At 39.9% G+C, this 228,483-nt stretch overlaps 3 protein-coding genes, 1 long non-coding RNA gene and 1 pseudogene across 10 annotated transcripts; 4 read left to right on the forward strand and 1 right to left on the reverse strand.

The window, feature by feature from the left end:
• The first annotated feature begins 2,651 nt into the window (after positions 1-2,651).
• ATP1B3 (ATPase Na+/K+ transporting subunit beta 3) lies at positions 2,652-39,682 on the forward strand. Of its 6 annotated transcripts, XM_079155958.1 has the most exons (8): positions 2,652-2,928; positions 20,166-20,250; positions 21,633-21,761; positions 24,269-24,376; positions 29,985-30,169; positions 32,752-32,802; positions 36,832-36,918; positions 39,013-39,682. In XM_079155958.1, the coding sequence occupies exons 1-8, from the start codon at positions 2,830-2,832 to the stop codon at positions 39,181-39,183; spliced, it is 915 nt and encodes a 304-aa protein (XP_079012084.1). In that variant the 5' UTR covers positions 2,652-2,829; the 3' UTR covers positions 39,184-39,682. The 6 variants fall into 6 exon arrangements, with proteins under 6 accessions (XP_079012084.1, XP_079012087.1, XP_079012089.1 ...); XM_079155961.1 differs by lacking the exon at positions 24,269-24,376; XM_079155959.1 differs by lacking the exon at positions 32,752-32,802 and having other exon boundaries at positions 2,655-2,928.
• Positions 2,940-10,485, forward strand: LOC306670924. Its single transcript, XR_013766538.1, has 2 exons — positions 2,940-4,168; positions 7,874-10,485. It is a non-coding gene; the product is annotated as an uncharacterized lncRNA (long non-coding RNA).
• Positions 39,683-53,175: 13,493 nt separating the features above from the next.
• Positions 53,176-219,401, reverse strand: TFDP2 (transcription factor Dp-2). Its single transcript, XM_079101091.1, is given in 18 exon segments — positions 53,176-55,972; positions 56,168-56,273; positions 60,945-61,111; positions 64,185-64,336; positions 66,574-66,642; positions 70,006-70,152; positions 75,881-76,043; positions 90,960-91,007; positions 92,037-92,158; positions 101,004-101,107; positions 117,500-117,541; positions 117,544-117,561; positions 117,564-117,583; positions 174,723-174,789; positions 181,307-181,322; positions 186,425-186,542; positions 190,054-190,083; positions 219,261-219,401. Coding segments are annotated over 16 exon segments (1,440 nt in total). The 5' UTR covers positions 186,440-186,542; positions 190,054-190,083; positions 219,261-219,401; the 3' UTR covers positions 53,176-55,788.
• Positions 130,989-132,162, forward strand: LOC306638031 (RNA ligase 1-like; annotated as a pseudogene). The gene has a single exon. The product of its transcript is annotated as an RNA ligase 1-like (transcript).
• On the forward strand, positions 132,778-134,138 carry LOC306638029 (chondroitin sulfate N-acetylgalactosaminyltransferase 2-like). The gene has a single exon (XM_079101092.1). The coding sequence runs from the start codon at positions 132,793-132,795 to the stop codon at positions 134,119-134,121; it is 1,329 nt and encodes a 442-aa protein (XP_078957218.1). The 5' UTR covers positions 132,778-132,792; the 3' UTR covers positions 134,122-134,138.
• Positions 219,402-228,483: the final 9,082 nt, after the last annotated feature.

The following is a 228,483-nucleotide window of genomic DNA, read 5'->3' on the forward strand; positions in this document are numbered from 1 at the left end:
TTGTTTAGAGTCAGGGTCTCACTGAGTTGCTTATTGTCCTGCTTTTGCTGAGTCTGGCTTTGAACTCGAGATCCTCCTGCCTCAGCCTCCTGAGCTGCTGGGATTACAGGTCACCACACCAGCAAAACGACAGGATAGCGACTGTTCTAACACCCAGTTATAGAGTACTGCTATAAGAACTGAAACCCTTTTTCTGTATACATGCTTCTAAAATCCAGGAACAAAAATAAGGGTTTTACTTAATTAACAGCCACACTGTCTTATGCATGCCCATAGAAGGTAGAAAGTAGACGCTGCTCTTAGAGACAGCATGCTCAGCCAGTGGCCCATAGCTCTCCTGCCTGCTGCAGCTTCCTGAAGCTTCCCCAGCTCTGCACAGGGCAGTGCTGGGTGGAGGAGAGGTGGGCTTGAATGTGGGTACTGCCCCTTCGTAGCTCTCTCACCCTGGGTGAATCACTTCATTTTTTCCAAATACCTGCTTCCTCGTTTACAAAACTAAGGAAACAACATCTCTAGATTAGAGTTTTTGTGAAGATTATGAAATAAATCACACTAAGCAAGTAGTACAGGGCCTGGGCCTTAGTTATTTATAAATGATTGTTATTATTACTGTGGGATTCATAAGTATTCTCTACAGGAACTCTGTCAGATTTAGCAAATAAAAAATGCAGGATAGTCATTTAAGTTTGAATTTCAAACAGACAAAAATAAATTTTTTTTTGTCCCAAATATAGCCCACAACATACTTATACTAAAAAATATCAATCTGAAATTCAAATTTAAGTGAGCATCCTATGTTTTATCTGGCCAAGTAACTTCTCTTTTTTAAAGAGAAACAGGTTTAGTAAAATAAACCTATGGGAAAATATAATTATAATTAAATTTGATATTTCATCTGCTCTTATTTGATAGGCCAGTAGTCCCCAATACAGTTAGTATTTTCTCTTCCAGGTAATACTCAAGTAACTAGTTCTCATGTTATTTCAGCAGAATGTAAAATTTTTACCAAATTGAAATCTGTTGGGTCTTTCATTACTATACTGAACTAGTCATGAGTTTTGAAACTGCTTACTGAATTATATTTGTGTTTAAATCCTTATTTGGAAAATCACAAAGCACTACATATGAAAGTTATATTAAGGACTTCTTAAAAACATTAAAACTGAAAACCTTAGCCATAGCTTTGAAACACTGTTCCATAATGTTGTTTACCATGCTTTTTTTGTGCATGCCAGGTAATTATTTTTCAAAGTGTTGTTTATTTTTAACACACACCACACAATAAGATGGGTTTTCTATTTCATTGCAGACTCTATCTTCCTCTTACCTAAACTAAAAACCCCTCAATCAACGCTACCAGTATGTTTGTTAGCTTGCCTTTAATTTGTAGTTAGATTTTTTTGAGATAATAGTGAATTATTTCCATTTCTTAGTTGTTTCAACTTTGCCTATAAAAAAATGCATTCTAGTCTACTTGCACAGTGTTTTGCTATTTCTAATACCAATTTGATATCAAACTCTACAAAATGCTTCTGCAAATCTTCTTAGTTTGGAAAGTAACTGGACTTTGGTTGTCTTTCCCAAGGTCATAATTACAGTTTCCCTACGTGCAAAAAAAAAAAAAATCCAAACCTCGTGTTGCATTTCTGAATTTATTTAATAAAACAGGGGTCTTTTCCCAAAAACCCCGCACCTTGTGCCCCACTCCTGTTTGAAGTTTATCCTGCAGTTACAGCCCTACAGCAGTGTACTCTCCAGCTCCATCTCCCGTAAGCAAACGCGATTACACCCTCGGCTCCGCCCTAGGGCAGCGTCCACTACAGTAAAAAAGCAGCAGTGCCACTAACGTTATTTTGGAATTTGACACTAAACCAAATATCGATTTCCTGTAGGCTAAAAACCCGAGGGTCCAAGCAAAAGCAGCGGGTCTTTTAGGTAAAAGGAACCTCAGGAAAGCATGTATATTGGTTTCCCTGAGACATTCAATTAGCTCTGGAGGAAAAAACCGACTGCACTCGGTTTCATTAGGACTGGCACACGAAGCACGAAGTCCCCACTGACCCCGACTCCCGGCTAACCCTGGAAACGAGCCCAGCGCGGGCACTCGCGGCGCCGCAGCACAACGGCGCACGACAGCCGCCTCGGGAGCTCCCGCCGCACCGTACCCTGCAGTGACGTCACAGAGCCGGAGGGAGAACGCACGGGGACGGCGGGGAGGTGCTGTCCCTGCTCGGCGAGGACGGCCCGGGCGTGCGGGAGTCGTTTCCGTGCTCTCAGGGTCCCGCGCCGCCGCAGGCAGCATCTCCCAGAGCCCGGCACCTGGGAGCGCCCAGGACACCCGCCGTCCGCCCGAGGAAGCTGCGGGACGGGGACGCCCGCCTTGCGCGTGTTATGAATGTGCTTGTCACTAAGCCCTGCTGCTTTCTGAAGCTTGCTGCGCCGGACTCCGGCTTCCTCGCGCCGGGGCCGCGGGAGCCGAGCTCCGCCAGCCGGGCGGGCCGGGGGCGGGGCGTGCTGCCGCCGCGGGCTGCGCCCAGCCGCGGGCGGGCGGGAGGCGGCGGCGGCGGCGGCGGCGCGGGCGAGCGGCGCGGGGATTGGCTGCGGCGCGCGGAGACGTCAGGCTCCCGCGGCCCGAGCGGCCGCCCGGCCCGGCGCGGCGCAGTCGGCTCGAGTGCTCCCGGTGAGGAGGAGCTGTCCTCGGCTGTGCCGCCCTCCGCCGCCGTCGCCGGGCTGCGCCGCTAGAGCCGGGACGCGCCTCCGCGCTCCTCGCCGCCTGCACCCCCGCGGCCGCCGCTCCCCCCGCCGTCCGCACACCCACCATGACGAAGAATGAGAAGAAGTCCTTCAACCAGAGCCTGGCCGAGTGGAAGCTCTTCATCTACAACCCGACCACCAGAGAGTTCCTGGGGCGCACCGCCAAGAGCTGGGGTGAGCGGGCGGGCGGGACCGGCGGGCGGGCGGGCGGGCGGCCCTGTGGCCCGCGGCCGCCCGGCCCCTCGGGCGTCCCCGGCCTGGGCGGCGGCGGAGCGCGGCCCCATTCATTTCTCGCGGGGTCGGCCGGGCCGGAGCGGCTGCCGGCGGGGCGCGGCGTCGGCGGCTGCCCCGGCCCGACCGCCGCCGTCTCCTCCGCCTGCCGGAGCGGGGCGCACGTGCGGCCCGGCTTCCCGCCGCGAGCGGCGCCGGAAGCCGCGGACCCCCGCCGGGCCGGGCCGCGGGCGTGCGGGGCCGAGCCGGTCCTCCTTTGTACCGAGCCGCCGGCCGCGGGGCCAGGCCGAGGCGCCCGGCGCGCGCGCGGCTCGGGGAAGCCCGAGAGAGGAAATTTCCACTCCCGCCGCTATCTCGTGACTCGTCCACGCCGCCACCCCGACGGGTCGGAAGAGCGCGAGTGAGTGCGAGGGTGTGTGGGCTGCAGGGACATGTGGCGGCCGGCCGATCGCACCGGACGCGGTGCACGAACGTGAAAGGGAGAAAGGGCCCCTGACGGGCTTGGTTCCTCCTCCTCTCCAGTTACTGCTGATTTCTTGTACATCTACCTCTTTGCGAGGAAAGTAAATCTTGTCTGAGCAGCACTTTTTTTTTTTTTCTGGGCTTTCAAAACATGTGAGTGATGTCGTATGTGAGCTTGTTCTGAGTGAGCTCTTTGTTTTAAAAGACAAATTTAGTCCATCTACTAGGGAAACGCTGCTTTAGGGTGCCTTTTTGTTTGTAAAAGTATTACTGTGTGAAGAGGACAAGTGCTTTTTTCGGGGGGGGGGGGACGGTCTTACACTGAAGTAACTTATTTTACCTTTTAAATCCCTTTTGAAAAATATTTGGCTAGCGGATCTGGACAGACCTTTACGTTGCAGAGTTGAAAACTGTTGCACATTTTTAAGAGAAGCATGAAAACAGTAAATGAGCTATGACTCAGAAAATAAACTGGCTGCCGACTGAAGTGACCTCCTCCAGGGTAGGAAGGCGACTTGAAGTTCTATCAGAAGCTGAAAGGGGCCTTGGAGGTTTTCTAGCCCAACCTTCACTTTAGAGATGAGAAAACTGAGACCCAGCGAGGTTGTGATTTTGACTGTGCAAAATTACATATTCTACAGAGCCAAGAAAAGAACCCAGTTCTCCTTTAATCCTAGTCCAGCGGTTGTATTATTTTACAGATGCCTTGCCTAACTGCATGGTAATCACTCACGATTTTTATTTAAATTGCTATCTTCGTTTGGAAACACACTCATGTGATGCAATAAATCTTGCATCTGGAGTTAAATGGGAAAAAAATGATGACCCCTTCCGAAGCTTAATTGTTTTCTAGAGTATGAACTTTGTCCTGAAGAAATTTTGAGTGATGGAGACAGATTAATTTTTATAGGTTACCTTTGTTTTTTCGCTCTACCTCAGCTCCTTATTTTCTAGCACTGAGTATTTTCACTTTGTTAGAATGACCTTTTCTAAAAAAAAAAAAAAAAAAAATTCAGATAGTGCTCTTTAACCTTTGTCCTTTGTAATGTATGATCTTGGGATAGAGATTTCATTGGGAATGTGCATTTAAATAGATAACATGTACACATGTACAAATTTCAAAGTATAGGGCAGGGTGTAAGGGCTGTAGTAGTACATACAAGTGAAGTTGGGATTCCTTTTAGAAGGATTAAGGCAAGCTCTCTTTTCAGAGTTGATATTTGTTTGTTTTGCAGTTCTGGGAATTGAACCCAGAGATGCTCTGCCACTGAGCTATATCCTGTATACCCACCAGCCCTTTTTTATCTTTTTTATTTTGAGGCAAGACCAAATTGTCTTGAATTTGTGATCCTCCTGCCTCATCCTCTCTAGTTGCTGGAATTGCAGGTGTGTACCATCTCATTTGGCAAAAATTTGTTACTCTTATCAACAAATAGTAAATATGCTTGTAACAGTAATTTTAAGCTACTGTAGAATGGCATAAAGGTGAACGTGGTCCATAATCCATTCCCAGCACAAAGACATCCCTCAAAGGATGTATTTGCTAGTGGTGAGGAGACCGAAATCCGTCCTCAATCTGCCAGGCAAAGGCAAGGTCACTTGGAAGACCTACGCATCTGTGGTATTGCCTGTCAGAAGAAGTGCCTTTTTCTAATTCTCTTCTTGGTCCTGTATTATACAAGCCAGATCCTGATGTCATATATCTTTCTGAAATGCATATAACATTTCTTTTTTTTTTTTTTTTTTAATTCAAAAGAGATCATTAGTACAGTCTTCTGAATATAACATGAGCATCTTCCCATGTTATTAAAGATCTGTATCACTTTTTTGGGGGGTTACTAGGTGCTTTACTTTACCATTGAGCTACATCCCCAGCCGTCCTCATTTTTTATTTTGAGAACGGGTCTGATTAAGTTTCTTAGGGCCTTGCTGAGTTGACCAGGCTGGCCTGAAACTTGTGATCCTCCTGCCTCAACTTCCTAAGTTGTTGGGGTGACAGGTGTACACCACCGTGCCTTGTTGTATATCACCGTTTTTATTGATAATTTTTAAAAATTTAGCTGATCACTGTCCCATTGCATAGTTAGATATGCTGTGATTTTTTTTCTTTATTATTGTAGTGCTGGTCCTCCTGCCTTCCATTTCCTCCTGGCCTATTCATTTTTGCACATTTGTGTCCTTGGATATGTTTGCAGGGGTAGGCTTTTCATGTGTACCTTTCATATTTTGCATACATGTTGTCATAGTGCCTTCCTGGAAGCCTCTGTCAGTTTATACTCCCACTGAATATATAGTGGTGTCTTGTATTTTCGTCAGCAAGGAAGGTATTCTTATCTGTTATTACTTCAGAAAACTTACAAGGAAGCTGGGTGTGGTGGTGCGCGCCTGTGATCCCAGTGGCTCAGAAGGCTGAGGCAGGATGAGTGCAGGTTCAAAGCCAGCCTCAGCAACATAGTGAGACTGTAAGCAAGCTTGTGAGACCCTGTCTCAAAATAAAAAATAAAGGGCTGGGAATGTGGCTCAATGGTTAAACACCCCTTCAATCCTTGGTACCAAAAATGAAAACAGAAAAACTTCGAAGAAAGCTTTCTTTTTCATTTGCATCAGTGTTTTATTCTAGTCGTCTTTTGGCTCATGTATGTATTTTCAGGGCAGGGGATCAAACTCTGGGCCTTGCACATGCTAGGCAATTTCTCTTCCACTGAGCTACTCTAGCATCTCTCCCAGTTGTTTTTTTTCCGTTTTTGTTTGTTTGTTTTTGTTTTGTTTTGTTTTTTGGCAGGGGGCGGTACCAGGAATTGAACTCAGGGGCACTCGACCACTGAGCCACATCCCCAGCCCTATTTTGTATTTTATTTAGAGACAGCGTCTCACTGAGTTGCTTAGTGCCTCGCTTTTGCTGAGGCTGGCTTTGAACTTGGCACTCCTCCTTCCTCAGCCTCTGGAGCCACTGGGATTACAGCCATGGGCCACCGTGCCTGGTCCTCCAGTTTTAAAAGTCATGCTTTCCTGAATCTTTAATCTTTTTTGACAGGACTTTGCATTTATCTATATTTTTCTTATCAGAATGTTATAATTTATTGACATTTAAAAAAATGCTGATTTGGTCTTCCAAAAAATGCTAAATTAGACATTTGATAAACTATAAATTTGATAATGCTGGCATTGCCTTTATGCTCATCTTTTTTTTAAAGTGCATCCTTAGCAGTTGTTTCATCACTGAGTTATATCCCCAGTCATTGGCCCTTCTGAAAAAAAATTTTTTTTCTTTTTTAAACCATGTAAAGTTGCCAGGTCCATTGGTATATAGAGAAAGGTCTTCTATTCCCACAATTTTATAAATATGTTCATTTATAATCTTTGATCTTCCCTTCAAATACATTAGATACATTAAAAAGCACATATGAAAAATCAATTTTGCGGTAAGCATTTTGGGTAAAGTGAAAAATATTGCATGTTACATCACATTCCCTTATTTAAAACAACTATATACAGGTTTTGAGTACTTATATATTTGGCTGATAAATTATACTTGGTTACATTAGTTGCAAAATACTTATGCGCACATGTGTCACCTTGATTTCCACAACAGCCCTCTAAAGCAGACTGGGTGGGTGATGGAAATATACTGAGAACTGTTTTCTCAAGCTGAAGTATTGTGTATTTATTAGTACACATCAGGAATAAAGTTTTGCTATTTATGACAACATAGGACAAAGAAAATTTAGCACTTAGTGGCTGATGTTGCAAATGTTAAATAACTTTGGTGCATGAAGTACAGTCATAGTCAAAGTAGTGAAAGAAGTTTAGATATCATCTAGTGTTACTTGAACTAGGTAGGGGGCCATGTGTTGCAGTTAACACTTTTGTAAATTATGAAATAGAATAGTAAAAAAATCAGTTTATTATCTAATAATTTTCCAAGGGGAAGTGTTGTTTCTTGAAATATTTGCATATTTTTTATATGCAGGAATCTTAATGTAAGGTGCATTTCTTACTGTGGCTCCCAGTCAAAAAAGCTTGAAAGCCATTGGTCTTGCCAGTGCCTTCTTGTGAGCCACAGCTAAGAAACACATTTATTTACATTGGGGTATTTTGTCTGTACAACAGGGATAAGAAAATTGAGGCTACAGATTTGCCAAAATTCATCCAGAGAGTTAGTGATAGAATAGGATCCTTGGACCTTCAGACTCCAGCGCAGACCTTTTTCTTCGTCTCTTTTTTAATTGTGCCATGAGGTGATAGCATTTAATGATATCTGCTTGTAGGAAGGTTCTTTGGAGTTTATCTTAATTAAGGTTTTTCAATAAATGGTTTAGATTAACATTAACTTAAAACTTGAGGGACTGATTTCCAAGTATAATTAGGATTCTAGACCAAAACTTAGCAACTATATTTTGTTTATGTGCCTCTTCTTTTATTGTAGGTCCACGAAGTGCCATTTTTTCAGTCATCTGCTCCTAGTCTGGGTCATGCCTCAGTAATACTCTGCTCTGAGGATCAGACTCCATCCCATCTTGGGTATCTAACTGTAGTAGAGAAAACAAATATGTTTATTCTCCCTATATCACCTTGTTTTATCAGGTGGTATTCTTTGTCCTTTGAAAGTGACATTAATGAAATTTTACAAAAATATGCAATGTTTGGAAAGTAATAGGACTTGCCTTACCTTGTGCACAGGTTATAAATGCAGGCCGATGGTGAGTATAGTGGCAGCAGAGCAAGGTGGGGCGTGTCCTGAGCCATCACCCAGCAGGAACAAGACAGTACTTCCTGGATTGTACAGGAAGTAGTCCTGTAGTGGAAGGGAGGGAGAGGGGTAAGTTGTGTGTTGTGTTGTGTTATAGATACCATTGTAATTAGACTGAGTATGTACCTTTGATATTAAAACTTCACCCCACCCCCAAAATTCAGTTTTTAAAAATTGACCTTTTAATGTATATGCATAAAATTAAACTAGTTCTGCTAAAAGGAGTTTTTAAAATTTGCTATCTTTACTTTTCCATAATTTATCTTCATTATTAAGGACCATCATTTAACAATGACAGTGAAATAGGAGAAAAACATTTACTTTTGAAGGATAAATTTGTTATTATTTTCTAATTATGTATCCATTATGTTGATTTTTGAAGTAAAATCCTGTCTAATCTTAAATCACTGTTAACATTTTAACAGTCTTTTAAAACTATATAGTTTTAAAATATACATTTAGACAGCTGGCTTTATCACTTAATGTTTAAGGAGAGTTGTTTCCTTTTGCATTTGGCTTAGAGGTTGACATATTAGGTTTTTTTCATAACCTTTGTGCTGACTTTCCAGACTTTCTGTATAAAGTTACCTGTTTTGGTGTCTGGTTATTATCTGTTGAGACCCCAAATCTGCATGTGTAGTCATATTGCTTTTTGTTTTACTGAAACCAACTGCCTATCAGAAATCTTCAGTGGATGTTTCATAGGTACCTCTTCATTGTCAATCTCCATTGTCCTCAAGGCTCCTTAGCATGACATAAAAACTGTCACCTCTCTACCATTCCATGTAGTTCTTAATGTTCTTAGTGTGTCCCATGGTATAATCGTGCTCTTTTTCATAGAAGTTTGAGTGTTAAAGAGCTCTGGTTCTATCCCCAGCACTCGGGGTGCAGGGATGGGGAGCTGAGAGTTACTCTACTCCGCTCACTAAGGGGAGACTCAGCTGAGTTTGAGACATGTCTGGGTTGTGCATCTGGTAAAAGTAACAGAACCAGGGTCTTTATGCGGGTCTCCTTCTTGCTCCTTTATTGTTTTCTTCAGCTTCTGTTGCTTTTATGAGAACCCTATAAAGTTATTTTTACTTTTTTTCCCTTAAGTTAAACTCAAATTTAATAGGGGTTTATTTAATAGTGTCCTTCTCTCCCCTACAGGCGCTATTACTAATCATTCTGAAAAGCCGTCTCTAGCTTAATAGCTCCTGCATACCTGTTCAGACTTTGTTACCAAGTCATCTGTGGAGCTAGCTTATTTGTGACTTCCTCCTAGTATTTCGTTGGTGCCATGGTAGCTGACCTTCCTCCAAGGCATGAGGTTCTTAGCTGGTCATGGTTTTAGTCTGTTGGCAGTACGTGGCCCATGAAAAGAGACGCCGTGTATACTTGTACGCCTCCCCACTCTACTGCTCTAGCCACTCCTTCCCACTCCTTTGTCTGCGCTTCTGTTTCCCGAGTACCTGTTTCTCAGGTGCTAACGTGGGTCTTGTTTTCGTCTCTCCTGGCCATCTCATGAAACATTTGCCAACACTGTTCCAAATTTTGCCTCTTGGTTGACATCTCTCTCAGATTCTTGGCCCCTAATTATTTAGTTTGCTTCCTCTATACCTCCCAACCGTGAGGGAGGGAGGCTTAGGTGACTTCACTAACTGCAGCTCCAGTACCATATATGTCACCTGCTAATCAGAGCTCATTCCCTTTCTTCCACTGAAATTCTGTCTTGCTCCTATATTTGCAATTTAAATAATAGCTTCACCATCCTTTCTGTCATTTGGGTTCTAAACCTGGGTAAATTGTGCCAGTTCTGTACCCATAACATCTCTTCAGTCTGTGACCAATACCCCCATTACTTTTACTACAGTTAATTTGAGAATTAATTTTCCCTGATCTTTTCACCATCCTCCTTTTTCCCATGTTGGGAAAGCATATATTCAGAGAATGCTTGGGATGCTTATTTGTTCCCCTAGCTTCATGACCCTAGTACCTGTCTCAGATCAGGCCTTTAGGTAACACTCCCATTAACCCTGTCCCCACTTTACCAGGATCTGATAGTGCATTTTCTTGTAAATTCTTTCCTTAAAAATCTTAAAATATTTCAAAGCCAACCTAAACAACTAACAAAGCCCTGAGCAACTCAGTGAGACCCTGTCTCCAAATAAAATCTGGGAGCATGACTCAGTAGTTAAGTGCCCCTGGGTTCAATCATCAGTACCAAAAACAAAACAAAACAAAATTAAAACATAAGATGAAGATCTTTTTTCAAAGTTGTTTCAATTCAAATAGATAATTGACTTCCTGACTTATTTTCTGCTTTTTAAAAAACCGTGGTGTTGGTGACTCTGGGAAAGGAGAACTCCTAACTCCTGATGCATCTCAAAGATCCAAGCAGCACTAGGGCTGTAGCTTAGTGGTAGAGTGCTTACCTCACACGTGTGAGGTACTGGGTTCAATCCTCAGCACCACAAGAAAAATAAGTAAATAAAGATATTGTGTCTGCCTACAACTAAAAGTGTGTGTGTGTGTGTGTGTGTGTGTGTGTGTGTGTGTGTGTGTGTGTGTAAAATCAAGCAATCAGGTGGAATCAGTGTAACCTTGCTGCTGTCAGATCGTTTCTGAGATTAAAGCTCAAGCTCTAATCGTGCTACTCCCCACACCCCAAAATTGTTTGGGTCCCCATTGCTTTTTCTAAGTTTAAATAAGTTCCAGACAGCGTGACATTTAAGACTTCTATATTGGCTTGGAGACAAGGTTTCAACCTTATAACCTGTTGTTTCCCACCTCACTCCCTCCCCATCACGCACCCTCTGTGGCAGCCACATAGGTGTATCTGATGCCCTGGGTCTGAGTGACCTTATTCCCTTCCTTCTCTGCACATTAATTCTTCTCTGTTTCTTCACAGGCCTGGTTTGAATGTCAGCTCTGCTGTAAGTCTTCTCTGATAAGTGAAAATAATGCCATTTATTTCTGTAACATCCCCCCACACCCAGTACTAAGGATTGAACCCAGGGCTGTATTACCACTGAGCTATGCCTCCAGCTCTTCTTTTTTTTTTAGATTTTTCCCCCCAATTTAATTTTTTTATTTTTACAGACTGCATTTTGATTCATTGTACACAAATGGGGTACAACTCTTCATTTCTATGGTTGTACACAGTGTAGATTCACTCCATTCATGTTCAGCTCTTCTTATTTTTTATTTTGAGAAAGGGCCTTCCTAGGTTGCCAAGACTCGATCCTCCTGTCTCAGCCTTCTCAGGTGCTGGGATTATAATCATGTGCCATGTCCAGCACTCCCAAATCTTTGTATCTTAGATCGCAGTGTGCGTGGGTGTGTGTGTGTACAGGCATACATAAATTGAGAACTAGATGTTCTCAGCAGGATTTTTTTCAACTTGTGATTCATCTAGTCCTTGGGTTAAGCTGGAGAGCATTGGGTTGATTGACTTGACTGTTACATTTTATTTGTGGAGTTTGTTATACAGGAAGGCATAATTCTGTCACTCAGATCATCATGAAATGTTTCCTTTGATTTTTAATTCATTTTGAAGTTTCCAGATAGAACACTATAGTAAAAGTGAGCCTGTTGGTATACATATTTTTACTTGATGCATCTTTGAAGTACACTAAAATATTAAGATGATGACCAGACCAGGGCTCAGAATATAGACCTAAAATTTAGTTCCACATCTAAGTTCAGATAAGTCACTTAAAATCTGTTGGTCTTGGTTTCCTCTATAAAAGAGAAAAGTTGTAGTTTCAAATGTCACTTCAGAATTACAAACAAGGCATATAAAAAGGAGGCAGCAGACTTTAAAGGACCAGATAAGTATCTTAGGTTCATTGGCCACACAGTGCCTGTTGAGCGCCTTAACTCTTCTATTGGAGTAACTATAGAGTGAAGAAATCTGAACTGGTCTGAATGGGATGTGGACTTTCAGCATTTTAATATCATGGAACAGAAATAACACCAGTGTTTGAAGTTTTACAAATACAGATGTGAATAGCCATTAAATTCACTGTCATCCTCAACTTCTTTCCTGGATAACCATTGTTAACTGCTTAGTGCTTTTTAAGCAATACATGGTGTATCTACTTTAGATAGAAGTCTGGCAGATTCTTGTAAAAGCAAATATACACCTACTCCCTGAGCAAGCATTTCTACTCCTAGGTGTTTATCCAAGAGAAATGAAAACACAGGTCCTCAGAAACACTTCACAAGAATGTTCATAATGGCTTTATTCATAATAGCCCCAAACTGGAAACAGCCCAGGTTTCCATCAGCAGGAAAATGGATAAACAAACCGGTATGTCTAAATAATGGAATACTACTCACTTGTAAAAAGAAAAGGTAGGCCGAACAATGTCTGAATCTCACAGTCTTGATGGAAAGAAGCTTTACTGAAGAGATGATTTCATTTCTGTGTAACTGTAAAACAGACTACATTTAACCTGTACTGGAAAAAGTTCAGAATGATGGTCTCTTCTAGGGTGATGGGCGTGGGTACTGGCTAGAAGGGGTGTGAGGGAAATTTCAGGTGATAATGTTCTGTATCTCGAAGAGGGGTTTTGATCATATAAATGAATACATTTGTCAAAACCCATTGAATGATATATTGGAGATTTGTGTATTTATTTTACTGAATATAAGTTTATTCCTCAATTTTAGTTAGTATGCATGTTGAACTGTTTTGGGGGTAAAGTATATTGATATCTGCAACTTGAAATGCATCCAAAAAATGACCCAAGTATAGTAAAATGTTTCTAGAATCTAGGTGCTTCTATGGGTGTTCACTGTTACATTTCATTCAGATGCTTTTTTGTGCATTTGTAAATATTGCTAATTGAGAAAGAATGTATGAACACATTCATGTTTCTTTTGATTGTCTTACCAATCTCAGTCCTTCTACAGATAAGTTTATCAGTTTTTCCATCAGTCCTTTTTCAGTGCATTCATATAAATGTTTATAAATGGGTATATATGGAATATGTAGGAATAAGTAGTTTTATTTTTCCCCATTTTACATGAGTAATAGGAAAATTTCATGTTCTGGAACTTTTTTTTTTCCATTTGATATGTCTTGGCTGTGTTTTTGTGTCATTATATATTGATTTGTCTCATTCCTTTGAATAATTACATAATATTTCATAGTATGGAGACTTTACACACATGTATATTTAGATATTTCCTTTTTTTCTCATATGGTACTGAGAGTTGAATGCAGGGGCACTTTACCACTAAGCTACATCTTGTGTCCTTTTTATTTTTTATTTTGAGACAGGGTCTCATTATGTTGTCCAGGCTGGTCTCAAACTTGCAGTCCTCCTGCCTCAGCCTGCTGAATAGCTGTAATTTCAGGAATTTGCCATTATACATATATATTTCTTTTTGATGGACATTATTTCCAATTTTTCTCTTAAACACTATTGTGTCTGTGTGTATAATATATATACACATATATGTGTGTGTGTGTATATATATATATATTTAACTTTTGCTATGGTAAATAAACTGAGAAATGGGATCTCCAGTTTATAGTATATATTTTTATTAGTAGTAGATTGTACTCCAAAAAGCTGTACAAACTTAAACTCCCACCAACAGTGGATAAGAGTATCTGTTTTCCCTTCAACTTTTTGAATAGTAGATATGATCTCTCTTTAACATTTTTTCCATTTTGATGGGATGCTGGTATCTGGCTGTTTTAATTTGCAATATCTCTGATATCTACAACTAAGCATATTTTTATGTTTGCTCAGTTTCCATTTCTTTGAAATGCCTGCAGTCTTTTGCTTGTTTTTCTTTTGCATTATGTTCTCATGGGTCAAAGGACATTTCGATATGCCTTGGATGTTTATCTTTCTTCTGAATATTCTTTACAGTTCCTTGTTCATCATTCTGTTCTCTCATATCATGACGCAGGATGCTCTACCACTAAGCTGCATCCCCAGCCCTTTTTATTTTTTATCTTGAAACAGGGTCCATACTGGCCTGGAATTTGTGATCCTCCTACCTCAGCCTTCTGAGTAGTAGCTAGGATTACAGGTGAGTGCCACTGCATCCAGCTTTGTCTTAGATTTGTCAAGAAAACTTTTTAAAAATGAAAAATACACAGTTACATTAACTTTTCTGGAATTTGTTCCATGAATTTGGTCTTTTTTTTCTCAGCGAATACCATGTTTTTCTTCAACAACAATAAAAGGATATGAAGACAGTGTAGCTAAAACTCAAGTCTTTGACCATGTCCTGGAACATAATCCTTTGCCTCCCTTATTTAGAGGTAACCACTGTGTATGAATTTTATTAGTAAGTTTCTGTTCCATCAAGACTTTATATATAATATATTTATAGAATTCTGCAACTCTCTTGAGTATTTCACACCTAAGCATGTGGCTGTGTATCATCTTGGGTTTTTTTTTTTTTTTTTTTTTTTTTGGTTTGGTGGTGCTGAGGATTGAACCCAGGGCCTTGTGCATGCAAGGCAAGCACTCCACCAACTGAGCTGTATCTCCAGCCCCCTCTTGGGGTCTTTGAAACCTATTTCATTCTTTTTAAAATTGCCGTTTATAGTTTTTCATTATGTATGGTATTTTGTCTGTCTTATTTGTGGATGCTTAGGTTGTTAGCAATTTGTTGCTGCTGCTCTTCTGTTTTTTCTATTGCATAACTAATTCAGGTAGAATTTGAGGATAGCTCATTTTCTGAGTTTTCTTGCATGAATGCCTTGTTTTCTTAGTTGACATTTAGTTTACAATCATTTCCCTCCAAATTGGAATATGTTTGAATTTTGACCAGTGTTATATCTGATGTCAGTTGTATTTCTTGACCTTAGGAAACGTGTTTTATCTTTTTAGAAACTTTTAACGATTTTCTCTCTTTTTTTTTTTTTTAACTTTTGGGTTTTCTGAAATTTTTTTAACATTTGTACTTGGGTATAAGATGTTGACCTATATTTTTCAGACTTTTAAATCTAGACATAAGATGTGTCTGTTTTTTGTTTTTTGAGCATCCTCTCTCCCCCGTTTTCTTGTGGAATTCCTATTGGGTCTGTCGCTGCTTCTGGTTTATGTCCCCCCACTCCGAGTCTGAACAGCTTTCCATTTATTTCCTTTCTGTCTTTCTGCCCAGTGCTGTAAAATACTTTGGCTTGATCTTTCAGCTCAGTGAATTTTTAACAGCTTTACTGAGGTTCAATTAGCATATAATAAAATGTACATAATTGGGCATGTGACACTCACCTATAGTCTCCTCCTCAGGAGTCTGAGATGCAAGGATCACTTGAATCTAGGAATTCAAGACTAGCTTAGGCAACATAGACACCATCTCAAAAAAATAAAGTATACTTATTTTGATCTTGACAAACACCCAGGAATATGAACATACTTATACTATACCCATAAAATTATCACTGTAATCAAGATAATAAACATATCCATCACCCCCCCAAACTTTTCTTGCTCCTTTGTAATCTGTCTCCCCCCACCTCCAGCTATAGGCAAAAATATCTAGGTTTTTTTGACACCTTAATTTGTATTTTCTAGCATTTGAAATACGTGGAATCATATAATATGTACTCTTTAGGGGGAAGATGCTGACTTAGCATAATTATTTTTAGATTTATCCATGTTTTTATGTGTGTCATAATTCATTCTTTTTTATTACTCAATACTCCATTGTATGGATATTCTTGATTTTATGTATTAATTTATTCATCTGTTGATGGGCATTTGGGTGGTTTGCAGTTTGTAGTGATTATACACAGTATCTGAACATTTATGTATCCTCCTTATGCCTTCATTTTTCTTGGATAAATAACTAGGATATTGACTGCATTCTGTGGTAGGTATGTGTTGCTAACTTTTCAAAAGATTGTCAGGTTTTTCCAAAATGGGTTTGTTTTGTTTTTACATTCCTACCAGCAAGGTACATGGGCTGGTGCTTGGTATGGTCATTCTGGTAAGTGTTTGTGATAGTTCATTGTGATTTTTGTATGCCCCCTTCTCTGGTGACTAAGATGTTGAGCGCCTTTTTATGAACTTATATTCGCAATGCTTTTATCTTTGGTAAAGTTTCTATTCAAATCTTTGACCTATTTTTAAAAATTCTTTTTCTTTTTTTCTTTCTTGATTAAATTTCTTTATATATTCTAGATGCAAGAAAGTTCTTTGATTGTATGTTAGTGTTTGTTCGACCCCTCTGCAGCTTAGCGTATCCATTAGGTTTAATAATCAGAACATGACATCTGAACCTTGTACTTTTTAGTCTACATTTTAATTGTTTGTTTTTCCATGTTCTGTTTGCTGGTATCCCCCTCCCCACGTGCTCAGGATGGAACCCAGGGCCTCGTGCATGCCAAGCAGGCCTTGACCACTGAGCTACATTACATCCCTGTCACCCAGTCTTTTGAGGTGTTGCTTTGTATTGAGTTTGGTCGTTTTTCTCTGTTGGTTCATTCTATCGTCCTTCACTTTGGCCTCTCCTGGCAGCATTCGGTGATGGATGGGTCGGTGTAGCCCGAGCTGGTTTCGTTGTGTAGGTCCTCTGCCAACTTGCCCCAGCCCATCCAGGACGTTACCCTGTTCCTGCTTCATACACATGTTCCTGCTTCTGTGCGAGTTGCTCGGCGCGGGAGGAGCAGAATTCTCACCTGGCTGCTCCTGCTGTCCTTCAGCTGCTCACCCCGTGTCACCAGAGCTCCCTGTGCTTTCCATCTTTGTTGAACCAACCTTCTTTTTTTTTTTTTAATGTTTTTTTTTTTTTGGTTGTAGATAAACACAGTATCTTTATTTTATTTATTGATTTTTATGTGGTGCTGAGGATCGAACCCAGTGCCTCACGCATGCTAGGTGAGCGCTCTGCCACTGAGCCCCAGCCACAGCCCAGCCAACTTACTTTCTTCTGGGAGGTCCTCTCCCTGCTAGAGGTAGTTCCTCTGCCCCCAACCTTCACTTGTTGTCTATAATTCTGTTTCTCTGTCAGTTGTGACACGTGAGCTTTTGGAGAGATGAAACATCTTATTCATGTAAATACCTGCCACCAAAGAATAACACAATATGAGAGTTCTTAAGTATAAAAGAAAACACGGCTTGAGCTTCCTGGGAGAGCAGGCCAGGTGAGGTACCATGTAGAAGTAGTGGCTTAGGTATTTCTCTTACTGGTAGGTTAATTTTAGATAAGTAATCTTTTTTTTTTTTTTTTTAGTTTTTCCACATTACAGTGATTATAATGTATGAAATGTGTGTGCATGCATCTATGTATCTACATATATTTTATTATAAGAGTAGTACATGTACATTAGTGAAGCATGCTTTCTTTCAATGGAGAATACATTTTTTTAAACGAAGAGAGATGTTACAACTGGGTATTCACATGTGAAACAATGAAGGTGGACCCCTACCACAAACCACATACAAAAATAATAGATCAGCTAGGAAGTTAAGAGTTAAAACCATAAAATTCTTAGAAGTAGATATAAATGCAAGTCTCCCTGGTGTTGGATTAGCTAGTGATGTAATAGCTGTGACAACAGAAGCACAAGGAATTTAAAGAAAAAATAGGTAAATGGGCTTCATTAAAACTAAGAACTTTTCTACTTTAAGAGAGACTATCATGAAAATGAAAAGACAGCTCACAAAATAAGAGAAAATGATCTGGGTGGCCCAGCTACCAGCTACTTGGGAGGCTGAGGCAGGAGGATTTCAAGTTCAAGGCCAGCCTCAGCCAGTTAGCAAGACCCTGTCTCAAAATAAAAATTTAAAAAGGGATGGGGACATAGGGTAACTCATTGGCAGAGTGCCTGCTTGGCATATGTCAGGCCCTGGGTTTGATCCCCAACGCCCAAGGAAAAAAGAAAACAATTGCCCATTATATATCTGATAAGAGACTCCCATCTATAATATATAAAGAGTTTAACAATAGAAAAATAAATAACCCAATTTAAAAATGGTCAAAGGGTCTGAATAGACACTTCTCAAAAAAAGGTATGCAAATGCCAATAAGTTCCTTAAAAGATGTTCAACATCATCGGCCTTTAGCAGTGTTGATAGGATGTGGAGAAATTGGAACCCTGCTGGAAGGGAGGTAAAACACACACTTCTAAAACCAGAATTTCCTGAGTAATCGGCGTGTCTTCGTTTTGCTAAGGAGTTGACTCTTGGTGGGCCCCTCGTTTACTGCAGGATGGAGGCTGGTCCCCAGAAAGACAACCACGTCCCAGTAGGGTTGGGTCTTTGAGCCAGCCAGACCACCAGGGAGGGCAAGAGAGGGGACTGGAAATTGAGTGCAGTTGTGTAGCCCTCAAGTTAGTCTATCACACCTACACAATGAGACCCCAGGCCCAGTGATGCTTCAGTGGAGCCACCAGGTTGGGACACTTGTGCTGGGAGGTTGACTTGTCCTGATTTCATGAGAGGACAGAGTTGTCATCTTGCAGACCTCACCTCCTATGTTTCCTTTGTAACGAAATCAGAATCCTAAATCCAGCTCTTTGCTGAATTCTCTTGTTTTTCTAGTGACTGATACAACCCGAGGGGGCAGGAGGCCCCTCCTAGATTGGTGGCTGGCAGCCGGGCCACCTGTGTGGTGAAGGACAAGCCCTGGGCTTCATGGTGGTCAGTGCCAACATCGAACTGTTCAGGCAGGTGGGGTGATAGCAGGACAGGTCCTTTTTCTCCTTTTCCTGGATGACACAGGGTAAACCTTGGCCTGAGAGCAGAAAGGGACTTGGAAAAACTAGGGCTTCTCAAGAACAGCAGTGAAGAGAGGGAGGAGGTCTGTGCTTATGAAAGAGAAGACATTTTTAGTGGTTGAACAACTGTTCTTCTATTGTGAACTCTTGATCTCAAAGTGAAAAGGAAGAAGTAGCATTTAGAAATGATAGTGTGATGATAGAAAAATGTTGGTAACAGCATTCATCTGCAGTACTGGGGACATCTTTGGTTGTGATTCTTGTTGACCTTAGACTACTTGAACTGCTAGTGTTTCTTCAGAATTTGTCTGTTTCTTTTGTTGGGTAATGACTTAAGGACGTTTGGAGGATTTTAAACTAGGGAGCGTTGGTAAATAATACAGTGCCTGCTGTTTACTGTTTCCCACTTACCTCAAGTGGCACCAGAGCAGACATGCTGGCCCACTGAACAGGCCCATGTTCACTACCTTCACAGCCCCACGGGAGCCCGTGCGACTGAGTCGCTCACCCGCTACAAGTTTGTCCTGAGGTTCAGAACAGCCATTTGCAACTTTTTTTTTTTTATTTGCTGGTATATTTTTCTCTTCATAGGGAAGAGGAGGAGTTTAAGTTGACAGAGTATCACTATGCTTATGAATGGTCTTTCATTTATTTATGGGAGGTTAGTTCTAATTTTTAAGTATTAGGTTTATGAATCTTTTCAGTCAAATAGGGAGAACTGGCTTAAGGCAACTAATGCTTAAAGTAACTACTGGTGGACACTAGTGTATGGCATCAGATTTTGACGTGGCTGTTGTTGACTTGTGTATGTTTTATGAATATAACTCATTTTAGGAAGCTTTAAAAGTCATGTTTTTCATCCTATAATGATTCTTGGGAAAACAGATTTGGATACAGCTTATTTGTGTCTGCTTTATATTTAGTTATTTTGTAACTTATGAATTTCTTTTACATAATTTTTCCTGTAAATTTAAAATTAAAAGTTTGAAAGTGGTTTAAGAAAATTTTGAGATGACTTAAAAACACTGCTAAATAATCAAACTCTTTGTTAGCAATTTTGTTTCAAATTCCTCCAGTTTAATTTGTACTGCATGCATGGACAAACTACCTGTTTGACAAGTGAAGTGTTTCTGGATCACAGCTACATGCACTGTGTCCAGTGTTTGTCAACCCTGTTCTGCCAGGCAGAGGATTTCGCCCATGTTTCCTACAGTCACCTGGATCTGAAAGAAGCTCTGTTAACCTGTGTCTCATTGAAATGGCCTGTGGTCTCTGTTTCATTTCCCTCTGCAGCAGATGGATCACTCCTTTGAGATGGGTCTTCCTCTTATTCTGCAGCAGGATCGCAGTGTGTGGTGGGGGGTGATGCTGCCTGAAGGTGACATCCTGTCCTTCTCTCTTCCTTGTGTTCTCTCCCTCACTGTCTTGGCCTCCTGGTAATTGGGGGGGGGGGGGGGGGGTGTGTGGAATGCTAGTCTAAATTAAGATGAAATTGTTTTTTGCCCTTCACTTGAAAAAGGGGGGTTAGGAGTAGTTTCCTGACCTACATTTGAGAAAGTCATCTAACTTTTGACTTAATCTGTTTTGGAGTCATGGGGTCTTTTGGGAATCAGAAGAAAGTTGGGTATCACTTTCCCATAGGGGAAAATTAATCTACTCAGAAATCTGTCATTACAGAAATTTTAGAGACCCTCCAAAGTTAATCCTCATGAGCTAGTGGGGTCCATTTCAAGGCCCTGCTCTAGCCCCTCTGAGGAATATAGTCTGGCAAACAAAAAAATAGATTGTAAGACTGGGAACTAAAGCTGACACAATTTCAGCTCTGTAGAGTTCAGTGTTCACTGTTGCTGTATCTAGTTTAATATCTTGGATCAACTTATCTTTAAACATTTAAATGTAAATGAGTGACATACCTACATTCTGATATAATTGATGATCACCTCTGATGATGGAATTTTGGGTATACATAATAAGAAAAATTATTGATTTTAGGAGTTCCCAAAATAAAGTACTGGTTTGGGATATATTTGAGCATTTCCAAATTGTGAAGGAAGGGATCAGGCCGTTGACGTTGAGACGTGTCTGCCAGATCTCGCTCTGTGCCCAGCAGTGGCGTGAGAAGGCCCCTCCGCTGGTGTGCCTTCTCTGGTCTGGTCCTCCTTCCACTTTGCACGAGCTCTTCCTTCCTCCAGGGTTCCCTGAACTGTACTTGTTGAGTGCCATCTTCATCATCTTGCCTCCTCTGCCCATTTCCTGGTTATTGTTCTTTAAGTCCACTGTTTTTAAAACAAATTTATACACGTACTGTCTGTGAAGTACAGGTTTGATTTACTGATTCTTTTCTGCTTGTTACTTAAACATGTGGTTACATTGGAGGGGAGGGTTGGCCCAGCTAAAATCAATTTCTTCTCTTTTTAGAGGGCATTAAGGTTCATTTTGGGAAACACTCCCCATGTGCAAATTATAAAGTTCTGACTTTGAACCAGAATAGGAGTGGCAGAAGCTATTTAAATTTGGAAGGACAGAGGGAAGGAGGGCTCGTGGGATGAGTGGGGTGCTGGCTACTAAAGTCCCCCTTGCTTGGGCAAACTCCCGCGTCCTGAACCTGAGGGTATTTGGCTGTGTGCATGGCAGTGCTTGGGCAGTGCTTGGGCTCTTTGCCTCGCAATAACCACTGGTTTTGTTTTTTTTTTTTTAATTGGCCAAATGTGTGTGCACATGTCTGTCTTCACATTTCATAGGTTTTAATTTCTTTTGCAGGATTGATCTTGCTCTTCTACCTAGTTTTTTATGGGTTCTTGGCTGCACTCTTCACATTCACGATGTGGGTTATGCTTCAGACTCTGAACGATGAGGTTCCAAAATATCGTGACCAGATTCCTAGTCCAGGTAATTATGTTGCAGTTATAATTTTTAACAAAAATGGTTTATTTTCACCATAAATCTCTTATATATTGCAGCAGATAGGAGATAATAGGGTAATGTGAAGAGTTTTATTTTTGTTTTTTTACATACTGATTTAAAGACCTTCACATTCATTTTCTGATAATTTTTTTCCCTGATAGCTCTTGAGTCCTTTGTCAAGAATGAACAGAAGTGACTGTTGAGAATTTTAGTGAAGTCACGGTTATGCATGATATATGAATGTTGTGTGACAGTGTCATTTTACCTTGAGTAACTTACATGTAAAGTGCTTATTCAGCTCTGGCCTGGGCTAGACCATTAGTCTCATAAAATTCATGTTTTATGGTTCTAATTGGCTACTTTGAAAGTGGTAAAAAAGGTTAAATGGTGATATCATTAGAGAGTAAATATACTTTTTATATATTTGTTTCTTCTCTGTTGTCTTAAGAAAAAAGTTCTCCGTATGACAGAGATTCTCTAGTAAAAACGTACCTGAAACACCTATTTTATTCTGATGTTATTCTTTTGAAATAGCCTTTGAATGCCAGCTCTCCTGGTCATTGGCTGTGGCCCGAGTGCTCACGGTATTTTCTGACTAGAGTGCTGGAGCTGGGGCTCAGGACACCTGGCACCAGCCAGGCAAGTGCTCTGCCACTGGGAAGCACCCTCACCCTGGTGCTGGCAACTTTTAAGAGTAGGAAACAATTATGTGTAGAATTCCAGTGAATATAATTCCCAAAAATGTAAATAATAGTTAGAGACAGGGACTGGAAGAAGGGGTTCTACCTGGAGGAGTGGGATTTGGATAGCTGGGAGCAGGGGGAGCCCAGGTGGGGGCTTCTCACTGGAGCATTGGTTTTTAACCAGTGGTCATTTGTCCTCCAGGAGCCAGTTGGTTATGTCTGGAGATATTTTTGGTTGTTTGAAGAAAAGAGGTCCAATTGCAAGGGGCCTGGGGTCCTGCCAAGCACCCACAATGCACAGGCCAGCCCCTATCCCAGCTGTGCTGGTGCTAAGGTCCAGGAGCCCCATCTGGATCCCCACTCGCTGCGTGGACTTCTGAGCATATTAGCAGCCAAACGGGACCAATTTCCCTAACTTTTTTTTGGTACCAGGGATTGAACTCAGGGGCACCCGACCACTGAGCAACGTCTCAGCCCTATTTTGTATTTTATTTAGAAACAGGGTCTCACTGAGTTGCTTAGTGCTTTGCTTTTTTGAAGCTGGCTTTGAACTCATGATCCTCCTTCCTCAGCCTGGGATTACAGGTGTGTGCCACCATGCCCTGCGCCCCAACCATTTTTTCTAGAACAATTTAGCGGTTTCCTTTGCTTATAGCTAATATTTGTCTAAGTGTTCTGAATAAATTTCTCTTAACTCTTAGATTATTGGATCATATATGAGACTAGCTCCACACTTTTTCTTTATCTCCGATTGTAGCCCTTTTCTTTCTTCCTAGACTACTTTAGAAATACTAAACTGTTATTGAACAGTGTGTAAGCATTAAAATGCGTTTAGTGTTTTTAAATGAGCTCCGTAAAGTTTTTTATCCAGTGTATTCTAGTTCTTATGTGGTGAAAGCAAATAAGTCCATATGTATATACACATAGGTACATATAAAGTACAATGTGATTAGATATGTGGAATGTTTATATTAAAGTTAGAAGCCTGATTATTTCTTACAGATAAATGTGTTTGCATTTTCTAAGCTCATGATGTTAACATGTTCTGTGTACACGGGAGTTAGTTCCTGATATGAAATTGTTGGTGGTTATACTTCAAACTCAGTATGTGTAAGACACATTTTAATAGTTGAACAATGTTTATTATCAAAGGAAGAATATTTACCATAGAGTTTAAAATAAATAGCCTTCTTTAACTGAAAAAGATAAGCTATCTTTATGAATTGTTTCCATAAAGTTTATAATTTAATGACAAAAATGCTTAGACTGATTTGCTAAGAATTTTCTTTGTATACTAATGGCAAGTTGGCACAACCTAAAAAGCTATTCGCTAGAAAATGAGTATGAGGCTGTAGTTGTAGCTCAGTGGTGGAGCGCTTGCCTAGCATGTGAGAGAAGCTGGGTTCGCTCCTCGGCACCACATAAAAATAAATAAATAAAATAAAGGTATTATGTTCATCTATAACTAAAACTTTAAAAAAAAAAAAAGGAAAATGAATATGAAAAATCAAAGTAAAATTGCATTTTTTTAAAGTGAGAAAGAGAATATAATTAACTGAAAAACAATCAAATTTAGGGGACATTTCTAATTGGTATCCTCTGGGATGGTTTGAAAATTTAAATTTTCTTTTAATTTTAGGTGACTTTGATAACTGAAGAGAAGTAGGAAGTTGTTGATCATTTTAGCATACCTGTGAATACAATTTTCCATGTTACTTACTGAGATCTGTTTTTATGGATATTTTTAGGAGAAGGAGAGAGGGGAATTTCATAGTTTATTTCCCACCTTTTTCTTTAATCTCTTTTTAGGACTTATGGTTTTTCCAAAACCAGTGACTGCATTGGAATATACATTTAGTGTATCAGATCCAAGTTCCTATGAAGGGTACGTTAAAGACCTTACGAAGTTTCTAAAATGTAAGTATCTTTTCTTAGAGTAAGGTAAAGATTTTAAGTCATAGAACCGCTCACCAAATCATGACTTTAGAAGTATCATTCTTAGAGTTTGTTTGGCCTCCTCACCCTCTTTTTTTTTTCTTTTTTTCAGAGTACCAGGGATTGAACCCAGGGACCCTTAACCACTGAGCCATATCCCCAGCCCTTTTTAATTTTTGTTTTGAGCCAGGGCCTTGCTAAATTACTGAGATTTTCTTTGAACTTGTGATGCTCCTTCCTCAGCCTTCCAAGCTGCTGAGATTACCCATGCCCAATGCTTTCCCCTTTTTAAACCGAGAGGACTTGCAAGTCAGATTTATAGTTGGTTGTAAGAATATTCTAATCTATGGAAAGACTTAGGGGCCTAAGCCTGGTGAACAGTTGATTTGATTCTTTTATCTATCCTATAATAACGATACCAAGTTTGTTGAAACATTAAAAACCAAAAAAAAAAATTAAATATTTAATATTTTTAATGCATTAAAAATTATTAAGAGGACAAATCTGTGTTATATAAAATTTTGCCCATGAGTTTTTTCATGGTGCTAGGGATGAACCCAGGGCCTTCTGCCTACTCATCAAGTGTTCTACCACTGAGCTACACCCCAGCCCAGTGTTTGAGTCTTTTCATCTAGTGTAGTACTTGTGTGAAAGACAAGCGTATTTATCAGTTAAAGAAAATCAGCCTGTGTCGGATTTTTATGTATCAGTTATGAATTCTTCAGTTACCAGTTCACAGTGCTCTTTAATAGCCACCCTGGCCCACTTTTTTCTCCCGCTTTGCTTGCCTTAAAACCATTGGTATGAGTAATCATCAAAGCCCTGGCCTGTGGGCTGCTGATCACTTACCTCATCTTCTCCTCAGATAGACAGGTGCACACACGCACGCACACGCACAGTGCTCCCTGGAACATGGGAGGACTTCTTTGGTAAAAGCACTGATGGAGCAAGCTTTCCTGCTACCACCTCCTGTCTCCCTTGTTTGCTCAACTTCAGTTTATTCTGCATCAGCGGGACTTTAGTTAGTTGGTTCTGTATGTCAGCTCCCATCCCCACTGTTCTTTCCTACCTAGCTCATTAATTCTTTGGGTTTTCGTTTCATTTTTACTTTTGCTGGTACTCTGAAATCCCTGCCTCTCGGTGCGTTGCCAGTCTGTCTGTGGAGCTTTGTGGCGGAGCTCTGCTGAATAGAACCTCGTAATCCCTTTCTGGAGCTCCTCCTGGAAGCCTGCCCTGAGCGGCTGAGTCTGATCACTTCCCTCAGGTGGACTCGCTTGCCTGCCTGGTGACCACCCTGGCTTTCTCTGATTCTCTGAAGGGCTCATTGCCAAGCTCTACTTAAACTTCTCACTCCTTACCTTTTCTCTGTGCCTCGCCTTCTTCATACAACCTGGTTTCTTAATTCAGGAGATAATAGCCTGGGCACAGTGATGCATACCTCTAATTCCAGTGACTCAGAAGGCTGAGGAAGAGAATCACAAGTTCAAAAGCCATCCTCAGCAACTTAGTGACACCCTATCTCAAAATAAAAAATTAAAAAGTGCTGGGATATGACTTAAGTGGTAAAGCGCCTCTGGGTTCAATCCTTGGTACAAAAAAAAAAAAAAGGTAATATAATTCAGGTGGGAAATGGAGTTTCCCTATTACCAGTAAACACTCAAATGGCTGTGGACATGTTTGAGACATTTCCTGCTCTGATGGGGAGTTACTCTTCCTCTCATCTGAGGCCACCTGTGCCACTACTGCTTTAGCGTCATCCCCTTACTGTCTCACACACAGGATACTATTTCCTCTCTCTTCACTTGAATATGCGGCGTCACTCTATTGGATTCTTCCTCTCCACTTGCATAAATCTTCAATTCCCTCCTGTCTAAACCAAAACTTTTTTTCGGTGCTGGGGATCAAACCCCAAACTTCACGCATGCCAGGCAACATGCTACCACTGAGACAAATCCCCGCCTCAAAAACTACTTTTGATCCCACATTTTCTGCTAGCTATCTTCCTATCTCTGCTTTGCCAGTCAAATATGTTTTATTATTTAAGTTAAAGACATTTTTGTGAAATTGTTGTCTGTGGCTTAAAAATCAGATGGTACTAGCATGTATGAGGCCTTGGGTTCAGTAACAACAGCAAAATCAAATGGTAAACATGTACCTCAAGTGATGAACATGGTGCCGTTTATTCAACAAATGTTTTGTGGCAAGCACTCATCTGGGTTCCAGCAACGAACAAAAGAAAAATACTATCTTCATGGAGCGCATAGTCCGGAGCGTATTAGACACTAATAAGTGCTACAGAGAAAGATAAAGCAGGGAGAGATGGGAAAGTTACAGGCTTAAACAGGGCGGCTTGGGGAGGCCTCAGTGAAAGGACCCCCGCAGGGTTGAAGGAGGAGAGGGAGCTAGCAGTAGAAATGTCCAGAGAGGAAGCCATAGCTGCACAGGCCCTAAGGGTTTGTGTCTGAGGTGATCCAGGTTCATCAAGGAAGGGAGAGGGGCTGGATAGACTGAACCAAGGGGAAAGTGGTAGGAGATCTGTGTCAGGGAGTAAAGGAGGATCTGATTGTATAGGTGTGGAGAAGTCCTTTGGCTTCTGTGGTGGCCGAGATGGGGGTTTCAAGCAGGGACTACATGGTAACTCAGTTTTTAAAGGATCACATAGGCAGCCTTTTGAAAGTAGACTGCAGTGTGAAAACGGGGAAGTAAGTGGAGATGGTGGCTGGGCCAGGGAGGGAGCCCTGGAGGTCACAGGAGAAATGGTCTGACTCTGGATACATTTTCAGTAAGAAATACCTCCTTACTTTTGACCTACTCTTGTGCTTTTCTAATGCATCTCTGAATATACTTTCTCTCTGCTGGTTCTTGATTAGTTATGTTCCTTTACTGGTGATTATTTATCATTGTTAATTATGAGTTTCACTTATACGTTATCTTCTCTTGGCTCGCATACCTTGACCTTCCCTCTTCTTGATTCCGTAGTTACTGATTACCGTCTGGTTCATCTCAGGTTGCTCTTTCACACTTCACCCTCTGCTGGGAAATCTGTATTCTCCCCCACTTCTGCCGTCCGTGTACTAGTGCTGTGTAGGCCGTTCACTCTGGCGTCTTTGGGGACTTCACTTCATCACTCGCTTAGTTGAATCTATTGTTTCTTTGCTTCTGCCTTCTTTCCCTTTCCTTTTTTTTTTTTAATCGTTTTTCCCTTTCTTTGGCACCAGGGATTGAACTTGGGTGCTCGACCACTGAGCCACATCCCCAGCCCTATTTTGTATTTTATTTAGAGACAGCGTCTCACCAAGTTGCTTAGTGCCTCACTTTTGCTGAGGCTGGCTTTGAACTTGAGATCCTCCTGCCTCCGCCTCCCAAGCTGCTGGGATTGTAGGCATGCACCGCAGTGCCCCACTCTTCCTTTATTGTTAATTTGCTCCCTAGTTTTGTTTGGTTTTTGTTATTGTGATGCTGGGTGTTGAACCCAAGGCCTCGAGCATGCTAAAAGCAGGTGCTTAACCTCTGAGCTACACTTCTGGCCCCCTCCCAGTTTTGATGGAGTATATATTCAAGGAACTTTGGAAGAAAGGATGCATGAAATGTAAACCTTGAGCCCTTTATTTCTGACAGTGACCTAATTCTGCCTTTACAGTTGAGGTTAGCTACCTTGAGGGACTTGTTTTAAGTTGGATGCACTTTTTTTTTGCTCCTGCCTTCTTTTTCTTTATTCTTAAGTGTTTTGCTGTGACTTAAGTGACTCCTTTGCTGTGTTTTGTTTTAAAGAGTGTGTGAGAGATGTGCTGGGGTCGAATTCAGGGTCTCGAGCATGCCCAGTTCCTTTTGTGTTTGCCTTTTTCTTCTCTGAAAGGTTTTCCTTTTTTCTTAAAAGTTTTTGTTTTGTTTTTCAGTTTCTTTCTTTAGAGTTCTTAAATTTTTCTGAATTTCACTTTCTTAAATGTCGTTTTCCAGAACTTGATGAGGGTTCTCTCCTTCCTTTAGGTTCATTTGTTTTTCACTAACTATCTGAAGCTTTCCTTAGATGTATGGGGGCCTATTTGGTTACCCTGAGATAAGTGACCTTGTAAAGGTCTCCCTCGTGCCCTCTGCAGGGACTTTACAGTCTCACCACTTCCCATCCATCTCCTTACATTTGCAGTGATTTTGTGTGGCAGGAGAAGTCCCCATAGCAGAACACAATCACTGACGAGCTGACTGTGCCGCTGTGGACGGCAGAAACCCCTGGGGGACTGCGGAAGGTCTGGAGTGTTTGCTACTCCAGGAGGTGGTGGGGGCTGGGGCACTGCTCACGGTCAGTGTTCACCTCTGATTCCAAATACCTGGATGCGCCTTTGCTTTTAAATGAGTGCACAGGACTGGGGTGTGGCCCAGCAGTCAAGCCAGGTTCAGTCACCAGCAAACTCCCCTTCCTCCTGTGTGTACCTAGTTCTCACAATAATCCAGTTTTTTATATGATGAAGCCAAAATTTTGACAACAACATATTTAATAAAAAGATCTGTTTCTTTTAAAAGCAGTTCCTTTGAAATTTTGGTTTCTGTTTTTGTTGAACTCACTTTAGGTGTTTTTTTTTTTGGTACTGGTTATGTCCACACACCAGTCATTCTTACTGAGGCATTATCACACCACAGATTAATTATTAGTATCTTTCACTAGACTAAGTTCTTTGAGGGCCAGGACCAGAGCCGACTTGCTCGCTGTCTTGCCACTTGACGCCTGAGTGCTGCTGCTGCAGAGGGAGCATCTCACTGCGCATCGTGCATTCTCCCTCTCCTCTCCTTCCCATTCCCCAGTTCTAACCATTTCATTCTTTTGTACTTTTGAACCCACCTAGCTTCCTCTGTCTTGACTAAAAACACCCTTCTCTAAACTAATATTGTGTCTTACTTGGGCTGCTTTAACAGACTCCTGTCTAGTTTTGGGGGTCCTTGTTATTTCTCCTTCTGGTTGGATCCCCACATCAAGCCAGCCACAACATAAATATTTTCATGACATAAAAATGGTCATGCCGTCCTTCCCACTGCCCTTGGTTAAAACATTTAGTAGATTGTCTTGCGCTCTTTCATTAAATGCTCCCCAATTCCTAATTCTTTAAGGTCGCTTATGAGAATTTACGTGACCTGGCTCCTGCCTTTCTGTTTCTGAAGGGCCTTCTCGGCCTCCTTAGTTTGCGCATGCCCTTCTCAGCTCAGTCGCTCTCCCCTCAGTATGGACAGGCCTGAGGCTGCGTGTCTTCATACCACTGCAGTCGGGATTTTATACTTGACCTTTATCTTCCCCAGGGGATTGTAAACTGGAGGGGCAGTGCCGTCCGTCCTTAAGTCCTCACTGTTGGGTTTTTTTTTTTTGTACAAGTACATAAAAGACTTTCAGGTAATGCCGTTGCCGTGGCTGGTGCCACCTAATGGTGACAAAAGAGATTGATCTGTAATCCAGTTTGTACAGTTGTTGGAATGCAATAAAGTTAGCACTCTTCCCCTGATGTTATCTAGTAATTAGCATTGCCATTTTTATCTTTGAAAAACATTGTCCAAAAGATGTGTATTCCTGGTTTATCTAATCTTATTTTGACTGTTTCTTTTATAGCATATTCTGTAGAAGAACAGAATAACCTCAGAGCCTGTCCCGATGGAGTACTTTTTGAACAGAAGGGTCCAGTTTATGCTGCATGTCAGTTTCCTCTTGCCTTACTTCAGGAATGCAATGGTATAGATGATCCTGACTTTGGCTATTCCAAAGGAAAACCTTGTATTCTTGTAAAAATGAACAGAGTACGTACATAATTTACCTCTGCTGGTGCTTATTTCTAGTATCATCTGTTAAGAAACTGACAGCTATTTTTAGATCATTTTGATTTGAGTAATGCCTTCTTATTAAATGTTATCTTATTGGGGAGTAATTTGCTTAAAAGCCTAGCAGTGATATTTATTCTTTTGAAAAAAATATAGCAGGGCTGGCCACAGTGGCACACACCTGTAATCCCAGCAACTCGGGAGGCTGAGGCAGGAGGATTCCAAGTTCAAAGCCAGCCTCAGCAACTTAGCGAGGCCCTAGGTACTTTATCAAGACACTCTCAAAAAATAAAAAGGGCTGGGGATGTGGATCAGTGGTAAGCACCCCTGGGTTCAATCCCCAGTACCGAATAAAAAAAGAAAAACACACCAGCAAAAAAGATTGGTTCATAGGTCGTTCATGGATTATATTTAGTTTTTATAAGTATTTAATAGTAAAGCATAATTTGGTATTACATGCAAATGTGATGAAATAGTGGAAATAGGAATAAAATCAGATGCAGATGACTCCCTGGGATATTGCAGTGGTAACAGCCTTCTACTCTTAATAGAAGGGGTGCCTGAATCACACAGTCGTTAGCAAACTAAGGAACTGATAGTTCATTATGTGAGAGCAGTAATGGATTAGGGTCATTGTGTAAAGGAAGCTGCTGTCCCTCTATAGTGAGGTGACCCCTACTGCTCTTTAATTGGCATGCTGCAGAGATGCTCTCATAGAGTTGTCCTTTTGAGACCTTTGAAAGTCTCCCTTGAAGAGTGGGATCATTCCTGGTCCTTTACTCAGGAAAGGGCAGTTTCTTAAACAGATGTAGACCTTGCAAGATCCTAAGTTCATGTATCACTGAAGTCACCATTGGTAAGCAAATTGCTATCATTCCTAGTGAAAGTAAAATTTGAGGCTTCTGAAGTTGGCACTACTAAATAAGGAGTTTTCCCCTGTGGAGAACCAGCAAGACCTTGAAGTGCCCAGACTGCTCCTCCTGCAGCCTTGCCACCTGTGCCTTTGAGACACCATGGATGACAGTTTCCATTTTGTCTATAGCATTCTAGAGATCTTCTGAAAAATTGCCTGACAGCATGGCAGATAGCTAGTAAATGATGAGTGAGATGTTTCAACAAGAATTAAGGTGAATAAAATTAGCTAAAAGTAAGGTGAAACTAGATGATGTGTTTGTCAGAGGAATTAAATTTGTTTTCACATAGATGCCTTTTATAATCCCAGCTTGCTGAAAATCTTCCCAATATAAAGTCAGCAGGAGGAGTCCCTGTCTGACAGGACCAACCTTCTGGCTTCATTTCCTTAGGATGACCTCTCTGAATAATGGGTCTGGGACCACACACTTATGGGGTTGTGGCTCTGCAGAACTTGACAGGAAGGCAGCAGACAGGGATCTGTATTAGCATGTGCATACCTAATGTAGCAATTTTACTTGTATAGTCCCAAAGTCATTGCCTGGGCAAGGTTAGTTATAGCTTTTGGTATTATTTTATATAGGTTCCAATGATATTTGTTTTTTAAGAGGAATATTTGCATGTTAGAAGCATTGACATGTAATATGTATATTCTGCATATATATTCAGAATGCCAAAAAGTCCTCTTAAAAATCGGTGGATAAATACCTGTTACCATTCATGTGGTCATGACATGGCAGACGTGAAGTACTTTGGTGTACAGTACAAAATTGTGCTAGGAGCGTCTTAGGTAGATTCTCCCCTGTGTGTGTTTGTGGAACCAGATAACAAATGTGACATTTGGTGACCTAATTTACCCTCCTAAAGGATATTCATTCACGCCTGTAATCCCAGCTACTCAGGAGGCTGAGGCAGGAGGATTGAAAGTTCAAGGCCAGCCTGGGCAATTTAGAGAAACCTGTCTCAAGATGTAAAAAGAAGGGGAGCTGGGGAGTAGCTCAGAGGTGGAACCCTGGCCCGTGCATGTGAGGCTCTGGGTCCAGCACACAGGTTGACAGTTTGTTCTGCCTCTGGAGTTCATTTCTTTTGTTTTTGATACTGGAGATTTAACCCTGGAGTGCTTCACTACTGGTTTGTATCCTCAGCCTTTTTATTCATTTTGAGACAGGGTCTTGCTAAGTTGCTGAAGCTGGCTTTGAACTGGCAGTCCTCCTGCCTCGGCTTCCTGAGCCACTGGGATTACAGGTTATACCACCTTGCTCGGATGCAGATCTTAATCTTTATATTAAATGATTTGTTCAGCTAAATAATTATATTTGAGGTATTTTGGGGGATTTGTTTGTTTTCTTATTTTAAGGTTAGCGAAGTGCACAACTGTTTTGGTTAGTTCTTTGATAGGACATTTTCTGAGTCGCTTCAGTATAGCAGTAAGATGGCTAATTGGCAAGGCACTTATTATATTGACGAGTTCATTTTAATGCCCTAAGATCGAATTAAAGTAAAAGGTAGATGTAACTGAGTTTAATACAGAGTAGAATTAATCTCAACTTTTTGGTCCCTCATCCCTGGACCCCTGTCCCCAGCCATAGAGGAGGTGGTTCCATTGCACTTGTATGGTATTTACGTTAACCAATGTTTCTTAATCTTAGATAATTGGATTAAAGCCTGAAGGAGATCCAAGGATAGAATGTGTTCCAAAGGTTAGTATTTTTTCAGTCTCAACTTTTAAAGCTTCAATGTTTCTTAAAATACCTTAGTATTTTAAGTAAACTTACTCTAGTGAGTTTAGCCATCTTTTTTCTTTCTCACCACATTATAGAAGTCCTTTCTAACACATTCTTGAAGTCCCCGCCCTTCGGCCATAGCCCTTGTCTCTCCTTGTGACGGCTGGGCGAGGGGTTCTCTGTGATGATCTCCCGCCCCTGCCCTCGGGCACACCGTTTCCCCAGTTCAGAGGGTCACGCGTTTTCATCTTAGATGGTCCTTCTGTGTCACGGCTTCTGTCTTGGTGTGTAAGTTGGTGTGCCAACCTTGGTGATGTCTCCCCATCCCTACATCATTTTCCAGGATGCCGTGCAGTTTCCATTTCATAACTTCTTTTGTTTTCTCTCCATGCTGCGAATCCAACTAAGACAAATACGTAGAGGATGGGTAAGAGTTCTGAGGAGGAGCTGTCAATCTGTAAACTTGATTTTGTTATTGTGCTGATGTTTTAGCATTCAACCCCAATTGTTTGTCAGAAGTGTTTTACCTAAAATGTACCATTAAAATTGCTTCTAAAATTGTGGGGGGAGAAATGTAATCCTTTCAGTCCCCAGTGGTTTTCTTATTTGGGAAGAAACTGCTTGCTCATCTGTCGCTCAGAATCCCTTGGGTCTGTTGGGTTCCATCCCCACGGTTTCTGACTCAGCAGTCTGGAGCTCACACTTGCTTTAGAGTATCCTTTGAATTTTGTGAGTACTTAGTCAGTGTTGAGAGTGGACAGTGAGCTAGGAAGTTTGTGTCCTCTCATCTGGGTAGGAGTCTGCGTGTGTGACTGTCAGCAAGTCACTTGACCTCCTTCTCCCAGTTACTTCCAAAGCCAGAATCTCATACTGAAGACCCTGGTTCAGTCCCCAGCACCAGAAACCATTTAAAATGCCAGGATTTCACTTAAAACCACATGCCACATCGAAGCTGAGCTTTCTGTGGTTAATTCGTGTAAAAATCTCACGAGCATGTACTGTCAGTTCTTAAGACAAAAGAACAGTAAGGCTTATAAGATACACGGAGAAAAAGCATTATATGACTTTCTGATTCTCAGGATTTGCTTATGCATTTTGCAGGAGAAAGTTTCTGAGGTTTAGGGAGTGGGCTTGACCCAGGTGGCAGTGCTGGTTTCGTGCAGTGTGGGTACACCGGTATATACGGAGCGTTTGTCCTCACACATGAACTGGCTCTGTAGATGAGCAAGGAATGGCGGGTCCGCGGAGCCAGTGCCACCTAAGAAGCAAACACGCGCACAGGCCGCAGGGCAGAAGCCTTATGCTCTTCCCCAGGGTTTTCATTTTGTAAGTCTCTGGCTGTCATAAATAAGTCCATGTAAACCTGCCCTTAAGGCTTTAAAGGCAGTTTTCTCCTTCCTATCTTTATTATGTACCCTTTGCTTCTAGAATAGATGGGAATCATGTTATTAAAAAAAAATCTAGCTCTAACTGTTCTTAAAAAAAACAAGATTGGAAGAAATTCTTATAAAATTTTGATTCCTAGGCTAGTTCAGTAGGAGCCAGGTAGAGCCCAGGAATTTTAGAGGTGTGGCTGGGTAGGAATATCACAACTACTATTTTCTGTTAGAATTGTCTATATCGAGTGTTCTTCAGTCATTAACATATCTTTTATGCAGTATCTGTATCTTTTATTTCATGTTGTGTCCTTTAATTGCTTTTGTATAAGTGTTTGTACAGAAACCCAGAAACATCTATGACAGAACATACTAGAGTCAAACTTTTAATTTACATTAATTTAAAGGATAATTCCTGCAAAGGATGTAATGTTTGTATTATGGCCTCAGATTTTTCAATATTTCAAGTTCAGTTAAGAAAAATGTATGTACTTCAAGCACTTCTGTGCTTCAAGGACAGATGATGATTTATGAAAGAAACAAAATACACTAATTTTTTAGCTCTGTTTTGTTTTCATTGGAATTTGCTGACCATTAATACATTTCCTAGGGTTAGTTGCTCATGGTTTCCAAGATAGTAAATGCCATTCATATACAGACAAGACTATGACATGCCAGGTGGCATACACCTCTAATCCCAGCCACTTGAGAGGCTGAGGCAGGAGGATCCCGAGTTCGAAGCCTTATCAAATTAGTAAGACTCTGCCTCTAAATAAAATACAAAAAGGGCTGAGAATATGACTCAGTGGTTAAGTGCTCCGGTTCAATCCCCTACCCCCCAACAAAAAAAGAAAGAAAGAAAGAAAACTCTGCCATGTATGCTTCACCCTAAACTGGCTGATTTGGATAATCTATTTCAGTATTTCATGATTTCTAAAATGTTTACTTTCACAAAAGGAATAACATACAAGCGTAATAGGGTGACAAAAAGTGTACCAAGATGATGGCTTAGACCCAAACCCAGGGGACAGTTAGTGGTCTGTAACCCCTGGATGGTTTTAAGCACGTGGCTGCAGTTCTGAGCCTTCGCTCCCTTCTGTAATTGCCCCTGCCCACTTCAGAGTGGTTGGGTCTAAATGAGGTGAATTTGAGTTAAGTGTGACCTCGGTCAGGAAACCGAGGTAAAATACAACTGAAAGGACCTCTTTTCACTGGGGGGGAGTATCTCTTTCTGTGAAGGAAGCTCATATTCAACAAAAACACAATGCAGAAAAGCTACTCACCAATATAGTTGTGACTTTTCCCCTTCACTGTAAAATGTTACTTCGTATGTGGGTGCTGCGTGCTGAGCCCAGGGCTTCACTGAGTTACGCCCAGCCCCAGATTTTTTTTTTTTTTTTTTAATTTAAGGAGTACCAGTGTGCAGTGTATACTGATTTAAAAATGGCCTCCACAGTTTGCTTTCTGTCATCTTGCTCTCTCCTGTTCTTTCCACGAATTCTTGATGTGGCCTGTTAGAACTTGTCCTTCCTGGACGGCGAGGCCATTACTCTTGCTTATGCTCTCTTGCTCATGTCTCCTGTCTGTGCATTTCTTATTCCTGTTCCCCTGACACATGTCCTCCTTGATCATGAGATGATGTAAGCAGAGTAGAACTCATGGTTTGGTTCTTAGTTTTGCTATAGTATTTCATGTATGCTTTTAAAAGTAGAAATCATGAACCTGGTGTGGTGGTGCATGCCTGTAATCTCAGCTATTCAGGAGGCTGAGGCAGGAGGATCACAAATGTGAGGCCAACTGGGCAACTTACCAAGACACTGTCTCAAAAAAAACAAGGTGGAGCACCCCTGGGTTCAGTCCCCAGTACCACCAAAGGAAAAAAAAAACGAAGAAGAAAGTAGAGACTGGAGTGAGTGGTGGAGTGCATGCTTAGCACTCACGAGGCCCTGGGTTCAATCCCAAGACCACGCCAAACACAGTTGGTTTACTCAAATTAAAATCCAAGTGTTTAGTAAGATTTGTGAAGATTTTAAATGCCTGGAATACTAGTAGGCTCAAAATACGAAATGATTGTCATGTGCTCAAAAATTTATTCATGGGAAATGTGGATAAATTTCTCTCAGTCGCATCGTGGTTTCATCTGGTTGTGGTCATCATGGCTACTAACCATAACTTCAGTCCTGAGTGCTGCTTTCTAGACTGGCAGCTTGCAGTGGCCATTGCTTTCCATTTGAAAGCACAATAATTTTATTAATCTCAGGAAAACTTAACAATACCAAACCTGGCCATGTGTTCCTGCTGGCATTTGAACAGTTGGAGCGCAGCTACAATTTTACAGTTGGTGCATGGGTAGAACTAGCTGTAAGTTAGAAGGGACCCTGGTGAAAGAGTACAGGTTATTCACATCATTTTTGAAGAACCAGGATATCTGTGTCAAAGGGTTTTAGTTACATAATATCTGTAATCAAGACGAGCAAGTATCTTCTCAAAAATATACTTGTAATTAATATAGTTGGAGTAGCATTGTAGTTTCTCTGTAGTGTTCCCAATTGATTCTGCTTTAACTGTAAACACATTTTTAAATTCTTTTTGTGACCTAAATGGGTTTCTTTTTTGCTTTTGACTCTAGGATAAAAACATAGCAACTGTAGAAACGTATCCTAATCTTGGAGTTATAGACTTAAAGTACTTTCCATATTATGGGAAAAAACTGCACGTAAGTATTTAGATGTTCTTTTGTTGTACTTACTGTTTTTGGAAATTGAAGTATTCCCTGTGGGGTAGTAGACACATGTTCTGTGAAATTTTTGCCTCAGCTCTTTGGGTTTTAAAAAACAAACAGGAAGGACAAGTGGAATCCTCATGTCTACAGGTAAGAGCACAAAACCAAGCAGACAAGTTAAAGGGCAATTATTTTCAAAATATTATTTTCTCTTTCATTATATGCTTATTCAGTATATTTCAGCATATACCTAAAGTAGGAGGGTACCAAAGAAATAAAAAAGCTCAGTATCCAGATATAACAGTATTGTACAATTTCTTCCATATTTTTCTAGAAATATATATGTATATACATAGAATCATTTATAAGATTTGGGCCATGCTGTGTATATACTATTTTTGTTTATTTAATTTGCTTTTTTAAGTGCAGGGATTGAACCCAGGGCCCTCATACCTGTTAGATAAGTGCTCTGCCACTGAGCCAACCCCCCAACCCCTTTTAACTTTGTATTTTGAAATCATTCCTTCCTTGAAGTGGTTAACATAGTACATGGCACAGAGTTTTCTGTGAGCCCTTTATCACATTTTAATATTTTTCCTCACTTGTCTACGCGTCACCCTTATGTGTGTACATTTGCCCCATCTGAGCCCTTTGGGACTAAGTCGCACTAAGTGCCTCCTGAGCAGCCCGTCGACTGACGCGGGGGCTCCTCCGACCCTGCTCCACGTCTCGCGCCCTCACAGCAGTGCAGGCCTTTTGGGGCGACTTCATGTTCTTCAGTTTGAGTTCACCCGTCGTTTTTCCTGCCTCCTCCCTCCCTCCCGGGCACTTTAGTCAGTGGTGCCTGAAGAAATGTGTCCTCAGCAGGTGACATCAGAAGGGACATGGTGTCGTTGATCCCGTGGATGGTGATGTTGATGTGTTTGCTTCTTTAGTTGTAGTCTACACTGTAAAGTTATTCTTCTACATTTTCATCAATAAGTATCATGTGGGGGGGATATACTTTGAGAGTCTGTAAATTACTGTTTTGGCCAGAACCTTAGTATATGTTGATTCTTGTCTGAGTCAGTTATTAGCAGGATTGTTCCTAAAATTATGCCAGTTTTTTTAGTTTCATCCTTTTCTATTTGATAGTTGTCATTCTGCTGTAAGCAAGAGCCTTTCCTTCTCCATTTATTTATTTCTGTCACTGTAGACTCGTGGGTTCCTATTTAATTCAGGGTTATAATCTGTATAATTACTGTTTTGTTGCTAAGATCATCTCAGGTTTGGCGCGCAGATCTTGAGGTCGGCTTGTGTCCTTCTGACGTGCTCCCGTGATTTTCTGAGCACTTCTTCATGTTCTGGCCTCACGAGGTGCTCCAGATTCATCTTGTGCTTTTCCTGCCCCAGCCCTGGGATCAGCTCTGGTTCCTTTTCGGGAAGAATTGTCTTTAAAAGCCACAATGAAGCTAAAATAATTAGTATATTTGCACCAAGTTGCACTACAGATAGGGTATAGACCTCAGTAAAATCAGTAAGCAGAGCTCATGGCTGCTTACCAAACATAGTATATGAGGCCATAGGGAATACGTCTCTTCCCAAGTGGATTTTTACCTCCTGGGGCAGCAACATAGCATGCTTTTAGATCCTTGTGTGGCCTTTGCTGCTTTTTGGACCAGTGTACAGCACACACATGGAGCAGTCCGAAAAGTTGTCATAAGCATACATTTTTTAAGTTTCATATTATAGAAATGTATTAACACTTTCTGAACCCAAAATAAAACTGGAAATTACTAAAATAAAAAGACCCACACGTGGAGGCAGTAGAAGCCTTCTGTTAAACAACTCTTGAATGAAAAGGTATATTCAAATGAATATTAGAGAATATCTGGACAAATAATTACCTATGGGATACATTCAAAACAGTACTCAGGAAAATTCATGATCTTAAACACTTCATCAATTAAAAAAGTAAATAAGGCAAAGAACATATGATGACAGGTCTAGTTAATAGATTTTTTTAAATTTGCAGAGGAACCAATTCCTAAAAAGGTTAGATGAAGCTACTGTAGAATTTGAATTCACGTGTTTTCCTTTATTTGCCAGGTGGGATATCTGCAGCCATTAGTTGCTGTCCAGGTCGTCTTTGGATCTAATAATACCAGGAATGAAGTAACAGTTGAGTGCAAAATTGATGGATCACCCAACCTAAAAAACGAGAATGATCGTGACAAGTTTTTGGGACGAGTTGTGTTCAAAATTACAGCACGTGCATAGTATGCGTAGGATGTCTCCACAGAATAAATGTTGTGTTGTCTGTCTTCATTTTGCATCAGCTGGACCTGCCATTCTAGAATTACGAGACCGCCTTGGAGAAGGTGTGTGGTACATGACACTGGGTAACGTCGTAACGTGATTCCAGATCATAGTGTTCAGTGTCCTCTGAAGTAACTGCCTGTTGCCTCTGCTGCCCTTGAACCAGTGTACAGTCGCCTGATAGGGACCAGTGAACACCGATTCCGAACACGTAGGATGGGGTCTTGCCCTCTTTTTATGTGGTTTAATTGCCAAGTGTCTAAAGCTTAATGTGCTGTGCTATGTAAATATTTTATGGATTTAACACTGGTTAACTGTCATATTTTGATGCCAACAAAGTTTTTAGGGATAAAATGGTACCTGGCCAACATCAAGTGACTTTATAGCTACAAGCAATGTGTGGAGAAATTCTGTATGTGAGGAGGAAAAAAAGAAAATAAAAGTGGATCTAAAAGTGTTATATCTTGGATTTTTTTGAAAAATTACTTTTTACATTCTGAACTGGTCTGTGGATCTTTTTGATTAAGAGCACAAATGTTTTGTTGTAAACCATGTTTAAAAAAAAAAGAAAGAAAAGAAAAGAAATATGGATGGGATTATTTTCGTGCTGGAACTGAGTCTCTATGGATGAATGTGTTTCACACCATAGAGGACACGGCACCTCCAGGTCAGCCAGGACAAACGTGAGGCTAATTTTTTATGAAATTAAATTCATAAGACTTAAATTGTACAGTAGTTTGTGAAATATCTTATTATTGCTTTTATTTAGCAGACTATGGACACTAATAAAAGATACAAATTGTGAGATATAAAACCTGGAGCTCCGTCGAAGCTGGAAGCCGTGGCGGAGTTGGCGGCAGGCTCTTGGTTGGTTGTCGGTGTTCCCTCTACTGCGTTAGGTGTCTTCTTGGTGTCACTGTCATAAGTCGAGCTGCTTGTTCCTCTGGAGAAAGGTGCTTCCCACATGATCTGTGAGTTTTTAAAGGAGCCCTCTTCTTATTTTTACTTTGCTCCTGCTTAAAACAAAACAAAACAACAAAACCAGAATGTATTCCTTGAGGTTTTCTGTGTGGCTGCGGTTGGGACCATCTGGACACAGCCCAGCTGGCTCACGAGCGCCATTGTGGAATAGTCCAGGGGCCCAGGGTGGCCGTGCCTGGCCAGATGGGCCTCGGTGGCCTGCGGCAGCACTGCTGGTCACTGTGCTGGTCGCTCAGTCAGGTCACGGTGGCAGTGGCTTTCACTTACTTCAGAATTCATTGCAATCGAAGAAAATGATTCTTGCAGAGGTTGGAGTCTTTCCTGGGCTCTGATTGTCCTGCGTGCTGTTCTCAGGCCTGCGAGGCCGCGGGAGGGGCCGCAGCGAGGTTGCCTGCCTTCCGGTGGCCCAGTGTGAGCAGGTCCTCAGCGCTGTCCACTTGACTCCTGTGCACTTCATGCTACTGTTGGGTTCAGTTTGTACTTTGGATTTTTTTTAAATACGCGGTAGATAGGATTTGTTTTAATAAGCCTTAGACAAAAGCAGACTAGATCCCTAACATGAAAGAAGGATGGAGATGTCATCCAAAATGGGCAGCAGGTTTCAAAGAGAAGTGAGAAGTTACAGAATCATTCGGTGCCTCCCTGGTTCAGCAGCCTGGACTCGACTTGTGCCCTGGCTGCTGCGTGACCTTGGGTGCCCTGCCCAACTCTTAGTGACTCTGTTCCCTTCATTCGATGAAGTTGGGGCTTGATCTGTTTTCCATAGGCTCATGTGCCAGGGGATGACACGCCAGACTTCTGGAGCATATGGAGACGGAAAGACGTGGTCCCTAAGAGGCTTTAAAGGAGGTGGGAACAGACAGACTCAGGGTATGCTCTGAGGACAGTAACAGCAGGGACATGGAAGGGGCCACAGAAGTTGGGGTAGGACTAGATTATTCCCAATTTCCTCCTCTTCTCTAAAAATTCGTTTCATTCATTGTAAGGATCCGGGAGACCGAAGTGTTCTGTGGATGGGGAGGGAAGCTGGAGCTGGGTCTGGGATGGGTTCAGGGTGGACTCGAGCCCAGTGTGGTGGCTCATGCCTGTGATCCCAGCCATCAGGAGGCTGAGGCAGGAGGATCACAAGTTCAAAGCCAGCCTCAGCAACTTAGCAAGGCCCTAAGCTGCTTAGTAAGACCATGTCATAAAGTAAAAAGGGCTGGGGACGTGACTCAGTGGTTAAACAGCCCGGGCACAATCCCCAGTATCAAAAAAAAAGCACTTTGGCAGCGTTTCTGCTGCGTTTCAGGTTTTTGTCAGAACTTCAGGATATGCGCACGCTGCCCAGATGCCTCCATGGCCTGTGGATTCTGATCTGTGCGCTCAGCATCCTCCGTGCTGCCCCTTAGACCACAGCCTGAACAAGAGCAGACTGCGGGGCTAAGAAGAACCAGCTCGCACCCGCGGCAGTGGAACCCAGCACTAGTTCGATGGAGCAGACAGATCCCGCCGTCGGTTACCTTGGCCGGTATGAGGTATTTAAAACCAGCACGTTGTATTCCTAGCTGAAGGAAAATGGTGGACTGGTTTTCTTAGATCTCTAAGCTGTTTCACATTGGACTCTTACATCGAAGGCCGAATGTCTCATTTTGGTCACTTGTAGATATTGCTGGATTGCTCGGTCTGTCCCTCTGAACATACAGGCTTCCTTGTCTCATAGTGACATTTTCTGTAGACTGGCACTTGCTTGTTTAAGCTTTGCTGTACTTTATTAATTCCCCCCCCACACACACAGCGGTGAGCTAAGAAGGACCAGTTTGCCCTCTGCAAGCTCTAAGTGTAGTAGGCTTGTCGTCACCGAAGTTGCAGCCTGAGAGGAAGAGGACTCGGCTTCTACCGTCTGCTGGCAGATACCGCGTTCAGGTGGAATCAGTCGGTCCTCTTTTGGATGGACGAGGTAGAAGTGGCTTCCCATCTCCATTTACATTTGACTGCTTAGAAATCGCATATTGCTTAACTGCTCGGCTGCAATTATCTGCAAAATGAGGCTTCAGCCTTGTAAGAATCTGCATAAAATGAAGATAGAGTAGATGTATAATAGAGGCCAGTTTTCAATGCTAACTCTCTTTTTGAGGTTACCGATTTGTCAGGAGTGTTTGAAGCAGTGCTGTTGAACGATTTTCTGTTACCCCATGCGATGGAAGTAGTAGAAAATAGGGTACAGGGTGAAATCTCTTCTGTGGACAGTCCTGCATGAGAGGAGGCCATGTCTGTGAATTTAAAACAGTCCATATAGAATTTTTCTTTTCACTTGTCATCTCTTGCTTCAATAAAGTCAAGTTGGAGTTTAATTAAAACTGAACAGAATGTGCTAAGGGGACCTGTTTTCCAGGTCTGTTAATTCCCACACTAAGGAAAAATGTTGTCTTTGAAACTTAAAGTTCGTCCCCGAGTTTCCCTGAATTAATTAATTTTCAATGCCAGGTGTTGAACCCAGAGGGTGAACCCCTGGGCTACATCCCTAGCCCTTTTGATTTTGCTGAGTTGCTGAGATCACAGACATGCACCGCTGCACCCAGCAGTGGCTGATTTTGAACAAAAAATTTCCTCACGTTCCAGTGACTGTTGTCCTTCAACTAAGCCTTTTTATACCAACTATGGTATTGTGTTTCAGCTTTCAGAACATTCTACAAATGGTTTTTGGATCTGCTTTCAGCAAACTGTAGCACAGTTTTTGACCATTATCAGAACAGGTAGGATTGGTCCTCCATTGATGGATTTACATCTGAAAACAACCAGAAGTCACTCAGGCCCTAAGACTGGTAAGGGCTGGTACTTTCGCCTGAAGATCCCGGCACAGGAGCTGATGAAGGACTGTGTGCCAGTCTTCTGAGATTACCTGTGGGTCCTTAGCATGACTCTGAAGGGCCTTCGTGAACAAATTGCACTGACTGGTCACCCACCAGCGGGTGATACGCTGTCCTAGGCTTGGAGATGTGGCCCATCTGTCAACTCGAATAGAAATGGCTGGGACCGCAGAGCGTGCAGTCCTGCTGCGGGGCTCCTGCCTCAGCAAGATGGTGCCGAGTGTCCCAGGAGGGCAAGACGCTGGAGTGGGACTGTGGCTGTGCTTCCTGGCCTGCGGGCACAGTCCTGGGGGCTCGGGAGGGGCAGAGGAGGGCCAGCTGGAGAGCCAGCGTGTGGCGCATTTTCAGATGTGTTGGTTCTGGGCTTCTCCCCGGGGTGGCTAAGAGCAGCTGGGATGGATGCACAAAGGGCTGCGGTTTCCTGTCCAGTGCAGGGAGTTGGGATGTCCTGAGAGACGCCGTGTGGCATGGTGGAAGGTGGCAGTAGCCAGAGGGGGAGAAACGGAACCAAGAGAGGAAGAAAGAAGAACCAGCGTCCAGCTGGAGTACGCAGAGCGCCCTTCTGAAGAGGCGCGTCCTGGCGTGACCTGCGGTTGAGGTCAGAAGGAAGTTCAGGGCTGCATGGCCCGCACCTGCTGGTGTCAGGCCCAAGGTTACGTCACATGGCAAAGGGACTTTGCAGATGGAATTAAGGTGGCTAATCAACCTTACAGTCGATTTTGGTTTGGGGGGCTTCCTGGGTAACCATGGAAGCTGAAGCAGAAGCGAGATTCAGCGCGGGAAGGTGTGCCCACAGAGCTGCACTGTGAGGGGACGTGGAAATTGGGAGAAGGACGTACGCTGCCTGCCACCAGCGGGTTTGGAAGCCCAGCTCGGCCCTGAAGCCCGACCAGAAGTCCCGGCTGAGCCACATCGTGTCCAGACTGCTGACCTACAGGAATAGGAGATGGGAGGACTGTTGAGCCACCCGTGTGGTCCTTGTCACTGGGCGAATCGTCTCAACAGACTCAGTACCAGCCTGTGCTGCTCAGTCGTGGCTGCTGTGTCCGGGTTAGAGGGGGGTGCTGGCTCCTCAGTGTCTGCTTTCCCACAGCTGCTCCAGGGACCACAGGGAACTCGAGGCGCTGGCAGTGCAGAGCCAGGGTGAAGGAGGATCTGAGAGCGAGGCCCACGATGGGCGCGACCCCCAAGAAGGCCAAGCAGCGGTGTGGTGTGGGTGGCCCCTGGTCTTCTGCCCTTTGGCTTTGCAGGTACTGGTTTCTGGCCTGCTGCTGAACCAGGCTGCCCTGCGTGGCAGGCAGAGCTGGGTGTGCCCAGGCCATTTCCACCTCCCTTGCTTTCTTCTGTAGTCCTGGGCTGGCAGGGGCCTGCAGCTGTGGGTTCGGCCATCTGAGGACAGCGTGCTACAGGCCCGACCTTCAGTGGGTCTGTCAGCGCACCCTTGTTCTTGACGGATGGGGTAAGCTTCTGGAGGCCAGTGGCTTGAAGAGAGGGAACTCACCTCATCACCAGGGAAACTGCTAACTGGCTGTCATATCTCTTAAAATATATAAAAAAATAAAGTATGCCGGGGCCCAGGCCTGTAATCCCAGCAATTTTGGAGGCTGAGGCAGGAAGATCATAAGTCAGGCCAACCTCAGTGTTTTTGTGGGAACTTCAGCAACTTCTGGAGACTCAAAAAGGGCTGGGGACGTAGCTCAGTACTAAGTGTCCCTGGGTTCAACCCTCGGTTCAATTTTTTTGCACCCCGTGTGGCAGGTGCTGTGCTGAGAGTTGGGGTACATTGGTCAAAGCAAGACGCTTAAGATGGGCACCTGGGCTGTGACCACTGCTGTGTAGCCCTCTGGGCAGTGACTCTTTTCTGTCCTCCCCTCTAGGGAAGGTGACGACCTTGGGAAACTAAGTTCTGAGGCCAGTCCCGTAGCAAGCTTGTCACTCGCGCCTTCCTGGTCCCTGGTGGCACTGGTGGGTAGGGCAGCCCTCGGCAGCCTGCAGCGCCTCTTGCTGAGACCCACGGAGCTGTGGTCACAGGCCTGTCCCCAGGGCTGAGCTCCAGGGCTCCTAGGAAGCCTCACGTGCTCTGACGTGGTCTGGATCCGTCCGCAGGGCAGTGTGTGAGGTCACTCCAGGAACAGACCCCAGGCCGGCCAGAGGCAGGGAGGCCCGGGTGCAGAGCGGAGGCGCAGCGGTGGCTCCCTGACCATCTGCCTGGCCGACAGTCGCCCAGTCCTCCTCAAGGGGTGCCGGTTTTTCTTGGATGCCTTGGTTTTGTTTGTCCTGTGTTGTTGCTGCACTGAGGATGGAGCCCAGGACCTTCCGCTGGGCTCTGCCACGGAGCTGCCCCAGCCCTCGGGCCCTCCTGAGGTGGGTGTCTTCCCTGGATGGTCTCGTCCTTGGGGCAGAGCATGGCACCCACCCCCAGACCTGCCCTGCACCTCCTTCCTAGGTAAGTGAGCCCCTGGCCTCTGGAGTGAGCGGTCCTCTCGAGGTGGCCTGCTGTCTCTGACCGGCCACCGCCTGCCAGCAAGGCCTCTCCACCCTGCCCACGCCCGCCGCCCGCCACCCGGAAGTGCCGTTGGGAGCTCCCAGGGTTCACAGGTCGCGTGTCTGTCCGGTTTAGACCTAATCACATGCTGTTTGTGATGCTGTCCGTCTCAGCTGTGGATTGTCATCTCCTTGAGGGCAGCCACCTGGACTCTGGTGACTTGGGACTCCTCTGTCACCAGGAGGGCCTATTAAGGCACTGGTAGCATGTGCTGGCCGCTGTGATGGGCAATGGCTGACTAGCTTGCCCTGGAACCTGCCATGCACGTAGGGCTGAGCACCCGACTCCACCCAGGCGACCATCCCAAGTCCAGCCAGGCGCCACAGCTCGGGGACCTTCTGGCCGTCCAACAGAGCCAGCAGCAGACACTCGGTCCCCTTGGTTCCTGTTTCCCACTTGCTGTTGAGAAGTGGGTGTGTGTAGGAGCAGCCTGACCCTTTGGGGCGGTTAACCTCACAGCAACTCCCAAAGACGCTGAGTCGCAAAACACAGGCGCCTAACCATTGACACACATCCCTGCCTTTTTTTGGAGACACGGGTCTCACTTTGTTGCTTAGGGTCTCACTAAGTTGCCGAGGCTGGCCTTGAACTTGGGATCCTCCTGTCTCGGCCTCCTGAGTCATTGGGGCTACAGGAGGGCACCCCCACGCCTGGCTAGCACACAAAGGCATTTGCTCTTAAGAGATCTTCTCCAGCGAGACTGCAGTGCCTAGAAGGGCTGTCGCCGTCTCTGCCTGCCCTAGCCTGCTACCAGGGATGGATGGCTGCTGGCTAGAACCGGGCTGGGGATCCCCTTGGCCAGAGGCTGGGTCTGTGCCCTTGGGGTAGTCGCTGACCTCTGCTGCTCAGGCCTGGGGGGCGGTGTCACAGGTGACTAGGCTGTTAGGGACTCTTGACCCAGTCTAGTCGTCTGGTTTTGACTGTCTCTTCTAGGCTTCTGGGGCCATTTCCTCCCTGCCCATTGGCCTCCCTGGGCAAGCATTGTGTTCACGGCTGCCACGCCCAAGGACCGAGGTCCGGGGGCTGCTAGTGAGCCTGGCCAGTGCCGTGTGGCCAGGGCTGAGCCCAAGCTGGGGCTCTGCTGTTTCTTGGCTTGGAGAAAACAAGCCAAACCATGCTGGCACCCCACGAGCGGGAGCTGGCCAGGGCTCCTGTCGCCCCTCTTCTGCGCCCGCTCCTGCTTGGGTCAGCTTATCTTGCTACCACCAGCCAGCTCCCTGTGGCCAGGCAGTACCGCGCCTCTCTCCTGCTCTCTCTGCACTCACCCGGCAGGAGCGAGGACAGAGGCTCGTAGAAGGCCAGATTTTCAGCGCTGCCCAGGTCACCACACCGAAGGCGGGGGCATGATTTGGTCATCTGAGACTGAACAAAAGGTCCGCCATGTGTTTTTGTACCGGGATTGAAGCCAGGGCTAGGCAAGCACTACCACTGAGCACACCCCCCGTCCAAGGCCACACGCTTTGTACCAAGGAGTATGTGGTTCACTTACTCATTCATGCGAACGGAGAGCCAAATCCGGTGTAACAAACAGGTTCCCCATCGGAGGCCCAGAGACTCTAGTAGCTGAGACATTATTCTCACTTGCTTCCCTGGTACTGGGAGTTGAGCCTGAGACTCCTGCTGCTGTGCAGCCTTCCTCCCTTCCAAGTGAGTGTCCCCGCCACGGAGGTCCAGAGCCCTTCAGAAACCCCAGGACGCCTGCAATGTGTCTGGGGGCGGGACAGCAGTAAATCCGCGGTCTGGAGGAGAACAGGGCGGGCTGTCATTCAGTGGCAGCACTGCCTGGCACCCAGGACCCCTGCTTCCATGCCCATCGCGAAGAATAAAGCCAAGAAAACTAACAGACTGTCCTGGCAGTGTTTTCTACTGTTAAGGACCATGACAGTCCTGGAGAAAAGTTGGAATTGTGGTATACATGGGAAGTATTTTATGGGATTTGCAAAATAGAAAGTAATGTATTTGGACATCAACCAAAATTTCTCAAAAGGCCGCTCATCTAAGGTCCTCAAACGAGCAGATTAACGAGCAACGTCCCAGTCCGTGGTGCGCAGCCGTGGTCTAACCTGATCCAGGACCCTCGGCAGCAGTTGGTGTTTGCTGAGTCTTGCAAACAAAAACCTAAAACAAAACAGGCAGGAGATGCTTTCTTGACCAACTGCTGCAGCCACTGGGGAGCCCCCGTCCCTCCCGGCCCCCAGGGAGCAGAGCTGGCTGAAGCCGCAGCCTCAGTGGCCCGGGTTGGCCCTGCCTGGGTGTGGCTGCCTGTCCTTTCCCTGTTTACTCTGCCCACAGTGTTTCTCCTGGTCTCCCCCCATCCGCTCGGGGTCTGCTTGTGGTGGTGACTGGAAGTGTCACGGGCCTGCCTGCCCCGGCAGGCACCTGCCTCTGGCCAAGGCCCAACCCTGCACTCTGCTTTTGCCCTTGGGGCTCGGTGGAGCTGTTCAGAAAGGATTCGGGGTGTGCAGGAAATGAGCGGAGACTCCCCTGTGCCGGCAGGCGTGTTCCTCTGGCCAGACTTCTTCAACCTGCACGGTCAATGCACAGACACGTCTCCTGGCGCAGGCCCAACAGGGAGGAGACAGCTGCCCTTGCATTCGTGACCCTTGGAGTCATGTGCAGTGGTGCATGCCTGTAATCCCAGTGGCTCAGGAGGCTGAGGCAGGAGGATCGAGAGCTCTAAGCCAGCCTCACCAGCTTAGCGAGGCCCTAAGTAACTTAGCAAGTCCTTGTCTCTAAATAAAACATAAAAAAGTGCTGTGGATGTGGCTCAGTGGTTAAGCTCCCCGGGTCAATCCCTGGTAAAAGGAAACGTTCCTTGGGACTTTAGAGGCCCTGGAGCCTGTGTTGTCCACCAACACTCTGAAGGTGGAATCTGCATGAGGACTCTGTGGGGCTGGAGCCCGGGCCCTCGGGCTTTTCCAGCTGCCTGCCTGCCACCTCTGCCCTGCTGCCAGGGTCTGAGTCAACAGCTCAGTGAGCGCTGCAGGCAGCCGCTCTGCTCGGCCCAGCTTGCCCATGTGTTCAGGCAGGCCAGAGGCCGGGTGGGAGGCCAGCCACCCTATGTGCAGGACGGTGCCAAGGGGGCCACTTTCCACAGCCCTTGACTTCCAAGAGCACTTTGGGTTTTGTTCTTAGAGATAATTTCTAAAAGCCTTCACTGAAATAAAAAAAATCTGCCCCTCTCGTTCCCAACTTCCACTGGTTTGTTTTTTGAGATGCTGGGGACTGTGCCCGGTGCACTCCAACACTGAGCTTTGGTCCCACCTACCTCCCCTGCTTTTTTTGTTGTTTCTTAAGTGATTTTTCTATATATTTTCAGTTGATGGACCTTTCTCTTATTCATTCATCTGCGGTGCGAGAATCCAACCCAGGGCCTCATACGCGCAGGCAAGTGCTCCAGCCTGAGCACAACCCAGCCCCTTCCCCGTGTTTTTTGAGAGGGGGTCTCGATAAGATGCTGAGGCCTCCCGCCTCAGCCTCCCAAGTTGCTGGAATGACTGGCGTGTGTCACCGCGCCCAGCCCTGCTGCGGTCGGTAGTGATTCATAAACCGAACTTTGGAAAAAGTAAGGACAGGGTACGTTTGCTTTTTGGATGGTGGTGGGCAGACTGGAACCCTTTGTTCAGAATGGCCCCTGCTGTTCTACAGCAGGAAAGCCTTTCTCCACCCAGTGACCTGTCACTGAAGGCAGACACACTGGAGGTGAAGACGTCCTGTCAGTGTGCTGTCTCTTGTCTTCGGATTGAGATCTGCCACAATCCTTCATTTGCTGGAGGATTAAAAAACAATCTGGAAAAAAGCGGGGGGGGGGTGGCCCACGGTGGGGGGCTTGCCTGGCATGTGCAGGGCCCCGGGTTCAACCCGGCGCTGCAGAACCTAACTGATCCCTGTGCAGACGACATGTCCCAGGAGTGTGGTTTTGGACGTTATTCACTCTTCACAATTTCTGGGTTCTGCGCCCAAGAGCCGCGGCCAAGCGCCAGGGCGGAAGGAGAAGCAGAGCTCCTGACCTCAGTGTCAGGGAGAAGGAAGATGCGGTTGGCAATGGTCGCTGCACGCCAGGTGGCAAACACGCCAGCAGGTGACTGACAGGAGTGGCCAGGACACAGTGCTCTGCATGGAGCAGGACTGGCCGCCACCCTGACAGGACTTCTCCACCTCAGGGCGTTGCACTCTGACTTCCTGACAGCAAGACGCTGGCAGAGCCTCTCCGATGGGCTGGGGGGGTCCCAGGTGTCCAGCAGTCACCCCAGGGGCCAGGGAGCCTCCCTCCAGGGGCCAGGGGGTGGGGAGGCTGGAGGCTGCAGTGCAGGCCCGCGAGGACAGTGGCGGCCAGCTGAGGGCTTCCGCAGGTCATCAGGAGCAGGGACAGAGCAAGGCAGGAGCCCAGTCGCTTCAGCCCGCCCAGCCCATCAAGAGGCCAGGCACTGGCTCTGCAGGAGTCCTCTCCTCAGCAGCATGTCCAGTGGCTGTGTGCCCCCGTGTCGTTCAGAACCCCCACTCAACTGCAGGCTGAAGGCGCTTTGGTAGCGGCCCCTGCCATTACTGCCATGGGTCCCTGGACACCTCAACCAATGACATGAAGCGGCTGCTACAGAAGGAACAGGGGTGGACACACACCAGCGTGGACACGAGGTGGAGGGGAAGCCCGGGCCACGGTCCACCCGCAGGCACACGGTTCCTGGACGCTAACCTCCAGGTGCACGCCAGCCGCAGCCTCCTGTGCCTTGTGACGGTCCCTGTGTCCAGAGTGCTGTTGTCTGGGCTTCCCACCCTCCCAAGCAGGTGGACACTGCTGGAGGGGGAGGTGCGGAGGGACTATTTTGGTTCCTGAGGCCAGGCGACATCCCATTGGTGGCCTGGGACGTGGCAGCCTGTCCTCTGGCGCTGGCTGGGTGTGTGGCAGGCCGGGAGCAACGGCCCTGAACTCTGCATCCAGGCCAGGGGTTTCTGGGAGTTGAAGACATCACTCTTGGGCCCCGCACGGTGGTGCACCTGTGATCCCAGGGGCTCAGGAGGCGGAGGCCCTAAACCACTCGGTGAGACCCTGGAGCCCGTCTCTGAATACCAGAGAGCTGGGGTATGGCTCAGAGGTTAGGCGCCCCCGGGCTCCATCCCCAGGACCCAAATAATAAACACATACATACATAATAAAAAAATGAAACATTTTTAAAAAATCTTCTCAAGTGACCTTGAGAAGAGGTCATGGATCTGAGAACTTTACCCGGCATGCCTTCCGCTCACAGGTGGACTGCACGGAGCACCTGGGGCCCCTGTGGAGTAGCCAGGGAAGATCCCTGGTCCCATAGGCACCGGGACAGAGGGTGGCCCTTCAAAGACACTGGGTTGAGGGGAGGAGACTGAGCCCTGGACTCACTGGCTGCCTGTGGGCTGTCTGGGAAGGGACTGGGCTAGGATCAGAGGACCGGGCGCTTGACAGGGCGGCTCTGGGCAGAGCCCCATATCCAGCACCAGTTCATCAGCCACAAGAATGAGGCCAGAATTATTTTAAATTATTTATTTTTTCTCTAATACATCTCAAATCATAAAACAGTCTGATACATTTTTTCTCAAGCGCAACTTAAACTCACTTCAGAGCGTAAGTTTCTTTCCTCCTTTTACTCTTAAGGGGTCACACTGGAATGGACAAACATCACTCCAGCTGTTAAAACCCGCCTCCAGGCCCCCCAGACTGAGTGGGTGCCGGGAAGGCAACATTCTGAACCCCTCGTCGGTCTGCAGCAGGGGTTCCTGGGCGGGCAAGATGCTCAGGACCTGTCCTCACCTATCCGGAGCAATTCACAACACCCGGGAATAATTAAGTATACAGAAATAGCTCTTCTATAAAATTTCCATATAAAAATAAGGGTGTTTATTTACAAAGTTTGAGATACTACAAAATGATATACCAAGTTGGGTTAGGTACTCAATCTAAGAGGAGCATCTAGCGTGGCAAATCAGGTGTGGCCGCACTTCTTTCTTAAGCTGTGGCACCATGGTGTATCCTTCATGCAGAAAAAGGCTGGAGACAAACCTAACAGCACATGATCAGGACACAGCATCTTCAAATTAAAGGGAGAAGAAAGGGTGACTGGGCTCACAGCATACCGCACGCGCCCAGGTGTCACTGAGGACAACCCCCGCGTGGAGGAACCAGGGGGAAGCACGGTCCCGAGCCAGGCGCACGGGCAGCGCGCGTTGGGTCACCTGGCTGCTGCACTCCTCGGGACACCAAGGGCCGAGCCCGTGTGGACGGGGACACCTGGGGCGGGGGAACCTCCCCGACCGAGGGGCCGGCTGCACCGAGCGCCCGGCCGTGTGCACGGGGCACGGGGCGCTCTCGACACCCGACGTGGCCTGGCGGCTCCTCGCTGCGTGACGGGTGGGTGAGGGAGGGAAGCCCCACCGACACCCACGGCTCCCCCCGGCTGCGGCCGTCGGAACTGGGGTCCCCAAGTCCAGAGGCCCCAAGCCGACGGTGCAGGCTGGGCTGGGAGAGGCCCCACGTCTGCCCTCGGCGGCTTGGCACTTAGTGACGCAGGGCTGGGAGTCCGCAGCCTCTGGGAGGACGGGGCAGGCGAGGCTCGGAGGAGGCAGTGACCGCGCGGGAAGCAGCGGCCTGCGGAGCCAGGTGCCCGTCGTCGTCCGCCGCAGCCCGTCCGCAGGCCTTTTCCTGGAGGGGGCGGGAGGCGCAGGCCCTGAGGCCAGCACACACCTGCCTCGCGGGAGGGCCCCTCGGGGCGCCGCACCTCAGGGCCGCCCCAGCCTTGGGCTCCCTGAGGCTGTTTCCTGAGAGGCTGCCCCGTGGCGCCTGCCTGGACCTCGTTTTTAGGAAAGCGACGTGGAAGCGAGCGCCAGGCGTCCCGGGACGGCCGGCTTGGGGGGCGCATCACGGAACAGGGCGCCGAGCCGCCGGGGCGGAAAGGCACATTTCTGAGGGTCCCGGCAACCGGCGGCTCCTCACGCGCGGTCCTCAAGACAACGCGTCAGTGGCCGCTGGTGGCCAGCAGGGCTCGGCACGGCTTCGGCACACAGGATGGGAACGGTTCCCGGTGTCCGGTCCTCACTGCCACCAGAGCCACGTGCGGGTCCCCGCACAGTCCGACCGGAGGCCGGCGGGAAGCCCCACCCCGCAGGGTCCGCCCCGGGGTGACGGCCGAGGGCTGGCCAGGTGGCCCTCCGGCTGGGGGGGAGCAAGCCTGCCGCCCGCCACAGTTTTGAGGTCTGTCACAGGTTCAGCGACCAGAGACACAGCCCGTGTTCGTCAGGGGCGCGAGCTGCGCGCGAGTCCTTGAAACGGGTCATTTGGAAAACCCGACAGGCTGCTCTCTGGGTGTGGCTATGGCTGGGCCAGCTGAGGCCACCCAACCCACAGCGTCCCGGGGTCCTAAGCCACATGCTCTGCCGCCTGTGTGACCTAAGCCTGGAGGAGTGGTGGTGCAGCAAACAGCCTGCTCCAGTTCCGAGGCCTGGGCCCTCCTTCACCAGCCTCTCATCTGAATCACCGGCAAGGCCACTTTCTTCTTGGGGTCAGAACCTGAAGGGGTTTTGCACACACGGCAGAGCTGAGCACTGCCAAGGGAGGCGCTCTCCTCCCTTCTGGTAAAATGACAGAAACTACACAGGAACCCCAACTTCTTCAAAGACTCAAACGGAAGAACACAGAACTTGTGGCCTCCACCCCTCATTTTCTGGGGCACTTCTGATGCTGGAGGACCATGTGGGCCCCCCTTCCTGCCCCCTCCCAAAGCCCTCCAAGGTCACAAGCTACAACACGCCAACTTCCTGAAACCAATCTCCGCACACGGGAAGCACATGGATGGGCCGCGGACTAGAGTGGGGATGGGTGAGGCAGTGACGCTCCTTCCAATAAGCAGGTCCCAGAGCCAGTTACTGACTGAACGTCGCTGCACCTGGAGAAGACAGTGACCCTCAGGGTCAGGGGAGCCTCACAAGCTCCCCAAAGCAGAATGTGGCCAGCACCCGCAAAGGGTGGTCTGGGTGCATGCTCGTACCCCTGGGTGCCACTCCCGCAGAGGACTGCATGTTGTGACCACTACTTCCTGACATCTTTTCGCTGACTCTTGTATGGAACTGTGACTCAGCATTGACATTTGGGCCCAGATGGTGTGTTCAGGAGCAGTACAGAGGAACAGGCTGGCCTTTCCAATGTCAGCATTTACCAGTCCCATGGCGCCGCTCCGCGCCATGTCCTCAGCAGTGCCCCAAACACATCCCTGAGGAGCAGAACCGGGACCTTCCCTGCCAGCACTGGCTAGGACGGCCAGTGCGGCACAATGAGGACGACAGTCTTTGGCTGCCCTTTTTAAGCCCATGCTATACGAATTAAAGCGCTTCTGCATCTGAGACAGAAGGAAAGAGTTTCTCAAGGACTCTAGCAAGGATGTTGCTATTGGGCAAAGGCATGAGGCAGCCCCTCGAAGGACGTTTTGGAGGGAAACCCCATGTCACTGATCTGTCAAGTAAAGGTCTTCCAGTCAGAAGTGGCACCTGCAGGTCTGGTGGCACTCTGAATGCTACCTACCTGACAACGAGAGCCGCGCTATCCGGCTCATGCCAAGGCGGAAGTCCCTGCAGCTGCCAATGTCTCCCGCCCCTTGGATACTCTGGGCTTGCACTTTGGCTTAGTTCTGGCAGAATGAGAGCTGTCTAGAGGGGCCAAAGCTAAAGCTGGGTGTTCTTGTTTATCAGTGTTTATGGTCTTATAAAAAACTTTAGCCAGCCACAGCTCTCGGCTCCGCGCATGTGAGATTGGTGCACTGTGAGCTTGGTGGCAGAGCTTTAGAAAGGCCTCTTGGGAGCCCACCCCTGCCCTCTGGGATTGAGGAAAGAGCCAGTTTGGGCCCCCTCTGGTGCTGGCCGAGGGATGCTAGGTGCACAACATCAGACAATTCCCTGTGATTCAAGAGTTAGTTCTATTGTTCTTTGCTCCGTGCATAACCAGACTGGGGTGTGGCCTCAGAGGCAGATGTCCCACATTCCTCCCAGAGGAGGCAGCTGTGCACCGAGGCGGCACCCCAGTGGCACCTCTGGCTACAGAATCCCACGCTGCGCTCCCCACTGCCATGCGCCCGCCCCACAACCATGTGCCCGACAACTGCAACTCGACATCTGCACAGAAATACTGGGTTAGTCTGAAGTGCAAATTACCCAGGAATAAATCTAGTAAGGTCATTTTGATCAATTAAAATATGAAAAAAGGTAACATGTACAAGAAAACATTGTTCATATTCTTGAAACAGACTTTTCTTTCAAGGCAAAAGTAATGACATTTGGTTCATTTTCACAAATTGCACACTGAGTGAAATCATACACTTACTGCAGAGAGCGGAGGCAAGCAACTTGGTCACAGGAATTTGCTGCTTTGTTTCACTGTGAATGAAAAAGCTGTATGAAATGCACAGCTTTGATTAAAACGATAGTTTCCTTCTCTGTGGAACTCCAGATTTAGAATGCTGGCCAAAGGCAGTGCTGGCAGAGTGGTTAATGAACATGGAGACGCTATTCTAGTTGGCTTCCAGAAGGAGCCTAGGAAATCCTATGCACCGACGCATTGGCTAATGGTGATTTCAGTTTTACTATAAATTATTCTAAATGTCATTTAAGTACTTCGGAATGAGCGCTCGCTCCTTTCTAGAAGCTGTCTAAGGCAGCAGATGCGTAAAGCACCTCAACTAAACTCCCAACTAGTTCAGCAGTTAATCTGTGCTCCTGAGTCACCAGGACTGCCATCTACACCCCTACTGAACACCTCACTGGGGACTTCCTGCTCCCGGCTGCCTGTCCAAGGCAGCCCAGGAACGGGAGAATCACGATCATCACTGAGGGCTGCTCCTGGCAGGATCTCAATTCTAAAATGACTACACGGGCGACGCAGAGCCCGCCTCCTGCAGACCGCTCCTTCCCGCGCCCGTTCTTCAGGGATGGCTCCCCTCCTCAGAAGATGCGCTGTCCACGGTGCCATCCAGGGCTCTGCAGGCCAGTGTCGTCCACGCTATGTTAACTTTCACGTCAATCATCTCAGCCTTCGTGTGATTTGCTGATTGTGTTTCTCTAGTTTTCACTGAACACAGTGCAAAGGCAAAGACTGAAGCAATCACCTCAAAAACAAGAGCTCACACTGAAACACACATGAGCATCCAACGTGAAAACGTGAGTTTTTTCCCGTCTTTATTCCGGGGAGGAGGAATCCTCCTCATCCTCTTCCTCGTCTTCGTCATTGAAGGAGCAGGGCGTCTCTCCGCGGGACTCGGAGCAGTGAGAGGCCGCACTGCTGGACTGGTGACTGTCTGGGGCGAGGAACTGCCCCGTTGCTAAGGCCACTTCAGCATCCAAGCACAACCCTGGGTTTACACTAGCAAACAGTTAAAACACACAGGTTCGTTAATGCGGCAAACGGCTTTTATAAAACACAGGAATGAAAACAAAAGGAGGACCTGCCACAGCAAGGTCTGCCTCGTACCACTCTGAGGGCAGCACGTGGCCCTGGCTCGCCCCTGCAGACTCAGGGCCGTGGCCTGCCTTCCTAACCTTCCGAAGAAGTACGTACCTTGACTGGGGCAGGGTGGCGCCGGTGGGCAGGTCTAAATTTGAAACTGATTGGGTAGAGTTCAAAAGCAGTCCCTGGTTTAGCCAGGAAGGCCCGGTGGAGATATCTGGAAGGAGAAAGAGAAAGAAGGTAGGCGCTGCGAGCTGCGGCGCTGCCAGCGCGAAGGCAGAGCCAGGCTGGGGCCAGCCTGTCCACCACGGCTCCGCCACCGCGCCCGGAAGAACCCAGGTGTCTTCGCCTTCTCAGAAGGAAAAGAAAAAGATCCTATGCCACAGAGTGGCAGGGCAACACGAGCACACACACGCACTCACAGGAAGACAGGCGACAAAGAATTCAAGGTGAACAAGCTCACACTCATTCCTTTTCTAGGAAAAGACCCTGAGGCACAGCTCGCTGGGCCCAGGAGCAGACGCATTATCTCTGAAACCCGCTCTCCTCACCGGAAAGGACCCTGACGAGGGGTCAACAGGCAAAGCCAGGAGGACATAAAGAGGCAGTCAAGTCAGAGGCGTCTCAGGGAGGGACCCCCTGCGTAGGGAGCAGACACAGGCAGACTTCTGCCCGGACCCCTGCCGTCCACTCTGCAAGGCCTGCCGGGAGCTCCAGGCCATGGCCATGGCGCGCTGCTCTTTCTCCTGACAGGTTTGCCCCTGGTGTCCTTTGCTTTATAATTCAAACTGGTCCTTATTTTAAAAGGTCTCCTTTCAAGGAGGAGGCGTAACACAGTCGCGTTTACTGAGGCAGGACAGACGTTACTGTTTCAGCTGCAGGAAATATGGTGGGCAGACCCTTGCTACTTTCAGTGCGCCCGCCCCACTTCTCCTGTTCTAGGACTGAGCAGTTTTCACTACGATTTTACTCACACTTATCTCCTTTCTAAACGGGTAGCTCAGAGAAGGCAGTAATGGAACCAAGATATGGACGTTACCGTAGGGCTCTCCACAGTGACCGTAAGGAATATGCGGCAGGAACAGAAGTAGTATGTGGCAGAAACATCACATACACACTCCTAAAAGAAATCACTCTACTTAACATTGTAAGTAGGATCAACATAGATGTAGCATACATAATTTGCCAAAATAAGCTTTTATTTAGTAAGAATATTTTTTTAATTATTGGGTACAAAATGGACTACGTGTACTGAAATTTTCTGATATCCTGCCTGACCAAGTGAAAGGCTGTTCATGTAGGAAAGGAGTAAAGTAAATGACTACATTAATTTTAGACTGGCCTTGGTAACCTTTTTCTTCAAAGGCTAACTAAGGCAGCTATGGGAAAAGAAAAAGAAAAAAAGGACTTCTGTTCTAAGAAGAATAGCAGTCTTAAAATACATTAAATAAGAACAAGTCTAAGTAAGAAGATGAAATTAAAACCAGACTCCTATGCTGAATATTAACTAGTACACAGAACTATGGAAACTTCTGTCAGAACACAGCTATTTACTTGTTTGTGAGCCTAACAGATTACTTTCCTTTTCACAATGGATTTGAAAAGCCTACACTTCTTTCACATTATCACAGGATCCACACAATGGTTCTCACACTCTTGCCCAAAAGCCATTATGTCCCTTTCCACACTAACGGCACACGTTTCTTCCTTTGAACTAACCAGAAAGTCTGTATCCCGGTCTGCAAATGAGGTCATGAAGAGATCAAACCAGAGGCCGCCTAATCACCCAGAGCCTTCTTGCTGGGAATAAGTTAAAATAAAGTTCTGGTGATTTATTGAGTAAGCCCTTTATTCAGACCCTGCTGGACTTCCAGAGTGACTGGGCTGCTAATGAACTGGCAGGACCCATGTGGGACAGCACAGGGAGAAGGCAGCAGGGTGGAGACCTGGGACAGCTGGCCGAGGGAAGCAGGAGAAGGGGTCACTCCTGCAGAAGGTCAATGGCGCCAACTTAAAAAATAAGTCCAACAGAAACCAAATCTCGGTCAATAAACTCTTCTGTTTTGTGAGCAAAGTGTCAACCCCAAAAGAAAGAACTACCATTCCGATTAGATGTTTTTGATGTATTATACTTTAGAACTAATATTAAAATGCTGTTAAAAAGTGATGTGGCCTGACATGGTAGTGCATGCCTATAATTCAAGACACTTAGGAGGCTGAGGCAAGAGGACTGGAAGTTCAAGGCCAGCCTCTGCAATTCAGTGAGGCCCTGTCTTTATAAAAAGAAAAAAAGAAAAAAAAATAGCTGTGTGGAGCTGGGCTCAATGGCATGTACCTATTGTCAATGCTAGTCACAAGGCAGGAGGATCACAAGTTCAAGGCCAGGGTGGGCAACTTGGTGAGGCCTGTCTCAAAATAAAAGGGCTAGGGAGGTACTCAGTGCTTATGGAAAATGTGGAAGGCCCAGGGTTTAATCCCTAGTATCATGGAAAACAACAATAAACATTTCCACAAAAAAAAAAAAAAAAAAAAAAAAAAGATGTAAATTTTAGGTGAAAGCAAAGGCAAAAAAACATTGTTTATTAAAACTGCATTTTTAATAATGTATAATAGTGCTAGGAATTAGGACAATGGTAAACCTCACAGGTCATTAGGGAAAGGCAAAGAAACATCAACACCAACTTCACACCCACTAGGATAGCTATGATTAGAAAGTCAGACAGGGCTGGGCCCGAAGCTGGTGGCAGAATGTCTGCTCACCATGCATAAGGCCCTGGGGTTTGATCCCTAGCACCAAAATACTTAAAAAAATAAAAAGATGGACAGTAACAAGTGTTGAGAAGAATGCGGAGAAACTGGAACCCTCCTATGTTGCTAGTGTGACTGTAAAATGGCAAAACACGTTAGAAAACAGTTTGGCATTTGCTCAAAATGTTATACATCTAGCAATTGTACACCTAGATACAGCCAACAGATCTGAAAACATATTCATGAAAACACCTATACAAACACTTGTTTAAAGTAGCATCATTCAAAACAGCCACTGATGAATGAAAGGCTAAACAAAATGTGATAGAGCCACACAATGGAATATTATCTGCCAATGAAAAGGAATTAGGTTGAACACCCCTAATCTAAACTCTCAAATCTGAAATGCACCAAAATCCAAAACTTTCTGAGCACTGACATGATGTCACCCCTGGAAAATTCTGCATCTGACCTCACACATGATGGGTCACAACCAAACCACAGGTACACTGAAAATACATGATTACTTCAGGCTATGTATATAGACAAATAGTTCATTTATTTCACATATAGGAGATAGGATGCAGATCCTATCTCCAAAGTATTTTATATGCAAATATTTCAAAACTGAAAAAAAAAAAAAACCCAAATCTGAAAATTTTTTGGTCCCAAGTATTTCAGATAAGAGATGCCTAATGCATTATAGGATGGATGAGCCTAAACACTGTACTGCTCATAGAGAAGTCACACACAAAATGTCACATATTGTATGATTCCATTTATAAGGAACGTCTATAACAGACAAATCCACAGAGACAAAAAGTAGGTTAATAGGGGCTGGGGTTGTGGCTCAGTGGTAGAGCACTTGCCTAGAATGTATGAGGCACTGGGTTTGATTCTCAGCACTGCAAATAAATAAATGAATAAAATAAAGATCTATCAACATCTTAAGAAAAAAAAAAAAAAAAGAAAAGAAAGGTTAATGATTTCCAGAGACAGTGGGGCTAGGGATACAGGGAGTGACTACTAATGGGCAGGGGGTTTCTTTCTTTGATTACAAAAATGTTCTGGAATTAGACAGTGATTATGATTACAACAACCTTTTAAGTACACTAAAGCACCCAGAGTTGTACACTTTCAAATGGTGTATTATATGTGATTCATATGTTATCTGAACTAAAACTTAATTTAATCACACTGAAAAATGCTGGTCTCATCTAGTAAAGCTAAAGATGCACTCAATAATTTTGATCTACACGTTTGCACACGGCACTCGATACGTGAATAGGAACACTCGAAGCATCAAGAAACGAACCAATATTAAGGTTTACTATCAATAAAATGAACAAACATATTTATACAATGAAATTTTACACAGAAGTAAAACTATAGTAATTACAGCTACATTAAATCCCCTGGATGAATCTAAGGAACAAGATGATGAGTCAGATGAAATCAAATCACTAAAGAATATATTACTCTGATTCTGTTTTTACATAAAGGTGGGCAGAAGTGGGCAAAACGAAGTAAGAAGCTGTTTCTGGTCTACACATTTGCAGCTCTAAAGAAAAGAAACTGAATGGTAAGGCGTGCAGTGGTGAGATCTGAAGAGACGGGGAAGGACACGGGCCTCAGTGCACGCGCGATGGCTGCGCACTGCTCCTCCCCGCACTGGGGGAGGGCTCATGGGTGTCCACTGTGTTGTGACGCTTCTGACCCTGAAACAATGTGAGACTGAGGAGAGAGGAATGAGGACAGTGAACAGAGTCAACGTGAGAAGTTTTATTGTAAAGAGGAGCAACGATTTTTAAGTATGAATCTGTATTTACCCAGTTCTGACACTGTTTTCTGATCATGTAAATTTTACTATATTCCTCCTTTCTTAATTCAATTCTAATCACATGATATTTATCTTGTGAATAGGCAAGAGGTATTATAGGTAAGATAATTTCTGAAGAACCTAATCTAGCAGTGAGTCAGGCAATTTAGATCTATATAATGTGTTATAGAAATGTAAATTCCCAATATTATAATCTTTAATGTTTGAAACTTTCTAAAATTTTGCAGCTTTTCGTGAGAAAGGTTTTAACAAGTTAGATTGTTAATCAGGGACAAGATGCGATGGCATCAGTTAGCATACCTGTGATGTAACCTTCTAAAGCCTTTGGCACCAGTGATTTAGCCAGTTTCAGGTCCTCCAGAGAGCATTTGCCCGACTCCAAACCAAAGGACATTCCCATCCGCTTCAGTACTTCAATGTCATCGTGGATCTCAAAGGTGTTGTCAAAGTTAAAGAGGTATTCAAATCTGTGTCAGGGAAGAAAGTCAGGATGGCATTTCCAGTGGTGCTGAGAGGCTGGGGTCGCTTTGTGCCCAGTACTTTTATAAAGGATGGGGGCCTAAGTTCAGCCATCTCCCCAAGGGTGTTACCGTTTAGCGCACTGATCCATTCTACCATGTTCAGGGGATGACACCTCAGGAAGTCACTTCCTAGGTCTAACAAGCAACAGAAGTCCATAAACTTTAGCTGTAATGCTGTTGCAAACGAGACGAAATTTTGTTTTAAAACTAACACTTTTCAAAGTTCTCTACAGCTTTGTCACAAGTCTACTTTGATATATGATCTCTCTACTGTAATTGGTTTGTTAACATTTGCAAAAAGATTTTGAGTACTTACTTTACCTTCATGAGTCAACTGCTAACTACAATACAACTTGGGTAAGCATACATGGAAGACTCTTATTTTATTGATTTATTGAGACAGAGACTTGCTATGTTGCACAGGCTGCTCTTGAACTCCTGGGCTCAAGGGACCCTCTTTGCCTCAGCCTCCCAAGCAGCTGTGACTACAGGCACATACCAGCATGTCTGGGTTAAATGGGAGAATGTTTTTCATTTTTCACTTTTTTGTGATACTGGTACGGCCTCATAAGTATGAGACAAACACTCTACCATGAACTACAATCCCAGCCCTTAAATGGAAGACTTGTAACAAATTAAACCAATGTCTAACTCCTGTCTTAAGGGACTAAAAGTGAAACATCCTAAGAAAAAGTGTCACATATAATAAATACGTAACATTTCTGAATGTTCTTGAAAATCGCCGGACGTGGACACCTAGGTAACCCGCACAACAATCGAGTGTGAGGGAAGGTTCTGGGACAGTGGTGGGTTTTACTTGCCATGGTATTCTATTAAAATCATGTAAGGATAACACTTTTTATGGTAGATCTCAGATGAGGGTAAAACTACAATTTGAAGCAAAATGCCATATTTAAGTAACCTTAAGTATATGGATTTGAATAAAGTACATGAACAAGTTTTTAGGGGAGAATAAATGTGAAGTGGGTGCCTGCCAAGGGGATGATTTCAGGCAGCCGTTAAAAGCAGATGGCTTTGTGAATCTAATCCTCAGCGTGGGAAAGCCTCCCGGCTAATGAAGGGGAAGGTTGCATCACCAAAGTAACCGCCAGAAAGGTCTGCGGCCCACCTTGAACAAGTGCATACAAGCCGCTCCACGCAGGGCAGCCACTGGGCCATGAGTCAGTGACCACCCAAGGCACAGACCCTGCAGATCCTGGCCTGAGCGAAGAGCATCATAAGCCTGCAGGCCAACAGCTCCCACATTTTCCTGACGCCCTTTTTAGACTTAAAAGGACTAACCTAAGATGAGAATTTTATAATCCTCCACAATGAAGAGACTAACTTTATGGGTTTTTTTTTGTTTGTTTCTAAGGAAACTAACTTCAAGTAATTACAATGCAGTTTGGGGGGTTTTTCCCTGAAAAGATGTTAAGCATTTTCCAGACTTCTGCTCTATCACTCAGTCTACCCTTCAGGAAGAAGTTTTTATCAGTGGTATTCAGATGATGATTGAGTGGCATGAAAAATTTAAGGGTACAGAGAGGGTGCAGAGCGAGACAGGACCCAAGTGTGGACTGTTGCTCCCCCACCTTCCTGCTCCAAAGAAGGTGCTTTCTTAAGAACGAACAAGTAACACCAGCATCTGAGAACACATTAGCTGCCCTCTTAGACCTAAGTTTCTGAAACAATTTGCAAGTGTGAGTAACGATTCAGACACATAACTTTTATTAACTACTGAGCTGGGTCTTTTTTTTTTTTTGCAGTGCTGGGGATTGAACCCAGGGCCTTGTGCATGCAAGGCAAGCACTCTACCAACTGAGCTATCTCCCCAGCCCCTGGGCTAGGTCTTATATGAATTTATTCACAGCTTTTGCAAACTGGCAAGATAAATGCCATAATCCTTATTTTTGTGGGGGAAGGAGTGAGAGCTCAGGAAGGCTAAGAAGCTTAAAAGGTTGAAGAACGTGTCCAGTTGACTTCACAGTCTGCAGTTTCTAATAGCGTATTTATATCTCAATTATCAGACAGTTTTGAAATTCCTGGTTTTTATTTTTCCCCAATCTCTTCCTCCTCTGTATGTGGAGCACTCCCCAGAATCTCTGTATGCAGCAGACAGATAGGGAAAGAGACGCTGCCAGAGAAAAGAAGTCCAGGCTCCCTGCGACAGCCTCAGGCAAGGAGGTGGCACGGAGGTGATCAGTAGTACAGTCCCCTTTTGCCTTAATCAGTTTCCACACGTTACAAATCATTTGTTGACCCCTGTCCTCACAGCAGCCAGCATTCTGAAGTGCTTCCTTGAGCCAGACCTTTCGAGGTATTATCTTACTTAATCCTTGCAAGGGGGCTGGAAGAGAGAGGCCCCGCCTGGCTCCTGTTGGTTCTCGAGAGCAGAGCTGGTCCGGTCTCTTTCTGACCCTCTCTGTACCCTTCACCTCCTAGTGGTTCTTGTCACAGTCTGCAGACTACTGATACAAACTTTCTCATGAAGGGTGAAAATATTACAAAGGAATTCTCTAGTTTGAAAGGTGTCACTTCTCACTTATGATGAATATTAGCACCAATTTCAATTAAAATGTAAAAAAAGAAAAATTTTAAAAAGAACATGCCCAGTATTTTAATGTCCTTCCTTCATGGATAAACAGCAGCACACATAACTATGATATAATAAATGAAGAAATGACTGCTTCAGTGCCTGATCTAACACATTTCCCAAAAAACTATAATCCCCAATGAACCTACCTTGTCGAAGCACAGTGATAGCCTGACTCAGCACAGTGACTTGCTCAGGGTCACCACACATGGAGCACACTATGGCTCGGGCCCAGGTGCCACACCTCACATGCAACAGGCAGGACAGGGCCTGGCACAGGGCAGGGGACCCTGCAGGTGCGTAAGACACACCATAAGAGGCGTTCCCCTACCCAAGCAGACACCTTGGAAGGCTCCAGGGATGGAGCAAAGATAGGAGAATGGCATCAGCAGGTCAGCCTGCCCCCGTCCCCAGCTCCCCACTCACTTGTCACTGGAGATGCTGCAATCTATGACTGTTTTTCTGCTTGTGTTGATGATTATAAATGGCAGCTGAATCGTAGAGTTCAGAGCTGGAGGGCCCTGGTTTTGCTGTTCATTTTGCCGATTTCTTTGTACTAGGTTTTTGAAAGCAATTTGCTATAACGTTCAAGAGAAAACAGACGGTCATTTAATGTGGACGAGTTGGAATTTAAATGAATTAAGATAATATATTTAAAATATAGTCTAAAATTAAAGAGGCAGCCCACCTAGACTAATGAATTAAAAAAAAAATCAAACATTTTAAAAAAATGAGAATGTTTTAACCGAAAAGGTACATTTCAAGGGAAAAACATATATATATATACACACACATATACATACATACATATACTTATAGAATGTCTAACATCCTCCTAATGTAAATAATGGGGTCCCTGGTTTTCATCACCCACAGAAACAGGATCACACAGAACAGATGCCGGATAGGCCAGTGATACATGCGGCTCTTGGGGTCATACAGCAAGACTGACAACAACTGAGCTTATGTTTTCCCTTTACTTGACAGATTCCTAGGAGTTTAAGGTTAATTACACCTTTTAGTCTTTTCTTTCTTCTGTCCACACCCCCCTCCTGTCCTGGGGATTAAACCCAAGGGCACTTTACCAGAGAGCTACATTCCTACCCCTTTTTATATTTTAATTTGAGATAGGGTCCCACTGAGTTGCTTAGGGCCTCACTAAGTTGCTGAGGCTGGCACTGAACTTGAGATCCTCCTGCCTCAGCCTCCTAAAGTGCTAGGATCTACAGCCGAGTCCCAATGCTCAGGTCAACACCGTTTAGACTGCCTGTCTGGGGTGTGTCTTAAAGTTGCAGAGCCCTCCCTTTAGATGACGCCTGCTAGGACCCTGGCTACATGACCCAGGCCCTGCCAACACTGCCTCGCTTACTGCCATCGTGGTTTCTAAGGCACCAGATGGGAACCTGACCACATGCTCAGGGCACATCTGGAATCCTGCCTGAGCCTCCCCACACCTGACACCTTCCTGAGAAGGGATCTGAAGCAAAATACTGACTATAAGATAAATCAAGGCCCAAGTCTTTACACACACACACACACACACACACATATTTTTAGTTGTAGGTGGACACAGTACCTTTATTTTATTTTTATGTGGTGCTGAGAATGGAGCCCAGGGTCTACACGTGCTAGGCGAGCACTCTGCAACGGAGCCACGACCCCAGCCCCAAGGCCTAAGTCTTTACACTGAATTCTGCTGCTGCTGCTGGGCTCCCCGTTATTCTGGCTCTAACTGTGTCCCCACATCCACTATCAACATCAGTCACTATCAAAAAACTATCACTACCATCATGAAGCAATCCTTAAACTATACTTCCTTCTTAGTTTCTGCTCTCATAGAACTAAAGTTAGTTTATATTCATTGCTAAATTCATTTAATATTAAGGAAAAAAATACTCCAAACTGTAGAATTGAGAAAAACAGTGAAATGTTTGAACACTTCTGCTGAATGTTTTTTTCCTTCTACTAGAACAAACTCTTGGAGACTGTCACCATACTTTGCCTAGCTTTGTGGCCCCCGGGCCAGAGGAGTGCATTATGATATGGGGACATACTAGTGGTAAGACCTTGTATCTTTATGACTCATTGTTCAATACTGTGACTATTTAACAGCATCAAAGATTTTTCAGGTGACGGAAGGGGCAAAAACATATTGCTATTTTGTTCTTCTTTTGTTTTGTGGTGCTGGGAATCAAACCTACAACCTCGTGCGGCAAGTGCTCTACCACTGAGCTATACCCCAGTCCAGTATTGTTATTTTCATAGTAAAAAAAGAAAAATCACATCCCATTAACTTTGGACTAATTTATTTGCTGCCCCCCCCCCCCTTTTTTTGTGGTGATGGGAATTGAACCCACGGCCTTGTGCTTGCAAGGCAAGCACTTTACCGACTGAGCTACCTCAGTAGCTATCTCCCCAGCCCTATTTGCTGCCCTTTGACTGATTTCTTTCAGTCTCTTATTCTTTCGAGACTCACTAACATTTATCTATTCCAGAGGTGGAATAGCTTTCAGTGTGTTCTGTTCTGCAAAAGGTTTAAGGGCTGGAAGACAATTATACACATGAAACTAGGGAATGTAGGTTAATGACACCTGGCTTTTTTTTTTTTTTTTTTTTCTTTTTTGAGATAAAAAAAGAGGGTCTCACTAAGTTTCTCAGACTGGCCTAGAATTTAAGATCCTCCTACCTCAACCTTCCTGTGTAACTGGGATTATAAGTGTGCACCATTGTACCTGTCCACATAGACTCTAAAATTTAGTAAGTGGAGAAACAGAATGTAGCAAGGAAGTTACTAAAATCACGCCAGCATCCTTACCTGTAGGAGAAGTTCTTGTAACTGGGCCCGCTTCTGCTTTATACGTTCTATTCGCCTCTGCTTTTCTATCTTTAAAAAAAGTTATAAAATAAAATGAACATACATAAAATATAAAGCAACACTCACTTTTCATGTTCCTATTCTAATATGTTCAGACTTTTTCTTAGAGGAACAACCCATTTTTACTGCTGAATAAAGGCAAATCACGCCCTTTTTTTTGGGTGAGAGGAGGACCTTGGTGTATGAAGGTAGAATTGTGGCAACAGTCATCAAAACTGAAATCCATTCGTTTCATGAATATGTCACGAACCACAGAGTGACATTTCAGTAAGTTTCAGACAGCATGTATCATGGTGGTCCTGCAGGATCACAATGGAGCTGAGGAATACCTACCACCTAGTGACACTGCAGCACAGTTGATCATTCATGTGTCATGGTGATGCTGGTGCACAAATCCACTGTGCTGCCAGTTGCATAAAAATTAGCATTTACAATTACTTATGGTATACAATGCTTGATAATGATCATAAGTGACTTACTGGTTTTGTTACTGGTTTACTGTACTATGCTTTTTATTGTTATTTTTAAGTGCATTGCAGCTACTTATAAAAAATAGTTCACTGCAAAATAGTTACTGGCAGTAGCCACATAAACCTCATGCTTACCATGTCATACTGATTATACCATGAGGTCACACCGAATGACCTATGCCATTAGGTTTCCTTAAGGACACTTTAGAGTATTCATACAACAATGAAATCAACCAACCATGTATTTTTTAGAATGTATTCCTGTGGTTACACATGACTGTACTTGCTATGCAGTACCTGCTGCTTTTATTGCTCAAGTTCTAATCAAAGTAATAGCACCACTTAGGCTTTTACATTTCCCAGCACTCAATTAAGTGTTTATATACATTATCTTAATTCATCTTCACAAACACCTGATGAGGTAAGTATTGTTGTCCATTTTGCACGGAGGGAAATGCAGAAGTAGAAGGGTTAAGTACTGCCAAGGTCAAACAGCTAATGAGTGGCAAGAACCAGGATTTCACCCTAGGCCAGGAGGTTCCAGAGACTCCATTATTAATTACTTTGCTACATTACCCCCCAAGAAGGAGGGAGATCTCATTTAAGGTTTCAGTTGAGCCGAGTCTCAAGTAAAGCTGCCAACACAGAGATTCCACCTGCTCAATGCACACTTCCTACTTGTAGTAAGAAATGTACTTGTCAGACAAATTTCCCAGTTTCAAACAAGTGCCGTTTTTCTAAACCTTACAAGTACTTAGATAACAAATATCAGGGTACGAATTTCCTTGCAAGTGAGATGCTCATATCTTCTTAGGCAAAAGTCCAATGGGCTCTTGTGTTGAGCTCTGACATTAGGCTCAGCAGACGAAACCAAAATAGAGTTAGAGATTATGAAGGTTGATGACACCAAGCCAAAACTAAGCTGTGTGTTTGAACTTCCACGAAATCAAGAGAGATATGAACTAGATCCCCAAACAAGTCAGTTTTAGCCAGAATGATATGGGAGTCCCTCTGTTTTGAAATGGAAATTCACTTTTTGTTCTTCCTTTCTGCTTTCTTCAGTCTTTTTCTATCTTTAAAATGCCAAACACCTTTGCTCAGCAAATCAGAGCGCTCATTCTATATTGAATAAGGTGCCTATTCTAAAATCACAAATGGAAGTCAACTAAGATCTTTAAAGTTATACTTTCATCTTTTCACATATCAAAAAAACACATCTTTCTCGTCTACTCCCACAAATTACTTCCTATCAACTCTGCTCTGCACCAGGAGCTCCCTCCCACTCAGGTCCTCTAGCCACCACCACAGTCCAGCCCTGCGTTACTTAAGAGCCACTGAAACGTCTATGGAGCCTTGCACACTGGGAAAGAGGCAACTGAGGCAAGCTCCCACCTGCCCACTGTGCCCCTCACCCCACTAGGTTAGGCTGCCACTACCTTACTCAGACCATGTCCAGTCTCCCTTCTCTGTCCATTTCCTTCCTTGTTAATTCAATTTCCAACCCACTAGCAGAGTGATCCTTTAAAACACATCCTATCATTCCTCTCTATCAACGATTTCCATTGTTTATAGGCCCCTCTTTCCAAGCCTGGCTACACCCATTTCTGAGTGTGTTTTCTCCTACCTGTCTTGGCCGAGCAGTGCTTCTGGCTGGGAGGTCTTCCCTGCCCTTATCCACCTGGTGAATTCCTACTCCTTGGTGTGACTGAGCTCAGGAATTATTTCTTTGGTAAAGTCCTTCCTTATGACTCTTTACAGAGAATCTACACATACTTCCTTCATATGAGTAATCACCTCTGTCTTTATCTCTGTCTCTTTTGCTGGTGCTGGTGATTGAACTGAGGGGCCTCATGTATGCTAGTCAAGTGCTCTAAAACAGCTACATCCCCGGTCCTCTTTATTTTATGTGAGACAGGGTCTCCCTAAGTTGCCCAGACTAGCCTGGAACTTGTGATCCTCCTGCCTTGGCCTCCCGAGTAGCTAGGATCATATACCAGCTTTCTTTATCTTTGATTTGTGATATTAGGGAAGGGAACCAAGGCCTAGAGCAGGCTAGGCAACACTCTACCAAAGTGGGCTACATCTCTAGCCCTGGGATGAATGTGGGGTTTTTCCTCACCATCCATAAGTATAATAATACAAACAATTTTTTATTTGCTAGGTGGGAGGGCAGTGAAAAGGGACTGAGAAAAACATAGCATCAACCTTTATTATTCTCTGAAAGTCACTGTTTACCTCTGTTTACTCCCTTTATGGCCCCAAAGGCAAAACTAGGTCAAGCCAATCTAGAAACAGTGTCAGGGAACATACTCATTTGGGAAAGATTTCCTATAATGTTTGAAGTTAATATAACTAAAAAGGTTTCTTGCATATCATTCCAACAAAATTCACATAAGCTGAACATTCCACCCAATTCTGATAAAGATGTAAATGAAATGCCATTCTGATGTTACTGATTCCAGAGCCAAAGGTAAAAGTTTAACTGTCATATTTATATTATTGTGTAATCAACAAAGGAAATAAACAGCTTGATCATTTTTTGGATTCATACATTACTCTGCATCAAAACATTTAGCCAAATGAGATATCATTTCACCTAAAATTTATTAGAGTGCTTAGAATTAAATTAGAATGAAATTAAGATCTCTAAGAAATAGCAAAAATTAAATCTAGTCATTTAAATTTTATGACTCTCAGTTTCACCATTTATACAAAATAAACTAGACTAAACCTCTGAAGTGCTCCCTAATTCTAAATTTCTATGTAGAGTGTATTAAAGAAATGACAGCATATATCAGCTAACAGTTGGGAATATCTTAATATTATGTGATTATATTTTTAAATTAAAATGCCAGTGTAAGATGGTGCAAACCACTACCCATAAATGGATCTCCTTACTTACCTCCAGGTTTTGACATTCCTGAGCAGAATTGGTAGGCAGGCCAATCCACTTGATCTCTTTTTTTTCCTTTGAGATTATGTTCATTGCCATTAACACATTTAAAGCATCATAAACTCTTCGCCTAATGTTCTTCTGATCATAAGCCTGCTGAAAAATATTTTTATTGAGCAATAAATTTTAAGGGTAAAGATATAATCATGTGATATTAATATATTAAATTGAGTTGAAGTAATTCTATGCCCAGTGAAAATATCCTTCAAAATTAAAGGAAAAAAAACGATACTTTCAAATAATATAGAACATAAAATAATCTTAAATATTATGTTACCATCAGATCTACATTAAAAAATACTAAAAGAATTTCTTCAGATAGAAGAAAGATCAATTAAGGTGAGAGCTTGGAAATGTAGGACAGAATTAAGAACTTGAAAGGTAAATATGTGAATAAATCTCAAAGACAGTAGAATGAAACAGTATTACCTTATGTATATGTATGATTACATGAATGGTGTGAATCTACAATGTGCACAAGCATATAAATGAAAAATTGTACCCCATTTGTGTACAATGAATCAAAATACAGTCTTTTAAAATAAAAAAGATTTTTTTTTTTTTTTTTTTTTTTTTGCTATTTTAAGAATGTACTTTATACAAAATAACCAGTTCATATGGAAATAAATCTACAGACCTCCAAGGATCAAAAAGCTTTTTAAAAGTTCTTTTAAAAAATTATCCAACACACAATATTGAACTAACTATTGAGGTAAATGTCGCTCTCAGTCAAACAGGGAATCAGCAGACCACGACAAAATATACACAATATAAAAATAAATAGCATTCCCCTTTCCAGTACTGGCCAGGGAAGTTCACACGGCTTTCGCTTTCACAGCAGGAGCAAAGACTGCCCGACACTGTGCACAGCAGGCTGGTGGAGCCTGGATAGGACTCCCAGGCAGGTGAGTGAGGTACCCAAGCCCCCGCTGGGGAAATGAGGGGGCCACACGGTCTACTGATGGGGGTCAGTGTTTGAATAACTTACTTAACATTCACACCCCTGTTCCCACCCCACCCAACCCTTTCAAAAACACATGCAGGACAATTGCTGGTTATCAGGCATTTCTACCTAAAAAGTTAAGTGAGAACAAGAGAAAAAGACCAGGTAAAAAGTCCAACCCAAGCCACTCCATGGTGTCTAGTACAGAGGATTCAACATCCAGTCAGGAGACAAAAGCTTTTGTCACAGTTAACTGAGAGAGGGGATGCAGCAAGCTCACCCTAACTGCTTTCCTGAACAGGAAGAAAGGTAAGGCTCAGAGTCCTAAGGCGGCGTGGTAGAGTTCAACCTACTGAAAGAGAAAAGGGGAGCCAGTGTCTTCTCACCCAGCAAGTCTCAATCACATCTGTAGTTCCTAGGCAGTGATGTGAGCCTAGCAATAAACACCTCTACACCCTCAACCCAAATTCCAACATCCTGGCTGAAGCTGTCATATAAAAAGCAATCTGCTGAGACACCACATCCTGGAAACACCCAAGATTGAACAATACACTGATTCATGAAACTGATTTCTACGATGGAAGTCCATGAAGAATCTGGCCAGGGGGTGAACTAAGAGACAAACACAGAAGGGGAAATCATGCTGGCAAACCAGTTGGCTTGCATTTCTTGGAAAATCGAGTTGTTCTGAAGCATGCCAGGAATCTGACATTATGGAATTGTCCTCACCCTCTAAATTGAGGTTTCCTGTGAAGTATCAATTCAGTCTTTAGAGCAGTATAGTATTTGCAAAAACCATAATAATCACATCAGGTAAACACCACAGGATAATGATACCAAGTGGTATCAAAGGGAAAGACTAGAATAAATTCACATTTAAAGCTGAGCTCTGACTGAATGTAGAGGACACAGACTAAAGGTCTTAAGGTTTTCTACAACTTGAATAAAGATGAGCATGAAAATTTGCCTTTTGAGAACAGGTGGACCAGGGCTCAGTAAGAATACAGGTACTGTAGAATAAGGTCATGTGTGCTACCAGAGGAATTCAACCAGCCTTATCCAAGAGGGTTAAAGTGGCTTTAATTTAACTTAATTTTATTTTTAAGAGGTAGGACAGAAAGTTAGATGAACAAGAATCCTGTGTATTTTGTCCTTGTCTACCACAACAAATTTAGTCAATAGCTCCTACTACTTTTTAAATGAACAAATTTGGGAGAGGGAAAACCAGAACCAAAATAAAAAAAATACATATACCTCAGAAACCTTCCAAAAGGTCCTAATTTTCTTTCTGGATCTCTTATTTCTCTTAGGCCTTAGAGAAACAATTTCTAACTTACGAACAAGCCTAATAAAGATAAGTCATGAATGTTAAACAGGAATGAGGGTTAAAATAAAAAAGATTTTAATAAAAAAAAAAAGAATTAGTACTGACATATCCAATCTAAGTCTTGTGGTGGAGAAAGATGGGCAATATGGATAAATACAGCATATTAATTTCTTCCCCTTCCATAATCAATAGCTCTAGTTTGTTTTGCTTTTCTTGTGTGTATGTGTGTGTGGGGAGGTGCTTTCCCACATCCCCAATCCTTTTTCCTTTTTATTTTGATGGTGGCTTTGAACTTGCCATCCTCCTGCCTCAAACTCCCATGTCACTGGGATTTCAGGCATGTGCCATGGTGCCTAGCAACAGGCACTGTTACAGATGGTAAGAAATAAATGTTAAGTATGTTACTTAAAGTTATAAAGATAAGCAACTAAATAATTACAGAGTATAAACCTTCCAAATCATCAGAAAAGTAACACATGGTGAATAAACAGAGAAAAACCCAGCCTTTTTTTTTATATCCTGGGATGTTGGTAGTGGATGATAAAATGTGTATGTTAGATGTTGAAAAATGCTAAGAGAAATGCTTTTCTGCAGTGACTTCTGAGTGAAGATCAGGAGGAGGAGAAAGAGAAGCCAGATGGATACTCAGCAAAGGCAAAGGAAATAGCGAGTATGAAGACCTGACCAGGGCATTTTCAGGCATATTCACACAACATACAGTTGGAATGTACTAAAATGTGTGACCAAAGGTAGTAACTAGAAGATGATGAGATCAATGAGGTAATGGGAGTAGGCTTGTAGATCACTTTGAGAACTTTGGCTTTCACTCCAAATCAAAATGTTATGTACTTTTTCAAGGGCCCACAGAACATGAAAAGCAACAAAATCCACTATATAATGGTTTATAAAGAAATCTCAATGCAATCCAGAAAAATAGAAAAGATTCAATTCATATTCTTCTAGTAATAAAAGTAAAAATCTATAGCAACAAACAAAAATCCTTAACCCCTGAAATTATTAAAAGTCTAATGTTCTTAGGTCACACAGGAAATTAAAACCAAAGTTAGAGAACACCTAAAGAATAATATATCATCTGGGTGTGGTAGTGCACACCTGTAATCCCAGCAACTTGGGAGGCAGAGACAGGAGGATCCCAAGTTTAAAGTCAGCCTCAGAAATTTATCAAGGCCCTAAACAACTAAGCAAGACCATGTCTCCAAATAAAAAATAAAAAGTGCTGGCAATGTTGCTCAGTGGTTAAGTGCCTCTGGGTTCAATCCCTGGTACTCAAAAAAAAAAAAAAAAAAAAAATTAGAATCAAAGGCATACAGCCAAAACAGTGCTAAAGAGGAAAAGTCATAGCCAAAAAGACTACTAAACAAAAATAATAAAACTACATAAAGTATACATCATAGTCTACAAGGGTGAAAAGCAACAAAAGGGGCTGGGGCCGGGGCTCACGGCAGAACGCTCGCCCAGCATGCACAACCTGGGCTCCATCCCCAAAACTAGGGAAAAAAACAAAAAACAAAAAACCAGAACTGCAAATCAGAAGGTTAGGATAAACAAAACCAAGAAAAGGTTCCTTGGAAGAATAATTCCAATAATTTTGAGAATATGGATGAAATATAAGATTTTCTAAGAAAACGGAGAATACCAAATTGAACCTATGGGAGACAAATCCTAAAATGATTGATTACCTAAGAAGAAATGGAGAGAGATACCTAAGATCTACCCTCTCACCAAATCATCAGGATTAGACGTTTCACAGGAAGTATCTATACAATTTTATGGAACTGAAACTGACATTCAATGTTATTAAACCTGTAATGGAGTACACATAAAAAAGTATGCTTCTAAATTCATTTTATAAAGTAGCATACTACTACTAACCCAGACTGCAAAGATGGTTAGCAAACAAAACACAAACCTCACTTATGAATATCAATATAAAAATTCTGAAATTTCAGGAACTACCTATAATTTGGTTAAATTTAATGTGCCTTTCTGATATTTTCTTAAGAGAAAGAGAACAGCCAAGTGTTGTGGTTCACACTTATAATATCAACTAAGGCAGGAGGATTCCAAGTTCGAGTCCAGCCTTAGCAGCAGAGTGAGGATCTATCTCAAAAGAGAATTTAAAAAGGGTTGGCAGGCTGGGGCTGGGGCTGTTGCTCAGTGGTAGAGCACTTGCCTAGCATGTGTGAGGCGCTGGGTTCAATTCTCAGCACCACATATAAATAAATAAATAAAATAAAGGTCCATCAACAACTGAAATATATTAAAAAAAAAAAAAAAAAAGTTGGAGATGCAGTTCAGAGGTACAGCACTTGACTAGTATGTGTAGTCTGGTTTTAATACCCAGAACCACAAAAGAAAAAAAAAAGAAGAAAGAAGATATAAGGTCCTGAGTTCAATACCCAGCATCGCAAAAAAAAAAAAAAAAAAAGAAGAAAGAAGAAATGTTTATTTTTTAAAAAATTTTGTAGTCTATAGCTTGTATTATCTCAAAATAAAACATTAATCATCTTTAAGGTTGAAATACTATAACTTATATATTAGAGTTTAGAACTAAAGATCTGTAGGAGCCAGCATTATTATTTAATATTTGTGTAGAGTTCATATAATATGATTACATTTAGTGAAAAGTAAACTTTTTATCTTTAGTCATAAAAACAGATCAATACTTGCTTAGGGATGGAGGCAGAAGAAGGAACAGTCTTTGAAGGGTTCAAAGAACCTTTTGGAAGTCATGGGAAGGTTCTGTATCTTGATTGTGGTAGTGGTTTCACAGGTGCACGCAACTACCAAAACTCAAAGAATTCTATACCTGAATACAAATGACTGTATGAAACTATGCATCAAAAAATAAGGAAAAAATAATCTAATTGTACTATGTGCATCTCCCTCTGTAATTTTATCTTGATTGAATAAAGTGAGAATGGCTTCTACAGCTTAAAGAACAAACTCAAACATTATTAAAGAATGTAGCACACAAAGCTTTATCACTTCTGTGTTTAAAACAAAAAAGGAAATAAATTCTATCATGTATATGCATAAAAGAATTTCTAGAAAGACATTCAAGATGGTAAGTGAATATTAACTAATGGTAATATTACCTAAGACTGGGGACTACAGGAGAGGTGGGTATTTTTTATTATACACTCTTGTACAACTGGAATTTTAATAAGCACATCCATATATGACTTTTCCAATCAAAAGTGAGATTTCTTGTTAACTTAGATACTGAAGAAACAATAAAGTTCAGAAGCGTACATGAAGTCACTGGCAAAGTGGCCAAATGTTAAAAAAAGCACGTTCCTTTACTAACCTCCCAATTTTTATTTTAAAAACATTTATCTTTGTTTAAATAAATAATAAAAGAATTATTTCCAAAACAAAACAAAAACTCCTCCAACTTATAATATGAAAAAACTCCTCGCTTATTGAAGATGCCCTGGCTTATCTGATTCCTCAAATCTATAACACTGACAACGCCAGGAAGTAAACTGTAGTAGCACTGCTGCCCCATATCAAGTTCATGACCAACCTACCGAATCGGCGGCCAAATGGTTATTCGAATTGGTGAACTCGGAGACCAGTTCATCAGCTACTTCATTGTATGATGTTGTACCTTTCCGCTGAACTTTCTCACAAACTTTCATAGAAAAATGTCTCAAGCCTTTTCCATTTTTATCTCCTTTTTTGCTTCGTTTACTAGAAGAAGAGAAAAAATTATGAAAACAAAATTTATATTCCATTATACTTACCAGAGACTTCCTTCACAAAACTCGGTAAGATAATGCAAGAAGATAGCAATTTAGCTCTTGCCTCAAGTGGTAAAAATTAAAATAGATAAAAGGAAATGTTTAAAAATTAATTTTTGCCTTAAGAGCCTAATAAAGTATACAGTGCTTCTGTATACACGCCATTCATTTACTCAACAAATTTTATTGAGGAATTACTATTATGTGCCAGACACTGTTAAAGGCAATAGAAATAAGTCAGACCCTGACTTTCTAGAGCTTACAGACGAATCAATACTTATTTTTAATTATGTAGATTAGTTTTTCTGAAATTAAAAGTATCATTATTCTTGGGTTTATTTATCTATTGAACTTTTATTTTTTTTGATGGTGGTGCTGGGATTGACCCCAGGGCCTTGTGCATGCTATGTGCTCTACCATGGAGCTACGCCCCCAGTCCCTTATTCAACGTTTAACTGAAGGTCATCAGTATTAATACTGGATGTAAGTCTTTAATTATTTTAAATCTGGTCAATGTCCAAGCCTAAACTTTGATAACTTAATCTTGAACATTTGGGGGAGGTTCAGTTTGATTCTACTGAGTATCATCAACTCTGTGCTGGAAAACAGAAGTACAAAACTAAGGCAAGATCCATTCCCTCAGTCTGAGTCAGGGGATGACGGAGAGACAGACATACACAATGACAGATAATGAAAAGTGTCAAGTCAGTTATTCACAATATTCTCTAGGAATACCATGGGAAGAGTGACATCTAGTATAACCTCTAAGACATGCTGTGAAAGTCATGAATAATGAAGAGTTGTCATTTTGGTGTTAAGGATTCAACCTAACACCAAAACCAAACAAAAACAAAAAAGAAACTAATGTTCTCGATAATCACATTAGTGGTCACATCCGTTGAGCGTGTAATACAGAGTAGAGCTAATGCAAAACCACGCATGACCATCCTTAACACTAATTCCATCATTCCGTTCATCCCTACGTCCTTAAATACCAGGACTCTCAGACTGTATAAGATTTGAATTAGAACTATTAATATGAACCCTCAAGGTATTATATCTGAGTATGTACATGTACCTTAGTTCTATCCATTTAAAAGGACTAGAAAAAAATTAGCAACCTAGTAGCAAATAGCACTACTAACCCCCACACTGGGGTGTGACACACATTCTCACTGGAAGAAACGAGGGCTTCTCGGGGAAATGGCTGCTTCCAGGTTTAGGGCAGAAAGTAGGCAAGATGAACTTGGAACATCTTGTCATACCAAATAAAAAGCTACTCAAGATTACTACTGTCATGACAAAAGGACTTAAGAGCCAACTCAAAGAGGCCCCCTGGTCAAAGATGGACAATTTAAATTTTGATAGTTAAAATAACTGCAATGTATAAAACCCATCACAAATATTTAAATTTATGACTTTCTAGTGGTATTTTTAAAACAGAAGACTCAGTCACCTTTGGAGGAAATGGAAACAAATTCATCACCTTGAACATTCATCAATAAAAGGGAGAGATCAAGCATTTATTCCACTTCCCTGTAAGAATCATACCTCCAGGAAACCGAGCAGTAGATGAGGGGAAGTGTTATATAAAAGAAGTGACAAATGAACCTTAATTGTAACCCACAATGACAGGCATTAATTATCAGTGATATTCATGCCATAAAAAGATAACTATACTTCATGTGACTATAAATGGAAGAAAACACCACCAACATACATTTTCATGCAAAGCCTCCCCTATGTTGATATGAATCTAGAATTTGTTGTATTTAGATAACAAACGGCTCTTCATACACTAAGTTATATAATTAAAATAAGTTAAGCACAAAAGTAAATAAAGACTGCTAAAAAATGCAGGAGTTATTTCGAAAGAAAATGTTGTGTATGGGGTTTTATATTCAAGCTAAAAAGTAGGTAATGGCTTATTAAAGTAAATAAATTCTCAACTTGGTGGTTATATGCTTTTTAAAAGCCAGGAATGAAACAGGGTTGTTTTTCATTTAATTCTAGGCCTTTTTTTTTTTTTTTTTTTTTTTTTAAGCCAGCATTAAGATAATCACAGGGTAGTTTTGAGCAATCATTTAGTTGGTTTGCACTCTGTTGTCATACACAGATAATATTTAAAGGAAGAAACTAAAAGTGGCCTTACGTGAGACCGACTAGACTTTTTTTTTAATATATTTATATTTTAATTGTAGTTGGACACGATACCTTTATTTTATTTATTTGCTTTTATGTTCTGCTAAGGATCAAACCCCGTGCCTTCCACATGCTAGGCGAGCACTCTACCTCTGAGCCACAACCCCAGCCCCCAACTCGACTTTTAATATCTACTAAATGCTGATGACCATACTCTTGAAACACAGATGCAAAGCAATGTAAAAGTTTTATAAAATTATTTCTGTGCATTGATTCACAATAAACTTGAAGAAAATATTAGCTAAATATTGACATTGGTGAACTATTTATTATAGTACAGATTTTCAGCAGTTTACTCCCTTCAACACTGATCCAAAGTGTTCCAATCTAAAAACAACAATACAAATATCCATCGGCAAGGTTGCTGTGAGGACCAGATAAACACCGTGCCTAAAACACACAGCACATGATAGGTGACTTTTCCCCTTTAAGAACCGCCAGAATTTTCATGAGCAATACAAAACTGAAGGGTTCTGGTCAATAACAGCAGAGTCCAGAAATTAAGTGTACTCACTGGAAGTCTGATAGAGCATCATGCCAAAACTCAATTAGTATCTATGTAAAAACTCAACAAAGTAGGCTAGAATAATCAACAACTACAGCAAACAGGGAATTTGGTCCTGCAACCAATTCAGTAAGACACTTCTTTGAAAGTGAAGTAAACAATGTTTCTAGTAAAAGTCTACATAAAGAACTCCTGCAACTCAACAACAAAAAAAACAACCCAAGTGAAAAACCGCGGAAAGGACTTGACTAGTTTGCTCCTAAGGTGTACAAATAGCCAACAGGCACATGAATACATGCTCAAAATCACTAATCGGGGAAGAGGAAATCAAAACCACAATGAGATACTATTTCATACTCATTAGGATGGATATTGTCAAAAGAACACAACAACTAGAAAACAAGGGACTGGGGGTCTGCATCTGCCCCACATGCACAAGGTCCTAGGTCCAGGGCCAAGCACCACAAAAAATAAAAATAAACAACAACAACAAAAATAAATAAAAGAAAAAAGTTTACTTTTTAAACTTAGCTAATGATTTTAAATAAACTTGATGACAGATTCATAGGAAAAAGTAAAATGATTGTAAAATTTATGTTAAAAATATATATAAAATATCTATTTTTTCTTTACAGATTTTCAGTGTTTTGAGGTTAGATTTAACAAATTGATCTTAAAATGTAACATACTATAAAAAAAGAACTCAAAATGAATCAAAGACCTAAATGTGAGGCAAAGCTATATGGGTGTAAAACTGTGCAACCCTCTGGTTTTATTAAACGTATGACACCAAAAGCATAAATGACACAAAGAAAAAAATCAAACATCATCATCACCTTTTGTGCTTCAGATGGGTAAGGTGGTACTTGGGAGTATGAGGCAGGACGATTTCAAGTTCCAGGCCTGCCGGGGCAACTTAGAGAGACCCTGTCCCAAAATAAGATTTAAAAGAAGAGGCTGGGGATGTAGCTCAAGGGTATGGGGTGGGGGCACACAGCCCTTGTGCTTCAAAGGATAGGGTATCATCACAGATGGATCACAGAGAGGAGGAAATTTTGAAAGTCATGTATCTAATAAGGAGTCTATAATACATAAAGAACTTACAACTAAATAAGACAACAAAAAATACGAACAGACATTCTTCAAAGAAGATATGTAAATGGTCAATAAGCAAATGGGAAAATGCTCCAACATCTTTAGCCATTAGGGAAATACAAATTAAAGGCATAATGAGATGCCATTTCACATCCATAAAGATTGCTATGATTAAAAATAAAAGGTGTAGGGCCTGTGGATCTGGCTCAGCAACAGAGTGCTTGCTTCGCAGGTGCGAGGGCCTGAGTGCAATCACCAGCACTCTGCCCACGAACAAGCCAAGAACTTCAGCCTGGATGTAGAGGAACCGGAATCCATACTCGCTGCTGGCACTTCGGGAAACAGTCTGGTAATCATACAAATGGTTAAACAAAAAGTAACCCTATGATCCAGCAATTCCACTCCTGATTATATACCTAGAGAAATGCAAGCTAACCTCTACACATCCACACGAACACTGGCTAACAAATGCTCACAGCAGCATCATACGTAACAGGCAAACAGAGGAAAGAGCTGGGTGTGGCACACACCTGCAATCCCAGTAGCTCGGGGGCTGAGGCAGGAGGATTGCAAGTTCAAAGCCAGCCTCAGCATCTTAGTGAGAAGGGGCTGGGAGGTGGCTCAGTAGTTAAGAGGCCCTGGTTCAATCTCCAGTACTCCCCACCCAAAAAAAGAGGAAACGACTTAAAATGTTTATCAACAAACAAACAAAATATAGTATATTCACAGAGCAGAATACTACTCAGGATTAAGGGCCTGAAGAACTAATAACATGCCACAACATAGACGAATCTTAAAAAAATGCTAAATGAAAGAACCTGCTCACAAAGGTCCACAGAATGTACGTTTCCATTTATATGAAATATTCAGCATAGGCAAATCTATAGAGAAGAAAGTCAATTAGTGATCACCTAAGACTGGGAGGGATGAGGGACTAGGGAGCATGGTGCAGGGTTTCTTTCATGGTGGTGAACTGGCAGTTAAGGTTACACAATTCTGTGACAATTCCTAAGGCCACCGAATTGTACATCATCAATGGATAAACTGTACGGTATATGAATTGTACCTCCACAAAGCTGTTAAAAAATAGTCACTGCTTTCACAGTCTTCCTGTGCAGGACCAGCATACGATGTGGCAGGACCAGCCACAGATGACTTACAACCTGAGTTTAACAGGACCACAAGTGTTGCACTGATCCACTGTGTGCTTAGAACAACATCAGGCTGTTATAAAGGCGTGTGAACCTCCATGCCAGACTCTTAACTTACCACAAACTAGAAACAAAGCAGTCCAGACTAGCCCTGGGCTCAGACCACACTCACACTCAGGTGTTACTGCTTCGGATCACTCTCCCTTTTGCTTCTCCTTTTCTTTTTTAAAATTTATGTCTTATTTTTTAAAACTCCCTTCCTTTTCCTCTTCCCCTTTCTCTTTACTGTGCTAGGAATCAAACCCCAGGGCCTCGTAGATGCAAGGCAAATCTCTAAACCTAAAGTATACCTCCAGACCATTTCTCCTTTCTATACGGTTAGGACCTTAGACTTACTTTTTAAAAAATATTTTATTGTTGCCCGTGGATCTTTCTTTATATACGGTGCTGAGAGTCAAACCCAGTGCCTCACATGTTAGCTACACCCCCAGTCCATAGACCTTAGATTTTAAAAAAAAATATTAAGTTACACCTAAGTTATATTTTTACTTACAATTTCATTTACAGTAACTTTTTTTTTGAGGTGGGGGTCTCACAATATTGTCCAGGTGCCCTCATACTTTGGAGCTCAAGCAATCCTCTAGCCTCAGCCTCCCCAGTGCTGGCATTACAGTCATATGCCACCATACCCAGTTAATTCACAGGTGATGAAAGAAACATCCTAAAATATTTTACATAAATAGGCATTCTATTGATAGGGTTGAAATCAGTGCTTCAGGAACTGTTCTAAATTAACTTGGATTAGTCTATTCAAGATGGTGGGAAAGCAGCTTTCCTTTTCTTATGTAGTCCTCTTCCATCTTCTAGAGATTTGAAGACTAGCTGCTCAGTTACCTAGCGAATGTCTTTAGCTCTTCCCAAACTTTTGTTTGCTTGCTTGTTTTGGTGGTGCTGGGGATTGAACTCAGGGCCTCAAGCATGCTAGGCTTGAGTTTTTAAATGTCAGTTTTTATTAAAGCACAACACACACAAGGAAGATCTGAGTCATCCATGTTAAGTGCCTTTCTAGTTATTACCACCCTCAAGCCCCACCTAAAGGATATCCACAACTACCATTTTGATCATCACTTTTGTATGTGTTGAACTTTATATAGGTACTTTTTATAAGTGCTCTTTTGTGTCTGACTCAAAACTATCTTTGAGTGATTCATTCATACTCTTCAAATGGTTTCATTCACTCCAGTGTATGAATGCAATGCACTTCATTTATCCATTCTGCAGATGGATGTTGGCTTCTTTCTAGTTGTGGCTATTATATTTTTTAATTTTTTTTTTTTTTAAGCCATGACTTGGATTTCACCCATGGAGGCTATTATGAATAGTGTTTCCATAAACTTTCCTGGAAAAGTTTTTGGTGAATGTGTACATCAACTTCTGTTTGTATGTACTTACAAACAGAACTGATATGTCATAGGCTATGTGCATGCTCAGCTTTAACAGACACAGCCAATGCCAAAAATGTGCCAACTTATGCTGTCGTCAGTAGGGGATGAGCAGTCTGGGTGCTTCACAGCCCTGCCAAACTAAAAGTGTCTTATCTTTTCACTGAAGTCATTCTGGTGTTATTTGCATTGTGGTTTTCACTTGCATTTTTCTGATGACTAATGCTGATTTGCACTTTTTTTGTATCTTTACTGGAGATTTCTATTTGTTGCTGGAATAAAGAAATTCTCTATTGATTTTTCCATGGACTTTGTATCCCGTAACCTTGCTAAATTCACTTGAGCTCATAGTCTGCAGATTCTTTTGGTTTATTCCTTGGCACAACATCCTATCACCCACAAATACTGGCAGTTTTGTTTCTTGGCTTACTACATTAAGTAGTAATATAGTACTGAATAAAAGTGGTGAGAACAGGGACCCTCCTTGTGTCTTAGCTTGAGTTGAACGTTTTTGATGTCACCCCAAATGTGCTCTTTGCTGTCATTTTTGTCAACTGTCTTATCGTATTAAGTCCTCTTCTATTACTAGTTTGCCAATAACAATAATGTACAGTTTGATTGAGTCGTGCTTTTTTTTCTATTATCTTCTGATCATACAATTTTTCTCCTTTATTCCATACAAAACCTAGATTCTCAGCCTCCTGCCCACAAATAGCCAAGAACTTCATATCTAAAAGCTACTGGAAGAGTTGGTCACCTTTCTAAATTTCTCCCTTCTCTAATCTAGGCCCCTCTAGTTCTTACTGACTCAGTAACTTTCTGATGGCTTCAAATAGATAATTCTGTATTTCACTCAATCTTTCTAGCTATTCTTGGCAGTAACACTAGACTGTAGCGAAGTTTTTTCTTTAATATTTGTTGTTAATCATGTTTCAATCTTTTTGAAAAAAATTTTTGGGCAATCACATTTTAAACTTGAGAAATTTTTTTTTGTTCCTTTTTCACAGTTTTCTATTTTTGTTTTATGGATATTATCTCTTAGGAAAATTCAGACTTCTCAGAGGATGATAATTAGAACTTTCTTTTTATTGTTCTCTAACAGGAATATTACTATTTCCTGTTCATTCAGGTCTTTTGGTTATTTACCTTGTTCTTTGTCCTCCATGATAGTTTTCCAGAAGTGTCTTGTCCTTTCATGTTTATGAAAGTTGGGTTTGGTTGTTTATTTTTTGCAGTATGAGCAACTGAATGGAGGCACTTGAACACTGAGCTACATTCCCAGCCCTTTATTTTATTTTGAAACTGGGTCTGACTTCATTGATGCTGAGACTGGCCTTAAACTTACAATCCTCCTGCCTTAGCCTCAGCATCGCTGGGATTACAGGCGTGCACCACAATGCCCAGAGAATTTAGTTGTTTAACACACAGTGTACATGGACTTCTTGTGTTTCAGTCTCTGTTCCCAAGAAGGTTCTCCCCACATGCAGAGTTAACCATGTCTGTGTATATGGGTAGGCCATGGTAGCCAGAAAGGTTAACAGCACATAGTATTTCTGTTAAGCAGGCCAGTCATCTTTCCCCACAAACACAAAAACCAGTATGAGGAAAGATTATTCTGGAAGGCATACCGAGATCCTTACACTCACTAGGCATGATGCTGTATGCCAGTAATCCCAGCCACTCAGGAGGTGGAGGTAGAAGGATAGCAAGTTTGAGGTCAGCCTGGAAAACTCAGCAAGACCCTGTCTCAAAGAAGGGCTGGCGATTAGTAGTAGAGTGCTTATCTCACACTTGCAAGGCCCTGGGTTTGATTCCCAGTACTGGGGGGAAAACCCTTAAACTCAGCTGAGGGCATGCATGTTAGTTACCTTTCCATCACTGTGAGAAAACACCTGAGAAAATCAACTTCAAGGAAGAGATTTATTTTGGCTCATGGTTTCAGAGGCTTCAGACGACCCAGGGTTGCCTGGCCCTGTTGCTTCAGGCCTCTGCCAGGCAGAACACCATGGTGGGGAGTGAGTAGTGGAACACAGCTGCTCACCAGGAAGTGGCCAGGAAGTAAAGAAGGTCCATGGTTCCACTATTCTCTTCAAGACACAACTGCAGGGGCCTCACTTCCTTCCACTAAGCTCCACCTGCTAAACACTCCACCATCTCCCACGGCACCACAGGCCGATGTCCAAGTCTTAGAGCACAAGTCTTTGGCGGACATTTAAGATTCAAACCATTACTGGCAGGCAGTTCTGCTTCCTTGCAATCTGTTCTCCAAGTTCTAGTCTGGGGAACAAAAAGGTCTCGGTATAATTGCTGCCTATGTCTGTGGAGACAGGATGAGAGGCTCCGGGGCTCGTGGAGGGCTGGTCCAGCACGGTTACACAGCCTATTTTATTGCTGTGATTCCTCCAACAATTAAGTCTTGCCTTTATAGTGTCAGCCCTAAGACTGGAGCCTCTCCACGAAACACGAGGAAGAACGGCTCCCATCTCCAGGGCACACTTTTTTGTCTGTTCTGGGATGTACGCTTCTCTACTCTCACTTGCCATTCGCTGTAACCACCAGCGTCCGTGTTAGTGAGTTGGAAAATCTCTACCCCACCACTTTTTACAGCACCTCCAGACATGTATTTCCTTTCAGCTTTTTTTTTTCCTTACACTAAAATTTCAGTAAGATATTGGGAGAAGGGAGGAAAACATGGGTATTCAGTCCCTCATCTTAAACTCAGATTCCTGTCCAAGTCTTAAATAGATGGGGATTACACATTTTCTTAGACCCTGGGCTCTCTGAGGCAGCGAGACCCTCTCTTTCTAAATGACAGTAAACCTATGCCCCAAGAAGAGAATACTGTGATATCTATTAGCTCATAAGCAAATAAATGAACTTGGAGGAAGCATTCTTTACCAAATAAAACCAAACTGATAAACAAAAGCGAAGAAAATAAAACCACCAATACACTATCATTTGAAAAGCATGTTACATCAATAATTTAAAGTATTCCAATTTATAATACCCAAGGAATAAAAAGTACTTATCTTTCAGACACTTAAATCCACAAATCACTGGGGTTTTTTTGTTTGTTTGTTTTCCACATTTTCCCCCAATAACAGGTTACAAGAGTAGCCTACTTAGTATGACTTAATGCAGTCCTGGGTTAGGTTGCAAAATATATATTCCATTTCAATAAAAAAATTATACCATAATAGGGTTGGGATTGTGGCTTAGTGGCAGAGTGCTTGCCTAGCACTAGGTTTGAGTCTCAGCACAATAAATAAATTAATTAATTAAATAAAGGTTCATCAACGACTAACACAAAAAAAATTTTAAGAAAGAAATTATATATATTATAATAAAAATTTCATTTCTTTTTTTTTTCCCCCTGAGTTTTGGGGATCAAACTCAAGGCCTTGTGCATGCTAAGCCTGACTCTACCACTGAGTGACCTCACTAGGCCTCATTTCTTATTAAAAGGAGCCAACCAGAATGTTTACACTAAAAAAAAAGGGGGGGGGGGTGCTGGGATTGGGGCTCAGTGGTAGAGCGCTTGCTAGCATGTGTGAGGCATAGGATTTGATTCTCAGCACCATAAAAAAAATAAATAAATAAACAAAATAAAAGGTCCATCAACAACTAAAAAATATGTCTTTAAAGTAAAAAACCTGTTATGTTATACTAATTAAACCTTGACTTAATCGAGCAAACAGTCACCTTCTGTGAGTTTGAAACGTGGGGTGGGGGTGGCAATAGGAAATGAGTGCTTTTCTCTTGCGGACCTTCACTACCTCCCTCCCTGGGTTGTGGCATCCAAGCTCATAACCCACTTCTATGCTAAAGACATTACCAATTAGATAACAAATAAGGAACTTCCTGACTTCCTACACCTAAAACAAAACTCAATCCCTCCCACACACCTATCCCTAACTGCTGTAAATGTAAATAACACCAATATTCAGGCAAAAGGAACTCGAGAGCCATCCTTGATTTCCCTTTTCCTTCAATCAATCAATCAATCAATCAATCAATTCCTTTGGTTCTTTTTTTTTTTCCCGGTGCTGGGGATTGAACCCAGGGCCTTGTGCTTGCAAGGCAAGCACTCTACCAACTGAGCTATCTCCCCAGCCCTCCTTTGGTTCTGCCTCCAAATCTACCCGCTTTTTCCGTCTGCACTGCCAAGCCACTGTCCCTGTGACAGTCTTCTGATTTCCCACTTCTACTCGCTTCCTTACAATTCATTATCTACTCAGCAACCAGTGTAAATTAAATCATAAGCTACCCCTGCTTAAAACTCTCCCCAGAACAAACACAAATGCCACACAACTACAGGGCCTCGACCTGAACCCCATCGCCTCTGCGCCCTCATCTCACCTCTCCTCCTCCTCCTCTCTCCACTCCACGACTAGCTCCTCGCTTAGAGCCTTTGCGTTTTCCATCCCCTTGCTCAGGGTCCCTGCTCCGCCACTGGACTGCGAGCTACTTACCTTCTCGGCTTCTCTGCATCTAGGATCTCCTTAGACATTTGTGAAAATAGCTACCACCCTTGCAACACTCTACACATCACCCCCCCACCCCGTGCCTGCTCTTTTTTGATACTAGCGACTGAACCCAGGGCACTCTACCACTGAACTAACATCCCCAGGTTCCCCCTTTTTAGTTTTGAAACAGGGTCTAAGTTGCCCAGGCTGACCTCAAACTTGCGACCCTCCTGCCTCAGCTGGGATTATAGGTGTGCACTACCATACCTAACTCTCTTTTTTTGTTCTTGCATAATATGTAGTACATCGAAAATGATCTTATTTGTTTATTGCTTCCTCCCAAAGAGTTCCTTAAGGGCAAGGAGCCTCTATCTTGCTTGTTATTATCTCGAATATCTAGAACACACCAACACTTTACAAATCTTCAAATACCTTTGTGAATGGGTGAATGACTTGATAAACACCCATGAAGCAGAACATGGGTTTTCATCATATTGATTCTGACTGTCTAGCTTATTATACTATAAATTGTATTAGTTTATTATGGATTACAAGTTTATATAAATAAACAAGGGTTTTACTGTGCTCCAGCAGGGAAAAAAAAAATATTAGGACTAAATGAAGGAGCTGGGGATGCAGCTCAGTGGTGGAGGGCTTGCCTATCACACACAAGACCCTGGTTTCAGGCCCCAGCAACAAGATGGGGAAAAGGAGATAAAGGAAGAATGAAACACCACCGCCCTAAATCTCATACTCATTTTGGACAGGATTTGAGGAAAAAAACACATTTAGCATCATTTTGGAGGACTAGAGGTGAGGGTGAGGTATATTACCGACAAGTTATACTAAAAAATAAGAAAAGCCAAGTGTGGTGGTGGTGCACATCTGTAATCGCTGCTACCCTGAGTCTGAGACAGATGGATCCCAAGTTCGAGACAGTCTTGGCAATTTAGCAAGACCCTGTCTTAAAATAAAAAGGGCTGGGGCTGTAGCTCAGTGGCAGAGCACTTGCCTAGCACATGTGAGGCACTGGGTTCGATCCTTAGCACCACATAAAAAGTAAATAAATAAAATAAAGGCATTCAGCCTATCTACAACGAAGAAAATTAAAAAAAAAAAAAAAAAAGGTAAAGTTGAATCAATGGCTATAAAGGCTGAGCACATCCCTAATTTCAAAATCCAAGATCCAACATACTCCCAAATCCCAAATTCTCCAAAATTTGAAGAGTGTTGATACAAAACTCAAAAGTTTCCGATTTTGGAGCATTCTGGATTTTGAATTAGGGATGCTTAACCAATAAAGTCAAACTCTGAAATTTGAAAAAACTCCAAATTCTGAAACCCTTCTAGTCCCAAGCATTTTGAATAAGTAAACCTGTCCCAATAAATTTAATCTAGCATTTTTATATGTGATCTTTACAGTTCTCTCTTATGAAGGAGAATGAAGAGAAACTTAGTGTTTTTTGGGTACTGGAGACTGAACCCAAGGGCACTTAGCCATTAAGCTACATCCCAGCCCTTTTTTATATTTTATTTTGAGATACTCACTAAGTTGCTCAGGACCTTGCTAAGTTGCTGAGGCTGGCTCAGAACTCGTGATCCTCCTGTCTCTGTCTCTTGAGCCACTGGAATTACAGACATGTGCCACCATGCCCTGCAAGAATCTTGCTTTTTTTTAATACTATAGTAAAGTTTGCACTTCATCCCTGTGACCAAAATATTGGCAAGAACACTTTAGCAGAGGGAAAGTTTATTTGGGACTCCATGGTTTCAGAGGTCTTAGTCCACAAATGGTTGACTCCCTTGCTCTGGGTCCAAGATGAGGCAGCACATCATGGGGCAAGGACCCAGCAGAGGAAAGCTGCTCAGTTTATGTCAGAGACAGGAAGCAGAAGGTGGGGGGAGGGGGAAGGAACCAAGGGAAGATGTACCCTTTCAGGGTACAACCCCGTGACCACCTCCACCGGCCAGCCCCACTGGCCCACAATTCCCCCTTCAGACTAGGATGGAATGATCAGGTCACAGCTCTCGTAAACTAATCATTTTCATCTCTGAATATTACTGCATCAACAGGAGTTTTTGAGGAATATTTCATATTAAAACCATAACATATTATTTATAGTATACAGATTCTTAACCAGGAAGTGCCACTTTTGCGTATGTGTGTGCATGCACAATACTAGGGATTGAACCGGGGCCTAAGCCTGCACTCTGCCACTGAGCTATATCCCAATCCCAACAGTTCATTTTTAAGGCCTTAAATACTGCTTACATACTGCATATGTAAGAACTTGTATCTGTGCTTTAATAGGATAAACATCAAGAAATACCAATGGTTTTTTTTTTTTCCTATCTGATAGGAAAAAAAAAACATTTCCCCACATATTTCTATATGATACAGTGGTTCCACCGAAGTGATCTTATTTGTTTCAAAGTGATCAACTCTGTTTCAGTTAAGAACTGAGCTGGGTGTGGTGGCATATGCACAAAGAACTTGGGAGGCAGGAGGATCACAAGTTTAAGGCCGATTGTTACAACTTAGCAAGACCTTATTTCAAAATTTTAATAAGTTTCTGGGGGGGGAGGGGGGCGCACACAGTGGTGTACACTTGTAATCCCAGTGGCTCAGGAGGCTGAGGCAGGAGGATTGTAAATTCAAAGCCAGACTCAGCAACTTGGTGAAACCCTGAGCTTCACAAGACCCTGCTTCAAAATAAATTACAAAAAAGGGCTGGGGATGTGTCTCAGTGGCAAAGTACCCCTGGATTCAATCTCTGGTACCCCACCCCTCCCCCATTTTATTTATTTATTTATTTTAATTTTTAAAAAGTCTTGGGTATAGCTCAGTGGTAGAGCACTTGCCCCGCATGTGTGAGACCCTGGGCTGAATACTCAATACAAAGCGGGTCAGGGGTGAAGAACTAAAGCAGTGCTAGAAAATGCACATTCTTCATACACAGCACCCTAATCCTCACTTGGAGACTCTGCCAACTAGTTTCTCAATGCACAGCAAATCACAGATGGCAAATTAGAGGACAGAAGAAACAGAAAATTATTACATTGAAAGCACATGATCTAACAGGAGAAAAAAGACAAAAACACCTTTTTTAAAAGGAGTTACAAAAACTTAGAATCAAAAAAACTTTAAAATCACAGCTGGCAAGATTTTATTTAAAATAGTGATAATCTTAAAGATTTCAATTGCCTCTGAGATGATGAGTCTTAATAGGTCAGCATTAATATGGTATCCAGAGGGGTGGATCACATGAAATATTGAACTTAGGCTCATATATAATGATTCTAAATTGATTGACTGTTTTTCTTCTGCAGTGCTATGGACTGAACCCAGGGCCTCATGCAAGCTAGGCAAGTACTCTGCCCCTAAACTACACCTCTAGCCCTAAGTTGACAGTTCTTAATCCTGGAGTTACATGGTTTGATAGACATTTATATTTTATTTAACAAATCACAAGTGATTCTGATATACAACCAGAATGGAGAACCACTATACTAATATTCTAAGGAAAGTAATATTATTCTTCAGATAGTGCTTAAAAAACAAGTCAGAATGTACTAGGAGATGGACTCAGCAGCACACAGTTATAATCCTAGCAGCTCAGAAGGCTGAGGCAGGAGGACTGCAAGTTCAAGGCCAGCCTCAGCAACTTAGAGAGATATTGTCTCAAAATACAAAACAGGGATACAGCTCAGTGGTAAAGTGCCGCTGGGTTCAATTCCCAGTAATAACAACAGCAGCAACAACCAAAAAGAAAAAAAAAAAAAGAATGTACTACGACCTACAAATAGTTTTGATAAAACCTGTTAAAAGCTGAGGAACATCAGGGTAATGTTTTACTCTGGTAGAATACTTCACCTCCCAAAAGAAAGGAGGGAAGTTAAAGTTATGCAAAGAAAAACACCTCACTAGTTAACTAAATAAGTATGGGCACCAAAAACTTCTCTGCATACTGGAATCCTAAACAAAATATTCACACTTATACTCACCTTTCTGAAAAATCAGAGTCTATAAATTCTCTAGCCCGTTTTCTATCACTAAAAAGACAAAAAGCATAAACACAACACATAAATAAGCACAGCTTTATTTAATGAATAATTTATGTATAACTTGTCTAATTCTACACTGAATATATCCAAAGAAAAAACCTTACAAATATAAAAGGTATGTTCACAAAATAAAGACAACCTTGGGACAAGACATGACAAAATAATCATTACAATGAAATGAGTTCAATGAATATTTAGAGAGGAGAACATTAGAGGCTCAGGAGTAAGATTTCACAAACCCTTTTGTCTTCACGTATGTGTGTGCATTGTGGTTGTGTGCATGTTAGCTGCAGGGAGCCTCGAGACCTTTGCTGGGATCCTTCCTCAGCAGTCTGCTTGTAAAATTCACAAGGTGCAGTATGTTACTGTGTGAATAAGTACCTTCTAGAGTAACAAAACCTCTAGAGTGAGGAAATGAGGCTCTGAGTTATCTTACAGGCAAAGATGAAACTGATAAGGGTTTCAAACTAAAAGTGGCAAATGAGTAACATTGAAGTGATACTGATTTAAAATTCCTACGTTTTAAAGAATCAAGGGAAAACTGAATAAAAATTGTAATATATTTGATTTTTTTCCTAGTTTATTTTTTGGCTCCCTAATTGCTTTTCTGGTTTTTAAGGAAATAAGAATTCTTGGGAGAAATTCTGAGTACAGTAAACATTTAGTATATAGGTCATTGTTTATGTATTAAAGCAATATAAAATATAATTTTTATACTTCCAAAGCAGCTGAATGTTGTAATGATAAAAACAGTCTTATCTCAGAGCTTTTAAAAAAAATCAGAAGATTCAGTTTAAAGTTATTTTTTTAAAACTATTTTTTAAAACTGGTTGAGTCAGAGGCAATTTATGTATAAGATGTAAAGTAAAATGAAATTGGTGGTTTTAAAAAACATTAGTTTTTAAGAACTAGACTAACAAAACAAGAACAGAAGATAAGATAGCAATAAAAAAGTCAGAGCCTTTTTTTTTTTTTTTTTTTAAGGATCTCAGAAATAGTATCTTGTGCCATTCTTACCTGGGGACCCAGCCAGTAGCTTCTGCTATGTGAGTCTGAGTGACCATTGCTGGTGCAGGGGTATATGGACTCCCAATCAGAACACTTCCTGAACTGGTTAGTCTCTGTGGTGTGCTTATAATCTGTAAAAAGTTATAAACAAGAAAATAATGCGGTTAATTACCAAGAAAAGCCTACAGGCAAAAAATAATGTTGATATGAGGAGGAGACCTGGGTATCTAAAAAAGCACTTAATGACAGTCACCTAAACTATAAGCCATACCTCTGATTTACTTATATCCTAGGGTCTCAAAGTACAAGTATTTTTTTTGCAGCAGGGGAGGGGAGTGGGGGATACTGGGGATTAAACATAGGGATGTTTAAATACTGAGCCACACCCAACGCTTTTTACTTTTTGAGACAGGATCTTACTAAATTGCTTAGGGTCACACTTAGGGTTGAAGGCTGGTCTCCAACCTGTGATCCTCCTGTCTCAGCCTCCCAAGTCACTAGGATGATAGGCATGCACCACTGTACCTGGCAGAGCAGAAGTATCTTGAATACTGATATGATGCCAAAATGCAGATTTTAACAAGTGAATCTGGAAGCATTAAGCTGGCAACTGACAATGTCTTAGAAAAATAAAATGCTTTCTTTGAAATTAAGGATACAAACCTCAGTAGAGCTTGATTTATTAGAGCCTAAATAATAGCAAATCAGATTTTCAGAGTCCAGTATAATGCAAATACACAGTGTTGATTATTACATGCAATTCTATCTTGCTTTTTCCCCAATATTTCCTCATGTTATTAAATAAAACATTCTACTGCACAGATTATTGTTCCTTATTATTAGATATAAATGGATTTTCAATTATTCAACTATGAATTATTCAGTTAAAAATATTAGCCTTGATTTCTATTTCCTAAGGCTATACTTCAGAAATGAAGTTAATGAAATCAAAATATTTTATTTTTAAAAAGTCTCCTTGATATGTGTTACCAAATTGCTTTCTAGGTCTTACAATTTTTCACTGGTGAAGAGAACATATTTTTCCCAAAGATGTTTATAATAACACCAAAAAATCTGGCAGCCTAATAATAACATTCAAAGTATTTTCATAAAAACAAATAAAAAAGGGCATGTTCCAGTGAATGGGGCATTAATGGAAAAAGACTGGCCCTATGTGGGTAATTGATGAAGCAGCTGCTGGGCACAAGGGTTCTACTTTTATAAAATTTTGAAAATTTCCATAATAGTAAGGTTTAGGTCCCACTTTGAGATGAAAACATCTAATATAAGCTACATTATAATTGTTAAATAACTCTCCAAAATTTCCCATTTTTACTGTATTAAATAAGTCCAAATGCCAATTAATTTTTGTCTACACAATCAAAAGAAACCTGTCTCTACATCCAGAGTCTATAGGTCACTAGTTAGTTGTTCATTCACTCCATAAAGGGGAGGATTCAAAGGCATTTCAAGTTCTTCATTTGCAATTGAGGGAAAAAGTTAAAGAAAAGCCTGACAGTTCAGGCTTAGTTATCTTATGTATTAGAAATCTAGTCAACATTTATTCATTTACTCAAGTATTTAGGAACTTTAGTTAGGTTGTGTTTGGCATTATGTCAAATCAGCACTAAGTAGGTAGGTGTAAGTACCTACAAATGTTTAGAACATAATTTGAGTCAGTTGATTTTAGAATTAAAAAATAAAAATGAAAGACAGTAACACTGACAAATGTCTAAAAAATTCCGATTACTGGCAATCCCAGGGGTATTAAGAAGGCGTTCAGAAGCTCGCCTCAAGAGAAAACATGGCACTAGGCAACGTGTTGGTCGCCCATCACACTCTGCCTGCATTCTAAGTACGTTTGTCTCCATTGCTCCAAGTATCTCAGCCCACTTCCCGACTTCCTCTTCAGCTGCCAGACATTAAGGGGTGGACAAAGTGCCTGGCTAAACTGCGTCCTCTGCAGGGTCTAGCACAATACTGGGGATGTTCACAACAAATATTTACTGAACTGAAACAAAAGACTCGACTTTTAAACTGATAGGGGATAAAGTAGTTTCTCTGTTCAATGACATACTAAAAACAAATACGTAAAATCCAGTAAGAAACACTATGATACATAAGGTCACCATGGATCAAACACCGAAACAGTCTCTGGCATGCTGACTTTGGGTACTGATAGTTTAAGAAGGAAAATCTGAGTATTTGACTAGTCTCTATTCCTTTTTTTTTTTTTTTTTTGCAGTGCTGGGGATTGAACCCAGGGCCTTGTGCTTGCAAGGCAAGCACTACCAACTGAACCATATCCCCAGCCCTCTACTCTATTCTCTATTCCTGAACAGGAGTCTCCACAAAGCTATCTAAGCATTCCAACTGATCTGTGAAACAGTTTTATTCTTTGTACTGAATTATTACTAAGGAGTTCTCTTTCTGTTACTAGCAGCCTACGTGCTTAGTTTTTCCTGATTTAAAGGGCTTTTGGGGGTGGGGAGGGAAATGATGGAAGGAGGACACATAGAAAAACTGTCTACCTTTATTAAAAATGACTTTGGAACGGATGAATGGGTAAAGCAAATGTGGTATACATACACGATGAAGTTTTATTCAACCATGAAGAAGAATGAAATTACATCATTCGCAGGAAAATGATGGAACTTGGGAACATTATGTTAAGCTAAATAAGACAAACACAAAAAGTCCAGGGTCATATGTTTTCTCTCATATGTGGAATAAAGTTAGAGAGGAAAAAGGAAAAGAATGTTTTGGGGGTTGGGGGGGAATCTCATGTACAACCAAGGAGATGAGTAGAAGAGGAAAAGGACCAGAAGGAAGGGGCAGGGGAGGGGAAGGGGACATACTGGGAGTGATATGGGCCATATCACATTGCTATATTGTGTGCACGTATGAATACATATCAATGAATCCCACCATCATGTACAACTATGATGCAACAATAAAAATAAGGAAAAAAGAAAATGACTTTGAAAATGAACTGCTATGTTCTAGTTTACTTTTCCTCTGTTAATGTCAGATCCTTGGGTGATAGTCTTTGATAATCTGAGAGAGAATAACGACATCGACTCCTTTATCTTAGCACAGGGCATAGTACACAGCAATTCCTTAACATTTTCTGAATGAACAAATTGAGGGATGATAGATTCGAACAGGAAACAAGTTCGAAGTGCACGTATGATATAATGAGTTCCTAAACTAGAATATTAATAGTGAGTTTTAAGAAACACCCTCAGAAGTGTTTTTTCTTGGTTTTTGCAAAGCCAGCGCCCTACAGGATAGGCTATATCATCAGCACAAGCTTTAAGAAACAAAGCAAAAAGTAGCAAGGCTGGGCTGGGGTTGCAGCTCACTGATAGAGCGCTTGCCTCACACATGGGAGGCACTGGGTTCAATTCTCAGCACCACATAAAAATAAAGATATTATATCTGTATACAACTAAAAAAGTATTTTAAAAAAATTAGCTTGATGCAGTGGCATGGGCCTGTAGCAGCTAGTTGGAAGGCTGATGCAGAGGACTGAGTCCAGAAGTTTGAGGTTAGCCTGGGCAACACAGGGAGACCCTGGCTCAAACAAACAATCATGAAACAGCAGCAACAAAAACCCAAAAGAAAGTCAGTAAGAGCTGATCAATCACTGAATATAGGAAAATGAATTTACATGGTGACTACTCCAGAACCTTTATTTTGAAATTCTAAATTAAAATCAGAGGTAATAATACTTCTAATATTCAGCATATATGAGAAGGAAAATGAGTTCTGAATTTCAGAGACTTCATGCAGGGTGCGGTGATGCACACCTGGTCATCCCTGCAACTTGGGAAGCTGAGGCAGGAGGATCATAAGAAGTTTAAGGTCAGCTTCAGCAGCTTAGTGAGACCCTGTCTCAAAATAAAAATTAAAAAGGGCGGGGGACGTAGTTCAGTGGTGAGCGCCGTGGGTTCAAGTCCCATACACATGTACATACATACCTAAAATTCAGAGTCCTCCATTCTCCCCTCAAACTTCAGACATACGTAATTTAAAAGAAATCATGTGGTTTCTCTGATAATCATTAGACTATGAAAATCAGACAGTAACTGAACAAAATTCTCAAAATTTTCTGCCCTTAACATATCTTATGTACTACTGCCACCTACAGTTAGAAAAGCTGAAAGCATAAGTATTCTGAAAAACATTATACTAAAAGATTCAATTATTTGACAAAATTTTGGTTTGCACTAAAAGCATGTAGTTTTTAATCTTCTGAAATAAATAGCTATGAGATCATCTTATATATCTATATGATAACCGATAAAACAAGGGTAAGTATCCCAAATTAAAACATACTAAATCAGTATCCACTGAAAATTTTTTTTTTGGTATCAGGGTTGAGTTCAGAGGTACTCGAACACTGAGTCACATCCCCAACCCTTTTTTATATTTTATTTAGAAACAGGGTCTCGCTAAGTTGCTAGGGCCTTGCTAAATTGCTGAGGCTAATTTTGAACTCACAATCTTCCTGCCTCAGCCTCCTGAGCCACTGAGATTACAGGTGTGCGCCACCACACCTGGCCCTGAAAACTTTTTTATAAGCCCTTTTAAATTTTCTATCTATCATTAAGATTTGGCTTCCAAAAGACTATCTAAAGTGCAAAGACCAAGTAGAAAAAGAAGACTGTAAGAAGTAGGTAAGATGTGCTCCAAAAATTCTTTAATTAAAAAAAAAAAAAAAAAAAAAAAACTTTAAAAACTCACGAATGAGGGATTGAGGACAATTTTATTTTTGTTTTTTGCACTGCTGGGAACCCAGGGCCTTGAACATGCCAGGCACGCATTCTACTACTGAACTACAGCTTCAACCCAGACCGTGTTTAAAAGTGACAAGGAAGAGGAAAACCAAGGAATGGGTCTAGTCCACTCAAGTTGCTATGACAAAATTTCTGACAATTTATAAGCAACATAAATTTATAGCTCACTTCCAGCACACGAGAAGTCCAAGATTAAAGTACCAGCAGATTCAGAGTTTGGCGAGGGCTTCTTCTCTGCTTCTAAGATGGAGCCTTGTTGCTATGTCCTCTGGAGGCAGAAAGGGCTAGGCGCTCCCTTCAACCTCTTTTATTGGTGTGTTCAATCCATGCATGAGTGCAGAGCGCTTGTGACTTAATCACTTTTCAAAGACCCTCCCACTTAGGATCACCACAATGGAGATGAGGTTTCCAAATTATTTTTGGAGGGAAACATTCCAAACATGGCATCCACCCAAATTCATGTCTCTTGTTTCCACATGTAAAATATATTCATTCCATTCCAGTAGCCCTGTGAATCTCAACTTGTCCTAGCATTCACTCAAAAACTCCAGAGTGTTATCCAAATCAGATATAGGTGAGACCCAAAGGTGTATTCTGTCCTTGGACTATTACCCTCTAGCTATGAGCCTGGGAAATCAAAGTGCTTCCAAAATACAATGGGGAGACAGGGAGAGGATGGATATTCCCAGTCCAAAAAGGAGAAATGAGAAGGAAGAAAGGAATGACAGGTCTTGACCAACCAGGCAAACACTAAATCTTAGGACTTGAGAACAACCTTCTTTGACTTGATGTCCTGCCTCTGGACACGTGAGGTTCTAGGGAACCCCTCTGCCCTGGTTTTGCTTGGTACAGTCCACACGAAGTTGTCAGGGGTTGGAGACTTCTGCCTTTGGATTTCCTAGATCAGCATTCATGCCAGTGGCTCTTCCTGGTCTGAGGTCTCGGGGTGAACCCCCACGGCTTCACCAGGCACTACCCTAGTGGGGCTCTCTACCATGGCCATCCCCTCAAGCTGTTCTGTCTGGGCCCTGGGGTTCTCCAGGGAGGGTATAAACTCTCAGTGGAAGCGGCAGAGCTCCTTGGAGTGCTGGCACTCAAGTACACTGCTTGCTCCCTGTGGCATGCACTGTGCGTGGGCTCCCTGCAGCCACACGTGGAATGACCGGGAGGGCTGTGACAGGAGGGGACAGAGACTTAAGGCAGTGCCAGGCAGGGATTACCAAGGTCCCCTGAGCCAGGGTAGACCTTCTTTTGACATATTTTGTCCTCAGGCCCTGGCATGCTGGGCTTGTGATGGGACAGGCAGCACAATAATGCCTTCTGGTTCATTCTTCCATTGTCCTGACACAGCATCGAGCTTCCACCCATCCATACTGATCTCCTTATAAAAAGGTTGTATGGCCACTTCCTTGGTGTTCTATCCAGAACTTTCTTCATTCTTTAAAATATGGCCTATTCTTAAAATTTTCTAAATCTTTAAGTTCTGCTACTCTTCTGATTAGCAATTGTTTATAATTCTTTTTTTATTTTTCCCTTTTCAGATTGTATAGTAAGCGGCCAAGAAAAATAATGCTTCACCCTCAACACTTTGCTAAATATTTCATCTGTAGCCTGGTGTGGTGGCACAGCCTGTAATCCCAGCAGCTTAAGAGGCTGAGGCAGGAGGACTGTGAGTTCAAAGCCAGCCTCAGCAACTTGGCAAGACTCTGTCTCAAAATAAAATATAAAAAGGGCTGGGGATGTGTCTCAGTGGTCATGAGCCCTAGGTTTGATTCCCAGTACAAAAAAAAAAAAGATTTTTTCTGCCAAATACCTAATGTTATTGTTCCTAAATTCCTCCTTCTATAAAACTCTAAGGCCATGAATACAATTTCCTCAAGTCCTTTGTCACTTTGTAACAAAAAGTGCCTTTCCTGTAGTTTCTAATAGCACGTTCCTGGCTTCCATCTGGGACTTCATTAGAATGGTTTTTACCTAATTCTACCAACGTTTTGATCACAGTGCTCAGGCAACTCTACGAAGACGAGAGGCTTTCTCCACATCTCTCTTTTGAACCTTCCCCAGAACTGCCCTTTACTGTCCATTCATGGCAACAGTCTTTACTAACTATTTCTCTAGACTCTGCTGACCTCTGCCCACAAGTTACAAAGCTGCTTGCACAGTTTCAGGAGTTTATTATGACAGCACCCAAATTCTCATGTCTGTGACAACAAAATACCTTACGAGGTAATTTACAAACAGTAAGAATGCATTTGTCACACTTTCAGCATATCCAATGGGGAGACGCAGTGCTCCACAGAAAGCACTGCCTGCTGGGCCCTGATTTGACAGAGGGGCCAGAGTGCTCCCGTCAACCTCTTTACAAGGGCACAAGTCCCACTCATGAATACAGAGCCCTATGACTTAACCACTGCCCAGCAGGTCCATCTCTTAATACCACCTCAACAGGGATTAGGCGTCAACATGAATTTTGAAGGGAAATGTCAGAGCACTGGGGTTCTACTGCAATTAGGGAACCAAAAAGAAAGTCTGGTCCCTGCTCATGAAAGCAACTGAAAAAGTACCTCCGCAGGAAGGAGACAAAACAAAGCCAAATTTCTTCTGCCAAATCTCCTCTCCTCCTGCCTTTTACTGTGCTGATCCTTGTGTTTATGGTAACTGAGCTAGGTACACTTGACGACTCATCATTGTCAGAACTGAACTGTGTAAGAGTTTACAAGCACACATGTTCAAACTGACAAGGGGAAGAAAAGAGGAGTTCTGATTTGAGTCACAGCAACATCAACTAAAATACCAAAGAGGGGGGGGGGAAAGCCTCTCAAAAGAGAAGAGTACTATAAGGGTCAGACTCATAAAAATCTGACTACATTTAATTTCAGCAAATGTCTTACTTATCTCATTTGCATCTACTGCAGTGGCTGGGGAGGGGCACTGCCTAACGAATGTTTGAAAACACCCCCTGAGCTACCTTGCAGTGGGGACCCTTACTCAAGCTTTAGTCTTTAAGTCATCTGCAGCTAGATTACATTCTTCACATACTTTTATAGTAAATTGTGTTTTATCTTTAGCTGGAATTCTGCAGATGATTAACAGTCCTCAACTAACCAAAGAAAATATCATGTCTAGAATGTCTTAAGACTTTCAGAAACCAGTATGTTTTTGTTTGTTTATTTGGGGTACTGATAATTGAAGCCAGGGGTGCTGTACTGTTGAGCTGTATCACCAGTCCATTTTATTTTGAGAATGGGTCTCCCCTAAGTTGCTTATGGCCTCACTAAGACGCTAAGGCTGGCCTTAAATTTATGATCTTCCTGCCTCAGTCTCCCAAATCTCTGGGATTACAGGAGTGTACCACCATACCCAGCACCATGAAGTATGTTAAAAGATATTTTTGTCTAATTAACTTTGCATTAAACATAGTCCACTGTGCTCTATATTATGTGTAATTTACCTTTATTGCTCTATAGAAGAAAAGATATAAATACTGTCAATGAAGAATTCTTCTTCAAATGTGTAGTAACATTTGCCAATGGTGGGGAGAGGCCATTTAAATTAGGTATAGTTTTGGAGTATCGAATTGAATGCAACTCTGTTTAAAAATATGGTTTCCTTTAAGTGCTACATACTTCACACTACAGCAGTGTTAACAATATCTTTAGAGAAATACTTAGATATTTTCTATTTTTCATCTATTACTTCTATTGTTAAAGATTAAAATGAACTGATGTGTTATTTTCCCCCAATTGTCATTTCAAATTCATAGTTCCAGATATAAATTTAAATACTGGTCAAACTTTCAAATTATATGAGAATATAAAGTTAAGTGAAAAAAAAAAAAAAAAAGATTCTAAGAAAAAGAAAAAAAGGAACATATCAAACATAACAGATTTCAAATCAATTTAAACAACTAAAGCCAAGAAAAGGATTATATAGGAAGCAAAAGCTTCCTATTACCTATCCACAGATTCAATTACATAAAAATGAAACTTGGAAGAACACGATGTCTTTTTGTCAAGACATAATAAGTTATATTCAGATAAAAACAAAATGTTTTTAAAAAGTGAAAGAGATGACTGAAATTCACTGGAATATTTGACCAAACTTCTTCAGTACAATCTTTTAAGTTAGTCTTGCCTAAACAAAGTTTCAATTCAAAGATTGATGAATTTCTTACCATTTGGGGTCCAACATTCACATTTATTGGTCCTAAGGTTTTTGGTAAAATTTTTGTTGGTGAGTTGGCGCTGGAAACTGGAAATGCAACAAATGATATGTTACCTGAAATGATAGCAGAACATTAAGTCAGTCTTGCAAACATTAAGTCCATTTCCATCCATAAACAGCCATAGTGCTGAGCCATTTTACAAAAACAATTTATAATTACCGTAAGAAGCATATTGTAAACAAGAAGACTTACTGAAAACCCATACTGAATTCTTACAGTGAATATAATTAGTTCCGATGAATAACTAAATCAGTTATATTTTATAGAAAATATAGAAAATAAAGAGTTCCAGTCTATTTGACAATTAATGACTGGATTTTTAGAGGAAAAAATATTTAAAACATATTACATAGTTCATATTGAAAGTCGAGAGCAATCTATAACAGACTCAGCAAACGAAAAATGTATGAAGTATGTGAAAAGTAAAATAAATATTCAAATTTCTTTATAGTAAAAACAGTTATACTAGAAGTTCATATCAAAATGTCAAATTGGTAGCTGCTGCTTCTTTTTTTTTAACTTTTATAACATTGAAGAAAAAAAGGTAGGTGTGGTGACACAGACTTGCAATCTGGGTTACTCAGGAGCCTGAGCCAGGAGAATTCCAAATTCAAGGTCATCCTGGGCAATTTAGCAAGACCCTATCTCAAAATATGGAGGACTGGGAATATAGCTCAGTGGTAGAAAGCCCCAAGGATCAATCCCCAATAACTCAAGTAAAAGCAAAATATATTAAATATATAAATAAAAACATGATCCTGACTAGTTATTGATGTTGCAAACAGTGGAATCTGTATTTTCAAGTGGTTTCAATATTTCACATTTAAAATTAATATAGCAAAGTAGTAGTGAGAAAAAAAGTCCCCAAAGTGCAAAGTCAATCAATTAATTATTTTCTAAACTACCATAACAAATACTTAACTCCTCTGGACAAACTTCAGCTTATCAATATTTTCCTTAAACGATGTTGGTATAATGGAAGAAAAGAAGTTCACCCAGGAAGTATGTGAAAGAGGCTGATACTGAAAACTGGGAAAAAGAGCACTTAGGACCAGGACAAGAAAAACATGGCCTTCTCAGTCTTTCCTCAGATGGCCATGTCCTTGTCCAAAGCTTGACCACACTCCTTAATCTCATTTTTCACCTTGTAACTATCAGCAGATTCCTGTACTTCCCACAAGAAAGAAATCAGACCAACAGGCAAAATTACTGCTTGTAATTTACTATTAGTAGTAGTACTGTTTCCCTCTGAATGGAAATGTCTCTGTTCTATGCTTTCTACTGAGGGGTAGAGTTCATCCATCAATGACAGACAGCGTCTCTGAATTTTCAACCATTCCATTGGCTCCCTCCCTTCAGTTTCTCTCTGTCCATTTGATACTATCAATCATTTCCCTCAAATTTCACGTTAAGATAGATTTTCCATCTTTCTCATGTCCATTCAGCAAGGCCTGTCCTTCGGGTGCTCACTGACGTATGACTGAGCCTTGCTACATTATCTTCATCTACCCAGTGACCCAATCAAAAAACGACCTTCACTCAACCCCTTCCTCATTCAAAAGACACCACACCCTATCTGTTATCTCCTTACTCTGATACTCTATGCTGCTGGAAGTTGTTTAATTTGGAACTCTATAGTATACGGTTTGGGAATAGTTACCCTCTAGCTCAGTGGCTCACAAACCCTGGCTGTGATCCCACGAGCCAACATGATGGAGATTCGGGCCTACTTTTTCTTCTATTTGGTGAAGGGTCTCAGGTCTAATTCCTAGATCCTTGAGCCATTTTGAGTTGAGTTTTGTGCAGGGTGAGAGATAGGGGTTTAGTTTCATTTTACTACATATGGATTTCCAATTTTCCCAGCATCATTTGTTGAAGAGGTTATCTTTCCTCCATTGTAAGTTTTTGGCACCCTTGTCCAGTATGAGGTCACTGTACTTATGTGGGTATGTCTCTGTGTCTTCTATCCTGTACCATTGATCTACCTGTCTATTTTGGTGCCAGTACCATGCCGTTTTTGTTACTCTTGCCTTATTTAGTAGAGTTTAAGGTCTGGTATTGTGATACCTCCTGCATCACTCTTCCTGCCCAGGATTGCTTTGGCTATTCTGGGTCTTTTGTTCTTCCAGATGAATTTCATGATTGCTTTTTTCTGTTTCTATGACTGCTGCCAAGTGATTAAAATGAGATCCTCTCTGCTACATTATATCAGAAGCAAAAGTAAAAACTTGCAAAAAGAATGAAGCAAGAAACCAAAAACATAAGTAAGGTTAGGGAACAGACTGACCCTAACTTAAGCCCAACACTAAAGAAAAACAAAGACTATAAATTTTTAGATAAAATAAAAAGCATTAAATCCAGAACTGAAAAAGAAAAATATTAGTCCAGTTAATACCATAAGAGTTTAGAGAAAACTTAACAAATTTGACAAACTGATTTTAAAGCACATGTGGAAGAGTAAAGGCAGACAACAGCCAAGGAAAATCTTAAAAGGAATAAAGGGGAAGAGAGGAACTTCAGCCAATCTCCAAAGGATTATAAAGTTACAGTAATTGAAAAATGTGGTACTGGCAAAGCAGATAAAGAAATTGACAAAACAAATTGAAGTCCAGAAAATACTTCATGTATGTATGAAAAATTTGTATGTAGTAAAGTAGTATCTCAAACCAATGAAGAAAAGGTGAATTACTGAAACAAGAGATTGTCCATGTGGACAAAATAAACTTCAGATTTCAGTTTCTTGCCTTGCACAAAAATAAATATCAAAAGCCATAGAACCATTTGAAGAAAGACATACAGTATTCTTATAATTTGGGGATGAGGATGTTATAGAATTTAGAAATAGTTAAGTGAAAAGACTGATAGACTGACCACTTAAAAACAAAAGTTTTCTATATAGCAAAGACCCAACAGACTTCAATAACAAAGATCAAGCTGGTAAACAAATTTGCAATTCATGTGTCATTAGATTACTATCCTTTAAGAAATTAACTTCTCCTCATAAATCAATAAGAAAAAGACAATGGTCCAATATAAGAATATATCAGAACACGAAGAAATACAGTGCCACTGAATGTATAAAAAGGTGCTTGACTTCACTCAGAAGGAAACGTTTTAATTGGTGACAAACATCTAGTCACCTGAAATGCAATTTCAGCCTGTTAAGAGAAGTAAACCAAACCAAGTTCAATTTTTCATAATGTACTTGGCCTTAATTTCTTTTGCAACAGGAGCCTAATACTGACCAAAAGTTAATTCCTGGCACTTAGTGTATTTATTAAAACCAAAAATTTTAGAGATGCCTAGATTTTGGTTCTGACAATTCCCTCAATTAACTAAATGAGATCAATCGCATGGGGAGTGACAAAAAAAAAAAAAAAAAAAAAAAAACACAGCTAAAAAACATGCCAAATCTTAACACAGGCACACAACTTGGCTCAAATTCTATTTCAATTTCTTAAGTATTTGGAATCTTTCTGTTTTTCATTAACATTGTCTAGACACCAAAGAGTTCTTTTCTCTCAAAATATTTTAAAAGGTTCAAGTTACAGTTTATCACCTTGAATATGTCCTAAAATGAAAAATTCAGTAAATATTTTTGCCTAAATAATGCCAGTATAAATTACTCTTTTCATAGCAGTGGCTTTGTAAAAGATTATTATTATTATTATTTTTTGCCTGAATTAGCTTTAGGAAAAACCTTCAAACCTTTATCACATTCTCCTAAAGTAACTAAATTAGTAACAATGTAGGTGAGAATATGCTTTTTTATGGGCTCATAAATCTCTCAAATTAGAAGCTATCCCAGATGTACAGGGTCCCGTTTCACAGTACAAGCTAACTTACAATACTAAATAAAAGTTTAAAATTATCTAGACTGTGGCAGTATGTTCATCAAACTCGTAGAAACCCTGAGTTATCAATTCTGTACATAAATCATATCTTAATTTTTCAAGGGATGGGAAAAGTGACCTAGGTAAATTCGTATTTACCAGTGAGATACTGATTACAAATTATGACATCCTCTTGCTCTTCCTCTTCTGTTACCTCAACTGACACTTTTTAAATAAACAATTCATATACTTGTCTAAATTACATCTTCATTACAGTCACTATTATTGTATTTTATTTATTATATATTTTACTTTATTCTTTTATTTTTACTTTTTGGTACCAGGGATTGAACCCAGGGGAACTTAACCACTAAGTCACATCCCCAACCCTTTTTATTTTTTATTTTGAACCAGGGTGTGGCTAGAGTTGCTTAAGTTCTTGCTCAATTGCTGAGGTTGGCTTGGAAGCGATCTTCCTGGCTCAGCCGTCCCAGTCACAGGGATTACAGGTGCATCCCTTTTCAAAGTTTCCTGTACCACTGCAACCTTTCTCTCTCTGCTATAAAATTCTCATCAGCACATAAACATGTATTATTTCTTTCATCTAAAAAAAAAAAAAAAAAAAATTCTTGACCATGCACAGTGCTCCGGCTACCAACTCATTCCTGTGCTCTCCCCAACAAAACTACTCACAAAACGACTCACATTCATGACATTTCCACTTCCTCCACTTCTCAGTTTCTCTTGAATCCCCTCCCATTTCCCTCTATAATTCTGCTGAATAGTTCTTTCCAAGATCATCCCCATGTTGCTGGACCTACCAGTCAAGTCTCAGCTTTTAACTTGATCACACTCTATCTGGCATGCAAGCCACCATTCCCCTCTTGGTTCCCCTCCTAACCCACTGCTGTTCCTTCTCATCTTGGTTGCTGGCTCCTCTTCTCCATTCAGGGATCCCTAAACTCAGTCTTTCAACCTTTTCTGTCAATCTTTCCTCACTGGATGAGATCATCTATGTCTCCAGATTCTAAATACACTGAAAACTCCCATTATATTTCTCTAGAGTAAGCCTCCAACTGAACTTAGATTCACATGTCCAGTTATCTTCTAATATTCGCATTTTGAGGTAAACAATATCTCTAACTTAACACATCCAAAATCTAGCCCCTGCGCAAGTCCATCCAGAAACTGTCTTCTTCCACCTCTGTCTTCTTCTCAGGAAAGGTCAACTCTGTTCTTCAATTGTTCAGATCAAAAAGATCATGTTGCCTCCTCTTTCTCTCATATCTCGCATTCAATCCATCAATGAATCCTGTGGCTCTATCTTGAAAGCACATCTTGAATATCCCATTTCCCATGGACTCCACTGCTACTACTCTGGTCGAAGTCATCATCTCTTGCTCAAAGTACTGCAATAACTTCCCGACTCATCTCCTGCTTCTGCATATTCTAACCCACGCCTCTTGCTTCTATGCTAATATAGTAGTCACTAGACACATAAGGCTACTGCACACTTGAAATATGGCTACTGTACACTTGAAATGTGGCTACTATAACTAAAGACCTGAATTTTAAATTTATTTAACTTTTATTACTTTAATTTTTTTTCTTTTTTCTTTCTTTTTTTTTTTCTTTTTGCAGTACTAGGGATTGAACCCAGGGCCACCAACCAAGCTTTATCTCCAGCCCTATTACTTTAAATTTTAAACTAAAGCAACATCAAGTATTTTCTCACTTAACACAACATTAATTTAGTCATCTAAATAAATTTAGTCATCTAAATTGAGATGTGCTCTAAGTGTAAAACACACATCAGATTTTGAAGACAAAAAGCTACAATAATAACATTAATAATAATAATATTAATATCAATAAAAATATAGCATTAACTATAACAAATAACAATAATATTTATACAGACTTCTTGTTAAATGACAATGATTTGGAAAAATGGCTTGGTAAATGTTTGGGTTAAACATAATCTATCCTTCTCAAACTAAAAAATATAAAGGGCTGGGGATATAGTTCTGGGTAAAGTGCCCCTGGGTCCATTTCCCAGGACCAAAAATTAAAATAATAAATCTACTCTTAAACTTAACTTTATGTGTATCTTTTTACTTTTCAAAATGTGAGTACAAAAAAATGGGCTGTGCATGGTGGTGGGTGCCTATAATCCCAGCAACTCACATGGCTGGGATAAGAGGATTCCAAGTTCAAGGCCAGTCTCAGCAATTTAGCAAGACCCTCAGCAACTCAGCAAGACCTATCTCAAAATAAAAAATTTAAAAAGGACTAAGATTGTAGCTCAATGGTAAAGTGCCCCTGGATTCAATCGAGAGAGAGAGAGAGAGAGAGAGAGAGAGAGAGAGAGAGAAGAAAAGAAAATGTGGAACTCTACGTGGCTCACATCATACTGCTGAACGTACTGATTCACCCTCCATGAAGCAATCAGGAACGATCCTACCCACAGCTCCACAACTCAGTATGAGTTCTTATGAAGGTTTACAAAGCACCATGTCATAGGCAGGCCTCCTTTCTGACCCTGTCACCTGTCAATTTCCCCTATGTCCTTCAAGTTTCCTCCCAAGATCCTACTTGCTTTATTCCTGCTTCAAGAATCAACGCACTTGTCAAGGCAGTAGAGACCACCCTGCATCAGCACTTCCTGATTTACAAAGCTTTATCTTCACCATACCACTTACTGCTGTATGGTAAGTTCCATACTTCTTGCTCATATAACTACTATTTGCCTCTAACCCATTCTCAGAATGTCAAGTTTCACAAGGACAGGGACCTTGTAGTCATCTCATTCACTGCTTTGTCTCCGGCATCTGCCTAGCACATAGCAGAGCTCAACATGTATTTCTGAATGAATTAATTAATGAATACATAAGTATCTGTGTGTAAGCATATGATACAAACACAAGAAACAGACTGTACAGGGCTGGGGACATAGCTCAGTTGGTAGAGTGTTTGCCTCACAAGCACAAGGCCCTGGGTTCAAATCCCCAGCACCGCAAAAAAAAAAAAAAAGAAAGAAAGAAATAGACTGTACAGTAAGGGCTGGGTTGTGGCTCAATGGTAGAGTGCTTGCCTAGTATGTGAGGCATTGGGTTCAATTCTCAGCACCAAATATAAATAAGTAAATAAAATAAAGGTACACCAACAACTAATTAAAAAAATTAAAATAAAATAAAGGTATTGTGTTCACCTAACAAGTAATACATACACACACACACACACACACATATATATATATAAAAGAAAGAAATTTTTTTAAAAAGTGTACAGTGAAAACTAAGTCTTCTCCTATTCCCAACCACCACCAACTCTTTCCTTTCTTATTAAGAGCTACTGGTTGGGGCTGGGAGATAGCTCGGTTGGTAGAGTGTTTGCCTCACATTCACAGGCCCTGGGTTCGATCCCCAGCACCACACACACACACACACACAAAGCTACTGGTGGGCTGTGGCTGTGGCTGTGGCCCAGTGGTAGAGCACTTGCCTGGCATGTTTGAGGCACTGGGTGGATACTCAGGACCACATAATAAATAAAGTTATGATGTCCATCTACAACTAAAAATGTTCTTAGTTCATATATAAACTTCCAGAAATACCCCACGTATACACAAACAACATCTTTTTTCCTTTTTTTTTTTTTTTTTTTTTGAGGCAGGGTTTCATTAAGTTGCTTTGATCCTAAGTTTAGGGCTAAGTTACTGAAGTTGGTCTTGAACTTGAGATCCTTCTGTCTCAGCCTCCCAAGCCACTGGGATTACAGGCGTGCCCCACCACACCCAGCAAAAGTATCCTTCTTTTTCATGCACATGGTTGATACTATATAAATTTGCATGTTGCTTTCCTTGCATATCTTCGATGTCTTTCCATACCTGTATATGCATTACTGCCTCATTATTTTACTAGATAGTATTCTCTCAGTTCTACTAGTTTACTTATTGAGCATCTTAGTAATGAAAAGCTTTTAGAATTAAGGAAATTGCTGGAGTGACATATATGTCTTTACCCACTTAGTTATACCAACCAGTTGCACCAATTTATCCTTTCAGAAGTGTATGACAGCGTCCATTTCCACATATCCTCATTAATCTAGTGTGTTATTATATTTGGGGGGACATAATTTATATGTTAAAAATATAGTATCTCATTTGTGTCTTATTTTAGTTTTCATTTATTGTTATCAATAAGGTTGCACATCTTTTGTTTAAGTCACCTAATTGTCCTGCCTGAAAATTAAGACTACCTCTCTAGTTGTTGGTTATTTACTGACAGAATTCCTTTAAATATTGAAGGAGTCAGTTGATTCGGCTATACCAGCAGCAAATATTTTTCCCAATTTGACAATTTTTGCTTTAATATATAATTTTTGCATATTTTGTTAGAATGCAGTTTAATAAATCTTTTCTCTTGTGACCTTTGTGTCAAACTTAAAAAGGCCTACATGTTTAACATAAAAACAAAAGGAAGCCAGGCATGGTGGCATACGCCTATAATCCCAGCAGCTTGGGAGGCTGAGGCAGGAGGATCTCGAGTTCAAAGCCAGCCTCAGCAATTTAGCAAGGCCCTAAGCAACTCAGTGAGACCCTGTCTCTAAATTAAAAAAAAGAGAGAGAGAGAGATCAGAGCAACTGCAGGTTTATTTATTTACTTTTGCTCCCCAACCTGGAAGTGCATATTACACCTGGATATGTTTTATTTTACTTATTTTAGAGTTTTGTATTTCTCGTAGTATATGCTATTCTTACAAATTAATTATCATTAGTTAGTACAAATTTTATTAAACATCCCCTATGTTTTCTTATAATACTTTAATCTCTTCATTTAATATTTTAAATCCTTGACCATCTGGAATTTAACCCTCCCACCCTGCCGTACTAGAAATTGAACCCAGGAGTACTCTATCACTGCACTATCCCAAGCCCTTTTTATTTTTTATTTTGGGTTCATCTCGCTAAGTTGCCCAGGCTGCCTCAAAAATTTGCAGTCCTCTTGCCTCAGCCTCTCAAGTAGCTGGGATTACAGGCTTGCTTATAGATGGTCATTTCTAATGAATTATTCACTCATTAGGCTGATATGAAATGCTCCTTGAGTTTACTTATTTGGATCAATTTACTGATTTTCTATTCTGCTCCACTCATCTGCCTATTCATATTCCAGTACCCACATGGTTTTATTTCATTCATTATTTACATTTCCACCAAAGAATGAGTCAAAAAATAAAGTTCAAGCACTTTTCCTTCCTGTACTACCCTTTTCACTACTGTTAATAACTGTTATAAAGGACACTAATTAGTGTCAAATACAGTACTAAGGAGGTGAGGTCACAGTCAATTCTGGTATGGTCAATTAGTTAGGTGAAGAGGAAAGATTCCATAACCTTAAGACTATATTCCAGGCAGCCATTTAGAAAGCAATGCATATGTCTCTGAAAACTAAGAAGACTAGTGAGAAAGGGCAGAGATAGCTCAGGAGAGCTATCACTTAAAAAATAACTCAGTTCCTACAGTTCAACAGCACCATCTTCATAAATCAAACAGATGCAAATTACTCAAAATTACTTTGAAAAGAAAGTGAATTCAACTGGACATACCAAACCTGCGAGATAAATACAGAATATTCTTACACTTATAGGGTGAGAATAAAGGTAAGTACATTCAGTTACTCTAGCTTCCTTCATTTTTATGTTTAAACATACTCCAAAATCATCTTTTTAGAAGATAGTTTTTATGGTATTTACTAACTAGTACAGCTATAATAGACATTCTCTATCTGCACTCTTACCACTTTGTGTTCTATTTTGTTGCTTTTTGTTTTCTTTTTGTAAAACTTGGGATTGAACCTGGGACTTCAAGCATGATAACCAAGGGCTCTGCCACTGAGTTACACTCCCAGCCTATACTGTTGCATTTGTACTCTTGGGTTCATCAAAGTTCTAGGATTAAATCTAAAGGCAATCACCACTATTAAACTTTTGATGTTGAGTGATCACAACAGCACTATAATTCGGAGGGGGTAAGAAACAGAAGATAAAAGTTCACAGTACCTCCAGGCATTAGGATCAAAGCGACCTCGAGAACCTCCCCCTCAGTATACAGTTTCAAAATGGAAATCAAGCATTCTGAAGTGCATAGGTAAGGACAGAAGATCTGAAAAGTCATTCTCACACTCAAAGTCATGGAAGCAAAAGCCTGGGTGTTTTTGTAGCTGTTGCACACAGAAAGGACTCTTAAGATTCCCCGCAATGGGCCACTGTTAAGGTTTGGATCTGGAATGTCCCCCAAGGCTCAGGTGTTGGAGTAATGCCTGTAATATTCAGAGGTGGGGCTTAGGGAAGCAGTTAGTTCATAAGGGCCCTGATTTCATCAATGGACTGGTCTACTGGGAGGTTCATCACCGAACAAACTATTGGAAGATGGTGTGAACTGTAGGAGGCAGGGCCTAGTAGGAAGAGGTAGGCCTCAGGGGGCATGTCCTGCAAGAGTGTATCTTGTTCCAAGACACCTGTCGCACTGCCTGCCTTCTGCCTGCCTGAGGTGTGCAACGCCCTCTGTCATCAAGTTCTGCCTCAACTCAGGTCCAGAAACAACGGAGCCAAGTGACCACAAGTTAAAACTTTTGAAATCTGTGATACTTCCTCCCCCCAGCTGATTTCTCAGGTATGCTGTCAGTGATGAAAAGTTGACTAACCAGAATCTTTCCACGAACTGAAGGAAGGACCCTTAAAGGCCCTAAGAAGCCGCCGCTCTGCAGTTCAAAGCCATACTCCAAAAGGGACCCACACATTTTATGTCAGGCTTTCTCACATACTTTTCCTAGGAGACCCAATCTGTTCTCCTAGCTTTGGTAAGCATATCTTTTAAAATTATTATCTAGCTCCCTTTTCCTTTTGTATGTAGAGCCATAAAAGTTCTGGATTCTCAGTTTGAAAGGAGAAAAGTTCTTTTCTCCATCTTCCCACATGCCAAGATTAAATGTGTCTTCATTCTTAAGCAAATTCCTCAATTCAAGCTCTGGTGTTTAGAATATTATAACTGGGTTCATTTAGTTAATTAAACCTCAAAGCTAAAATACCTTAGAAGCAATTTAGTCCCTCCACACTAAATCTCTTGTAGGATCAGTTTCTCTCTCCCTCTCTCTCTCTCTGTATATATACACACAAATCACACACTCTTTTTTTCTTGTTACCTTGTTCAGTCAAGGAAACCTCATTTCTCTTCCATTTGCCTAATTAAAATTTTCCCTTTTGGACAGCCTACCTTCTGATTAATAATTTAGTAAGCTTACATATGCCCTCAAACAATTTGGTTCTTCCACTCCTTCGCAGCAATTCTTCCCAAACATGCCTGGTCACAGCATGCACTGGAAAAAGTAAGGTCTTTCTTGTTCAAAATACATACTGCCGGGCTCCATGGTGGACATCTCAAGAATCAGGTACTAGGTGGAAATCCATGTTGTTAACAAGTGCCTCAAATGATTTTTGTAATCAGACAAGACTGCTTCAAATCCCCTGCTTTTCTTGGTTCAATTAAGGAAATAATAGAATATAAGTGGACTTTTTCTCCTATACTGAACTTACCATTCATTTAAAAAAAAAAAAAAAGAAAGGACTTTCTTCAATCTCTTCTACAGATGTTCTAATTTCTTCCCTTCCATCCTCCCACCCCCTGCAGCGCAGTGGATTGAACCTGGGGCCCCACATGTGCTAATGAAAGCTGTCTATCACCGAGCTACATCCCTAGCCAGATGTTGTCTTTTCTTAACGTTTAGCCCATTTCAACTACTACTTTTAGCTCAGTCACCACAGCCAATACACCCACCAGAGGGCAAGCAGACATTGTTTACAGGCCTAGCAAAAGAGAACGAGCAGAAAGCAGCACATTTTTATCTCATACCAACAGACACTGAGTGGCTGGAATAGATCAAGGCAGTTGGGCACAACCACAGGATCAGAATTTATGAGTATTAAAGAGTACTTAACTGGAAGTCATTCCCATGAAGAAGCTCACAATCCATTCTTAGGTGGTAAACAGACAGTATTAATGAATACGTAATTTTAAATTTACAATCAAGTGAGATACTTTTCTAGTGACAATGACTGCAAACAGATCTTGAATTAAAAAATTGGATTCCTGGGGCTGGGGAGATAGCTCAGTTGGTAGACTGCTTCCCTTGTAAGCACAAGGCCCTGGGTTCGGTCCCCAGCACACACACACACACACACACACAAAAAAAAAAAAAACAACTTGGGTTCCTAAGTAAGTGTAAAACTTTAGCATGTGTACACACACATACACACACCCCAAATATTATCCATGAATTAAGTTTCAAAGCAGTTCTTTTCCTTAGAAAATTAAAAAAGGGGATTACCATGTCCCCATAATACCAGACTAAGTAGAAGTAACTCATTCAAAAGTGCTGTAAGGTAGTAATGTTCTTATTTCTGATGCTACCTAAATTTCAAAAAGACGATGAAAAGCAAGAAATCTTAGATATCTATGCCAGCCAAACCCTCTTACATTAAAAATTAATCCATTAAAAGCTTTTTACAAGTTTTTATAAATAAGCTCTGTGTTTACCTGGCAAAAAATGCTGTTAGTGATTTTTTTCATTTTTGTCAAACTGTCAAGAGAGCTGCCAAATTTTCACCACAGGTGAGCAAAGTGCCAAAACCAAAAGTTCTCTGCTGATGGTCTCCAGCCTCAGAGCTACTATCTAAAAATTTAGAGAAAACTGGTGGCTCAAAACTTGAGAGAAAGAAACAATGTTCTTACAATAGGTTTCTGGATTCTTTTCAACACAGCTAACTGTAATATACCCAAAGCACAGTATTCAAACTGTTTTACCTACTCTTGAACAGTGCAGACGAGTTTCTTTCAGAAAAATATAGGCACCGAGCAAATCTTCCTCTTACCCCCACCCACCTGGAGATGGCAAATTCTAAGTAGTCATTAATTATTTCTACTTGTATACATATATGTAAGGTTGAGAGACCTTAACATGTTAACATCAACATTTAAACCCTAGGTATTCTGACTCGGGGACAATGAATAGGTTAAACACAGACTTCCGAAAAGATCTGAGTTTTGTGCTCAAGTGTTCACATATCAACTAAAACTCACAGGTACCTCACTCCTGAAGTCTTCTTTCATTAAATATTTTAAATAGTGATATCAGTTGTGGTAGAAAGTATCCATTAAAATTAATGATTATTTGGGAATTACTACTCCATAGTAACTGAATTATAAAAGTGTTTTCCCCCCAACCCCCAGAGACTGCCAACTCATTTCTAGGTATCAAACTGGCTTGGTTTCTCAAATACGGAGTATAAATTCTAGTATAATAGAAATTGGTTTGTCACTTAAGACATATATCTTACACTACAATAAAAATGCTTGTGTGTTTATTTCTCCACCATAACTGGAACACACACAATGATTCCATGATCATTTATATCAACAGAAATAGTGGGAATTCATTTTAAAATAATTGAACTGACTTGCTCTTAATTTTGAACTTTTTTAATTTGAAGGGTTTATAGTCCCAACTGTTTCTGTATAGGTATGGTCGATGCTCTGTCTTCCTTGATAAGTTACTTACTGTCCTGTCTACATTTATAATAGAAATGACACACATTTTTAATAACTACAACCCATGATGCTATCATAGTTACATAAAACTACTTGGGGTTACCAATTTTTTTAAGGCTTTCTATTCCATCAAAATTTAAATTCTTTGGTCAAAATTGTAAAAGTTTTTACTCTAGGCAAACTTGTAAATTCATTTTAAACTACACATAAGTAGTTTTGCATCTCTTAGAAAAGAAACTAAACTGCTACATGTTGTTATTCTTTAAAAAAACAAAATGCATACAGATTTAGAATCTTAATCTTAGTTAAAACAATTAGGTGATAAACTCCAAAATCTCTAAATTCTGTCATTATTTAAAGAAAAGAAAACCTACAGGGAAACTCACAGACTCTAGCTAAGAGCCAAAGAAATTTTTAACAGTTGTTTGACAGTTGATGTCTTTTCCAGTCTTTTTAGATCAATTAAATATTTAGAAAACTGTATAATTTTTGACCCATACAATTTTAACTACAGCTTGACATTTATTGGCTATTATATTTCACTACTAATTTTACAGTGTCAGATATAGCAGATAAGTGATCGGTGTCTAATATGTGCAAGATCTGGTGTTCAGAACTGGTTTCTCAAGAGCTAACTTTAAGAAATGCATAAGCTGCAATGTGCATAATGCAAATTGTACAAGAACACAGAACTCTCTTTGTGTCACTTGTAAAGGAGAGGATTTACTTCACTCATTATGATTCCACGCGTTCAAAAGCTATTTCTTAAAATTCTGACTGCTTCCATTACACACGTTGCTTCCTGGCTCTTCCCTCCTGCTCTTTCTGAAATTCCCCTCTTTCTACTGGCAACCAATCCAAGCTTGTTATCTTTCTTTTTAGAAGCAAACTACAATGTATCATTTCAATTACACTCAAAATATTTCTCTCACATTTCTTATTTGAAGGTCTTTGGGGTCAGTCTCATATTTCTCATAGAAAAGGAAATGATCTATTAATATATGCAACTGATGTTTCATATTTCAATTTCATTTTAAGCCTTTGTACCTATTGTGTAATTACAAACTTTTGCAACCTACTTCCTACATATTTATATGGCCTGGGTTTTTAAAAAATATTATAAATGATCTAATGATCCATTTTTCCACCACTTAAATGCATCAAAATTAACTTTCTTACATTTTCATTATACACAATTTTGAAGATTTTTCAAAAGCCTCTTTAATGTTGCTCATTTTGTTTCTCTAAGACTGATTTTGAAATGTTGGATATAAAAGAATAAATTTAAAATAATTTCTAACTGGCTGTTTTATTTATTCACTGATTAAGTCAGATTTATGACACACACCCCCACCCCATTCCAGCTACTGTGAGTTTTGAATGAAACAACCTCAATGTAACAGAAGAAACATCTGTTGCTTTTCTTCACCAGGGCTTTCCTACTGAAGAAAGGCCTCTCCGCCTGACCTCCTCTCCCACTCTCCCTCTCCACCCACACCAAGCTCCTTACAACTTTAAATAAATGCATTATTTAAAATATTTACTGCATCTATTAAAAATGTTATAGCCCATCCAGAAACATTCACTTCCTTATTAAAGTTCAAAAAATGACCTAAATGCCATACACATTAAAAAAAAAAAAGACATGTGCCTGATAAAATATAAATTGTAACTAAAATGCAGACTTCAAGGGTATACTTGAAATGATCCACACAATCAAGTTGTCACACATTCCTGGCTCACTGAGAATCGTTTAGGGATAAGAATTTTCCTCGCAGTATCCAGATTCATACAGCATCGTGCATGCTATATTTTCTTTGCCAATCCAAGGCTAACATAATGGCAGTCACTACCCCAAGAGGCAGACACCAAATGGTGCCACCCACACTCACACTGTGCCTCATAATAAACCATAAAGCAGTGGAATGCACCGGCCCCTTTATGAGCACACAATGCCCGGGCTTCATTAGAATACAGCTGACATTTTCAAAGCACAAATACTTTGAAGAAAAATGTACTAGGAAAAAAAAAGAAAGAAAGGAACGAAACAGCTATAAAAGCTGAAATATTTTCCAAGTGTCAGGTTGATTTCCAAAGACCTGAGGGAGTATATTTTGCTGTTGACAATTTAAAAGTTTTCATTATTGGAAAAAAATGTTTAATAAGATCAAAGCTTATTTTATTAACTATTGGGAAAAAAATGAAAGTAAAAGCTATCACCTGAATTGCTTTCACAAGTAATGCCCATCAAGTACCTAGGAAAAGAATTGTATCTTCAACTGCTTCTTTAGCTCCTGAATGAAGAAAAGTGAGCTCCAGAATTATTTGCACATTTTAATTAATTTATATAAGTAACTGAGAATAAACCAGACTAACTACCCCCCCCCCCCCCCCCCCCCCCCCAAGCCCTGTAGTTTTTCTGTCTGCAACCAGCAAGGACGTCTTGAAATCTGCATGATACTGGCTATTTTTCAATTCAATGCTGCTGCTACGAAAAGAATATAAAATAAACACTGAAAAAACTCACCCAGCAGTTAAGAAACAAACTGCTCTCTCTTACCTGGTCTAAGGAAGCATGCCTCTCACTGCAGTACCAACAACACTCCACAGTCTTTGTTACCATTCAGTGGAAACTTGAGACTGTGTCAGACGTAAGCAATCGAGCTCAGAAAAGCTCAATTTAAAATACTTCTCAGTAAAACTAAAAAGATGCTCAAGAAAACTATCTGGTTAGCTGGCTTTTAAACATGTATGAATACTATTTAATGTAACAAAAACACTTCAAAAGAGACTGAAAGTACAAGTCTAAGCAATGCAGGTTTTTTTTTTTTTTTTTTTTTCGGTGATGTAGAGCCTTGCTTTCTTATCAAATCAAAAGGCTTTTTTAAAATTTAAAAAAAAAATGCTTAAAGTAAAAGTGTAAAATGATAAAATGTCTAACTCCAAGTTAACATTTTTTCTAAATATCACTTGAATTTTAACTAGTTTTAAAAATAAGATAAACTTACTCATAAAACCTGCATAATTTGAATTATGCATGTCAGGGTATTTGCTGCTCCAAAGCAGTCACAAAGCAGGAGACCTTAATGCATCTTGAAAGTAGAGCAAAAGCACCATGATTTCGGGGAAAACAGGAGGAGAAACTCTTGAAAAACTGGTTGGGGCTTTTTGGACCTATATATAACTGTCCACTCTTGGGAAGGAAAAAAAAGTCTTGGTCCTAGCCCCCTGAGATGAGGCGCCATGCTTCAACGCCAAAGTGAATGACAGGCCCATTTCTGATATCAACAAAGAGCAGCTTAGTTGTGCTCTATTTTTTTTTTTCCATTTTCTCACACAGTTGCTTTATATCTCCCTTCATATTGAGGGTTAAGTACCGTTTTCCATTTTCTCAAGAGGGGAACTTAATTATGTTGTCCTAGTTTTTTAAATGCATTAATTAAGATTACATATCTAATCATCTCGACTCAATTTTCCTAGGCATAAAGGTGAATAAAAGAAGATCTTTTAAGTTCCTTTCCAGATCTGTTCTTTTCAGTATCAGATAATCATATCACTGAGTATCAACACTAAATTTTTTCCTGCATCCTGGTACATGGCACAAGTAAAAACAAAAACTAAACAACATTAAAAACAAGGCAATTGAAATAATAAAATTCTCAGCTAGTTAGATGTAAAAAAAATTGACCAAAGTACATAGCTATGATTTTATAAATTCAAAACAATTAACAGTTCAATTACCAACATGTATTTACCGAATTCTTAGGACAAGCCAAGCACTACTTTGGGACCTGGTGATATAGACTGAACACAGCAGACAAAAGCCGAACAAAACTCCCTGTCTTCAGTGAGCTTCTGAGCGCACAGCTCAGTTCCCTGTGAGTACAACTATGGTAGGTGATGAAGGTAGCTTTCCTTCTTTGATTAGTTACTACCCAAACTAAAGCATTCCCTTTTCAAAGTGTCTTGAGGGTGGTTCCAGGAAGGCGAGTGTTCTAAGCTTTGCTCAGGGTCGTATCCCCAGTGTCCAAAACAGCACCTGTTAGACACTCAGATCCAGGCTGAACGAGAGCCGGGAGGGTTTTCTTGTTGGCCTTTTCCTTTGTTAACACATACTACATGCAAACCGAGACACACCAACAACAATGTGTGTAAGGTACAAATTAAACTGAGTTGTAAGGAGAGGGGGGGAAAAAAGAAAAAAATAAGTAAATTAAGTTGTAAACACACATTAGTTTAAACAAAACTGAAATTAACCCTGCAGGGCCTTGAATCTTTTCATATCCTAAAACATTTTCATTATCAGATGTGAGTTCACTATAATATTTGAGTAAAGAATTCAATTAAGATTCTATAAACTAAGTCTTTGTGGACAATCAGATTTCAGAAGTTTTGAGAGGAAAAAAAAGGAGGAGGAGGAGGAAAAAGAGAAGGAGGGAGGAGGAGGGGAAGCAGTAGCAGCTTGGAAATTACATAGAATCTGATCTGTTTGTTTACTAAAATTTTACATATTTTTACCCATTTACATTCTAGAAATATTTTTAAACTCCCCACTATTCATAATCATTTTACCAGATTTTTTTTTTTTTTTTTTTAACAGAGAAAATAAGTGCACATCTCTGATCTGTCAGATCAGCCAGAAGTGCTGGCCCATAGCACCCAAGACCAGGATATTAGGGAATTAGGTAAGGTCACATCTATTCTTGGTACATCTCAAAAGAAAATTAAACTCTAAATTGCAAATCATCCCCCCTCCCTCCTCCTACTCTCTCCCTCCTTTGATTACAGGTTCAAATATAAACTACCTAGTATATATTTTAATAATAAACCTAATAGCAACCCAAGGTCAGGAAGACATGAGATAATTCAGGTCAAGCAATGAATAAGGTGGGGTCAAAGCAGGACTCCACTGTTCCTGAAGGAGCAATTTTCCTTCTTCCTACCCATCATTCATTCTTCCCTTCAACAAATACTCACTGAGCACATGTTCTGTATCAGGCACTGAACTAGGCAACAAAGGGACCTGCTACCTACAGGTATGACCTTCAGCTGATCCCTATTCCTCCACAATTCCTCTTCCTCCCTGCCTTCCTTCCCAGTGCCCCTCTCCCAGTCCCAGCTGTAACTCTCCCTGCCCTTCAATCTACTGCCTTTCTCAGCAGGCAACATAATCATGACCTTTTATTTTCCCTTACACAGTGTGGGGAAATGCACAGGACTTCCCATTGTCATAATAAAGGACATCTTATCCAGATCCTCCCAAACAATTTCTACCTAACTGTATAAAGAAAATCCATTCAAGATGCTCTTAATTACAAGTACTGGTTAATTAGAAAACATCAAAAGGGACCAGGCATTCTGTTTAGACTGGAACTTGCTGATCAAATACCTCCATGAGCAACACTCTATGGGCAGAAATGACACTGATAGCATAATGATAGTTTTTATTTAGCCAATGTCTGCTTGATAAAGCTATTTACAAGACCCATATAATGTAGAGTGGAAATTAGCTCTTCTGTGCCTATACTTACATGTTCAAGTAAAAGGTTTAATATTCTTGACAAGTACAAAACCTAAAGCAAAGGGCCGCCGCCACCATTTGTATGGGTATATGCTGTTTCTTAAAAATATCACACAGGGGACTGGAGTTGTAGCTCAGTGGCAGAGCACTTGCCCAGCACATGTGAGACACTGGGTTCGATTCTTGGCACTGCATACAGAAATAAACAAATAAAATAAAGGCATGTGGCCTATCTACATCTACCAAAAAAATTCCAAAAAAATTCGCATGGTAAACAGTTTCAGCTTTGCTTGCTCTTCTTCCTATTTTTCACCTTGAAATACAGACAAATGTTTTTTCAAGGTTCTGTCTTTGAAGCTTGCTACCGTTTGAATCTGGAATGCCATCCAAAGGTTGGTTCCCAGTGCATAAAGATACCAAGAGGTGGAAGAACCTTTAAGACACGGGGCCTAGTGGGAGGTTTTAGGATGCTGAGGATGTGCTCTGGAGGGGCACTGTGGGATGCCAGTCTCTTTTTTCCATGCCCTGCCGTGAGGTGAATGGGCCTCCTCCACCGCATGCTCCCACTATGATGTATTGATCCACAACAAGCCCAAAGCAATGGGACCAACAGTCATTAACTGAAATCTCCAAAACTGTGAGCCATATAAACCTTTCCTCTTTTAAAGTTCACTTATCTCAGATATTCGTTACAATAACAGCAAGCTAATACAACAGTCTTTTCAAGACCTACATACTCTTCTTTGGAAGACAGCAATTTCTATGGCTTTATCACTTCCGTGTGGATGACTAAAAAAATTTATTCATCTAGCCCTGCCATTTTCTGTTCTGCTCTGCTCTAAATTCTTATTTACTTTGCCTATTGGTCATTTCTGTCTGTATACCCCAAAATATCAACTTGACTTCTTTGGTATTAAAATTCCCATCTTCCTTCCCAAACAAGCACATCCTCATCTGTTCCCTGACCTTGTTAAAAAAAAGTATTAACATTCAGAACACAAAGTAATTTTCTTCTTAGCTCCTCCTCATCCTCCAATGCTCATAGTTTCCAATTTTTTTTCTAACACATATTATTCTTCTACCTTAAAAATAAATGAGAAATACAACCTATTATGACCACCCAATGTCTACAGCTATCCTATCCCAAATGGTGGCCTTATCCACATGAAGCTATTAAATCTAAATTGATTTAAAAATAATCAATAATTAATAATTAATAATCAATAAAATTTAAGATTCAGGTTTTGTAGCCACACAAACCACATATCATGTTCTGAGGCCACATGTGGATAGCATGACAGTTTGATAACTGAGGCTCCAGCAGCAAAGGAAGCCCCTGCAGCCTCTATCAAATGCTCCCAGATGAGAAAGGCCAGGGGCAGCAGCAGGATGAAGACAGGGCTCCAGTGGTGCCTTTGTGGTGAGGTGATCAGCTGCCACTGGCACAAAGCTGCACCCTCACCCACTTTCGTGGATCCCTCTGTCCCATAAAGTAAGTCAAAAATCCCCAGGGGCAGGTAGTAAATCTTACAGCAAATGCTCAAGCAAAGATCCCCATCTTCCGGGGAAAGGCTTGAAGGAGAATGAACCCTTTCATCTCTGGTAAAAGGACAGAAAAATCTCCCACACCAAGGGCACATTCCCCACTGCAGCTAGGGGTAGAAGAAAAAAGTCCTGTCTGCAAGGAGCATGGGAAACCCTCAGTGTACCCAGGAGTCCACGCTGATACCAAGGAGAGGTCTGCTGCCGCTTTGGAAAGGGCAAACAAAAGCGACACCCCTGAGGCTCAAATGCACAGGGACTAGAGCATGCTAGACCAGGACAAGAGAGAGTCACCTATGAAGCCACCAAGAGCACAGCACTGAGTAACACACACCACCAGCCAGCTACTAGCGGAGGGGCTGGGACATGGAAAGAGCGTTCCCATCTACAATGGAGGCATGAAGGGACTACAAAAGCCAACAGTGTGCAGGAACACTGGAAAAACTACCTAGGCCAAAACAAGATACCAACATTGAGGCATCCGGAACATAAACACAGCAATAGTCAAATCCAAACCCACCTTTACTCCCATTGATTGACACAAACGAATGGTCCCACAGAGGAGGTACATCCCTTCCAGGGACAACACACTATCTACCTGTCCTATTGTCCTTTATACATGATGTCTGGTATTAAGTTAAAAATTATAAGACACAAACGAAACGTGGGGGTCTTTATTAAGAAATGAGACAATTAAAAGCACCAGACTCATATATGACCCAGATGTCAGAAATAGAGACAGGGACTTTAAAGTAAACATTCTTTCATCTTTCTAATCATCAGACAACAATGACAAATTTTTCTAACTTTAATCACTCTTCAAAATGTTACTGAGACTTTAAACTGGAATACTAAAAACGTAAGGTGCGTCTTTCCTGAACCCTGCCCTATGTGCCTTTTCTCTTCATGGATTTTAATCTGCATTCTTCAGCTGTAATAAACTGTGAACCATGAGTAAAACAGCTTTCAGTGAGTTCTGGCAATCTTTCTAGTGAATTATTGAAACTAAGGATAGTTCTGGAAACCTCAACTTGCAACTAAGATCAGAAGTGATGAAGGGCTTCTGTGTACAGCTCCAAAACTTTGCAACTAACTTACTTCACAAATTCCTCTATCAGATACTGTTTTATGAATACTTTCTCCCAGTCTATAGCCTCCTCTCTTTATTCTCTTAATAGGATCTTTCCCAGAGCAGAAGTTTTTAACTCCAATATCAGTTTTTTCCTTTCATGAATCATGCTTCTGGTGACATATTCCCAGTCATTGACAAGCTGGGCACAATGGTGCACACCTGCAATCCCAACAACTCAGGAAGTGAAGGCCGGAGGGTTGCAAGTTTGACATCAGCCTCAGGCAATTTAGTGAGACCCTACCTCAAAATTTAAAATTAAATAAATAAAAAGGGTTAAAGATATAGTTAGAGGTAAAATGCCCCTGGTTAAATCACCAGTACCGAAAAATTACAATTTAAAAAAAAGCATTGCCAAACTCAGAGTCACTTAGATTTCCTCCTATTTTTCTTTACAAGGTTTTTGTTAAAAAATTATTTTGTATTTCACAGTTAGGTCTATGATCCTTTTAGTTATTTATTTGCAGTACTGAGGACCGAACCCAGGGCTAGGCGAGTGTTCTACCAATCACTGAGCTACATTCCCAGCCCTATAGCTATTTTTGATTTAATTTTTATGAAAGGTATAATGCATATCTAGGTTCATTATCTTACCTGTGGACTTCAATTGTTCTAGCATTATTAGTTGAAAAGACAGTCATTTCTCAACGGAATTATCTTTGTTTCTCTGCCAAAAACAGACTGAGCATGTTAGTGTGGGTCTATTTTGGGGCTCTTCACTGTGCTCCACTGATCTATGACTGTATCTATGCTTTTGCAAATTACACCCTGTCGTGATTCCTGTACCTACACAGTAAGCCTCAAAATCAGGCAATAGGAATCCTAGATCCGGGTTATTTTGTTTTTGTGGTAGCGGGGATTGAATCCAGGGTGCTCCACCACTGAGTTACACCCCCAGTGCTTTTTATTTTTTATTTTGAGACAGTGTCACTAAGTTGCCCAGGCTGGTCTTGAACCTGCAATTCTCCTGCCTCAGTCTCTCATGTAGCTAGGATTCCAGGTATGGGTCACCAAGCCTGAGTAGATATGGTTTCTTGATTTAATCAGCATCTCTACCGTGTGTGTGTGTGTGTGTGTGTGTGTGTGTGTGTGTGTGTATTACTGGTGAATGAACCAGGGCTTCCTGCATGCTAGGCAAGAACTCAACCAGTGAGCTACACCCCAGCCCTCTACATCTATCTTGTAAAGTTATATGTTAACATAAACATTGTATTCCAATTACTATTAAAATGGTCTTATATTCTATCAGTCTTTATTAGTTTTACTACTCTTTTACACTACCTCATATTATTTTCTATCTTTACCAAACAACACTGCAAACAGTTCCTTTCTCTTAGAAACCCTATAATTATTCATTTTTTACCACTAGTAGTACAGCAAAAAATCTGTAATTCATTTTATGTATGCCTCTCTATAGTAGTCTCTTTTTAACCTCTTGTCCAGGTGCTTAGAGTATGTCTTTGATCCTCCTCACAATTTTCTATTTTAATACTATATTGAATTCTAGTATCTTTGTGAGTTCCCAGGACAGTGGGTTGTTATAAAAGGGAGCAGGTCTGGCCTTCCCCACTTCCTTTCGTCCTGTCTTGCCACATGACCCCTCATTGTCTTCTGCTTGTACTCCTGCCATGATTCCACTTGACACACTGTGATTGCAGCTAGAAGGCCCTCACCAAAGGTCAACCAGATGTGACCACTCAATCTTGGACTTCCAGCCTCCAAAATTAATGTTTAAAGTAACTAGCCTCAGATTTTGTGATAGCAACACAAAAGGACTAACACAAGGCCTGAAAAATGCACACTATCCCCATGGATTTTCTTCTCTGTGCCCCTTCTTACTACCAGTACCTTCGCATCTGGAAATGCACCACAATCTACTTCTGCCTCTGCCTTTACATGACTGTGGTCGTCAAAGAAAGGAAGCAGAGAGGTAATAATGGTAAGAGAGACGTGAGGAAGAAAAAGAGCTCTGGATGCTGCAGAAAGCAGTTGCAACATATGGGGTAGCTGCAAGTTTCTGGTTAGCAAAGACACCACTTCCTTAATTTTGTAGTTATGAAGTAGAGATTAACCTTTTTCTTGCCCGTCCTTGTCATTCTATCTCAGGGATCTATCTTTACTTTGATTTGTGAAAATTCCTTCTGAGGCCTGGTGCACATTAATTTGGACTGTTAGATTTATTCTATTTCTTTGATTCTCTGTGTGGGTTCACAAATTTACCCATGAGATAGCAGAGATTAAACTGGGTCCTACATGCTAGCTGCCAGCAAAACTCAGGCTTCCCACAGCAGAATTTTTGAGGCCAAAATATACAATAATCTAGCATATGCTCAACCTGGGTAAGCAGAAGAGACAGTTTCTCATCTACTTTTGCTTTCCCTCTTCTTCAGTCACACTATAATCGTATATAAATAAAATATGCTTGCTTATCTTAACTGAGTATATTGAATAGAGGATATTAAGGACTAAATGCACACTTTTTCTCAAGGAAGCTCTAATTCAGATCAACACTCCAAAAACTGCCAATAGAGGTAAGCCTTAAACTTATGAAAGTAAACTTCTGAGTATGAGAGCAATAAATTAGAAACACTCAAGTTAATCCACAAAAGTGTGCTTCATAAAATTTATAAATTGGTTCGATAATGTGCCAATTATCACAATAACCCTCAAACTAAGATGAAAAATAAGAACATGGTGATTATTGGAACAAATTAGCATCAAGAGGTGGTTTCAGATTAGTAGAGGAATAGCTCTTTAAATTTCTTATAGTTTTGTCAATATTGTTTCATGTTGCTAAAAGATTTCTACACAAGAGCATGAATATAAGGCAGTGTGTTTATGTCATTAATCTCTGGTTTCAAAGACTTCATTTGATTCATCTATACCACTTTGGGAAAGTTAATTAACTATTTTGTATCTTAGTATTCTCATCCCTAAATGAGCATGATAATAGTGCCTATCTTGCAAGGAGGTGGTGAGGATAATATGAAATAATGAATAAAAAGAACTTAATACAGTTCTTGGCAAACAGAATTAAAAACAAACTTATAAAGTATTAACTTTGAAAATGGTAAGATAAAGCACAATAGCAACTAAAGTCAATGTGTACTCTGAAAAAGAACAAAAAGAAACAAACAAAATCATTATAAGAAAACTGCAGCAATATCTTACAGGAACAATCACAAAAATGCAAAACAAAATTTCAGCAAATTGAATTCAAGCATGTAAAAAAGGCCAGGAATAGTGGCACATGCTTGTAATCCCAGAGACTTGGGAAGCTGAGGTGGGATGATTATAAACTCCAAGCTGGCCTCAGAAACTTAGCAAGATCCTGCCTAAAACCAAAAATAACAAAGGGCTGGGGATACAGCTCAGTGCTGTTCAAATCCCAGGACTGAGGGGGAGAAAAAAAGAAAAAAGGACAATGCATCTAGATAACTTATCTACTTGGAATGTATCACAGAATGCAAGGTTGGCTTAACATTAGAAACCAATGTAATTCACCATCTCTGTAGAATTTTTTTAAAAAGCAAAACTATCATTAATAGGTACAAATAAGGCATTCAAAAAAAATTCAACAGTCATACATAATAACAACTCTCAGCAGACAAGGAACAGATAGAAATCTCCTCAATGTGCTAAAAGACAACTACAGAAAAACTTAGAGCTAAAAAATCATTCTTATGGTAAAAAATGGTATGTTTTCCCCCTAAAATCAGAAATAAGATAGCTGTGTGCAGTGGCATGCCCTGTGATCCCGGCTGTGGCAGCAGATCACACGTTTGAGACCAGCCTTAGCATCTTCATGAGACGCTCAGCAACTTAGCAAGACCCCATCTCACAACGAAAGAATAAAAAGGACAGGAGATGTAGTTTAGTAGTAAAGTGCCCCTGAATTCAATCACAAGAACAAAAGAAAATCAGAAACAAGAGAACCATGTCTACTTTCGCCACTTCAACAATGAAGAGATCTTAACCAATACAATGAATAAAGAAAAATAAAACATAAAATTTAAAAAGAATAAGTAAAGCCGGGTGCAGTGGCACATGTCTGTAATTCCAGCGGCTTGGGAGGCTGATACAGGAGGATCATGAATTCAAAGCCAGCCTCAGCAAAATCACTAACCAACTTAGTGAAACCCTGTCTCTAAATAAAATACAAAATAGGGCTGGGATTGTGGCTCAGTGCTCAAGTGCCCGAGTTCAATCCCCAGTACCAAAAACAAAACAAAACAAAACAAAGAAGGGAAAAAAAAAAAAAAAGAGTAAGTAAAATTATCTTTGTACACAGAGAAAATATTGGTCTGCATGGGAAATCCTATGGCATCTATAAAAATGTATTACTAGTGAGTATATTAGCAAGGCCACAGGCAACAAAGTCAATATACAAATATCCCCTGTATTTCTATATTCTACCATTGAAAATCATCAGAAATTGAAATAAAAAACATAATGTACAATAGCAACAAAATAAAAAATGCTTAGGGATAAATTTTACAAAGTGTATGTAAGACCTGCACAAAAAAAAAAAAAAAAAAATGCAACACATGCTGAACTAACTATAAAACATTTAAATGGACTAAAGAATAAACCATACTCATAAACCAGAAGATTAAATTTTGTTAAGATGTCAATTCTTTTCAAATTTACCTACAGATCAACAAAATTAAAAAACAAAATTTAGGGGATTGAACCCTAGTGTCTTACACATGGTAGGCAAGCATTCTACCACCGAACTACATCCCCAGCAGTTTTTTAAAAATTCTATATTGGAAAAAAAAAAAAAAAATCTATATTGAGCTCCGTACCCGGGTTTCAAGCAGAGGATACCTGTTTCTTGGTAGGCAGTTTTTGCTGCTTATCGATCCCCTGCTGTTTACCCCATTTGTCTACTGTGATCACCTGCAGTCTGCCAGCATATCCACACATTTCCAGTGCAGACTGCTCACTGTCAGGCACCTACCATCCCCCATTTGCCTGCCTCTTGCCTGTCCATCGCCTGCCTTTCATCTATCCATCACCCACCACCAGAGGTTCACCTCCCAATCGTCAGACAGCAATCAACCAACTGAACGCAGACTGCCAGTGGAGTGCCAGCTACCTGCAGTTGCCGGAAAGTTCACTGTTACAGTACCCACAGGTCTGGTTACACATGGCTGTCGCCATTTTGAGACAACAGCCAGTCCCCCAAGGACCCCTGGCCAGACTGACTGAGCCCCGCCTCCAGGATCCCTCAGCCCGACCCATCACTCCCTGCCTCTGGGGCCCTCACATCCACTGACTGCTCCCTGCCGCCAGGACCCCCAGACCGGCTGACTGCACCCTATCACCGGGACCCCAGACCAACTGATTGCACCCGGCCTCCAGGATCCCACAACCACAAACACACCCCACCTCCAGGACCCCTGCCTGACCAACCGCACCCCGACTCCAGGACCTCCAGCTGACCACGTCCACACCCTGAGCTGCAGCTCCCCATCTGCCAACACATTTGGAAGCCAGAGCAGCCATCTTGGATAATCCTGGAAGCCTTAGCTCCGATCTTTAGGTGGGGCAAATCCCATCCTGAGACGCCTACTGCAGGTTTGAAGCTCATTGTCAGGTACCTCTCATGCAACAGGCTACTGAACACTGGGAGGTTTGAATACTATATGACTGTTATAGTGTAGATTTTCTTTTTTCTCCTTATTGAAAAATTTGAAGTTTTTATTTCTTTACTTTTCTTGCTCTCTTTTCCTTTTGTTTATCTGTTCCCTCAGAGTCTCTTTCTCCCTTTTTGCATGCTAACGACCAACTTCCTTTCATTACACTCTCACTCTTTCTATTATCTAGAACTTCCATATATTCTTTTCTTATCCCATTAACAGCTACATCCTACACCCCTCCTCATCCTCTTTGTCTTCCATTAGAAACTGCAGACATTATTGCAAATCTGTTTATTATACTGAAGAAAATAATTGAACTCATTCTGTTTACTATGAAAATATTGTTAATGTCCTCATAGGGGCTATATGGTCTAGGACTGCATACTGTCTGAACTGGGCACTGCTAATATTGATCTCCCCCTTAAAGAAAAGGTTTTGGAAACCTATAGGGTCACTATAAGCCTATAGGAGGAAATCTGCAATACCCCAGATCTGCAGCGCTAGAGGGGAAGATACATGAACAACATGAAAAAACAAGGAAGAAAATGATCCAAAAAAATCTAGATTCTATATTGATAGAATCCAATGACAGTATGGTAGAAGAAATGTCAGAACAGGACTTCAGATTATAAATAATTAAGATGATTCACGAAGCAAAGGATGAGATAAGAGCGCAAATGCAGGCAATGAAAGATAATACCAATAAGCAGTTGAAAGAGCAACTGCAGGAAGTAAAAGATCATTTCAACAAAGAGATAGAGATTCTAAAAAACAAAAAACAAAAACAAACAAACAAACAAACAAAAACCAGAAATCCTTGAAATGAAGGAAACAATACACCAAATAAAAAACTCAATGGAAAGCATCATCAAAACACTAGACCACTTGGAAGACAGAACCTCAGACAATGAAGACAAAATACTGAATCTTGAAAATAAAGTTGCCCAAACAGAGAAAATGGTAAGAAATCATGAACAGAATCTCCAAGAACTATGGGACATCATGAAAAGACCAAATTTAAAAGTTATTGGGATTGAGGAAGGCACAGAGATACAAACCAAAGGAATGAACAACCCTATTCAATGAAATAATATCAGAAATTTTCCCAAGCCTGAAGAATAAAATGGAAAATGAAATACAAGAGGCTTACAGAACACTGAATGCACTAAATCACAACAGATCCACAACAAGGCACATTATAATGAAAATGCCTAACATAAAAAATAAAGATAGGATTTTGAAGGCCGCGAGAGAAAAGCATCAGGTTACATAAGGGGAAACCAATACAGATATCAGCTGATTTCTCAGCCCAGACTCTTAAAACAAGAAGGGCCTGGAACAATATTTTTCAAGCTCTGAAAGAACATGGATGCCAATTAAGAATCCTATACCCAGAAAAACTAACCTTCAGAATTGAAGACAAAATAAAATCCTTCCATAATAAACAAAAGTTAAAAGAATTTACACATAGAAAGCCTGCGCTACAGAACATTCTCAGCAAAATATTACATGAGGAAGAAATGAAAAACAACAATGTAGGTCAGCAAAGGGAGGAACTACCTTAAAGAAAAATCCATTCAAAGGAGAAACCAAGCCAAGTTAAAAACCAAAAAATAAACCCAAATGACTGGGAATACAAATCATATCTCAATAATGACCCTAAACGTTAATGGCCTAAACTCACCAATCAAAAGACACAGAGTGGCAGAATGGATTAAAAAGAAAGACCCAACAATATGCTGCCTTCAAGAGACTCATCTTATAGAAAAACACATCCACAGACTAAAGGTGAAAGGATGGGGAAAAACCTACCACGCACACGGACTCAGTAAAAAAGCGGGGGTTTCCCTTCTTATTTCAGATAAAGTGGGCTTCAAGCCAAAGTTAGTCAGAAGGGATAAAGAAGGACATTTCATACTACTTAAGGGAACCATAAATCAGGAAGACATAACAATAGTAAATATTTATGCCCCAAACAATGGTGCATCCCTGTACATCAAACAAATCCTTCTCAATTCCAGGAGTCAAATAGACCACAACACAATAATTTCGGATGACTTTAACACACTGCTGTCCTCACTGAATAGGTCTTCCAAACAAAAACTAAACAAAGAAACCATAGAACCCAATAAAACAATCAATAACCTAGCTTAACAGACATATAGAATATACCATTCATTATCCAGCAAATTCACTTTCTTCTCAGCAGCACAAGGAACCTTCTTGAAAACAGACCATATGTTATGCCACAAAGCAGCCCTTAGGAAATGCAAAAAAAAAACAGAGATACTGCCTTGTGTTCTATCAGATCATAATGAAATGAAATTAGAAATCAATGACAAAATAAAAAACAGAAATTAAACACCTGGAGACTAAATAATATGCTATTGAATGAAACATAGATAACAGAAAACATCAGGGAGGAGATAAAAAAAATTCTTAGAGGTCAATGAGAAAGAAGATACAACATAACAAAATCTCTGGGACACTATGAAATCAGGACTAAGAGGAAAATTCATTGCAGGGAGTGTATTCAAGAAAAGAATAAAAACTCAACAACTGGGGCCGTGTTCCCGCCCCTCGCTCGGGTTGGCGGTCTTAGGGCGCTGTTGCCGTTTGTGGGCGAGGAGTGTGGGTGGCCTGAGCCGGCGGAGGGACCCCCAGCCTTTTGGCAGAGAGGTCGCCCACTGCCTTTGAGGCCCACCATGAGACGCTTGGGCTCCGTGCAGCGGAAAATGCCGTGTGTGTTTGTGACGGAGGTGAAAGATGAGCCTTCCACCAAAAGGGAGCATCAGATCAGCCATACCTTTGGGCTAGACTAAATAGAAAACCCAACAAACAAGCTGACGAGATTTAAAAATTTTCTACATTCGAAAGAAAACTCAAAAGAATTTCTTTGGAATGTTGAGAAGGATTTCAAACCTGTTCCAGAGTGCTGGATACCAGCAAAGGAAATAGAGCAATTAAATGGAAATCCAGTACCTGATGAAAATGGACACATTCCTGGTTGGGTACCAGTAGAGAAAAACAACAAACAGTATTGCTGGCATTCCTCTGTAGTTAATTATGAATTTGAAATTGCTCTGGTACTAAAGCATTGCTCTGATGATCCAGGACTTTTGGAAATTAGTGCAGTGCCACTCTGGGTCTCTTAAAACAAACACTGGAGCTTATAGGAACAAATATCAATGGAAACCCGTATGGGTTAGGAAACAAGAAACATCCATTACATCTTCTTGTACCACATGGAGCATTTTAAATAAAAAATCTGCCTACATTGAAGCACAATGATCTGTTGTCCTGGTTTGAAGGTTGCTGAGAGGGTAAAATTGAAGGAATAGTATGGCACTGCCATGATGGCTGCTTAATTAAGGTCCATCGCCATCATCTTGGTTTATGCTGGCCAATTCCAGATACTTATTTGAATTCAAAACCTGTTATTATCAACATGAACCTGAACAAATATGACTATGCCTTTGATACTAAATGTTTGTTTAGTCGTTTTTCGAAAATAGATAACCAGAAATTTGGTAGGCTCAAAGACAAAATACTTGATGTTTAAGGAAAATGCAATTAAAATTACATTTGTTATGTTCAAATCTTGAATATTCTGCCATGTTAAAAAGTAAAAATGAAGTTTACTGTTGCCTACTGTGAAACATCATTGTCTTCTACCATTTGAAGAAATTAATTTTCCAGTTGCAAATACCTATTCAAATTTTAATTTAGAATCAACACATTAATTGTAACCTCTGAATATAAAAATGTAATAATGAACAGAAAGCTCCCCAAGCTTACATAATTTGATTCTGTCCACTGTAACTGGGTGATAATTTAAAGATGACAATTAAACTAATAATGTTTTTATCAAAAAAAAAAAAACAACAACTAAATGACCTAACATTACAGCTCAAAGCCCTAGAAAAAGAATAACAGCAAAAGTAGTAGAAGACAAGAAATAATTAAAATCAGAGCTGAAATCAATAAAATTGAAACAAAAGATGCAATTCAAAAAATTGACAAAACAAAAAGTTGGTTCTTTGAAAAAGTAAACAAAATAGACAAACCATTAGCCACACTAACAAAGAGGAGAGAGAAAACTCAAATTACTAAAATTCATGATGCGGGCGCCGCCCGAGTGTGCCCGCTGCCCCGGAGGTGGCGGTGGCTCGGTGCTCGCGGTGCACCGAGAGGGCCAGCGCGAATATTCATCACCCATATAATGGATTTTATAGTTCAGATTGTTTTATTCTGGATTTCATGGTAACAAAACAGGAAGCATTCTTAATTTCTCATTTCTGCAAGTAGTCATGACTACTGAGAAAAGAATTTTTTTTAAGCTACAACAGAATTCATTTTGGTACCTTTTATGGAAATCCTGATTTTGTTTTTAATTTTTAATAACTTTTTGCTAAAGGTATGAAGAAGCAGCTTATCTTGTTAGGCAAATACACATTAATAAGAATGTCTAGAAGAGGAACAGTCCTTCATATCCGGACCCACTGGCTATTGTTGGGACTTGCTTTGCTCTGTAGCTTGGTATTATTTATGTACCTTCTGGAATGTGCCCCTCAAACTGATGGAAACGCATCTCTTCCTGGTGTTGTCGGAGAAAATTATGGTAAAGAGTATTATCAAGCCCTCCTGCAGGAACAAGAAGAACATTATCAAACCAGGGCAAACAGTCTGAAACGCCAGATTGCCCAACTAAAACAAGAATTACAAGAAATGAGCGAGAAGATGAAATCATTACAAGAGAGAAAGAATATAGGGGCTAATGGCATAGGCTATCAAGGCAACAAAGAGCAACCATCTAGTGATCTTTTAGAATTTCTTCATTCCCAGATTGACAAAGCTGAAGTTAGCACAGGAGCCAAACTACCCAGTGAGTATGGGGTTATTCCTTTTGAAAGTTTTACTTTAATGAAAGTGTTTCAGTTGGAAATGGGTCTCACTCGTCATCCTGAAGAAAAGCCTGTTAGAAAAGACAAACGAGATGAATTGGTAGAAGTTATTGAAGCTGGCTTGGAGGTCATTAATAATCCTGATGAAGATGATGAACAGGAAGATGAGGAGGGTCCCCTTGGAGAGAAACTTATATTTAATGAAAATGACTTCATAGAAGGTTATTATCACACTGAGAGAGATAAGGGAACACAGTATGAACTCTTTTTTAAGAAAGCAGACCTTATGGAATATAGACATGTGACCCTCTTCCGCCCTTTTGGACCTCTCATGAAAGTGAAGAATGAGATGATTGATATTACTAGATCAATTATTAATATCATTGTGCCACTTGCTGAAAGAACTGAAGCATTTGCACAGTTTATGCAGAACTTCAGGGATGTTTGTATTCATCAGGACAAGAGAATTCATCTCACAGTGGTGTATTTTGGTAAAGAAGGTCTATCTAAAGTCAAGTCTATCCTAGAATCTGTCACAAGTGAGTCTAATTTTCACAATTACACCTTGGTTTCATTGAATGAAGAATTTAATCGTGGACGAGGACTCAATGTGGGTGCCCGAGCTTGGGACAAGGGAGAGGTCTTGATGTTTTTCTGTGATGTTGACATATTTTTCTCAGCCGAATTCCTTAACAGCTGCCGATTAAATGCTGAGCCAGGTAAAAAAGTGTTTTACCCTGTGGTGTTCAGTCTTTACAATCCTGCCATCGTTTATGCCAACCAGGATGCACCGCCACCTGTGGAACAGCAGCTGCCAAAGCGATCTTCCAAAAACATCACATTACTTCTTCTCCAGCTCTTCAAAGAAGACCCACTGCCATTAGGGTAAAAAACCCAAAGCACATGACCAGGTACACAAGGATGTACCATGTATATCCTTGCACATTCTTCTAGGGCAGGGGTCAGCAGATATTGCTTGTGGTCCAAGTCTGCCCTTCTACCTTGTTTTATATTGCTTACAAGTTACAAGTTATGTTTACAATGTTAATGAAATTTTATTAAAAAAAAAAAAATAAAAAAATAAAATTCATGATGAACAAGGAAATATCACGACAGACACCACTGAGATACAGAACATAATGAGAAGCTACTTTGAAAATCTATATTCCAACAAAATAGAAAATACCAAGACATTGACAAATTTCTAGAGACATATGCTCCTCCCAAACTGAACCATGAGGTTCACAATTAAACAGATCAATATCAAGCAAAGAAACAGAAGCCATCAAAAGCCTACCATCCAAGAAAAGCCCACAACCAGATGGATTCTCACCCGAGTTCTACAAGACCTTCAAAGAAGAACTTATACCAATACTTCTCAAAGTATTCCAGGAAACAGAAAAGGAGGGAACCCTACCAAACTCATTCTATGAAGCTAATATCACCCTCATACCCAAACCAGGAAAAGACACATCAAGGAAAGAAAATTTTAGACCAATATCCTTGATGAATATAGATGCAAAGATCCTTAACAAAATACTGGCAAACTGTATCCAAAAACAAATTAAGAAAATTGTGCACCACGATCAAGCGGGGTTCATCCCAGGAATGCAAGGATGGTTTAACATCTGCAAATCAATAAATATAATCCATCATGTCAATAGACTTAAGGATAAGAATCATATGGTTATTTCAACTGACGCAGAAAAAGCATTCAACAAAATACAACACCCCTTCATGCTCAAAACACTAGAAAAAATAGGGATAGTAAGAACATACCTGAACACTGTAAAGGCTATTTATTCTAAGCCCACAGCCAACATCATTCTTAATGGAGAAAAATTGAAAGCATTCCCTTTAAAAACGGGAACAAGACAGGGATGCCCTCTTTCACCACTTCTATTCAACATTGTCCTTGAAATACTAGCCAGAGCAATAAGACAGCCTAAAGAAATTAAAGGAATATGAATAGGAAAAGAGGAACTTAAGCTGTCACTATTTGCTGATGACATGATTCTATATTTAGAGGATCCAAAAACCTCCTCCAGAAAACTTCTAGGCCTCATCAATGAATTCAGCAAAATAGCAGGTTATAAAATCAACAAGCATAAATCTAAAGCACTTTTATACATAAGTGATGAAGCATCTAAAAGGGAAATGAGGAAAACAACTCATTTGGAATAGCCTCCAAAAAAATGAAATACTTGGGAATAAATCTAACCAAAGAGGTGAAATATCTCTACAAAGAAAACTACAAAACACTGAAGAAAGAAACTGAGGAAGATCTTAGAAGACATAAAGATCTCCCATGTTCCTGGATAGGCAGAATTAATATTATCAAAATGGCCATACTTCCAAAGGCGCTACACAGATTTAACACAATTCCAATTAAAATCCCTAAGCCATTTCTCATAGAAACAGGAAAAGCAATCGTGAAATTCAACTGGAAGAACAAAAGACCCAGAATAGATAGCCAAAGCAATTCTGGGCAGGAAGAGTGATGCAGGAGGTATCACTATACCAGACCTTAAACTCTATTATAGGGCAATAGAAACAAAAACAGCATGGTACTGGCACCAAAATAGACAGGTAGATCAATGGTACAGGATAGAAGACATGGAGACATACCCACAAGTACAGTAACCTCATATAGACAAGGGTGCCAAAAACTTACAATGGAGAAAAGATAGCCTCTTCAACAAATGGTGCTGGCAAAACTGGAAATCCATATGTAGTAAAATGAAACTAAACCCCTATCTCTCACCCTGTACAAAACTCAACTCAAAATGGCTCAAGGATCTAGGAATTAGACCTGAGACCCTTCACCAAATAGAAGAAAAAGTAGGCCCGAATCTCCATCATGTTGGCTTAGGACCAGACTTCCTTAACAAGACCCCCATAGCATAAGAAATAAAAGCAAGAAGCAATAAATGGGATAGATTCAAACTAAAAAGTTTTTTCTCAGCACAGGAAACAATCAATAATGTGAAAAGAGAGTCTACAGAGTGGGAGAAAATCTTTTCCACACACACTTCAGACAGAGCACTCATCTCCAAAGTTTATAAAGAACTTAAAAATCTTTACACCCAAAATACAAAGAACCCAATCAATAAATGGGCTAAGGAAATGGACAGACACTTCACAGAAGATGATATACAGGTGATCACCAAATATATAAAAAAGTGCACATCATCCCTAGTAATTAGAGAAATGCAAATTAAAACCACCCTAAGATTTCATCTAACTCCAATTAGAATGGCTATTATCAAGAACACAAACAATAGGGCTGGGGAGATAGCTCAGTTGGTAAGTGCTTGCCTGTCAAGCACAAGGCCCTGGGTTCAATCCCCAGCACCACAAAAAAAAAAAAAAAAAAAAAAAAAAAAAAAAAAAAAAAAGAACACAAACAATAACAGATGTTGGCATGGATGTGGGGAAAAAGGTACACTCATACATTGCTGGTGGAGTTGCGAATTAGTGCAGCCACTCTGGAAAGCAGTATGGAGATTCCTCAGAAAGCTGGAATGGACCCACCATTTGACCCAGCTATACTAGTCCTCAGTTTATACCCAAAGGACTTAAAATCATGATACTACAGTGATGCAGCCGCATCAATGTTCATAGCAGCTCAACTCACAATAGCTAGATTGTGGAACCAACCTAGATGCCCTTCAACTGACGAATGGATAAAGAAACTCTGGTATATATACACAATGGAATATTACTCAGCCATAAAGAAGAATAAAATTATGGCATTTTCTGGTAAATGGATGAAGCTAGAAAATATCAAGCTAAGAGAAATAAGCCAAGCCCAAAAAACCAAAGGCTGAATGTTTTCTCTGATAAGTGCATGACAATATGTAACCATGAGGGGTGGTGGCGGGGGAGAGAAGAATGAAGGAACTTTGAATGGTGTAGAGGAAAAAGGGGTGGAAAGGGGTAGGGACAGAAAAACAGACAATATTACCCTATATATATGTATGATGACATGAATGGCGTGGATATGCATTGTGTACGACCACAGAAACGAAAAGTTGTACTCCATGTGTGTACAATGAATCAAAATGTGTCTATAAAAATAAAATATATTTTGATAAAAAAAGATTCTATTTTGAGACAGGATCTTGCTAAATTGCCCAGGATAACCTTGAACTTGTGATCGCCCTGTCTCAGCCTCCCAAATAGCTGGGATTACAGACACACACTATTGTGACCAGTCCATTAAAAATCTTACCAGATATTTGGGTAGAAACTTATAATCTGATTCCAAAATTTTTATAAAAATTCAAAGAACCTAGAATAGTCAAAACAAATTTGAAAAGGAATAAAATTGGAGAAATTACAATTCCTGATTTCAAGACTTAGTTTAGTTACAGCACTATTTACATTCTGTATGACTAGTATTTGTTATAGAGGACTGTCCTGTGTAGCAGCCTCCCTGGCCTCTACCTCTATCAGGGACAACCACTTCACCCCCAAATTATAACAATCAAAAGTGATTTCAGACATTGCCAAAAATCCCTGGGTGGCAAGGATGCCCTTCAATGAAAACCACTGAGCTACAGTAACCAGTGTAGTACAGTGTGTCTTAATATATAATAATATATACTGTTTTATATTAAGACAGTGTGGTTCTGGCACAAAGGTACACATATAGGTCAACAGGATGAACAGAATTTAGAATCAGACTTTCAATTATAGTCAACTGATATCTGACAAAAATGCAAAGCAATTCTATAGGAAAAAGTAATATTTTCATCAAATGATGCTGGAATGATTAGATATATGCAAAAAAAAGTAATCCTCACCTCTTATCTTATTCCATATTAAAAAATTAAATCAAAATTTATCACATATTTAACCAGGCATGGTGGTACATACCTGTAATCTCAGGGGGGAAGGACTGAGGAAAAAGGATAGTAAATTCAAGGCCAGCCTTGGCAATTTATCAAGACCCTGTCCCGTGGGTTCTATCCCCAGTACAGCCAAAACAAAACGACAACATCAACAAAAATTATCAAAAACTTAAATTTAAGAGCTAAAATTGAAATTTTCAGAGGAAAATAGAGATGAAAACTTTAGTAATCTTGGTTTAGGAAAAGAGTTTTTACATGAGACACAAGCCCAAACTATATCTTCTTTTTTGTGTGTGGGGGGGCGGGTGGACAGGCTGGGGATTAAACAGAGGACTTTGCGTGTGCTAAGCCAGTGCTGTGCCACTGAGCCAGAACAGCAGTCCCACCAATTTATCTTTCTTATCTGAAGAACTACACATCAAAATAAGAAACATCTGATTTTTGAAATTTGCATTAAAAAAATAAAAATAAAAGCCAGGTGAAATGGTACATGCCTATTATCCCTGTGAATCAGTAGGCTGAGTCAGAAGGGTCACAAGTTCAAGACCACCTTGGGCAATTTAGTAAGCAAGACCCTGTCTTAAGACAAAATTAAAAAGACTGTGTGGATGTAGTTCAGTGATAAAGGGTACATGGGTTCAATCCCTAGTGAAAGAAAGAAAGGAAAGAGGCAGGCAGACAGACAAACCACAGTGTGGTAGAAAACATTTGTAAAATATATGCATGATAAAGAACTCATATCCAGAATGAAACAGTAAGAAAAACTTAATCTAAAAAAAAAAAATGGACAAAGGATTTAAACAGTTACTCAAAGAAGATATGCTGAGGGCATATAAGCACATGAAAAAATTCATGGCATTGGTCATTAGAGAAATGAAAATTAAAATCACACTAAGAAAGCATATAAACTCACCTAAATAGTTAGAATGAAAACAAAACAAAACAACCCAACAGAGAAAAAAAATAATACTTGCCCATGCCAAATACTGGCAAGGACACAGGGCAACTAGACCACTGGTGGTAGGAGTAACAACTTACACAGATACTTTGGAAAACATGTTTGGTGATTTCTTACAAAGTTAAAATACACTTACCATATGACCCAGCAATTCCACTTCTAGGTATTTACCTTAGAAAAATGAAAACTTCTGTCAACACATAAATTTGGATTTAAATGTTCACAGTAGCTTTATTCATAATGTCCTCAACTGGAACATCACAAATGTTCATCAACCCATGAATGGATGAACTATTTGTGCCATACAATGGAATAGTATTTAGCAATAGAAAAGAAGTCCTGACTGCAACATGAATAAATCTTAAAACATTATGCTAAGAATAAGAATTCAGACAAATGACATTTATGTATCCTGTATTCTACAGGTCTCAAGTTGATTATGGGCTTTATGAATCACTGGCATACACTATCTTTGTTATTTATTTGTATATCACGTCTTCCTAAATCAACTACAAACTCTCCTCCATAAGAATTATCTTGTATCTGGGTAACACTCCATAATACTAACAACTCACTTTTGTATACCAATGCACAGGTTTCACAATTCTCAGTTGGTGCAACAAATGGAATGTGGAATACATACTGCAATACAGTCATTGATACCTGCATTCAAATCCCAGCTGACTACTTGAGTGATCAGTAGTAAGTCATTTACTGATTTGGTAAATCAAATGATTTGGTTTCCTTATTCAATTAACAGAAAAGAATGGAGTAGACGGCAGGAAACATAGTGTTGGGGATACAGGTGTGGTACAACCAGTCATCCTATGCAAGTGAGGCTACTAAGGACAAAAACCTCCTGAGAAGTTCAGAGGTAAAGCATGCACTTTGCATGTGCAAAGACCTATCTATGTTCAATAGCCAGCAACTCCCCCCCCACACCAAAAAAAAAAAAACCACCAAAACCTAAAAGATAAAAAGAAACCTCCATGGATACTAATTCACAATAAGGTGGGGAGAGGGAAGAAGAGAAGTACTTTGGATTAGACAAAGGGGATGAAAGGAAGGGAGGGGGAACAGGAGTAGGAAAGATAGTACAATGAACCACACATCACTTTCCTATGTGCATGTATGATTACATGACCAACGTAATTCTGTATCATGTGCAACCAGAGCATGAGAAGTTATACTCCATATATGTATAATATGTCAAAATACATCCTACTATCATGTATAACTAATAAGAGCAATTACAAAAGAAGTACATGCCTTAAAAGAAATCCTCCTAGGGCTGGGTGTGGCTCAGTGGTAGAGGGCTTGCCTAGCATGTAAGGCACTGGGTTCAATTCTCAGCACCACATAAAACAACTAAATAGACAAAACAAAGGTATTGTGTCCATCTACAACTAAAAATATTTTTTTAAAAATCCTCCCAAGAAATAAAGGGCCAAAAGGTATACTTGAACTAGATTTTCATAATCACAGATTAAGAAGGAGAGCCTCACAAGCCTTATGCTCTTTTAGATTTTAAGGAAACATCCAAAACATTACCACAGAGAAAACTGGTTTGTGGCAAAATAAAAATCATAAAAATATCCATTTTTGATTCTTCAATGCAGTTTCCTATCATCAGGAATGGGATACTACACAGGACTGAATTGTTCATCTACGTAGAGGAAAATGTGCTTTCAGATTCAAGAACAACCAAGTTTTTCTCCACTGATATGCTGTTGCCACAGGAATCCAAATCAGTAAGGGCAAAACCACTGGTTCAGATATTCAGGTGCATATACTTGGCTGAGAATATATAATTTGAGGAATTATCAGTGGATGTAAGTTGAAAGCCAGAATCATTCAAGGAATTACACTATGACAGGCCCACAGACTTTCACTAGGAATTTGATATGTACTTACGTGTTCCTAAAACAGACACAATGCTATGCAAGGTCAATTGTTTTCCATTCCTCACAATATCCCTTATGAGACTGCATAATTATTTGTTTTAGAGATGAGAAAAGTGACATTTTAAAATATAATTAAATGATTTGCCTAAGCAGTCACCTTTAGTATACAGTAAGGTTAAGATTCAAACTCAGGGCTATTTTGATTCCATGTCCTTAATACTATTCAGAGCCTTTTACAGCTGGGCTTGGCGGCGCACACCTATAATCCCAGCAACTTGGGAGGCTGAGGCAGCAGGATCACAAGTTCAAAGACAGCCTCAACAAATTTAGCAAGGCCCGAGCAACTTAGTAAGAACCATCTCAAAATAAAAAAGTAAAAGGACTGGGGGTATAGCTCCATGGTAAAGGGCCCTGGGGTTCAATCCTCGGGACAAGTAAATAAATAAATAATCACACCAACCTATTACAGGCTGGGGGTGGGACTCAGTTGAGTGCTTAAACCTCAAAAAGAAAAAGAGGTCTGTGACCACTATATAAAGCACAGCACCTGATTATTAAAGGTGGCACAGTTCCTTCAAAATAACAGGCTTAATTTCTTTCTTTTTTTTTGGATGGGAAGGGGTGTGCTTCCAAGGTAGGAAACAGATATTACATCTACCCATTAGAAGGGAAAGTGAAGGTTTGAAAGCCAGTTCTTGAAACCTCAAATTCCTAGCCCTTTCTCCACATTAGCATTGCTCTGAGCTTCATCATGAGGAGGAAGAAGACAAAGAAAAGCTGGAGGAGTAAAAGTGCTTGCAATTATAAAATAAATCTTTTCATTCTTTGAATAACCCACATATATTTGCTGAGTACCTGCTAAAGGTCAAACAAGAAACTTGGCACTGGAGATGTAACAGTGAATTAAAAAACAAGACCCAGTTTATTCCCATGGGGAGATTTCACTTCAGTGGGAAGATAAAACTAAATAGAGAATTAAAATGCTATGCAGTGAATGCAGAAGTGGAAGAGCACAAGGTGCCACAGGAGCACAGAGAAGGCAGTGATCCCAGAGAGGATGGAAGAAGGGCTACGAAATACAGCAAGTCCTCCTGGGTGTGGTAGCAGAAGCCTGCAGCGCCAGCAAGTCAGGAGGCTGAAGTGGGAGGATTGCTTGAGCCTAGGACTTCAGAGATAACCTGGGAAACATAACAAGGTGGAGAGAGAAAGGATGAGGGAGAGGAGAGTAAGAAGTAAGGAAATACCAGATGTCTAGTTGTACTTCAAATAAACAATAAAAGCTTTTTAGTAAAAGTATGTTCCAGGGCTGGTAATGTGGCTCAGTGGTTGAGTTCCCCTGAGTTCAATCCCTGGTAACCCCCAACCCCCCCCCCCCCCCCCCGCAAAAAAAAGGGTTGAGGTGGTGGATCTAAAGAGGCCACAGCTGGAGCTGTCAGTCAACCAAGCCTCCTAGTAGCAGAAGAGCTAAATGGCACACTTCCATAGCCACCATCGGATCACACAACTTTATTAGTTGTAGCATATCCTTTCTTAAACAAAACAGTAAGATCTTTTCAAAGAAGATAAAAAAATTTCTGAGTTGTACTTAATCACTTGAGAGAATTGTGAAAATGAAAATACAAGCAAAATAACAGAGAAAATTAACAGAACTAAGAGAACTCCAAATCTTGGATTAGTTCTGGTTCTTAGCTTGATTTCATGTGTGCTAAGAACTGATATTGGTTGGCCAGCCAAAAAAATAATTTGTTTCTGGATGGGTTGTTTTGTTTCTCTCATTCAGAAAGGAATTTCAGAAATCTAAGGATACTACGCATCTGAGAATAACTACGCAACCATAGTTAAATCGAGTAATCCAAAATTTTAAGGGTAAAGTAGTGAGACAATTTAAGTTGTTGTAAATTCCATAAATTATGTTATTCCAACAGGTAAGTTTCAACTTCAAGTGATTAGATTTCCAATTACATAATGTGAACAGAAAAACGTCAGAGAAAGACATTTCTCTTTTTCCAAAAATGCAGAATGAGTTGAGAGGGTGTACAACTAAATATGGCTGCAGGGAGATGCTAGAAGCTTTCCTCTTTGACCACAGCTGCCAGAATCTGATCCTTGTCATTATAAAGTTATCTAAGTGTTCATGCTCTTATTACATAATTTTTCATAGGACATTTCCATACAAATTAAGCTCAGTATGTGTTTATGCCAGATCCTTTAAGGTATATGTTCCACATATTTTAGATGTCACTTTTTTCCTTATAGTCCGCAAAATAGTTACAATTATCTTTGAAGATCCCTAACAGCCAGGCACAATGGCGCACACCTATAATCCCTGTGGCTTGGGGGATGAGGCAGGAGGATTCGTAGATCAAATTTAGCCTCAGCAACTTAGCAAGGCCCTAAGCAACTTAACAAGACCCTGTTTCAAAGCAAAAAAAATCAAAAGGGCTGGGGACATGGCTTAGTAGTTAAGTGCCCCTGAGTTTAATCCCTGGTACCAAAAGAAAAACAAAAACTCCTCAATAAATTTCATAGAAGCTAAAATAAGAATATTGTCTGAAAGAGCTTATATCTACAGCAGAATGTAATTCACTGATCTGAGTAAAGCATAATATAACCAGTGTTGATACACACATCAAACAGTCTTGTAACTTCAGGCCTAAGCCCGATACATGCACCCTAACACAAATGACTAATGACTGTATCCAATGTTCTTAACAATTAGGTTGTTGCACAGTGAGGTCTCAAGATCTAGAATTAAAAGCTGGGTGTAGTAGCCCACATCTGTAATCCCAGCAGCTTGGGAGGCTCAGGGATCACAAGTTCAAATCCAGTCTCAGCAATTTGACAAGGCCCTAAGCAATTTAGCAAGACCCTGTCTCAAAATAAAGAATAAAAAGGGCTGAAGATGTGGCTCAGTGGGTTCAAGATGTGGCCCCTGGGTTCAAAGAAAATTTCAAAAACTGGACAGTAAAATCATCACCAATTTCTAAAGGGTTAAACTGTTATTTCTAACTAAATATCACACTGTAAAATTTTGTGAGAGAGTTCAGTAAAACCAAAAATTCAATACAAAACTCTTTAATATTATCTAGGGTAACAGATGCCACTTCGTTCCTAATTCCTCTATCTCGGTTTTCTTTCCTCAAACTTTGAATCTTTTATTTTCCTCCTCTTAAAATATTTTTCCCTAATTCTCTTTGTTCATAAGTAACCCAATATAGATGATATAATTTCTTACCTCACTGATACATCTCTTTTCCCTTTTGTTTTTCTTTTTGTGGGTGTGTGTGTTACTTGTGAACAAACCCAAGGATGCTCTACCATTGAGCTCTATCCCCAGCCCGGGTATTTTACTTTTTTAAATTTCGAAAGAGGGTCTCACTAAGTTGCCCAGGCTGGAATTCTCCTGTCTCAGCCTTCCCAGAAGCTGTAATACATCTTAATTAATATTAATAGAATTTACCTTGTTTTTTATTTTAATGGGTATGTAAGTCATGAGATTCTCCCAAAATAAGTATCACCAAAAAAGTCACTAAAATGCATATTTATTTCCCAGTGGTTTCACGATGCTGTCTTTCTACTTTCTTATCTTCTGGGATTATCTTGGGAGAGTTTCACTCTGAAATTTTTGCTAATAGTAATTTTCTTTTGTCCGTCTCAAACATCCCTGTCTAAAGAAACAGAATTGGAAGTTGGGCCCAGAGCAGGGCACATGTCTATAAACCCAGCAACTAGAGAAGCTGAGACAGGAGGATTGCAAGTTTGAGGCCAGCCTCAGCAATTTCAGCAAGGCCCTAATTCCTAACAAGGAATGTGGCTCAGTGGTTAAGTGCCCCCTGGGTTCAATCCCCAGATACTCCCCTGCCCCCAAAAAAGGAAGGTGGGAGACAATGAAGGCTCCCAACACCTGAAGAGGGAAAAACTCGACAGTGGAATCTCGTCGTTGCCTCATTCACCATGAGACAGGCAGCGTGCTCAGTACACCATACCTTGTTTCATGAGACTGGCATTATTATCATTTTTTTTTTTTTTCATTTTTTTGTACTGGGGAATTGAATCCAGAGGTGCTTAACCATCAAACTACATTCCCAGCCCTTTTTAATTTTGAGAAAGGTCTCATTGGTGTAGGACCTTGCTAAATTGCTGATGCTGCCCTGGAACGTGGGGGTTGTCTGGCCTCAGACTCTCCAGTCACTGGAATTACAGGCCTGGCCAGGCATTATAATCTTAATATACCAATGAAGGTAACAACCTGTCCTTTACTTGCCTTTCTTTTCTTCTATAATTCACTTTATGGAAATATGGTTGTGTCTAGGCATTTTCTGCACTGTCTGTGCTTCCACTTTGGTCTGAAGACTCAAACAATAGGAAGAATGGAATGAATTCTGAGAACTACACATGCAGGATTAGAAATTAGGGTACCAGTGTGTAAAACACTTAAAAATTAAATGACAAGATATTAAGAAGAATTAAGTTATTAAAGCTCCAAAAGTAATTTTAAAATCCATATAGTGCTTTCCATACATTATCTGACTCTACCAGTGTTCCTGATTACAACAGCCAACAGAGTCTGGCTATCAACTTAACTTATGTGCCTTTGCCAAAAATTTAAACTCAGTTTACTGAAGGATTTTCATATGAAAACATATCTTCCATTTTGTAGCTGAAGTCTAAAGGAAATAACATTCAATTACAAAAATATACTCAATAAACTCAAACCAAATCTCATTAGATATCATATTATAGGGTATTACATTAATACTTGAGTCTTAAATATTAAATGCATGCTATTTTTAAGATCCATAGCAATAACCTTGGATCAAATTATTATATCCTTTGATGCATTTTGTAAAATATTTCTTCTAAGTAAGCTCACAGGGATGAAATTAATATGCATCTGAAAATGAACTGTATATTGCATAGTGTTTTAGTATAATTTATGATTAAAAAGATAGGAAATGATCACAATTCATTAATCATAAAGTTAAAGCAAATTAAAACCACAATGAATTACCACTAAACACTCACCACAATGAATATAAGGAAACAGATTTCAAAAAAAAATTCTGAGCCAGGCATGGTGGTGCATTACTATGATCTCAGTTACCCCAGAGGTTGCGGCAGGAAGATCACAAGTTCCAGGCCAGCCTGGGCAACTTGGCAAGACACCACCTCAAAATACAATTTTAAACAGGGCTTGAGATATAGCTCAATTGTAGGGCACTTGTTGGTTTAATCCCCAGAACCACCAAAAAAACAAACAGAAATTCTGTAAAGGTTAATTCTACATGTCCACTCTAATGGGCTAAGGATGCTCAGACAGTTGATAAGACACTGTTTCTGGAGCAGGTTAGTATTTGACCCTATACAGTGAATAAAGATCACCCTCACCAATGCAAGTGGCATCATCCAATCTTTTGAGAGCCTAAGCAGAACAGAAGGCAAAGGAAGAGAAATTCTGCTTCAGTTGAGTTGGGATATTCACCTTATCCTGCCCTCAGACCCTGGCCCTCGTGGTTCTTAGCCTCAGGACTAGGATTTACACAATTGGCTTCTCTGGTTTTCAGCCTTCAAAATCAGACTGAGTTACACCACCAGCTCTCCCGGTTCTCCCCCCATGTTGCAGACAGACAATAGGATTTCTTAGCCCCCATAACTGCATGAGTTAATTACTCTAATAAATCTCCCACTCCTCTTTACCTTCTTCTCTCCTCTCCTCTCTACCCTATCCTGCTCTCCGTCAGGATACATCACCAATAGGACAGAAATCCAACTGTTTTATTTCTCTGAAAACTCCCATCTAATATGCCTAATGGACTGGCAAGGATGTGGAACAACAGGAGTTCTCACGTTCTGCTGGTACGAGTGTAAACTGATGAAACCATTGTGGAAAAAAATTATCTGCAATATCTACTAAAGATGAATCCTAAACAAATCCAATCCTAGGTATATACTACAAATGCAAACATGTCCACCACAGGATATGAACTAGCATGTCCATGTCATCACTGATAAAAATACCTCCAAACTTAAAACTATCTAAACGCTAAACAACATTAGAATAAATTTTAAAAATTATGGTTTACCCGGCCAAGGTGGCACAAACCTGTAATCCCAATGGCTTGGGAGGCTGAGACAGGAGGATCATGAGTTCAAAGCCAATCTCAGCAAAGGCGAGGTGCAAAGTAACTCAGTGAGACCCTGTCTCTAAATAAAATATAAAGTAGGGCTGGGGATGTGGCTCAGTGGTCGAGTGCCCCTGAGTTCAATCCCCAGTACCAAAAAAGCAAACAAAAAAATTATGGTTTATTTACACAATGAGAAAAGATAAACTACAACTACATAAAACAATATGGTTGAATCTCATAATATTGAGCAAGAAGTCAGTCACAGAAGAATAAATACTGTATGATTACATTTATATATAGTGCAAAAAAACGGGCAAAAATAATATTCCTTTAGAAGTCAAGAGAGAGCCAAGATGGTGGACTAGAGGGAAGCTGCGTTTCTTGTCACTCCATAACTCGGGATTCAAGCAGAGGATATCTGTTTCTCCTTTGCTGCTTATCGATCCCCTGCTGTTTACCCCATTTGTCTACTGCAATCACCTGCAGCCTGCCAGCATATCGACACATTTTTGAATGCAGATTGCTCACTGTCTGGTGCCTACCATCCACCATTTGCCTGCCTCTTGCCTGTCCATCGCCTGCCTTTCACCTACCCATCACCCACCGCCAGAGGTTCACCTTCCGATCTTCTGACAGCAGCCAGCAGACTGACGGCAGTGGAGTGCCAGCTGCCTGCTGTTGCCTAAAAGTCATGATGGTGGGTACACTTCAGAGGGAGTACCGAGCATGCTTCTGGGCTGGAATATTCTCCTTCCAGATATGAGTGCTGCACTATTAAACATCACTGAATCCCATAACTGTATATGTACTTTCCCTGAATATTTCAACTAAAACTTGAAATATAAATATAAAACATGGGGCTAGGGGGAGATAGCTCAGTGGGTAGAGTGCTTGCCTCTCAAGCACAAGGCCCTGAGTTCGATCCCCAGCACCACAAAAAAATAAATAAATAAATAAATAAAAAACATGATTATTTTAATCATAAAAGTAATACCCTGTTGTGGATATATCACAAATACAGGAGAGAATATATAGTGACTGTTAATCATAAAGGCACCTTCTGAAGCTACTTTGGAAAAAAGCAATCTGATGTATTTCCTCAATTGTTCTATAAATAAATTTCACATCACTAAAAAACTAAGATACACACAATTTTACTTCAATTTGAGCTGTCAGAATTTATCAAAACATTGTGTATTAAACATTTTCCAACTTTAAAATGCTTTTCTTCACAAGCAAAACTTCTTTTCTACAAAATTGGCTATCATACATAATTTACTTTAAAAATCACCTTGGAGCTGGGCACAGTGGCACACACCTGTAATCCCAGCAGCTCAGGAGCATGAGACAGGAGGATGGAGAGTTCAAACCCAGCCTCAGCAAAAGCAAGGCTGCTGAGCAACTCAGTGACATCCTCTCTCTAAATAAAATACAAAATAGGGCTGGGGATGTGGTCAGTGGTTGAGTGCCCCTGAGTTCAATCCCGGGTCCACCCTCCCCGGAGAAAATTACCTTTTTGAAGGGATGGGAGTGTAGCTCAGTGGTAGAGCACTTGCCTTGCATGTGTGAGACCCTGGGTTTGATCCCCAGCAGCACGCGCGTGCACACACACACACACACACACACACACACACACACACACACAAAGAAATCACCTTGTTACAGACTTCTGTGTATGAGCTACTTTTTTGATATTCATAAATAATGCTATGATAAACACTTCTGTCTTTGTAAACATTAATCATATGTTAAAATTCTTTTCTTTAGTTTAAATACTTAGAGATGGAATTACAGAGGCAAATGTTTTTGCATTAAAGTTACTAATAAGTAAAACATTGCTATAGGCTGAAAAAAAGAGGCTTGCAAAAAAAGCACAAAGTGGACTTCTTCACTAATCCTGTACTTAGGAAGTTTTCTTAGCCAGGGAAGTCCCTCAATAAAGTAAGATCCACTGTCTAAAATTAGACTACTGCAAGGGCAACAGTACTAGCCACACTCAGGTACTTTAAACAAAATGTCATTCTGAGTTGAATGAAAACTCTTAGGTGGGAAAATAGGCAACTCCTACTTATTGCTCAATCCTCACTTCCACATACCTTAGAGCAATTGTTACCAAGGTACAGTACCCCGGTAACTTTGGCTTCCCCTGGAAACTTGCTAGAAATACAGTTTTAGACCACACCCTGGGCCTACTAAGTGAGAAACTTTGGAGGTGAGGCCTGAGACCTTTATAACATACCCTCCAGATGACACTGATGCTTGCTAAAATTTGTCCCAGAGTATTTTGAACCTTTAGGAAGAAAATATTTTTCTATTTATCCTATTAATTTCTATTATTAATCAGGCAGTGGAAAAAGATAAATCACTTTTTCCAAATCATTACTCTAATGGCTAATTTGCTCATTTGGGGGACTGAGGCCCTTACTGATAGATACATGCTTTAATCTTCTTCTCTACTTCCTTTAGATTTGTGATTTGCATGTTTACAATGTCAGTCATGCTGTTTTTCATGCAAAGGATGCAAAATATGCAAAGGATGTCCCTGAAAAAAGGGATAATCGGACTGGTGAGATAGCTCAGACGGTAGAGGGCTTTTCTCACAAGGCCCTGGGTTCTAATCCCCAGCACCACAAAAAAAAAAAAAAAAGAATAATCAAAGAGTTCCCTGCTTATTCTATGATGTGCATAAAATATTTAATTTAAATAATTTCACAAAAAAATAGAATATAGATGAATATAGATGGTGCTCTGTGTCCTTTCTCTTGTCATTATTCTCTAAACAACAAAGCATAACACTATTTACATAGTTTTTATATGATATTAAGTATTACAAATAATCTAGAGATGACTTCAATTATACAGGAGGATATGGATAGGTTATACTTTGCCAGTTTATATAAAGGACTTGAGCATCCACAGATTTTGGTATCCTCAGGGGATTCTGAAATCAATTCCCCTCAGATACCAAAGGACTACTATAATTTATATTACCAAAAAATCCAGGTAGCAATTTCCTTTTATTTCAAGACATAATTTGCAAATAAATGTACATAGTTAGTCTTTTTCAATAATTTAATCACACTCCTGCAGACATTTTTTACATATTTAATATAATGATAAAGGAAAAGTTTGAGGGGCTGGGGCTGTGGCTCAGTGGTAGAGCGCTTGCCTAGCATGTGTGAGGCACTGGGTTCGATCCTCAGCACCACATAAAAATAAATAAATAAATAAAGGTACTGTGTCCACCTACAACTAAAAAAAAAATTAAAAAAAAAAAAAGGAAAAGCTTGAATACCAAAGAAACAAGTAAGTAAAGAGGAAGTTAATATTTCACTCAACATCTAGTACATGGTAACTATTATATATATAGCTTTACATGTGAGTATTAAATGAAAACATATACCCCATATTAAGCATTATTATTTCCATAACCAGTGTGAAAATCAGAGAGAGTAAGTAATTTTCTGTAACACCAATTGTGGACTGGTGTTATTTAATTCGAAGTCATACTTCCATAGTACTTAAATCTGTCTTTCTCTTTCTTTCTTTCTTTTTTTTTCTTTTTTTCTTGGTACCAGAGATTTAACCTAGGGGCCCTTTCCCACTGAGACACATTCCCAGCCCTTTTTATTTTTGAGACAGGGTCTCCCTAATTTGTTTAGGGCCTTGCTAAGTTGCTGAAGTTGGCCTCAAGATTGCGATCCTCCTGGCCTCAGCCTCCTGAGTTGCTGGGATTACAAATGTGTGTCTCTTAAATATGTCAAACTTGCCTTATAACATGAAGCAAAATGCAATGCCCTTTCATTAGAGTACATACAAAACTAACAAAAAAGATATATTTAGCAAAATTTTGGCAACTTTTAATACTTTTATATTTATTTCTTCAGACATCCATCTTTACAAAAGAATAGTTTAGCTACCATTTTAATTATTCTGTGATGTATAAAGAGAAGGATAAACCAGGTTACATATCAGAATGGGAAATTTAATCTCTCCTGAAAATAAATACAGTAAATGAACTAAAGCATTAAAGAAAAACACTTCATTAGAACAGAACTATTAAGCAATGACATGGTATGTTTACAGATATTTTGCTTTTGGATTTATCAATTCGTGCAAATTTTATACTTATCATGAATATTACAAATTTAAATAAAGAAGCTCAACAAAAAAATAATTTAGGATCAATTTTAGAACCAACTTCCAGGTGGCAATGGAAACTCATCTTCTTTCCTTAGTGCTATGGGTTTGAAATTAGTACCAACAATGTTCCCAATAGTGAGTATAATGGCTAAAGTTAAAAGATGTGCTGAGGGTTTAAGTGAAAAGGCAGTGGTCTATACTGGGAATCGCAAATAAAACAATTAGATCAATTTCATTTCAAAATACTAAGCAAATGAGGAACCACATTCTAAAAGACATTTTAATTTCAATAGTATTGTAATCTGCCAACCAAGTCACAAGTTGATTCACTGAAAATGAATTTTGACATAACACAGAAATAAGATTGCAGATACCATTTCCTCCAAAAATAATATCCGTTCATCACCCTTTCATAAAAACAGTAACTGCTTATTTCAAAAAAATGTGGAAAATAGGTATCATCATTTCATACTCTATAAAATGGCGATTTAGATGAAGTATCAAAAAGGAGAATAAAAATGTATAACATTGAAATAATGGAGAAAAAGTCTTTTATTGTGGCCCAGGTATTACATATCATATTATCAAAAAAACTATGTACATACCTACAATGTGCAATCAAAAAACAGCAAAATTATGCAATTCTACCTAACCACATGTTGTAAAAGCAGTTAACAGGAAGATAAAAGATGTAGTAACCACACAGCCTCTTTACACTTAGTTTTCTCCTTAATTTTTTTGTTTTAAATCAGAAACACCTTAGATTTTTATTTCTAAAAGCTGACTCTTTTAATTCTAGTATTTAATTATTTAATATGATAACTAACCACTATTATTTAAATATAATTCATCTTGAAAATAAACAGAGGAAAAATACAAGCAAGAAAAAGGATCAAAAGGTCCAGGTCCTTCAGGAAAAGCAATCTAATGAACTGCATAGGTCAATTAAAAAAAAAAAAAAAACTATTTGTAGAATAGGACAGTTGTTTATTTTCAAACCTTTAAGATATTTTTAAATATCCTGAAACCAAACAGACTCAAAAGGAAAAGCCAGAAATATTCACTATGTAGATTACAATACAATCTTTCACTAAGCCTAGCACAGTTAGAGAAACCAAACTTACCCTAATATGACCTCATATTCAGAAGTCAGCCAAAGATTTCTTATTTTACTTATTTTATTATTTTACTTATTTATTTATTTATCTTTTGCTAGGGGTTAAACTCACACATGCTAGCAAATGCTTTATCACTTAGCTACACCCCTTGACCCTGCCCCCCCCCAAAAAAAAAAAAATATATATATATATATAAATGGCAACCAAATGTCACTTATACCTATTTCTCAAAGTGACATAAAATAAAATAGAAGCTTACTAGGTATCTCAGGGCTTAAATTTGTGACATAAACTCTGGAAAAAAAGAATATGGTAATTGTTTGATTTAACATGGAACTCCAAAATACATAAGCCAATAATTTTTAACAATTGAAGACTGAAGAAATCTTTTTCTAACAATTCCCTACGCCTTCAACTATCCACCTGCTGTTAAACTTTACCTCCCTCTGATCAAGAAAAGTGCAAGTAGCAACATTTTTGTCTCAGCAGAAATGTATTATTATGGCCCCTAGAGAGAGCCACCCAGTAGCACTTTTGGTTGAACTCTGAATTCCTTCTATATCTACTACTTGGCTCACAAAATGATTCCTTTATTCCTATTCCAAGGCTGTGAAGATCTGTTAAAAATGAAACAAGCTGGGTGTGATGGCACGCACAGGAACCCCAGTTTCTAGGGATGCGAAGCTGGAGAACCACAAATCTGAAGTCTGGGCACCTTTGTGAGATTCTATCTCAAAATTTAAAAAATTTTGACAAGGGATCAGAATGTAACTCAGTGGTAAAGCACTTGCCTAGCATGTGCAAGGCCCTTGGCTCAATTCCCAGGAACTCCAAAACATTGAAATAAATAAAACAACCAGTTCCACTATAAATATATATACACTTCACTTCAGCAAGCTCTCTGTTGCTGTTCAAGGATCCCCAGAATCATCTCTTAAAATTACAAATGATTAAAAGTACAAAAAATCAGGCTTTAATCAATAATGCTCTTCAAAAATTTATGTATTTTCTTCATAACTAAGTGGGATTTAGCCCAAAAATTCAAGGTTGGTTTGACATGAAAAATCAATCAATGTAATTTACCATACTAATGAACTAAAAAATACCCCCACATAATCATTGCAATAGGTACAGAAAAGGTATTTGACAAAACACAATAACCATTCATGATCCAAACACTTGGAACTTAGAAGGGAAACACCTGATAAAGGGCAGTTAAGAAAAAAAATCTATAGCTAGTATCATACTTAATAATAAAAGAATTGATGTTTTCCTCCTAATGTGAGAAACAAGGCAATGATTTCTGCTTTTACCATTTCTATTCTACCTTTCAAAGTTTTAACCAGTAAAATTAGGAAAGAAAAAGAAATTCAAAATTGAAAGGAAGAAATGAAACTGTCTTTATTCACAGATAGCATGGTGTTAAATACAGAAAATCCTAAGGAATTATGGAGTGGTGCACACCTATAATCCCAGCTACTCAGAAAGTTAAGGCAGGAGGATAACAAATTCATTGCCAGCCTAGGCAATTCAGCAAATTCCTGCCTCAAAATAAATAATAAAAGGGCCAGGTCTGTTGCTCAGTGGTAGAGCACTTGCCTAGCATGCATGAGGTTGAATTCCCAGTACCAATAAAAGAAAATCCTAAAAAAATCTACAAAAGAGCTACTAGAACTAACGAATGGGTTTTATAAGGTGACAGTCTCCAAAGTCAAAATACAAATACATCTACATGCTAGCAAAGGATAACTGGAAATCAAATTTTAAAATACATCTACAATTTTAATAGCTCCTAGAACTCTGAGGATGTGGCTCAGTGGTAGAGCACTTGCCTGGCATGTGTGAGGCCCTGGGTTTGAACCCCAGCCCCACAAACAAAACAAAAAACTCCTGAAACCAATAAGAAATTACTTTAGTCCCTCCATCCATGTCCACTTGGAACACAACCTCTGCATAAAAGGTTGTAAGATACAAGATAATACATAAAAGTCAAATGCTTTCCTGTATGCCAGCAATGAAGAACTGGAACTTGAAATTTAAAACACAGGACCATTTACATTAGCACCAAAATATAATACTTAAGTATAAATTCAATAAATATGTATAACATCGACATGTAAAAAACTATAAAACATAAAATAAATTTAAAAACAGCTAATTAATGTACAGATATTCCATGTTCATGAACAGGAAGAATCAATATTGTTAAATGTCAGTAACTTCCAACTTGATGATGTAAAAACTCAATTTAATCTCAAAATCCAGCAAGTGACTCACTCTGTATTTCAAATTGATTCTAAAATAATATGGAAAGACAAAAGACTCCAAAGAACCAACATAATATTGAAAGAGAAGAATAAATGGAAACTGACCCTATACAACTTCAGTACAGAATGATAGAAGACTGGCAAAAGAACAGAAAATAGATTAATAGAATGGGACCACCACCCTGAAATAGAACCATATGAAATGTCAACTCATTCTTACAAAGCAGCAAAGGTAATTCAATGGAGAAAAGCAAAATTCAACAAATAAAGCTGGATATCTACATGCAAAAAATAGAATCTAGACATAAATTTTATACCCCTCACAAAATTTAACTCAAAATCCTCAACATGGTAGGACACCTATAGTCCCAGCTACTTGGGAGGCTGAGGCAGGAGGATTGCTTATGCTCAGGAGTATGAGGCCAGCCTGAGCAACATAATAAAATGAAGGGCTGGGGATATAATTTAGTGGTAGAGCACTTGTCTAGCATGTGCAAAACCCTACATTCCATTCCCAGCATCAAGAAAAAAAGGTTAACTCAAAATGGCTTAAATGCAAAATAACTATAAAAACTATAATACTAAAATAACTGTAAAAACTATAAAACTCTTGGAAGATAATAAAAGAAGAAAAACTGATGTGACTTTGGTTTTGGCAATGACATTTTAGTAACAACAACGAAAGTATGATCTATGAAAAAAAACTGCTCAAGCGGATTTTAATGAAGAGTTCTCCTCTGTGAAAGATACTATGTCACCCTCATTTTTCGTATCTTTACAAGAACTCTGAGTCTTTGTGTTTACATCTGTGTGTCCTTTTTCTTCCTATCTTTTTAAAAAGGCTCAATGAGAGAGCCCTTGCCTAGGATGCATGAGGCCCTGAGTTCTATCCCCAGCATCACAAAACAACCACAAAAATAGTTATATATTCAGTAACCGTCTTGTACTTTCCTTAACTTAATAATGTGTCTTGTAGATCATTTCATATTTGTACACAGTTTTCTCATTCCCAATTTTATATCTGAATAGCATTCCATTATATATATTGAATATAATTAATTTTAACCAAATTCAAATGGTTTATATTATTTCCAAAATTTTTCTATTATATACAATACTACAAAGATTAATTTTTATTTCTCTAACTTACTAGCAGAGCAACAGAATAAATTCCTAAAATTGGAACGCCTAAGTCATAGGACATGTTAATGTTAAATTAAGGAATACTGTGAAATTGCTTCTTGTCAAGGTTAATTTTTGTTCCACTAGCATTTTAGGAAAACGCATTACCTTGCACCCTTGACAACAGTGTTTTATCAACTTCTTAATATATACTCACCATCTTACTGAGTACAATATGGTACCAGAGTGCAATTTTTTGAAACAATTTTGAGACCAAATCTCATTATACTGCCTACAGTGGCCTTGAACTTGCAATCCTTCTGTCTCAGCCTCCCAAATTGCTGGGTTTTAAGACATGCACCACCAGGCCCAGTCCTGAGCATAATTTTAAATAACATATGTCTTATAAGGTTGAGTACTTTTTCATATGTGTAATAATCCCTAATATTTCCTTTTCTCTGAACCATCTGTTCCTGAGTTTTGCTTCCAGTTCATCCTACTGCTTTTTCTGGTGGTGCTGGGGATTGAATCCAGAGCTTAGACGTGCTTAGCATAGGCTCCACCCCTGGGTTACAGCCTGGGCACCCTCATTTCTCAGAAGCTGTATTATTGGTTTGATTGTTCCTTTTACAACTAGAAAATATCTCTCTGACCCTTTAATGCTTTGAGGTTTGAAGTATGTTTTATTTGATATAAATATCATGGGGCTGGGGATATAGCTCAGTTGGTAAAGTGCTTGCCTCGCAAGCACAAGGCCCTGGGTTCAATCCCCAGCACCGCAAAAAAATATAATAATAAAAATCATGACTCTTGTTCCTACTATATCTTTGCCCATTTCTTATTTTCAGTCTTTCTTAGTTTGAGAATTCTGAATACTTTTTTAGTTCCTTCAAAAAAATAAAGCTTTTCTGGGTTGTAACTGCATTCTCTTCAGTTTTCATTCCCTTTTCTTCCCATCACAGCACTTTCTCATTGTTTCCACTCATTCTGCCTCTCAGAAGGAATCTGATTATTCAGCTATACACCCTCTTGTGAGTGGATGAACTTCTTCTGGGTTATGATTAAACAGCTGCAGTCACCTACATGGTGGAGAACTGGTAGCCAACATGACATGTGCACATTTATTTATTTATTTATGCAACACATGGGGCTGAACCCAGGGCCTCCTGCGTGCTAGGAAGAACCCTAATACTAAGCTACACCCTATGTCATGCCATGGCACATCACTGCATTTTATTTCATTTGCATTTGCATTTGCATTTTGAAAAAGGGTCTCAGGGTCTTACTAAGTTGCCATGCTAGCCTTGAGCTTGTGACCTTTCTGCTTCAGCCTCCCAAGTAACTGGGATTAAGGTATAGCACCACACCTGTCAAGATATGCATAGTTTGAATCTTATGTGCAAGCAATGAGTAAGTGAGCAAAATAGAATTTCCGTACTGAGACTATAAAGGAACAAGTGAAGATATATGGCAGACTTCATCTACCTGCAAGGATGTAAGCAACTCATCCTCCCTACTGCAAGCCTCCTGAGAGCACCTGCCAAGGGACTGCGTACAGCTTACAGGAAGTATGCACAGTTTCACATGTGAAAATGTCTAAAGGTATAAGCCACCCAATAGCATGTGCCTCTCAGAGAGTCAAGGAATCCCTGATCTTCATTTTAGGTTTTTCTGGTCTTTCAACATCATAGAAGTCTGCTATAATATTTTCATCTTCTTTTTAATAATACATATTAACATAATTTCTGGCAAGGATATACAAATATTTGCCTGCTTCCAAACCTTCTACTACTCCTCTGATGGCATATAGACTGTATATAATTAGCTTTGGGTTGATCTTATTTTAGATAATTAAATAACTTTTTTAAAAAACCTTCAACTCTTGGGCTGAGGATGTGGCTCAGTGGTAAAGTGCCCATGGGTTAAATTCCCAGTTCAAAAAAAAAAACCTTCAACTCTAATATATGTATCGTAAGACAAAGGGCTCAGACACTTCCTCATTAAATATCTTAACAATTTGCATGGTGTGGTGGTACACAGCTGGAATCCCAGTGGCTCAGGAGGCTGAGGCAGGAGACTGGAGAGTTTAAATACAGCCTCAGCAACTTAGAGAGGCCCTAGGCAACTCAGCAAGACCCTGTCTCTAATAAAGGGCTGGGGATGTGGCTCAGTGGTTAAATGCCCCTGGGTTCAATCCCTGGTAAGGAGAAAAAAAAAACAAACAAACAATAATTCATGTCAAAAAATATATAAATTAAAAAAAAAAAAACTTATGACAAGTTCTTTCTTCATTCACTTCTCAAAAGTTAAATAAATAAATAGTTTGATAAGATATCTAGGAATGCTGCAACAAAATCAGCTCTTCCAGCTTAATATTTATTACATATAACTCTGTTAATAAGCATCAAACTAGACTCTGGAGACAAAAATAAGAAGGACCCTTCCCTCATAGAGCACATAATCTAGTAAAAGAAAAAGGACAATCATATCAAGATTACAATATCATGCAAGGGCAGTAACAAAGTGCATACAGGGTTCAAAGGTAGCACAAAGGAGGCACAGGAACAGGAAAACACTGAGAAATTCATGGTCAACTAGATTAAAAAAAATACAAGTCTGGTTAGGGGCTAAAGGAATCAAAGGCAAAAAAAAGAATATGCATTCAAAGTTCCTTACACTTTGGGATAGATACTAAGGAATAGACTTTGAAATGTATCCTAGGGGCACAATGAATAAGACAAAGTCTCTAACTTCTTGATGCTCACAATCAGATTCGAGAAACCAACAACCAAACCAGCAATTAAAATAAAATGAATGTCATCATCCGCTTATCAGCAAGATCATTCGTCCTGGACGGGAGCAAGAATGGAGGAAGGAGGGACTGTATAGAAGGATAAGAGGGGTGGGAGAGTGGGGGGGGGAGAAAAAAATAACAGAATGAATCAAAAACTATTACCCTAGGTAAATGTATGATTACACAAATGGTATGCCTCTACTTCATGTACAAACAGAGAAACAAGATGTATCCCATTTGTTTACAATAAAAATGAATTTAAAAAAAAATAAATAATTTAGTTAAAAAAAACAATGAATGTGGTCAGGCATGGTGGCAGCCACCGGAAAGCAAGAAGATTACAAATTCAAGGCTAAACTGAGCAATTTAGGACACTGTCTCGAAATGTTTCAAAAATTTAAAAAAGGGGCTGGAGATGTAGATCAGTGGTAGATGTAGATCAGTGGTAGATGTAGATCAGTGGTAGCATGTACATGAGGCCCTTGTTTACACCACCAGAAAATAGGTACAATTTTAAAATGCAATCCAGGCATGGTAGCACAGACCTGTAATTCAGGAGGCTGAGGCAGGAGTATCATGAGTTGGAGACCAAACTCAGCAACTTGGTAAAGTCCTAAGCAACATAGTAAGACCCTGTCTCAAAATTTAAAAAAATAAAATAAAAAATAAAAACTGGGGATGTGGCTCAGGGGTTAAACACCCATAGATTAATTTCTTGTACCAAACACACACACACACACAATGTGACACCGGGGCACAGTAGTTTGCACCTATAATCTAAGTTATTTTGGAGGCTGAGGCCAGAGAATCACTTGAACCCAGGTGTCTGAGGTCAGCCTGGGCAACATAATGAGACCCTGTATCAAAAAGAAACACACACACACAAATACAGTGGGATAAATGCTGTCATAAGGATAAGTACGTATTATCAGAGGTTTATGGGACAAGTAGAAGACAGACCTAAACTTAAATGTGAGGGACAAGAAGGAATTGGCCAGGAGAAAGGTACATGTATATACATATGTATGCATATCAGGAGTGGCATGAAGAATGGTATCAAGCATGAAAAGCATACAGAAAACCTAAGAAAAAGAGGAGAGAATGGGGAACTAAAAGCAGTTCAATGGGCAGCACACATGTGTGCCTGAGGCAAGCCTACACATAAGAACAGGAGCCACAGCACAAAGACTCAATAAAACTGGAGTCTGCACTTTATCTCTAGAGCAATAAGGACCTTCCTACCTTTCTTCCTCCCTCCCTGTGTGTGGCTACTGGGGATTGAATCCAGGGCCTCCCACATACTAGGCAAGCAGTCTACCACTGAGCTATACCCCAGTCCAATAAGTAACCAGAAAACATTTTGTCTTGTTTTTTAACATAAAAATCCTTTAGGAGGGCTGGGGATATAGCTCAGTTGGTAGAGTGCTTGCCTTGCAAGCACAAAGCCCTGGGTTCAATCCCCACTACCTCAAAAAAAAAAAAAAAAAAAATCCTTTAGGACCAAGGTCGGATGCCAACCCTGAGCCCGCCTCCCTCACACCAAGGTTGGACGCCATCGCTGAGCCTGCCTGCCTGCCCCCCTACTGCTGAGGGACACTGCACTTGCCTCCATGCTGACTCAACGCACCCTCACTGGGGCTCCCCAGCTTCTTTGGAGGCTGGTGCAGGCATTTTGAATTATTCCTGAGGGCGAGGCCATCATCATCGGGAGGGCGGCTCCCTTCCTGAGACACCTACAGGAGGCTGGAGGCCCTTTGGCAGGCACCTTTATTTACTCACTTATATACTATACCATTCCCCATCCTCTTGTTCACAACTAGAAAAACTGTAAATAGTAATTGAGCTGATCCTGTTTATTTTAAAAATGTTAAAGTCTTTATAGGGTTCAGGGCTACATTTTCTTTGTATTGGAGGCTATTGGTATTGATTTCCCCTTCGAAGGAGAGGTAGTGGAAAACTGCAGGGTCATAATAAGCCTGCAGAGGGCAAACTTCAGTATCTCTGATCTTCACTGCTAGAGCGGAATAAACAGAAACAATATGAAAAAACAGGGGAAGAAAGTGTCCCTAACAAACCAAGATGCTATTGTGATAGACTCCAATAACAGCATGGCAGTAGAAATGACAGAAAAAGAGTTTAGAGTCTGCATACTTAAAATGATCCGTGAAACAAAAGACGAGATAAGAGAGCAAATGCAGGCAATGCATGACCATTCCAGTAGACAGTTAAAAGAGCAAATGCAACAAGCAAAAGAACATTTCAATAAAGAGATAGAGATTCTGAAAAAAAAAAAAAAAAAAAAAAAAAAAAAAAACCAGAAATACTTGAAATGAAATAAATGAAAAACCAAATTAAAAACTCAATAGAAAGCATCTCCAACAGAATAGTCCTCATTGAAGACAGAATCTCAGACAATGAAGACAAAATATTTAACCTTGAAAATAAAATTGAAAAACTGAGAAGATGTTAAGAAGTCATGAATGGACCCTCTAAGAACTATGGGATATCATGAAAAGACCGAATTTAAGAATTATTGGGATTGAGGAAGGCAGAGATACAAACCAAAGACATGAACAACATGTTCAATGAAATAATATCAGAAAATTTCCCATACCTGAAAAATGAAATAGAAAATCAAATACAAGAGGCTTACAGAACACCAGGTGCACAAAACTACAACAGATCCACACCAAGACACATTATAATGAAAATACCTCACATTCAAAATAAAACACAGGATTTTTAAAGGCTGCTAGAGAAAAGCATCAGATTACATATAAGGGGAAACCAATATGGATATCAGCAGATTTCTCAGCCCAGACTCTAAAAGCAAGAAGGGCCTGGAACAACATATTTCAAGCTCTGAAAGAACACAAATGCCAACAAAGAATCCTATGCCCAGCAAAATTAACCTCCACATTTGAAGATGAAATAAAATCCTTCCACAATAAACAAAAGTTAGAAGAATTTACAAATAGAAAGTCTGTGCTACAGAATATTCTCAGCAAAATATTTCATGAGGAGAAAGTGAAAAACAACAATACAAGTCAGCAAAGGGAGGAACTACCCTAAAGGAAAAGCCAATAAAAGGACAAGTAAAAAACCAAAAATAAGCCAAAATGACTGGGAATACAAATCATATCTCAATAATAACCTTGAAGGTCAATGGCCTAAATTCAACAATCAAAAGACATAAACTAGCAGATTGGATTAAAAAGAACCAATAATACGCTGTCTTCAAGAGAATCATCTCATAGAAAAAGACATCCACAGACTAAAGGTGAAAGAATGGGGAAAAACATACCATGCACACGGACCCAGTAAAAAAGCAGGGGTCTCCATCCTCATATCAGATGAAGTGGACTTCAAACCTAAGTTAGTCAGAAGGGATAAAGAAGGACATTTCATACTGCTTAAGGGAAGCATGAAACAGCAAGATATAACAATTTTAAATATTTATGCCCCAAACAATGGAGCATCTACGTATATCAAACAAACCCTTCTCAATTTCAAGAATCAAGTAGACCAAAACACATTAATAGTGGGGGACTTTAACACACCACTCTCACCACTGGATAGATCCTCCAAACAAAAACTGAACAAAGAAACTATAGAACTAAATAATACAATCAATAATATAGACTTAATGGATATTTACAGAGTATTTCATCCATCATTGAGCAAATATACTTTCTTCTCAACCGCTCATGGATCCTTCTCCAAAATAGACCATATGCTATGCCACGAAAAAGCCACTAGTAAATATAAAAAAATAGAGATTCTACCCTGTATTCTATCAGACCATAATGGAATGCAATTAGAAATGAATGATAAAATAACAAACAAAAACTACTCATATACCTGGAGACTAAATAATATGCTACTGAATGATGCAATGATAACAGAAGACACCAGGGAAGAAATAAAAAAATTCTTAGAAGTAAATGAGAACAATGACACAACATATCAAAATCTCTGGAACACTATGAAAGCAGTACTAAGAGGGAAAATTCATTGCATGGAGAGAATACATTAAAAAAATAAAAAGGCAACAACTAAATGACTTAACATTACACCTCGAAGCCCTAGAAAAAGAAGAACAGACCAACACCAAAAATAGTAGAAGACAGGAAATAATTAAAATCAGAGCTGAAATCAATGAAATTGAAACAAGAGAAACAATTCAAAAAATAGACAAAACAAAAAGTTGGTTCTTGGAAAAAGTAAACAAAACTGATAAACCCCTAGACACACTAACAAAGAGAATGAGAGAAAAAACTCAAATTAATAGAATTCGTGATGAAAAAGGAAAGATCATGACAGATACTACTGAAATACACAACATAATTAGAAGCTACTTTGAAAATCTACACTCCAACAAAACAGAAAATATCGAAGATATCAACAAACTTTTAGAGACATATGATCCTCTCAAACTGAATCAGGAAGATGTACACAATCTAAACAGATCAATTTCAAGCATGAAATAGGAAGAAGCCATCAAAAGCCTACCAACCAAGAAAAGCCCAGGACCAAATGGATTCTCAGCCAAATTCTACAAGGCCTTTAAAGAAGTACTGATACCAATACTCCTCAAAGTATTTCAGGAAACAGAAAAGGAGGGAACCCTTCCAATTCATTCTATGAAGCTAGTATCACTCTGATACCAAAACCAGGCAAAGACATATCAAGGAAAGAAAACTTTAGACCAATATCCCTGATGAACATAGATGCAAAAATCCTTAACAAAATACTGGCAAATAGCATACAAAAATATATTAAAAAGATAGTACACCATGATCAAGTGGGGTTTATCCCAGGGATGCAAGGTTGGTTCAACATCCGGAAATCAATAAATGTAATTCACCACCTCAATAGACTTAAAGTTAATAATCACACGATTATTTCAATTGTTGATGAGAAGCATTTGATAAAATACAGCACCCCTTCATGCTTAAAACACCAGAAAAAAATAGGAAAAGTAGGAACATACCTCAACATTGTAAAGGCTATCTATGCTAAGCCCACGCCAACATCATTCTTAATGGAGAAAAACTGAAAGCATTCCCTCTAAAAACTGGAACAAGACAGGAATGCCCTCTTTCACCACTTCTATTCAACATCATCCTTGAAACACTTGCCAGAGCAATTAGACAGACCAAAAAAATTAAAGCAATACAAATAGGAAAAGAACTAAAGCTGTCACGATTTGCTGATGACATGATCCTATATTTAGAAGATCCAAAAAACTCCACTAGAAAACTTCTAGAACTAATAAATAAATTCAGCAAAGTAGCAGAATATAAAATCAATATGCATAAATCTAATGCATTTCTATTCATGAGTGATGAATCCTTTGAAAGAGAAATTAGGAAAACCACTCCATTCACAATAGCCTCAAAAAAAATAAAATACTTGGGAATTAATCTAACAAAAGAGGTGAAAGACCTCTACAATGAAAACTACAGAACACTAAAGAAAGAAACTGAAGAAAACCTTAGAAGATGGAAAGATCTCCCATGTTCTTGGATAGGCAGAATTAACATTGGCAAAATGGCCATTCTATCAAAGGCACTATACAGATTCAATGCAATTCCAATTAAAATCCCAATGACATTCCTCATAGAAATAGAGAAAGCAATCATGAACTTCATCTGGAAGAACAAGAGACCTCGAATAGCCAAAAAAGTCCTGAGTAGAAAAAGTGAAGCAGGCGGTATCACAATACCAGACCTTAAACTATACTACAGAGCAATAGTAACAAAAACAGCATGGTATTGGCACCAAAACAGACAGGCAGACCAATGGTACAGAATAGAAGACACAGAGACAAAACCACATAAATACAGTCACCTCATACTAGACGAAGGAGCCAAAAACATACAATGGAGAAAAGATAGCCTGTTCAACAAATGGTGCTGGCAAACTAGAAATTCATACGCAGTAAAATGAAATTAAACCTCTATCTCTCATCCTGCACAACTCTCAACTCGAAATGGATCAAAGACATAGGAATTAGACCAGAGACTCTGCACCTAATAGAAGACAAAGTAGGCCCGAATCTTCATCATGTTGGTTTAGGATCAGACTTCCTCAATAAGATTCCCAAAGCACAAGAAATCAAAGCAAGAATCAATAAATGGGATGGACTCAAACTAAAAAGCTTTTTCTCAGCAAAGGATACAATAAAGAATGTGAAGAGAGAACCTTCAGAGTGGGAGAAAATCTTTTCCACACGCACTTATCTCCAAAATTTATAAAGAACTTACAAAACTTTACACCAAAAATACAAAAACCAAATCAATAAATGGGCCAAGGAACTGGACAGACACTTTACAGAAGAAGACATACAGGCAATTAATAAATATATGAAAGTGTTCAACATCTCTACTAATTAGAGAAATGCAAATTAAAACAACTCTAAGATTTCATCTTACTCCAATTAGAATGGCTATTATCAAGAACACAAACAATAACAGATGTTGGCGTGGATGTGGGGATTGCTGGTGGAGTTGCAAATTGGTACAGCCACTCTGGAAAGCAGAATGGAGAATCCTAAGAAAACTTGGAATGGACCCATCTTTTGACCCAGTTATCCCACTCCTCGGTTTATACCCAAAGTACTTAAAATCAGCAAACTATAGTAACACAGCCACATCAATGTTCATAGCAGCTCAGTTCACAATAGCTAGATTGTAGAACCAACCTAGATGCCCTTCAACAGATGAATGGATAAAGAAACTCTGGTATATATACACAATGGAATATTATTCAGTCATAAAGAATAATAATATTATGGCATTTGCAAATAAATGGATGGAATTAGAGAATATCATGCTAAGTGAAATAAGCCAATCCCAAAAAACCAAAGGCGGAATGTTTTCCCTGATAAGTGGAGAATGATATATAATGGGGGTCAGGGGTGGGTAATGAGAGAATAATGGGGGAACTTTAGAATATGTAGAAGGAAATGAGAAGGAGAGGGGTATGAAAAATGGTGGAATGAGACAGACATCATTACCCTATGTACATGTATAATTACACGAATGGTGTGAATCCACATTATGTACAACCATAGAAATGAAATGATGTACCCCATTCGTGTACAATGAATCAAAATGCAGTCTATAAAAATTAAAAGCTAAATAAAAATAATAATAACAAGGAAAAACAAACAACAAAAAACAAACAAACAAAAAAAGATCCTTCAGATTTGTGTTTGAGAAAAAGTATGCAGCTATGGTACAGTGAATGAAACAAAGACAAACAAACCTGGAGGTAAAGAAAACTGCGGCAGAAAACTGGGCAGTGCCTTAGGTGGTGTGACTTAAGGTAGTAGCAGCGGAGTAGAGAAAACAGGTGGGGAGGGCTGAGAGTGTTAGGAGCTGAAATCAACGCTCCCAAATGACTTGACTGTGAGTAGAAAGAGAAAGCAGTTCATGAGGGTGACTGGCTTGAGCGAAGGGTAGGAATTTACCAGGATGCATGAAGATAAGGGAAGGGAGACCAGATTTTTGAGAGGGTGAAATATTACTTTAATTTTGGGCAGATTAAAAGAGAAAGAAGTTCGGCTGGGGCTGTAGCTCAGTGGTAGAGTGCTTGCCTAGCATGTGTGATGCACTGGGTTCAGTTCTCAGCATCACATATAAATAAAATAAAGGCCCAGTGATAACTAGAAAACTATTTTAAAAAAGAGAGAGAGAGAGAAGTTGGTGATGATAACTGGTTTGGGCAAAGGGTGGCTGGTACTATCGTTCGGTAAGATAAAGGAAAAGGGAGAGCAGTCTTGAGAGGGTTAAATAATCACTTTAATTCGGAACAGATTAAGATGTAGGAAAGATTTTAAAATGGAGGTGTTCAATAGGCCACTGGATACACAAAAACTGAAGACAAAGATTTGGGCCGGAGATAGATACACAAAGTCAGTGACAACTAATGCCATGAGAACAGAGGACAGTGCCCAGGGAGAACGTGAAAGGTGAGGCGAAAAGCTGAGACAGAACCCATGAACACTACCATTCAGAGGGAAGGAGAGTGGAGTGTGAGGGAAGAGCCAAAAAGGAAGGTGAAGGCGCCGGAACAAGAGGAAGCGAGAAGCAGACCGCAGGCCTCCACCAGGAGCCGAGCACACCCTGCCAGCAACGTGCTTCTATTTACATCATTTCAGGTGGGGAAATTCTGGTTTAGAGACATCAACTTGCTCAAGGTCACACTGTGGTTGTGAAACAGGAAGCAGAACTGCGGTTGCATCCCAGTCTTCCCAAGCCTGGTTCTTACTCGGACGCGGCGTAGACCCTGCCCTCTGAGGCAGACTGAGAAGTGCCTCAGTCACCAGCAAACACCGCTCCCAGCGTGAGCTCACCAAGCGAGGCGATCTCGGTTTCTAGGAAAACTCTCCACTCCAGTAAGAATTCAGACAAGGGAAGTGAAAGACCCGAGGGCTGGACAGCAGTTACGCAAGGTGAGCATCTTTGCGGAGCTGGGATGGAGCCCAGAGCCTCGTTTGCGAGGCAAGCACTCCACCCACTGAGCATACCCCAGCCACGGTGAGCATCCTGTGGTGTCAAGAAATAAGGACGTGCCCAAAACCAAACAGACAGAAAGCACAATGGTTAGGATATGACCAAGGGACCCAGAAACCAGCTGAAAGGCCTCCCGATGGCTATAGCTCAAACAGCTGGAGCTATAAAATAAAAGTAGTATAGACTGTAATGCAGTGTAAACAGCCCTGAATCCACGCAAATACAAATAAATGACGGGTGGAAGGAAGGGAGGAAGGCAAGAGAGAAAGGAGACAAATTTAGGGTGCTTCAGAGTTTCAACTTCCGTGGGTTGAGCTGCCTTCCCGCAGACACGCCCCACTCCCGGAGGCAGGCATAACCCGCACTCCGCCGCTCGTGTCCACAAGACCATCCACAAGACCACTGCGTTCCAAAGACTGGCGTGGAAAGGGCGAGGCCAAAAAAGTAACTTCAGGTGGGAAGCCTGGGGCTGCAGCCCAGAGGCAGAGCGCCTGCCTGCCACGTGACGCCTGGGCAGGTCCTTAAGCCTCAGCACCACATAAAAGTAAATAAATAACATAAAGGTCTCTGTCCATCTACAACTAAGAATCCTGATGAACAGTGGAGAAGCCTGAGGGACTCTTTCAGCCAGGTGATCAAAGTTCACATTACCAATGATAAATCACGTTGACAGGATGTACCCTTGACATGCTCTGAAAATGGTATTTTGTGGTCTTTAAAAACAAATAAACAAGCTGGCATGCTAGCACCCATCAGTAATCCCAGCAACTCAGGAGACTGAGGCAGGAGGATCACAAGTTCAAAGCCAGCCTCGGCAACTTAGTAAGACCTTGTCTCGAAATAAAATAGAAGAAGGGTTGGGGATGTGGCTCAGTGGTAGTCCTTGGGTTCAAATCCCCATACCACACACACACAAAGACAAGTCAAATCATGAGAAAAATCCCAATTAAGGGATATTATACCAAGTACCTAACCAATACATCACAAAATTATCAAGTTATCAAAAACATGGAAAGCTTGAGAAACTATCACAGAAAAAGAAACCTAAGAACATGCCAACCTCATAAAATATGATGCTATGTGGATATTTACTGGATCAGAAAAATGAGGTTAGCTAAAAATTAAGGAAATCTGAATTAAGTATGAAATTAAGTTAAAATATGTATTCATATTATCTCATTAACTGTAAAAACTGGACCATACTAATGTGAGACATTACCATTAATAGAGAAGAAAAACAATCTATGGAAATTCTCTGTACTATCTTTGTAATTTTCTATAAACTTAAAACTGTTTGGAAGTTAAAAGTTAAAGAAAAAGGAAGATGTTAACTGGGTCAAATGCTGGGTTTTTTCAGTCTCAGTGGATTAATGGAGTCAAAAGTCAGGTTCTATGAGACAGGAGTGAGCAAGAGGTAAGAAGGGGATTGTAAGGGTGCAGCCCTGCCAAGAACTCTGCGTATGAGGGAAAGTGAAAGAATCAGAACTGGAAGTAGACACTGAGTTGAAGTACTTTATTTTTTAAATCAAGGTAAAAATCACATAAGAAAAAAATCACCTTTTAAAGTGGTTTTTAGTCTATTTACAAATTTATATAACCATCAACAGTATCTAATTCCAGAACATCAATATCACCTCAAATGAAATGGTAGACCAAAGAAGACTTCAATAAATGAAATGTGTTCAGGAACAGAAAGACATGGCAATGTTAAGAAGTCAATAAAAGTAGAAACCAACAAACTGAATTCAATCTCCACCTATACTAAGACTTCCACTCCTGTGAAATTGCTAGCGGCACTAAATAGCCCAAACAATCTTGAAAAAGAAAAGTGAAGTTGGAGAACACATACTCCTGACTTAGAAACGTACCCAAACTCCAGTATTATAAAAACATGATAGTACTGACAAGTAGACATAAAGACTGATAAAACAGAGTACACCTCAGAAAGAAGTCCTCACAAATGCTCTACCACCAGCTACTTCTTCAGCCATCCTTACCTGGAGACAGGGTGTCAGTAAGTTGCCTACGCTGCCCTCAAACTTGCAATTCTCCTGCCTCAGCATCCCTAGTACCTGGGATTATAGGTTTGAGCCACAGAACCCAACTAATCAAAAACCTCTTCAGTCAGTTTTTTCACTGCTGTGACCAAAAGATCTGACAAGAACAAGTGGAGGAGCATAAGTTTATTTGGGGGCTCACAGTTTCAGATGTCTATGTCCACAGAAGGCCAGCTCCATTCCTTGGGGCCTGAGGTGAGGCAGAATATCATGGTGGAAGAAAGCAGCTGAAGTCATGATTGGGAAGCAGAAAAAGAGCTCCACTCAACAAGAACTATCTATCTATCATCTCAAAGGCATGCCCCTAGGAACCCACATCCTCCAGCCATACCCTCCTTACCTACAATTACCAACCAGTTAATCCCTATCAGGGGATTAATAAACTGATTAGGTTAAAACTCTTGTAACAATCATTTCACCTCTAAACTTTCTTGCATTGCCTCACACATGAGCTTTTGAAGGATACCTCACACTTAAACCACAACACCCCCCCCCCCTTTTATAGTACTGGGAATTGAACCCAGGAGTGCTCTACCACTGAGAGATATCCCCAGCCCTTTTTATTTTTATTTTGATACAGGGTCTTGCTAAGTTACACAGGCTAGCCTAGGAGTTGCTCTAAAAAATTAAACACAAGGAGGGGAGAAAGGGAACCCTCAATTCATAGCATATTGACCAAAAGCACAAATCACAACCTGGGCATACAACTGGCAACTGAAGTAGGAGAGTCTGATGGATCCGAGCACTTAACCTGCAGGATTGATCTGTCTCAGGTAGATAACATCAGAATTACTATACTTTTGTTGTTGTTGTTAGTAGGGAGAAATCCCACACATATTAGTGACCTTCTGTGTTGAATGGTGTGAGAGAGCAGGGTCAATACTCTGAATTTTGCTATCCTTAATAAAGTGATACAGGAGCTGGGATGTAGCTCAGTGGTAGAGCACTTGCCTATCATATGAGAGACCCCAGTACCATAAAAATAAGTAAATAGTGATACTATTAAAAACAGAACTCTGGCAGTTAAAAAGTGAAGGTGATCCTGAAGAAAGGGGCTATGAATGTCAAAAGTTACTACTTACTGGGCTCCATGGTGCACACCAGTAATCCCAGTGGCTCAGAGGGTTCAGGCAGGAGGATCACAAGTTCAAAGCCAGCCTCAGATTTTAGCTGGGTCCTAAGCAACTTAGTGAGATCCTCTCTCAAAATTAAAAATTAAAAAAAATAGGGCTAAGTAGATCTCAGGATGTGGCTCAGCGGTTAAATGCCCCTAGGTTCAATCCCCAGTATCAAAAAAAAAAAAAAAAAAAAAAGTCACTACTAAATCCAGAAGGAAAAGTACAAATGCAAAAATAAGGGGCAGAAGGGAGGGGAAAGAAATAACAAATGTGAACAATATTAAACAGTAGACCAGGTAACTGACTGAATTAGCACAGACTCATTAAAAAATGAGGAAAGTACAAAGATCTAGTTCTAATACATAAAACTAAAATAATAATTTTCTTCCATTGTATTTTTCTGTACAGCATATTTTTACTTATTTTTATTGGTTCTTTTTATTTATACATGATAGTAAATTCATTTTGATATAATTATACACACATGGAATATATCTTATTCATATTAGACACACCATGGTGAGATCCACAGTGTTATATTCATATATGTACACAGGAAAGTTATGTCAAATTCATTCCATTGTCTTTCTTTTTCCTATCCCCCTGCCCCTTGGTCCCTTTGGTCTAATCCATAGAACTTCTATTCTTCCCCTCCTGCCACCCCTTTATTGTAGATTAGCTCTCACATACTAAAGTAAACATTCAACCTTTGGTTTGGGGGATTGGCTTATTTTACTTAGCCTGATGGTGTCCAGATCCATCCATTTACTGGCAAATGCCACAGTCTTTCTTCTTAATGGCTTCTTAATGGCTGAGTAATACTTCCTTGTGAATACATACCACATTTTCTCCATCCAGTCATCTGCTGAGGTGCTTCTAGGTTGGTTCTACAGCTTAGCTATTGTGAACTGAACTGCTATGAACATTGACATGGCTGCATCGCTGTAGTATGCTGATCTTAAGTCCTTTGCATACATACTGAGGAGTGGGATAACTGGGTCAAACAGTGGTTCCAGTCCTAGTTTTTTGAGGAATCTCCATATTCTGTCCAGTCTTTTTACACGGTTTTAATCATATTATATTTGTTCTCAATATATTCAAGTATGAGAAACATTTTGTGGCCATTTTAAAAACTACACAGAGCGTAACACAGTAAAATATAATTGTAGAATGTTGATTAAAGAAAATACAGCCAACACTTCGATTTGTATTCTATTTTATAAACTACAAAATAATACTTCAATTTCTATTTTATTTTACTACTTACAACCTCATCTACATAAATAGGTAAGAGTCTTTACAATAAATCTAAGATCCAAGATTGAAAACCACTGTCCTACCATTTATAAATTTCCATGTTTTGTTTTTCTTTTTTTCTCTCCGAGTGTGTATGTGTGTGTGAGAGAGTGTGGTACCGGGAACTGAACCCAGGGGCACTCCCTACCACTGAGCTACATCCCAGCCCTTTTTGTTTTTATTTTGAGACAGAGGCTCACCAACTCACCCAGGCTGGCCGTGAATTTAGGATCCTCCTGCTTTAGCCTCCTGAATAGCTGCGGTTACAAGTGGCCACTGCACTCAACGTACTTTGTTTTCACCTTGTCTTATACTTTAAACGTTTTCCTTACATTATTACAAGGTAGGTCTAAACAGTTTTTCCATTTACTCACTTCCCCACTGACACTTAGTTATCCGTTTTTATTTGATAAGTGATGTCAGAGTAAATATCCTTTGAATTACTTTCTGGATCTACTTCTGTTATGGTCATTTAGCTCATACTGGACCAACTCTATTATAATAACAACTGGAAATTCTAGATACAATAGTTTATTATTAGTTGCACTGACTTAAAGAACTAGAAGACAGAATTTGGGACAAACACATTTGCTGAAAAATGGGGAGAAGGAAATGGAAGGAGGGACCCAGATAAGTGAAGCCCCAAATTCTATGTATAAAGTTCCCAAATTTTTTTACTGACATCTGAACCATACATGCTTGGGGTGGACTTCAAGCAGTCCAAGTAAGATGAAAATACTTCTAAAATTAAATTAAGATCTGAGTTGCGGGCTGGGGAGATAGCTCAGCTGGTAGAGTGCTCGCCTCACAAGCACTAAGGCCCTGAGTTCAATCCCCAGCACCGCAAAAAAAAAAAAAAAAAAAAAAAAAAAAAAAGATCTGAGTTGCTATACACAAGGGTAGCATTTCAGATTCCAAAAAAGTACCCACCAAAACAAACAAACAAAAAACACTCTTTAACACTCTTCAGAAAAAGAATAAATCCAGAATCTTTACAACACATTGACAATGTCCAGAATATATCCAAAAATATTTGACAAGGAAGAAACAGGAAAATATGACCCATTCTCTAGGATAAAGAGAATCATTAATTCAACCTTGAGTTATGCACATATTGCTACCAACAGAGAAAGATTTTAAAGCAGCTATTTTAACTGTGTTTAGGATGTAGGTAAAATGCTCTCTGGAGGAAATTAAAAGGTAGGAATTCTCAGTAGAAAAGTAGAAACTACAAAGAACCAAACAGAAATTGCAGAACTTGGAAAAAAAAACTCATCAGATAGGCTTAACAGCAAGATGGTGATAGAAAAAAGTAAGTTAAAGATTCATAAAAAATTGTTAAATGTGAAGAACACAGAGGGATAAAAGTAGGATTGGGGATAGGTAAGCCTAATTTTGCCATTTTGCAATGGCAAAAGATCTCAATATACATATAATCAGCGTCCCAGGAGAGGAGGACAGGCACAAAAAAATCCATTAGTTACAACAGACAAAAATTCCTCAGCCAGGTGTGGTGGCACACGCCTGTAATCCCAGGAGCTGGGGAGGCTGGGGCAGGAGGATCGTTGAGTTTAGAGCCAGCCTCAGCAAAAGTGAGGCGCTAAGCAACTCAGTGAGACCCTGCCTCCAAATAAAATACAAAATCAGGCTGGGGATGTGGCTCAGGGGTGGAGAGCCCCTGAGTTCCATCCCCAGAACCACCCCCCGCAAAAAATGACTTCATAATACTTAAATGCTCAAAATAATCCTATGGACTACTAACATTATTAAATTAGACATTGATACTAAAATACAGATTTTTATAACCTTCTCCCCACATTATATCTCCCATTTTAGATAAAACCTTTTGAGGAAGCTGATGTCTTTACATTGCAATGGAATACACTTTGTTCCTATTTTTTATAACAGAAAATTTCAAACAAATAAAGGAAAAAAATAAAGAAGAAAGAAAAGAAACCCGACATAGCCGTCACCCAGTTTAAACAATCACTTTATAGACAACATTTCATTATCTATAATGCCACCCACTTTATCAGTCCTTCATGGGTTATTTTGATGGAAATGCTAGACAACATACCATTCCATTCATAAATATTTTTAGCATGTATCTCTACATACTAAAAGATACTAACAAAAGAAACATACTGAAAGATATTGCTGATTTCTGTACACGTTTGGTCCTGTGGGAAGCCATCCACGAAAAGCAGAATCAGGCTTGGCTGAGCCATGGGACACTGAAGTCTGACTTCCAGGAACTGGCTATCATGAGAGACTGTTCAGAGAGCCTGGGGCATGTGACTTTTGTGCAGAGTGGCTCACCGCCTGAGAAAATGCTAATTCTATTGGGAGGACCCGCTAGAGCAAATGGCTCCCTTAACTTCACCCCATCCTGTTCCTCACAGAAGCTCCTCCTGGACCCCCTTTACCTGTACTATTATAAATAAAGGCAAGGTGGGCTCCAAACATGTTAGAAGCCAGATCTTAGCATGGCTCAATCCGTCACACCCCTTTGATTTAAAAAGATAGTTGTCTCCTGTGTTTATCTTATTAAATAAGTTTCTTAGTGATTAATCTATAGCCAGCACATTCCTCCAACAGAAACCCTTTCCCTCATCCACACTGGATGTGGCAGAACCCCTACAAGTTCTTCTACTGGGGGATCAGACTTCTGATATAAGCATCCCCTAGTAAGCCATGTATTACAAGTAGTGGGAATATATGAATATGTTTTTATATATAAATATGAATGTGGGTGTGTATATAATAGAAAAAAGCATGTTATAATTTCTCCCTACATACTTCCCTGTAAGTTATAGTCCAAAGGATTCTCAAACAAGAAAAAGGAAAAAAGTAGTCTGAATAGCTTCAATTGTAGTAAGGTCACTGATCAAGAATCTGAGCTGGGGAGATAGCTCAGTCGGTAGAGTGCTTGCCTTGTAAGCACAAGGCCCTGGGTTCAATCCCCAGCACCCAAAAAAGAAAAAAAAGGATCTGAGTTCTCTAAGGAAAGCAATGGAGAAAATTCACAAATTCACACACGAGAACCCTCTACTTCTCAGAGTAATTTTCATAAAACATAGGTTATGTGGTATGTAACTACACATCAATATTATATAATCATCATTTTAAAGTATTTCTTATAGCTGCATATTTTACAAAACAAATGCAATAAAACTAAATTAAAATAATTTTTTTACTTGGCAGTCTTACCTTTTGTTGGACTGAGATTCTGATCTATAAATCCTCTTAGTTCTGTATTTGTGGAAGACAAACCAACCTGAATAAAACAGTTTAAAAAAAATTAAAAATAGGATAATAAGCTATTTTATACCTTCCACCAGAAATCTGTATCAAATATTCTATATAGCCATGTGAAAATAAATTAATTATATTAACTATAGGAGGCATTTATTTATTTATTTATTTGTTTGTTTGTTTGTTTGTTTGGTGGTACTGGGGATTGAACCGAAGGGTTCACACATGCTAGGCAAGTGTTCTACCATTGAGCTCCATCTCCAGCCCTATTTATTCTGATACAGGGTCTTGCTAAGCTGTTGAGGCTGTCCTCAAACTTACAATCCTCCTGCCTCAGTCTCTCAAGTAGCTGGGATTATAGGTGTGAGCCACCTTGCCCATTAGGAATATATTATGAAAAAGAAAATGTGGTCATATTTCTTGAAATGGGGAAAATATGAAATGTCCAAATTAAAATTAAAATTAATGAAATATTAGACTAAGGGAATAGCTCAATAATAGAGAAATTGTCAAGCATGTGTGAGGTCCTTGGTTCAATCCCCAGGAAAGCAAAAAATAACAATAATAATAATAATGAAATATTACTTGTGAACAAAACCTTACTCTCAATTTTACTAATAATTTGTTGTTTTTTTGGTACTGGGGATTGCACCCAGAGGTACTCTGCCACTGAGTTGTATCCTCGGTCCTTTTTATTTTCTGACAGAGTCTCACTAAGTTAATGAGGCTGGCCTTAAACTTGGGATTCCCTGGTCTGTCTGCTGAGTCACTGGGATTGCTCCAATTACACGTGTGCCACCATGCCCAGTCCCTGACGGGGACAGTTTTCTGAAAACAAGTACTGTGATAGCTCAAGTTGCCAAAAGATTAGCAAAGGTGCCACAGATAAATTCAAATTCCATTATAAGGTTGGGGACACAGCTTAGTGGTAGAGCCCTTGCCTAGCATGCATGAGACCCTCAGTTTGATCCTCGGCCCTAAAAAAAAAAAAATCTATCATTGAGACTAGGTGGGCAAGGTGCTGGGTTCAATTTCCAGCACCAAAAATTCTAAAAAATAAAAATCCCATCCTGACTGATGCCCTTAATGTTCTTTTTTTATAATTTTTTTAGATATTGATATACTTTTATTTTATTCATTTATTTATACGTGGTGCTGAGAATCGAATCCAGTGCCTCACACATGCTAGGCAAGCACTCTACCACTGAGCCACAATCCCAGGCCCCAAATTTGATGTTCTTAATCACTATCCACAATGCTTTTCAAAACTATGACATGTAAGGAATTAATATCACAATGCAAAAGTGAAGTGGACAGGCCTCACATCCAATTATTTGGGTCCACACTGTCACTCATAAAGACTACTACATGGATGGCCTTGGTCAAAACATGCAATTTTCTCATCTGCAACTGGAAGGTGAAAGGGAGGAACCCTGGGAAAGGAATTCCTTCTGGCCAAAGCAACCAATTCAAAGGGAATCAAGTCTACGCTGGCTCGAGGAGAATCTCCATCTATGCTGGTCAAGGTGCGCAAGGACCTGCACTGCATAAAAGGAGGCACAGTGGTCCAGGCCTTGAAGAAGCTGGTGCTGGGCTCCCGCCCTGCCCAGAGGCCTCCCTTTTTTCTCCTTTTTTTAATTTGCCTTTTCTCTTCTTAATCTTTGGAATATCAATTTTATTATGTAATTTGTGAAAAACAAATTTATTAGCACCATCTCTGCTATCTCAGAAGCATGGAAGAAAGAACAGAGGTGAACAGGGCAGGGGGAAGTGTCCCAAGGAAAAGAGTCTCTGCTATCTCTCGAAGGTGGGGGTAGAGGAGACTCCTGGTGGATTCCAATGCACTCCTGTCTGGAATCTGTGCAAAGCCTGACCAGGTGGCACACCTCATTCCGGCAGCTGTCTGGGTGCATGTCTGACCCACACCCACACCATGAATTCAGAGAGCTCAGGTCTTCTGAATATCCATCAGTCTGTCTCAGCTCTGTGTCTTCGCTGGAGCCACTGTATCTGAATCTGGCATGTTTGTGTACTTCTTCCACTGGAGCCCCAACAATGCAAGTGTTGATGCAGGTGGCAGTCCTTCTTATCACTACCTGATGTTCATGGCATTGCCCTGTGGAGGTACCTTGGAAGGACATGCTGCCATCTTCTGCAACCCACCTACTGAGGATCAGCCAGGGGCTGGGCCTGTGGGGCACGGGCATGCTGGGAGCCTATGCTGCCATGGGGGTCCTCACGTGCAGGAAGTGGAGAGGAATGGCAGGCACGCTAACATACCCACGACCCTCTGCCCTGCCTGCTTGGTCTCCTTATGCAGCTGCTACTCACAGGACAAAGGCAAGGAGAGAAGGGCAGGCTCATTGGCACTCCTCTTTGGTCTGACACTGGAAGGATCCATGGGGCCTGGGCAAAGCCCAAGCCCCTGATGCACAGGCTTCACCTAGAATATGCAGCCTGCCCTGGTGCTGGAGTATCAGGGTCTTGGGTCTCATATTTTCTATTTGCCAGGAACATCCAGGTATCATAGGAGTCGTAATTCATGTCAAAGATGATTATCATGATTGTGGGGTCCAGGTACTTGGGAAGTGGCTCACTAGAATGACTGGGTAGACATTCTTCACCCTGGCTCAGCCATGGGTACTCCATTATCTGCTCTACTGGGCCTCTGCACAGGGTCCATCATCAGCCTCTGATGAGGCTCTGTGACCCTCAGAAATGTGGGGAAATACACTGCCTGCATTATCTGCTTCTTCAGCTGCTTAGCAGTGTTTGCCATAAATGGGCATCTCCAGATGACCATAAAACACAGAAAGACACCTAGACTCCAGATGTCCACGGGGGTGGGGGGCTGAATATTCTTTCCACTGGATGACTTCCGGGGCAAGGTGCAGGGCAGTGCCCCAGAACTCATTCAGCTTCTGCCCAGCTGTGAACCTTGGTGCTCAGGGCAAAGTGGAGGAGTTTGATGTTGCCTCTGGCATCCACCAGGATGTTACCCGCCCTCAGGTCTAGGTGCACGATGCCTTTCTCTCAGCAGTAGTGCACAGCACTTGCAATCTGGCTTACAGTCTCCAGATCTCCTCCTCCTAAAGGCCACTGGCATCTGGGATGGGGCGCCATAGGTGTCCCCCACCTCATGCTCCATGATGATGTAGATATTTTCAATGGTCTCTGTGCCCTGAAAGAGCTAGAGCACACTTTGGTATTCCACAGGTATCATCGTATCTGACTTGGATAGGACAGGCTTGTTCCACTCTACCTTTGGCAGGACTTACTGCCACCTCTCTCCCGATAACACAGTGGGCTAGTTTTTCCTAGGCAAAGCCCCTGCCCAATGTCCCTTAGGATCTGAGAGTGGTCCATGAGGCTGACTGTAGTAGGAGCTGGGCCCCGGCAGCGCCACACTTCTGACTACTTACACCAGGCGTCCTAAGCTGGAACACACACACACACACACACACACACACACGACAAAAAGCAAACCGAAAAAACCCCAAATCAAAAAAAACAGTATCAAAAGACCACAATCACCAAACACCAAACACACTATCTGGGAGTCCAACAGATTACCACCAAGAGTTTCCTACAGTTATGGATAAAACAGCCAGCCTCTTACGTAGCTGGTATTTGAAATTCCCTCACAATGGCTCCTTGTGAGGTCAGAGCAAGAAATGGCCCAGTTACACCTGGGCAAAACTCACATAGTCAGCTTACTTTTTGGCCTCCAGGACTTTTTCAACTTTCCTAATAAGAATAAGGAAGGACTCTAGAAGTTTTTTGTTTGTTTGTTTGTTTGTTTGTTTGTTTTACTTCAGTGGGTTATGTAGACTGATACTTACTGGTTTAGAAATTAAAATCTAGCCAGGCATGGTGGCCCACACCTATAATCCCAGCAGCTCAGGAGGCTGAGGCAGAAGGATGGCTTGTTCAAAGCCAGTCTCAACAACTTAGTGAGGCCCTAAAGCAATTTAGTGAGACCCTGTCTCAAAATAAACATAAGAAGGGCTGGGGATGTGGCTCAGTGGTAAAGCACACCTGGTTCAATACCAAGGAAGAAGGACGGAGGGAAGGAAAGAAGGAAGAGAGGGAGAGAAGGAAAAGGGAAAGAAAAGGAAAAGGGAAAGGAGGGAGGGAAAGGGAAAGGAGGGGGGGAAGAGAAAGAAAGAGGAAAGAAAAAAAGAGAAAGAAAGAAGGAAGAAAGGAAGGAAGGAAGGAAGGAAGGAGAGAGAGAGAAAGGAAAGAAACACACTAAAATTTGCAGGATTAAAAAAATATTGGAAGGTGATACCAATACTTACCAATTCAGGATCTTGTAAAGATTAAATGAGATAATCTATGTAAAGTATACAGCACAGTGCTTGGCACACACTGCTCAATCCTTGTTAATACACATTACTAATTAGTACTATACTTCAGTGACTATCTATAGCAAGCGTGTTTATAAATTCATCTTTAATAACATTTCATTTAATGTAATGTCCATAGGGCTACTTGACATCACAGCTAAATATGGCAGTATTATCAAAAAAGAATTTTTAAAATTTGTTATAGGATCTAAAGGAGAATCTTTAATTTTGAAAACTTGGCACAAAGTAAACTACAATAAATGGTTTTATTACTAGTATGTTACTGTTTTTCATACTGAAGCTTTGTAATCTCATAACATTGCAAAATATGTTGTTTGGTATCTCGACCATTCTTTCAAGGTACTACTAAACCAAAAGCATATTTTAATAGCTTTACTGATTTATCATTGACATAAAAACTGTGTATATTTAAGTTATGTCGCTTCATGTTTTGATACAAGTCTATACCATGAAATGACCACCACAGTCAAGCTAATTGATAAATCTTATCACCTCTACATGGTGTGTGTGTGTTTTCAGAACATCTATCTTTGGACTAGGCTTTCTAACTCAGTGGTAGAGCAGCGCAAAGCCCTGAGTTCAATCCCCAGCTCTGCAAACAAACAAAAACTTACTCTCATAGTAAATTGAAAGTATAAAATGAAGTATTTTTAACTATCCTCACAATGTGTTATATAAAATCCAGTTATCTGAAAAGATTTTAAAGTACACAAAGCTTTAAAACTTTACCTCCATACATTTGTCCTATTTTTTAAAAGCATCAGTTTTACATATCTTCTTCATAGGCACTCATTTGATACTTTGCAATTTGATAGTATTTAAGAGCTAATTAATTCATTATTTGTAGTTCAAATGCTCTAACAGCTGTTTCTTTTCACCTAGAGGTATATTATCAGAAATATTTCTACATATCAATCATAACAGACAAGTGATTCTGATAAAACAGATGTTAGATAAATGGTACCTAAAATCACCAAATTTTTATTACAGCAGCACAGACTAAGACATCTAGAAAATAGCTCTTAATTCTATGCAGACAATGGAACAGATACTACTTTCTTATAAGTACTCAGCTGAAGTCAAATTAATCCTTTGCAATGAAATTTGTAATAAATTAATCCCAGCAATTTGAGAGGCTGAAGCAGGAGGATTACAAGTTAGAGGCCAGTCCTCGTAACTTATCAAGACCTTCAGCAACTCAGGAACCCTATCACGAAGTAAAAAATAAAAATGGGGATGGGGATGTAGCTTAGTGGTAAAGGACCCCAGGGTTCACTTCCCAGTACCAAAAACAAACCAAAACAAAATTGCTCACAAATACTAATGTTACACATTCAATTTGTTGAACACTTATTGAGTGCACTACATCAATTCCAATAAGCCCTCTTGTATAAATTCTTCTAGGAAGAGAAAAAGGCAAAATTTTTGTCTGTATTCTAATTTTAAAAGAAACCAATGAATACTAAAACAGACTTTAATATATTCAATGCACGGGCTGAAGTTGCAGCTCAGTGGTGGAGCACTTGCCAAGCATGTGTGAGGCACTGGGTTTGATCCTCAGCACTATAAATAAATAAATAAATAAATAAATAAATAAATAAATAAATAAATAAATAAATAAATAAATAAATGCATTGTGTCCATCTACAACTAAAATATATATACATACACATATATATGTATATATATTCATTCCATTCTTAATACAATGTGATCATTTACTACGTTATGATAACTTCAAAAGGTTCAGTTTATACCTTTCTGTTATTTTATGACAATAACAGCAAAAAAACCTCAACTGAAACCACACATTCTCAGCAGAGAGTTCAGTTACTGGGTTACTGTTATGCTTAAACACCTGCTCTTCACAACCGACTTCTGCACACTGCAGTAGCAAGACGATTTCATAAACTATTTAAGCAGTTGTACACCTGCACCTTAATAACCAGATTATATTCTAAAAATTTAGATAAAGATCACCTGAGTCAATATTATATGCTAATTTTGGTATCACAAATGGAGACTTGTCTACAGCTAACGCTTATATAAATACTACCAAAACCTGTTCAATAAAAACTTCAAAATATCTATTTATTTTTGCTTTCATAAATTGTAGTTTAAAGACTCAAAGAAGGGCTAGGGTGAGAGCTCAGTTGGTAGAGTGCTTACCTTCAAGCACAAGGCCCTGAGTTGATCCCCAGTACCAAAAGAAAAAAAAAAAAAGACTCAAAGAAAGTACATTTGAAAGTAGAAAAAATTGGTTAGGAGAGGCTTTTAAAAAATATTATTCTTTCCTCTTTTTACCTACTTAAAAAGAGCTATATTTCATTGAGCAATAGAAAAGAGTGAACTCATATCTCATGGCACATATTTTGCCTAGTCAGGTCCTGAGAAAAGCCTTCATCTTAGTATTCCTTTAAAATTTTTAAATAAACTTATGTACATTTAATGTACATAACATGATTTTATAAGCTACATACAGTAAAATGATTACTAAAATGGAGCAGTGTCTAGGTATCCCAATGCTGTGTTGTGCACTGTACATAGTCACTAAACACTGAATAAAAACACCCCAGTCCAATTTGTAAGAATACACACATTCCCCAATAATGTTATAACTTCATAGGTAAAACCAAGTATTTCTGATTGACATAACAAAAGTGAAAGAAAACAGGATTCAGAGTGAAATGATCTGTGCTCAGAGGTAAACTCTACCTATCACAAAAGACGGTTTTACAGTCACTACAAAATGGGGATAATACATACATGCAAGACAGAGTCAAAGAGCTCCTCTGATTGAATTAAATAACTATGTGAATGTTTTATTAAAGACAAAGTAATATTTAAGTATAGGCTGTTTTTCAAATGCCAATGGCTTCTAATACCTCATCCCTGGCACAATTTCCGAAGAGAAATACAAACGACCAACAAACGTGTAGAATGCGAGTTTAATCTAACAAGTAATCAAAGAAATATAATAAGTCATATACAGTTTCTTGCTGATTATACTGGCAAAGATTAAAAAGAAACTTAGAGAAACAGCATTCTCATGTAACCCTGGTAAATACATAAATCTGTCTAATCTTTCTTAAATTCAATTTAATATGAATCAAAAGCCCCCTCCCCTAAAAAAAATCACTCACACTCTGGGCCCAGTAATTTCATTTTGCTGCATGTTGCTGAAAATCTGAAAGCCGAGCACAGTGGCTTATACATGTAATCCCAGGGAGTCAGGAGGCTGAAGCAGGAGGATTGCAAGTCTGAGGCCAACCTCAGCAACTTAGCAAGGCCCTAAGAAACTTATCAAGGTCCTGTCTCAAAATAAAAAATAAAAAGGGATGTGATTCAGTGGTTTAGCATCCCTGGGTTCAATCCCCAGTACCCAAAAAAAAAAAAAAAAAATTAAAGTAATTAAGTGATGTTACAGAAATATGAAGATAAGAAAAGGCATTCGTCACAGAGATTAAATTAAATAGTAGATTACAAAACAGGGTGAACCTGTTCATATTTTGGTTGATATATAGACATTCATGTATACACTACTTGCCTTCCTGAGTAAAAATTTGCTAATAATCTCTAGGCTACCAATACTTTCTTTTCTTTTTCTGTATTTTCTATTTTTCTGTAATGTGTATTATAGTTGATGTGAAGAATCATTGACAAGGCAAAAATTAAACCACAAATTATATTTCAGTCTCTTGTATACTCAGGGAGTTTAAATTACAACACACCATGGCAGCTAATTTTGTAATTTAAGTCTTCATAATGAACTACCTATGGACATATATTAAACTGATTGACAATTAAAAAAAAAAATTACAACACAGCTGCATTTTTGGTCTAGAAGACTATCACTAGATACTAGATATTATTTGATAACCATTTTGCCCCAAGTACAAAGAATATATCGTGTGCTCCTCATCTCTTCCTTTTATAAAGGAGCCCGTCCCGTGTGGTTCTGGTAGGAGAGCTAACATTAGAGGCTCAATTAGACCATGGCAGCAGCAATGGGCCATGCCACAGGCCTGGCCACTTAGGATATCCACTTCCTCCTCCCTAGTTTTTAAGTATGTAAATCTAGCAGAGTCAACCAAAGCTCCCCCACAGAATGTGAATCACAAAACTAAAAAAGAAATCCCCTGTCCTTTCTAATGTAAGTCTTAGAAGGCCCGTGTTGGCCATTATACCCCACAGACACAGAGAGCCCAAGGGCACGGAAAGGGGCACACAGGGCCCTGGCACCATCACTTGACCCCCTGGCTCCAAGTCGGTGAAGTCAGAAGAGCCTAGACTTGTCAGCTCTGTGAGCAGACATATTCCACTTTTCACCTTAAATTGTTTTTGTTGTTGTTGTTTGTTCGTTTTTTCCCCTTGAGATAGGATTTGCTAAGCTGCCAAGGCTGGCCTCAAACTCAACATCTTCCAGCCTCAGCCTCCTGAGTAGCAGGGATAACAGGTGTGTACCACAGTGCCCAAATCCTGAAGATGTTTTGAGTAGGATTTTTATCATTCTTACCACAAGAAACCTGGTATGACATGGATAAGGCAAAATATTGACATAAGCGAAATGCAAAATGAGAAACAGAAATCAAGACATGAGTTAGTATTTGAATATGAGTTTACTGCTGCCTCCATACCTCTGAGTCACTTCTCATCAGCATGTGACACAAGTGCTCACTCTTTCTGAAGCATTTTTTCACTTGCTTCCCAAATCATCAGAATGTCCTGTTTCCTCCTGGCTTCCACATGGTTCTCTGACTCTCCTCTGCCGCTTCTCCGTCTCCGTCCTCATGCTGGATAGCCCTGTTCTCAGAGTTGGGCCCTCACGAATTCTCCTCTCCTGCACCCACTACGCAATCTCACAGGGCCCACTGCTTTAAAATAATTTCAATATGAAATGACTCCAAATTTCACCTTTACCCCTAAGCGTTCCTCTGCCCAGGCAATCCGACTGCCTAGCCAATGTCTCCACTCGGATGTGTTCAGGTTCCTCAGAATCATCATGTTCAGACAGAACCGCGAGTTTGCCTCACAACCCTGCACCTCCAAGAGACCCTCTTCTCACCCAGCAGTGCAGCCATCACTGCCACTCCAGCCACACTGAGTCTCCTTCAACCTCCTTCTCGGTGCCATGTCTTGATTACTCAATCAATCCTGATGGCTGGCCCTTAATGAAAATGAAGCAGCTCTATACCTGCTTACAGTTGCTAATGCATGTTAGAAGTATGTTAGAAGGTTTTGAATTATGACCTAAAATAAGAAAAGAAAGACACAAAGACCCCAGTACATACCTGAAACCACAGGTTGTACCAAACCCTATATATGCTGTTTTTTTCTCTATACATATGTATTTATAATAAAGTTTAATTTATTAATTAGGCACAGCAAGGGATTAACAACAACAATAATAAAACAGAACAATTATAACAATACAATATAATAAAATCATATGGTGTGGTCTCCCTCTTTCTTTCAGAGTGTCTTAAAGGAAGCATTTCACAGCTTCTCTTTGGTACATCTGATTTGGTACATTTGGTAGAGGCAGGAGGACTGTAAGTTCACCAGCATAGCTCTCTTGCGCTTTGGGGCTTCTTGAAAGCAAATGCTGCGATGTTGCGATAGTCACTCAGATAACTGTCAGGGCTATTTAGTGGCCAGTGGGCAGGCAGCACAGGCAACACTGATAAACTGGATTGAGGGACGAGTCACAACCCAGGTAGGACAGCACAAGGTCTCACTATACTACTCAGAACAGAGCACAATTCAGGACTTAGCAGATTGTTTATTTCTGGAGTTTTCAATTTAATACTTTTAGATCATGGTTGACCTCAGGTACGTGAAACTGTGAAAAATGAAACCACCAATTGGGCAGGGGGCCGGGGGACACTACTATAAGGAACTATAAGGTAATAAGGGTTGGTTTGTTAATGTGAGTCTTTGGATGTGCAATGGGTAATCAGAACTATCTGACTCACAGGAAGCCCTTTATGATCTCTCCTCATACTGCGGTGGGCTCCTAGCAGCCATTTCACACAATGTGACACTTGCTTCTTCCGGTTTCACCTAACTAAACCACTAGTGGATACCAGACTCCAGCTTCCCAGGGAGTCTGACACGGACCTGCCTTCCTTCACACCTCTCCCTCTGAACTGGCCGGTCCCTTAACATGCAGATAGAGATGCTGAGAGGGGCTGGCTGGGGAACTAAGGAGGAGTCTTCAGGAGGGGAGGGAGGGAGAAATGAAGCAGACAGATGCACAGTAACAAGCAGAGAGAAATGAAAGATGGAAAGCAAACACTGCTTCAATTCCTGGGAGAGTTCTGATTTCTGGGTTTGTATCTTTCTGAGGGCAGAACTAACTTCCTATTCTTGAATTCCTTGAGGCAACCCTGCATCTTCATAAAAAATTATCTTTTTGTCAAATCCCAATCAAACATTCCTACATAATAACCTGGGAACGGTAAAGAAATCATAATAGATGATTTTCCTATATGTTGTACTGTTTATTTTAAAGCATAATCCTTCACAATAACTGGAAACAAACATTTGAAGGGGAAACAAATTCCAAAATGTAAGCCTCAAACAAAGGGGAAGAAATGAATAATTAATCCAAAACATTTTAAAGTCTAGTGTTCCTTCAGGAACCATCTGAGGAAGTTAGCAAAGTTCTTTTGAACAACATCTGAGCACACACATTTCCTTCAGTAAATACAAAAAAACTTAGCCAGCTGTGGTGGTGCACACCTATAATCCCAGCAACCTGAGAGGTAGAGACAGGAGGACTCCAAGTTCAAGGCCAGCCTCAGCAACATCACAAGATCCAATCTCAAAACAAAACAAAAAGGACTGGGGATGTCACTCAGTGGTAAAGCACATCTGGATGCAATTCCAGCACCAAAAAAAAAAAAGAAAAGAAAGAAAGAATAACAACTATGTCAAAGAAAGTGAAACTTGCTCAACAAGGCGAAGGAACTCTCTAGCAAGTACCAAAACAAACTTATTTTAGAACCCAAAACAGGAGGAAAGTGGGTGACTTTATAGAAATAGCAATTTTGTAGCTGTTAAGAAGGAACAACTTGGTGCCAATTTATAAGAATATTATCACGTTCCTCAGAGCATAGCACTCAATAGCATTAAAGTTTAATTCATACGTTACAGAAACAAAAACAATTATAAATTCATGCCAGGAAATTCAATCAATTAACCAGAACAGTGAGAAAATATGCACAGGAAAAAGTACAGGTCACTTTAAAAATTACTTACATTAAAACATCTATAAATACTTACATTTTTTGCCGTCATGTCAAACTGTATTCTATTTAAGATTCTGTAAAGCCATTAAAAAAAAACCACAAAAATCAAAAACAATAAACCTTCATCTTCAATTAATTCTTTAAAAGAATTCCTGTTAAAGGGAAAAAGAGGGAACAGTAATGTAGTAATTATAATAGGCAACATTTATGCCATATTTATTATCTGACATGCATCGATCTCTAAGTGGAAGAGCTAATGAATTTTCATTCCAGCACTATGACATATGTACCATTTTAATTCCCATTTTATAGATAAAAGCTAGGGTTTAGAGCAGTTAAGTAATCTGATAAGGTCAACTCACAAGTGATATACCCTGAGCTCTGATATATTATAGTATGTTCTTTTTTTTTTTTTTTGTCGTGCTGGGGATTTGAACCCAGGGCCTTGTGCTTGCAAGGCAAGCACTCTACCAACTGAGCTATATCCCCAGCCCCTATAGTATGTTCTTTAGCTGACAGAAATACAAGGGCTTCTTAAAGAAATGGTCAAGTTTGGAACAAGGTAGAAAATGTATAAGATAAATTCAGAACATCTTATTGTGCCTGAAGCAAAGAAGGACTCAAAAAAAGACAGGCACAGTGGTGCGCACCTGCGATCCCAGCTACTTCTGAGACTAAGGCAGGAGCAAGACCCTCTTCTAATGGTTAGGGATATAGTTCAGTGGCATAGATAGCACTTGCCTAGCATGCCTAAGGCCGTGGGTTCAATCCCCAGTACCATAAAAAACAGAGACAGCGAGAAAGAGAAAGAGACGAAGATAGAGAGAGATGGAGATGGCACATACTACTTTAGTCAAGAAATCAAAGTCACCAAATGATAAGCAAGAAGGGACAAGCCATCCTGGTCTCTTCAAGGGCACTGAGATGGATATGATTTCTGAGTTGTTTCTGGCCAAAATGCAAAATCTAATCATAAGGAAAAATCAGAGAAATCCAAATTGAAGGACATTCTACAAAATAATGGACCTAACTCTGAAAAAGCATTAGTGTCATGAAAAGGAAAGGTTGAGAAACATTTCAGATTTTAAAAGACTAAAAAACACATGAAAAATAAATTTAGTGTGTGATCCCAAAAAGGATACTGTATCAGAAAAATGAATGCTGAGGAGACAATTACATGGTAACAAGATAACAGTGTGCACAGACTCCATGACAGTATGATTTCAACATTTCCTTTCCTGATTTTGATCAATGAGCAGTGAGGTTTTGAATACCTTTTTTTTTCTCAGAAAAACATATTAAAATATTTAGGAGGTGTAGGGTATGATAATACCCTCAAATGATGAAAAAAATATGATCTGGATATACAGAGGAAGTGAGAATAATAAAGCACAGATGGCAGATTGTTTACAATTGGGGAATCCAAATAAAGGGTATTTAGGAGTTCTCTGTCCTACTTTTGCAACTTTCATTTTTAAATTATTTAAAAATTAAAAATTTCAGAAGGATAAAATAAAATCAAACTTTGAGAAAATCACAAATAGGAACTGGAAGAAATGGGGGTTACAAATATCTCCTTTATATGCTACAATTTGAATCTACAAGTAAAACAGAACTGGAGGAAAAATAAGATTTCTTTCACTTTTCAACATAATAGAGTTTGTGATTTTTCAATAACAAAGAAAACAAATTGCCCAGAGAAGTGTTGTAGGCCTATAATCCCCAGTTACTGGGGAGGCTGAGGCAAGATCCTAAGTTCCAGGTTATCTTGGGCAACTTGGTGAAACCCAATCTGAAAATAAAAAATAAAAAGGACTAGGGATGTGACTCAGTGGTAAAGTGCCCCTGGTTTCAGTCCCTAGTACCCAAATAGATAAATAAATTAAAATTTAATAAATGATAAAAAATGAGTTCCTGATATCTCATTTACCAAACTACATTACATATTTATACTATGAATTTAAAGGCTAACATGTAACTATTACATTTTGAAGATTAATGTTTTAAACAACCTTGACGTAATAGGTCTATATAGAAATCTATGTCTATTAGGTATGAAACATCTCTTTAAGCACAAATCTATAAAAATTTGTCTGCATGTGTGACCACCAAGGAAGCTGCAACAAATTTCAAGGAGAATATATATATAGATTACAGTCTCTGGTACAATGTAATCAAATTAGGAGTCAACTATTAAAAATCGTTTAAAATCATATATGAAGAAAATAAAACTATTAAACATTCCATGAATTTTAAATATTTATAACTGAATGACAGTGAAAATAATAATAAAAATATTTAAAGTTAATTGACAACAAAAAATACAAAACGTGTGATATTTACCTGAACTAAAACTTTGGGGTATGTTTATTTTTCATTTTATTCAATAAACCACCAAATTTAAAACTTAAAAGGTAGAAACTCAAAAGAGATAGAAAGTGCATAAAATAATAAAATAGAAAAAAAATCAATTAATTAACAAGCTGATTCTAAATGTCCTTCTTAAAGTTAAACATTTAATAAAGTAGCAGCAAAGTAGAATGGAAAGATCATGAACTTTGACTCAATCTCAGCTCTGACACTTAGCTGCAGGATCTTAACCTCTTGTGTCTTCATCTGAAAAAAAGGAATACTATGTGTTTGCAGAGTCACTTTAGGAGTAAATTAGATACCTACCATTTGTTAAAAGTGAAAATGACCACATCTGCCAAGTCAAAGTGTCAAATACCTTTCTGTTTATACATTAAACACTGGGAACACTCCTAACCACGAAAAAGTTCAATCTAAAAAATTTTAAGATTATTTTATGACCTACCGAAATACAATTACAACAAAAAACAATGAACTCCTTCCCTCGTAAGTATAGTTTGGACATGTTAAATTTCAATGCAAATATACAAGGTAGATACTACTCACTACCCATTATAATTTTTCTCTTGTTCCTGAAATAGTTGAAGGTGGCAGTGTATCCAATTAAATGTACTATGAGCTGACCATGTAACATATAATTCTAGCCTTGTTGAGTTGGCTACCACATTCAGCTACTAGGTATCCTGTTCCCCTTCTCCCCATTTCTTTGTGCTCAGAGCATAGCTGTAATGGCTAGAGCTGCTTATCTTTGTGCATCTGCTTTATTTCTGTATTCATTCTGATTTATATTTCCTAAAGGTTGTATTGTTGAATGGCATTGTGCTATTTATGCAAATAAAAAGAAATTAACAGAGTACAGTACACTATAGTAAAGAGGCTGCCCTGTGCTGGGATATGGCTCAGTGGTAGGCAGCTTGCCTAGCACACAAGAGACCCTGGGAGGGAGGGAGGGAGGGAGGGAGGGAGGGAGGGAGGGAGGGAGGGAGGAAGGAAGGAAGGAAGGAAGGAAGGAGAGAGGAAGGCAAGCAGGCAGGCAATGGGGAAGGGAAGAAGGGAGCGAGGGAACAAAGATGCATACTAATTTTTTTTAAAAAAAGGAAAGGGGAAAAAAGAGGCTACCTATAAAATTACTGCACAGCCATATCAATGAACTTGACAGAACAAAGTGCAATTTTTAGTAGTCCCCATGTATCTTCTCACCAGAGATCAGCACAAACTGGAACCTCTAATGCTGCCTAAATGATAAATGTTTGAAATACTGCCAAAGTACATGGATTAATTGAGCAAATTTACCTTAATGTCTCTGTGTCTCAATTTCTTTATCTGCAAAACAGTAATAGTACATTTATTTAATTACATGAATCAATACATGTAAAATTACTAGGTCACTACCTAATACAAGGTAAGCAATCAGTATGGGGGGAAAAATCAGTTTGCTAATTTCTCACAACAAATTAATGCTTCCTCCTCCAAAATAAATAATACATAATTTTCATGTCAAAGTGAAAAATAACTATAACAAAAATAGAATTTCAAAACAGGCAAAAACTTCAATTGTGGTTAAGAAATACAAAACTAAAATTAACAACAGTAGGCACCAGTCATTTGTTCATTTCCTTAGCCAGCAAATACTGAACAGCCACTTAAGTTGAAGGAACTAATCCAAAGAAAGGGAATAGCCTAGTGAGTGAGAGAGACTATAATCAACAAACCTTCAAATGTAATTGTTTTATCTTCCCTCCCTCACTCACTCCAAAATGCACAAAAGTAACATTAATGGAATAAAATTACACTTAGATAAACATTATAAAAAGAAATGAGATTGTGATAGAGCCTTCCTTCATTCAATTAAAAATTTTAAAATATGCTATACTGGCTTTGTGCAAAAGTTTATAACCTTGTAATTAAAATATACTTTCCAACAAAAAATATACTTATAAAGCTTTTATATTGTCTTTAAAAATTATTTGCAAATTTTCAATACATGTCTTAAAACCTTCGAAAGTGTCTACAAAGTAAATAAAAGGAGCAAGGAATGTTTCAAGAAGTTGCCATCTTTGGCAGTATTGAGGATTCTGAGATAAACCAGTCATGTGCACTGATGCATTATGTTTATCCAAACTCAACAACTGCACAGTTCTTCCTGTCACCAGGGTCTTCTGCTAGTTAAGAAAATAATAAGTAGGATTTCTTCTTCCAGCTTCATGAACACATTATGTCAAGCTCAAAAAGTCAATCTTTTGACCCCACCATCTGCCATGATCTCTTGTCAGTTTCAGACAATGCAACCCCACAGATGGTCTCAAAATGCAAGCCCTTCTCCATTCCAATCACAATTTAGTAGCTCTGGGTACCAAGCCTTGTAAAATGGTCTACCAATCAAAAATAAATAAATACAGAGAAGAAAGCAAAAATAATTACAGATAAATCTGTAGAATTAAGCAGTAATATCACTTGAATCAGGGCTTGTAGACTTTTTTTGATACTGCCAATAAAAGAGGCTACTAAAAATAAAAATTTAAGAAAAAGCATATTTAAAGAGCAGACATTACTTTTTTTTTTTTTTTTTTTGCGGTACTGAAGATCAAACTCAGGGCCTTGTGCTTCCGAGGCAAGCACTCTACCAGCTGAGCTATCTCCCCAGCCCTACTTATTTTAAATACCCGTTTATTATTCAAAGTTTATAAAATACACAAAACAAGGACTAGGGATGTAGCTCAGTGTTAGAGCATTTGGCTAGCACATGGGAAGCCCTGGGTTGGATCCTCAGCACTGCAAACAACAAAACAAAAATAATAAAGCAAGAAGCAAATATTAGTCATATCCTGAGTACAGATCAGTAGTAGAGTGTGTGCTTAACACATGCAAGGCTGTGGATTGTTGAATCCCTGGCATTAAAACAAAACAAAACAAAACAAAACAACAACTCATCAATACCAGTCATAATCCCACGTATCAGAGGTAACCACAGTAACTTTTGGGCATGATTTCCTTCAGTGTTCCATGTACTTTTTTTGTCAGGGGTAGGCAGGACTGGGGATTAAACGGGGGGGTTGAGGTGGCCACTGGGCTACATCCCATCCCCACCCCTATTTTTGAGACAGTCTTGCTCAATTATCCAGGCTGGCCTTGAACTTGTGATTCTTTTGCCTCTGCCTCCCAAAAAGCCGGGATTACAGGTATATACCTCCACCGTGCTCTCAACTTTTGATACATGGTGTCAGAAGATATTTCCATAGAAGGTGATAGTAAGCAGCTTTCTAAGAACTATCCCACGCACTTCACATGTATGACTTCACATACTTATTACCACGCGTCTATCAGATAAGTATCACTGTTCTTATTTTACAAATTATAAAAGTCTTAGAGAGCCAAGGTAATTCGCCCAGTTCAACCGTACGAAAGACGGTACCCGAATGCCAAAGGCTCTCACCCAGCTGGCACATTCTTAACTGCCGTAACCCTAAACAAAACGTATCTGACAGTATACAATAAAAATATCCTCCAACTATTAAAACAAAATGAAATATAACTATTATTACAATAAATCTAGGGAAAAGGATCACTTACTATGCCCAAAGAATCCTTCAGAATCTATCTCAACATCATCAAGGCGATATATGAAAAACCCAAAGCCAATTTCATAGTAAATGGGAGAAAACTGAAAGCAGTTACTTTAATATATGGAACAAGACAAGGATGTCCACTCTCACCACTATCTAATATCGTGCTAGAAATTCTAGCCAGAGAAATTAAGAGAAATAAATAAAAGGAATAAAAATAGGAAAAGAAGTCAAATTATCACTGTTTGCAGATGATATGATCCTATACTTAGAAGATTCAAAAACCTCCACCAAAAGACTGCTAGCATTAATAAGCAAATTCAGCAAAGTAGCAGATTACAAAATCAACATACAAAAATCAATAGTTGTCCTATATACCAACAATGAACCTGCTGAGAAAGAAATCAGGAAGAGAATTCCACTCACAATTAGCCTAAAAAAATAAATAAATAAAAAATAAAAACAGGAATAAATCTAACCAAGGAGATGAAGGACCTCTACAATGAAAATTAAAGAACACTGAAGAAAGAAATTGAAGACGACTTCAGAAGATGGAAAACCCTCCCATGTTCATGGATAGGCAGAATTAATACAGTTAGAATGGCCCTACTACCAAATATTCAATGCAATCGCCACCAAAGTACCAATGACATTCTTCACAGAACTAAAAAAAAATGCTAAAATTTATTTGGAAGAATAAAAGACCCAGAATGGCCAAAGCAATTCTAAGCTGAAAAAAAGTAACACTGGAGGCATCGCAATACCTGACTTAAAAATGTACTGCAAAGCTATCGTAACAAAAACAGCATGGTACTGGCATTTAAGAAAGACACATAGACCAATGGTACAGAAAAGAAGACACAGACAAACCCACACATCTAACTAAAGTCATCTTGACAAAGATGACCATTTGACAAAGGTGCCAAAAACATACACTGGAGATTGGAGAACAGCCTTTTTAACAAATGATGCTGGAAAAACTGGTTATCCATTATCGACTCACCCTGCACAAAAATCAACTCAAAATAGATCAAGGATCTAGAAATTAGAATAGAAACTATGCCACTCCTAGAAGAAAATGTAGGGTCTACACTATAGAATATAGGCAACAACTTTCTCAGTAGGATCCCCTAAAGCTCAGGAAATAATGTCAAAAGTTAATAAATGTGATGGCATCAAATTAAAAAGCTTCTAGAGCAAAGGAAATACTTAGGAATATGAATAGAGAACATATGGAATGGGAGATCTTGTTAGCTACTCTTCTGACAGGATAAATATCTAGAATAGATAAAGAAAAAAAGCTTTACACACACACACACAAAAAAAATCAAATAACCCAATTAATAAATGGTGAAATGAACTAAACAGATACTTCTCAAAAGAAGAAATACAAATGGCCAACATATACATGAAAAAATGTTCAATATCATTAGCAATTAGGGAACTGCAAATCAACGCTACACTGAGATTTCATCTCACAGCAGTCAGAATGGCCGTCATCAAGAACACAAGAACACTCAAGTGCAGTGGAGCACGCTGGAATCCCAGAGGCTCAGGAGGCTGAGGCAGGAGGACCACAAATTCAAAGCTACTCTCAGCAACTTAGTGAGGCCCTCAAAAACTTAGAAACCATGTCTCAAAATAAAAAATAAAAAGGGCTGGGTATGTGTTTCAGTGGCTAAGAACCCTGGGTTCAATTCCAATAATAATAATAATAATAATAATAAAAATGCTGGACAGGATGTAGAGAAAAAGGAAAACTTTTACACTGTCAGTGGGATTATAAATTAGTACAACCAAATACGGGAATCTGTATGGAAGTTCCTCAAAAGACTAAGCGTAGAACCACCATATGACCCAGTCGGAGCACTCCTCACTATTTATCTAAAGAATTAAAGTCATCATACTATTACTGATACTTGCACACCCATATTTATAGCAGCACAATTCACAATAGCCAAACTATGGAACCAACCTAGGTATCCATCATGGATGGATAAAGAAAATGTGGTATATACACACAATGGAGTTTTATTTAGACATAAAGAAAAATGAAGGGGCTGGGGTTGTGGCTCAGTGGTAGAGCACTGGCCTAGCATGTGTGAGGCATTGGGTTTGATTCTCAGTACCACATACAAATAAATAAATAAAGGTTCATCAAAATATAAAAAGAGGAAAAGAAAATTATTTCATACACAGGAAGATGGATGGAACCTGAGACCATTATGTTAAGCAAGGTAAGCCAAACTCAGAAGGTCAAGGGTCACATATTTTCTCTCATATGTGAAAACTAGAGAAGAAAAAGGAAATGCGGGGAGTGGGGGATCTCATGAAAAGCAAAGGGAGATTAGTAGAGGAAAGAGACCAGAGAGTGGGGCAGGGAGGGAGTAGAGAAGTGCTGGGGAGTAATTTGGTCAAATTCTATTGTTATATTGTGTGTGTGAATGAACATGTTACAAAAAATTCCACTGGTATGGACAATTATAATGTACAGATAAAAAATAAAAATAAAAATTTTTAAAAGTCCTTCAGAATTTCTTATGTCAAATCAACTGCTAATGGCTTGGATTTTTCCCTTATTAAATTTCACTGTATTACATTGAAGTTTTCTTTATTTTTTGAGTAGTAAATTTCCTCTCTCATTTTTCATAGGTACATAGTATTCCTTTACATCATTACACTGTGATTTATTTCACTAACCCCTAACAGTGAACCATTAGATTTCTCAGTTTCCTAAACTGTGACAGTAATAACATCTTAAACTAGTTTTTTTTTTTTTTTTTTTGCTTTTTTAAAAAATATTTTCACTTGTAGATGAACACAATTTCTTTATTTTATTTATTTTTCTATGTGATGCTGAAGATCAATCCAATGCCTCAAACATGCTAGGCAAGTACTCTACCACTCAGCTACAACCCCAGTCCTGTTTTGTTGTTGTTGTTGTTGTTGTTTTGGGGTTATTTTTTGTTTGGTGCTGGGGATTGAACCCAGGGCCTTGTGCATGTGAGGCAAGCACTCCACCAACGGAGTTATATCCCCATCCAGTAACAATATCTTAATGGCTGTGCTCATGTGATATAGCAGGCTCCAGGCTCTGCCTACCTCCCCAGCACTGTGTTGAACCACCTTCCCATCCCACTTCCTGATTCAATTCCACTGGCTTTCTGTTAGTACCTCAAAAATACGCTCCTCCTGCTTCAGGGCCTCCTTCCACCAGGACTTTTACCTGGTAAAGTCTTCCTTCAAATCTCTTCTCAAATGTCACTTCCTCAGAGAAATCATCCTTCTTCCACTCCCCAGATGAGGCCAGAAGTCTCTACTTATCACTCTCTATGATCTCCTTTCACAGTAAACATCAGGTTGTCATGATGTAATTATCTGTATGACTGTCAGATTGCGGTCCATCTCTGCCAATAAAATGTAAATTCCATGAGAGCAGGAACCCTGCTCCTTCTGTTCACTACCACATATCCAGTGCTCGGCACAGGCTTGGAGCTCTAGAAATACTCACTAATGAACTATATAGCAATATTTAATTTATTTTCATTCCTTCTATACAATAATTCTATTTAATGTGACTTGGCAGCAGAAAATGAAAAGACACAGTTAACATAATCACATACCTGAAATGTCAATGAGCTATAAAGCAAAAATGTGTGTGTATGTGTGTGTGTGTGTGTGTGTGTGTGTGTGTATGTTACGGGGGAGCAAAAAAGGAGAATTCTGCCTCTGAGCTACATCCCCAGCCTTTTTTTTTTTTTTTTAAATTGAGACAGTCTTTCAAAGTTACCCAGGCTGGCCTCAAACATGAGATGCTCCTACCGTAGACTCCTGAATAGCTGGAATTAGCAAATTTTGAGTCATTTTCTTATCATGAACAAAAAGTTTTTTAGAACTACCATTATATTTGTGTTCTCATTTTTGAAAAAGTCAAAATGGAAAAAATATTTGTAAGAGACACTGAATTTCACTAATTTAAAAAGATTTTTAGATGGAACAATACCTTTATTTTGTTTATTTTTATGTGGTGCTGAGGATCAAACCCAGTGCCTCACATTTGCTAAGGCAACTGCTCTATCAATGAGCCACAATCCCAGCCCAAATTTCACTAATTTTAATGCGACAAGAATAATAGACAAGAGTACATTTTTAAAGAATAATTTTTGTATTATTATTATTATTATTATTATAGGCTACTCTCTCATAGAACCAAGACCTTTTTTTGTTTGTTCATTTAGTTTTTTGTGGTGCTAGGGATCAAAGCCAGGGCCTCACACATTGCTAGGCAAATGCTCTACCACTGAGTCACATCCCCAGCCCAACATTTTACACTTTAAAAATAGAAAAATAGGGCTGGGGAGATAGCTCAGTCTGTAGAGTGCTTGCCTTGCAAGCACAAGGCCCTGGGTTCGATCCCCAGCACCGCAAAAAAAAAAAAAAAAAAAGAAAAATACTGAATTATTTTATATTCACTGATTACTTTTTAAATTTAAATTTAAAAATTCCAGATTTCCATACACTTTTAGCCAAACTTTTCATAATGATAAAATGTGGCTAACACTATGATCAATATCACCACAAGCATGCACAGAAATAATGACTTCTATTATCTTAGCACTCCTTCATTTACTTCATTTACTTATTGATTGCTAGCTGCATGTCAAATATAGAATAGCAAAGATGTTGAGTCTTCAGTGCAAAGATGCTGAGCATTAAAAAGATAAAAGGGAAACAATGACACAGTCCCTGTCTTCAGGGAACCTACACTTTAAGCATGAAAGGATGCATCCAAAAGTGAATTCCACAATTACCTACTTAATGACAATACAAGTGCTACGACACACACAGCAGATGCACAGGAACAGGTAAAACAAGGGACGTGAACTCTGGTAGTGTTACGGAAGACTTTCCTGAGGAAGTAAAATTTGAACTGAACACACCTAAATAAAACACATACCAAAAAAACCAAAGCTGAGTAAACTACTGGCAAAGAGAAAGGGATACCTACGAGCCAAAAGGAACAGCGCAGGTGAAAGAACAGGAAGAAGAGCGTAAGGGAAGTTCCAGGAACTGAAGGAAGTACTTGTGCTGCTAAAGATGGGACTGCAAGCAAGACACCGCCTACCCCTGCTCCAGGTTAGTGCAAAGCCTCTGAAAGGTTTCAAGTGGAGAACTGCAGTTATCTGAACCAGAGGTTCTAAATTCTGTTTTCCAAACACTAAGTAAGAATTATTTGCATCCCCCACAACCCTGGTGGTACTGGAGATTGAGCTCAGGGATGTTCTACCACTCAGCTACTTTCCCAACCCTCTTTGTTTTTTTTATTTTGAGACAGGGCCTCGCTAAATTGTTGCGGCTGGCCTCAAACTTGTGATCTCCCTGCCTTGGCCTCCTGAGTGGCTGGGATTAAAAAGAGATGTGCACCACCATGCCCACTGCATTCTAATTCTTCAAAAAAACCGTGATATTAGCAATATTTTATAATTCTTTAATAAAAGAAAAATTCTCTCATTTCTTGACTGTACCAGGTAAGTTTATATTCACCATCTATAATCCACTTACTAGCAATCAAACTACCTTAACCAACTGGAACAAAACTCTAAGCTTAAAAATAAGAGATAAAAAAAGTTCCCAGTGTGCTCCAATAAACTTTCACCAAACCCAAGCACTAGTAACTCACGTTCTCAGGCCTTCCTTCATGTTATTCATTTTATTTAACATAGTTCTTAATCAATTTGCTTAACTTGATTTTCAGACTAGAAGTCAATCATATTCAGCAGAAAGGATGTGGTATAGGGAACTAACAGCTAGGTGCTGTTGTAGATGAGCACACTAACAAAGCAACTGTCCATTGGCAGCTTAATACTAAAGGGCAATTACACACACAGTTATATGTCACCAAGTAAATTCCCTAAAAAGAATTCCTCCCTCATTCCTGGACAAAACTCAATTATTGAAATGATTAGACTGATGTATTCCTATACATGCTTCTACATAAAACGTAAAGGATATTTTCATTTCAAACACATTATCGATATTTATTATTTGTTATTAACTATTAAGAACAAGTCTACAAGATAATAACCATTTCTGCCTCTCTCCAAAGAATCAACAGAAGATGAGATCATTCAAATTTAAAACAAAATCACATTCCAAGATCCTGCCAAGAGCCTAACAGAAAGGTTCTTTTATCAAGCAGCACATGCCCAAGTCTAAACCATGAATTCAGTTCTGCACAATGCCTACATGGATTAGATCACCTGTTGCACACATGCTGCTTGGCAAAGCCTCACTTCCAGATCAGCACAGCTTTAGATTAGTAACACAACTGTTCAGACTTATCCTTACTTGATCCATCACAACAGGCTTGATGAGTGTTTCAAATAGCATTTTTGTGTTAATATAAGTTTGAAGACAAAGTACTGTACAAAGGACTATGTAAGCATGATGTTCAATTTACCCAAGGAAAGGAAAGGAGACAAAAAAAATTGCAGCCAAAAGGAAGCAACCTGGGGCTAGGAGTGGATGTAGTTCAGCAGTAGAGAGCTGCCCACCACACGTGAGGCCCTGAGACGGAGTCCCGTGCCACCAATGCCCACCTCCAACAGCAGAAGCAACCTGAGAAGAAAAAAGCACACATTCTAATTCTAATGTGAAACACTACTGTAGTCAGAAAAGTGCCCAATCTGTGTTCAAACGAAAATGAAATAATTAATTTTTATAATCAGCATCATCTTAAGAGTTATTTAATGGGCTTGGGAGATAGCTCAGTCGGTAGAGTGCTTGCCTTGCAAACGTAAGGCCCTGGGTTCGATTCCCAGCACCGCAAAAAAACAAAAAAACAAACAAACAAAAAAAAAAAAAAACCAAAAAACAAAAGAGTTATTTAATAAGTATTTCCCCAAAGTAACCGTACAGAATAGTTACCTCCATTTTACAGGAGGGAAAAGTGAGCCACAGGGCAGGTTTAAATAACCTATCCTTCATACAGAACCAAAATTTACAATAAAGTTTAGATAAATGAGATGTTAACCAAATATTTGGTCCATGTCATTACAAGTTCTAACCGTTTTTCATTTTAAAGTAATTTAAGATTTTGAAAACACTTAAAGGATGTTCATGGCATTTGTAGATGTTTAAGAATACATGTTAAGTATTAAATTGTATAAAAAGATTCAAAGGAAACTTACGGTAAAATGGTAAAGTATAAGAACACTTGTTTTACCTGCAGCACTTGATTTTTTTTCATGTAATATTTACTGAAATTCTAAAATTCACATGACAGAATATGATGGAGGTATGAAATATTGACTAACCAAAGGTAAGTAGTAAAGGTTGTCATCAATTTTCTCAAATTTCAAGCAGGGAAAAGGGAAACAATAAACATGCTCACTGTAAAACAATCCAAATATATAGAAAAGCTCAAAAAAAAGAAAGAAAAATTATTTTAAATCCTATCACTGAGAGAAAAACCTTATGTTATTTGTACATATACTTTCAGGTACATATATATGCACAAATGTATACTTATATGTAAATGTAATGTTTATATAAAAGGGACAAAAGTAAGTCATATATTCTATTATTGCCAACTTGACTCAAGATGTCCTATTGAGGCCTCCATAATAAAGATCTGTGTATTTCAAAAATTCTTCCAACAAAAAAAATTTAAGGGCTGGGACATAGTTCAGAGGCAGAACACTTGCCTAGCCTACACAAGGCCCTAGGTTACATTCCCAATTAAAAAAAAAAAAGCCAGTAGTTCAAAATAAAAATACAAAGCAAGCCTTCCTCAAATACTGCCCTCTCCACCTTCTCTGTATTTCTTAATACCACATGATGAGTACCATTAATGGAAATGTCATTAAATTTATATTTGTGTTCTTGGTATGTATGTGTGTGTTACATATATGGTATATTTATATATATTTATTTAAACACTACTAGGGATGGAACCCAGGGGTCAATCTACCACTGAGCTACATCCCCATCCCCCCCGTTTTCAAATTTTTTATTTTGAGACAGGGTCCTCCTAAATTGCCCAAGCTGGTCTTCAGTTTGCCATTCTTCTGCCTCAGTGCCCCCTCCCCGAGTAGCTGAGATTACAGGCATGTGCCATCATGCCTGACTCTAAAAAAACTTTAAATTACAGATGATACCTGAAAACATTGTGGTTACAAAGAAAATCCCCCTATCTGAACACTTTAAATCTCATTTGTAAATTTCATTGTAGACAGATGTCCACGCAGAGAGTTCGTTCTATGCATTTTCATATAAGTATTTCCATGTAGAGAAATATCATTTTTGGCATTTTAAAATATTAGTCTTGTTAAATGGTATCATACTGTAATTTTTTTTTTTTTCATTTACCAAAGATAGATATATTATCACTGATTTTTAAATGTTACAGTCAAGCATCTTAATTCTGGTAATCAACCTATACATGTGTACTGTGCTTATATCAATCTGTACATGTGATAACACATCACAGGACTATATAAACACATAAGAAAGCAGTGGAACATGCCCGTAATCGCAGCTATTCCTAAGGCAAAAGGATCTTGAGTTCAAGGTCAGTCTGGGCAACTGAGACTCTACCTCAAAAAAAAAAAAAAATTGAAAGGGGGAGCTAGGAGACAGCTCAGTGGTAGAGCACTTGCCTCACATGCATGAAGCTATGGACTCAATCCCCAGTACCACCAAAAAGTAAAATAAGACACAAAAAAGGCAAGTGTATACAAAAACTGGTGAAATCCAAGTAAGATCTGTAAGATCTGTAGTCTAGTTAACTGTGTTGTGTCAGTGTCAATTTCCTGGTCTTGATAATGTACTATAGCTAATCACATGCTATCACTTGGGAGAAGCAGAGTGACAGGGCTACGGGACCTCTCTGCACTAGTCTTGCAACTTCTTTTGAGTCTATAATTATTTTAAAATAAAGTAAAAGAGATAACAACTGTGTAACTTTTATATTTAATTTCATTTAATAGTTAATATAACAACATGGTAAAAAGGAGGAGAAGCCAGAAATATAAAAAGGTATGCAGTGAAATGTCATTCTCCCAGAATGTCCCCCCATCTCCTAATTACCACCTACTCCACTTACATCTCTGCTTGATAGTCACGGTCCCAGTCCTTATGTTTCTGGTATATTTACCTCAGGTTTCTTTAAACATATACAAACAATACGAAAATATTCTACTTTTCCTTTTTTTTTTTTTTTTTTTCTTTTTTCCTCCAGTGCTGGGGATTAATCCTAGGACCTCAAACATGTTAGGCAAATACTCTACCTTTCAGCTACATACCCACTACCTACTTTTTTCATGTTTCGTAAAGCTGAGTATATTGTTCTGTACTTTGCATTTAACAATACAATTGAGTTGGTTTTTTTTTTTTTTTTTTAAGTTTTGTGTGTGTGTGTGTGTGTGTTTGTTTTGTTTTGTGGTGCTGGGGATCAAACCCCCACACACACACAAAAAAAAGCACTTTACCGACTGAGCTATATCCCCAGCCCCTTGTTTTTTGTTTATCATATATCACATTTTTCCTCCCTGGGGTTCCAGGAATCAAACCCAGGGCCCACCAAGACCCAGTGCAAGCTCCCCGAGGCAAGCACTCTATCCCTGAGCTACAGCCCCCGCCCCCAGGTTTGAGATTGCCATAGCAATACAAAAAGAACATCTGCATTCCCTCTTACATCAGCTAATATGCCGTTATTATTCAACTTAAAAAGGAATGAAATTCCCATATGTGCTACAAAATAGATGAAGTTTAAGTGAAATAGCTAAAACGAAATAAGCTAGTCACAAAATAACAACTACAGCAGGATTCAACTTGTAGGATGTAACTGGAGGCGCCTAACTCAGACCGGCTAGAACGCGGCGGCCAGGGACTGGGGGGTGGCGGGCGGGGAGGAATGAGGAACTGCTGCTTAATTGGTCCTGAGCTCCGGTTTTGCAAGACAAAAGGTTCTGGAGATGGATGGTGGCAATGGTTACACAATAGTACAGATGTACTTCAAAAAACTAAACTGTGCACTTTAAAATAGTTAAGATAAAAATAGTTAAAATAGTAAACTTTGTTATATGCACTTTACAACAATAAGAAAGTATAGCTCAGCGGTAGAACACCTGCCTGGCATGTGAGAGGCCCTGGGTTCAATCCCCAGTACTACAAAAACAAAAACAAGGATAAAAAGCAAGCACAGAACTATCAAGTTCTATTAAAAAAAAAAAAAAAAAAAAGCAACACCCGACCCTCCCAAAAAAAAAAAAAAAAAAACATTATCTACATAGAAATGACTATTGAACTGCACAAGATTTCTCAAGAACAATGACAACAAAAACCAAGTAAAATAATACCCACAAGGTGCTAAGGTAAAATATTAACCTAGAATTCCAAACTATCTTTCAAAAATGAGGGTGAAATAAACACATTTCCAGAAAGATGATCTCAGCACATTCAATTAGGAAACTTTTAAAGGCTGTACTTCAGGAAAATGGAAACCACACGAAATTCAAAATGAATTCAAGAAAGGGGAAACACAAAAATAAAAAATAAAAATAAGAGTATATGTGAAAAAAAATCATCTGTATGACAGTTGTACTAATTTTAGAAGTTGAAATAAAGGAGGGAAAACAGAAGGAAATGTAGCCTAGACAACAATAACATAAGAAGAAAGAAGTTTTTCACTGGCATTAAAAAAATCTAAAGGTCCTATATTATTAAGAAAATACTGTTTTAAATGAAATACGCTTGCTAAAAATTTACAGAACCACTAAATATATAAATGGAATTACAGGTAAATCTCATTTGTGATTAGTAACAAATCAATGCAGATCAAAACAAAAATAAAAAAATACTGGGACTTGGGGCTGGGTTGTAGCTCGGGTACAGCACTTGCCTAGCATAGGTGAGGCACTCGGTTCGATTCTCAGCACCACATATAAATAAATAAAATGAAGGTCCATTGACAACTAAAAATATTTTTTTTAAATATTTGGACAATATAGAGGCAGAGAAAACCCAATAGCAACAAAGACTGAATACCTGGAAATGAATTTAACAAGAAAGGCATAATACCTACGTGAAGGAATTTTTAAAACAGTTAAAGCTGGATATGGTGGTACACACCTGTAGTCACAGCTACTGGGAAAACTGAGGCAGGGTCAGAGTGGGGTAACTTGAACCCTGGAGTTTGAGGCCAGCCTGGGCAACTAGCAAGAATCCACCCACCCCCCACTCCATCCATCAAAAAGAAAAAAAACAAGAAAAGAAAGGAATAAGAAATAACATACAGTTTACACAAAGGCCTGCATACATATACCACATTACTGTAACAGACAAAAAGTGCAAATAGCCCCAAAGTCCACCAAAATAATGAATAAACAAAATATGGTATATAGAGACAATGGAATATTTGGCAATGAAAAGGGAATGACTGATACCATGAATAAGCCTTCAAAATGTTATGCCAACAAAAAGGACCAGTCACACAAGGTCACATATTTTATGGTTCCATTTGTATAAAATATTCAGAATAGTCACATTTATTGAAACAGAAAGATTAGTAGTTAACAGGGATGAGGAGAATGGGATGGGGAGTGACTGGTAAGAGGTATGGGGTTTCTTTTGTTTGTTTCTTTTTTTAATAAAATCTCTCCCAAAACCATCAACATTTTTTAAAATATGGAACACTTGATGAACTTGCATATCATCCTTGCACGGGGTCATGCTAATCTCTTCTGTATCGATCCATTTTTAGTATATGTGCTGCCCAAGCAAGCACTGGGCATGGGGTTTCTTTTCAGAGAGATGAAAATGTTTCAGAATGAAGTAGAGATAATGGTTGCGCATATTTCTGAATATACTAAGAACAACAGAACTATATACTTTAATAAGTTAATTTTATCACACCTGAATTTTCACAAAAATATAACTGTTTAAACAGAAACCTATATAAGAAAATTTTTCAAATGACCCACAAAGAGGACTGTGGGTATAGCTCACTGGTAGAGAGTAAGCTTAGAATGAACAAGGCCCTGGGTTCAATTCCCAGCATTAAATAAATAACCCTAAAAGACAAACAATGGAAAAACACAATATTCTTGAAGAAGATAACTCACTAAAGTAATTTTTAAGTTCAATGTAATCTCAGCAAAAACACTAACAAGTCATCTTCAGATCTGTATGAGTTGATGCTAAAACTGATAAGGGTACACACCTATAATCCCAGGTACTCCCTTAGGTTAAGGCAGAAAGATCATGAGAAGCCAGCCTGGATAACACAGCAAGATCCCATCTCAAAAGAAATAAATAGGGGCTGGGGTAGTGGATCAGCGATAGAGCACTTGCCTAGCAAGTGTGAGACACTGGGTTCAATCCTCAGCACCACATTAATAAAAAAACAAACAAATAAATAAATAAAAAATGAATAAAATAAATGGTCTATCAACATTTAAAAAATATTTAAAATAAATAAATAAATACAATTGATAGAGAAACAGTGGGGATATAGGTTAGTGGTAAAATGCTTTACCTAATCCCAGCACCACCATAAAAAATAACTGACATAAAAAAAAATGCAAGAATAACTAGAAAATGACTGAAAAGGAAAAACAACAAAGACAGGCTAGCCTTACCAGACATTAAGACATACTATAAAACACCTACAGTTAAAATGTTGGGATACAAGTTCATGAACAGACCAAAAGATCAGATCAGAGAAACAGAACAGAAAATCCAGAATTAGACCAAAATACATAAGGAAATACAGTATGTAACAAAGGTGGTATCTCCAATCACTGGACAAAGACAGACCTTTTTTTCCAGATGATTTTTTTGCAAATTGTGGCAAAATACACATAACATAAAATGTAACGCCTTAATCATTTATATGCAGTTCAGCGATGTTAAGTATATTCACATTATTGTATGATCAATCTCCAGAACCCTTTCGTTTTGAAAAATTTAAACTCTGTACCCATTAAAACATAAATTCCTCATTCACTCCTGCCCTCAGCTCCTGGAAACTATCCTTCCACTTTGCACCTCTGAATTAGACTACTCTAGGTACCTTACATAAATGGAATCATACGATATTTGCATGTCTGTTATGGGCTTATTTCAATTAGTATAATGGTAAACTTCATTCAGTTGTAGCATGTTGGAATTTTTTAAAACATTAAATCATATTCCCACGTATGCATATACCACATTTGGTTAGCATCTTTCAATGGATATGCGTTGCTTCTACATTTTAATCACTGAAAACATGGGAGTACAGAGAGCACCAAGTGACCCTGTTTTCAATTCTTTTCAGTATATACTCATAAATGAAGTTGCTGTCATATGGTAATTCTTTTTTTTTCTTTCTTTCAGCCACGCTGGGGATCAAACCCACAGCCTCACACTTACTAGGCAAATACTCTACCACTGAGCCACATTCCTAACTCTTATTTTTTTTTAAATACTTTTTTAGATGTTGATAGATCTTTTCTTTTGTTCATGATTTATATGTGGTGCTGAGAATCAAACCCAGTGCCTCACACATGCCAGGCAAGTGCTCTACCACTGAGCCACAACCCCAGCCCCCTTGTTTTTAATATTTGAGGAACCACAATACTGCTTTCTACAGCAGCTATATCATTTACACTCCTACCAGCAGTGCCCGAAGGATTCAATTTGGGAACAGACCACATCTTTTCTGATATATCAATACATTTTCTTTCTCCTTCTTCTTTTTTATTTTTTGGATATGAAGAGGTATATCTCATTATGTTTTACTTTATTAGTTGTAGATGGACACAATATCTTTATTCATTTTTTTAATGTGGTGCTGAGGATTGAACCCAGTGCCTCATACGTGTGAGGCAAGTGCTCCACCGAGCTACAGCCCCAGCCCTCATTGTGATTTTGATTTATATTTTTTTTTTCACTGCATGATTGTTTATTTAAAATATTATGACTCTGGATGTAAATACATATGGGCTTACATAATTTATGGTTATTGATTTATAATTTCTTAATGATTAGAAATATTGGGAATATTTTTATGTTGGTCATTTTTATTGTGCTTATTGGTCCTCTGTACATCTTTGGAGGAATATGTATTTGAAACCTTGGGCTTATTTTTTAATCAAGCTGTTTGAGTTTTGATTGTTGAACTATCAGAGACTTTTCTTGGGGGAGGCAGTACTGAAGACTGAACCCAGGGGTGCTCTATCACTGAGCTGCATTGTACTGAAGACCTTTTCACATTTTGAGACAGGGTCTCATTAGGCTGCAGAGTCTCACTAAACTTTCAACCCTCCTCTCTCAATCCTCCAAGGAGCTGGGATCATAGGCTTGTACCACATGCATGGCTATAGGAGTTCATTATATATTTTAAATATTAACCTCATATCAAATACAATTTTCAAGTATTTTCTGACATTCCATGGTTGCCTTTCACTCTGCTGATGGTATCCTTTGATGCATAAAAGTTTAGTTTTGATGTAGTCCAACTTATTTTTTTCTTCATTGCCTGGCTTTTGGTAATCATTGCCAAATCCAATGTATAAAGACTTTCCCATGTTTTCTTCTAATCATTTTATAATTTTAGTTCTTACATTTGGGCCTTTGATTCATGTTAATTTTTGCATATAGTATAAGGATCTAACTCTATTCTCTTCCATATGAATATATAGTTTTCCTAACATGATTTGCTGAAATGATTGTCCTTTCCTCATTGAATAGTCTTGGCACCCGTGTTAAATATCATTTGCCCATACATATCTGGGTTTGTTTCTGGGTTATTTTATGTCTGTGTCTATGCCAAAACCACGAGTTTTGATTACGGTAGCTTTGTAACCAGTTTTTTAATTTTTCTTTTATTTATTTAATTTTTTTTTGGTACCAGGGATCGAACTCAGGGGCGCTCGATGACTGAGCCACATTCCCAGCCCTATTTTGTATTTTATTTAAACACAGGATCTCACTGAGTTGCTTAGCACCTTGCTGTTGCTGAGGCAGCTCTGAACTCAAGATCCTCCTGCCTCATCCTCCTGAGCTCCTGGGATTATAGGCCTGTGCCACTAGTTTTAAACCTGGTAAATGTGAGATTTTCAACTTTGTTCCTTTCCACAATTGTTCTGGTTATTCAGGGTCCCTGGAGATATCATATAAATTTTAGAATGGGTTTTTTTATTTCTGGCCCAAAAAAGGTGTCATTGGAATTTTTACAGGAATGGCATTGAATCTGTATCTTGCTTTGGGTAATACTGACATCTTAACAATATGAAGTCTTCAAGTGCAATAACTCAGGACATCTTTCCATTTATTTCTTTCTTTCAGCAAGGTTTTGTAGTTTTCAGTTTATAAGCCTTTCCCCTATTTTGTTTAAAGTATTTTTAATATTGTCATACATTGTTTTTTCAACTTCCTTTTTGATACGTTAGTATATAGAAGTGAAACTGATTTTTGTGTGTTGATTTTGTATTCTGTCACTTTGCTGAATTTGTTTATTAGTTCTAACAGATTTGGGAGTTTTGTTAATCTTCAGGGTGTTCTCATATAGGACCATGTCATCTATGAAGAGTGATAATTTTACTTTCTCCTGTCTAATCTGGATGTCTTTTATTTCTTTTTCTTGTCTAACTGCTCTGGCTGGGACATCTAGTACTAGGTCAGAAGTGGTGAAAGTGGACATCATTGTCTTGTTCCTGATCTTAGAAAAAATTTCAGTCTTTCACCCTTGAGTATGATGTCAGCTGTATGTCTTTCATATATGCCATTATTATATAGAGGCAGTTTCCTTCTATCCCTACTTTCTTGAGTGTTTTTATCATAAAAAATTATGATAAAATTGTTAAATTCCATCAAGATTATTTTGATTATTTCTATAACAATGGAAAGGACTGTGTATGCGCGCGCACGTGTGTGTGTGTGTGTGTGTGTGTGTGTGTGTGTGTGTGTTACTTGAGATTGAAACTAGGGACTCGTGCATGCTAGGCAAGTACTCTACCATGGAGCTACATTTTCTACCCTTTCTATTTTAATTTGAGACAGGATCAGGGTAAGTCATCCAGGCTGGCCTGAAACTTGCAATTCTCTTGGCTCAGTGTCCTGAGTAGGTGAGAAGATGGACTTTTTAATAAAAAAATGGTGATGAATAGTTATTTGGAAAATGATAAAATTAAATCCACATTTTACAACGTATGAATACATGAATGAACTCCAGAAGGATTAAGCAACTAAATGTAAAACATTAAATCAAGGAGCTAGGGCTGGGGCTGGGACTGGGACTAGGATTGGGGCTCGGGTTCAGTGGCAGAGCACTTGCCTAGCACGTGTTGAGGCACTGGGTTTGATCTTTAGCACTGCATAAAAATAAAGAAATAAAATAAAGACATGTTGTCCATACACAACTACAAAAAATTTTCAAAAAAAGACATGAAAGCAAGTAAATACCAACTTAACCAAACTGAGAAAAGAAAAAGATCAATAATAAAAAACATCAATATGATTAACTCTTTAACATAATGCCCTGTGAAAGAAAGATGCATCATTTTTTGTTTTATTTTTTACCCAAATATACCACAAATATTGGACATCCCCAAATAAAAGAACATTCTGAACAGTAGTATCAAGGTCATGAAAGACAAAGAAAAACTAAAGGGTATTAGACAAAAGAAAAGACTAAGGAGAAACTGAATGTAATGCAGACTTTAGATAGGATCTTGGAACAGAAAAAATATCATCAGTGGAAAAACTGGCAAAATTCAAATCCGGCCTGCATTTTTAAGTTAATAATATTATACATTATCATATTACCCTTGATAATTATACAGTCACACAATGCTTAATAAATGGAATAATTCTGAGAAATATGTTATTAGGTGTTTCCTTACATCATGTGAACATCATAGATGATAACCACAAAACCTAGATCACATAGCCTACTACACATGAGACTATATGATGCAGACACATGGCACAACCTATTGCTCCTAGAGCTATGATGAACAAAATATGAGATTAAATCAGGCACAAGAGAGTCAATAAACATGAGATACACAAGGCTGCTGCCAGCATATGGAGGAATACTGTTTTACAGCAAAAATATTTTTTGGTGGTACTGGGGATTGAACCCAGTGGCACACTACAATTAAGCTACATTCATATCTCTTTTTATGTATTTATAAAGTTGCCCAGGCTGGCCTCAAACTGGTGAACCTCCCACCCCAGACTCCTGAGTTGCTAGAATTACCGGCATACATCACTGTGCCTAGTATTACAGCAAGCAAACTTTTTTTTTTAAGTAGAAGGAATAGACTCTAAAATAAGAAGTATAGTACAGTAACTACATAAGTCAGTAATGGTCATTTATCATCAAACACTATATGCTACGATTTGCTGAAGACATGATCCTATATTTAGAAGATCCAAAAAACTCTAGAAAACTTCTAGAACTAATAAATGAATTCTGCAAAGTAGCAGGATACAAAATCAATATGTGTAAATCTAATGCATTTCTATTCACAAGTGATGAATCCTCTGAAAGAGAAATTAGGAAAACCACTCCATTCACAATAGCCTCAAAAAAATACTTGGGAATTAAACTAAAACAAAAGAGGTGAAAGACCTCTACAATGAAAACTACAGAACACTAAAGAAAGAAACTGAAGAAAACCTTAGAAGATGGAAAGATCTCCCATGTTCTTGGATAGGCAGAATTAACATTGGCAAAATGGCCATTCTATCAAAGGCACTATACAGATTCAATGCAATTCCAATTAAAATCCCAATGACATTCCTCATAGAAATAGAGAAAGCAATCATGAACTTCATCTGGAAGAACAAGAGACCTCGAATAGCCAAAAAAAATCCTGAGTAGAAAAAGTGAAGCAGGAGGTATCACAATACCAGACCTTAAACTATACTACAGAGCAATAGTAACAAAAACAGCAGGATATTGGCACCAAAATAGACAGGCAGACCAATGGTACAGAATAGAAGACACAGAGACAAAACCACATAAATACAGTCACCTTATACTAGACAAAGCAGCCAAAAACATACAATGGGGAAAAGATAGCTTGTTCAACAAACGGTGCTGGAAAAACTAGAAATCCATATGCAGTAAAATGAAATTAAACCTCTATCTCCTCATCCTGCACAACTCTCAACTCAAAATGGATCAAAGACATAGGAATTAGACCAGAGACTCTGCACCTAATAGACAAAATAGGCCCGAATCTTCTTCATGTTGGCTTAGGATCAGACTTCCTCGATAAGACTCCCAAAGCACAAGAAATCAAAGCAAGAATCAATAAATGGGATGGACTCAAACTAAAAAGCTTTTTCTCAGCAAAGGATACAATAAAGAACGTGAAGACAGAACCTTCAGAGTGGGAGAAAATCTTTTCCACACGCACTTCAGATACAGCACTTATCTCCAAAATTTATAAAGAACTTACAAAACTTTACACCAAAAATACAAAAAACCCAATCAATAAATGGGCCAAGGAACTGGACAGACACTTTATAGAAGAAGACATACAGGCAATTAATAAATATATGAAAAAGTGTTCAACATCTCTAGTAATTAGAGAAATGCAAATTAAAACAACTCTAAGATTTCATCTTACTCCAATCAGAATGACTATTATCAAGAACACAAACAATAAAAGATGTTGGCGTGGATGTGGGGGAAAACGCACACTTTTACATTGCTGGTGGAGTTGTAAATTGGTGCAGCCACTCTGGAAAGCAGTGTGGAGAATCCTCAGAAAGCTTGGAATGAGGGGCTGAGGAGATAGCTCAGTCGGTAGAGTGCTTGCCTTGCAAGCAAAAGCCCTGGGTTCGATCCCCAGCACCACAGAAAAAAAAAAAAAGAAAGCTTGGAATGAACCCACCTTTTGACCCAGTTATCCCACTCCTCGGTTTATACCCAAAGGACTTAAAATCAGCATACTACACTAATACAGCCACATCAATTTTTATAGCACCTCAGTTCACAATAGCTAGAGTGTGGAAGCAACCTAGATGCCCTTCAACAGATGAATGGATAAAGAAACTCTGGTATATATACACAATGGAATATTATTCAGTCATAAAGAAGAATAATATTATGGCACTTGCAAATAAATGGATGGAATTAGAGAATATCATGCTAAGTGAAATAAGCCAATCCCAAAAAACCAAAGGCCGAATGTTTTCCCTGATAAGTGGAGAATAACATATAATGGGGGTGAGGGGGTGGGGAATGAGAGCAGAAGGGAGGAACTTTGGATTATGTTGAAGGAAATGAGGGGTGTATGAAAAATGGTGGAATGAGACAGACATCATTACCTTATGTACATGAATGATTACACAAATGCTATGAATCTACATCATGTACAACCATGGAAACAAAATGAGGTACCCCATTTGTGTATAATGAATCAAAATGTAGTGTGTAAAAAATTTAAAAATTCAAAAATTAAAAATAAAAAAATACTATGTGCTATATGGTAAATATATTACAGTAAATATATAAACCAGTAACATAGTTGTTTATAATATATTGTACTATACACATCATTTTATGTGCTGTACTTTCATATGACTAACAGTATGCATAGGTTTTTTTTTATAACAGTTTCACCACAAACATTAGGAATGAATTATATTATAACCTTTCTAATGGCTACAACATTCTAAGTATTAGGAATTTTTAAGCTCCATTACAACCTTATGGCACCACTATCATATATGCAGTCTGTGGTTACACAAAACACCATGAGGCTCATGATTCTACTATGGTCATATAAAACTGTTAACATCAGGGGAAACGGAATGACAAATGTGACTTAACTCTTCATACTAACTTTGCAACTTTCCTATAGGTCTAAAATAAATAAAAATGTTTTATTAAAAAATAGAGCAATTATACAATTTAGATTATAACTATCAAGGGAACTAAAAATAGATCAGGTTATATAGAGGTGATTTTATCAATTCATGCTGTTAGAAGCCAGTATAGTTCCCACGGGGAAGAAGGAAGATGGTAACAGTCTGTTTCTAGATCTAGGGTGATGGTTACACAGATATATTTAGTTAATGAAAATTCATCAAGCTATATAATTATTAATTGTATAATTTTTTTGAATCTTCATGATTCCCCAAAAAAGGCATTTAACAAGGTTTTACCTCTGGTACTAAAAATATGAGGAAGACTTTCAGAAATTTATAAAATTGAAAACAGTCAAATATTAATTCAAGAAGTTAAAAATAAAAAAAAACACCGTAGGTCCAGAAAAGTCCAGAAAGCAAAACATGCCCACATGCCTATTCATAACAGCATCCTTAGCCATAGCACCTATGACTATGAAGTACAAAGGTTTTACTACACAGGACACTCCTGCTCTGTGACTAACATTATTGCTATTATATTTTTATTCTTCTTGCCTTTTGGAAACTTTAAGCTCTTTTCTTTCATAACAATAACATTTTAATCTACTTTCCCAGGGCACAGTGGTACATGTCTGTAATTCCCGCAGCTCAGGAGGCTGAGACGCGAAGATCACAAGTTCAAAGCCAGCCTCAGCAATTTAAAAAGGGCCTAAGCAATTTAGTGAGATCCTGTTGTTAAATAAAAGATAAAAAGGGGTGGGGATATGGCTCAATGGTAAGGTGTCCTTGGGTTCGACTTCTGGTACAAAAACAAACAAACAACAACAACGAAAAACTACTTTCTCCCTTCCTTACATATAGGATGTTTTTGAGGACTATATCATGCTCCTTTGTCAACTCAGTGTTTCATAAAGTGCCTGTAACATAGTAAACACTTCTTAAATGACTGTGGAGTGACTCACACAAAGACTAGTTGGTAGGGAGCCACCATCCCTCTCCCCTAGGATCTGGCTGCTGCTTCATACCATCCCTAAGAATAGGAAGGTTAAAAAGGGCTGGAGGGACTGGGGATATAACTCAGTAGCAGAACATGCACTGGGCACGACCAAGGCCCTGGTTCAATCCCTTGTGCAGGCACGCATGCACATAAGCACACACACACACACACTCACACGCGGGCTTGCGGGCACATAAGCATGCGCGCGCGCTTAAATTTTGAAAGGTAGTAAACAAAACACAGAATAAGAGAGTTGGGGTAAAGACTCAAAATTATTAAAATTCTAATTAGATAATTATAGATTATCTCTACAGGGACGAAGACTTTAAAAAGGCAGGAGACAAGCCAGATATAGTGGCTTGCACCTGTAATTCCAGTGGCTGGGGAGGCTGAGGCAGGAGGATCAAGAGTTCAAAGTCACCCTCAGCAAAAGCAAGGTGCTTAATGAGACCAGTAACTCAGTAGTAAACAAAATACAATATAGGGCTGGGGATGTGGCTCAGTGATTGAGTGCCCTGAGTTCAATCCCTGGGACCCACCCTCCCCCCCGCCAAAAAAAAGACAGGAGACAGAAAGACTGGGAAGATGATCAATAGAAAGCTATTAGCATAGTCCTTTGAAAAAAGGAATGATTGGGCTGGGGTTGTGCTCAGTGCAAGAGCACTCACTCAGCTTGTGTGAGGCACTGGGTTCAATTCTCAGCACTGCATATAAAAATAAATAAAAATAAAGGTCCAACAGCAAAATGAAAAAAAAATTCCTATTTGATTCTTAAATTAAAAAAAAAGAAAAAAGGAATGATAAACTGGGCACGGTGGTGCAAACCTGTAATCCCAGTGGCTTGGAGGTTGAGGCAAGAGGATTGCAAGTTCAAAGCCAGCCTCAACTACTTAATCAGGCCCTAAGCAACTTAGTGAGACCCTGCCTCCAAATAAAAAATAAAAAGGGATGGGGATGTGGCTTAGTGGTTAAGCATCCCTGGGTTTAATCCCTGGTGGAAGGAAGGAAGGAAAGAGGAAAGAAGGAAAGAAAATAAGGAAAGGTAAGGAGGGAGAAAAAAAAAAAAAAAGGAATGAGCTGGGCACAATGGTGCACGCCTGTATTCCCAGTGACTCAGCAGGCTGAGGCAGAAGGATCATACATTCAAGGCCAGTCTCAGTATACTATTTAGTGAGACCCTAAGCAAGTTTGTGAGACCCTGAATGTAGCTCAGTAGTAAAGAGCCTCTGGGTTTAATCCCAATAACACCAAAAAAGAAAAAGAAAAAAAAAAAAAAAGGGATGAACCCACCCAGACCATGGTAACAACAGTAGGAATGGAAAGAAGTTGATGTAGTTTACCTTTCTGCTTCAGGCATAGCTCTATCAAGAAAAATTCTCTTCAATTTCAATGAGATAAAATAGCTTTAGTATCCTACCCAAAATGGGCATTAATGAATTTCATCAAGTTAACAGAAATCAAAGCTCAAAATGAATGAGAAGACAAAAAAAGAGTTCCTTACTGCTTGAAGCAAATCTTCAATAAGGTATTTTGCTCCAGATAAAAATTGCACACAGTTGTTGGCACTCATTTAGAAATTGGGAGGAGGAAAGGTTGACAGAAGACTAAAGACAGGAAAACACAGCACTGTTGTTCAAAAAAAGAGAAACGGAATCCTACATACTACTGATCATTGAAGTTCAAAGTAATTCCAGGCAAGATTCTAGAATTATTATTAAGAGAAGTTCAAGAACTCTTAGAAAAAATATTGAGGCTGGAGTTGTGGCTCAGTGGTAGAGCACTTACCTGGCATGTATGAGGCCCTGGGCTCAATACTCAGCACCACATATAAATAAAGAAAATAAAAGATCCATTGACAACTTTAAAAAAAAAAAAAAAAAAAAAAAAAATATATATATATATATATATATATATATATATGAAAAAAGAAAAATAGTAATCCACATACACGACCAGAAAGTAGTATGATTTCATTAAGGCCAAATAATGACAGATTAAAGCTTTTTTTCTGAGTTACTAAACTGATCAGAAATAAATTTTTTTAAAAAGGTATATAAAATCTGAATTCTAATAAATAAACGGTCAAAGTTTCTCATAATTTTCTTGTAAAAATTTAGAAATATTTGAGGTGCATAATAATAAACTGGCTGAATTTCTAACCAATTGACCCATTTGAACCAAAGAATTAAAATTTTTATCGTTCTTCAGAAAGGCAATAACTCTGCTCTTAGTACTATGTAGTCAACATTTTCATAAAAAATTTGCAAGAAAGCAATGCCAGCATTATCAAATTTACAGTTTATCAAACACACATTTTGGCATTTACTGGATGACCAAATCAGAACTTTTTAAAAATGTCAATAAAATGGAAACATTCTGATAAGAAAAATTTAATACAGATAAATGCAAAGTGCTACGAAAAAAGACTCCATTAATGAATTAGGAAAGCATGACTAAAATTTGGGGGAGAGGGGGCTGGTGGGTCCTACATTCAATCCCCAGCACTGGGGGAAAAAAAATTGGAAAAGCATGAGCAAAACAACTCAAAGAAATTTAGTTGACTATAAAATCAGTAATAACAGATTATTATTACACACACAAACACAGCAATTAGATGCCAGGGAACATTCTGAATGCTTTACATACACATATATATATAAATTTAATTTTTAAAACAATCCTATGAAAGTGGTACTATTATTAACACCATTTTACAGATGAGAAAACTAAGGCTCAGTGTGTTAAATAATTTACTCAAAGTTGTTCAATCAAAAAACTGTAGGGGCAAAACTTAAACCCAAGGTTAGTCTAGAGTTTATCTTCTTAACCAGTACATCACTATGAATTAGTATGATGTGGCTGCGTAAGAAGCAAATCTCCTCTTAAAGTACATTCTTTTTTAATTATAAAAAAAAAAAAAAAAAAATTGGTACCAGGGATTGACCTGTAGAGCCTTAACCACTAAGCCACATTCCCAGCCCTTTCTATATTTTATTTAGAGACAGGGTCTCATTAAGTTGCTTAGGACTTGACTAAATTGCTAAGGCTGGCTTTAAACTTCCAATCCTCCTGCCTCAACCTCCCCAGTCCACAGGGTTTACAAGCATAAGCCACCACACCCAGTTTAAAGTACATTCCTTAAAAACCGGAGCCAGGCACCATGGTGCCGACCTATAAAGCCATCCTCAGCACTTAGCAAGATCTTGTCTAAAACTAAAAAATAAAAAGGGATGGGGATGTAGCTCAAAGATTAAGAGCCCGTGGAGTCAATCCCCAGAATGATGATGACAATGATGAGGATGATATCAGAGAGGTAGCCCCAGGTAGATGGATGGCCCACACCTATAATCCCAGCTACTCAAAAGGCTAAGGCAGAATGACCACAAATTCAAGTCCAGCATCAGCAATTTAAGTGAGACCCTGTCTCAAAATTTGAAAGACTAGGGATGTAACTCTGTGATAAAGCACCCTTGGGTTCAATTCCCAGTACCAAACAAAAAAACAGGGATAACTTAAGATCTTCTATATTAGTTAATACCTAATTTAGAGTACCATACTTGTAAGAATATGAATGAACTAAAATAAATCCTTTAAAAAGCCACAGGTACCATGAAGAAGTTCATATGAAAACAGTAACAGAAAAGTCATTAGAAGAGGTTAAAAACTGAAAACATCCCTGGGCATGGTGGTGCACGTGGTGGGGCACACATCTAATCCCTGCAACTAGAAAGGCTGAGGCAGGAGGACTGCAAGTTCCATTTCAGTCTCAGAAATTTATCGAGGCCCTGAGCAATTTAGCAAGACCCTGTCTCAAAATTAAAAATAATTTTGTAGCTCAGTGGTAGAGTGTCCCCAGGTTCAATCCCTAGCACAGTGCAAGGTAATACAGGCCTGAGTGTTCATTCCCTTCGCTGTAGTGTGAAAAAAAAAGATTTGAGAATGTTTTGTCCAGAGAAGAAAAGAAAGAGTGAAATATAAATATCTTCAAATATCTAAACTCACAATATAGAAGAGGCAAAACATATACAGTGAGGATACAACTTCCAGTTCAATAAAAGAAATAATTCTATATAAATTGGAAACTACAAGTTGCTTCAGAAACTATTGAGTTCTCTCTCCAGAAAAATATGCAAATGCCAAAAATTTTGCTAAATATTTCTAAAGGTTCACAAATCTATTTTTAAGTCCAATTGTGATCCACACATAGAGAGTCATGTACCCTAGACTAAAACATAAAGATTCAAGTATGCAGGGCAAGTATACTTAATCATCTTTAAAATCTATTATAACTTAAAATTCTATGACCTAAAAGCTCTCAATCTATATTTTCTAGTTTCTTCTGAGATCCATTCTGACAGACACATCAAGAAGTTTGAAAGATGACGAAAAAAGATGTACATCCCATTTCAAGAAGCACTGAGAGCACATGGCTCAGTTAAAAATTCTGGCTGCAAGGGGAAAACTTGCCATGTGCCACCTGAACTTTACATTCACACGAGTGAGGGTGGAGGAATTTAGGATCACAAAATTATTACACTAGAAAATTTCAATTTCTTTCTTAATCAAACTAGAAACAAGAAAAAAATTGAAAAGGAAGAGTTTAATAAGTTGTGGGCTACGTTGCTGTGCAAGCGCACTGCCAGAACCTACAGACACCGCGCCTGCCATTAGACTCCACCAGCTCCAGGCACACGATGTTCTAATAAATAACAAATACATCCAGAGCCAGTACACAAGTGTGATAGAATCTGGGGTCTAGGCATTTTTCTCCTGGTGCTATTTGAGAATGAACACTGACATTAAGATTAATTATAGTAATATGACAGGGATGTTGAATTAACAGGCTAAGCAATGAGGTGGAAAAAGCAAGATGCAACACAGATGAGTTAAACTATTTTACACTTAATTTTGAACAGAAAAACAGTCGTGACTGTGCCGTGCAGAAAAACCGATGAATAACTTCAACTCTATTTATTAGGTGTGGGGGAGATTGCAAGCCATTAAGAGAAAACCAGTGGCCCAGGGAAAAAAAAAAAAAAATTAGGCGGTAAAAAATCAAATGAAAACACAAGACGGGGGGAGAATGGGGCAGGGGAAGAGTCAGTTACTGATTTAGTAAAGGAAAGCAGATAAGCAGAAGCGGGAGTCTGAGCCCTCTGAAATGGAATGAGGAAAAGAGAAAAGTATTCGAGGACCGAGGGAGTTGCAGCAGTGACTATGGAAAAGGAATGAGGCTGTTAACTGTTTCAACAGAAAAGGGGAAACAATGGGCGGGGAGTACTTTTCTGAACTGGCATCCCCGGTAGTCAATAATAAAAATGCCTAACTCACGCTGGGCACTTAATACCTGGGAGCCCAGTGGCAAGCGCATTCCATAGATCCGTCCCTTTACTCCTCGCAATACCCTCCCCCCTCCGCATAGGGAGGAACTACTATTTTACAGCTGAACAAACCGAGGCCACACAACGCAAGGTAACACGGGCTGAGCGTTCATTTCCTCCGTTGGACTGTCCCTTCGCGAAATCCTACGACAATCTTGAGCCTGCTCTGTGGGGCAGGATCACAGCTTTCCAGAATTTCTCAAAGGTCTCTGGGCCCCAAAAGTGATCCTCTAGAGAAAAGTTCCCTTAGGGGGAAGATGAGGTTCTCCCAGGCACACAAGGCTTTAGAACTCTTGAGAAACACCTGGCAGAGACAGATGGAGGCTTGTGGGTCCTGAGAGGAGGAGGAAAAGTCAGCAAACCAGATTCAGAAGCCATCCTCCTCTGCCGAGAGGGTGGAAAGCAGCCCTTCCCCTCTCCCACCAGGCGTGACTCAGGGACGCCACCTCCCCCGGTTTGCTGTGTGTGTGTGTGAGAGTGCACGACCCTCTCAGGCTTCCGATTCTCGTCCAGACACTCAAGGGTTACTCGGCCAGGCCTGGGAGAACCCGTGGGAATAAGCAGATGCGACTCGGGGTGGCCGGGGGGCCCTTGGGCTCAGGGAGGGAAACCTGCCCCGGCAGGCGCCGCGCCGGGTCCAAAGGGCCTCGGCAAGCAGGCCCGCGCCCTCGCCCCGGACCTTACCGCGGCTCGGGTGCACAGGACCAGGCAGCCACGCGAGCCGGCCAGGCAGAGCCTCAGGCACGTCTTCTGGCGCCGCCGCTTCTCTGGCGCCCGCACTTGGCGGCAGTCGGGGAAATCCGTGGCCTGCCAAGTCGAGGCCCGGGAGTTCGAGGCCCCGACCGTGCGCGCGCCCTCGAGCCTCCCAAAAGAGAAAGGGTCAGGGCGCGCCCCGGGTGCCAGGCAGCGACGGCTGCACCGCCGAGGTCGCTGCCGACTCCGTCCGCCCTCACCCGACAGAGCTACTGCCCCGCTTCCCCCGCGCAAGCTTTGGCGGCGGAGCAGCACGATGAACGGTGATTGGCTCTCGGGATGCATGACGCAAGGCGACGCTTCCCACTGATTGGCCCGGCCGGCGGTGCGTGCAGGGAGTAAACAAACCCCGCCCCCAGGCTTCCCAAAGAGGGGAGGGGGCCGCGCGATGAAGGGCGGGACCTCTGGCGCTGGGCGCCTGCCCCAGGTTCCCCGCCTCCGGAGCGACACTGCGGGTTCCCCGCAGCGACCCGGTCACTCGCTCCCCTGCCGCCTTCTGCCGGCCTGAAACCTGAAATTTAGAAACACTCCCTTCCCCCTCTCCACCTTCTACCCCCTCACCACCTCCACTACCCCCATTCGGCTCCAGGGTGTGAATCTCTTCCATCCATCCCCGAAGCAGGAAAATCCCATCCCTCTTGAAAAGAAGGGAACTAGGGCGGCTACTCTCGGTCCCGAGGCCTTTGATGGGTCGCCCCAAGGGAGCGGCGAGAAGGGGGATGGGAATGAGTGACCCTGAGTGAGGCCACGCAGGGTCAAATGAGCATCTTGAAATTATGCAGACGGTGGATTCGAGATCACTGGGGGTGTGGACGTTCTTCAATGTCCAAGTAAGTTAAGATGCAAACCAGGCAAGGTAATCATGTCACTTGGAAATTGAAGAGAAAATCGCGGCACACACCCCACCAAATAAATACCTGTCCATTTATTTCGATATTAAAACTTTTGTCCATGCTTGCATATGTGAAACATCCCATGTGAGCCTCACTGTGGAAGTTCAGAGGTGAGTGACATGGGAGAGGCCAACTTTAAAACAATAAATTAGATCTTTCTCACTTCATTTCATTCATATTTTATAGATTTCCTATATAACAAAACATTATTCTTGATGCTGGGGGTACATCAGAAGACAAAAGAAGAGACAAACAGTCCTGTCTTCATTGAATTTATATCCTAGTAAGGTGAGAAAGATGATATGCAAAAGAAATAAGCAATGCTGATATGTGCTATGACAAAAAAATTAAGTAGAGGTTCATTCTTAAATTGTGTGATCAGGGAAGGCAACACTGACAAATGCTATTTAAGTGAATACCTAAAGGCGGTGAAGGAGACAAGAAGAGCACATTTGGATCTTCCTGTAGAATAGGGTAGAAAGAGTCTCTGCACCACTGTTCATAGGTCAAGTCTTCAGGGTCCAAGAATGCCAAATGCAGTCAGTCCTTCACTGACAGGTTCTGAAATGCAAAATCCCCAATGGAGTGACTGCATTTTCCAGTCATAAATCAATAGGATTTATTTAGTTTTCCCAAGAAATGTAGTTAAGGCATTATATTCAAATCGCTTAATCAATACTTATACCCTAGGCCCTAAAGATAGGAAAATTAACAAGGCAGAAAAAAACCTTCACCCTCAAGGAACCAAGTCTAGCAGGGGAGATAGATTATAAATCACCACAAAATGATGTATCAATTAACTATAATGGAAGTAGACACAAAAAACACTTGGGCTAATGTGGGGAAAGAAGTAGACATTGCTGAGGAGCTGTAATTGCCCCAGGATCTCTTTATCTACGTAGTTAACACAGTACTAAATTTTGAAGTAAAGTTATGGCTATTTAGGATTACCTTTCACCTTTTTCTAAGGTGAAAACTTGGAGATAATAGTAAGTTGAGACATGAAATTATTGGTATTTACCAATTTTCATATGGTTTAACTTACTGCTTTGCAGAGATGTAATGAGGCTTTTATTATGTAATGCATGTAGTAAATGTTCAATAAATGATGGCAAAATTATCACACTCTATTGGTGCTTTTGACAAAATGATTTAAAAGTCAACATCTCAGAACACCTTCCAATGCCACAAAGTAAAATGGGCAATGAAAGTTTCAAATTTTCCATATACTAGTTTGATCTAGCTGTGAATTTCCATGACCTAATCAGGGTATGCTGTAAAAGACAGTAAATGCTAGTTTCACAGCAAGCCAAGAAATTCAGAATAAGGAAGAACAGCTTGGTTTTGAAGCTAAAAACTGAAAGTTCTCCAAAGCAGAATAAATTGTTGAGTTGCCATAGGGAAGAAGACTCATGTAAATCAATTTGTCATTCCTACTCATGGTTTCAGTTTAGCAGTTTACACAACAGTCAGTTTTCTGTCTTCCTTCTCATTTTCCAATTAAGGGAGCTTCCTTCCTTTGAAAAGGAAAATAAAGCTTCCATCATCTATAATGCTAGAGAATAGGTGTCTGAAATGCGACAGCACACTTATTGATTTAGCAAACACTTATTAAGCACTTACTGTGTGCCAAGAACTGTGCAAGGAATTGGAAATTCAAACACAAGTGTCCAAAGAGCTCTGTTAATTGGTATTCCTTGTGCTTGGAACAACCCCCCAATTCACCCTCCAACTCACCTACACGTGCTTTCTCATTTACAATTAAACACTTTCTCCAGAAAAGTTTCCCTTAACTCCCCATCTCCAGCCCCTTTCCCAGAAAACTGTTTGCTTTTCTAACACCTGTGAAACTTGTAACTACTCACTTGGTATCTATATCCTGCTGGACTGTCAGTTCTTTGGGAGTCAGACCTATGTCAATCTGCTCATCACCAGATCCCTGGTGCTTAAGAGAAGCTCAATAGGTTTTGCACTTCATTATTGAATAGATGATAGTGCCACCGCCCAGCATATTTGGCAAGGGAAGAATAAATACAGTCCTTCCCTAATTGTAAATATGTGGGCCACAGGATTGCAAGCAAAGAGAGGGCTCTGAAAAAGACAGATTACAGTTAACCTCAGGAATTTCCACGTGCTACCAGCTCCTGTTGGATGCTGCTCTGTGCAGGTGGAGGTACAGGACACCTGGGCCAATACCTCTCAAACTTTAATGTCCCTAGGGAATTCTTATTAAAATTTACAGTATAAGGTGGGGCCTAGATTCTGCATTTTCACCAAGCTTCCAAGGGATGCTGATGCTGCCTCATCAACCAAACATCATGCTTTGAGTAGCAAGATCCTTAATGACACCTTTTTATCACACAGAAAGATATGCATTGCCAGAACAGTTCCAGATACAATTTTTTTTAAATCATACTTTTTCACATTCAATCCACCAAGTGACTAACAAAAGAAATAACACTGTAAAGTGTTAAATCTGGGTCTTGTCTTCCAGAAACAGTCTTTCAATGTACAGTTTAATCACCATAATAGTGCAAAATGAAATCAAAGATTTGGAATTTTCTCAAAGAAACCACCTCTACCTAGTTCATTTCAGGATTTCTGTTATGGCAGCAATTTCATATCACCCTTCATAAATTAACTTCTTCTTAATATCAAGTTTCAAGTCTTTTTTTGATAAAATATCGTGTTCATCCTAAAAAAAATATAAAGCAAGTGTAACCTCTAAGGAGTAATGAACCTGACATCATGGTGCATGCCTATAATCCCAGAGACCTGGGAGGCAGAGGCAGAAGGATTGCAAATTCAAGGCCAGCCTGGGAAACTTAGGGAGACCCTCTCTCAAAATAAAAAGTAAAAAAGGGCCAGGGATGTAGCCCAGGGTAGAGCACCCCTGGGTTCAATCGCAAATACTAAAATAAAATAAATAAAAATAGGAATAATGATAAACTCATGTAACAGCTTGGGAAATAGAAGCACTTCTGAATTCCTATGACTTTCTCTTCCCAAATTAGTATCCTGAATTTTGTTTATAATTTCCTTGTTTTACTTTATAACACACATGTACATACCTCTAAACAATATGCCACTTATTTTTTTCATGTTTTTGAACTTTATATAAGGTCAAGATATATTATTCATCTGTGAATTAGTTTTTGGCCCAACATTTCATCTATCTTGGGAGTATCAAAATGGGTGTTCATTTTCATTGATACCAAAATAAGAACACTATATATTGATAGATATTTGGTATTTTATCCCCCCCCACCACCATTTTGATGCTATGGATTCTTATACATGTCTCCTTCATACTTTCCTAGGGTCTTAAGTTATATACAGGGTGAGTCAAAATATGTAACAACTGGTGAGGCCAAGGTCTTAGCTTGCTCTCCTCCACAAACATTCTGATAAAAATTGTGTGTGTGTGTGTCTGTGGTGGTGGTGGTACTGGGGATTGAACCCAGGGGTACTCTACCACTGAGCCACATCCCTAGCCCTTTTTTATTTCAAAACAGGGTCTCACTAAACTGCTTAGGGCCTCTATATAGAGGCTGGCCTCGAACGTGTGATCTTCCTATCTCCGCCTCTCGAGTCACTGGGATTACAGGCGTGCACCCAGTGCCCCAACACATTCTTACATGCAGGTGGTTTATTTTGGGAGATGATTTCAAAGAACAGGCATGAGGGACAGCAAATGTGAAAACACATAGGAAGAAAAACCAATCCAAGGATGTGTTACAGAGATAATCACTGCTGAAGGCTACTGAGCCCCAATCCTGCAGAGACTCTCTGAGAAGAGCACACCTCAGAACCCTCCACGGGAGGGACAGAAGAGGGGCATATTTGCACCTGGCTCCCCTCTTCTTTGCTTAAAGCTTGCTCCACAGAGTGCTGACCCTCCAGCACTTTCAGGTTGGAACATGAGTGCAAATGCCAGAGTGGTTCAGACAAAGATTCTGAGGCAGACATTCCTGCTCAGAAAACAGAAGGTAAAACGAAGGAAGATGCTATCAGTTCGACAGGGCAGATATTGCAGCAACAACAGGGATTAAAGGTGGACCAAGGGCCAGCAATGCAGCTCAGCAGTAGAGTGCTTGTTAGCATTCCTAAGGCCCTGGGTTCAGTCCAAGAAGAAGAAGATGAGGAGGAGGAGGAGGAGAAAAGGAGGGAGGGAGGGAGAGAGAAAAAGAAAAGATGAACCAAGAGGACATGAGGTGGGGCATGCTGGAGATAACTGAGTAACAGAGGGTAAGAGACAGCTCTTCTGTACAGAATTCCAGGGAATAAATGTAAAGACAACAGACAGACAATCACCATTACTAGGCACATACCACAGGAATGATTGTCATACGCAAGAAATAACTACAGACAAGCCAGATGCAATGGCCCAGGTCTGTAACCCCAACAATTCAGGAGGCTGAGGCAAGAGGATTGCAAGTTCAAGGCCAGCCTCAGCAATTTAGGGAGAACTTGTCTTGAAATAAGGGGCAAGGGGCAGGATGTAGCTCAGTGGTAGAGCACCCCTGGGTTGAATTCCCCGTACTGAAAAAAGATTCTTATTAAGGACAAAGGGGAAAATAGTAACCTTACAGTGCAAAAATCTGGCTGGCAGGTACCACCCTAATCAAGTGACCAAGATTAATTATCAGTAATAATTCATATAGATAAATATTCATGACAGGATGCACTATGGCCACAACATCACTTCTGCAGTAATCTGACAAAGCTGCAGTACCTTAATCTTGTCACAAGAAAACATTGGACCAACTAAAATTGAGAGACGTTCTAGAAAATAACTGCCTTCAAAAATGTCTACATCATGGAAGACAGAATGACTGAGAAACTGTCTCAGATTGGAGAAGACTAAGATGACATGAATATTAAATGCAATGTGGGAAGCTGGATTGAATTTTGAATTAAAAAGGACATTAGAGAACAGCAAAATTCAAATAAGGCCTATAGATGAGTTAATACTACCATATCAATGAATTTCCTGGTTTGAGTAATTGTACCCGTGGTTACACAAATACTCAAGATGTTAATGAGGGGAAAGGGGATGAAGGGGGAACTCTGTGTACTTTTTACTACTTTTCTGTGTCTAAAATTATTTCAAAATAAAAGGTTGAGCAGGCCACAGTGGCACATGACTTTAATGCAGCAACTCAGGAGGCTGAGGCAAGAGGTTGCAAATTCAGCCTCAGTGACTTAGATCCTGTCTCAGAATTTAAAAAGGGCTGTGGGTATAGATCCGAGGTAAAGTGCCCTGGGTTCAATTCTTACTACCAAACAAAACAAAACCCAAAAAGTTGAAAACTAAAACCTAGGGATTTTGTTAAAATACAGATTCTCACTTCTTAATACTGGGATGAGATGTGAACTTCTCCTTTTCTTTCTTCCTTTTTTTTCTTTTTGGTCCTGGTGACTGACCTCGGGGATCTCTACCACTAGTTCTACCCAGTTCTTTATATTTTTATTTTGAGACAGGGTCTCACTAACTTGTTTAGCTTCCCTCTAAATTGCTGAAACTGGCCTTCAATTTAGGATCCTCCTGCCTCAGCCTCTCAAGTTGCTGGGATTACAGTCATGTGCAACTGTAATAGGCATGAACTTGTTTTTGTTCAAAGCATCCCCCCGCACCCCCCGTTTCACTGAGGTTTAATTGACATATAATAAACTGCATATTTAAATGAGTGTTGAGATATGCAAAAACAAAAACATTGCCACAAATGAGAATGAATTTATTGTTGGGAGGTAGTTCTACACAGGTATCTCATTTCTGCTTGTCTTGCAAGCAGAACTACTGCAGCCTTTGTTGTAAGATAGAGATGGTGTCTCCCTACAGAGCAGAGGGAAGCTTTGTTTAACTATCCAGTAAAATAAAAGTCATTTCCTCTGGGGTAAGCATTAAGCAGATTTACTTCCACCACATTACAAAAGCCTTTTTTTTTTTCAGTACTTTTGGGGATTGAACTGAGGGGCACTCTACCACTGAGCTTCATCATCATCCCTTTTTCTTTTTTGAGACATGGCCTTGCAAAATTGCTGAGCTTCAGCCTCCTGACTTGCTGGGATTACAGGTGTGCGCCACCATGCCTGGCAAGACTTGGGTTTTTCTAAGTTTGAGGTTCCTCCACTATACCACAGAACACTGCATGCACAGAAACCGGATTCTTCCATGTAGGACTTAGGAGGCAAGAACAGATTAAGTACGAAGATAATTGATGCCTGCTATACCATGAGTAATAACAGGCTTAATCTCTGACCCAAGAGGCTCTGTCTTTTGTCAGTATCCATGAAACTATGGGAAGCCTACTTGTTAGCTTCCAGGTAGGTATAATTTCAACCTCTTCTCAGTGGTTGGCAGTGTTTGGTGATGACGCTGGGATGCTGACAGCATCCTTTTCTAGAAGAGAGAGGACAAGGCTCCTGTGGTCTGGGTGAGAGAATGAGAGAATCTACAACCCTGTCCCCCAAATCTAGGTGAAAATGCTCTTGCCCAAATGGTGGGGTAGGAGAAAGGGAATTTGGTTTATCTAAAGTATTTGGCTTTATAATCTCCACCACTTAAATAGTTGTCTCTTTTTCTAAATAGCAAAAAGTCCACTATTATTAGGCATAGTGGCAGACACCTGTAATCTGAGCGGCTCAGGAGGCTGAGGCAGGAGGATCCCAAGTTCAAAACCAGCCTCAGCAATTCAGCAAGACCCCGTCTCTAAATAAATAAATAAATAAATAAATAAATAAATAAATAAATAAATAAATAAATAAGCTGGGGATGTAGCTCAGTGGAAAGTGCCCCTGGTTAAATTTCCAGCATCCCCCCCCCCCAAAAAAAAAAAACCCAATATTACATGATATCATCTTTCCTTTTTTCCCTACAATTTCTTTGAAATAAAACCCATTCTTTAAAACAACTGCCATAACATAATCAAATAAATATCAGGAAAGCCAGCTCCATATAATGCTTATAATTACAATGTTCTGGTCCCTTGTCTTCTTCATCAGACTGATACTACTTTGAACAAAATAATAATAGTGCCTTTCTTCAAACATCTCAATGTCTATGATTCTTCAAAATTTCCTACTGCAAAGTGATACCATGGACTCAGATAGTAAGAGACTCCACTGACCAGACTCTGGATTTTTCGCCATTTGGATGTCACAAAATATGTGCAAACTCCAGTAAAGAACAAGACACATGAAAAATTAAAATGGCTTTAATGTTCCAGCATGTATAGATCAGTCACTCACGGTTTCATTGCAGTTTCTCAAATCATTTTAAATAATTTTCAGAAATCGGGCTAATATCATCATCTTAGTATATGAATTACCTTTCCTCCAGTTATTTATAATCTTCACTTTTTTTTAGAAGCACTGAGGAATTGAACCCAGGGCCTTAGGCATGCTAGGCAATCTCTGTAACCCTGAGCTATATCCCCAGTCCCCCAGGTTATTTACAATTTTTCTAGATATTTAAAAATACAGTATAGTTTCACAACAAATTACATTTTCCCCATCACAAAGAATTAAACCTCTCCTCTACTGATTTCCCTTGCGTAAGAATGTAGAATAGAGAATAAGAATTCTATAGAGGATCTAGAGAGGCAAGATTTCATAAATCCCCTTTTCTTTCTAACCCCATGAAGCCCATATTTATTTAGAGTTACTGCTGTAGTTAATGTACTTATTTCTGTGACTTTAAAAAATTTTTTTAAAAATTTTTTAGATGTTGATAGACCTTTATTTTATTCATTTATTTATATGTGGTGCTGGGAATTGAACCCAGGGCCTCAGGCATGCTGGGCAAGCGCTCTACCACTAAGCCACAACCCCACTTTCTTTTTCACATTGGTGGGGATCAAACCCAGGGCTTCCTTCTTTGACTTTCTTAATGTGTAGAAACCAAAGCAGGACAAAAATACTTAATAAAAATGCCCAGATAATTTTTTTTAATCTACAAGTTAAAATAGACAAAGAGTAAAGTTCATATGCATATGACAAATATTTCTATTGCCATGCATCCTTGATTTTATCTGTTGACCTTAAAAATGGTTTGAGTTTCTCAATGACTATTTAATAAACCGGTGAATTCATAAAGAATACCAGAAAAAGAATATAAATTTACTGATACATATGAGTTGGGATCTATATTTACTATCTTGCACAAATAGGAAAATTTCTAACTAACTTTCTACAAAGTGATTCTGTCATTTTTACACAAATCAGTTTATTTTATATATAAAAGGTTAGAAATATGATGA

This window comes from Sciurus vulgaris (genome assembly GCF_902686455.1).
Source record: "Sciurus vulgaris genome assembly, chromosome: 10".
NCBI classification, from domain to species: domain Eukaryota; kingdom Metazoa; phylum Chordata; class Mammalia; order Rodentia; family Sciuridae; genus Sciurus; species Sciurus vulgaris.

What these genes read in the sequence shown, in the direction of transcription:
- LOC306638029 (XM_079101092.1), top strand. Translation starts at nt 132,793, where the DNA reads ATGTCTAGAAGAGGAACAGTCCTTCATATCCGGACCCACTGGCTATTG.
- ATP1B3 (XM_079155958.1), top strand. Translation starts at nt 2,830, where the DNA reads ATGAGAAGAAGTCCTTCAACCAGAGCCTGGCCGAGTGGAAGCTCTTCA. An exon ending in GCGCACCGCCAAGAGCTGGG is followed by an intron (nt 2,929 to 20,165) that starts GTGAGCGGGCGG and finishes TTCCCTCTGCAG; the next exon opens with CAGATGGATCACTCCTTTGA. An exon ending in GGGGGTGATGCTGCCTGAAG is followed by an intron (nt 20,251 to 21,632) that starts GTGACATCCTGT and finishes TTTCTTTTGCAG; the next exon opens with GATTGATCTTGCTCTTCTAC.